Raw genomic sequence first — 288,358 nt, 5'->3', positions numbered from 1 at the left:
AAATCAACATATAACTTTTTGAATTAAATAACATAGACATATATTTTACTAGCGGACCCGGCAGACGTTGTACTGCCAGGAAAACAGCGCCACCTGCCGGGTTCAATTGAGATAAAAACTTCACTATCTCCCAAGTTGGACCAAATTACAGATGCTTACAAAATTTTATAAAAATTGGTTCAGTAGTTTCGGAGTTTATCTGGAACATATATTGTGACAAGAAATTTATAATTATATATATACAGGGTGGGGATGACAATACGACAATAACTTTGACATCGTATATGTAATGATATTCCAAGCCCACATACAAAAAATCAATAAAATACATCCAGTAGTTTAGTCAAAATATGATTTTTCATTTTTTAAAATTACTACGTGTTGTATAACATTAATAAACGGTCACCCGCAGGTTAACGACCCTTTGAGCGCGATCGGTACAAACATAATATAACGCGTACGCGTAATTTAAAAACGTGCAAAATTGTTATCTATTTTGGTAGGTCAGTGTTGTGTTAAGACATATTAAAAACATTTGTTAAATAGTTTTAATATTCAGTATGATTCTAATAATTATCTTTTTATAATTGTTTGTTTTTTAAAAATTTATTGTTTCTTTTAATGCTTAAATTTTAAATTCTGAAAATCTAAATTCTGAATCTAGCATAGTTTTTGCAAGTAGGTAATATCACGGGGAGCACACATGGCATATCAACAATATTTAATAAATTTAAGTATTTCATTGACTATATTTATTTCAAGATCAAAATATTCGCGAAACTTTTGCTCGAGCAGTTCAACAAATGCGATAAAGACAACAAATAACAATAACAACAATTATTAATAATAAAATACCACGTTATTACATTAAAATATTAAATCTTGCAACAGCTGAAAAAAACAATCAACGTGGCACGTGTGTTGCAATGACCCTGAGAACGTCTAACGGTGTGACAACTGGCTGTGCCAGGGCTGCTAGAAAAATTTGTCACACTCATACAAAATTTTCTGTGGTCATATTTTTTAACAAAAGAATTTGTTGGCTTAAAATTCGTATCATTTTCGTTTCTTCTTATTAATTGCTAGGCTAATAATGTGCCCTTAAGGGTATCATTGGATAAACTGTTTCTAAGTTTTGTTCTGATTAAATTAACTTCGCTGAATTCTCGTTCACATTACAGATTGCACTGTAATGGGGAAAACATAACAAATTTAAAGCAAATTGAGCCAGTGTCTTATAATTTTCAAATTGTTTTTTATTTCAAAATGTATTTTTTTTTTCAAGTCGCAATTATTACCACAAGATAAATTATAAGTTTCATTAGAAAGCAAACAAATACAGCCTTTATATGATTTTTCAAAGAGTCCTCGTTCATATAAAAGTGGTACGTTCATTCAAGTAAGGGAAATTAACGAAATTCAAGCTTGCCGGTGAATGATGTTTCTTTAATTATGAAATGCTTCCAGGTAATAGGAATATAAAAATCGTACATTTTGCGTATGATTTTAGTCTAGCGATCGTACATGAGTAAAAATTAAAAAAAAAAAATCGTATCGATTAAAATCGTACATCTGTCAGCCCTGGTGCGTAGGCTAGCGTAAACAAAACATGTTATAACCTGTTTTTAGTTTTTCCCTGAGTTGCCGCGTACGCGACAAGCGGCCAGTGGTCTCTGTGCCGTTTATTTAGGTACTCATGTTTCTTGATGTCATACGCGTTGATTTGTCAATTTTCTACATATGCGCACGAGTTTTGTTCGTTTTAATTAATTATTGGATTATCTCGAAAGACTTGGAGTGATTGTGCGATATGTTAACGCTTTATTTTTATAGTGACAAGAACATTAACGTAGAATAAATGCCTAGTTTAATAGTCATTAAGTGAATTGTGCGAAATTAGGCGCTAGTGTTAATAGTAAGAATAGTTTTTATTTTATTTACAATGCCACGTTATAATTACACAGCTTCGGAGTACATGATTTTTGTTTACGGAGAATGCCACGGCAAGGCTAATTTAGCAATACAGAAGTACCGGGAGAGATATGGGAACACCCGTATTTGTCCAACCGATGGCCGCACTATTTCAAATGCTTTTCAGAGGATAAGGGAAGATCAATGCTTAATCCCGCAATTTCTGTGAAGTTTTGTAACAAACGACTTGTACTCAACAGACGTAAATACAGTTGATGAGTTAAAAAATAGAATTATTAGACCTTTAATAAATTAAAAAATATGGCCACTAATGGCGACATCATGTCAAAATTAATGAATTAAATTATAAGAAGATAATTATTTTAGATAGAATTTAAAAATTTAGTAACCTACAATGACCGACCAAACAAACCAACGTACCTAGTTCGTAGTAGTTCGTTGTGTCACCGCGCGTCATAACAGGTCAGTGAACCTATAGTCACACATGTTGTAGTATAATTTTATTATATTTTTCTTATTTAGTTTGTTTGAAAAAATCATTTTTTTGATTTTGACGTTAGAACTTTTTTGATGGTTTTGAAATACTCCTATAAACTAGTATTACCTGTGTTATCAATTTTTGTCGTATTGTCATCCCCACTCTGTATATATATATATATATATATATATATATATGTATATGATATATATGTGACAGAAAGTTATAATATTCAAAAAGGTATTACGGAAATCGCGTCAGAAATAATTAAATTAAATTGTATGCTCATACGTTCAAAGTGAACATTTTAAAAGCACCCACAGTGATAATCATATTAAATACCGCTCGGAAAATTATTAAATCGGGAACTACATTTCAAACTTAATAAAGTAACAGTGAAACGCAAAATCGTGAAGCGTGCCACATTTTTATGCTGTGGTTACGGCATTAAGAATATAGCCACCCCCTCTCTTCCCGTGGGTGTCGTAAGAGGCGACTAAGAGATAGCACAGTTCCACTACCACCTTGTAACTGGAAAAGCCGACTGATGGCAGAATAACCATCCAACTGCTGGCTTTGAAATACACAGGCCGAAGTAGGGCAGCAGCGTCAATGGTGCAACAAAGCTAGCCCTGCGGTCACCAATCTGCCTGCCCAGCATGGTGACTATGGGCAAAACACATGACTCCACTCCTTTGTTTTGCGAACTTGTGGAGGCCTATGTCCAGCAGTGGACTGTATTAGGCTGAACTGATGACTGATGAAAGTAACGAAAATATTCACTTACGTTACTTGATATTACGTTAAGTGCCACCATCTCTTTTCTACTCAGTAAGAATGTTGCACAGTTTTAAACTTTATGAAAGTTTTTTCTTTTTTTCAACCCTTGTATTATTTTTCAATATGATCGTTTTGGACAGAAAGTATGCATATTTTTACTCTGTAAACATAAATCTGTGCTATTTTCTTTAATTACGTAAGTAAAGCAGTATTCACTACATAGTCAATGAATTTCAATAACATGTACATTACTGCCAGTATCAAACTCTATAATTATCAAAAAACGCAAAAGAAAAAAACGAGTGTGCTTTAGACCACACGACTAAAGTAAAACTTAAGAAACGTTGCTCTTTCTTTCTATCTTTAATAACTTATATCTCTCTCAATTTCCGTTTACCTCGCCTGATCACACTTTTCGTAACGCTCTCGTCATACATTTACCTGCTTACTCCCCAAGCCAAGCAGGCGTAAAGACGAGTTTTACTTTAAAAAAAAAACGAGTAAATTTAAAAAACATACAATATCGATGTCATTGCTCTTATTTTAATAATTTTGATGTAATAAATTATTTTTTATTTCATTTATAGAAACGAGACGAAAACTCCGAAACCTTTATGAGCTCATGCACAGCACTTTGCTGAAGATCATGACATGATCAAATTCATAATTTACGATTCTATAAAAGACATACAGACAAACATTTATTTTTCTATATATAGATAACTGTCTTTTCATTAAGCCTAATTTTAATTGTTTGAAAACAATTCATAATAATAATATGTACGATGTTGTATAAAACTTCGAAGAACTACCGAATTGGTATTTTTAAGTGTACAATAGTACATAATGTTTGATATTGTTTTAATTTATTTCGCTGGTTTTGTGTAATTATTGACTTTTCATCTTGTTCCAGCTTTTTTAGTTGATTTTCTATTAGTTGTTCTTCACGCAGGCGGGTTAAAAGAGTTTATATCATGTGTTTGATTCAGTAATTTTTTACCGACGAGAACAGAAGAGGTTCTTAAGTCACCACATACCTATATATTTTTTTTTAGCTTTGATCATGCATAACTTTTTACACAGTAGTCCGAATTTGATAATTCTTTTTGTTATTGGAAAGGGAATAAAAAAAAATATATCGTCGAAAATAGATCGTCGTCTAAGCGCGGCTCGCAGCTTGCTCGCAGGCATGGGAAAGAGCAAAGTCCACATTTTTAAACTTTCTTATTGTATTTTTTTATTAGTATTACGGTAATAATAATCATGATATACCTTTTTGAAATCCTTGAATTAAATCCTTTAGTTTTATACCCATATTGTTGTATACGAAGAAAAAAAAATTTTTTTCATTAACTACAATGACTTCGCACAGCCGCCATGTTTGATTTTTTTTACGTCACCTATCTAAGAACACTTGGGCTACTAAAATTTAACGATACCAAAAGTATGTAAATTCGTTCAGCGGTTCTGGTAATAAAGAATATTACATACATACAAGATACGCGCGAAAAACATAACCCTTCCTTGGCAGACGGGTAAAAAGTGAATATTAGTCACAATTTCTGAGTGGTACGATTAGCACTTGGACAAAATTTGAATATTCGCCTAAAATGAAATGAATGAAATAATAAATGAAAAACTACAGATTCATGCTTAGAGAGTAAAACAGGTAAGTTTGAAAAAAAGTCATACTTCAATAAACTAAAAAAAAAAAACTTTAAATCGTTTACATTTACTATAAAAAAGAAAAAATCTTACAGACAACTAACTTAATTTTAGTTACTAATATATTAAAAATAATAAACGGAAAATAACTATTATGTTGTTAGGTTAATTGTTATCTATATCACTCAAAATAATTGCAGATTACGGAGTCAAGCGAAGTTTATTTCAAGTACATCGTAGTATCAAAATGGGTGTCGCAGAAAACATTAGTATATTCAACTGTCTGACAGGATTATTGATAACTTCTTTTATTTTAATATGTTTATACTTACGCAAAATATACAGCTATTGGAAAGATCGAGGAATTCCATACGAAAAGCCGATACCCATCATAGGTAATCTGGGATTCATCATGAGAAGAAGTGTATGGGATTTTTGTTATGAAATAAGAAACAGACATCCCAGAGATTATTTCGGAATATTCCTTGCTTGGACTCCAGTGTTAATGGTGCAATCGCCGGAGCTCGCTAAGAGGATACTCTCTAAGGATTTCGAATATTTCCCTGACAGATATTTATACAGTGGATTTGCCGATCCACTTGGATCTCTAAATTTATTTACAGTGAAAGTAAGTGAAACAGTTCATACAATCCACTCAATCATATTTAATTTTAGTTATTAATGCATATTTGTAATAAATAATAATAATAAATATCTACACAAAATTTAGTATTAGTTGTTATCTCTGACGGCACATATTATCAAGTAATTAATTGTTGCATACTACGTGTAAATATAATATTTTATCTCTATTCCACGTTCGTGATTTTTTATTATTTTTATCTTTAAATTAAAACAAATATGATATTTATGTTGTTTTTTACATATTCTTACTTTACGGTGCCATTATGTTATTAAGTGAGTGAATCTCTGTACCCAGATTAACCCGCGAGGTTTTCGTGGTACTTAAATTGCAAATTATAATGTATTTGTTATGTATTGGCCGATAAATTGAAAGAAAAAAATCTAAGTCTAATGTGTTTCTAAGATATCCGGTCCTTTTCCGTTGTTATGAAGAAGAAATGAGTACATCTAATCAACACGGTCCATATATAGTATTGTTGATTATGTACCTATTCGTAATATAATTTTAGATAATATCTTCACATACTATAGTAAAATTAATTATTAAATTTTCAAACATAGAATATAAGTAACTACTATTTTAATTTAATTATAGAATCCGTTATGGAAGAAATTAAGATATGAACTCTCTCCAATGTTTACGTCTTTAAAATTAAAGTCTGTGACTGAGCTTATGAATGAAAATGCAACTGAACTAGTGAAGAAAATAAAACGGGACTATATTGATGACAACAAAGTCGTTAATTTAAAGGTATATCAATTTTAATTTTCTATTTATTTTTTTGCATTTTCTCGTACTTGCATTTTTTACAATTCTCAAGAAGGTCGAAGAAGGTTATTTGAATAAAAATAAAACTATTTCCTTATATATTCTATAATTGCACATTTTCTTATTGCTATGAATTTATGAAATAAATTTAATCTTGTTGTAGGAATTATTTTCAATGTACACATCAGACACAGTGGCTTACAGTGTATTTGGTATTCGTGTTAGTATTCTAAATGACAAACCATCACCATTATGGAACATCACCAGTCATATGGTTAAATGGACGTTCTGGCGAGGATTCGAGTTTTCTCTGATATTTTTGGTCCCTTTTATGGCAACACTTTTACGGTAAATTAATAATATGTTTTGACAAACTTTCTCTGAAATTTTTCCGAAATTTTGCTTTAATACGGTTTGAGTAACTACATATTTTTATTTTATATTTAATTTTCTAGGCTACAATTTTTCTCAGCAGCAGCCACTGAGTATATAAAAAACTTATTTTGGAATGTCGTAAAGGAACGCAACATAACAAAATCGTCGAAAGAAAAAGACCTTCTCAATCTTCTAATCAAATTAAAGGAAAAGTTAAAAGACTCCGTCGAACCAGGCTCACGTAAATTCTACACATACTTAATTATTTCAATAAAACTTTTGCAATGCAATAAACATTCATTTGCTGTATTCGATTCAATATACATTTATGTGATTCAATTCGCATATTATTTTGCCAAATAGAATTGAGAATTAGTTAATTCCCGGTATTATTTTACTGGACACATTGACATTTAGGTATGGTTAGAGGTTCACAACTTTGAGAAGTAGGTGGATGTATTATAGCCTAAGTTACTTCTAGATAATTATTCAATGAAAGTTTTCGATTACAAACAAACATTTATTTCTTTTAAGGTATAATATTAACACAATAAAAACTATTTTTTTTTGTGTGTAAGAAGTCTTTAAGAGCCATTTCACAAAAATCGGTAACAATCCGCGAAATTGTAATATTTTGACGTCGTTAATCTCAGTGTTGGATGCAATAATGTAATTTATATTCTTGAAATATAATAGAGCAACCTTTGTTGTAGTCCATAGTCAGATCAGAATTTTGATTTATATTATGTGTATAAAATTATTAACCTTTTCATCAGCCTCCTCCCTGGGTAAACGGTCGCAATGTATACTTTGAATTCCTACTTTTCAATAACCTCTACGTTGAAACCATTTTTAAAAAATACGTAATATGTGGAATATAATTTTGTTGCGCACTATCGCAGATTTTTATTCAATTTGTATCTCTATTAAACGATAAAAAAAAATTAAAGTTACGAATATTTTCAAAATAAGCACAATTTTAAAAGCGATATTTTTCTTAGAAAACAAAGAAATTTTAACGAACTATCTTCATCAAAGTAAACTTACATCATTAAGGAATACAAAAAAAAAAAATTAAAAGATGTAATCATTTTTAATACATTTTATATTAAATAATAAAAAGATAGTATATTACCACGCATCAAGCCCAGTAAATCAGTCGAGCGCTAGCGCTCTTAGAGGTAAGGCCCACGCCAAATTCTGCGGAGCCGTCTCTTTCGCTAAACCGCATTTGATACTTTTATAATAAAATATAAATAAAATAAACATATTACGACAATGACTGTAAAATAATATAATGATAATTTCTGTAAACAAATGTATAATTTAATTTTCTTTTCTCACATTATCAATACAAATAGGCATTTCAATCTGTTTGTCTTGTTATTTGTTAATTAATATGTTTGTCGGTGTCGATGTCATAAAATGCTATTTTATTCATATCGTAAATATTAGATTCATTTGTAAACTGAAAAAACTAAATCAATTTAAAAAAAATTGTTTCATAAAATTGATTTTTTATTTTTATTTTAAATTTATTGACTGTTGTTATATAACATACTTGAAATTTCTAACAAATTAATTATGTAAAAAACATTTTATACCATAGTTATAATTTTTATTATACATCAGAAAATGATCAAGATAGTCTTTTGGTTGTCACACTATACTTACTAGCACAAAGATCGCGCGGCTCGTACGACTCGCGCGATGCGACCAAATTTAGCTAAACTTGCAGAGCGTAAAATTGTGAAATGGCTCTTAAACGTAATTAATAATTATATTTTTTCCATGATAAGACATATTTATTACTGGATAAAAAAAAAATACACAATACAAGACGTACTTTACATCCATAGCATTGGTTGATGACATCATACTGGCTCAAGCAGCGGTGTTCATTTTGGGATCCGTCGAAACGTCATCCACGACACTCTCATATATCTTACACGAGTTATCTTACCATCCTGAAGTTCAGGTATCCTGATTATTTTTAAACTCCTTTTGTCTCTAACTCTTTTTTTTTTTCTTTTTTCTTTCGCTCTCTAAGAACTCGTAAATATAACATTACAAAATATTTTCTTAAGAAAATTTTCAATGAAAGCACTGATAAAGCAAGTATCTCTACTCACATAACAATACTACTAGGAATTCTAACAGAATTTATATATATCTCATATTAGTAATTAATATTATTAATTAATATATATAACTAATAATTGTAACCGAATTTCTATCGTACATTCTTTCACTACATAAATTTTTATATAGTCACCTTAAGATAGCATATATACATTAGTGTTTTGGTACAAAAATTACCGTAATAATATCCATAAAATGAAAAGCTTCTACAGTGACAGATTATTCTTACGGCTTTCAGCAAAAACTTTATAATGAAATCAGCGAGGCAGTAAAGCTTAAGGAAAAGGACGTTTTGGAGTACGATGATTTATTAGAATTGAAATATCTGACAGCCTGTATTTATGGTATAGTATATTATGTTACGGTAGTACTTAAAAATTTCGTACTCATCTAGGATGTAGGTACACACATACGTATACTCATTAGTGTATTATTACTCATTAGTGTAGTATTATGTATCTGAACATAAAACAAATACAAGTAGAAATGGTAAGCTTCTATATAATGCAATGTTTTTGACATATGTGGTGATAGAAACCGCAATTCTGTTCTAGGGCCAATTACTATGACCACAACGCCATTCAGGATTCTTTTTGCAAGATTACATTTATAGTAGTAGATGTTACTTACTTTTTACACATAAATAAAACTAAAATATTTAAAAAATCTTCGTGACTATCAATAAAAAAATTATTTAAATTTTAAATTTTAAAAATATTTAAATACGTAATAAAACTTTTACGATTTTCAGAGACTCTAAGAAAATATGCTTCAGTGGCGTACTTGGACCGATTATGTTTAAACGATTACAAACTAGATGACAATTTTACTATTAAAAAAGGGACACCTGTATTTATAAATGTGCTGGCTATTCACTATAACGAAAAACACTATCCGGAACCTGAGAAGTGGCTCCCGGAACGGTTCCTTAATAAATCCGATAGCATCAATACTGACTTCACTTTCCTCCCATTCGGAGAAGGACCACGATTTTGTATCGGTAACTTGATCGAATAGCTTTTGATTTTATCCCAATATCCTAATCTAATCTTTAAATATGAACCTTATCAACATTTTTTTTAAACGAAAGTGTGTAAAAAGAACTTCGTTCCAATTATAGATAAAACATAAGTAAATGGTTGCTCTGATTGAAATTTAAAATTTTTGGATAATCATTATAATAAAGTAAAAAAATAAAAAACCTCCTTATCGATACCAATTTTCTTTAAAATAAATTCAACAAATTATACAAATTTCAGGTAAAAGATATGGGATGATGCAAATAAGAGCTTCTCTGGCGCAGCTGCTGCTCAAGTATAAAGTTGAGCCTGCTGTACCATATAATGTTAAAACCGATCCTCACGCAGTGATAATGTCACCCAAAGATGGATTAAGTGTAAAATTCGTACCAAGATAACAACATAAAATACCAAACAATTTATTATAATAATATGTAACAATAAAGTTACTAAAATTATTTAAAAACCGGATATTTACCATGTTTTGATTTCCATTTTGCGGAGCTCGATATTTGAGTCTCGTGAACAAGACATTCGTAGATAATCTCGAGTATGTTTTTAAATAATTTTAGTAAGAAAAATAACCATGTTTTGAAATCTTATAAACAATAAAGTTATCATATAAAAGGTATATTAATATTTTACAAAAGGGTCAAATTTGTTGGTCTGAATAGCCCGGGGCAACGAAGGAGTAGATGGCCCTAATTATTTTCCGAACTATATAGTCAAAAGAACAATATTTTTAGTGAAAGATTTTAACAGAATCAGAATGTTTAAGGAACCAAACAGATATGAATCGCTATATTAAAGTCCCACGGTAGGACAAATACTTTACATATAGAGAAGGGTTAGATCACGCCACATGAACCACAAGGATATACACCCAGACTAGAAACATATGTACAAGTCCCATTACCCACCATGTGTATGAATCGTACATGCGAATTATAGCTTTATAAGACGATTACTCGTACCAGCAAGAAAAACATGTTAATATATTCAATGTAATCATCACCAATGATTACGTATGCGTACTATGTCTCGTCGTTAAAAAAAGAAAAAACAAAAATGTTTGAAAAAAAAACAGAAGACTAATTATTAGCCCTGTGAAATATGCTTTTTACTAAATTCATATGTATGTATACACGGTACATATATCAAAATAATATTTTTTATAGTTTTTGTTTGTCTGTCTGTCTATTTGTTCCGGCTAATGTCTGAAACGGCGGGACCGATTTTGACAGATCTTTCACTGGCAGATAGCTGATGTAATAAGGAGTAACTTAGGCTACTTTTATTTCAGTTTTTTTTTTTTTGTTTTTTAACTGCGAACTGAACAATACTTTTTTTGTTAAATTCCACACTAAACATAATATACTCGTATAACATTAGTAAAATATAATTATGTAAAACATAATTATTTCTGCTTTCCTATTCCTAATAACGTTTAAACTCAAAAATAAGAATAACTTAATGAAATAATCGTTTAATTAAAGTAATAAAAGAGTAACGTAAACACTTACATCCTCAATCCTTTCACATTCATTAAGTTTTTGCGAATTCGCAAATAAAAAGTAAAGGAAATACAGGTCTGAATAATTTATAACATCAATGGGATTAGAATAATCCGACTAATTGCCCGTAAGCCCAGAATTAAATTAACATAAATCTCTATAATGTGATTGAAATTTGATCAGGGGGATCAATGCAGTCTTGTTACGATGGTTAACAGTTTACACGGCATAAGGACATAGTACTCAGTATAGTATACTGCACTGAGTACAGAAGCCTGTAACTACGAGACAAAGACATTTTCTTAGTAAAAGAAGTTTTTACTAGAAAACAATAATGTTCAAATCTCTAATAATAAATAATTTATACACTTACTTAAGTAAATTCCTTAAAATATCCTTTAATATGTGTTCCTTAAAATATAATTAATAAAATCCTTTTGAATTACGAAGCCAAAAAATATTCACTTAATTATTTTATAGCAATAAAATTGACGGATCATTTTTATAGCGGATTACTTACATAATTCTTATTTTCGACAGTCTTCCATCTTATCTTCTTCTTCTGTTCTTCTGCTTATCGCATCAAAAGTATTATTATTCATCAAATATGGACAAATATTTATTTCAACTGATTTATTGCGTAAAAAAAATTTCTCAGTCTGGAAACAGCTTTAATATATATTTAAGTACTGCTTAGAAAATAAACCATCCCATAGAAATAAAAACTCCATCTCAAACAGTTCAGTGACTTTTTACTAAATCGCGGACATACATATATACTTACGTATCCATAACCGTCTCTATTGGACCCACCTGATGTAAATAATAATTAAAGCGTAATTTTAAACAAATTTTAAAGAATCGAGAAACAAAACACAATTAATATTCAAAGCAGGTGCAATGCCGCTTAAATTGCAATCTGAAATTTAATTTAAGCAGACAGGCTCTGAAAGGCTTGAGATAGCGGATCCATTATCAAAACTGTAGCAGCTTCACATCACGTTTTGTCTTTTCAGCCGATGCTTTGTTGAGAGTTAAGTTACTCAGATGTATTTTGCATTGTTCTATTTTTTATTAAATAAAACTCGAAAAGCTAAGTGCACTCTTTGACATTGTAGTTTCAGAACTAGTAATGTATTTCTTTACCTTTATCAATACATATGCTTTTCATAGTAAATATGTTGTATAAGTTGGCTTTGTAAATTCCTTGATCAGTTCGTTTAAATAAACATATATATGAACATGGCATAACGAGGGCATATCAAAAATAATTTTTACTAAAAGCTGGCTGAAAACTCTACAGAGTTAAGACTAAGAAATTATATAAAAAAGTTATTATATATTGTATACGTTTATTGAAATAAAACTTCTTTACACACGCTTTACTTGGGGAGCTGGTGAATGCGTAATGATAGCATTACGAAAACTGTGATCAGGCAAGGCAAACGGAGCTCTAATATAAAATATATAGTGAATAAATAAAAATATAATTTGTGGCAAAAAGTTAATATCTCAAATAAACAGATTTTCGCGACGTTTGACACTGAATGGCTCAGTATGATCGCATGTGACCTTAGGAGACTTTCTAGACAATTTTTACAGCACCAATTTAAAAAATTACATAAACTGTCAACTAAATTGACATTTTTTTAAGCTTAAAAGACTAGATTTCAATAAATTGATTTAAAGACCTTTAAATAGCATTTATGAATGAAAATGTAATAATAACTACTGGCCAGTTCCTTTACAGATTAGTTTATTAGTTTGACAAAAAAATCCCATTATTATTCACATTATTAATTATCTATATTTTTTATTTTACTCGGTGTTTAAACAATATAAAAATGTTTTAAAAACTTGTGAATTTATCATTGGAAAATTTCTAGACCTAATCTATACGATATAATAGCACATATGCTTTAACAACAGAAAACTAGATAACAAAGCGCCCTAATGACAATATTTTTAAGAAACCGAATATGTTGACTCAAAGGCAGCATTGGTTCTAATTTAAAAAAAAAAAAACAATCAATGTTGAGATAAATCCGTGCCAAACTGCTAATTATGTCAAAAAAGAGTCAGATTACTGGTTATACAACAGGGGTTTTAAAAAAATGTTGGAACGCTTTGAATTAATGAAAAAAAATATATCACTAGATAAATGGGTATCTTACTAGAAACACAGCTTTGCTTCAAAAATGCAGATGTTCATTTAGCAAACCATAGACGTCGAAATCTTTTCGAGCCCACTGGAATTAGTCATGATAATTTCGAGAGATCTAATGGATTGATGCAAGTTCCTTAGGGAGCATTTGTGGGCAATTGACATGCTATAGCTCATGTCCGAAGGATAGTCTCAAGGACTACAGCAGAAACACAATAATACATTACACACGTAAGATAAAATACGTAATATTTATTCTTAAAAGTAAATTTTATACAAATGTTTATAACATTTTTATTCATTCAATACTCTATTACACACATTGTAGAAATGCACTATTTTACAAAATTACAATAAATGGTCATCACTAAAAGTAATTTATAAGGCATATCAAAGAAATTTGATAACTGAAAATTATACTTTCACAGAGTCATTATCAGTTAATACTAGGTGTGATTTCATGCGTGAAATTGACAAAAAATTGTCGGTACCTACTTTACACTTACCGTTTAGGCTAAATCAAAAGTAATGTATGAATATCTAATATCTAATATATCAGTATAAACGGTGTAAGAAACCCTTAATATTACAAATTATATTACATAGCATTACCTTCTTTAATTAATGAGGTGAATCCTGATAGCGAATAATTAATTACACTCATGTTTTCTCGTACGCTAGACTTTCATCTTCCAATTTATACGAGTACGAGTATGTATAATCTAATAAATAATAAAAGAATTATCTCAATCCAAAAAACATTAAATTTATGTTAATTCAGTAAAAAAAGGTTTAAATACGCCCTTATTCTCTTAAAAAGAATGCAGATTTTTTTAAGAAGTTGGGAAAGCGTTGATGACTAAACTGAACTTAACCAGTCTATAAATATTCAACTGCTGAGCAAAGGCCAGGAGTCGACATAGGAGTTTCGATCCGCCACGCAGCTTATTGTAGTATGTTGACGTACGATTTCCTTTACAAAATGGAAATTTTTTAAGCCTTCACGTTCACTCTCATATTTCAACGCTTTTACTTATAAGGGACTTACTGCCATTGTCGTGTTTAAACCTCCGATATTTCAGCAATGTTTCAGGTACTATAGTCACAAGTGATACTCCATGGCCTATTTTAAGTCCTATATAAGTAAAAGCAAAAATAGAGATCAATGTTTATTGCTTTTGAAAAATAACGGAATCGACGGCTAAACGTGTCCTTTGGGGCATTATGGGAAACCCCACAAAAGGGAAAACCCAGCGAAATGAGCATTTGAGTCGAAATCGTGTGTAATGCGTTACTGGAGCTTTTGTCCTCAACACACTAAATCAGTCGTCCAATTTAGTGAAATTGATATGATGTTGAAACCACATATGAGATACTCTTCTACTGCTTCAGCCTGTAATATTCCACTACTACATAGGCCTCTTTCCTCATGTAGGAGAAGGATCAGAGCTTAATCCACAACGCTGCTCCAGTGCAGATTGGCGGATGAGATACTCCTTTTTCTCCAATTATGTCTTTTTAAAATACATCGAATTTATATTCACCATATCTTCAATACTTATATATATACTGATATAACGACAATAAGTAAGTGCTGTTTTGGACTTAATATTCAAAAATCTATAAATACCGACAGTAAAGATACCTGGAAACAGTTATTCACCATAACGAAAAATCTTTATTAGTAGCATACAATACAATACAATACAATACAAATACTCTTTATTGTACACTATCAGAGAAAAATTTTACACCGTAAAAGAAAATATAGACATGTACAAAAGGCGGTCTTATCGCTAAAAGAGCGATCTCTTCCAGACAACCTCTAGCATGAAAAGGACATGACTAAAGAATTAGACGCATAGCATAATGAGCTCTTTAATCGACTTACAAAGGGTATCGCCTAGATGCCGATAGAATTTCTAGCAAAGGAAATACAAAAGATTATTTATTATTGACAAGCTATGCCTCGCTATTTTATTTACGTATATCCCGACACTGTGAAAATTTTGGGATAAAAGTGGGTAGCTTATATTTTAATCCTGGTTTTCAACTACCTGCATTGGAAGTATTATTTTTATTATAAGTAATTTAATAATTGTAGCAGAAAAGAGTAACGGCCATTAATCTCTTCTCCCAGATTTTCACATTTATAGTTTATTTATTAAATATTTTAATATACTGTCACAAATATTTATTACATTTATTACAAAGATTCTTTACACGTTAACTCAAAAGCCGCTTTACCTCACACAACCCTGGTTGAGTCACATAATAATAAATTCTAATTGTAACTAAGTATTTCAGTTTAACCAAGAAACAATATGTAATAGTAAGAATGTGTTCAATCTGAAAACGAGTTTTGATGGAAGCATACCTTCTAAATTAAAATATAAAATAAAATGAAGCCCATAATTAAGCCGACTGCATTAGATTATATTAAAAAGAGATGGTAATAATGTCGATATTCTCTCAAAATATAACATTACCGGCCTATTACCCTGCATGAAATGTATATGTTGCAGTCACAACTCTTAACCAGTCAAAAGTACTGTTAACTAGCGAAATTAGTCAAAAGTACTTTTGACTGGACAAGTTGGTCAAAAGAGGTTTTGACTGAAAATCATTGGTTATTAGTACTTTTGACTGCAAATTTGCAGTTAAAAATACTTTTGACTGACGCTCTCCGTCAAAAGTAGTTTTAACTGCAAAAAAGCGTCAATCAAAAGCACTATTAACTCGTTAGATGTGAAAAAAAAAAGATATTTATTAAATGTGAAATCAATCAACCCAATTAAATTACGAAGGTCGGCCTTTCCTTTGTCTACATCTGGGATTGGTATGGTCACATTGTCTCCAACTTTCAGTGGTGGATGAGATTGATCGCTTGCTAGTTTCGTTCTCTTTGCTTGTTTTACTAAATTCAAATTAGCTTTTTCTCTTGCGTCCAATATCATTGATTCGTTTCTGTTGTGTTCAAATATTTCTTCTTGTTCTTTGTTTTATCCTTTTTCTTTGATTTCTCCTTGTTCTTTACCTGTTTTTTTTTTTTGTTTCAATTTTATCTTGTTTGTCTTGGTTCTCTTCATTATCATCAAAGTTTTGATTCATTTCTGGGATTGCAACTTTCAAGTCTTCTTCATTATGTAATCCGCTTATAATTTCCAAAGGTAGATTAGATGTTGTTAGCCCCACTTTAGGTTCCGTTCCAAACATTGCTTGATACGGAGACTGCTATATTAATAATCTTGAATTGCATAATTTTCATTGTTCTTTAAAAGAAACGTTTAATTTAATATTTTTTTTTTATTTGTTCAAAATACAAAAAACATATAGTTAAAACTTATACATAAGCCTGCCACGAAAACTCACAAGAGCTTATCCGGACAAGCCGCCGCGTCGCATATCATATTATCATATGATATCTTTATCGTACCGTACCATGTTATAGCCATTAAATTTAAACTAAGGTAATTACCAAAATTTTGTAACTATTAAACGCTTAAAGATTTTAGTAAATGTTCTTTTAGTGATCTTCTATATTTTCGTTTGTCCAGGTATAACTGTTGTAGGTCTTCGGGAAGTTCATTAGCAAATGCAGGTATAATAGTGTTTAACATTCTAGCTCCGTAAAAATTCCTAGCATTCGGCACAACAAATTTTTTTGAAAATCACCTTCCAGAAGGAAAAATGAAAATGTCCAATGACAAAAAATGGGTCTATTTTATTACTATGTAAGAAATTTAAAAAAAATTGTGTCTAGGGCTGTCTATTCCAGTTAGCAATGCTTATTGTGAAAGAGTGTTTAGTCTACTGAACAATCTATGGATTTAACAAAAGCAGAGGTTATAATTTCATCAACTTAAAGGTAAATGATTTGAATTATACATTAAATAGTGAAAAAGCACAGAAAATGGTAAAATCTGTGAAAAGCAAAAAAAAATACATGTGGCAAGCTGAAAAATAAATTACTTTGTTAAATTTTATTTATATGATAATATAAGTAATAAGAGAATTCATAGACATTTGTATTGGCAGCGGATGATGTAACAATTCGTTAAATGTTATTCATGTCAACTATCGTTTCAAGTTCACGCACCAACACCGATTGAGTCAGTAAATAAAGATCCGTATCCGGTGGATATAAATTTTTGACGATCCGGCATATCACTAGTTACAATATTTTTTTATGAAATTTTGTGTGCATATCGGGTAGGTCTGGGAATCAGCCAAAATTTATTTTTCATACCCTAAGTTATAAGGGCGATTAAGAGGGTTAATAACATATATGACAAAACAGGGTCAGCTAGTATTTTTATAAATTTACATTTAACAGTTTTTTTCAAAAAGTTTTAAGCAAGAATCTATAATTAATAATAATAAAGACCATTTTTAAAACAACCAAACCTTAAGCTACCCACGATACACACCAAGATAATTGTTTAGGTTGCCGGTCTAAACTTGATAAAGCTTTCAACTAACAGACGCTTTTAAGATCAAGTAAACGCCACTTCTTTGACCACTTCAAAATCGAACACTTAAGGAACTCCTGCATTAGACATAATTTCGAGGGAGTTTTGTCTTTATTCTTAAGTCTCGAGTCCTCGTCTCGATCGGTTTTAAACATAACTTTGGTTGTATTTCTAGAATAGTCCACATTTGAGCAACGTTGTGCCACAAATTAACGATGCTCCGCTATGCACATGCAACTCACGCAATCTAAAGTACAGGGATGGTATTCATGTATAGTATGTCCGCCAATGGTTGTAGATTACGGCTAATATATTCTAACTCAAAGCGAACGCCACTATAAGTACATGTGTTATAGTAAAACAAATGTTTAGTCAGTCCTAACTTATTCTTTGTTCAAAACTGCATGTGGTACACGTGTAAGCTCGTGCAAATGTAAACCTTACATAGACTCAAAATAATTAATGTCATAAAAATATTACGCCTTTATAGAAGGTTACTCAATTCAACCGTATACATATTTTTTTATGTATGTTCGGGGATAACTTCGTCATTTACACACAACACAATTATAATGCCTCTTTTTCATAACTTTGATCGGAAGCATGGAAGAAATAAATTTTCGGTCTTCTAACTTGAACAATGAGGAAAAAATCAAATTTTAGTTGTCAAAGTTCATTCTCCTAATTAAATTGTTTTCTTTCTTCTCCTCTATAGTTCTTATTAATAGAGTCGTCTGAAAAAATTATTTATCTCTTCTCATACTTCTAGCTTAAAAAATACGGAAGTTTCGTTCAAATTTTTAACACTCACTTAACTCCCGAAGAGGTGAAATTTCGGCAAAGGGCACTAGTTTATTTCTTATTATAACTATAGATAACCTAAGACAATCTTATAATATAAAGATAACAAAAATAAAATCCGATACAACATAAGATTCATTCAAGTAACATATTTGTACACAAAGTAAAAATAAAAACACTCAGAATAATATATACCTAAACTTATTACCAAAAGAATCTAAAAATCTTCGATACGAATCACACAAAACAAACAAATACGCTGATTGAATTCCAAACATGAACTCCTTTGAATATTCGCTCATAACAAGCCCAAAGTAATAAACTACGGCATCCCTTTACAGCCTTTATCCTTACATAAGATGCAAATAAGTTTTTGTAACATTTGTAAGAAGTAGAATGAGCGCAAATGGGGTTTAAACTTCAACATTTATAATTAGTTAACTACGTAACACGAACCTTTATTAAAGTATTCGATACCACCCGATTGCGTGTTAATTGATCAACGAGAAACAATTTAAATTAGTATTATCGCTACCCTTAATGGAAACAAAAGACAAACATTTTCACGCCTTCCGTCCCAAATGGCCAGATTTGTTAGAAGGAATTTCAGAACCCAAAAATTCGAATTTGTATTAATAAAGGGGCGAGAATTCGGGTCGCCGAACGAAATGCATCTATACTGTCAGTTCTGGCGCTATTTCATTCCTGCCTAGCTCCAGTTTACCGGAGGCCGAACGTCGGAACGCTCGCTTATCGTTTGAACCCTCCGACGGATACGCGGAAAACAGTCATTTACGAATAACATAGATTTTTAATTTACAAACTTAATAAAAATAAATACTTAGTTTACAGAAATGACTTTTAAATCTTCATAAGCTTTAATTAATAAAAATTAATAGTGTAAATCGTTCAAGATCGGTGAGTATTAAAACGTCACATATAGCTGGCTAGTTTAATTCAAAAAATGTACATTGAGTTGAACGTATGTATGTAATTATTTGTCGCAGCATCATCCGCTTTCAAAAAGGTAACTTTTAAGTAAAGTGATATTTAAAGCCTAGCTCATGTTTCAAAGGAAATTTCGAGCAAACTTTTTACATTTGAAACTCTCTTTTGGTATTTAAAATCTTTAACCTCTATAAGGAGCTTCTATTACGAATCGAATGTAAGTTCGATATTCATATATATATGTACATCATAGGAAAAACGCAAATGATTTGACATCATATCCCTCACATCCCATGATGATGATGATGATGATAGTGTGCTCCATGTTTTGTTTTGAAATTTGTGTTATTAAATTTATTGTATTATTAGTGTACATAAAGTAAAAATGTGTATATATAGTCGTTGGGGCAATTGCTTTTTTACGCTCATAGAAGTCTATAAATATCTGGTAAAGTTGTCACTAAGCACAAACGCGCGCGTTAGGTACCTATAACGATTTTCATTCTGACTTATTCAAAAAAAGAATCTTTCAAAGTAGTGATAATGAGTATGATGAGTATAAAATTCATTAATACACTAGAAAATGCACAACAAATAATTGTTTAAAAATCATTTTAGACCTATTAGAGTAATTTAAGCAATTATAAAGACATAAACTACTCCCATCGTCTACCCTTAAAATGAAATACTGATGAGACAATTTCATTTCATTTCATGTTCATTTGATATATAAATTGTGTTCTGGTATAAATTATCTATTTATTTTGCACATTTTCAATTAAATAGCATTTCTGTTGAAAATGTTGGATAAATCCAACGTGTATATTTTAACGAAAAACAATTTACAATAAAACTTTGTATAGATAGCATTCGGTTTTGTAGTGTTGATAGTCTGCGGTTTGGTCTGTACCTTGATAGATCTGTCAATCAATCAGAATTAGTTTAAAATGTAGTTTTATTTTTGTTTATTTCAAAATAATATAACAGTAACTATAATATATCCATTAAGTGAAAACATCTCCTTTCCGGTTATGGTATGCGCATGTACTTATAATAAAATCCCATAACTTTAAAATGTTTATTAATAATAAGAAATTAATCGATAAAGCGTATTATTCGGTGCAGGAATACATCGTTGATAAAGATTGTGTGGACTTACCAACGCTGTATGCACGATATTACTAATTTTGTACTAAAACACAGTTTATATATTATTTTCGAAAGAGTAACTGCTTAGTTTCTTGCCTATTCTTCTCTGTAGAATTTACATTCCGAATCGGTGGTAGCTTCACTTTTAAAAATAATAATCACTTTACAATTTTAAGCCTAATTGAATAAAGCTATTTTTAATTTTGATTGATTTAAATTTTGACTTTCTAATGATAATTGGTAACAGTAGTAATTTTCTTTTAGAAAATCACACAGGTATTACAACCCACTCTTTCGCGCTTCCTTACTTTTAGTAGACATTTATTTCAAAATTGCTCCTGGGATAACAACAACTTTCCTCCTAATATTCTCGATCACTGCTGACACTCTTAACATTTTTTGAAATTGAACCCGTGACATAGTCGGTCCAGATTCACGTGTTATAACCAACTTACCCTTTTCGGCTAACAGTGTAATTTAGGCTACGCTAAATTTAAAAAGATAACCATTTTCATTTTATACGCTGGGATAATTATTAAAGCCACGAACAAAGCTTGAAGCACGTACATTTGATTTCAATTTTCAACCCCTAGAAGCATGAAAAGAGGTGTTAAGGCCTGTTAGAGAAGCTATAAAAATTCCTGCCAAGCACGAGTCAGTTGTACAGAAATGATTCTTTCTATATCATTGAAATTAAATTAAAAAAAAAAATACCAAAAACTACACCTTTCTTTTACAGGTCTCTTTGTAATAAAAACTTGTCTCTTGTTATTAAAAACCTAATAACAGTCATTTGACAGTGGTCTATTTTTAATAACAAACTGGTCACTTTTTACTAAAAACCCCATAACAGTCGTTTGAAAATCAGACAAGTGAACGAAGTAATAACGATATACGACCCAAAAACAAGCATAAAACCCAAAATAGGATTCGGACGACCTTTAACTTATAAAAGTCTTTATTTAATATTTTTTTTAATGCTACTATTTAAAAAAAGAAAAATAATTTTAAAAAAATAAAATTTCCTTAAAAATGTAAGTACTATCGAACTTTTCTTAATGAAAGATCGTGTTAATAACCTGTAACATTATTCCCACATTACGAACTCAATGAATAGTAATTATTTCAGTTTGCCTAACTACAACAATAATAAATTTTAAAGTAATGTGATAACTAATTAATAACATTTAACAGTATACAAATTTAATTTTAATAGTATTGGAAACTAACTGCCATTGGCAGAATGGTGTTGGAACATTACAGCGGAATAATTTTAGTAGGGCTAAAGTATAATTAAATATTAATTAAAATAATAATCTCCAATATTTTAGCGTTAAAAAAGTTATACTATTTAAATTCATAATTTAATTGCTTGTTTTAGAATAAATTTTAATACGTAAATTTAAATTAATTGGTAAAGATTTATATTAATATTTCTTACTAAACTAAGTTAATGCTAAATTCGAAACAACAAAACAAAATCTTGCAACGTTACAGAGGCTGTAATTATCTTAAAATCTACTAAGTACTTATTACAAGCAAGACGGTAAAGGCGCACTAACTCTTCACCATATCGTTCTTAGCACCGATGAATTTAATTATGCATTCTCTTTACACGAATACTTTGTTCCCTTTAATAAAAGAATTTTATAGTTTGGCATTGTTCAGTGTACGTTGAGTCGTAAGAATGGACAATTGTAGTATAATAATTAATCAATTTATAATACGTTTATAACAACAATTTTTACTTTTCTTTAAATTATTGTAATACTGACAATTACAAATTGTATGTTAAATGTGTTATTGTAATTCCTCGCTCATACACCGTTTGTACGAGTGTGTCGTAATATCTTCGCCTTTTGTAAACGAATTTTAATATGTAATCATGTAACAGTTAAGGAGTCTTAGTAAATATCTTAAGCTATGGTATTTATTCTTACGGTTTATAATTTTATCCGCAACTCGTAAAATTTTATTTATACAAAATTAAAAAAAAAAAATAACGTTATAATAATTAGAATGTTTATAATTATTTATTAATTATAATTATTTTTTTTTTGTTTTAACAATATTACTTGACAAATATAGTACCTAAAAATGGAATACTCTTAAAAGAGATATCACTAAACTAAAATAACATAGTTAAATACTTTTGTGTTTAACTATCGGATTTTCTACTAAATCATAATTGGATTTATAGCCCAGTATTACGGATATCACGGCAAACATAGTATCATTCAATATTGGATTTTGGGAACGCATATTTTGTATTGACATAGAAGCAATCACTCAACCCTTTTTCAAGATAAGATAGTAAATGAAAATCGAATCTTCAAATGAGACAAGTACATGTTTTTTTTATTAATAGATACCTATTGAATAAAACATAAAACTATTACTTAACTGTTATGCGTTGCATAGCAAGGATTAAATAAAACACCTCATAACAAACGAGGTCGTATCACAATGGTGATCAATTTCAATCGCTATCAGTCATTAAAAACAATCTCCTGATAATCATCGTTCCATTTATCATCTATGCTAGTACATCAAATGGTAAAAGACTAACATACTGTCATTGCCTAGCAGCTAATACGATTCTGAATTTAGAGAGATCTCAACATTTACATGTAATGCCTAGTGGACTACTAATTCGTGTATTCATCTTCTTCATCGACAAACCTACAAAATTGTTACTATTAAGAAATATGTTATACCATACCCTATGTGCTGTATCAGAATAGAATAATATGTGTATAAACAAATGATCGGATCCGGATCGTCAAAAATGTATATCCGCGGATACGGATTGGGATACGGATATTTAGTGTCAAGATGCGCAGATACGGATACGGATACGGATCTTTATTACTCACTCAATCGGTCTCGGTGCGTGACCTTGAAACGATAGTTGACGTCACGGTCACGCCCACCGCAACGACGGGCTGGACAAGTTTATAAAAAAGTTATTTGTTTTTCATTTTATTATATTTATAAAAGTAATGACTGTCATAACTTTCTATGTGTAATAGTGATCTCGTAAGATAGTTGATTTAGTATCTTTGAATTCATACACCGTTATCTTTACTATTATTAGGGTAGCTTACTAGAATATATGTTTGCAATTAAAGGTTCCAAATATTTGATTTTAAGAAATAAAAAATAATCTGAATGGTTTTTTTTAATTATATTACTTTATCAGATAATCTGTTATTATGCAGCATTTTATTCCGTCAATTGAATTTGAAAACTAATTCATTGGTCCGTCTATTGCAGACGATTTAGATAATGTCAACAGACACTGTGTCGCCTAAGTCACTCTTCAGGAAAACACAGCGTTGCCTAAGCTCTGCGCCACCCTCTCGACCTCTCTGGCTAGGCCTACAGAAACGACGAGTCGATACGTCTGGAGCCAGTTCGGCTGCAGGAGTCTTTCGCATTTTAGAGCTATACTACGAATGCTTGACGGAGATTCCATTCCAGCAAATAAAGTTTTCCTTTTCCAGGACTCTGATGATTTTTGGGCCAGGTTTATCCTTCGGTCGCCTTTTACGACCCCCACGGGAAGAAAGGGGGTGGTGCTATTCTACTCGGCCAACACCACACGGCACTGAAAAAACTAATAAAAGATCCGTAAAAGATCCGCGAGAAAAGTGACAGATACAGATACGAATACGGACCTCATTTGTCCCGCGGATATGGATACGAATACGGATATCCGGAACATCACGTGTATAAACACCTATTGCTTAATTTAGTACATCTTGTTATTAATTATTATCAATAAGTACTTTTATCTTATTTTATGAAAAGTAAGCTATCAACAAAACCGCTGTTTAGCAAATCAAATCGAAGAAAAATGTGATTTTTGAACGCTTCGTAGCTCACGTAAGCAACCATAGGAAATATAAAATAATATACTAAAGAATTGTAGATTTTGAAAACGCATGGTGGAAAGCTCGAAATAGCGTTCGTCTATCTTCCAACGCTATAACGTTGGAAGATAGACGAACGCTATTTCGTAAAAATAACTTGTATTTTGTAATACACGAGTATAAAATTCAAGAAACTGTTCGCTCTTCTCAGAAGCCGTTAAATTTTGAACGTGCATTGATACAAAAATATACTTATAAAAACTTAAAAAACGCTACGAGTATATCGACACTTTGTACTTACGTACGGAATGGCTGCGTAACAAATTGTGTATATAAAATAGTTAAATGGCAAACGGCTGTCAGGAAACGACCAGTACGTAAATTTTTACCACCTGAATTTTCCAATAAATCAATATTTCAAAAGACATAATAGTTTCAAATTTATATCCAATCAAAAATTAATTTATAGCGAAACGGTTGGATGGTCGACCGCGACACTGCGGTGTCGGCGTCGGCAGTTTGTCAGGGTACAATACACTAGCTAATTCATTCTAAAAACATCAATGTATCCAAAGGAAAAAATCTTGTTAATCGCTTTAAATAAATATCAAATAGCAGTAAAATGTGTGTAGTTTTTTTTTTTTTGAGTTTCATAAGCTTGTTTAAACGATTCTAAAACTCTTGAATAGAAACCTACATTTTCCTTAGGTATAAAATATATTAATTTGTGAATAGTATCAAAGTGTCAACTCAAAAATAGTTTTAACAAACCAAAAACGATAACGTTAATATACTTTTAAGTAAATAAAGTATTAAAATAAATTAAAAATGTATTAAGGTTACGAAATTAAACTCTGAAACTTAAATATTTAACTTTGCATTAAAAATTTCATCATTTAGAACGTTTTTCCAATTAACCAAACGACAACGGTATCTTGACCCTGATTTGCTGAAGCGACGCCAATAACCTTATGTGCTTTTTCATTTTAACAACACATTTCGGATTCCGGAGTCAAGAGAACTGAAACTGACACGTTAATACATACATGAATCATAAATCTACATACAAAATACCTGAATTGCTAAGCCTAAAGTGTATTATTAAACTTTGCTTTTTAACAGCCTTTAAAAAGAAAGTTTTTTTATTTACTGGCTTTTTGTAATACCCTGAGTAGACACTAGCAATTAATAAATAATTATTTGCTCGCAAACGAAAAAAACCGACTTTAATTACATCAACAAGTAATACAACGTAGGTCGACGAAAAAATAGTCAAGTAAATACGCATTATCAAAGACTACTCACAAATTAGTTATCAGATCTCGATGAAATTTAAATGTGACCACATGATAAACATCAGATTTCGATTAAATTAAAAATCATCAAAATCGGTACATCCAGTAAAAAGTTATGCGGTATAATACAACGTAGGTCAACGAAAAAATAGTCAAGTAAAAACGCATTATTAGATATAACTCGAAAAGTAGTTGTTAGATCTCAAATAAATTTAAATAGAACCAAATGACATACACCACCTTTCCATTAAATTTTTTTTTGTCGAAATCGATCCACCGAGTCAAAAGTTCTGAAGTAACATACATAAAAAAAATACAGTCGAATTGAGAACCGCCTCCGTTATTGGAAGTCGATTAAAAAATTAACGGGCTACTAATCTGAAATAATATGATTAAAAACTCTTACGTTTAAGTAAAAAATTATAAATATTTTAGTATTCTATTAGAGTGATTCTATAACATAATAATAATACGTATAACTTAAATATATATTATTATTCAACAAACTATCGAGTTTTATTAACTTTTATCGTACATCTGCAATTGGTTTATTATTGATAAAAATAGAAACATACAAAAAACAATAAAGGACATATTAACCTCCATTGTTGGAAGTCTGAAAGCTCTAAGAGTTTAAAAAGAAGGTTACATAATAGGATCCTTATACTCTAATAGCCGGTTAAGCAATGGCAAGATACAATCACGAAAAACCCTAATAGACATTGTGTCTAAACAATTCTCACAATATAAAAGTCTTTGATAATTCCAGTACGGGTTTAGGAACCCGTTAGAGGTTATAAGATTATCAACTAATTTAAAAGGCATCTAGATTTCATAATATAATAATTAGCTTGATTCTATACTTTTTGAATTCTTGTAACAGCAATTGATCGATCAAAAATATTGAACACCCTCATTATTTTTACCTTTAGAAGTATTACAGTCGCTCACAATAAGCGTTAATTCAAAAAGCTAAATGAGGCTTTTGTTTAATTAAAAAAATTAAATACTCATTAGTTAAGAAAACAGCCTACCAGAGATATTAAGTAAATAGCAAAATCATGTGCTGTCATGGGTTACCAGGTAGGAACGAAGGTCCTTCGGATAGTATAGAAGCAACACAATTTGAAAAAAAAAATGTTGAAATTTATATATATTTTCTAGTTCTTGATTTTTTTTTTTAAATTACTAGTAATATTTTAGTTTTACAAACGTCATATTATACAGTCGTGTGATTGATATTACGTCACTTCCGTTATATATTTTTCTTACGGTTTTAGTATCACATTTTTTTCAGTTCGGTCGCCCAGCCAAATGTCAAGCCTGCAGTAAGGAACTTCGTTCCAGTTAAGCGAAAAAAAGTAGGGGGAAGATAAATAAGAGATATTTAGACAAATTAATTAACTATTATATAATATCCTCATATATCCATAATTACTACTTTAATAGATGAAAATAATTGCATAGCATAACAGACAAAACATTAAAAATTCATGACAAAAATAATCAAATATACTGGACAATATAAGCAATCTATACATAGCTAAATATATCGACTATTATTATTATATACTGTAAGGGCGCTTAAAACATACATAATCTTACAAACATTACTGACTATTGCTTTAGGGTAGAAATGTGTCAATGAATGCATTTTTCATGCAAACGTTTTAATGTTTTATATAAACTATCAAACTCCTTTCTACTCTATGAAATTGCTCCCCCGTTCCACATAATTTCACTTTATTAAACTTTGAACCCATGAATGTATAAACAGCAAAGTAATTTGCAGGGATCATAACCTGTTGGCTTAAGTTCTACAGAAAGCCTTAAATTAGCTTCTTAACTTAATATTTTCGCTTAAATATTTCTTAATTTTTTTTCCCCCGTTTAACTAAAGAATATTTATTATTTCTTAAATAGTTAAATTATTTAAAATTCATATAAATGATTGTTTCATTGAAACCACGAATGAAATATCGGAAAAGATAATTGCGACTAAATTCGTAATTTTCGATGTCGAAAGAAAAATTTCTATTGAAAACAAAGTAATTAGTTAATAGCTAGGATAACTATAACACTTTTTAATATTTTTACAGAACGAATCAGTGACCAGAACAACGACGAATAACTCTTCAAATATTTTAGAAAGATTCAGCGACAGCACCACAACATCGATGATGACCACCGCCACCACCAATGTCATTGTCGCGAAACCAAACAACGGCAACAAACGACCAACCATCATAGTTTATCCCACTGGTAATTTATTTTTAATTCTTTATATAAGCATTTCAATTTTCATAAACATAACTTGGCGTTGACGATAATTTATGGAGCGTTATTAAAGAATCTATTTATTCTTATAAATAAGAAGAATTTTTTATCGAAACATAAAAATTATATTTAATATTTTAGTAAATTTATTTAGAAGTGTTATTTCAAATAAATCAAGTATATCCGAAAGTACGAGTATATCCTTGTTATAAGCATAAGCGTATGTAATGCCCAAAATGAGTTTTACAGCAACAACAACAACTTGTTAGAATTTATAGAAGAAACACTCTTCTCCATTCAAAATCTAAAGAGTTTATTTGTTGGTTTGTTTGAATGCGCTAAGTAATCGGTTCTAATTTAAAAAATATTATTTGTGTTGGATAGTCCATTTCCCGAGTAAAGCTATAACAGTTTATAATATTAAAATAACGCGGATAAAACCGATAGGCACCGCTATTAATTAATATAAGAAAAAAATTGGGACAATCTCTAGTAAGTATAAAATGTAATAGAAAATTAATTTTTGGTTTCATATCGCTTAGAGCGCACAACCGTAAGACGGCCAAATGTCACCAAGCGCTTTACTAATAAACCCTACTCAATATTGTATGGTAATATTGCGATGAACCCTTGTTCTCATTATAATCGCTACTGAGATGGGCGGGAATTTGCGATTAACACGAGCTAATATTAATAAATGTATTTTATAATATAGGTGTTGTCCGTACGTACGTCCGTTACGGTTTTATCAATATTGTAGACGTATTCATTCTTCATTCTAATCGTATTATACAGTTGTTTTTGTCGTCTATTCTTATAATTATATAATAATAATTTGTATTCTAACGTAAATATCCTATTTTATATATTTAAAACACCGCTTTATTTTATAATTTTATATTTCGTTTATACCTTAACGGTTACTTATCCCAGGATTACACCATTGGTTAATTTCCAAAGCAATAATAAAACAACTGCCACTGTCTAATGCAAGTTGATGCTTGACACAATGATAACTATTTAGTAATCTGGGACAGTGACACATAACTAGCGCCCTAAGCTCAGGCATGCTACACTGTCATCGGGTGGATCCCTAATTTAACCTAAGGAAGCATTCTTATTAAGTCCTTTGTAACATGCGTACTTTACAAGTAACGGTCCATGCTCAAATATTATGGAAGAATCTACAATGAGGGTTCCGCACTGCTGTAGCATATCACTGTGACCATCGTAATGTTCTTCGCAACACTCAGTAATATTCAGTCGTGGTTCCAATATTGTTAATAAACATCAAAGACATTATTAAAGACATCGTAACATAAATAAAAATAGCATAAGTGTACCACATAGCGCGTATACTTTTCTAGGCCAAACTGATCGTGAACTACAAAGACACACGAATACACGAAGTTTTATACAATAACCTCGATATAACTCTACGAGACACTATGATTCACGATCGAAATCGCAATGCAGAACATCGCGTCTCGCATAAATTGAGTCACCTATACGAACTCAAGGTAACATCGACGTAGGGTACAATAATCTGCAGTGACCGGAATAAGCCGCAACGTATTTATATCCCAATACCGAATTATCAAGAAAACAGATTACGACTAGAGTAGGTAAACCGCTAGAGTACATTGATCAGTGTCCGCAATATTCAATGAAATTTCACTCACTAACTTTATGGGTGTACATACTCTATATTAGAATACTGCAAAACGTTTAATAGAATATTTCGGAAACATATTAATGTATTCAGAATTTAAAATAAATAAAATCTATTTCGTGTCGTTCTAGTGGTGTGTGTTTCTTTTTCTTTTCTTTTCTTCTACGCCATCGTTTCGGATTCTAAAGCGTCTTTTTCATTTATTTTTTTTTCTACAAGAAAATGGCGGTCGCACAATAAAATGTTTTGTTCAGCCTAAAATTTGATAATATCGTAATAAAAATGTAAAATTATTTATTTTAATACGATAACGCTGTAATTATTTTTTTATTGTTAATTAATTTAACCTAATATAAACATATTAAGTATACTATATATTTTTTTTTAAATAGTGTAGGTATATATATTGTGCCCTATAAGAAACTGTATATTTATAGTCAGAATAGAATTACTCTTTGTCAATGGCTAAAAAAATCGTTCATCAAATATTTAAATATTAAAATGTAACGTAATTTTAATTCATTCAAACATAATTGAGAATCTCCCGCTTGGGAACAATGTAGACGATACGTTGAACATCCATACAATAAGTTTCCAATTGGATTTAATATGAATATCTCCTTGCATTCATTAAAAATACACTTGTTCTTTTCATTCTATGCTTCATGGCTATTTATTCGTAGACTATTGGATTACGAAAGCAGATTTGCAAACCAATTATAGCATTTTTATATGGCCGAGTTTTGGAACTTTTTAGAATATTCACCGCTCCTACAAATAATATTAAAATATTTTTTTCTCCTGGATAAAACTCAATTAATAAATTTGAGTACATAATAGGCGAAGTAAAACTCAAACAGTTATTCTTTACTATTGTTTGTTTTGTTCTTTCATCCCCAATTCCTTTCTTATGATAGCTGTAAATATGCCTATATGTATTTATAATTATCTTAACATGGTGCTATTGTTTCAGTGACGCCCGAGTCGATAGTTGTGCCGATAGTTTCGTGTATATTCGGCTTTCCAATATTGGCGCTAACAATAATATGCTGTTTGCGACGGAGAGCAAAATTGGCCAGGTAATTATTACTCCTACGTCGCGTCGTAGTAAAAAGGGGAGGAAAATATTTGAAGTAATCGAGTAAAAATACAGATAAAAATAATTTATAATGTATTACTAAATATAGAAATAATATATTTTGTAAAGATAGTTGAATATACTAAAATAATATATTATTTATTTAAAGATTAGTTACTTTAGTTACCTATTGTAATCTAATAAAAATGAAGCATTAAATAATTTTAAAATATACATAATCCCTCTTATTAGCTTGAAATACTACAGACATTAAATTTTGTCGTCTTGAAATTAACGTGAATGTGATGATAAATCACACTAGAATTTATTTAATATTTTAATATTTATGTATCCTTCTCGTGCAGTTGAATAAAAGATAAACTACATATATATTTCTGCTATAAAAATATATATTATAATATTTTAATAGCAGAATGAATATACATATAGATTAGGTGTTCTTTAACTATAACAAAATTACAGCCAGCCAAAGTCTGTACGGGAAATATATTGATAATAAACATGTAGTATTCGGCCTTCAGAAGAGCCAGAATAATTGTTTTTAGAATTTTTGTCTGTCTGTTTGTATGTTATGCCGATCAAGCAAAATCAACACGACGAAGCTGGATATGATTTTCACAGTTGTGATCCTGGAGATCTAATTCAAAATCTGATGTAGGTTCATCATACATAATGTACTCAATTTTAACAATGTACTTACTATGTATATATATATATATATATGGAGTTATGTACATAATGTACCTGTATGCGTATAGTATAATAATAATAATATTAATACTCTTTATTATACACATCAACAATCAACACAATAATATATTACAAATAAAAAACAGTGTACAAAGGCGGTCTTATCGCTAGACGAGCGATCTCTTCCAGACAACCTTTGGGCATATAGGACATATATTATGTGGAGGGTATATATGTATATGTATATGTATTTGTTTTATTTATTTTATTTATTTAATAATAATAATAATCTTTATTGCACACCATTAAAAGATACACACAAAAGTAGTACAATTAGAGTAAGATGTACAAAGGCGGTCTTATCGCTAAAAGAGCGATTTCTTCCAGACAACCTTTGGGTTTTATTTATTTATGTATATTTCTGTTACATGAAATTTTTGCGACCTTTCCCACACTTTGAATTTTCCTAATGTCATGTTATTATTATAAATTATAAAGTTTGCTTTAGACCACATGACAGAAGTAAAACTTCTTTAGCTCTATCTAACTTATCTCTCTTTCAACTTCCGTTCGCCTCGCCCGATCATACTTTTCGTAATTCGTCACGCATTCACCAACTTACAACCCAAGTTAAATGTATGTACCTATATCATTTTAATCATTTCGTTGTCCGTAAAAGAATATAATACCTTTTCAATAGAGACCTACAAATATTAATAAAAGTCTTATTCGTGGCCGTTTCATGCCCAATAGTCATGAAAATCTATTCCTACGTTTTATGTTTTAAGACCCGGTGAAACGTTCATTCTAGGTATTCGGAACTAAGTAATTAACAGAAAAAAATCATCGTAAAATCTCTTACATATTTCTTACATATTGTAACCATTTTCCCCGCGGTTTCGCCCTCGTTAATTTGAGGAAAAAAACACCTACTATTTTTTTTCAAACTGTTTAGGTTTCATTTGGTTTAACATTACCTCATAAATTATAGGTCCAAATTAAAGACCATAAAAGACAAAGTTTATCTTCATAAAATTGCACTGTTGATTAAGTATTTTTCATTCGTAAGGATTCATATTGCTAATACTAATGCTATAAAATCACCTTTTCATTGTTGTAATCATAAAATCGTTGTAGCTATCTTAAATCAAATTGGTCTGGAAAAAATTATTTACATATTTTGAATAAAAAGTTGCAATAAAATCTTTTTAGTTGTATTGTTTGTAACTGGCTGGTTTTGATATCATGAAAAGGTAACATTTTAAAAATGAAATTGAAAAGTAAAACACAGTTTTTCGCCACTTTTCTTTTTTCTATCCGCCAAAATAGGTGACTCAAACAAAGAAATTCGGTACATATTAAAGTTTTACTATAAGGAAGGGAAAAATGCGACTCAAAGCGGATTTTTTTTTTTGTGGATTTAATGTAATGTCAGTAGCGTAGCACAAAATCGGTTTAAGCGTTTTCAGTTAGAAAATATTCATGTCAAATATATATTTCGCTCTAGTCACCCAGTTACGGATAAACTTAACGATATTTAATAATGAAGCTAGATCGACATTTGAGTAGTGAGAAAATAGCTGAAATGATGAGCCTAATGAACCATGTCCTCATTTATATATATATATATATATATATATATATATATATATATATATATATATATATATATATATATATATATATATATATATATATATATACTAGCTGTGCCCGCGGCTTCGCCCGCGTTTAAATCAGTGTGTCACAAAGTTTTCCCGGCAAACTTCCAGTAAAACTCTCATTAAAATCGGCTTAGCCATTCCGTAAACCTTCCTCTTGAACCGCATGCAAATCCGTTCAGTAGATTTTGAGGAAATCGATCACATACACTTTTGGGGACTTTGTTTTTTAATACACTAACTGTTGCCCGCGACTACATCCGCGTGGTTATGAAGATATGCATTACTATTAAGATGTTCAACGCATTTTTTTTATTTCAGTCACTTTAAATGCTTATTACTCTGAGTACCTTTTTAAAAGGCACAATTTAGTATAATTTAATACTTGTTTTTATAAAACCTCTCTATACACCACATTTTTAGTTTTATTTTCAGGCTGCAGTATAAATAACCTATCGATGAACTTATAACTGCTGTATATATTTCATACAAACAACTATCAAACCCAATTAAACCTTAGCGGTGGAATATCGCAAAATCTCTCTACTCTACTACTATTATCTACTAACTATAATCTACCTCCCTGCCAAATTTCATCTTTATCCATCCTAGATGGATGGACCCTACAGCTGTTTTTGGGTTCTCGTGATGAGTGAGACAGTGACCTTTCTCTTTTATATATATATAGATTACGATTCATTATTTGGACACCTCCTCACCATCTATAGAGCATATATTTTAAATTTCAAGTCTTTTACTTCAAAAACATAGGACTTTCATACAAATTTCAAACCCCCGTTTTATCCCCTTAGGGGTCAAGTTTCGTAAAATCCATTGTTAGCGAATGTCTATGCCCTATAAGAAACATACCTGCCAAATGTCAAATTTGTAGCTGTTATAGTTTTGGAGATTTCGTAATGAGTGAGTCAACCTACCATCCCCCGTTTTAACCCCAAAAAGGAGTGGATTTCTAAAGATACATTATTTGAACGCCTCCTCACCATCTATAGAGCATACATTTTAAATTTCAAGTCTCTTACTTCAAAAATATAGGACTTTCGTGTAAACTTCCAACCCCCCTTTTACCCCCTTAGGGGTCGAGTTTCGTAAATTCCGTTCTTAGCGAATGCTTACGTCTTATAAGGAGCCTACCTGCCAAATTTCAAGTTTGTAGGTCTTATAGTTTCGGAGATTTCGTGATGAGTGACCTTTCGCTTTTATATATGTATAGATAGATATATATATATATAGAGTAGACCTAGTGACATAAAAAAATATATATACATAACTAGACCGGCAAACAAGCGTATGACTCACCTGATGGTAAGCGAATACCGTAACCTTTAGACGTCTGCAATACTAGAAGCATCGCAAGCGCTTTGCCGACCCTAGCCCATATTCCCCCCAGGAGCTCTGGTCACGTTACTCACCAACAGGAACACTACTCTTGTTGAAAGCAGTATTATTTCGTTGTGATCTTATGTAAGGTTGAGGTAGCCCAGTCCCCCTGCTCCATATTTTAAACAGGAAATTACCTGCTGTGTCCCTACTACAGCTAAACAACAGTACAAAATTTCGTTCAAAGATCAGCTAATAAAATTAATATTTAAAATAGAAAATGTAAAAATAAAGAGATAGACAATAAGTATTTTAATAACGTAAAGGAATCAAAATCCTTGTCAAATTTGCACATCTGCAGCTACAGAACAATAATATGCACTTAAACGTAGGATAATATATATTACGTGATAAAATTTTCCTTTTTAAGAATAAAATTTTATGTTTGTAATAAAAATGTATCTCACAGAGAACGTGCTCGTCGCCGTAATTGTGAATTAGACCGGGGCGAGCTGTCTGTCGTGAGATTATCTCCAGTGAAGGCCAGGCCCCGCGCAGTCAGCCTCGTCAGATCGCCCAGGCCGCCACCCACCTTGGAGCTAGACACGGTGCTCGAGGAACGCTCTGATCCTGAACAAACTACGTTCTCACAGGTAATAAAAATAAGCTTATGTGTCAGGAGTACTCGTCTGATATATACCAAAGTTTAAAAAAAATTGTAAGCTTACGCTTCTCATGTGTAATATTCCGCATAAAAATTGCAGTGTACATTCACTAGTTTTTACCCGCGACTTCGCTCGCATAGATTTTTTTTAAATAAAAAGTATCCTACGTTATTTTTAATACTTCCAAGAATATGTGTACAAAGTTTCATGATGATCGGTTAAGTAGTTTTCGCGTGAAAGCGTAACAAACAAACTTATATTCACATTTATAATATTAGTAGGGATGCGTTACGTTTGTTACTTTTTCAATTAGTGAAGACAAACAAAAGCAATGAATTAATTTTGTTTCCTTGCTTGATTTCACATCAAGCTATTGTAACAAACTGAAAATGCAACATTTTAAGTGTAATACCTGTATAATATAATATACATAGGTATAGGCTAATTAAGACACTTTAGTGACTACAATGTAAGTCCTCGACCGAGGAAATATACTGAATGTATTAGACGGATAACAATGTATTATTGATAGGTCGAAATAACACCAGACCGCGAAGTTGGTTCAATTCTATTCAGCACAATGGGTGCCGTGGGAAGCGCGGCTCTGACGGCGGCGAGCTGTGCGCGGGACAGCTAGCGGCGGGGCTCGGCGCAGCTCGGAGCGCGATCACCGCTCTGGGCCGCGCTGACGAGCCAACCTATCGACGATGACGTAGAAGACGCCCCCGACACAGACAGCTAGCAGATGGCTGACGATCACTCCATCGCCGACATTGGTGAACGAATGAAACTCTTTCTGGACATTCCACTTAGATTTTAGTGCTAAAATACCTTAAATCGTGTTAATTGACTCATTTTACGTACATAGTGAAGTGAATTCGAAACTTTTTTATAAAAAAAAATGACAAGTGACAAAATGACAAAATGTTGAGAAAACATGTAATCGAGTCGAAGTCGAGGTTAAAATAATGTATTCAACGTATCTTTAAGCTTTTTTTAGTGAAGTATCATCGTCATTAAAACATTTTTTAGAGTTTCAACATCAACATTTAAAATCTTTAAATCATATCAAAATTAAATGGATTTATATAATAAATTATTAATAAGGTAAAAATACATAAGTATCGCCGCAGGGTACCTCTTATATTAAAGTATACTTACTGTTGGAAAAGTTTTATTCAATTCCAATAAAAGTGTAAGCTAAAAAGTATGACGAATTTCGTAATTCTAAAACAATGTTTTTACGAAACGTAAAATGTACTGAAATTTGTATTTTTAACTAATATAAAATTCTTTTAACGTTTATAAAAGATATGTTTCGTATTTCTATGTAAACTATCTAATACGAAACTTTGTTCTATCTTTCTTATTTCGATTGTACGTATTGATCGACATTATAAAAATATAATAATTTTGGTCTGGATTAACGAAAGAAACAGCAAATTGTTGTTAAATGAATAATTGTTTTCATATTTATTACAATTATATTCATACCATTCAATTGGTAGGTACCAAAGTTCAAATTACACTTTTTAGTATAGCTTAGCGTATAAAGAGTATATGTATAGGTATACAGTAATACCCCGACTTACGCTACCTCGACTTACGCGAATTCGGAGTTACGCGATTTAATTTTCTCGTCTAAATAGACGATATGACATATAGATATATAAATGATAGACTGATTTTTTGTTTGACTCCCCCCACCCGCATTATTATTCGTTCAGTTTACAACAGGCACAGACGTGTAGTGCGGAATCGGCGCGTAGGTACATAAGTTACGATTTTGTGTTTTTTTATATTTACTAAGTACAACTATGGCATTAAACGAAGTAGAACCGACTCTTTCGCTTTAAACAAGAAGAGAAAAACATTATCTTTGGAGTGAACATTATTAAAGACTACGATGCAAAAATAAAAATTTGTGATTTAGCGAAGACGTATGATCTACCGGAATCGACAGTCAGATCAATTACGAAAAGTACCCCGCAAAACTGTACCCCGACTTACGCGGATAGCGCTCAGTCCCACCCTATCGCGTAAGTCCGGGGTATTACTGTATATATATTTGTTAGAAAAGCTGTAATTTACATTGTTTCTACATTCGCTTTAAGGCTTTTAAAGTATTCCTTTTAAATAATCGTTAAGAAAATCTTACATTTCGTAATCGAATTTCTTCGTTTAGTCAAACATTCGTAGTTCCTTAAAATATGTCACCCATATATTGACATAAAATTATGTATGCACGAAATTGCTTTTAGAAATAAATGTATGCTGATAATAGACGAATTACTAAAATGTAAGATGAAAAATTATATCAAATCGTTTCGTTAGAAATAGAATTAGTTTTCTACGAAGAACTGATACGTTGATTAGTAGTCAATTGGAAGCGACAATCTTTCGCTGTTTAAGTATAAAACAAACACTTGACATATCTCTTGACCAATTAAATTTTCTTTTATTTTTAATAAACATAAGTTCTATTATTGCTATTTTTTTTTTTAATATTATCTTGATGTATTAAGACTTGTCTTTTTCAGATGTTTATTACAAATTCGTAATTCCATTTCATTATTTAGAGTTATGTTGATGCTTAATCAACGTAGCAATAATATAGCCTTTTCATAAATTTATAATATCGCACAAAAAATTATAAACATTTCAGAAAACGTATCTTTTACGCGTTTGATAGTTCGTAAGCCAAGGCGTCTGTCGAGTAAACTAGTTGTTAAATAAAAATGACAGAACACATATTTTTTAATATAGTTGCTCAAAAAGTGGCGTATTGCAGGGACGTATAGCGGTATGGGCTATTACATACTCGTGCTTTTTTTTACCTTTCCCGAACTCGTTCGTTCTCTTTCCCAACTGACAAAATAATGTCTATTAAAAAGAAAAATCAACCATGAAGTTTTTACTAAAAAAATTCATAGAAGTTTTTATGATTCATGCAAATACGTATATTTCTAAAAAGAAGCTACTTATTTGTTTCAATATCAGATTTAATGATTTGATTGAATGATAGGTTTCATTTCATTTCATCTCATTAAATTTAATTTTCATTTCATATCAATAAAAAACTTCTACTGAAGACTTGGCTGTATGGGCATAGTTCCCTTTGCCTACCAGAATGGGTGAAGAAAAAAAAACTCTGCTGATATTCTACGGTTGGCGCCATTTTTCAGTAATTTTCTTTTTATTATTTTATTAAATTGCTTCATTTTTTCGCAACTGTATTAAAAATAGTCGTTCAGTACACTTGCGGAACCGTCATTGCAACTTGTTCCGACTGTCAACCCTCGCCTTCGGCTGCGCCTCGGCTCGGGTAGACATTTGTCGGAACTCTTTGCAATGACAGCCTTTCCACACTTGTAATGAAATATACTATTTTTAATACAACTTAGTTCAGATGTAAACCATTTATCGTTATTATTACACACTAAATCGACAGAAAGTGACAGATCATTTCAATTAATTTATTTCTTTATAAGCACAACTTTTACTGGAATCCTTCTGTTAGCAATTGTTTTTATCTAAATTAAATTAAATCTAACTTAATATCTCTAGGTATAATGGATTTTTTTAACATGCCTAAAAACCTTTAAATTAAAAACCAGCTCTACTTTTTTCACTTAGACACCTACTAACCAAAATAACCAATAGTTTAAAAAAAATTATAAACATTAAATATTTTACAGAGTTTATAGACTTAAAAATAATTACAATTGAATAATTTATATTGCAAACAAAGTATTAGTACTTCTGTTACGGTAGAGATAAGTTTATAGCGCGGTTGATTTGAATTATTCATACATATATTATAATCCGACTATTAAACGTATCGTTGTAAACCGTTACATGGCCAAACACCAAAACTTAATAAAAAGGCCGCTTACCCATTGGCCCTGTCCCACAAACCTGTTATCATAAATGGAACTTTTTAAGTTTTTGTCATATCACCCACCGAAATATGATATTTTAATCATATTTAATTTTTTACTATTCCTTCTAAAATTTTTAGTTCCAATATGGCAGGAAAACGTTTGAGATATATTGAGGCGTAAATATTTCATTTGATTATATATTTATTTTTAAATAATAACCTAACTGGGTCTAAAAATAAAGGGCAACATAATATTTTTGCAAAAATAAGACGCACTTTTTGACCGACTTCAAAAAAAGGAGGTTCTTAATTCGATTGTATTCTTTTTTACGTACGTTACCTCAGAACTTTTTAACGGGTGAACCGATTTTGATATATTTTGAAACGTAATGCAAACACATCACAAGCATCGCTAATTAATAAAAAAAAAATTATCGAAATCGGTCCACCCAGTAAAAAGTTATGAGGTATATAGATCGATGAATAATATTCAAGTGAATACACATTATTAGCGATTACTCGAAAAAGTACTTATCAGATCTCAATTAACTTAAAATGGGACCACACAAAACCCACTATCTTTCGATTAAAAAAAAAATCATCGAAATCTATCAAAATTTCTGCGGTAACATACATAAATAATTGTGTTTGCTTGCAAATGAAAAATAAACCGACTTCAATTACATCGACAAGTAATACAACGTAGGTAGATGAAAAAACAATCAAGTAAATACGTATTATCAAAGAATACTCCAAAAGTTGTAATCAGATTTCGATGAAATTTATCATCATCAGATCCTGTATTTCTTATCACTGTACCATACTTAGGATATCTCCTTTCCAACAAAAAACGAATTATCAAAATCGGTTCATAAACGACGAAGATATCAAAAAATGTTAAAAATTCCTTAATGTGTGGGTAACACAAAAATAAAATCGTACAAATTAAAAATAATATGGTGTCGTCTCCTGTCAAAGATTTTCATTGTAATATGAAACTTTGAATAGTTACGGGTTTCTTGTATAGAACTCACTATAGACGGCGCCACGGTTGCTTAGAACCGAACATAAAATCATAATATCAAAAATTTCGATCTAGCGGATACATCGTTCCATAGCTTAATTGGCTAGAGCACCGACAGTCAGTCAGAGATGCAGGTTCGATCCCCGCTGGAACGGTCGATTTTTGATATGATATTAAAAAATGTTTAGAATTACCTAATGTGTGGTAACACAAAAATAAAATCGTACAAAATAAATATATATATATATATATATATATATATATATATATATACATATATATACAGTCAAATTGAGTAACCTCCTTCTTTTTTGAATTCAGTTAAAAAATTACGGACTTTCATACAAAGTTATGAAAGCCCTAAGACCACCTTAATCCGGTCCTGTCACAAAATCCGTTCAAAGGGGAACTCTATCTCTCTCTTCTAACTATAAAAGACTTCTGTATCCAATTTCAAGTTTGTAGCATAAAGAATAAAGGACTATCTACAAACTTGTAAGAACCCTCAGACCCCTTTAATCCAGCCGGCCGTGTCAATTGGTCCGTTTTACCAAATTTTATATTTATGTGTCCAGCGGTTTTTGAGATTACGCGATGAATTAATGGCCTAACGAGTTTATATGTATACACATACATACACATACATACGCCGCGTTGGCGCAACGGTTACAGCCATGGATTGTACCTGTTGCGCTGGCGGTTGCGGATGCAATCCCCGCACATGACAAACATTTGTGTCATACAGGTGTTTGCCGTGGTCTAGGTTCTGGCTGAAGCGCGTATATATATATATATATATATATATATATATATATATATATATATATATATATATATACTAGCTGATTCCACAAACGTTGTTTTGCCATATATGTTATTAACTCCCTTAATCCCTTCCCCTTTACAACTTAGGGTATGAAAAATAGATGTTGACCGATTCTCAGACCTACCCGATATGCACACAAAATTTCATAAAAATCGGTCCAGCCGTTTCGGACGAGTATGTTAACTAACATTGTGACAAGAATTTTATATGTAAGATTTCAGAGACAGACAGACAAAAATTATAATAAATGTTATTTTGGTACATGTACCGTGTATCCATACCTACATATGAATTTAGGAAAAAGCGGTTATTTGAATATTACAAACAGACACTCCAATTTTATTTATTTAACCGACTTCAAAAAGGAGGCGGTTACTTAATTCGACCATATATATATATATTCATTTATATTTATGTTATTATTACGGGATAGTTTCGGCAATTATAAGCCAATTTCGATGTAGTAACATGTACTTAAAGAATAACTAAAAACGGAGATATTTGAACCTTATTCGGTGTTGTATTGGTTGGTATACCAACATATTGGTTTTAACTTCCGATCGTACTTGAAAGTGCCGAATAAAATATCTTTGTCAAGAATCTCTTTTTACAATTTTCATTTAATGGTACTTAAATAACTTTAATAAATGACGTCTCATTAACATTAAGGATGTAATCCAACTTTATTAATGTACACGTTTTTATTACTTTGTAACATGATTTTGAAATAGTTTTCATTTTTTATTTACAACATATGATAATAATTTCCTAGACAAATTATATATATTATAACTACAATTCATTGTAAGTATCTAGGTATTAGTATATAATATAATATTTTTAAACGCATTATTTTAGATAATAGTAGTGTTTCTTTTCTTAATTGTAATATTTATGTGTATATTTTCCATACAATATCAAAGCAATACTTGAAAACAATTTTAGAACCATTAAAGAGATATGTGAAAACATTTGTTTGTCATTTTTCTACCAACATACGAGGAATGCGACGAATATTCTATATAACTTCGCTCGGCGTCGAGCTGTGAAAGTGCCAGTGAGACAGTCGCGCAATAAGTCACGTAGCCATTATAAAAACAAAAAAAAATCTACTTAAAGAAAACAAGTATGCGTGCGCATCAAAATAAATTTTTAGACTCTTACTCTCTGTATTCTCTCTCTCAAGGATCTGAAGAACCTACTGTTCTATAGAATGCCAACGATGCAATGAAGGTATCGCCTTTACGCTTTCTATACTAGTCGTATATTTCAATTCAGTTCATAAAGAGCCTGCTAGTTATATTAATCTAAATTCTTTATAGTGGTTCTGAAGAAAAGCATGATAATTTTCAATCCCTTTAAGACATTTGAACAGACTCCATTGATGACCTCTAGCAATGTTAGTCATAAAAGGCCCCCATTTTTTACCCAGAGGAAATCCCTAACGGATGCCTCCAGCCCGGGGGAGCGAGTTTGGATCTTGTTCTCGCTCCCGTTCTGCTGCTTCCTTCTGCAGCATTATGGAATTGCAGAAGAAGGAAACTGCAATCCATTTTTCCTCAATGTCGACCATAGCCCTAATTAAAGCCGACAGCGAGAGATCCAACAACTGCCGATAAGGCGGCGCGGTCTTCACTCCACGCTAGACAGTCCGCGCGCGTGTGCTCCGCCGTCTTTTCGATACCGACGTCGCAGTGATGACACTTCGACGTCAGCTCCCGCCCCAGCACTCGGCACAGGTAGCGGCCGCTCATTAAGGTTAAATAATATATATTTAACTTTAAAATATTTATGTGTTATTTGTATATTTATTTTTAATGCCTATATGTCGTCCAAGTAAGGTTAACGATGACAAATGTATCAACAATTATGATCAGTTTAAATATTATAGTATTTTTAATATGTCTTGTGAGAATATGGAGAACGATGACATTATAAATTTAAAATACTTAAAATGTCAATCTGAATATTGAAATTAAAAGATCAAGGTCAAGGACAACAAGTGGAGCGAAACGTAGTAGTAGTGAACTATACGACTTTACAAAACAGTACCAACTTTCCCATTGGTCAGAATAAAGATTAGCATGCAATAATGACTGTTAAAGTACCTACAATAACTGAATTGTATTTACTCGAAAACTGTAAACATCCTTGTAAGCAGCGTTAGTCGTACTTCGTGATCGTATTGTTAGAATATTCTAAAAGAATGACAATGAAATCGTTAAATTGTGTAAATTAAATGTTACAACATGTGAGAAATTTAGCTTAAAATATTGTGTTCACGATAAGACTTCATGGCGTTTGTCTTTTGACTAATTCGATAGCGCAGTTTGCAGAGTCTCTACTATTTTGCTCCGGGGTTGTTAGTTCGAATCCCATCCTAAGTCTGAGTGTAAATTGCATTTATTACGAACAAAATTATGTATCTACATCCGCCAACTGTTAGCTAAAACGCAATCATTAGGTCGCATATCTTAGGAATAGACAACTGTATTTTTTATACGACTGAGTCGGCAAATAAGCCTATAATGATGGTAAATGGTTACCGTAGCCCATAGACGTCTGCAACATCAGCAGCATCGCAAGCGCGTTTCTGACCCTGCCCCCGAACCTCCCCGGCAACTCAGGCTACCTTAATCGCTACTGGAACGCAACACTACTTGAGAGCAGGATTATTTATCTGTGATCTTCTGTGCGGTTGAGATAGTTCCGCAGACGGACTGCTCCAGATTTTGATCAGGATATATTCTGCTGTGTCCTACCTCAAAAAATATATAAAAAATACTTTTTATATGTTAAATATATTTATTTTTTATTTATTTATTATAGTATTAGCTGTGCCCCGCTGTTTCACACGCGTTAATTTGCGAAACGATGTTATAAGATTTGATTGAAAAATTTGAAGATTCAAACACCAGATTATAGTATATATTAGTATAGATAGATATATTCATATTGAATTACCAAAATACCTGATGAGGATTGCGGAAAACCGGGATGTCTGCCGCAAACTTGGGGAGGCCTATGTCCAGCAGTGGACTGTCATAGGCTGAAGTGATGAAACAAAATACCTATATACTATATGATGATAATTAATGTCATATTCTTATATATAAATTCTCGTATCACAATATTTGTTACAATACTCCTCCGAAACGGGTGGACCGATTTTTATGAAATTAAGTGTGCATATCGGGTAGGTCTTAGAATCGGAGAACATCTATTTTTCATACCCCTAAGCTATATGGGGCTTAATAACATATATGGCAAAACAACGTTTGCGGGGTCAGCTAGTCTTTATTATATATATTTTTTTATTATATACTAGCTGCTGCCCGCGACGTCGTCTACGTGAACTCTATACAGCACCAAAAATACCTAAGATTATACCTTTTAAAATAACATTCATTACCCGTTTCTTCTTTACATTTCATATCTAATAGATGGCGCTGCTCTAAAATTGTCTTGTCTACTTATATTCATTTAATTATGTTTATCGGCTTAGTTACTTATATTGCGTGATTTTTATAGTGTGAAGCTAGCTTATATTGGTTATTAACATAAAAACAACAACATTCAAATATGCGTCGTTAGATTACACGTTGTTACAGAATGCGTTGAGGAAATAAAAGCTCACTGCTCGTTCCCGGTAGGTGATAGCATGATAATATGTAGCCTATATGTTGACCCGACTTCTTAATAATATTCGTGCCAAATTTGAAGTAAATCCATGCGGTACTTTTTGAGTTTATCCCAGACATACATACAGACAAACGGACAAAAATTCTAAAAACTATATTTTTGGCTTCGGTATCGATTGTAGATCACACCCCAAGTATTTTAAAAAAATATTCAATGTATAGTTTTGACTTTCCTACCATTTTATTATATGAATAGATATTTTTCGCTATCAAAAATGGATCATTTGTATATTGAAGAAAGAAGAAGTTTACCCAAAATAAATTTCTGAGCGCACGCATAAATATTTGACAATCAATATATGTCAATCTTTTTCATTACTGACATTATTATATTAACATCATTATCAACCATGTTGACTCATGAACATTTTGTATTAGATTTTTTTTCTTTTATTTTAATTTTTAGTAAGTTTCCTAATGTTTTTAAAAGTTATTCTGCTATTCCGGACGGAGACAAATACAAGAAATCAAAAACCATGAAAATCGGTCCAGCAGTTATCGAGTTATAAGTATTCGAACAAACTAGACTTTGTTTTATATATTGAGATTGCTGTAGCCTAATTCATTTTCTTAAAATTAATTTCTATTTCTGTTTCGTCATGAAAATTCTTTAGCGATTACAAATTATAGAGTTGTCTCGTATAACTAAGCTAAAAATAAACTTCAAAATGCTTTTGATTACTTACTAAATTTTTCGTACAAAAGGAAATTTCTTGTGAAGGTATTTTGATTGATCTTATATCTTTTATAAAAATAAATATTAAGATATTTTTTAGTTGTATATAATATGTATAAATAATAACACACACATAAACACGCGCGCACGCAATCACGCACGCACGCACGCACGCACGCACGCACGCACGCACGCACGCACGCACGCACACACGCACGCACGCACGCACGCATTCGCGGACGCACGGATGCACGGATGCACGCACGCACGCACGCACGCACGCACACACACACACGCGCATTCACATCTGCTATTATCTACTTAATAAAATAATCTTATTATGTGACGGATGTCGCGGATGTATTATGAGTAACGTTCGCTATTTAGGTATTTATGATAAAAACCGGGACTGACAGCTTAACATGCTCTCCGAGGCACGAGACCACAAGACCCACAAGGACAGACAGGTATAGCTGGATGTTTAACTTAAAAACTAGTCTACGTTTCATCTTAACTCGCCGCTTAGAACCTGAGAACTTCAGGCGAAAACAGTTGCAAGTACGGCTAGAACCTAGGGGAGAGCGAGGGAAGTTGAAACAGGGAATTTAAAAAACGTGTTCGAAATCTAAATGCAAGCGAGCTAGTAATATGACTAAATTGTCACTTTTTTCACCCGCTATCTTCCCATAGTAGTCGTGTTTGCGCCAAAATTGACATTTTTAGTAATACCTAGCATTAGGTTAAGACAAGAATAGGGTTGATTATCGCACTATTAAAGCTACAGCTCGTTATAAGCTGTTTGAGCTCGTTATGATCCAACTTAAGATTCTCGACCTATAACTTGAATGTTTCTTCTGCTGCTACCAGTGTAGTTTATACTTCACTGTTTGCATTTTGTAGTTTGTACTATTAACATGTCAACTTAGGTTCATGCTAATGACTATTCTTCAGTTTTCAATTGATCATCTGTAACTTCTCCCACATCCGGTGTATTTTCAATAAAAGTAACTTCACATCTACTGAAAGCGGAGTCCAAAAAAGTTTACAAAATATTAGAAAAGTGCAAAACGAATTATCACCAATTTAAACAATTTAAACTTTTTTTTAGGATAATGTTAATTATGTTTTAATAGAACAGTTACTTTCAAATGTGTGTTCTTATAACAATTTTTTTTTCTAGATAATATATATTTAAAATTTTCTTAACTACTCACGTCACTAGGAGGAGCGATGAATTAAAGTGACCGTCTCCGTCTTTAAGTTTATTTTTATGGGTACAAAATAAATCGTGGATGTTATTGTCGTGACCATTTTTTAATTAGACAAGGTTTCATTTAGCATACACACTATAGTTTATTTTTAAAGTGATTCTTAACGTAAAAACTGTTTCAACTCTCCTCTGTTTCCCTTACTAAATTAATTAAAAACATTTTTAGTAGCAGCAAAATAGGATTATGTTCGGCTATCAATTACAGAAATGACTACCGTGCTCACAATAACATCCATATAGAAGCTATAGAAGTATAGAAGTAAACACTTATCGATAAAATAGGTCCGAGACAAGGCTAAACGGTAATCTTACGAGCGTTTATCGTACGCAATTTAAGATGATAGAGACGCAACCTAAAAAAAGAGGGTTATGTTCTTAGACCCTTATGTACTTATATTTCACAATTCTTATGTTCCGTCGTAACTATTTAACAACTATTTTACAAATTAATTTCAATTATTAAATTATTATTATTAAAAACAACACTATATTAACAAAACTAAACAAAAATTAAATAACTCAGCTTGAAGAATTGCTTTTCAAACACAAGTTTGTTATTATATTGATTGAGTTATATTAATTAAGAAAGCTCAATAGCGCGCTGTTTACTTTAAGCTCTTTAAAAAGGTTCTACTATATATTTTTCCACTTTAGCGAATGATTCACCCCACATTAATTTATAACAAGAGGTAAACTTTGTTCGTAAACAACTTTAGAGTTTCATCCTATTCTTAAACTACTGCTTTTACACCCTAATTACACTAGAATGAAGACCAAACACTTTTTTTATACAACTAAGTCGCCAAACAAGTGTACGGTTCACCTGATGGTAAGCGATTACCGTAGCTTATAGGCGCCTGCAGCACCAAAAGCATTGAAAACGCGTTGCCTACCCTACCCCCAATTCCCCCCAGGAGCTCTGGTCACCTTACTCACCAACAGGAACACAACACTGCTTGAAAACAGTATAATTAATCCTCAGTTACACTTTATTTTATAGTATAAAATGTAAGTACCTATTTCCTATATATAGGTACGTAGTATGAAAATCAAAGGAAAGATGATATGAAAAATATTGAGCAATTTAAAATATTAATTAGAGTCTAAAAATTATTCAAATAGTAATGACATTTATTTTCTAACATTAATTAACAAAAAAGATCTCCTCTAGAAACTAACATAATAAAATATTTTTACTAATTAACAATTTCAATAAAAAAATAATATCTTATTTTAATACTAGCTATGCCTGCGACTTCGTCCGCATGGAATTTAACAAAAAAGTTATTGTATGGGTCGCAGAGCTATAAAATAAAAATATTTCTTAAATAAAAGTAGCCTAAGTTATTTCTTATTACATCAGCTATCTGCCAGTGAAAGTACCACTAAAATTGGCCCAGCCGTTTCAGAGATTAACCGGAACAAACAGACAGACAGGCAGAAAGAAAGAGAGAGAGAGAGAGAAAAAATGTCATTTTGGTATATGTACCGTATATACATCAATATGCATTTAGTAAAATGCGGTTATTTTGATATTACAAACAGACCCTCCAATTTTATTTATATGTATAGATCGATATAAAACAATAAAATTGTTAATTGGAAGTATATATATATATAGAATCTGTACAAATACTATTTTGCAATTTACTTCGCTACTCTACCGTTCTTAAACTTTTTCTTCGAGTTCTGCTTATGGGTAGCAAAGCGACCCGATTACCTTTTTAGTGTTTCGTAAAACTGCATTGAATCAATTGTATAAGCCTTTATAAACATAAATTTTATTTATTTTCGTCAGTAATTTCGAATCTCAAGGTAAAATATGTTACAAAATACCTACGCACAATTTTTTTTAAACCGTAACGTTATCAAACTACTCAGTACAGATATAATGTTAATCAATCTAAAAAGTTCGTGTAATCATGCTTATTTATCCTCTCTTCGAAATAAGATTGTTTCGATAATTTTTTCCTGTTACTTTATCAATTACTGATAATAATATGATGAAAACATCTAAACTATTTTAAATTACTATATACATTTAACTTATAATAAAAAGAAATAATTGTATACATTTAATGCGATGAATAGAGCTATGTACAGATTTTAGCTACACGGACGTCGCTGCCTTAAACAAAAATTTCATTTAAACTAATTTATTTTCATCATAATTATTTGTTTAAAAAAACGATGTATCTCACGATAAAACGAGCCACAAACAATTTTATTATTTAAAAACAATTGTTTGAGCAAGTCTATTTTATGATAAATGCTATACTTAAATGAAAAATTAATATGTAATCTAAAGTGCCTAATAATTAAGTAAGCAATAAAGCTACATCCACTATTTAAAAATTAAAATTTAGTTAAAAAAATTAATTTAGATCTACTATAACAGAACACCTTAGTAATTTATCTTAAAATTATTAAATATATCGACAAACAATAATAACATGTTACCTTCTACATAATCTTGAATCTTAATTTTTAATAAGTTATTTTAATGAAACATCTGATGCTTAGAATTCCTAGTCCTGGTTTGTTACGAAATATTTTTAACATCAAATAACAACTATCTACAGCAGGAAAAAATGAAAACGGGTAAGCTTTGTACTAACAGTGCCTCGTTCGATGGATGAACAGACAAACTAACAGATAGACAACGATGTCTCAATATTATCATTTTGTACCAACAAAAAATATAACATAATGGGTACAATGGCAATAAAGACATACTTTTGTACAAACAAATAATATAATAAATTAAACTCTATTATTTATTAAAATACGCTCAACAGCTTCCAATTTGCTGCTTTTCACAGACTATATACTACTTTCATTATGGCATGGATTCAGGTGCGCAGGATGACTCTATATTCACTGATATAATGATATACAGTAAATGTTTTGATCGTATGAGTAAATGTTTTGATCATAAAATACTCCTGAAAAAGCTCTTTGATGCTCGAATTCAAATTAAAGCTGATATTGAAATGAGATCTCAAGCTGTTGTTCTCAATGGCTATATATCTTCTTGGAACTGAGTACCTTCTGGTGGCCCCACAAGGCTCAGTGCTAGACCCCTTGCTGTTTAATCTTTTCGAAGATTCTTCACCTCGAAGATTCTTTAATGCTTGAAGACAAAAGTCTTCGAGCAATGCGTCCTGCCTGTGTTAACATACGGAGCCGAGACGTGGACACTGACGATGGGACTGGTCCACAAGCTTAAAGTCACTCAACGTGCAATGGTTATGGCTATGTTTAGGGTTTCTCTCAAAGATAGAATTGAAAATGAGACTATCCGCGAGAGAACGAAAGTAACCGACATAACCCACAGCATTAGCAAGTTGAAGTGGCAGTGGGCTATTCATCTGTGTCGCGGGACCGATGGCCGTTGCAGCAGACGGGTCCTGAAGTGGAGACCGCGTCTTGACAAATGCAGTGTGATACGTCCTCCGGCCCGTTGGATCGATGATCTACCTACAATTGCCGTGAGCCGTGAGCTGGATGAGGATTGCGGAAAACCGGGATGTCTAGTGCGAAGTTGAGGAGGCCTATGTGTAGCAGTGGACTGCAATAGACTGAACTGACTGACTGACTGATAGCCTTTTGCTTCAAACAATCAAAATTCCTACTTTATGCTGATGACATGAAGATCTTTCAAAATGTACGTAGTGAAAAGGATTGTCACCTTCTACAGCAGGATCTCTTATGATTCGAAAATTATTGTTACATAAATAAATTAGATATTATCATTAGATCGCGAAATGCTTTTCGATCACATTCTCGCCCAAAATTAATAATATCAAATTTAAACATGTACTAAGACAGCAGGAGCTTAAATTAGTAGATGAAATACGAGACTAAGGCGTTACTCGTGACTCTAAGCTCACGTGTGATAAACATACAAACAATATTGTAAAAAAGCAAATAAGTCTATGTGGTTTATTCTACGCAAAAGTACTCAATTTAGTAGTAATAAACTTGTTAAGATCCTTTATTTCTCATATGTGCGTAGCATACTCTAATACGATTCGCAGATTTGAAACCCTCAATATGTTGTGTATATCAATAGGTTAAAAACAATCCAGCGTAAGTTTATGAGATATCTTCAGTTCAAGTCTAACAAGTTTGACGAATGTTACGAACATAGAACAACATCATATATTACCGTTGCATGAAAGCCGTAAAATAGCAGACATTACATGGTTGACCAGGACAACGCAAAATGAATTAGATTCTCCCGATCTTCTCAGTAAAGTTTACCTAGAGGTACCTAAAAGATCCTTAAGACGACCCTTCAACTATTTACATGTGCCTAGCTGCTCGGCAAACTGTAAGCAAAACTCCTTTCTTTTCAGGTCCGTAGATCAAATCAAAAGAATGATTTCCCCGACTTTGACCTATTTAATACTTCTGTCAAAACAATTAGAACAAAACTGGCAAGACACTGGTTTCAGTATGTCATCTTGATATCATAAACATCTTTACCTTATTTTAAGTTCGTAGGTCTATTACGTATATATAGCTAATTTATTTAACACAACTTAACTTTAATCAACAAACGTAAACGTTAACTTAAAAAGCAACTAAATGGTGCTTAGATATTTCCTTTTTAAAGCAATTGTTAAAATATATCACAGTATCCTTTCCTAATAAAATAAAATAAAATAAATTATTTTGTAACGATATAATAATATATATGTGTTAGGATTAAATTTTTTGCGTGTCTAACTTTTGTTTGTAACACATGCACACATCAGTACGTGGCATTAACCCTCATAATGGCTATTTGGAGACATCTTAATTTAATTACTATATCACCCTGTAAAAGTATTTTGATGTTATGATGAGGAAACGTTCATTTTAAATATGTTAAAAAAATTCAAATCTGTACATAAATATACACTAGACCGCAAGGAAAAATGGTCGCTTAGAAAATCTTCAATATCTTCAAAACCGCCTGATCTAGCTTTATGAAATAATGACTAAATTAAAGAATATATAATGCCACATAAAGTAATATATAAAATATTTTTATTTGTTTATTGTATAAAAAACTGAAAATGTGTCTTTTTAGGGTTCCGTAGCAAATGGCAAAAAACGGAACCGTTATGGATTCGTCATGTCTGTCTGTCTGTCCGTCCGTATGTCACAGTCACTTTTTTCCGAAACTATAAGAATTATACTATTGAAACTCGGTAAGTAGATGTATTCTGTAAACCACATTAAGATTATCACACAGAAATAGAAAAAATACTTAAAACTGAAACTCAAAAAAAAAATTTTTAGTCGTTGAAAAATTGTTTAAAAACTTTTTAAATGGCCAATGAAGAACTTTTTTTCTTTCTTTGTAAAAACGACTTGACAAAATTGACAGTTAATTTCCGAAGGTGCGGAAATCGAATAATAATTAATCTAGAAAATTAAAAGTCCTATTGCCTTGGGATATAAAAAATATACAAGAGAATAATTATATAAACTATTAATAGAATAAAAAACAAACGAGTTTACAATTAAATAAGTTATTGCTTATTTATTATTTATTACTTTCTAAATTACTATTTTTCATTATCAACTGTAATATAGTTCAGATGCCAAACTACCCTTTTGTATTTAAGAGAGCATTTACAAACGAAAAAGCCATAATCGACTTAGCCGACTAGTAGTTGTAGATGGCTTTTTGTAATAGACTAGTAGGCTAGTCGCCAAACTCACAGTCTGTCCAACTCGAATAAACACTTATCGAAAAACATAGTATATTTAAAATATTTCGTAAGTATTAAAACGTATGAATACGTGTTTTAAATAGCTTTTGCGATGACTTTTTCTAATAAATGAAAAATAATAAGAAAATCAATAATATTCTCAAAAAATTACAAACTTCTAATTTTTTAGATTTAAACGGCGAACGACAAGCGAAAAGCATCTTTGACATAAAAATTTCCTGACTGAAATACTTAAACTAATTTTGTTGTATTCACCCATTTTGGCGGACAGAGAAACAAATTAGGTGGCGGGAAACTGTTCTTTACTTTTTAATTTCATATTTGAAATGTCACTTGTTCTTGATATCAAAAAGCCAGTTACAAACAATACAGCCAAAAAGATTTTATTGCAACTTTTTACTAGTAAATACGAAAATACTTTTACTAGTAAATATGAAAATACTTTTTTCCCGACCTATTATGTAACACACAGCTGTTTAATTAAGTTTTGTAACATGTAAATGTCTTCTAATGTTTACGCGAATTTCATTCATTATAATGAAACCACTATTTAACCGACTTCCAAAAAAGGAGGAGGTTCTCAATCCAACTGTATTTTTTTAAGTATGTTACTTCAGAACTTTTGACTGGGTCGACCGATTTCGACAATTTTTTTTAATCGAAAGGTGATGTGTGTCATTTGGTCCCACTTAAATTTATTTGAGATCTAACAACAACTTTTCAGTTATATTACTCATTATTTCAGTTAGTTAGTTCATTGTTAGTTATTATTTCAGTTATTTACTTGACTATTTTTTCGCCGACCTACGTTGTATTATACCGCATAACTTTTTACTGGGTGTACCGATTTTGATGAATTTTTTATTTAATCGAAAGCTGATATTTATCACGTGGTCATATTTAAATTTCATTGAGATCTGATAACAACTTTTTGAGTAATCTTTGATAACACGTATTTACATCACTATATTTTCGTCTCCCTCCCGTCGATGTAATTGAAGTCGGTTTTTTTCGTTTGCAAGCAAATACAATTATTTGGATTTTATCGCGGTTTATTATGTTTTTTCCCGTGACCATGGTTGCTGTAAAGTATCCGAACGTCGGGTATCTAAAAAATTTAATAAACCGCGATAAATTCCAAAAAAGTTGTTTCATTATAACACGTGTAAATGTCCTTAATTTTATAGTAATGGGTGAAGGTTTTGTGCATTATGTCATCTAAAATAAAAATAATAATTGTTAAATCTTCAAAAATAATAACAACAAATACTCACGTTCAAAAAAAATAATAGATGCCTCAGTAAGTTTAACCATATTGAAAACATCTTATCAGATACTACATAATTACAGATGGACCTATCTCTGAGTCAACATGTAAAACTACCACGATTAATGTTCAATCAGCAAGGTCAGACTATGTATCAGGCGGCCTTAAATGTTAAATTATACTGCGAGCCACGAACCCACGCCCAATACAATATAAGCTTTACTCCGGGTATCATGCGTGTGAAATAAAAATAAATAAAATTATATCAAACGAAAAAAAACAGTTCATAAATAAGGTGCGATAAAGTCTAAGTGCATGATTTAGTGACAAAAATTATTTTATTTTTTAATGTTCTAAGACCGATACATTTTTGTTCTTATTTCGAACAAGGTAAGAAAAATAATTTTATTGCGTGTCTTTTTAAGTTAAAATATAAAGTAATGTACTGTGTAAAATTTAAATAAAATAAATTTGTATATATTATAAAAAAGTATATTTAAAAAAAATATATTTTTGATACTATAATATATCATAAATAGTCTACATGTATTTTAAGACAATCAAATTTCATTTTTATTTATAATTTTTTTTTAATATTATAATTAAAATATAGATACATATATTTTATAAATACAGTTTTGTTTATCTAACAATTATGCAAAACAAATAAAAGCATTACATAAACTGTACACGCATTATATATCACGCGGTCACAAAAACTGTATCATTACCGCTTCACAACATTCACGATCACTAGAGGAACTTGACCTAAAGAAAAATAACTGCTTTTATGTTAATTTGATTGTCTCGTCCTACGATAGTACCTATTATTGATTCGAAAATATTTCTGTGACACAAAATTGTCTACAGTTTAATGGGTTCTCTTCAAAAGTCATATTTAAAGATTTTTTTACATATTTACTGTAAGTCATTACCACTCAATACGCAAAACTAAATGGAATACTAATACTTAAAGGGTCGCATGCAAGGCAATACGTTAATTATTCACTTACTCATGAATGCCTGGCATGTTACCACTAAATGTACCTAAGGTATGAAAACAGTTCAAAGGATCTGTTGAAATAACAAGTATTTCTCAAGAGAGTACACACTAGCAAAATAGCTTTACTGACGTACATACGCATAGTGTCCAGCCACCTCAATTGATCCTTACATGCCATATATATTCATTCGACGGTGTTTAGATCGTGCGTGTAATGTGTATTACCATTTATCAAGCGATGAGCAAAGACAGCAATCCTTAACATACTATCAAGTACACTGTCCTCTTTACTTAAACGTGTTAAGATCCAATTTCGTAACTTGTATGTTTTTCTTGCAAAACCAGTGGACAACCGTGACTCATTTAATCCAGAATAAAAGTTAAACAACTTTTTAATAAATCGATGTACTTTGAATCAAGGTATAACAACAGTTACAAAGTTGTAACCAAATACCGCTTAAATTGTTTGTATATGTATGTCAATTTTTATTAAATATTAATTATATTTGCTAGCACAATATTCACAATATTCATACTTCTCAATTAAGTACCGCTGTTTTATATTGTTCTTACTATACATAACATGATACACAGTGAAATTAACATTAGCTTTAGACGCTTAATTAAAAATTTAATGATATTTTTAAATTGTGCAACATCATTTCAAATCTCTTGTATTTCCATATAATCTACATAAATTATCAAAATGTATGTTTAAATTCGGAACGATAGCATCAAACTGGATATTTTTTATTTGTATTCGTTTTTATCAGGACTTTAAATGAGTTATTTTCGCATAAAAGAAAATTTTTAAAATCCGCGTCACTCAGTACAATATATTTCTCTAATTAATTTGACAGTTTTATTGAAACAACTTAATGCTCACCACCCGGCTAGCACAGTGAAGTTTTTGAACACTTATATCTCAAGACTAGCTTATACTTGACTGGTTCATTAGCAGACTGGAAAAATAAAAATAGACTACAATATTCACATAGGTTTACATATTAGACTATAATTTGTTTGTTCAAATGATCATGCTAAGATGGCAAAAAATGTGTAAAATTAATACAAAATAAGTAAATCAAACATTACTCAGCATTAACGTTTTAGGATTCCGCACTTAAAGAGTAACAACGGAATGCCTACAAAGGCTCCACTAATCATTTATCCATCCATCTGTCATACAGTCGTTAAAAACAATTCGGCTTCTGCAAGGCAACCCTTTCGATTTGTTAATATACCTTTGGTGATTTGGATAGCATATGTGAAAACGATTTCTTTCCGGATTTTGATGATAATCTTCACAAAATAGTATTATATTTGCTCTTAGAATCTTAGAAGAGAACTAAGTAAAGAAAAACATACATGTAATATACATATAGACGAATTCATCAGGAAAATTTAAAAATCGCTGTGTACCGAAGTCGAAACCTCACTAACTCTTTAAGAAGTATTAATAGAATCCCAAAACGAGTACTTTCTCTACGTACCTACAATAATAATAATTGAAAATCGTCTTATTTAAAAGATAGGTTCGAATTTCTCGGGGACCCTTCTTCCCTAAGATCTTCGAGGAGACTAATGTTAAAAATGCCTGTTCATAAAACAACTCTTTCACCATTCGGGCAATTAAACTATGGAATGATTTACCATTATGTATCAAAGAAGCCAAATCACTCCCAACGTTCAAAAGATTAGTTAAAATACATTACCTTAATACTGAGGGCGATTCCAATTAAATTTATTTATTTATTGTATTTATTAATTTTAATTATTTTTATTTATTTATAGCGAAATTGATTGTAAGTGCTATGAGATACTGTTGTTATATTTATTAGTTTATTATATTATATTATTCAAATGTATATATATGTATTGCTTGTAAGTATTAATGTGTAGATATTTGTATGTAAGTTTATTACAATGTAACTGCACCACCTACCCGATCTTCAAATAAATAGTATTCAATCCTAGTTCGGGTTGTCTAGAAGAAATGGCTAACTAGCCATAAGACCGCCTCTAACTTGTACTACACATTTTTAAGTTGTCTGTATTATTATTATTTTATATTTGCATATTAAATAAAGAGAGTAAATAAATAAAATCATTAATATTTTGATCCTCCTTCCATAGGGCCATAATGACGTACATAAACTTGATAATACATTGAGTACAGGGCCGCATCCAGTTGTTCAATAACATAAATCACGCAATTTAAAATCAACGCAACACATCTTTTTTACAAATAAACACCAAATGATTGTCATTTGATTATAAACATAACAATACGCCTAAAGGTCGGCGGAGGTGTAGTAATTTTAATAAACGGTGGAGCGAACAAAAGACCTTACATTATTTCAGTTCAATTTGTATGAAACAAAAATAGAAAATCGTTCAAATGATGAATCGTTATTCCTGAAACGTTTACCAACGTAGTAAATATAATTCAAAATTCATTTGCAATAACTTTACTCTTAAGTGTTGTAGTTAGTAAAGTAGAGTTTCTTGTCGATTCTTCTCTGCAGAATCTACATTCCGAATCGGTGGTATCTTTACTTCTACAAATATGATAATTTATTTTTAAAGTTTTAGTTTGTAAAATAACGATTCGAAAGTGCTCTTGGAGCCTATTTGAATAAAGCTATTTTTGATTTTGAGTACCTGGGTGACCGAGCCGACTGGGTGATCAGTATTTTTAGTAAATCGTATTTTTTGGAAATCATATTTAAATACGAATTACATATTTATAAAATATGAATAATATTTTTTTACCGACAATGATAAAAATATATAAATAAATATAAAAAATCAAAAATAAAAAAATAATAAAAATAATAACTACTAGCGACTAAGGGATAACACAGTTCCGCTACCACCTTGGAACTTAAAAAGCCGACCGGTGGCGGGATAGCCATCCGACTGCTGGCTTTGAAATACACAGGCCGAAGACGGGCAGCAGCGTCTTCGGTGCGACAAAGCCAGTACTGCGGTCACCAACCCGCCTGCCCAGCGTGGTGACTATGGGCAACACACATGAGTTCACGTTATTTTTGGCGTAAACTTGTGGAGGCCTATGTCCAGCAGTGGACTGTATAGGCTGTAATGATGAAAAATAATAATGATAATATATAAATAATATTTTTCGATTTTACATACATTATTAAATAAAAAATAACGAGTGCAGTTAGAAAAAAAAAGAAAAATTAATAATCGAACGAGGATTTTGAACCATGGTCTTTTCGGTCGACCTAAGCTATGACAACTTTACTAAAATTTGCAAAATTTGCGAGTTGACCTTTATATTCTAACGATATTTTTTCATTGTCTAAAAACTGGGATAAAACGACATTTTCTAAAAATGAATCCTAGCTAGATTTATTTATCTCCCCCGAAATTCCCTGCATACTAAATTTCATGAAAATCGTTGGAGCCGTTTCCGAGATTCAGATTCTAAATATTATATATAAGTGTCAAGTGCTGTGCTTCGCCCGCGTTGAAATCAGTGTGTCACAAAGTTTTCCCGGCAAACTTCCCGTGAAACTCTCATCAAAATCGGCTTAGCCGTTCCGTAAACCTTCCTCTTGCCAATGGTGGAGCCCTCTCTCCAATGGTGAAACCGCATGAAAATCCGTTCAGTAGATTTTGAGCAAATCGATCACATACACTTTTGGTTACTTCATTTTATAATATACTAACTGTTGCCCGGGACAACGTCCGCGTGGTTATGAATATATGCATTACTATCAAGATGTTTAACGCAAATTATTTTTTTATTTCGGTCACTTGAAATGCTTATCACAGAGTAACTTTTTAAAAGGCACAATTTAGTATAATTTAATACCTATTTTTATAAAACCTCTCTATACACCACATTTTTAGTTTTATTTTCAGGCTGCAGTATAAATAACCTATCAGGCGAACTTATAGCTGCTGTATACATATGTTTCATACAAACTATTAACCCCAATAAAACCCCCTTATCGGTGGAATATCGCAAAATCCGTTCTTAGCGGACATCTACTAACTATAATCTACCTCCCTGCTAAAATTCATCTTTGTCCATCCTGGATGGATGGACCATCCAGCGATTTTTGAGTTCTCGTGATGAGTGAGTCAGTGACCTTTCTCTTTTATATATATAGATTACGATGCATTATTTGGACATTTTCTCACCATCGATAGAGCATACATTTTAAATTCTCTTTTCAAATTCTCTTCTCTTCTCTCTCTTTAAATTTCAAGTCTCTTACTTCAAAAACATAGGACTTTCATACCAACCCCCGTTTTACCCTCTTAGGGGTCGAGTATCATAAAATCCGTTCTTAGCGTATGTCTACGTCCTATAAAGAGCCTACCTGCCAAATTTCAAGTTTGTAGAGTGACCTTTGGCTTTTATATATATACAAAAATTGCTCGTTAAATAGTATAAGATAAATATAAAATAGAAGTTCTAAAAAATAAAACATGAAGGCTACAAGCCTATAAATATAGTATTACTGAAGTTCAAATCGAAGCAAGAGATCATTTAAATGATACATATACGAGATACATTAGACAGATAAAATAAAAAAAAGTGTTGACATATATATCTAAACTCGAAATCTGAACTCGCAATATGCGATATAGGAAAATAATTAATTGAAGAGCGGTACAACATTTGAGATGAATGCTAGCCCTAACGAGATTCTTGACCTAAATAATGCTGAGAAGCTCTCATTAGTGATACAGAGCAGGGCTCACAAGTTATGTGAGAGTAAACATTTGTCTAGTCTAACATAATTAGCACTGGTTGTATGAACACTACACAGAAAGATGACTTAAGCTTATCTAGCATGTTGTACCTTGTTTCAAAAACGATGCCTTTACTAGATTCTTACCGTAGCTTTGCTTGATTTTCTTTAATTTTAGTTTTTTGGAACTAAAAATGACAAGATGATTAATGTAATTAATAACATCAACATACTATACCATTTTTTATATCGTCTTACTGTTAGTATTATTTACAAGTTTAAGTAAATATGTCAAGGACTATTGAGTCCTGCAGAGTTTAACTTTTGATTTACGTTCCCGCTTTCGTCCATAGGGTCAAAATGTCATATTTTATTACCTACAACTATTCTTGATAAAACAGGTATATCAGAAAAAAAAACTTTTTAAAACGGTTTAGTGCACCCCGAGATTAATGCGTCCAGCCGCATAATTCAATTTCTACTATAAAATATTTAAAGTACCAACGTAATACCTTTCCTTATAACATAATTTTTATCATAAAAATATCAATCGTTCATGATGGTCCTGTAGATGATGTATCGACATTGGCGTTAACAAACGAACAATATATATTTTAATACTGCTATGCTGAAACAACGCTTTAGAGTAGACAAACATTAAAAAGGTAGAGTTTGGCCTTATATATTTACCGAGTTGTACGAGGATATAAGGTAGAGGCTCTAAAACAACGCACCTCAATTATACTTTCGTCTCTTGTAATAATAAAAAATAGCGCGTCTGCACGTGGATTCACTAGTCATTGGATACCCTAATGACGTCACATTTAAACCCTCAATACGGTACAATTAAAACAAAGATTTCTGAGTTGGTACAACTAAAAAAAAGAAAAAAAAGCGAAGCAACGAGCGCAGGGTACAGCTAGTGTAATATAAATATTTTATTAGTAAGACTATTCGATCTTATTTACTGAAATATAGAACGTTAACCAAAATATATATATTTATTTACGGTTCTCTTCTTTTTTTGTCCCATAAATGGGCGGATTTACATTTTATACCTTTGTCTCTAGGTCAACCCACGACCTTTTAGTTAAGACCCTTGTATTGTATATACTAACTCGTCTCGACTGTCTTTTATTTTTTATTCCTGATATTGAAAACAAATATCTATTTAAAAAATGACAAAAGCCTCCGTACTCAGTTTTACTAAAATTTATTCAATTGTTTTCGCGTGACAGGTACGTCAATTTAAATAAGAATTTTTCACTTTTACACCGATTTTATATAAAAAAAAGTTTTTCAATTTTACGTTAAAATTTTTTGGACGAAAATGTCGCGTTTTGATATATTGATGATACAATATGTACGTATATATATACATATCCTGAGAAAGTTCTAATAACTTTTATAACACATAAAGATACTTGTATATTATATACTTTATTGCACTCAAAAAAACATGTAGAAACATAAATTAGCAATAAGGTTTATAGCAAAGGTCTTCTAAAAGGGATCTGAAAGAAATATTTTCCAGTCAACCGATTGTTTGTTGAGTAAGTGCTTTATATAGCGAGGCAAACAATGCAAGAAGTATTAATTCATCAGTAGAAACATAACACCAACAAAATAAACGATGATAAATTTATATATTTAAAAATTTAACATACTATATACTAACAAATACAAACCAAAATACAAAAACACTTATACGTATACATAATCATGTAATACATATACATAAACCAATACATACTCACTAAAATACATAAGTAAATACTATTACTATTATCTTGTGTATTGTATCTTACTTTGCGTATCTGGGTTCGAAGTTTACAAGAGATGGAAAGTGTGAGAGTGATATTGAAAGAAGAGTGAATGCAGGAAACAGGGCGAATGGAGCTTTGCACTCCTTTATGAGCAGTCGGAAGGTGTCTAACAAGGCTCGTTTGGCTGTGCATGAGGGGGTGTTGATTCCGACACTCATGTACGGAAGTGAAAGTTGGGTATGGCAGAAGAAACATGAAAGCAGAATAAATGCAGTTGAGATGAGAGCGTTGAGAAGTATGATAGGAGTTAAACTGAGTGACAGGATAAGAAATAGTGAGTTAAGGAAACGTTGTGGTCTGAAAGAAGATCTAGTGACAAAAATTGAGAGAGGTATGCTCAGATGGTTTAGCCATTTCGAGAGAATGAATGAAGAACGATTGACGAAAAAAGTGTATAAGGCGAGTGTGAATGAAAAGGTTGGAAGGGGTAGACCTAGGCGGACGTTTAGAGACCAAATAAAGGACGTCTTGAAAAAAGGCCAGGTCAAAAGTACTCTAAACCGAAGAGCATGTATGAAGGAAATAATGAAAGTAGACGAAGCGAAACAAGTATGTAAGGATCGTAGCAAATGTAAAGAAGTGGTCTCTGCCTACCCCTACGGTAAAGAGACGTGATTATATGTATGTACGTATGTATTACTATTACTATACTTTACTATATTTGTCGAGTTTTTAGTCTTTCGTATCAAATATGATGGAAAGGTATGAACCATTGATGATAAAATGAAAAGTGAAATGCTGTTCAATTGCAATTTTCCATACATATAAATATATATATATATATATATCCATATGCATTTAGTAAAAAATGAGTAAAAAGCGGATATTTTAATATTACAAACAAACACTACAATTTTATTTATTGATAGATATACTTTTAAATATAAATATATCTGTTCTGTATCTGTAATAATTCTGTCAGAATTAAGGCACTTTTTCAAGATTCCTGATTGGCCACTTTTTTAATATACGTACAAAATTCTACAAATAGAATATAAATACATTACATACATTCTAGAATAAAAATTCTACAAAAGTGTAAATACACATACGTATATAATAAAATACTCTATATGTATATTAATACAAATAAAGAAAATTGATAATTTTATCTATTTATTAACATAATATAAATAAATAAAAAATCTAGCAAACAACCGAAGATCCCAAAACACTTTTTTATAATTTATTTCAAAAGGTTTTATGTAAAAAACATAAATATACACCGAAACGACCGTCTTCGGCATATATGTATATCCTTCCTATATAGTAACTCTATAAACTACATTAATAACCTAATAATGTTATAATAATATGCAAATACAGCAGTCAAAAATCCGGTATACGAGTATATAGGATAACCTCATAGCTTACTGAATAGCCGTTACGGCTGAACGAATTTGGTGATGATCGTTAGTCCTACCTAAATAGATATTTTGCTGAAAATGTATTAGTTTAATCAAAACAAATATCTAAACAACCTTTACATACACCAAAAGTTCTAAAAGTAGTGGTAGAGTCATTTCCGCGCATAATGTAGCAAGTACCTGGGTGACCGAGCTCAGCTCGGTATTTTTAGGAAATCGTAAAGGATTAGTAGTAGAAGAGTGAGTTAAAATGATTCGCTACCGGTTTGGATGAAGTCTTTTTTAACCGACTTCGAAAAAGGAGGAGGTTACTCAATTCGGCCGGAGGAAACTCAATATATATATATATTTTTTTTTTTAATGTATGTTCGGGGATAACTTCGTCGTTTATGAAAAGATTTTGATAATTAATTTTTTAGTGGAAAGGAGATATCCCTGGTGTGGTACCATGATAAGAAAACCAGGATCTGATGATGGGGTCCCAGAGAAATCGAGTGAAACTCTCGAAAATCCACATAAATTTTTACTGGGTGTACCGATTTTGATGATTTTTAACTTAATCGAAAGCTGATGTTTATCATGTAGTCACATTTAAATTTCATCGAGATCTGATAACAACTTTTGAAGTAATCTTTGATAATGCGTATTTACTTGACTATTTTTTCGTCGATCTACATTGTATTACTTATCGATATAATTGAAGTCGGTTTTTCTTCATTTGCCTGCAAACACAATTATTGAAAATCATATTTAAATACGAATTACATATTTATAAAATATGAATAGTATTTTTTTACCGACAATAATAATAAATATAAATCAATATAAAAAATCAAAAAATAATTAAAAAATAATAATGATAAAATATGAATAATATTTTTCGATTTTACCGACATAATAATAAAAAATAATAACTGGCTATTTAAATAAAAAATAACGAGTGCAATTAGAAAAAAAAAGAAAAAATAATTGATCAGGGACCATGGGGATTTGAATCATGATCTTCTCGGTTGATCCCGACCGGCCGATTTTCCACCGAGCTATTGCAACTAAATTGACAAATGCGAAATTTACCTTCGTATTCTAATGATATTTTTTCACTCCCAAAAAACAGGGATAAAACGACATTTTCTAAAAATGAATCCTAGCTAGATGGATTTATCTCAGCGGAAACCTCCTATATACAAAATTTTATGAAAATCGTTGATGCCGTTTCCGAGATTCAGATTATATATATACATATATACAAGAATTGCTCTTTTAATAGTATAAGATAAGATAACGCGTTACAGACTATGCTTCCATATGTAGGTATTATATTTGATCGACAATATTTTTTTATTTTCTATATAATATGCATAAAAAGTAATACAATCATAAAAAAATACTGCTGTATTTCTTTCCAACTAAACAACCCGCAGATTAAACGAAGTTTAATTTGTCATTATCATAATTTGTTTTTAATTTTCTGTTTTGCCTTTTTATAACCCTACTCTTTTTATTTTAAAATCTCCTCTACCCCAAGGTTGTCTGGAAGAAATCGCTTACCTAGCGATAAGACCGCCTTTGTTCATTATATTGTTTTGCAAATTTTTTTTTTAAAGATGTATGTTATGTTAGCTTGTAATATGCACAATAAAGTATATTTCTTCTTCTTCTTCTTCATTTCAGCCTATTGCAGTCCACTGCTAGGCCTCCACAAGTTCAAGTGTTTTCATGTGTTTGTGTTTTGGGCTTTGTCGCACCTAAGACGCTGCTGCCCGTCTTCGGCCTATGTATTTCAAAGCCAGCAGTTAGATGGTTATCCCGCCATCGGTCGGCTTTATAAATTCCAAGGTGGTAGTAGAACTATGCTATCCCTTAGTCGCCTCTTACGACACCCACGGGAAGAGAGGGAGTGGCTATATTCTTTGATGCCGTAGCTACACAGCAATTTGTAGGTTACCTTTATTATTATTATTATTTATTTATGTACAATATATTTATATATCAAAGCATATCCGCAGTATATACGTAGTATTCTACGAATTTAAAAAGAGAGACTGAATAGATGTAATTTGTGATACTAAAATTTTTATTAAAAATAGCTAAGTAATTATTAATTGACTTCCTTGTTGTACGAGTATATCTTTTCCTCTTGTAATTGTGTTTAATTTACACGCTTGTAAAATCAAAAAAGTTTTTCTTAAGCAACCAAATTTATTCTTATATTCTTTATTGTACATAAAAAAAAACACAAATAAGTAAAAATCATATTTAACAAACAAAGTTGGCAAGGGCGAATTTATCTCTATAAGAAATCTCTACCAGTCTACTTATGGTGGTGAGAATTGATGTTACTGCGGGGCAAAATAGTGCAAGAGTGATTAATAACAGTGATTATAAATCTATAAACTTATTCAAAATTAATAATATAAAATACATTTATACTTGGCTACAAACACACTTACATGAACATATATGCATACATAAAATACATACACACATAATAAATACATAAATTGCGTACATTTCTAAGTCTATTCAACAGAGTATTTTGGGACTAAGAACTTCTATCGAAAATTTAATTATTTGCTTTACTTTGTAGAAGGAAAGTTATTCATTTTTGTTTTGAAAATTAACTGTACCTTCCGGACAAAAAAAAAGTATGGAAAGAAAAGGTCGGAATGGAAAGGAAATCAGTTTGTTATCACCCTGGTCGGAGAACTATACACACATATACATACATATATGTATGGGCGATATATTTTTCAATCATTAATATAATAATTATTTTTATATGTAAAGGGGTTGTTTCATTTTGGGCCAGGTCTTTGTACAGTATTCGAAAAAATAGTATAAAATCATAGAAATTAAAATAAAATATGCATTTAAGTAGTTTTACAGTGATTTAGAGGTAGTTTATAAAATTGATAATTGGGTACATACGTAGAATGGTAACTCTCGAAGTGCATCCACGCCATCTACCTATTTATTTTTGTTATCTATGTTAGATGAAATGTCACTATTTAAATAAATAAGACATTGAAATATCCGTCTCAGCCCCTTTTCACAACCCATTACTAGACACAGGTCTCCTCAGAATCGACTTGTTGTTGGATGCGTAGGTACCAATTGTTTTAGTTATTTATAATTATGTAAAATGTCATCATGACATTTGTGTACATGTCATTGTCAAAAAGGATGCCAAGTGGTTGCGATTTTAATTCTTAAAATAAAAACTACCTCGTAAAAAAGGCCTTTTAATGAGAAATAATGAAGAAATAATTACTATTTCATGAACCTGAACATTTTAAAATACTGTACAAATACCTAGCCCAGGCTCCATATAAATTTGAAACAACCCCTTTGTATTATTTAAAAAATATTATCAAAATTTTAAAACTTTATTTATCCATGATGTTAAGATTAATTAACGAGTTCTGCTAATCAAATTAATCAAAAATTAATTAATTATAGAAGAAGTCATTTGGTAAATGACATGGAAAGACAGTCTTGAGAGAAAAACTTTAATTTCTCCTCAAATAGAGACTTGTATTACTTTATGCCTATATGTTTGTATTAATACAAATTTGGATACCTATTATACATTTATTATAATAAATAATAAATGTCATTTATTAGCCGCATTATTTTACTCACATTTGCATATTATGTTAAACGTGAACTAAAGCAAATTTTTCTGCGCAGAATTAAAAAAAAAAGGAAGGACGTTCAAATTTAAAAAAAAAAAAAAACTTAATAACAACACAATGTCAAATGACCTGTTAGATGTTACAACATATTTCGATAACATATTTCGCAACTTGACGACAACGACATTGATACTTAAGACGCTATAAGTTTTATTACATATAATAATATACCTGATGCTTTTATACATATAAAATTTTTAGTATTAAATCATACTTTACAGAATAAAGTAGAAAGTTTATTCTATATTTATTCGCTTTGCAACAAAAAAAAAATACAGTATGTAATAAAAATCTTATATTTAATTATTATTATTTTTTTATTGCTGTTACGAAACTGTTGATGAGTATTAAATTAAAATAATCTATTTAATAAAAGGTAATTACTTCATATGGGCGTTTGGAAACCGAAATATAAAAGCTGTACCGTGTCTCTCCGCCCGAGATCCATCTGTCTTCCATAGTCAGGTCTGATCTCCCATAGTCATCTAATAAACTATAAATTACTTGCACATTTAATATATACATGCATTACATATAAATTAATGAAAAGGTGTATGTATATATACATTCAAAAATATAAGAATCTAAATTGGTATTTTGTTCTATCTATTTTTCAATTATTTTTTTATTTTCAAATCGTAAAAATAATACAAAAACATTTTTGCCTTTTTTTTCAAATTAATCTGCCTTTGGAACTGATAATTGCATGAAATCCATGGATTTGTGTAGAGTGAAATAAGTAAGGTCCATTTGACGAAAATGTAATTTAATTTATTTATTTAACGTTTCTCACAAAGAATATATCCATTATTACTTATATAGTAAACTAATGGAATCAAGACTCTATTTTAGTATTATTTAATATTAACATATACACCTAAAAGTCGCAAAAGTTATTTTGTTGCAATTTTACTATTTTATAAAAGATAATCATTATTTTTAGATTATGTAAAATTAAACAGCTACCAAATTTGATTGCTTGCATACCAATAGCAGCGCCACCTAACGGATCCAATTCAGATAAAAACTCCCATATCTCCCAAGCTGGACCGAATTATAGATGCTTACATAATTTTATAAAAATTAGTTCAGTAGTTTCGGAGCTACATACCGATAGTAGCACCACTTGCTGGGTCCAATTGAGATTAAAACTAAGGGCCCGGCCCCATGTCCACGGCACCGCAACACGGCACGGCCGTAACATTTCACGGCGCCGTGCCGTAGAACGGTGCTGTGGACGGTGGGAAGAACTTACTTACTAAGATAGTACCTCGTTTACAAAAACAATAAGTGGCGTGGACATGGCGCCGGGCCCTAACGTAACTTCCAAGTTGGACCAAATTACAGATGCTTACAAAATTTAATAAAAATCGGTTCAGTAGTTTCGGAGTTTATCACCCACATACATCATGACACGAAATATATAAATAATACTAGGTGGGACGTTAACAGACTGATACAGTACAAAGCAGTATTATTTACTTTTATAAAATTTTTGCTACGTTATGTTAATGATAACCGATGTCTTTTACATTTAGCACTTATTATGTCATCAAATTTGTCACTTCGTTACAGGAATTTAAATACTTACGCCGAGTTGCACGAAAAGAAATTAAAATTTAAGTAGTGATTAAACTAATTTAATCGTAAGAATTGTATGATTTTCTTTTTCAAAATGTTTCGTGCAACTCGGCATTAGTGATGTAAAACAATAACACCGATTGTTCGGTTTAGTTTCCTTGGTTAAATGTTGTGCTGTATAAAATTTTTAGTTTAAATTACTATAAATATTCATACATTTGCATTTTGTTACTGAGATTTTTTAAGTAATTTAGTTGCGTATATATTATAATCAACTTATCTTTTCAAAACAATTATCCTCACTGAGAACCGTGTGGTTGTTATCTTTATTATTTTACGATGCATTCGAAACTCCAAGATTATGACATTAACCGAAGAGATAACAAATGATTATCTTTGTGTAATTGTTTTCTTTCAGAATCATGAGCATGACCTATTTCGTTCAACAATTGTTTCATAAATTGTTAAAATTAGTAAATACCTACGACAGCTTTTAATTTTAAAATTTACAACAAATGCTAAAAGCTTAGTTAAGTAAACGATGAAATAATCTCAACAAGGTATATTAATTAACAGAACCCTACAGAACCTGTCTGTATATTTGACTGAAACTAAAGATTGTTTTACTTCAACCAAAATTTAGTTATGTCTTGTTAATTAGTTAATTGTTGTTCCGAGTATGATTTTGACTATTAATAAATAAATATACATTCTAACCTTTTACCTGTTGGTTTTTAAATACCATTACAAAAATCCGGCGGGATACTAACGAGGTGCAGAACGAAGAAATTGAATGTCCTGTGGTAGCTTTGTTATAGCGGTGCCTTGAAATGTTTGACTATTTAGTACAATCTTTAACGGACTTCAAAAACAGGAGGAGGTTACTCAATTCAACCGTATATATATTTTTTTTATGTATGTTCGGGGATAACTCCGTAGTTTATGAACTGTTTTTCAAAATTCTTTTATAATCCCTAGTTTGGTACCATGATAAGGAAACCAGGATCTGATGATGGGATCGCAGAGAAATCTAGCGACACTCTCGAAAATCCGCATAACTTTTTACTGGGTGTACCGATTTTAATTATTTTTAATTCAATCGAAAGCCGATGGTTATCATGTGGTCACATTTAAATTTCATCGAGATCTGATTACAACTTTTGGAGTAATCTTTGATTATTTATTTATTTATTTATTTTATACTTTATTGTACACTACAAATATATTACAAACAAAGCATAAAGATAGTTACAGACAGTGAAGTACAATGGGCAGACTTATGGCTAATTAACCATTTCTTCCAGACAACCCATGATAATGCGTATTTATTAGACTATTTTTTCGTCTAGTTACGTTGTATTACTTGTCGATATAATTGAAGTCGGTTTTTCTTCGTTTGCCTGCAAACACAATTATAATTATCACATTCACGTCATTAATTTTTTCCGTATGACGTTTAATCATTTATTCATGCCATATGAGGGTGAAAGTCATTTACATGCTGATTTCAGTAGAGACCAATAAAATAAAATAAAATACTAATTATTCACCTATTAGCTTAAACTAAAGTCGACATTTAAAAAAGTTTAAAACAATTCAGAAACTATCAACAAACACTGGATATTTTTTCTGCTTTTATTTAATTAGAAGAACATTAGCCCGCATCTACCTGCCAAAGCCAACTTATCCAAATCTTCTGACTTTCAGTCAGGCGTTTTACGCAACGTATATACCTAATTTAACATCTCAAAACAATAAATAATATAATCAAACAGTTACGCTTTATTAGTTTATCTATACAAATAATTGTGTTTGGTCGCAAACGAAAAAAAATCGACTTCAATTACATAGACAAGTAATACAACGTAAGTTGACGAAAAAAATTAACAAACGCATTAGTCGTTACTAGGATTTTCGAGGGTTCCCCTCGATTTCTCTAGGATCCCATCATCAGGTCATAAACGACGAAGCTATCCCCGAACATACATAATACATATATATACGGTCGAATTGAGTAACCGCCTCCTTTTTTTGAAGTCGGTTAAATAAATAAAATCGGAGTGTCTGTTTGTAATATTCAAATAACCGCTTTTTACTCAATTCATATGTAGGTATGGATACAATAACATTTATTATATTTTTTGTCTGTCTGTCTCTGAAACGGCTGGACCGATTTTGACGGGACTTTCACTGGCTCATATAATAAAGAGTAACTTAGGCTACTTTTATTTTAGATTTTTGACGAGACAACATCAAATAAATCGATGAACGCCGGCTGCATGCGCGAAAAGGGATGACTCATTGTAGCATTACGCTCATTGTAGCGTTGCGCTCATTGTATGCTTGCTCTCTTCCACTCGATTGGCCTATGCGTCCAAGGAGATTTTTTGTTATGACGTTGTCACGTTAAACTATCGTCCGTAAACCAACTTTATAGACAACCAATTTCTTTTTTACTCTGTGAACTGAACAATTCTACTTTGTTAAATTCCACGCGGACGAAGTCGCGGGCACAGGTAGTTACAAAATAAATTTATAATATTTCAACTTATTATGGCTTGTCCTTCGGCTTTGATCTTCTATATATACTCGTAAAGATGTCCAATCCGTCTGTCATTTTTCGAACTTGCTGTGGACGAAGTTGGTACTTACTATTTCAATTTGAATATAGATATACAAATAATTATTTAGAATAATTTTCTAAATATGAAAGGATATAAAAAAATATATTATACTTATCTACCTCATTAGTACCTAATTAAAAGTAGTAAGGCTTATCTACACGAATAAATAAAATTGGAGTGTCTCTTTGTAATATGGAAATTTTTAAAAACACTTGGAGTCGGCAAAGTACACAATCAAAATGCATTTTCAAATAATATTGAGCTAAATTTACTAAACAATCACTTCTCCTCTTCAGGTGCTATTGATAATGCTATCAAGTCCAATACCATTTCTCTTCTTTCTGCCAATGTAAACTCGACATTTTCCCCATTTTCTTTTAGCCAATTAACCGATGGTGACGTTAAGAGGAATATTTTAGCCATAAAGTCTAATGCTGTTGGTTCTGATAGCATTAGCCGAAAAATGATTATCCCTGTTATTGATTATGTCACTCCTGTCTTAACATCCATTTTCAATAACTCAGTTGCGACTATGACTGTTCCTTCCCCATGGAAAGATGCCCAAATAATCCCACTTCCAAAAAAAAGAAATCCATCTTCATACAGTGATTACCGTCCTATTTCCATTGTCCCGTTCCTCTCTAAAGTTTTAGAACGAATTTTATACCATCAACTTGAGTGTTTCTTTTGTTCAAACAACCTTCTAAATCGTTTTCAATCCGGCTTCAGAGCGGGTCAGAGTACGACTACTGCTTTGGTCAAGATTACTGATGACATCAGACAGGCTATGGACGGCCAGAAACTCACGGTTTTGACGTTACTAGACTTTAGTAATGCCTTCATCACAGTAGACTTAGACATTCTGCTGGCGGTTCTTAATTCCCTTAACTTATCTTCATCGGTAATTGGCTGGTTTCATAGCTATTTAAACGGTCGCCGTCAGCGGGTTCGAGTTCAGGACTCATATTCTGATTGGCTGACCGTCAATGCCGGTGTACCTCAAGGAGGCGTTCTATCGCCTCTGCTATTTTCAGCTTTTATTAATTTTTGATATGATATTAAAAATTGTTTAGAATTCCTAATGTGAGGGTAACACAAAAATAAAATCGTACAGATCTATAGATTTATGCGCATTCTAGGTTAGATGATATTCACCATACAATTAACTCAATTAACTCCGGCTTAAGTGAAATTGTTAATTGGAGTAACTCATTTGGTCTAAAAGTAAATCCTGTGAAAAGTCAAGCTATTATTATTGGCAGCCACCATTTGATTCGTCGTTTGGATCACTCTCTTTTGCCATCAGTTATATTTAACAACAATGTTATTCCTTATAGTTCTGAAGTAAAAAATCTAGGTATTATTTTTGACCAAAATTTGACCTGGAATTCACAGATTATGGAAATTAGTCGTAAAATGTTTACTGCTATTAGTTCCATTCGTAGGTTACGAAATCTTTTGCCAATTCCCACCAAGATTGCGTTGGCACAATCCATCCTTCTTCCTATTCTCGACTATGCCGACACCTGTTGCCTCGACCTTAGGGAAGATCAATTAAATAAACTCGAGCGTATTCAAAACCTTTCTATTCGCTTCATATTTGGACTTAGGAAATATGACCACATTTCTGAGTTTCGCAAAAAGCTCGGGTGGCTCCCAATTCAACTTCGCCGGAATACTCACATTCTTTCACTTCTCTACTGCGTACTGTTTAATCCAAAGACGCCTTCCTATTTAAAAGAGCGCTTTGAGCTACTATCAAACTGTCACGATCGGTCTCTTCGATCGGATAATAATCTTATTCTTAAAATTCCTTCTCATACTTCTTCTTTTTATACTAACTCTTTTTCGGTACAAGCTGTTCGGTTGTGGAATGCTTTACCCGTAAATATAAGGCGGGCACAATCACTAGACACTTTTAAAAGTTACTTAAAGAAACACTATTTAAACTTATGAGTCACATAATAAGTTTATAAATTTAATTTACTACAAATATTACCGACAATGACTTTAGCCGGTCCTTCCTCTCTTCTGTCGTATGTATATTCGTATTTTCATATTCTTTATATATTATGTTAATATATATTTGATATATATATGTGTATATATGTGTATGTGTATATATGTATATATATATATATATATATATATGTATGTATATGTATATATATGTGTATGTGTATGTATGTATATATATATGTGTGTAATGTGTATATGTATGTATATTTACGTATTATATGTATATATTATGTATGTACACCTCCATGCCGTCTAATTCTTTAGTCATGTCCTTTTCATGCTAGAAGTTGTCTGGAAGATATAGCTCTTTTAGCGATAAGACCGCCTTTTGTACATGTCTATATTTTCTTTTACGGTGTAAAATTTTTCTCTGATAGTGTACAATAAAGAGTATTTGTATTGTATTGTATTGTAATATTCAAATAAGCGCTTTTTACTAAATGTATATGGATGTATACACGGTACGTTCTAGTCCTCTCCAGTCAGGTTTCCGCCCGGTCATAGTACGACTACCGCTCTCGTAAAAATTACCGATGACATTCGCTGTGCAATGGACAATAAGCGGCTTACCGTACTGGTCCTTCTTGACTTCAGCAACGCTTTTAGCAGTGTTGATTTTGACCTACTGGTAAGTGTGCTAAGTTCTCTTAACATATCTCCTTTGGCAGCGGACTGGTTTCGTAGTTACCTGCAAAGACGTCGGCAGCGCATACAATTTGACGAAAGTTTTTCTGACTGGTGTGACGTCAAAGCCGGCGTTCCGCAGGGTGGTGTGCTGTCTCCTCTCCTGTTTTCTATTTTCATAAACTCTATTACTTTCAATTTAAATTTTTTCCACCACTTATATTCAGACGACCTCCAACTTTACCTAACTTCGAATCTTGAGAATCTTCCTAATACTATAGCTGCGATTAATTCAGATTTGGCTACTGTCTCCGAATGGTGTAAGCAATGTGGTCTTACGGTTAACCCATCAAAAAGTCAAGTAATCCTGATCGGTAGTCAGAAAATTACTGCAAAAATTGACTATACAAATTTGCCTCTTATTTCTTTTGATGGTGTTAAACTGCCTTTTCTGGACAAAGTGAAGAACCTTGGTATCTACTTCGATCAAGCATTATCCTGGACTCACCAAATTAGTGAAGTGAGTAGGAAAATGTTTGCTGCCGCGGGGTCATTGAGACGTTTACGTAACTTTCTCCCTATTCCAACCAAAATTGCGCTTTCGAATTCACTTATACTTTCGATTTTGGACTACGCTGACGTATGCTATCTCAACCTCACTGAATATCAGTTAAATAAACTTGAGCGACTTCAAAATGTTGCGATTCGGTTCATATTTGGCTTGCGTAAATATGACCACATTTCGGAATTTCGTAAAAAACTGAACTGGTTAGGTTAGGTTATTCGTCATTCATTCGGCCATTCGTCTTCGCCGGAATTCTCATATATTGTCTCTTCTGTACTGTGTACTATTTCATCCGTCAACACCTGTTTACCTAAAGGATAAGTTCGAATTCCTTGGTTCACATAGTGAAATTTTAAGGTCATCAGAAAACCTTAAGCTGCGTGTACCCCTTCACAAAACAAACTTTTATAAAAACTCCTTTGCTGTGCAAACTGTTTTGCTATGGAACGACTTACCCGTGGCCATAAGGCGCGCTCAAAGTTTGTTTTTGTTTAAGAAGCATTTGAAAGCATATTACCTCAGTCTATAATTATTTTAAACTCACTACATTCAATTGATAAAAGATCATTAAATTTGCCATGAATCTATATATTAAACGATTACTGTATTTATATATTAGTGTGTATGTAAATGTTTTTATTTATTTATTTTTTATTGCGTACGTATGTGTATAATGTATATAATATATAATTGTTATATATTCTTTTTTTTTTTCTTTTACTTATTTAAATCTGTATACCACCTGCCCATCTGAAAAGCAATATCGCTTTCATTATCAGGTTGTCTGGAAGAGATTGCTCTTTAGCAATAAGATCGCCTGGTTGTAGAATTTTTACTATAATTGCTTGTAATTTTAATTTTGTTCTTTATTTAAATGTGCAATAAAGTATATTATTATTATTCTACTGAATGTCACTCAGCCCGCCCAATACATAATAGATACATATATTATAATAACTACTTATATAATTATATAGTAAATTTACTTATACTTACATATATAAATATAAGCGGGTGGAGGAATACGCCCCGGCAGGGAGATCAAACGGCCGGGGGTTAGGGCTGCAGGCTGAGAAACCGGCGGACAATCCTAGCCGAGTCAAGTAACACCGCCTTCTGCATCCTGGCTGCGAGCGAACCGTCCCGGATCCCCAGTTGCCTCAGATGGTGAGCGAGGCTAACCGGGATCAAACCATTGGCAGATATTACGATAGGGATTATTTCAGCAGAACCCACACCCCACATGTCGACAATCTCGTGCGCCAGATCCAGATATTTACGTTTTTTCTCAGTCTCGGCTTTCACGAGGTTCTCGTCATGCGGGACGGTGATGTCCACTAAAAATACCCACGACCGTGCCCTGTCCATCACCACGATATCAGGCTTGTTCGCCAGTATCGTCCTGTCTGTGGCGATAGGCAGGTCCCAGTAGAGCCGGACTCCGTCGCGTTCGAGTACTGGCACCGGTAAGTATTGGTAATACGGCATCCTCTGTTCCAGGAGACCGTACATAAGAGCAAGCTCTTGGTGGAGAATCTTGGCCACTTGGTTGTGTCTGTGCAAGTACTCAGTATTAGCAAGCGCGGAACAACCCGAAAGCACATGCCTGAGTGACTCACCGGGATGACGACAGGCTCGACAGAAGTCGGAAGTGCCATCCTTCAGGACGTGCTTTCGGTAGTTGTTCGTCTTGATCACCTGATCTTGTATTGCACAGACAAAACCTTTGGTTTCCCCAAAGAGGTCGCCGAATCGCAGCCACTGCACGGAGGCCTTACTGTCCACGTGAGGCGCGTGAAGCGCCTTGTAGAACCGTCCATGCAGTTCCTTCTCCATCCATACGGTCTCCCGGTCAGAGGTGCTCAGTACGACCGGTTTCTGCCAGTTCTCTTTGGCCAAGGTTAGGGGGGTTAGTCCTTTGTCACACATTGAAACGTCACCATGCAAAGCGCTGTCCCGTCTCGTTTCAAAGTAGGCCCTGAGGCTGCACACCTCGCGGTTATGCATGGTCTTAGCGCTTAACATGCCTCGACCACCACACTTCCGCGGGATGTACAGTCTCATGACCGACGACTTAGGGTGATGCACGCGATGGTACGTCATAGTTGTGCGGACTCTTCTGTCCAGGGCGTCAAGTTTGGTCTGAGTCCATCTGAGTATGCCAAAGGTGTACAAGAGAGTTGGCATGACCCAAGCGTTATAGGCTCGGACCTTGTTGGCTCCAGACAAGTAGCTCCGAAGAACTTTTGTCAGCCATCCAAAAAAAATTTCACAAACTGCCTGTTTCATGTCCACTTCCTTCACCCCTATGCATTGTGACATACCCAGATACCGGTAAGATTCAGCTTCGGAAAGGGTCTTGAATGATGTTAATTCGAGGCTAAGCTGCGACGATTGAGTCACCTGACCCCTGTCCACATGCACGACCGCACACTTATCCACTCCAAGCTGCATCCTGATGGAACTGCTGAACTCCGTAGTGATTTTCAGCAGTTCCTGCAGGCGTGCAGCGTTAGGTGCCAGCAATTTGAGGTCGTCCATGTAGAGAAGGTGGGAGACTTTAGTACCTCCTCTCCGAAACTGAAAGCCTGTCCCCGAGCGCTCCAGCAGGGGTACTTAGAGGGTTCAAGGACAAGCAGAACCATAGTGGACTCAGGCAATCACCCTGGAAAATACCCCTCCGTATCCTGATTGGGTCATCCGCGCCCGTCAGTTGCTCGCCCTGGAGACATAGGATCGTGCTCCATTGCCCCATACATACTCCGAGGAAGTCTCGAACTGCCTGGTCAATCTTGTACAGCTCGAGGACCCTCAGGAGCCATGAATGAGGTACCGAGTCGAAAGCCTTTTTGTAGTCGATCCAGGCGGCCGAAAAGTTCCGACGGTTGCGTCTGACAAGCTGGCCCGCCACAGAGTCAATGAGAAGGAGCTCCTTTGTACCGCGACCGCCTCCACGACATCCGTTCTGAGCTGCAGACAGGATATTAAACTCACTAATATGTCGTGAGATCTTACAGCTCAGAACGGACGTCAGTGTCTTGTAGATGGAGGTCAGATACGTTATGGGGCGGTAGTTGGTGGGATCTGCGGTGTTGGTGGACTTAGGAGCTAAGTGAGTGATCCCGGTAGTGAAAAGGTTCGGGAGTGTCTTCCGATCTATTGCCTCTTGGTATTGTCGAGCCAAGGTCGCATGGCAGACCGAGAGCCCTTTTAGCCAGTAGTGATGCAGACCGTCGGCCCCCGGACTTTTCCAGTTCAGAGCCCGCCGGACCGCACCACTGACGTCCTCCGTAGAGATGGCGATCGGGTTCATCGGTTCAATTTTAGCACATGCGTCCTGAACCGCCGCAATCCAAGTGCCCTCCTCATGCTCCACCTCCTCTGACCATATGTTGCGCCAGAAAGCGACGAGGTCAACCGTACTCGGTTTTAGGGAAGCAGAGCACGGTATCGGGTTCTCCAGCTTTCTATAGAACCTTTTCTGATCACTCACGAAGAGGTGATTTTGTCGGAAGCGCTCAACTCTCTCAGAGTACCTGCGTATGCCCTTTCCCCATGCCGCGATTCTCTGCTTCAGGCCGTCGATGCGCTCCGTTAGCTTATCGGCTATGTCTGGCTGATCGAGGCTAATGCCTAGCCCGTTGAAGGTCATTCTAACAGAGCGCACAATCCTTGGCCTTGTGTTGCCCGACCTGAAAGCTAGCAGCCTACCAATGAGGGTACCAGGCTGGTACGTCGCTACTCTTATAAGTAGCGCGTCCAGGCTCCTGGGCCTTGGCTCCGACAAGGCGGTGCACCGCTAGAGCAGCACCGAAGAGAATAGAACCCGTATCCTCCAAGCTGAAGCTGGTTTCCAAATAGGGAGGCAACAGCCTGTTAGCTGCCTCAATGGCATGCCGCGTCGTGGCATTGAGGGGGAGGCGAGAAAGTCGCGGTCTCATTTCCAGAGGAGCGCCTCGAGTCTCGGAAATCGCCTCTTGCAAGATCCCCCTCATCTGTTCTACTTTTTGGGCGACTGCTCCCTCAGTGATCGCCTCCACAGGCGCTTCGCTACGAACGCCTTCTTGTTGCATTGACACTTCGTTGCGCACCGTGGACACGGGTTCGACTTCAGGAGCAGCCTCACGTCGAAATCGTTCGAGCTCGGCGGCGTCAAATATGCCCTTTCGTTGGATGTACCGAGCTCGATCTGCCAGGTTCTGTTCCGTAACAGTTAGCGTAGGCTCAAGCAGTAGGAACTCGCGGTGCATTACTGACCGGTAGCCAGTCCGCCCGGTCTCCCGTCCTACAGCCCTATAGTACGCACGCATGACACTCTCATTCATTTTCGGTGTCCATCTCATGCGGCGTACTCCACCAGCGGTGGGCAACGAATGCTGAGTCCCTTGGGACTCTGTCGTCGCCAAGCCAACTGGTGGGGATGGTGGATAAACCGACCGGTCAGGTGGTGGTGCCGGTCGGCGGGGTTGGCTGGCGGCCCGTATGCTGCCACGTCCAGCGCCAGCTCCAGACGCGCCCTGGCGTCCCCCAGGCAGCGGCCCTATGCGCCTTTCCAAATCATCCTCCATCATTTTTGTTTTTTGAGTGCAAATACACTCACTTGGAGAGGCACTCACGCTCTCCGAGGAGGCTGCGTGGGTGTTAAGCAGCTTTTGTTGTTTATTATTATTATTATTATTATTACATATACCAAAATTACATTTTTGTTTTTCAATTTTTGTCTGTCTGTCTGTCTGTTTATTCCGGCTAATCACTGAAACGGTTGGACCGATTCTGACGAGACTTTCACTAACAGATACTAAGGAGTAACTTAGGATACTTTTATTTAAGAATTTTGTTTATCTTATAACTCTGCGAACTGAACAATAACTTTTATTTGATTCCACGCGGATGAAGTCGCGGGCACAGCTAGTATAATTAATATAATCGGCGCTCATACTACACTATACCAATACTAGATATGCTTTGATTTTCTGGCTAGATCCCTGTCTGTAGAAATTACTCAAACTACATTACTACATACTTTATGTGAAATTTATAATTTTGTAACCTAACACGATCATTAACAAATACAAATAAATACCACTTAAATTAGAATAAATCTCTAAAATATGTTTTTGAATTTATTAATTTGAAGCTGTCACACTGAAAATAAGTTTTTCACTTTTGAGACCTTAATAATTCTAAACACAATTTAAATAAGATACGAAAAAGGAAAAACTTGGGCAAAGGCAAAATATTAATTTATCGAAGCCGAACTTTTTTTCTGCCTGAAATATCAATTAAGGCCGGAGTGAACTGTAATCAATCACCTCCATAAAAGTCATTTCTGTTAGCGTGTATTTTATTTACATTTATTATATGATATGATACTAATTGATTAATAGCCTGATGGATAGATCACATGAATCCATAATAGTCTATCAACATACAGTCCACAAGTTTAAAGTCGTTCCATGTGCAATGAATCGGCCAAGCATAGCGCTTAGGTTAGAAATGAGACTCCGCGAGAGAACTAAAATAACCGACATAGCCCACAGAGTTAGTAAGTTGAAGTGGCAATAGGCTAGTCATCTGTATCGCAGGACCGATGGCTACTGGCAACACTTCAGCCTATCGCAATCCACTGCTGGACATAGGCCAGTCCAAGTTCACGCCTGACATTATGGAACGAAATCATATGTTTTGCTCATAGTCACCACGCTGGGCAGGCGGATTGGTGACCGCAGGGCTGACTTTGTCTCACCGAAAACGCTGCTGTCCGTCTTCAGCCTGTGTATTTCAAAGCCAGCGGTTGGATGGTTATCCCGCCATCGGTCGGCTTTATAGGTTCCAAGGTGGTAGTGGAACTTTCTTATCCCTTATTTGCCTCGTACGACACCCACAGAAAGAAAGGGAGTGGCTATATTCTTTACTGCCGTAATCACACAGCGAACTAAGAAACTAAAAACTATTTTTTTCTTTACCAAGAAGCAAAGAAAGTCAATTATAATATTTTCAAACTAATCACAATAATCTCATGAAATAATTACTTGATCCTCATTAAAATACACAGCTGGCGTATTAAATCATAACCATAGTTATATAACACAAACATATGGTCATTTGTTCTTAATATAACTAAATGCCAGTTTGGGTAGCAAGCGACTGATATACCTACCCACTTTTTAAATAAATGTATCTTTATACAGTAGAATAAAAATACCCAGACTCGAGGCGGATTGAAAACTCAAGCATATATGCCTTTAGAATAAAAATCTTCTAGCTCTCATAGCTCTTCATTACTCGATATTGAGAAATTGGATTTGTCCATGTTTTTATAACTTTTATGCGATTTTTTCCTATATCTGTTTTCATATTATTATCATTATTTATTATCATCTAGTAAATTCTTATCACAAGACATATATTTATCTATACTAATTATTAATTAACTATTATAAAGAGGTAAAGTTTCTAACTTTGTTTGTTTATAGGGGGTAATCTTCGCAAATACTGATCCGATCACGAAAATTCTTTCACTAACAGAAAGCTACACTATTCAGGAGTGACATAGGCTATATTTTATTGTGATTGAACAAAAAATTCTGTGAAAATGTTATATATAAAATTCTTGTGTCACAATGTTAGTTACAATACTCCTCCGAAACGGCTGGACTGATTTTTATAAAATTTTGTGTGCATATCGGGTGGGTCTGAGAATCGGCCAACATCTATTTTTCATATAGCTAAGTTATTTATAAGGGGGGGAGGAGTTAAAGGGGGTTAATAACATATATGGCAAAACAACGTTTGCAGGGTCAGTTAGTCTAATCTAATCTAAATAAGTACCCCAAAGAAAATTATTTTTACTTAAAGTTGTCTAAGGTAGTGCAAAAATATCTATCACTTAAGCGTAGTTCATATAAACGCAGACTCACTGTAGAAATACCGAGCATCATATTGAATCTGATGAGATTTAATAATTAGGTTCGCTAAAGTTTCATCTGTTATTCAAGCAATATAAATATCAGCTCTATGACAAAGAATGTCCTTCGAATATTTATTGCATAGTGAACCATTGCTTTAAATATTCTATTCTATTAAATTGCAAAAAACTATATTTTATTTATTAAAATATGGAAATATAATATAACGTTGAAACTAATTAAAATACAGAAATGAGATAATTAATTCGTGCCTCCGTAATACTATCGTTTCTTAAAGAGGTCGAAATTTTTAATACCTCGCTAAACGGCTATTTCACTTTTTTTCTTTAAAGTACATTGCTTTGTGTTTATAAATGTTTAAGGTTTGAAATTTTTTTTTTTTAATTATTGTCTCAGCGAACATATCGCTTTGCTAATGAATAATTTTCTAAATTTTAAGGATAACGTAATATAAGGTAACGTGCAAAAAAGAAATAATATGCGGTTATCAGTATACCTATTGATTGTTCTTAATATAACTGGAACTTTATTACAAAGATTTAATATCTTGGATTTCTGGACAAATTTATTTAGACCACTACCCCGCGTCGAAAAAGAAGGATTTGTACCTGATTACACACCTAAAGAAGGTCAAGAATATGACTTTATTGTAATAGGTGCTGGTTCAGCTGGATGCGTTGTAGCTAATCGCTTATCAGAAATACCACTTTGGAAAGTGTTACTCTTGGAAGCTGGCGGTAATGAGAACTTCTTTTCCGATATTCCAATATTTGCTCCTTTCTTATCAATCACACCTATGAATTGGGGATACACTTCTGATCCAGAAGAAAAGGCGTGTCGAGATCTCAGAGGAAAAGTCTGCTACATGCCCCGTGGTAAGGTTCTTGGTGGTAGCAGTGTTCTTAATTTCTTAATATATCAACGAGGTCATCCCGAAGATTACAACGATTGGGCCCGAATGGGTAATGAAGGTTGGAGCTACAAAGAAATATTACCATATTTCAAGAAGTCTGAAAACATGAAAATAAGTTATTTAAATAACTCAATATTTCATGGTGTGGGAGGTTATCTAGATATTGATTATGGAACTTATTCGACACCACTCAATGATGCATTTAAAAAGGCAGGTGAAGAACTTGGTTACGAATGGAATGACCCTAATGGAGAAAAAGTAATCGGTTTTTCTAAACCTCAGGCAACTATAAGGAATGGTAGACGATGTAGCACGTCAAAAGCCTTTTTGGAACCAGTCCGATTTAGAAGAAATCTCAGAGTATCGAAGTACACAACTGTAACAAAAATTTTAATTGATTCTATAACTAACGTAGCAAAAGGAGTGGAATTTATAAAAAATGGGAAAAGGTACAATTTTGAATTTATTATTTTTTTTTTTGTATTAAATAACGCAATAGAATATAATTGTGTTTGCAGGCAAACGAAGAAAAACCGACTTCAATTATACGAGTATCAAGAAGTAAGACAACGTAGGTAGACGAAAAAATAGTCAAGTAAATACGCATTATCAAAGATTACTCCAAAAGTTGTAATCAGACCTCGATGAAATTTAAATTTGACCTATATATATATATATATATATATATATGAGAGTATAATGAGAGTTTAACTACCTTACAATATATATATATATATATATATATATATATATATATATATATATATATATATATATATATATATATATTTCTGCAATGAAACATTAAGTTGCTAATAAATCACTGAAGTACAAGTAATTTGTGGATTTAAGGAGTTCTATTTCAACCTGTTGTTTAAATCAGAAAACACAAAAATATAATAAAATACAAAGTCTTAGTAATAAGTCTTAGAAATAAGCACTTTATGTGCCAATGATTGTAATAAGAAAACACATAAGCCAACGATCTTGACTGCAAATTGAACAAAATACCGCTTCAGCCTGTAATATCCCACTACTGGGCATAGGCGTCTTTCCCCGTGTAGGAGAAGAATCAGAGCTTAATCCACCACGCTGCTCCAATGCGGGTTTGCGGATATATATATATACTTTATTACACTAAAAATAATGTACAGAAAAATTATACATAAAGTTGATGTTGTATATTCACTACTATGAGTAACGATCGCTATCAGTACGTGATAACAACCGGGACCGACGGCTTGACGTGTTCTCCGAGGCACGGAGGCCCACTAGGACTGCACAAACACCCAGACCACGGCAAACACCTGTACGGCCAATAAAATGTTTGTCATGTGCGGGGATCGAACCCGCAACCGCCAGCGCAACAGGTACATGGCTGTGATCGCTGCGTCAACGTGGCATGAACAAAATATGATATAATCAAATAAATCATAGGTGGTACTCATTTATAACCTAACGTTATTTTCGTGTAATTTAGACTGCCTATTTTATTAAGTTTCTTCAAAGTTTGATACATAATTGAAATATGTAACTTTATGTAGTAAGTATGAAAAATAAGACATCTAATAAGTTGTAAGTTCCTAATTGATATTATTTTTCTTTCAGAAAAAGAATATTTGCTAGAAAAGAAGTTATTTTGTCGGCTGGTACTTTTGGTTCAGCACAATTGTTGATGTTATCTGGCGTAGGCCCTGAGGAACACTTAAAACAACTTGGAATTAACACCATAGTAAATTTACCTGTTGGCTACAACCTACAAGATCACGTAACATTTTCCGGAAACGCGTTCATTGTCAATACAACAAATTTATGTGTTAACGATGTAAGTATGTTATTTCGCACATTACTACAATGTAAAGAGAAGATCTCCATCTTAGTAATCGTTAAACTTTAATAATTGTATTTGCTCGCAAACGAAAAAAACCGACTTCAAGTACATCGACAAGTAATACAACGTAGATCAACGATAAAATAGTCAAGTAACTACGCGTTATCAAAGATAACTCAAAAAGTAGTTATCAGATCTCATGATAAACATCAGCTTTCGATTAAATCAAAAATTATCAACATCGGTACACCCAGTAAAAAGTTATGCGGATTTGCGAGAGTTTCTCTCGATTTCTCTGGGATCCCATCATCAAACCCTGGTTTCCTTATCATGGTACCAAACAAGGGATATCTTCTTTCCAACAAAAAAAGAATTATCAAAATCGGTACATCCAGTAAAAAGTTGTGTGGTATAATACAACGTAGGTCGACGAAAAAAGCGTCAAGTAAAAACGCATTATTAGATATAACTCGAAAAGTAGTTGTTAGATCTCAAATAAATTTAAATGGGACCAAATAACACACCACCTTTTGATTAAAAAAAAATTGTCGAAATCGGTCGACCCAGTCAAAGTTCTGAAGTCACATACATATAAAAAAATAGTCGAATTGAGAACCTCCTCCTTTTTTGGAAGTCGGTTAAAAATACACAACTATATACCTGTTTAACAAATTTAATTATGTTTTAACGAGGATTCATTACGCTATTTCAAATGCATTACTTTGCCCATACCTTAACGTAGGTATCTCTTAAATTTCATAATAAGATTGCTACATAGAACCAAAAAGCAGTGTTATGTTTTATTTAGTTCCTTGTGCAATAAACACAGCTTATGGCGGCATCGCCAACGTCTGCAGCGCTGTACATGATAGGTCAAGGGCCGCTGACTATCCCTGGGGGTGCAGCTGGGTTAGCGTTCACCCAAACAAAGTATGGAAAAGGCCTCGCAGAGGGCCGACCAGACATAGAGCTCGTAATGGGTGCTGGTTCACTAGCTGGCGATTTATTCGGAATAATACGATCTATGCTAGGTAAATTTTGTCTTCTAACACATTATTACCTTGACATCTATTCAAACTGGAGTACTTAATCTGTTTTAATATTATAAAAGGTTTGGTCGTTCATCTGATTGTCAGTTTATCTGGAATATTTTCTGAAACGTCCAGGCACACTTTGACCGGTTAACTAAGACTATAAGGTGTGACCAAGGCTAGATTTAAATATTAGGATTAATTAACATTGTTATTCTAAAAATTAAAAAAGTCCAATGAAACAAATATAATGTATGAAAAGTATTTAGATATTAAATAAATAAAAATATAATATAATGATAATAATAATAATTGTGTTTGCTGGCAAACGAAAAAAACCGACTTCAATTACATCGACAAGTAATACAACGTGAGTAGACGAAAAAATACTCTTATAAATACGCATTATCAAAGATTACTCCAAAAGTTGTAATCAGATCTCGATGAAATTTAAGTGTGACCACATGACAAACAACGGCTTTCGATTAAATTAAAAATCATCAAAATCAATACACCCAGTAAAAAGTTACGCGAATTTTCGAGGGTTTCCCTCGAGTTCTCTGGGATCCCATCATCAGATCCTGTATTCCTTATCATGGTACCAGACTTAGGATATCTCCTTTCCAACAAAAAAAGAATTATCAAAATCGGTTTATAAACGACGAAGTTATCCCCGAACATACATAAAAATATCTAATATATAAAATTCTCGTGTCGCGGTGTTTGTAATTAAACTCCTCCGAAACGGCTTGACCGATTCTCATTAAAATTTTGTGTGCATATCGGTAGGTCTGAGAATCGAACAACATCTATTTTTCATCCCCCTAAATGTTAAGGGTAGTTCACCGCTAATTTTTTTTTTAATTTTTAGATTAATTATTTATTTTTTATTTTATAATGACGGCGTAGAAAAATACATACTAATAATAATTGAGTAACCTCCTCCTTTTTTGAAGTCGGTTAAAAAAGCAATTGTTTTCAGGTGTAACGGATCAATGGTACAAAGAAGTTTATGGTTCACTATCACTTCGAGACCGTCAAAATTCCTTCGCATTAAATCCGATTCTCATTCGGCCTCGTAGCGTTGGACGTTTAACGCTACATTCCGCAAACTTCACAGATCAACCGAAAATAAATCCTAACTATTTCAACCATCCTGAAGATTTACAATCATTAAAGGAAGGAGTTCGGTTTGTAAGTATTTCAAACGTGAAGAAGAAAGTTAAGTGATATTGACGGGTTTTTGTAGCCAAAAATATATAGGTACCTAACATGAAACAAAATTTTACAAATAGTTAGCTACGTGCCCCGCGATTTCACACGTCTTAATTTGAGGGAAAACAGGCAATAGTCTTCTTCGGTAAATGGACTATCCAGCATAAAAAGAATTTTTAAATTCGAACCAGTAGTTGCTGAGATTAGCGTGTTTAAAAAAACAAACTTTTTAGCTTTATAATATTAGTATAAATAAAATAAGTGGCTCTAATAATAATATGGTTTTACCTCCTGCTATGTAACTAATAGAATATTAGAAGACTTGAATTCAAAAGAAAGTGTAAAAAATTTATTAAAATATAAAATACTCATACTAGGTACTCACGATTTGCATAGAGTATCGATCTATTACTTTTTTATGCAATAGAGCCATTGTTTTACTTCGATATTATGTCACTTAATTTAAAAATATTTATAAGTATATTTACCATTTAATCAAGCTCCACGAAGACTTTAAAATCTAGTCATTTTATAAAAAAAAGTGCGTGCGTGCAAAGTACACGTGTCAGAAGTGAAACTTCTTTGGCAAACTTATTTTTAACTCTCGTTTATATTTACCTATACAAATCTAAAGCTTTAGATTTCCGTTCAGCGCCATCTACAAAAACCGCAACCCGTTTCATCAAGACGTTGCCATTTCATCCATAAAAAATTTACGCTCATGCGCCTAAAGAAGTTTCACTTCAAAAAAATAACTTGAACAATGAACCTACTCATAATGTTATCCCTTTCGTTTTTCTTCTAACAGGCACAAAAAATAATTAACACCAAAGCATTTCAACGTTATGGCACAAGATTACATGATACGCCCTTCCCTAACTGTAAAGATTATCGCTTCGATTCCGAAGAATATTGGGAATGTGCTATAATGCAAACTTCGATTACGTTGGATCATCAGGTATTTCAGTAAAAATAAATTACATTTTTTTTTTTTTTTTTTTATTAAGCACCAAATAATGTTCAGTCGTATTTTATACCGTAATTAATAAACAAGATTCTTAACGCCAAACTAAAATCAGTTTGGTAGATACAATTACCGCGAACATGTTCCAAGGAACGGAACAAACACTTTATAATATAAATAAGTATAGATTTTCTTTTCCAAGTTACCTAGTGAATAGAACGCCTCGATTATGTTGCTATTCGCGTATTCAAATCTAGGTTAGATGTTTTAAAACCGTAAAAAACATATATCCGTCATAGTCCGCGTGGAATATTGACTTTGAACACCATTTTTTAACAGACTTCCAAAAAAGAAGGAGGTTCTCAATTCGACTGTATTTATTTTTTAACCGACTTCCAAAAAAGGAGGAGGTTCTCAATTCGACTGTATTTTTTTTTTTTTTTTTTTTTTTATGTATGTTACATCAGAACTTTTGACCGGGTAGACCGATTTCGACAAATTTTGTTTTAATCGAAAGGTGGTGTGTGCCAATTGGTCCCATTTAAATTTATTTGAGATCTAACAACTACTTTTCGAGTTATATCTAATAATGCGTTTTTACTTGACGCTTTTTTCGTCGACCTACGTTGTATTATACCGCATAACTTTCTACTGGATGTACTGATTTTGATAATTCTTTTTTTGTTGGAAAGAAGATATCTCTAGTTTAGTACCATGATAAGGAAACCAGGATCTGATGATGGGATCCCAGAGAAATCGAGGGAAACTCTTGAAAATCCGCAATAACTTTTTACTGGTTGTACCGATTTTGATAATTTTTAATTTAATCGAAAGCTGATGTTTGTCATGTGGTCACATATAAATTTTATTGAGATCTGATCACTACTTTTTAAGTAATCTTTGATAACGCGTAGTTACTTGACTATTTTTTCGTCGATCTACGTTGTATTACTCGTCGATGTAATTGAAGTCGGTTTTTTTTTTCGTTTGCGAGCAAACACAATTATTGGATATATCTTTCGATTTATTTTGGATAATTGGAGTTTCGATTTATTGGAGTGATGAGGAATTTATTTATTTTATTTATTTATTATGAATTGTGGTCAGCATTGTCCGTGAATGGCGTGAGCAGTGTCCTCATACGAGCGTTGCAATCTCTTTATAGGGATTCTAGTGCTTGTGTGAGGATAAATGGGGCATACACTGTATGGTTTAATATCGAAAAAGGTGTTAGACAGGGATGTGTAGCGTCACCGTGGCTGTTTAATCTATTCATGGACAATTGTTTGACAGATTTAAAAGAGAATGAAAATAAGTTGAGAATGAATGAGTTACTCGTCAAATGTCTTCTCTATGCTGATGATCAAGTACTACTTGCGTCTTCGCCTGAGGAGTTGCAGGAGATGGTAACTGATATGAGTGGAGCTTATGTAAGAAAGGGAATGAAGATGAATGTAAAGAAGACGAAAGTGATGGTGTTTGAAAGAGATGAGGCAGTGACAGCCTGCAATATCGTGATTGGAGATGAACAAATTGAACAAGTGAATGAGTTTGTGTATCTGGGTTCAAAATTTACAAGAGATGGAAAGTGTGAGAGTGATATTGAAAGAAGAGTGAATGCAGGAAACAGGGTGAATGGAGCTGTGCACTCCTTTATGAGCAGTTGGAAGGTGTCTAACAAGGCTTGTTTGGTTGTACATGAGGGGGTGTTGATTCCGACACTCATGTACGGAAGTAAAAGTTGGGTATGGCAGAAGAAACATGAAAGCAGAATAAATGCAGTTGAGATGAGAGCGTTGAGAAGTATGATAGGAGTTAAACTGAGTGACAGGATAAGAAATAGTGAGATAAGGAAACGTTGTGGTCTGAAAGAAGATGTAGTGACAAAAATTGAGAAAGGTATGCTCAGATGGTTTGGTCATGTCGAGAGAATGAGTGAAGAACGATTAACGGAAAAAGTGTATAAAGCGAGTGTGGATGGAAGGGTTGGAAGGGGTAGACCTCGGCGGACGTTCCGAGACCAAAATAAGGGACATCTTGAAAAAAGGCCAGGTCAAGAGTACCCTAAACCGAAGAGCATGTATGAAGGGAATAATGAAAGTGGACGAAGCGAAAGAAGTATGTAAGGATCGTAGCAAGTGGAAAGGAGTGATCTCTGCCTACCCCTACGGGAAAGAGGCGTGATATGTATGTATGTATGTATTATTTTGGATTTTGAACACCGACGCTACATTTACACGTTCACCGTGACACCTTTAAAATCGCATAGTTTTTTTTTTTAATTTATGAACCGATTGACATGAAACAAACACAATGTCAACTAAAGCTTACCACAATATATTAGTGAAAACCACATCTAAATCGGATAAGCCGTTTCTGAGATTAGCGTGCCCAAACGCACTGACAAATAGACAAACTGATAAAAATTCAAACATTGTTTTGAGTGCTATTTGCGTTGATAAAGGTCCTAATAATATTTTTTGTCATATATTTTGCATCTACAGACAGCGATCCTTTACATTTTTATTATATGTATTGATTGTGTGTAAAATCTGTAATACTGATTAGCCTAACTTAATTTCTTCTGAAAAGCAAAATAGACTTTAGCACTGTACAAATTATAGGCTAGACATAGTTTCTCTCAATTGTTTATTGCTACAATTATACTTCTTGATAGTAATTGCAAGTGACGAATGAAAATCTAAACTCCCTCTTAATATTCTCTTTATGATTTGTTTTCTCCCACAGGTGGGTACGTGCAAAATGGGACCTTCAACTGATCCAACATCAGTAGTTTCTGCTCGATTACTAGTACATGGTGTCAAGGGACTGCGAGTTGTGGATGCGTCAATTATACCACGCATACCAGCATCACACACCCACGCCCCTGTGGTCATGATAGCAGAAAAAGCTTCAGACCTTATTAAACAAGACTGGAACATGCCGATAGAATCTATACGCTGATTGGTGTCCTATATCAAATTAAAATCCAAAGAGTAAAACTTTAGTTGATTGAATAGGCTATGATTGTTAATTACATTATATATTATTTAAGTATGTTAAAAGTAATATTAATGTGTGGTGTATTACCAGTTTTTTTTATCCTTAACTAAAAATTAAAATAATTTATGGACGTCATTACATAACATTAGTTATTACAATAAGACAAGTGTAAAAGTAACAAGAGTAATTTCCATCGACAGCCTATTTTAATTTTTAGAAAAAGTTAATGAAGCATAGAACTAATAGGGCATCACTCTGGTGTAGTAGTAATATGTATCATGCGTGCCATATATGCGCTCAAAGACGGTTCGATTCCCTCTTGGTATGAATATTTGTATTTGTGCAAATTTTTCTTTTGGTTTTGATGTCTGTCCTTGTGGGTCTACCCCCCGTGCCTCAGAGACCACGTTAAGCTGTCGGTCACAGCATTGGTGAAATGTCCAACAGGCAGCAGCATGATGGATTAAGCTCCGACCCTTCTACACAGAGAGCCCTATGGCTAACAGTGCACTTTTTCAGGCTGTATCAATAATTAATCGCAGAAATTCACATAAGCTTTATTTAGAGCTCTGTGTTGCTTACGTTTTGCTTCAATTAAAAAAAAAAAGTCACAATCATGAGTTTCCTGGCTGACCAAGTAGGTAATACCATAAAAGTAAGAGTTTTTGGTCATGTGTAGATATGTATGCCTTTTAGACTTTCGTCACATAATAAAAAGGTTTACAATACTATGTTCAAGAAATATCAAGCATCATGCTAATTTTTGTTTAAAGTGGAGATTTTTAATCTGCTATAGTATAAAATAAATATAATATAATATTTTTCCCCGTGTAGGGACGGGCAGTAGAATACGATTTCCTACGGCCCGGCAAGAAGGCCTGTCGTAAGAGCCGACAAATTCTTGCGGTGGTAGGCTTCGGCCGTGGCTTGATTACCACCCTCTGGATAAAGTCGCGCCGCCAAACGGCAATCGTCGTGTTCCGGGGCGGGTCCCAGAGCAGCCATTTGGGGGATGTGTCTGGGTAGTTGTGGCACTCTATGTGACCGATTCTGTCTGCTCATCACTGCCGCATCGGGTGCCTGGCTTCGGAGGGTAGCGGGATCCGAGGCACGGTGCCGCCGCTGGCCGACCGTAGGAAGTTGGGGGCCCAAGTAGAAGGATAGCCACCTGTGAAAGGCTGCCCTGCCACCTGACGAAAAATCCCAGAATGTTCTACCTTGCCGGTTGGCGACCGGAAGGGAGGACCAGGTAGCCATTCTGAGGGGCTCGGGCGTCCCCGCGGTCTCCGCGTCAGGCCCCCTCCGTGCGGCGGTGTTGAGTCTGACACCTGGTAGGTAGGATGCCGCCTCGTCCAGTTCGCGTTCCCCAGAACCTATTCACTCCCCATGAAAGCACACAATAGTAAAAAAAGGTATACACAGCGGCTGGACGTCCTCCCATTGAAAGTGCACCTCTCTAACATCCGAGGTCTGCACTCCAATCTCGAATCTGTCCACCAGCACCTAGAAACAGAAAAACCGCAGCTGCTGTTCCTCACTGAGACGCAGATCAAATGTCCGGCTGACACGGCGTACCTCAGCTACCCCGGGTATTCTCTGGAGCACAGGTTCATCGTTCGTTCGTTCATCATTCCTCGTGCCGGAGTCTGTGTGTACGTCCGTGATGACATTTGCATCAAGCGTCTTAAGCACCTTGAGACATCCAGTTACTCCATCCTATGGGTTCTGGTGGACACAGGACAGGAGAAAATCCTATATGCCTGTGTCTACCGTTCGCACAGTGGAGACGTGGAAACAACTCAGTTATGTGACCATCTTACCCTAACGGCGGATAAGGCTCGAGAGCGTTACCCTTCGGCACAGTTAGTCATCCTGGGGGACTTCAACGCCCACCACCAGGAGTGGCTATACCCATACCAGGTGACCGACCATGCTGGGAGAGAAGTGCGTAAACTAGCCTTGACGTTAGACCTCACCCAGCTTGTAAATTGTGCTACCAGGGTACCAGACGTAGACTCTCATACCACTAACTGCTTAGACCTATTTTTAACAACTGATCCAGACAGTTACTCAATAACAGTTTCTGCACCACTGGGTACTTCTGACCACTGTCTGGTAAAATCTATATCCGTCTGTTCCCCACCCGAAGAAGCCCCATGTGGCCCAAGACGGGTCTGGCGCTACAAGGCAGCGGATTGGGATGAGATGCGTCACTTTTTCTCGTCCTATCCTTGGCGAGAGGTATGCTTTTCTTCTGATGATCCGTCGAGCTGCGCTGAAGCCATTACCGCGGTTATACGCCAGGGTATGGAATATTTTATACCATACTCTGACGTAGCGACGAATGGAAAAGCTTGCCCATGGTTTGATGCGGAATGCTATCGTGCAGAAGCCAAAAAGCGGTCGGCATACACTGCATGGGCTGAAGCTCGAGCGCGCAAGTCTCCGAATTCTCGGAATTTGAAGAAAGCTTTTAACCAAACCGCCAAGGCATGTAGGACGTTACGCAGGGCTAGATTCAACCATATCAGCCGCATTGGGGCCAAACTAGCTTCTTACCCTTCTGGGAGCAAAGCGTTTTGGTCCCTGGCAAAAGCCGTTGAATCTAACTTTTGTCGGCCGTCACTTCCACCATTGCTGAGGACTGATGGATCACTGGCCCATTCTGCAAAAGAGAAAGCGGATTTGTTTGCATCTCTTTTTGCTGAGAACTCGCGTCTGGATGTTGCAGGAAAAGCTCCACCAATCTCAACTCGTGCTGACTGCATTATGGCAGAAGTACGCATACGCCAAAAAGAGATCCTTAAAATCCTGCAAACTCTAGACGTGAACAAGGCCAGCGGACCGGACGGTATACCAGCGATAGTCCTGCGTACCTGTGCCCCTGAGTTGTCTTCACCTCTTACACGCCTGTACCACCTGTCACTTAAGACTGGCAAAGTGCCGAAGTCTTGGAAGCTTGCCAACGTGCAGCCTGTGCCCAAAAAAGGTAGTCGTGCAGACCCTGTCAATTACCGTCCCATCTCGGTCACGTCCATACTCTGTAAGACTATGGAACGCGCACTAAACAACAAACTCTTGGCCCACTTGGAAAGTAACGATCTTCTCAGCGACCGGCAGTACGGTTTCCGCCAGCACCGTTCGACTGGGGACCTTCTAGTGTATGCCACACATATATGGAGTGAGGCCATTGACAAACACGGCGAAGCACTTGCCGTGTCTCTCGATATCTCGAAGGCCTTTGACAGGGTTTGGCACGCGAGCCTTATAAGCAAGCTTCCTTCATATGGTATTCCACCTGGCCTTTGCACTTGGATTTCTGACTTCCTGAGCGAACGTTCAATACAAGTTGTCCTTGACGGGTACTCGTCGGACCAAAAGGCTATCGACGCCGGTGTTCCTCAGGGATCAGTCTTGCCCGCTACCCTCTTCCTGCTGCATATTAACGATCTGCTCGTCCCCGGTACCTTTGGATATGCTGACGACAGCACAGTGACGGACAGATACTTTTCGAGTGCAAGGGCTAGTAAGGATGTTATCCAGTCTTGTCGAGAGGATATGGTCAGCCGCTTGAACGTCGCCCTCCAGGCAGTCTCCGAATGGGGCGATGCCAATCTGGTCACGTTCAACGCTACAAAAACACAGGCGTGTGTGTTCTCCTCTAAACGGAGCCCTTTACACCTGGCTCCGACTTTCCGGGATGTTTCTGTAGAAATTACCGACTCCCTACAGCTCCTCGGTGTAGAGCTATCGTCCAATCTGAACTTTGGGCAACACATCGAGTCCAAAGCAAAAACTGCAGCAAAAAACTAGATATTCTCTCTAAGGTCAGGCGATACTTCACTCCAGAACCGCTGCTTCAACTATATCAAGCACAAGTTCGGTCTTGTATGGAGTATTGCTGCCATCTTTGGGATGGATCCACCAAATACCAACTGGCAACTTTGGACTCGGTGGAAAAACGAGCTAAGAGACTCATAGGTGACCCTACTCTGACAAACACCAAGTTGCAGAGTCTCTATCATCGGCGTAGGGTAGCTCGTCTGTCGGTGTTCTACAAAATATATTTCGGTGAGTGTGCGAAGGAATTGCACGATCTAATTCCCCCAACAACCTTCCGCTATCGGGACACTAGGCGCGGTCGATCGTTCCATCCTTATGTCATTGATATGCCACCTACGCGCACAAAACGCTTTGGCACTACTTTCCTGATGCGCACAGGTAAGGAATGGAACTCGTTACCCGCGTCTGTGTTTCCCGAACGATACAATCTGGGTGCCTTCAAGGCCAGAGTGAATAGGCTGTTATTAGGCAGGCATGCTCCACCTTCGACCGCATCGTCACTTAACATCAGGTGAGATTGTGGTCAAATGCCTGCCTATTTGACAAAAAAAAAAAAAAAAAACAATTAACTTGATTGTTAACGTTAGTTTATACTAATAAATATTGACAAAATTTGTTACCTATACCTTTATAATCTTTGTTTAAAATGATACTTAAGAGGAAAGGGTACCGAAGAGACTTTTTAAAAAAAGGTATTTGAATAAAATGTTTCTGTCGCGCTGCATGCCGCTACCGCGCCCCGCGCCATCTCCGCTCCGTTTTTTCTATGTGTGACTGTCGTGTTGTTAGTGTGCGTGCGCCGGCTATTCAGCTATTAATTGTTGACGATATTTTAGTAATCGCGTCTTTCGTTTGTGATTGACTACGAGTACATATAGCGCATAGTGCTATTTTTCTGAATTTGGCTTGTTTTATTGAATTTGTTCTGCATCGTATTGCTGTGACTCGGCTTACTATTATTGAATTTCATAAACTACTTATTATTATGTTTTATTATTTTGACTTTGATACTCTTTGTGACTTATACATGTCTATATTTTTGTAAGTAATTATCTAAATACTTAGGTACTTTATTTATGAATTAGGTATGTAATTACATGGTTGAGGTGTGTGTAAGAATGGGTAATGAAATATATACATAATTATAGTGTATACATGTAGTACATAGTGTAAGTATAGTATACATATGTAATGTAGTACATACATAGTATAAAATGTTTGTCTTAGTACCTATATAATTTGTAATGTCTCATGTTTGTCGCAGTTATTAATACATAGGTATAGGTTATATGTATTAATTAACATATAATTGCGGCGATATAACAATGGTTAAAAATAATATTATAATTAAAAAAAAAAAACAAGAAAAGCCGCCTGCGTGAAGAACAACTATTAGAAAGTCAATTGAAAAGGCTGGAACAAGATAAAAATTCAATAATTACACAAAGATAGCTAAATAAATCACACCAATTTCACACATTATTATTTTCAATTATTATTTTATTTATGTTTTTTTAGTTAGGCAAATTACGTAATCGATTGAATTTTTTTAAAGAGAGGTTGATTAACATGACATAACATAACAATACACTTTATTGTACACCAACAGAAAATAATAATACGTATCAGATTGGTTTTTAACCGACTTCCAAAAAAGGAGGAGGTTCTTAATTCGACTGTATTTTTCTTTTTTTTTTTGTATATATGTTACTTCAGAACTTTTGACTGGGTAGACCGAGTTCGACTTGTACGCAAAGGAAAAAAAGCCGACTTCAATTACATCGACATGTAATACAACAAAGGTAGAAGAAAATATAGTCAAGTAAATACGCGTTATTAAAAATTACTCAAAAAGTTGTTATCAGATCTCGATGAAATTTAAATATGACTACACGATAAACATCAGCTTTCGATTAAATTAAAAATCATCAAAATCGGTACACCCAGTAAAAAGTTATGCGGTATAATACAACGTAGGTCGACGAAAATAGTCAAGTAAAAACGTATTATTTATATAACTCGAAAAGTTGTTGTTAGATCTCAAATAAACTTAAGTGAGACCAAATGACACACACCACCTTTCGATTAGAAAAAAAAATTGTTGAAATCGGTCCACTCAGTCAAAAGTTCTGAAGTAACATACATAAAAAATACAGTTAAATTGAGAGCTTCCTCCTTTTTTGGAAGTCTGTTAAAAATAGAAACCGATTTTACACGTCTATAGAATTCCTAAGTCGACAAGCTTGAACAGTGAAAGATTTAGTATAAAAGAAAGAGGAGTGAGAGGGAAATTCAAGAAGTAAGCTTTCCTCAGAACGAAGACTGCGTTCATTGGAATCAGTAAGAAATTTAAATCGTCGTTTTAGATAAGCAGGTACAACAGGGTTAAAAAGAATAAAGTAAGTTGAGAATATACGTATTCCCGCAGTAGGGAATTGGATGCCACTCAGGGCGTAACTACTGCCGTATCAGCCGTATCAATGATACGGGGCCCCCTATTTACAGGGAGGAGAATTAGGGTATGATGGGGCTGGCATGTCTGTGTAGACAAAAGTCCCTAAACAAAATAAAGATTTAAAAAAAAAACAACAGGGCCCCTAAGGTGTGTAAGCAAAAATTAGTAAAATGTTATCCACAATGTCACTTAATCTTGTGCTTCCTGGAAAAAAGAATAAAAAAAACTGTCATACATACCTATAGAGTTTTCACATTTTTTATCCGAGTCAAGCGTGCGCCCAATTGTTGATAACATTCTGTATCGTTTATTTCGGGATTCAGTTAATCATTATGAACAATGAATTAATCTTTTTTTTATATAAGAATGGGGCACACAAGCAGACGAAGCCATCTGATTTATAACGGCTACCGTCGCCCATGGCCTTTAGAGAAAAGATGTAGACACTAGACGCTTGAAAACCCCCAAATTTTAGCAAGGTCATTCCACACTTTGAATGTACGCGGAAAGAATGCGCACGAAGCTCGCACATTGGTTGCAAACCACTGGTGGATACAATTAGCACCACTTGACTTCTTAACATCGAAATAATGCAGAACACGACAAACGACACTGCTCATAGTGCACATTACGCATCGCGTGCTCGCACCGTGGAATGCTCGATGGTGCTTTTCCCTCATCGTCAAGAGTTGAATTCGACGCAAAAAGAGTGCAAAGAATTTTCACTTACTTTTTCGCATAATGTGCCAGAGAGCCTTCAGGTTAGCGCAATGATGGAAGTGTAGACTAAAAAAAGTTACCTTCGACAGCTTTTGTAAGAAACAAAAGGCACGGGTTCTATTTGGAAAGCCCAATAGTCTCTCACCAATTCTGATGTGTTTGAACTTTGCCCTAGCGATTTACTACCTGTAAGACCTGGAGGCAGCGTTGAATCTCTTCTTCAGGTTATGCGCCTGTGAATCCCCCATATAAATGCGGAAGATTCATAGGAATTCACTAATAGTATTGGCCTCACAGGCTGAAGCGAACGATTCCCGGCATCTATTGCTGCAGGTCAAGGCTAATAACTCTCCAGCTTGGAACTGCAAGCTCTTTAAATTAGCTTAAAATCCGATATTCAAAACATTCATTCCATTATAGAACTCATGGAATTATTACTGATAAAATTCAATAGCCTTGCATCCAGTTTTCCGGAGGTATTAACTTGATGTTTTTCAAAACTAAAACTGATAAAAAATTACCTAAGGATTTCGATGGAACAGGAACAGCTACAGCAGACTACACTCACTATTGTCTATTCTAGGAGGAAGTAATAACTTATAATCAATAAATATTTATTTTAATTCAATGCAAGCATTTTTTTGTGAGAAATCTTTACCCATCATTTGCCTGCCCCCCCCACTAATTTTGATACAGGGCCCCAAGGTTCCCGGGGTCCCAAGGAATGCTACGCCAGTGGTGCCACTTGAGTTTTTTACGCAATTCAGAAATATGATTCTATTTGCGAAGTCCAAATACGAATCGCATAGGTACATAGATTCGACCAAATTTAATAATCTGCTCCTCAGTAATGTCAAGAAAACAACTAAGCAATTTTTTACCGATGAAAAAAAACAGAGGAGGTTCTAAAGTCGCCACGTACCGATATTTATTTATGTTTGACCATGCATAACTTTTTACAGAGTATTCCGAAATTGATAAAAAAATATATTGGAAAGAGTAAACCCCGAAGTTGTTTTTCGCCTAGGAGGCGAGGAAGAAGCGCTCGCAGCTTGCTTGGCATAGGCATGGGAAAGAGCAGAGTCCTAATTTTTTAAACTTTCTTATTGTATTTTTTATTAGTATTACGGTAATGAAAATCATAATATACTTTTTTGAAATCCTTGTATTGAGCCCTTTAATTTGATACCAAAAACAAACCACACAGTTATTTACCATAATTATCATTGTTATTTGTTAGCGAAACCCTTCGTTAGCCCAGGTTTGCACAGTGTAACAATAAAAACCGCATATACAAATACGGTTTTATTGTACTTATGAAAAGAGAAATTATTTAATTTTGTTAATACGAATTTTAGAAAATATCGACTAAAAATTACAACACTAGTGTATCGATATAATTATCGACTATGAGGCATCACTTCGCTGGCGTATATACGTATTGCTTTGACCCTTCTCTCCCCCAGACCTATCCCCCAAAAAGCAAGAAAGGGACAACTGCAGCTCAGACCGTTTTAGGTAGATAATTTTTGACCAAAACAGTATTTCGTAGTCAACTGTTTTCTCCTCAAAACATGGCAATTATTTTTAAAAAATTTTTTAGAAAATAAAAGAAGACTTCGGCTATGCCCCTATGTTCTCATTTTTTTGAAATTATGCATATATTTTTTTTAATGAGTGTCTGAAAATGTACAAAAAATTATGCAATATTTTGAGTTTTTGAAGTCTCCTAATTCCTATGATAATAAGAATATGAAAAAAATCAAAACATAGGGGCATGGTCATGGCAGCAAAGAGTTCTATGTCACAAAAATATTTGATCTAGTGTCATTATCCAGGGAGAAAACAGTCGACTACGTTTGTATGGAGAAAGAGCCGGTACCCTTTCCTCTTAACAGTTTTTCTTTCTTCCATGTAATGTTATTTTTAAAATGTACTAGTCAAGGCCATTAAGTTTCTTGTTTTAAGTGTTAATGTTAATATATAAAAATATATATTTAGTGAAGAAATTTTTTTAGTTTTTTTTCAAATTTGATATTTTAAGTTAATTATTGTAAATACAAAGAAGGCTGACAGAATAAATAACAAGATGTTGTCTAATAAAAAACATGCCATTTAACTATATTAACTTTAATAACTAACTACAAAAACACTGAATAAATATCTTTTTAAGTTGATGATGGGCCTGTTTTTGTTTTCCGATTAAGTTTTCTATATAAGAAAGACAAACGTTTTTCATATTCCTTCCATTTAGTTGGTCTCGTTACTGGTGTCCCAGTACGAGCAAACATTTTCTTCTTACGAAGAAGAATCTGAAATTTTAATAAGCATTTCCTTCAATTTTGTCGGGCTACAAAAATCAATAAATAATTTTAAAAATATTAACTTACATGATACTCATGGCCACTAACTCCTTTAATCCATGACGGCAATGTATACAAAGTCTTAACAGGATGTAAATCACCAGAACCTAGTATATCTATGTAGTCATTTTGACCAAATAATGCCCGGCGTTCTGTCCATGGGTTAAGAGGTCTATAATGAAAATGCCAGTTTCATCAACATTTCTAAAAAATACGGATTCGTACATATCGAACGCATCCTACCTGTACTCCGGCATTGGCAATCGTCTTCCCTCTGACCGTGGCATTAACCCTCCACTCCAAATTTTTTCTTCGTATCCATACCGTCTTACAAGTCTCGTTTTGTCCGCATGATACCTCGTTCTATAAAATACACACTACTTATTCGATTTTACAAAACATCATTATTAAATATATTATTATTACAATTAAAATTGTAAAAAATATCTAACCTAACAATATTTACAGTAGGTCGCCAAAGCGATTTAAGAATAGTCGAACTTAACCACTCCATTAAGAATATTAATGTGATTTATTTAACTACAGATATAATTCTTTTCCGTTAATATTATTGATAATAATCCATATTAACAATAACATCAATAGCACTTATCAAAAGAATTTCTATTTAAAGTTTAATTTGAATCTTATTACTTAATAATTATGCCTGTGACTCCTAAGAAACTCTTATGACTTATGACCACAGAGTATAGTAATACTTACAGAAACTTATGACTCATATGAGAACAGATACTTAATACTCTTATGTCAAATGTCAATAATTTAATATACCAAAGTACTTGCTTCTCTGGCACAACTGAAAGCCATTAAACCAATCAATCAATCAAAGTATTAACATAATAAGTAGGTAACATTAACAACACAAACACACAACAGCGAAGTGGAGAGAATGGAGATAAGCTTCTGTCGCTCCGAAGAACGCAATCGGCTGGCGATTTCGCCGGGGCTTGCCTTAGTGATAAACGGTAGCACCCAAAAGACAAGCATAAGGCGCACAAAAATCATAGCGCTAGCGCAAGGGCAGGTGAGTGACTCGACCTATCGTTTATTGCGGTTGAAAAACAAAGAGATCGCAGTTTTCGAATGGGGAGAGACGTCCGTCTACGCGCAGTACAGTTTGTGGCTACAGCGGCTGAGCGAGATCCCCGGGGGAATACCCGGAAGAATCAGTGTGGATTCGATGAGAGTCGACTATGATAGAGGCGACGTATCAGATAGGTACGGCTGCCTAATTGCCTCCAAGAACAGTGAGGTCATTGTCTACGATGACAGGAGGGAGGATCTTAATTACTTATGATATAAATCCAAAACACCTTCACTCCTGCATCGCCGACTCTCGAGGAAACCGCACAGAGCGACTCGCAGCGCCTACAACTAAAGGTCGAAGCCCAAAAGGTAGAACAACGTAGGGCAATGGCCGCACCCGAATCTTAGCCGAGCTCAATGTCATTGGCGACATTTATTGAGGCAACCATCTCCCCTATCCACTTAATAGTCTTATGACCTAAAAATTAAATTATAACTTTAGTTTGAAGAAATTGCACTATATTTGATAAAATAAAATAAATAAAGTAATAAGTATTATTTTTTTAAAAGCACCATGCATATAATAACCATTTCCATCAATAGTAGGTAAATAATATCTCTCTTAGTGTGTCTTCATCCGCATTTCATGTGGATTTCATCCTTTTTTTTATGTTATGTTGTTATATAAATTAAAATAATCATATTACAAAGAAATCCACTTCGTTATGATTTAAAATCTTAAAGGATAAGTAATAATGTAGTTTTACGTTTTTCTACTATTACTATCTTTGTAAATAAAACAGGTAATATACTATCTGTTATCTATATTTCAATTAAACAAAATGGCCGAAATGCTTTGAAATTATTCTATTTCGTAAGAAAAAGTTTGAAAAGTATGTATTAAATATGTCATTAAAAACTGAATGTTTTGATTAATCTCAATAAATTCTCACAAAAATAAATGTTTTTTATATTGTTGATTGCTTAAAAAACAGTCACTTCGCTCATTTGCGTTGTTTGTTTACTTGTTATGTTTTTGTTCTCAAGTTTACGTAAACAATATACAATTTGTAGATATTTAGTACTATTATTATTTTAAAAAAATAGTTTTATGCTAATTATGATTTTATTCCATTACAGAAACTTTAAATATGTCTAAAAAAGACCAAATTGATAGAAACGAACGTAAGTTGGAATCTAGCGATTATGAACACCTAATATCTCAACATAGTATATTCGAGTCTTCAAAACCTAAACACCAAGAACTACCAAGTTTTCCTGGTTTTTCTAATGCTGAAACTCAAACAAAACCAACTGATATAAAAGGGCAGGGATTAGGAACGTGGCACTATAATCCTTGGTGGATGTTAGCGAGTACTTCACGGAGTGTTCCATCGCAGGATGATTTTTCAGAAAACAGTGATCAAACAAAAGTAAAACAAGAACCCAGCGGTGCAGGAACACCAGATACAGATCCTTTACAAAATGACTTGGATCAGTTTCAAACGACGCCAACGCCTCCGCCACCTGCAGGGCTAGACTCCTTTTGTGATGATTGCTCGGACCCTTTCTGTGATTCCAGTGTGGCTATATGTCGAAAATTATTTCATTGTCCGCACTGCAGGAAAAGTTACCCTACAATTCTTGAATTTAACACTCACTTGACAGGAGTTCATCCTGCACAAAAGCCATTCAGATGCCAAATCTGCTTGGAACCTTTTTACAAAAAATCCCACTTACGACGGCATTTAGACGCAAGCCATACTCGAAAAGATGTGAACAAATGTTCAGTGTGCTCAAAATATATCAAAGATAAAAGTAACTTACGAAAACACATGCAAGTTCACACAGGACGTGTACCACAGAAGCAGTTCAAATGTGATTTGTGCAACAACAAACGTTACATGTCATTAGATAGACTCAACAATCATAAAGTGGTTTGTACAGGAGAGAAAGTACTGAAGTACTGCGATATGTGTACTAAAGTCTTTGACAATTCAAGATCATTAAACAGCCACAAAAAAGTCCATGCCCGAGAGTTAAAATGTGATAATTGTGGAGAGCAATTTCGATCCTTGGAACAGTTTAATAATCACAAAATGATCTGTTTAGGAAACACCCTTGATGCTGGTGGCAGCAGTTCAAACACTGCTGGAGCTCCATTGAGCCGCTGCTGTACACAGCCAGGCCTATGCGAGCATGACAAACCAGCATATCTGAATATACCGAGCTACGCTGCTAATAGAGTTCTAGATGCTACTCTATCATCTTTAAAATCAGAAATGAACTGATAACATAGAACCAATATTTTAAAAGTAGATTTAAACACAATTTTTTTCTGTTTTTATTTATATATACAGTTTACCAAATGGTTGAATCAATGACAGTAATAATTTACACAATTGAGAATTTCACAAGACTGATGCAAATATCCCGCCTCACAACTTGCTTTATTATTACCATTTAAATTTAGAATGTAGCTATTAAGTATAAAACAATATAAATAAGTATTACTATTTGAGCATATTTATAAAGATTAGCAAATATTGTCAATTAAATGGAAAAATGACATTTCTCAAAAATTTTAAAAGTAAGGTTATTACTGGAAAGTCTGTTATCAACATTATTTTTATATGGATAAAAGATCTTACATGTCAAGCTCACTAGATGACACCAGTATCATTTTGGTACGTGGTCATCGCCATATTGATTGAAGAAAAACGTTGCTCTACCATTTTATATAAACATATTTATTTTTTTAAATAACAACGATATCTTAATCTTTATATAAATACCTTTAAAATTATATATAACACTTACATGTAAATATAAAACTTATAAGGAGAAATTAATTTTAATAAAAGTAAAAACTTTAAATGTGTGTATTGCAAAATTTGCTATTTTTGAATAATGTCACTTTAATATTTAACCGATGATATATTTGCTTAACTTTTCAGCTGTTTATTTGGATTCCAAGAATATGCTCAAATGGTTACCCACCTTTTATTTTGTAATAATATTATAGTACACCTGTAAGTTTCCACGGAACAGCTTTACCAGACCAGACTTGTACTTTTAAAATGACAGATATTATTTATTGTTTGAATGAATGCATTGACTGATTTAGACTAATGACTAATTAGAGTGCAGTATTAATTATAATTTTTTATTTTTCTATTTTGGAAAATTGTAAAAGCTATATTTTTTTTTATAATTTTTAGAACATAATACCTTAGTTTTATGTGTAAAGGTTGATGGAGTCTGTGCATAAAGCATCTTTTATATTTCCAATGCTCCAATGTACATCTTGCTCCAAATATTTTTCATGTTGTATATTGATTATTATAGGTGTATAATCTTCATATTATTTAAGGACAACTATGTATGAGACTTACATTTATGACATAAGATCTAGGTCAACTGTAAAGTGCAATGACCTTTGGCTAAGCCATAAGCATGTTGTGGTTTTAAAAATTTTCTTGAGTGTGGTCACTCATAATATTTATTCTAGAAGTGTTATACACTGAAAACTATTGCTTATATCCATAGGATCCTATTTTAAGGACTTATTATAATGGATATATCTAAAAATGTTTAAAAATGAAACAGCAAGAAATATAAAGTTTTGACATTGAATCTTTAAAAGTGCTTGATTATATCTTATATAGTAGGTCCTTAATACTGTTTAGAGATTTACAGTTTTTTTTTTTTTTTTTTTTATAACAGGCTCTTTTTAAATTGAGCAAGCCTTATTAAAATTATTATTTAATTAATATTATATTTTCATGTTCTACCTTTAATCATTTTTTAAAATTATTTTATTTATATTTATTACAAGTTATAAAAAGACTTCATTTTCGAGGCTTTATTAATCATGTTTAGTTGTTGCTATTTACAATTGTTTTCACATACAATGTCTTTAATTTTTGATATAAGAATAATCTAGTTTTATACATAGGGTAAAAGCTAGATAAACACTTATTGTTTATATATATATATTTATCATAGATGATTTTTTATGTAAGATTATCGTCTTAAGCCCATAAATTACAAGTTTTAATTTAATGAGTACTGAAGCATAAATACATATTTGATATGCATAATGCGTCATAGGTACTGTATGAATTGCTATGTGTTCTGAACACTGCGATAATATGTGAGTCACCTGGCTACGCACACATTGTGTTATTGTTGTATTCAATATCAATCTAATATTTTAGCTCATACAATAACAGCAGTCGCACAGATAGTGGTTAAACTTACATAGATTGTCAAACCAAACTGCAATAATAAGAGGCTGGTGTATCAGTCAATTACAACTAAGACAATAAAGATCGCATATTTTATTACGATCAAAGATGCGGAGTCAGAGAATTATAAAATAATTATGTATATAATTATCAACATGTGTATTGTATAACGTCGAAAGTTTTAATTAAATAGTCATATATCATGTGAAGATATTTGACTCTTTGTCAGTTCACCTATCAGGAGATGTTAAAAACTGACCTAATGTAATATTTAAGTTTAGATACAGCTTTATTTTTAAGGGATCTTTATAAACGTAACGGCAATATTATTATTTATATCATTATAGTTAAATATTTTTGTATTTTAAAAGATTTAATAAGGCAATTAATCGTATTGTGTCCAAAGAAATTGTTTTTATGAGTTTATTTATTGAAAGCGTTTATGACTTTCGCGTAATGCAAATATTATAACTTCGTTTATAATTAATTTTGTATTTATTTTTGCTTTTTAGTCACTTAAAAATGATTATAAATTTAGTAATCTTTTTCAAAATTTTATTTCGGTGCAGAATTAAAAATTATTTTGATCTGTACCTGTATAAAAGGAGATAACTTTCAAAACTACCTATCTCAGTTTTTAATAATTCAAGTGGTTTCAATATTCAGTAAAGATAATCTAATATATAAAATTCTCGTGTCGCGGTGTTTGTAGTTAAACTCCTCCGAAACGGCTTGACCGATTCTCATGAAATTTTGTGTGCATATTGGGTAGGTCTGGGAATCGAACAACATATATTTTTCATCCCCCTAAATGTTAAGGGTGGTCCACCCCTATTTTTTTTTAATTTTTAGATAAATTATTTATTCTTTATTTTATTATGATGTGGCGTTGAAAAATACATACAACCCTAAATTTTCACCCTTCTACCACTAACTCCTATTTTTAATATAGCGTTCAGCAGCAAGACAACGTTTGCCGAGTCAGCTAGTAAATATCTAAAAATCATTGCTTTAAAATTTTTAATTTGGAGATGACTACTTTTGATAAATTGCCTTTATGTGCTGATATAAATTTTTAGAAATTAAGATTCTGAAATAAATTTTCATGTAACATCAAAATATTAAGAATGATTTCTAATGGAGAACCACTTATTGAACCGGAATAGGAAACACTAACACAGGTTAAAATATTCGCATTACGCCTAAAAAAGTTACAGTACGTAATTTCAATGCCTATACAATGCTAAAATCAAAAGTAATATTCATTTTATGTTAAGATTTTAGTATAGCATATTTAGTGCTATAGTACAAATAATGCTTAGAACTTAACGTTACGAATTTCTTTATTTTTTCAATCAATTTATATTAAACGGTATATTTTCTTTATAGAGTTTAGTATGGTGTTATATAATTTATGCACCTAGCATAAGAAAACATGTGTTCATATGAATTTAGTTATTATAGTAAATATAGTTCGCGTCATGTAAAAAGAACGCTGGCCTTGAAGCTGCGCAGAAGCGATTTATCGGTCTATTTGGTGGTACGGGGTAGGGGGACGGGAGTGTTTATCACTTGTCGCATGCTTGCCGGTGTGCTATTGGTTGACTGCGGTTGACAGTTCGACGTCGACTCAAACTATTATCGCGCACAAAAGTTTTTAATTACAAAATTCTCCATTTACTATTTATTTCACTAAAAAACAATTATCAATTTATCATTTTAAACACATAAAAACTATTAAGATACGAATATCGAGAGTACAGATAATAATTATTTTTGAATACGACATTTCAATAACTAAAAAATTTGTTATTGCTTTTGTTTAAAAAAAAATTGTGATTTTGTAAAGTGATAATTATTATACTTATTTAGTCCGAATTATTCGCACTTGTATTTCTAGTATTTTTTAATGTACCTACCAATAACCATTATACGAAGCCGCGAGTGAAAGCCTAATTAAAAAATAAAACAGTAGTACTTGTGCGCGAGTATACCCATGCGCAAACGCACCCCCTCCAGTTTCTTTCAGCGTTCTTTTTACATGACGCGAACTATACCTACCTAGTTTTATCTCTATTACAGTGTAGCAATCCTGTAAACTTGCAATTATTCATAGAGAATCTTATTATTCCACCGAAATCAAACCGCTACTTATTAATCATTGCAGAATGAACATAGTAAAATATTTACTAAAGATTGTAACTTTAAAAATTCAAGCAAAAAAAATTGAAGCAATTGTAAAGCAGTTGCTGAAGTAGCTGACGACATAAAATAATGTAATGATGAAACCACAATTAAACGAAACTACTTTCCGTTACTCTACGTTTTTACTTGTTAATTTATAATGAATGATTTTCATGCAGGTTTTTTTTTTTTACCCTTGACAATAATTATGTGGTGTAAAGGAAAACTATTAATATATTTAAATAATAATAATATTTCTACTTTTCACAATGGTCAATTAATAAAGAAACAGTTCATTTGATTGGTTAGAAAATTGTAATTTAGTTAATTTTTTTTTCTTTATTTTTTCATTATTAAATAATACATTCACATTAAATCTTTTACACTCCTAAAAACTTAAACAAGTTATTTTTAAGAGTGCCGCACTCGCCAGACACAAAACGGCTCTGTATGTAGGTAGGTAAGTACAGACTGCTCTGAATTAAATAATATTTTTATTTTTCTTTAATTTTTCAAAAAACAGTTCCTAATTATTTATTAACGCAATTAATATTTTAAACCAATAAGTGCAAATAATCTCATTTTTAAAATTTTGACTTATCTCCCTTTTCCTTAACACCACAATACATTATTTACCCTACCAAGTAACGATAATTACCAGAGGACTATAATTTATTATAAAAATCACTATAAATGTTTTCTCCAAGAGAAAATCGAACCTGCAAGTAATTCCGATAAAAAAACTTTCGCCACACACACTTAGGAACTCAAGTAGGTTGAAAAGTTATAAACTATGAAATTAACAACTAGGTACTGCTCTAGTGTAGCGGTGCGTATGCCATTGTACGCGCTTATACACCGGTGGTTAGCGGCTTCAAGTCCCGCACGGGATGGATATTTAGCTTCTTAGCTTCAGCCTGTAATATCCCACTGCTGTGCAATAGGCCTCTTTCCCCATGTAGGAGAAAGATCAAAGATTATCCACCACGCTGCTCCAATGCGGGCTGGCGGATATACTTCCTACTATGAGTAATGATCGCTATCAGCCTATCAGGTGTACATGATAACAACCGGGACCGACAGCTTAACGTATGAGATCCACAAGCACTAACAACTAGACCGGAAATAAATGTTTAAAAACACATATCCACACCGAAAGGGTATCGAATCCGCGACCGCCGGATCAGAATAGAAACATTTTTGCTAGGAAAGATTCTTGGTCTAGAAAAAGATTTAAGGTCATGTAGAAGATTCTAGGCTCAGCAAAACAATTTCAAATAGTGTTGATGATTTTAGATGGGAATGAACTGTATTTCTTATAACTCCTCTCATCATCATCATCAGTTCAGCCTATTGCAGTCCACTGCTGGACATAAGCCTACCCAAGTTCGCACCAGATATCTTGGTTTTCCGCAATCCTCATCGAGCTTACACCGGCGATCTTACGTAGATCGTCGGTCCAACGGGCCGGAGGACGTCCCACACTGGGTTTGCCATCGGTCCTGCGACACAGATGACCAGCCCACTGCCACTTCAACTTACTAATTCTGTGGGCTATGTCGGTTACTTTTGTTCTCTCGCGGATAGTCTAATTTCTAATCCTATCTTTGAGAGATACCCTAAGCGTAGCCCGTTCCATTGCACGTTGAGTGACTTTAAACTTGTGGACCAGTCCCTTCGTCAGTGTCCACGTCTTGACTCCTTATGTTAACACAGGCAGGACGCATTGCTTGACGACTTTTGTCTTCAAGCAAAACTCCTTTAATTCATTAAAATTAGGAGGCATCCATTAATTACGTGAGCTATTATTCGATCATTTTAGACTCCTCCCATATCTTAAGTGAGATTTAGTGAGTTTTGCCTGAACCCCCCCGCCCACCATTTACGTAAGATGGAGGTTAAAAATATTTAACTTAATTTATAAATTATAACTTAATTTATTTTCATTATTCGGGAAAATAATATCTCTTCCCGTGGGTGTCGTAAGAGGTGACTAAGGGATAACACAGTTCCACTACCACATTGGAACTTAAAAAGCCGACCGATGGCGGGATAACCATCCAACTGCTGGCTTTGAAATACACAGGCTGAAGACAGGCAGCAGCGTCTTCGGTGCGACAAATCCAGCCCTGCGGTCACCAAACCGCCTGCCCAGCGTAGTGACTATGGGCAACATACATGATATCACGCCATTTTTGGCGCGAATTCGTGGAGGTCTATATTCAGCAGTGAACTGCGATAGGCTGAAGTAATGATGCTGAAGAAAAAAAAATGTTGAATTTTATAATATAATATTCTATACTTATATATTTTCTCTCTTGATTTTTTTTTTTAATTTTGTTGGTTAGTTTTTAATTAAGTACATAAAAGTATTTAGGAAATTTAGTATTTTAGAAAATAACAAATACCGTAAAATAAAATAAATCAAACAAAATAATAATAATAATTCTTATTTTTTTTTTGTCGACAGTATAAAATTACATAAATAATTTAAAAAAAAGTTTACTAGTAATATTTTAGTTTTACAAACGTCATATACAGTTGTGTGACTGATATTACGTCACTTCCGTTATATATTTTTCTTACGGTTTTAGTATCACATTTTTTTCAGTTCGCTCGCCCACGCCCAGCCAAATGTCAAGCCTGCCGTAATCACACCTGTACATTTGGCCAGGTTTAATATAATTGATTCAGATTTGTGTGCTTGTGGGGATGTGGGTGATCTTAATCATATTTTTTTTACCTGCCCTTTGAATGACGTTTTTTCCTTTTATAATCATCTGATCTCCATCCGTGTACCATTTCCTACTTCTATCAAATCTCTTCTTTCATGTTCTAATCCTGATATATATACAGCTTTATCTATTTTCCTGTTAGATAATAATTTGAAATTATAAATCCGTATACTTATCCTATCATAGTAATCCTATCTGATCCTTTTCCAATTCCGTGAGTAATATCCTTTCAAATCTTGATAAACGTTTCCCTGCTTTTGTTAGTGGCATATGCGCAAACCGTGCGATGCCAAAATTAAAAAAAAAAAAAAAAAAAAAAAAAAAAAAAAGCCTGCCGTAAGGAACTTCGTTCCAACAAGCAAAAACTAAATGACTATAATATGCCATGAGATTATTTTAGCGCCCAAATCTGTAATATTTTTTTAATTTTTGAAGTTGACGTGAGATTTTCGATTATCCCCCCTCGGTTTAAATGAGATTTGGTGATATTTCATTGGACGCCTCCCCCCCATTCTGAGCTCTGAAATACGATTAATGGATGTCACCATATATAAAAATTCACGATGTCACGATTCAGCGACTACACGCACCAATACAGCAGAGCGGTTGTTATAAAAATTATTATAAAAATGCAAAATACTAGGTATGTCGTGATTTAAAAAATTGTTTCGTAGCTGAAAAAACTTCAAAGCGCCATCTGCTATTCGAGTCAACAATTTTTTACCGCCATCTCTATAAACTTCTCAAATTATAAAGGAACCGTTTTTTTTTAGTATTTTCAAGTAGGTATCTTCCTTAGTTTACATCAAAGAGTAAAATAACTAGCTTAAACAGTGATTGTATGGTTTTCTTTCGTTTAATTCAATATCGGGAAATCCCAAATATGGGTGACATCAATTCGAGGAAATAATTTTTTTAATTAAACTGACTTCAGGTATGACGAATGTTTTTATTTAAGTATGTATAAATTTTTTGAATTTTTTCTTTTTTTTAAATTTTTAACTTAAGGTGAAATAGAAAGTAATGCTTATGGAAAACAGTATATTAAAAGATTTGTTTTAGATCTTCTTAATTTATGGGGTAAAAAGTAAAAAAAAAATTAAATCAAATGTTAAATTTATTGAAAGAATAATTAAATTACAACTCGACCTCTCTTGACCGCAGCTTTCACTATTTTCGATTTCTTTTCTTTTTTCTTCTTACTAATGTTTTCTTTCCGCTTCTGTTGTCGATCCTGTTTCTTCTTCTCTACACTTTGAATTCGACCTTCCCACTTCTTTTTACTAATCTTCTTTTTTTTTTCCTGTAAAAATTAAATCTTATATTGTGTACTTTCACCACTACACCAGAGTGGTTGTCTTGGTAAAGTAACCTATTATAATATAAACTTTCATTAATAATGTACTTTTAACCATAATAATTTGGTAATGGAAGGCCTACTATACCCACTATATGAACAAGGGTATATAAAGAACCTTATGTCATATATATTATGTCTTGTATACATAGACTCACCATTTTCTTTATAGACTTTTTTAATAGAGTTGGATCATCTTTTACTTTTTCACCCTCCGCCTTTTGAAGGATATTTTTCCATGCCACTTTCTCTTTTAACTCTTTAGCCTTGCTGCTGTCTATTTCTGCTATTTTTTGAAACTTTTCCTCCTGTTGCTGCAATTCATTTAAGATTTTCTTTGGATCCTTTTTTGATTTCATACCTCTATCTAAATGATACAAAAAAAATTATTTTTAATTTTATTTCTCTCACATTATGATTTAATTAAAACCAATATAATATAAATTGCATAGTAGTGATTCAACTACGCTTTACACAAATTTTCAGTTTATGCAGTATGCAGATTGTAAATACAACAGGAAAATTTAAATAAATCAGTAATTACTGAAATTTTTGAAGCGAAACTTCATTAGGCGCATGAGGGTAAATTTTTTTCCGATGAAACGGCAACGTTTTTGTCAAAGCGCTGGAACGGAAATCTAAAGCAAGCAAGCTTAGATAAATATAAACGAGAAGAACTTGCCAAAGAAGTTTCGCTTCTGACATGTGTACTTTGTACACACGCACTTTTTTATAAAAGAAGTGGTGGCCAGTGTTTACGCAGCAAACATTTGAGAAAGGAAGTAGTCCGATATGGACACTTCTAATGCTGTCAAAACCTACCGGCATACTCAGTCTTGTGAACCAGACATTGGTAGATAATGTCGAAATATCTCCACAAAATGAAAATAAAAAACATGGTAAATATCCTGCTTTTAAATAATTATAGTAATAAAAATAACCATGCTAACTTAAAATCTTATAAAAATCAGTAATTCGGCTACTTACCCTTCTCCCCTAGCTTAGCAAAGTCAAACTTAGAAAATACCAACTTCCCTTCATTGTTAAAAATAGGTTTTGCAATATTGGCATTAGGTTTTACTTTTACTTCTTTATTTTCCATATTTGCTGCCATATTTTTTATTTTATTTGGATTTAATTTCACTCGTTCCCTTTTTTTGATTTTCTTATTCAATTTACTGTTGAGACTCTTTTTTGCTAATTTACTTTTGAGGTTATAATTGTTTTGTGATTTTATTTTATCTAGTTTTTCTTCTAGCTCTATAATACTTCGAGCTCTATGTGGTAGCTTCTTTTCATCATAATTGTTTGTTTCATTTGTTATTTCTATATCCATTTGGCTTTCATCTTCATCTGAAAAATAACAATTGTGCTTGTTCTCAAACAAAAAAAAAAAGAAACAAGTTACAATGACGAGTATAATACAATACACATTATTAGGGATAACTCAAAAAGTAATTGTCAAAACTCACATAAATTTAAATGGGACCACCAGCACTAGCTTTCGAATATATAAATAAATATCAAATTTGTCCCCCTAGTAAGAAGCCAGAACACATAGAAAAAAAATTATAATTGAATTGAGAACCTCATCCTTTCTTTAAGTCGGCTAAAATGTGTTTGCGTGTCAACATCAACACGTGTATGGAGTTTATTCTTTAACAGTTAGCACCGTGATGTTTAAAAATATATCTCTTTCTCACAAGGAACATTGTACAGTAAAAATTTAACTCTTGGGGCAGGTCAGCGTTAATGTTTTACGCAACCCTATATTATTGGACCTTATATTGTTTGTTAATGAGTAAACTCAAATATAATTAGAATATAAATCACACAAATACCACATAACTTTATACATTTAATATATGTATGATTAGTTATAATATTCATTCATTTTTATGAGAGACTTCGAAAACTTGATATTTTTACTCCTTACAATAAACGTACTTACATAATAAACGTAATTACTTACCTTTTCTAGGCAATGGAATGGACAATACAGAAAATATGTTTTTTAAGGAATTTAACTCTGTAGTTAGTTCTTTTCTTAATTGATGAACTTTTACTGACTTCTTTTGAACAGCCATTCTACTAACAATAATTTTAATTTACTTATTTGTCTTATTAAAACTGATAATAATTAATTAATTAAAAAAGGAATGTGCTTTAGACCACACGACTAAAGTAAAACTTCTTTAGCTCCAACTTATATCTCTCTCAACTTCCGTTCGTATCACCCGATCACATTTTCGTAACGCTCTCGTCACGCATTCACCAGCTTACTCTCCAAGTCAGGCGTACGTAAAGAAGTTTTACTTCAAAATATTTACTTTTTAATAACCTCGTTTTTACATAGAAAATAACCAATGTCAAAGGATACAGCACATGACAGATCCAAATGTAAGCCGAAAAGGCGAAAAGTAATAACTAATAAAGTATACAACCAGGGCTGCCATCACAAAATTTTAAATTGCCGGGTTTTGGGTATTATGATTGCCGTGTTTGGGAATAAAAACTACAAAATGCCGTGTATATTTACATTATTTATATTAACATGTAAGATTAAATATTACATTAAAACATTATTCTTCACAATCTTCATACAAATTTCTTATCGTAACCAACATTTCTTCTTCGGCTTTGTTCAATTTATATTTATTTTTAACCGACTTCCAAAAAAGGAGGAGGTTCTCAATTCGACTGTATTTTTTTATCTATGTTACATTAGAACTTTTGACCGTGTTGACCGATTTCGACAATTTTTTTTTAATCGAAAGGTGGTGTGTGTCAATTGGTCCCATTGAAATTTATTTGAGATCTAACAACTACTTTTCGAGCTATATCTAATAATGCGTTTTTACTTGACGCTTTTTTCGTTGACCAACGTTGTATTTTACCGCATAACTTTCTACTGGATGTACCGATTTTGATAATTCTTTTCTACCATGATAAGGAAACCAGGATCTGATGATGGGATCCCAGAGAAATCGAGGAAAACTATTGAAAATTCGCAATAACTTTTTACTGGGTGTACCGATTTTAATAATTTTTAATTTAATCGAAAGCTGGTCTGTGTCATGTGGTCAAATATAAATTTTATTGAGATCTGATAACTACTTTTTGAGTAATCCTTGATAACGCGTAGTTACTTGACTATTTTTTCGTCGATCTACGTTGTAATACTCGTCGATATAATTGAAGTCGGTTTTTTTTCGTTTGCGAGCAAACACAATTATTTCCTTCATATTGCTTACCATTTCTTTCGTTGGTTTGAAATTTACATAATTTCCTTGGGATCGGATAAAGTGCTTAGCCAATAAAGTTACATTTATTGTGGAAGTAATAACTTTATTTCTTGTTTTTGTTTTTATTAGATTCACTTCACTGAAAATTCTTTCACAGTCTGCATTAGCGTGTGGAAGGGATAATACGCTAAGCACAAAACCGGCTAGATGTTCGCAACCGAGTACAGGATGTGTAGCAATTTTTGACCAAAAGTTGTCATTTGCAATACTTCTAATTTGGAATACTTATTTACCATTACCATTCGCCATTCGTCATCGGTTTTCTGATGAAGATCTTCATCTCTTGTAATTATAAGCAGATTTTCAACTATAGGCATTAATGTGGGAAATGTTTATTTTCTCACTGATTGCTTCTTCTGGCATAAGATGCTTTAATAAACGTAATAAGGGATCAGAAAAATCATATTTTTTTTTGGATCTCCTTACAACTGCAATTATAAATTTCTTTACTCTGGTTTGGAATTCTTTCAATTTTTTTTTTAAATATATATCACTAGGTCGACACAAGCGTACGGCTCACCAGATGGTAAGAGATTACCGTATTTTATAGACGCCTGCAACACCAGAAGCATCACAAGCGCGTTGCCGACCCAATCCCCAATCCCCCCCAGGAGCTCTGGTCACCTTACTCGCCAACAGGAACACAATACTGCTTGAAAACAGTATTATTTAGCTGTGATCTTCTGTAAGGTCGAGTTACTACCCCAGTCGGGCTGCTCCATATTTTGAGCAGGAAAATGATCTGGTTTATTTATCCGGTTTTTTAAGATCATTTAAAACTTTCACACCTAGATATAACATAGAGATATGATTATCGCCATTATCCGGATTGATTACTGCCAAATCTGTTTGATTTACATAGTCTCGTGAAAGAAAACAATATAACAATTTTTGAATGTCATTCTCATTTATCATTTATCATCATTCTCATTTATTATTTATTTATTATTATTATTTATCATTTATCGTCATAATAATAAATATATTAACCAACCAAATTAAGTGGTAAGGTTAATTTATCCTCGATGTAATGTCAAGCTAGTCCGCCATTTTTAACTACTTTATAATTTGATCAGGTTATAGATTATTTAGGGATTCTAGCTATGTTACTGATAAATTACCCTAAAATTGGGGTATTTTTGTATTCAATTTTAAATTTCATATACTAATGAAACTGTTGTTACAGCTTTCCAAAGGTCTCTGCAATTCGCCAATTATGAATTCGTGCCACTGGGTGACAAAACTGGCAACCTACCAAACATACTCGGATATGCTGTAGGCATTTTAAACAAAGTTGTTAAATCAATAAGTTAAAAATAATTTAATGTTCGTATTCATTATGCAACAAAATCTTTTACAAACAAAATTGACATCATAAGAAATATGTACTCATTTTAATTATATTCAAAGGACAATAAAAACTTAAATTTGGAGTTACTTGTTTCATTTTTTTTTCATGAAATCATACTAAAGAGGTTCCGTTCAACTCCCAAGTTCGACTTTTTTTTCGAGTTTGAAGAAGACGAGAGAGTTGAACAGAACAGTTTTTAGGCCACATCGTACAAAATATTACTGTCGTATTTCATGCGAACATCAAAACTCAAAAGCAGAATAAAATAAAATAATTAAAAAATTTAAAAACCCACCTGCGTTAAAACTGAAGAGAAAAACAAGGGTGATTTTAGACCGATTATTACTATTAGAAAAAATGTAGATTGATTTTAAATATGGGTCCTGACCTGTCCGGAGTGTTAAAATCAAACTTTTTTTTCTGTTTTTACGCAAGCGCGTTTTTATATTTTTTCAATCAATTTATTTTATTTAAAACTTGAGGGCGCGCTAAGAGCGTTTGCACAATGTAAGTGAATAATCGCATTGTCGTGGCAGTTATTATTACTTATTATAATATTATTATTATTATTATTACTGCCTCATCGAAAATTAATGAAAAATGCAGGGTAATTTTGGTAAATGCTGGTAACTCTTCTATCTTATGTACTTTATGTCTGTCCCTTTCGGGTGTACGCGCATAGCAAATCCAGAGTATACTTGATCCATGGCCCAAGACTATTCTCTATGCTCCATGGTTCGAATGCACCTAAAGGGGCCTACTCAAAGCACTGCCTGCAGGGCCTGCTTGCAGTTACTGCCGCAGAGGATGTTGCTCCACAAAGCACTGCAAATCATTTACGCGGCATACGTTGTCGTGTTCACTTGTGTTCTCTTTGTCCTTGCCTAAATTCGTCAGTTTTTATAAATGGCTCCTACATTATTCAAACACCAAAAAATAGCATTGGGTTTGACTGTATTGAGTAGTTGTAGCGTTCAAAAGAAAAAAAGGAAGCACTGGTGTAAAAAAGTTTTATATTTTTCATGTAAAAGCCACATAGCCTGCGACCGCATATCTTTGTTATGATAATGATCGTGGTTAGTTTTCCAAAGACATGGCAAATCCCTATACAATTAGATTACGTCCCTCCACACGTCTTTTTCTCGCTGGCTCATTTTTCTTGAAGAAAACAGAGCCAAACAAATAATATAATAAAACCAAACCAACTAACTGATTAATTGCTAAATGACAACCACTGACAAGACAAACCCCAGGTCAAATAGAGTAGACAAACGTCGCAATGTACCGACGTAAACAAAATGGTGGTCTAAATCGGCCCGACCTAGCTACACATGTCCCCGATTGCAGTTTACGGAGTGGGGAGATCGTGTGTCGGGCTGGCAGAACGACACTGCGGCCCTGCGACAGGGTGAACAATTAAAATATCGGCCCTGCATGCATACATACAATACGATCGGCAGTGGCACTGCCTGCAGGGCCTGCTTGCAGTTACTGCCGCAGAGGATGTTGCTCCACAAAGCCCTGCAAATCATTTACGCGGCATACGTTGTCGTGTTCAGTTGTGTTCTCTTTGTCCTTGCCTAAATTCGTCAGTTTTTATAAATGGCTCCTACATTATTCAAACACCAAAAAATAGCATTGGGTTTGACTGTATTGAGTACTTGTAGCGTTCAAAAAAAAAAAAGGAAGCACTGGTGTAAAAAAGTTTAATATTTTTCATGTAAAAGCGACATAGCCTGCGACCGCATATCTTTGTTATGATAATGATCGTGGTTAGTTTTCCAAAGACATGGCAAATCCCTATACAATTAGATTACGTCCCTCCACACCTCTTTTTCTCGCTGGCTCATTTTTCTTGAAGAAAACAGAGCCAAACAAATATTTAATATAAAAATGAGTCGCTGAATGTGTTGCTAAGCGCAAAACTCGAGAACGGTTGGACCGATTTCGCTAATTCTTTTTTTTTTAAATATTCCTTGAAGTACGAGGATGGTTCTTACGGAGAGAAAAATTCAAAAAAAAAATTTAAATTTCCTGAAAAAGTCTAAAAACAACACTTTTCTATACTCCCATACAAAAGATTTGTGATAATACTTAAAAGTCAATTTGAACTTTAATACCATACGATAAAGTTTGTGTTAGGCGATACGAAGTTCGCCGGGTCAGCTAGTAATATAATAAAACCAAACCAACTAACCACCAACTAACTGATTAATTGCTAAATGACAACCACTGACAAGACAAACCCCAGGTCAAATAGAGTAGACAAACGTCGCAATGTACCGACGTAAACAAAATGGTGGTCTAAATCGGCCCGACCGAGCTACACATGTCCCTGATTGCAGTTTACGGAGTGGGGAGATCGTGTGTCGGGCTGGCAGAACGACACTGCGGCCCTGCGACAGGGTGAACAATTAAAATATCGGCCCTGCATGCATACATACAATACGATCGGCAGTGGCACTGCAAGCAGGGCCCTGCAGGCAGTGCTTTGAGTAGGCCCCTTAAAGGGGGCCGATTTAGACCACCATTTTGTTTACGTCGGTACATTGCGACGTTTGTCTACTCTATTTGACCTGGGGTTTGTCTTGTCAGTGGTTGTCATTTAGCAATTAATCAGTTAGTTGGTGGTTAGTTGGTTTAGTTTTATTATATTATTTGTTTGGCTCTGTTTTCTTCAAAAAAAATGAGCCAGCGAGAAAAAGACGTGTGGAAGGACGTAATCTAATTGTATAGGGATTTGCCATGTCTTTGGAAAACCAACCACGATCATTATCATAACAAAGATATGCGGTCGCAGGCTATGTCGCTTTTACATGAAAAATATAAAACTTTTTTACACCAGTGCTTCCTTTTTTTCTTTTGAACGCTACAAGTACTCAATACAGTCAAACCCAATGCTATTTTTTGGTGTTTGAATAATGTAGGAGCCATTTATAAAAACTGACGAATTTAGGCAAGGACAAAGAGAACACAAGTGAACACGACAACATATGCCGCGTAAATGATTTGCAGTGCTTTGTGGAGCAACATCCTCTGCGGCAGTAACTGCAAGCAGGCCCTGCAGGCAGTGCTTTGAGTAGGCCCTTTTAATATCAAACAGTCAAGCTCGAGCAGTCAAGCATTTATGTAGAGTTGCTATATAAAATATATAATTACGATATTTTTACAATAATTATATTGTAGACTTCTAATAAGAAATTTAAACAATTTAAAATAAATTAATCATTTAAGCCATTAAATACCACACGAGTAAATATTTAAAGTATAAATTTAGACGGCGCCACGGTTCGCTTAAACCGTAATTTAAAATTATCATATCGAAAATTTCGCTCGAGCGGGTGTATCGTTCCATAGCTTAATTGGCTAGAGCGCCGACACGGTACGTCGGAGACGCGGGTTCGAACCCCGCTGGAGCGGTCAATTTTTGATATGATATTCAAAAATGTTAAGTATAAATTTTCTCAATACCGCTATTAATAGTCTACTATGTGCGTACTTTGGATTTATAATTTTACGCATTGATAATTTTAGCACTTAAAAGACTTGAAGCTGTGGCCATCAAAACCACAAAAAAAAAAATACAATTTGACAGTTACAAAAACTGAAAAGCGTGTATTGTGCACGGTCTTAAATACCCGTCGTTTTCTGATATTAAATTAAAACTACTTATAATTTTAACATATGAACCAAAATTACATAAAACGCAATGGCTCAACAAGAAATATCGTGTGGTTTAGATTTTATGACAGCTCCTGATCTACAAGAATGTCTCACTGAAGCGTTGCATGCCAATTTTGCTTTTATTGTTTCACCAATTGTACATCCACGTTTTCGCCGGCCAATATTTCCGTCCGGTGGTACAGTCGGAGGGTTTACACGGTCGGATATGATTTTATCTCCTCAAGACTGGAATAGCAGAATAGTTGGTAAAATATCGGAATACTTAGATCCCGATTCCCCCTCGCCAGTTGTTCGTCAAAGACATGAAGATTGTTTAAATGAAGAACTTACGTACTGTCGAGGCCTAGGACTTCCAGCCATAATGTTATCGTTACATTCTAAAAATAGTAATAACTTAGCTAGAACTTTACACACGTATTTTGAAACGAGGTTAATAACGTCTTCTCTTTAAAATTTTCTTTTCAGTTGCAATTATATAAAATTACTTAAATATATATAATATTTTAGCCATCATCTAACAATTATTTGGGTTAGTGTACCAATGGTTTGCCCTCAAACTTTAAAAACAAACAGTAATGCTGAAAATGAAACCGAAGCTTGGAATGAGCCATGGCTTTGGTGGACCAAATTTCATGAACGCATGGGCTGGGACAAGAGAATTGGTGTTGTAATAGAGTTGTCAGCAGACCTGCCTTCACAGGAGGTACTGAAAAGATGGCTTGGTGAGCCCATTAAAGCTGTAATTGTTCCTACATCACTTTTCATAAGTAATAAAAAAGGGTTAGTATAAATTTATAATTATCAGTTTAAACAATTAGTTGCAAATAAAATATTTAACTAATTAACTAAAATTGAATATCAAATAGTTGACTAATAATCAATTCTTTTTTTAACTATATCAATTCAATTGAATTTTCAACATGTATCAACACAAATTACAATCTTCACAAAATTTAGACCTAGAAGTTATTAATCTGTTTATTTCTTGCATTTATTGGAAATTCGTTCATTTATAAAAATCCTTAGATGTGGGTACAGATTATGGTAAAGCTTTAGATTAGGTAAAACCGAATTTCGGGACCGTGGGGGGATGGGGGGGGAGAGGGTGGGGAACGCTACCCCTGGTACCACTGTCACACCTCGGAACCCCATGGTTATGGAGATATCCATGGTTAAAGGATCCCTCCCTCCGCGCCTCCGCGGCACAAAAAAAAACACTCTAGTGGTAGGTCAGACTCAAAACTTTAACCATGGATATCTCCATAACCATGGGGTTTTGAGGTGTGACAGTGTTACCTTGTATAGATTCCCCTACACCCTCCACCCTCCACACCCAAAAACCCCATAATTCGGTTTTTCTAATTCGGTTTTACCTAATCTAGATCTTAGCCCAGATTATTAATTAGTAAAAGTGATATGCCACAGAAATTTAAAGAGTATTATTAACACTAGTACTTGAGTAATTTTTTTATATAGGTAAATTTATTTAATGTGTGTATATAATGTAAAGTTACGATTTAGTCTCTAATATCTGACTACTGTATATATAAACATAGATAATAATAATAATAATAATGACAACAATAATTAAAGTAAGGCGCAATATAATTCTATGTCTTTTTGCATGTAAGATATCAATTAAGTATAGCATAATTTTGGTCGGTGGACTCATGTCTGCATTAGGGATACTAAGATAGAATAATTAGTTCTCTTAATGTAAGCTGCAGTAGTGTAACAAGTAAACGATCAGTAATAAAACTAAAAATCGGAATAACAAAAGCACGGGCACTATAAGCCTGTGGACATTACTTTATATATTAAAAAAAAAAATCTGACTACTAGGCATAGGCCTCCTTCTTCATTGAGAAAAAAGATTGGAGCTTAATCCAATGTATAGTTAGAAATTTGGTTTTGTATGAGTTACAAAGAAGTAAAAAAAAAGTTAACAAAAAGGAAACTTGAAATAAATTAATAATTTAATTATAGATGCAATTTATTAATTTGTGGTAAGCAGTCCTTGACATCAATACATAAAAGGAGTCTCAGCTTAGGCTATTACATTATAAAATAAAAAATGGTTAATCTGTAAATTTTCTGCATATGGGAATTCTCAATTATTTATTTTTATTTATTTATTTATTTTTTGTTTTAGATATCCAATTTTATCTCGAGCACACCAGAATGTTATAATCAATATGGTAGAACAAGATGCCCAGGTTATTGTCAAAGGAGCAAGGAGATCTAAAATTCAATATTATTTACAATATCTATTTAGATTATGGAAAAGGAGGTCATATGTGGGAGATGATCCTATGCTCAGTTATGCAAGAGGGTAAGTCTTCATTAATAATCATTTGTTTATTTTTATATATCAGCTAGCAGATCTGGCAAACTGTACCTACCTAGTTTCTTTTTTTTAACTAAATGGAATTTTCGTTTTTTTTTTTTAATTCTCTTTTTATCAAACTCCAATAACTATAGTGAACAAAAGTGAACACAAAAAAAATTCCAATTTGGTGCAATTGTTCAAAAATTATGCACATGCATATATTCAGTTCGGTAATTATATAATTTTTGCAGATGGGAGGACTATCTTCAGACACCATTGCAGCCCTTAGCTGATAATTTGGACACTCATACATACAATGTTTTTGAGAAAGACCCTGTCAAATATGATCAATATCAAAAGGCAATTTCTCAAGCACTAAGTGATATAAAAACAAAGAGAAAAAACAAGGCTGTTGATGTTAGTTCCATATGTAAACTAAATATTAGACAAATAATTAGGCCTTTTTTTATAACACTCAGTCAGTTTTGCTTATCACAGTCCACTGATGGACATAGGCCTCCCCAAGTATGTCCCAGTTTTCCGTAATCCAGCCTCTACCGGCAATCTTACATAGATTGTTGTTCCTGCAACATTGCCTAGTTTATGCAGTTTGAAACAAAGATTAAATCATATTGTTTTTCACAAGAATAACTTTTTAACAATCAACTTGCATTGTAAACAAAAAGTTATATTACATATTTAATTGGATTTAATTTCTGGTTGTGTAAAAATTGTTGCATATCCATAACAAAGCTCTCAATTTTGTTCAATTTTGATTATGTATGTGTCATACCCAGTAGAGATAGAATATCTATAGACATAGGATATATATCAAACTACAGTAGAGTAGTGGCTCCCAGCTCTATTTGAAGTGAAACTTCTACAGTTTTTTTCACTTTCTTTCTTCACAATCTTTGTGATTTGAAACTCGATAAAACGAAAAATGCGTCACGAAAAAAGGAATCACTGCTCACTGCAACATGACTGCTCAAAACGCGTAAGTGACTCATTTTGCATGGTGCAACACATTACTGCTCAAAACGCGTAAGCGACTCATTTTGCATGGCGCTTACGACCTTTTTCACAAGACTAATCATCGTCGTTAGAAAAAATCGCATCCGCAACCTTTCTACGGTTTTTCAGAAGTTTCACTTCTGCGATGTGTTATTCGCGCACAGTTATTTTCGAAGTAAAACTTCTTTACGCATACTCGACTTGGGGAGTAAGGTGTTGAATGCGTGACGAGAGGGTTACGAAAAGTGTGATCGGTCGAAGCGGACGTAAGTTGAGAGAGATATATGTTAGTGAAGACAGAAAGAGAGAGCGAGAGTTACGTTTCGTAAGTTTTAATTCCGTCGTGTGGTTAAAGCACACTCGTTTTTATTGTAGAAGAATAAGATATGATCAACTAAGACTTGTACTAACTATTACAATATCAAAGAATTATTTAACAATATTAATTATGACTAATACCACCTTACAATAGTTATGATTAATTTATATTTAGCTTCAAATATTCAGGATAACGAGTGTCACTCAAATTTTGTTGACACAAAAGAGGACTCAGAAATTGATCAAAGTGATGATGTAGACAACGAAAATGATAAGCCCATTACGGTCATGGTGTTGGGTGCTGGAAGAGGCCCTCTTGTCAGAGCAACTTTAAATGCAGCAGACATTACAAACAGTAAAGTAAAAGTAAGTTAATTATATAAAATCAATATTGTTGATATTCTAATTACAGAAGTTGTAAGGAATATTGTGTTTCCTATTCTTCTTCTGTGTAGTTTCCTATTTTGTATTTTTTTCAAGGTTATTGCAGTTGAAAAGAATCCGTGTGCAGTGGTAGTGCTTGCTGCTCAAGTTCGGGAAGTGTGGCGTGATCGTGACGTAACTGTGATACCTGGTGATATGAGACAAGTAAATTTGTCACCCAAAGCAGATATAATAGTTTCAGAACTGTTAGGTAAAAATCAATTAAAGTAGTATGTAATTATTTTATTTATTACAAAACTATATACCTATGTTATAGTAAAATATGATATTTTCATGTCTATCTCACATTGAAATGTTGCAATTTCAAATGTAATCATAGTAAAAAGCCTTTCCCATATAATATAATGATATAAACTTTAGAAAACTTTTAAAGAAAAATTTACTAATTGATATAAAAGTATCGTTTTATTCAATTTCTTACTATAAGAAGGACCAGTCATATGAATTTGATAATATTATGTATGTGTATTATTTGTGATATTTTCTATAGCAAATACTCAAGATTTTTTTCAAACCTTTAATCATTAATGTTTTGTTTTGATTTAGGTTCATGGGGAGATAATGAACTTTCACCAGAGTGCTTAGATGGAGCAGCAGGTTTGCTAAAGAGTTGTGGTATATCTATACCCAGAGAATACAATTCATACGTTGCACCAATTTCTTCACCAAGATTATGGGCAGCAGCACGGTCAGCATCCCCAGGCAACTATGCTCAAATTGAAAAAAACCTAGAAACACTTTGGGTAGTGTACATGCAAAACAAACATGATATTGGAGAAGCTAAAGTAAGACTTATGAATTTATTTATACTATATACTATATATAATAAGTCACTTGAAAAAGAAAGCTATACAACAATAGAAATACTAAAATTTTATAGTAATAACATTGTTTGATTTTAGTGTGTGTTTACTTTTAATCATCCTGCTAAGGCTAACAAAAATTATGAAGGACAAGATTTAACTGATTTTAGAGGGTTACCATTGACTGATAACAGAAGGTCCACTACTCTTACATGGGATGTTGAACAAGACAATGTGATGCACGGCTTTGGTGGATATTTTGATTGTTCATTATATGGAAAGGAAATGATTAGTATAGTCCCTTCAACTCACAGTCCAGGAATGATATCTTGGTTCCCTATATTTATACCCATTAAGGTAAGAATAAAAAAGTACTATAACCCAAAAACATAAATCAAAATAATATAGTATAAAACCAAAACGATAGTTTTTGATGTGACAATGTCTAATAAATCGATTAACACTGGCGGCACGCACGACAGGATGACTCATTGTAGCGTTACGCTCAGTATCTCGTTATGCTCATTGTAGGCTCACGCCGCATCTATCTCTCTTCCACTCGATTGGCCTATGCGTCCGAGGAGATGTTTTGTTATGACGTTGTCACATTAAACTTTCGTCCGTAAACCAACTTTACAGACAACCAATTTTTTTTTTACTCAACTCAATTTAATTACAAATAATAAAGAAAGTAACAAACATCAGTACTACTTCTATATAATGACTCACAATTTCTTTAATAATAATATGAAGCTTTCTTCTTATCCTTTTGATGGTAATGAAAAAGTTTAACACAGAATATTTCCTGTATCAAGTTAATATTTTTATTACTACTAAAAAAATTAATTAATTTACAGACTCCATTAAGAGTGCAGAAAGGTGATAAAATAAAAGCCACTTTTTGGAGATGTGTGAGTCCTCGCAGAGTATGGTATGAATGGATTGTTGAAGTTGGAGAACACACTACACCCCTACATAATCCAAATGGACGCAGTTCAGAGATGTTGTTATGAAAATAAATGTTTTTTTTTACTTAAGTATAAATAAAATTAGTATTAAATATTACTTTTTAAATTTTATTTTCTTTACTCTCTACTACTCTTTCAATAATACATTTTTACTGTATGGCAACAATATACCCTATATGCATATTTCATTGTGTCACTAATCCTCTTACTTACTAAGAATGTGGTCAGTAAGTTTGACAATGTTCATCTCTTTATAAAAATCATCAATATTTTGTTCCCATCGCTTCTCATAGTAAATACCTGAAAATAAAAATAATCTCATAACTTCATTCCTGTACAAACCTATTACTAACATTAATATCACTCATAATAGTAATAAAGTAACATTAATAGAGAAGTGAACCCAACAGCATACCTTGCATAAACTTAGCATTATTTCCTGTTTGGATAGCCCATGGTAAATATTTTTTAAGGTAAAGTTGCCTATGTTTAGGTTTTAAACGTGCAGCTCCCCAAATACCTCCACCGATGCACATTGGTAGCCTTGTTTGAATACCTTCTACCCATTTAACTGTAACCTTAAAAATAAATCTCAGATTAATAGTAGGCTGTAAACATCATTACACTTTCTACAAATTACATATTTTTATTTACTTCACCAAGCATTGTAGTCTTCATAAACAATGAAGCATGAACTAAATCATGTACTTCTCTATATCTTTGCATAACATAAGCCAAATCTTTATCTTTAATGAATTGCACAGGTAACCTTGAATCAGGGGTTATTTTGTTAGCATTCATAAAATCAGCATAAAGACGACCAAGTGAACCTTCAGGCATTTTAGAGAGTGTTTTAAAGCAAACAGTTTGAGAATTTATACGAGGCATATCTCGTAAGATTTCAGCACCTTCGTTGCTTTCAAGCATTTTCTCTCGCATATACTTGAGAGATAGCTCACCAGTTACTTCGCCTAAGCATGCAATCATATCTCCCCTATATGGATCAAGAAGAGCGACTGCAGCTGACCCGATAGTCAGCAAACTCTTTTGAAATAAATTTGTTGGAATATAATTTATTTCAAGTTCTTCTTTGAAAGTTTTACGATAAGTACTTAGCCATCTCATATTCACAAATTTCCGAATTTTTAAAAACACTGCAAAAAATATCATAACTTAATAAAAAATTTAAGTTCACAGCTTGATAGAAATCAAAACAATCTAAGTATAACAAATAATACCCATTTTTTTAGACTAATTAGCACACACATCAGCTTAAATAGATTATGACATATAACATATAATTCTTTTGATTGTAAAATTTCAGTTACAGTATAGAAGCACAATTACATTCATACATTGTATCTATAAGTTAATATGTAATTGCACAGATTAGTTTACTTATAGCTAATTAGTGGTGATTAGTGGTTCTAAAGTTCTTGTCATCTGATAGTCATCTGTCATCACAATTCGTTACTCTGTCTATTGTCCGTTCATCGTAACTTGACGCGTGACTAATTGGTAGCACTGTTTCCTCAGTCGCCATCTTACTTTCAGTTTGATAGCTTGCTGTTTGTGTGCTCTTTTGGTTTATAATAAGTTAATCTGAGTGTTAAAAATGCCGAAGGTGGTAAAAAGTGTTAAAAGACAAACTATTCTTCAAGTTTACGCATTTTGTGAGAAAGAAAAGACTGAGAACAAGCTGATTATTCCATTGCAACAAGTTCGTGCCCGAGTTGCCGCCATGACCGGTATGTTTTATAGGGTTACCAGTTAAAAAGATAATTAGCCCATAGTGGCGAGACATTTTTTTTATTAATTTCTTTAATCTCATTTCATAGATGATACTAAAATTAACAATAATATAATAACCTAACCTATTTGTACCTATTTAAGGAAGTAATTTACCAACTTGAATCGAGGCTCATTTAAGTTTGTCGTGATCTGCATTTTAAGCATATTTGATTACTCGTAAGTAATCAAATATGCTTAAAACGTCGCTTTACTAAAATATTCTAATTTTATAAACTAAGTATCTAGTAAAATAAAATTGCATTATTATTTATTTTTTTTGATGATTACAGATGTATCCGAATCTACTGTGACCAGGATTTTGAGACAAGAAAGAGAGTCCAGTTCTGTTTCGGGTGTGCCTGGTCCGTCAAAAGTAACGACACCAGGAAAGACGCGACCAAATCGCGATAAGAAGATCAAGATTGATGACTTCGATGCTAGTGCAATTCGACAAAAAATTATGTCATTTTACGCTGTAAGAAAAGAAATCCCTACATTAAACAAATTACTTGTCGAATTACGAGAGGAAATAAATTTTGAAGGTGGGCGTACTACACTATGGAAAATATTAAAACAACTTGGATATAAATATAAAAAGTGTCAATCAAAACGAAAAATGTTAGTGGAGCGAACAGATATAGCTACCTGGCGATTTAATTATTTAAGTGAAATTAAAAAATACCGAGAAGAGGGGCGGACTATAGTTTATTTAGACGAAACTTTTATACATTCGTCATATAGTGTGCAAAAATGTTGGCAGTCAGAGTCTGAAGAAGGTGCATTGGTCAGAGATTATGGTATGGGTAGGCGATGGATAATTGCACACGCAGGAACTACAGATGGCTTCATTAATAAAGCATTACTGCTATTCAAATCGCAAACAAAATCATCCGACTACCATGACGACATGAATAGCGATAACTTTATAAAATGGCTGGAAAAACAAGTTTTACCAAACCTGCCACCTAAATGTGTGATTGTGATGGACAATGCCCCATATCATACTGTGCAAACAAATAAAAGCCCTAATATGACAAGCCTCAAAGCAGATATGGTAGAGTGGCTTCAAAACAAGGGGCTGTTGTTTTCACCAAATTTGACAAAAAATGTTTTGTATGAATTAATTAAAAAAAATAAACCAGAGCCTATATATAAAGCCGACGAATTAATAAAATTACATGGTCATGATGTTTTACGACTGCCCCCATATCATGCAGATTTAAATCCGATCGAATTAGTATGGAGTGTAATGAAGAGACGGTTTGCAGAAAAAAATGTGGGCCAGAGGGATGATCAAGTGGAATCACTTATACGAGAATCATTTGGCTCAATAAGCAATGATATTTGGAAAAAAGAGTGCTCTCATGTAATAAAAATTGAAGATGATTACATACTTAAAGATAAAATAATAGACGAAGGAAGCGATCGCTTTTTATTGTGGGTTGGTAGTGAAGAAAGTGATAGTGACAGTGAGCATTCAAGCAACATTGAAGAAGATATGATTCCTTTACACCTTATTGATCATAATTATTATTAAAGTGGTTATTTTTTACCCTGTTTTGTTTAATTTATCCTGAATGCTCCTAGTGATGTATGAATAATTTTAAAGAGTACACTATCACCGAGTTGTGGGAAAAATCCAAAAATTTAAGTAGAGGTTAAACTAATAAAATAGCAAGAATTGTAAATAAGAAATGAAATCTTGTGAATAAATTAGTTTAATCACTACTTAAATTTTTAATTATGTTTCACACACTTAATAAGTCTTGTGTATACTTAAAAGTACGTCAGTAGTAATCGTAGTAACAGTGAATTACGAAATTAATGCCCTTACTTGTAGATATATGTACATGCTATTCCGGTTCTTTAGACTTGTCCCTACATTTCGGGATCGCTTTTCGTATAAACACATGCAACACTGCAAATTTCAGTGCTACCAATCAGATTACGCGTCAAGTTACGATGAACGGATAATACGTCACAATTTAATCATAGATAAAGTAAAAAAAAAATAGATAACGCACCTAGAATAGAAAAGTGAAGCCACTTTTTTAAAGATGTGTGCATGGAGCATAGAGAAGAGGAGAACGATCGCTATAGAATAGCCATGCGAAGTTTATATCACTGAAAAGAAAAGAGAGATATATATCATTTTGATCTTATGATATATATCACTCATTTAGCTCTTCAGCTCATTTAGCTCAGTGAAATAATTTTATAATACAACCAAAATACAACCTAATGTTGTCGTCAAAAAATACTTTTTCGCTTGTTCAGAGCAGGCCGATTATGTGAAATAGGAATCGAAAAGATACAAAGCCATAGCTAACTGTCTCTCTCTTTCGCATGATAAACGCCATCGTCCGATCGAGTGGCTCACTAGCTCAGTCTCGTTTACTCCCGCTCAGTACGTCAGTATCTCGAAAATGAATCATAAGTCTAGTGAGCTGGAGATATATTTGAAACGCAAGTGAGCTGATGAGAGACTAGCTCACTTGAAAAGATATGTTTCATTTGTATCACTCACTCATGAGTTACCCAAGTCTACTATAGAAAATATTGTCCCGAAAATATCGACGAAATAGCGTAGCGCTGCGATCGCTAAGTTGCCTCAATAAAAGCGCGGGCTGTAGTGCGCTAATTTGAACTGATCTATCAAGTCTATCAACGTTTAGTTCGATCATTTTATTAGACATTTGAAGGTGCATAAATTCCTAACAAGCTGAAAAACTGTTTCTGAGCTACAACAATTCAAAAAGTTGTAAAAGTTGTTATCGTAATAATATACACACGTTTCTACGCTTTTACAGATGTTGTTTCGAATTTACACTAGTGTATAAATTAAGAGACTGGGTTTCATTTTACCTGATATTCTTTTAGTTTTAACTTATGTATATTTTAAGTATAAGTTACAATGACCGATAGGAAAAAATTCAACGTATATAACAACTCCAGAGATGTGTATATAAGTGGCGAACTCGTGCGAAAATTTCGCATACATTGAAAAGAAAAATCAGAATACAGTGATTAAACTTCGATAATTCGCAAAAAAAGGACGTGCCTTTCGGATCAGATACTAAATAATAATTATAGAGAAGACTGTCTTATTTATAAGTCTGTGAGGTGTTTGCATATTTTTAACCATGGGCATTAATTTAATTCACAATAAAGATTCATTCAGAAGTAGACGATATTGGATTAAGTTACGTAATAATAATCTATTTCAATGCAATAAAGCTGCGATAGGAAGCTTACTTCACAGTTAATATAACATTTATACATTTTTATAACCTTTATTTTTTGTTCACATTTATTGTACATGTACTTAAACTAAAATATTTACGATGTGTACCTATTAATAAGATTCGAATATGAAATTACCTAATAATATAATTAAAAAAGGTTCTGAATAGAAAAATATTTGCCAGATAGTGAAGTGTGAAGCGGAATGAAAACATATCAGAAACTTATCTGTTTCATATAGTTATAGATTCAATAAGTTACAGATACTGAGACTTTATCAGTAAGATGTGAAATTGTTTTTATAAGATCAATATTTTAACATCCTACGGCTGGGATTAGGTCTATATTTTGTTTTTCTTTTTTGTTCTGTGATACTAAATAAGTTAAAACTATAGCATTTGTTAGTGGTATTCTTCCTGTATGCTTCAGCCTGTAATGCTCTAATATCCCACTGCTGGGCATAGGCCTCTTTCCCCCGTGTAGAAGTCAGAGCTTAATCCACCACGCTGCTCCAATGTGGGTTGGCAGATTTATTCCCTATCAATCGCTATCAGATGTACATGATAACAACAGGAACCGACGGCATAACGTTCTCTTCGATGCACGATGGGGAGACTCAAAAGGACTGCACAAACAGACCACAGCAAACATCTGTATGGCCAATACAAATGTTTGTTATGTGCGGGGATCGAACCCGCAACCACCGCAAACCAGTGCTATAACCGTTGCGCCAATGCCTTGTCCTGTATAGTATTCTATAGCTTTTTTTGTATAAAAAGTACATTATTGTCTCTCATTAATTATGAACAATATTATGCATATTTTGATATGGTTTTATTAATTTTTTTTTTCAATAAAAATCATAAAAACACCACAATTACTGTTTTTAATGATGCTTACAATATGTTTCTTCACATAATTTATAATTATAAATACAACTTTTCTCAAAGTAAATTAAGAGTCAATAAATAATACTAAAATTATCGGAAATATATTATCCATATTATTAGACTATCTGTTAATTATTTAATTAACAAGGAGACAATATAAACGTGGCCTTTGCATTGTGACTACTATACAGGTTTACTGGCGAAGTGGTGAATTAGTATCAATATTGAGTGATAGTTAGTAGAAATGAAAGATCAAAATTTGGTATATTTAACGATATAGTAGTAAAATAAATAAAAAACAATTAAAATATCATATTTTTTTATTTCATAAAATTGCTTTATAAATGTTTTTACATTATTTACAAGTTCATTTGCAGTAAAAGTTCATTTACAGTTAGATAATTACAAAAAAAATCTGCTACTTAAAAAACATATCTAATGTAGATACTCTCTTTCTTTTCACACTACTACTAAAAGATGTACTTGATGCTTGTTTTTACTTCAGGTGTCACAGTTCTAGATGGAGCCTCGTTTTAGGTGAATCTTTAAGTTTATTTTCAATTTTCACCAAATGTGTAATAGTATGAGATTTTTATTTATATTAAAAGAAATAAAAGAAAATATATCGTACCTATAGTGTATGTCAGTTCCTTTACATAAAATAGTGGCTTGCAGAGTTTCCATATACATTTTTATATCTTCTATAGATGATGTAGTATCATCAATAACAATTTCTGGTTGTTGAGAGAAAGAAACCTGTTGTATCAGAAATGATTATGTGAGCTAAACTTAATAAATTTTATAAAATGCTCTGTATGCATTATGAATAGATAAAATTATTTAAAAAAGCATGAGATAATTATTTACCTTCACTGAAAGATTATTGGAAATAGTAAAATTCATATCTTCTTTTCGGGTGCGAATATTGATATGACTAAATATCAACTCTTCGTCACAAGCAAAATAACACCATCCTTGGATCAGTATTGAGTGAAAATGAGCATGGATCTCTTCTAGTGTAACACATGATGGTGGAGACATGTTCGAGATAATGACCTAATGTTGAAATTTATGTACAAAAAAATATTAAAATCTCGCAAATCTATGACAATATGATAAACATAATAATATCTAATTCTTTTACATTATTAGCTGTTACAATCTCTGGTGATTCCATATGATGGGGTCCTGCTGGTTGAGAATCTTTTTTTAATTTGTTACCTTGAATGATTTTTAACGAGGGTTGTGTATAATCCAGGTTTTCAATTGGTCAGTTATTAATGTCATTTTGCACTATTGGAACTTGCTGTAACAAAATAGCAACTTTAAAGTAAAGAAAGCAGATTTGATATTTCTTATATTTCAATATCATCTAAAAATAGTAAATTTTGGCATTCAAACCTCTTCAGAAATGTCCTTTTCCAAATCCTGAGGGTTTATTGGAATGACATTGTCGTTCAAAAGAGTCCACCTTTCGCGAGGGATGATAATTTCAGCTCCATTAATAATCAATCGATCTTTCTTAATATCTTATAATCAATCGAGCTTTCTTAATATCTTTTTCGCGAAAGTGCTTCTCACACACAAACTGATTTGGAGTCAATTGTTGTGATAAAGCTTTTACTCATTTTACCTCAATACGTTATTCTGAAAGTGAATGAATAAATTTTGAGAATGTAATTACTTGCAAATCTTGTAATTAACTTTAATTTCAACAATTTCTTAAAAGTTCAATAAAGATTAATTTATTTAAAAAAACCATGATTAACTAAGCAAATAATAATTTTACATATTCAGTATTCCAATGTACAGCTATGAATCAATAACGTATGAAGATATTATTACCTTTGGTAGTTTGGTACTTTGAATAAAGATGATTGACGCAAATTGTTTTTCAGTTATTCATTCTATTTTAGCAATCAGATGCTAAATCTCTTTTACATCCACGCACAATACAATGTTTCAGCATTTTTTAATATTTCTTTTGGTCAAAAATTAAAAAATTACGGAGCACGATTATTTTCTCACAAATGCCGCGAAGAAAATTTGTTAACATTGTTTACGAAATACATTATTCAACTAACTTCATTGACTTGTACTCATAAGCACATGACATAAACAGCTAACTTCACAGAGGCAACTTACCGTCGGCAGCGCAGACTGGTGGCTGAAAATGAACTACAATTATGTACAAGTTTTTAGGGACAGGCGGGCTATGCTTTAGTACGTAGCGATCGTTCTCCTGTTCTCTATGCTCCATGGATGTGTGAGTGAAGTGTTGACACTTTTTAAAAAAAGTCCCTAAAATTTTTATTAAACAATTTAATATAGGTAAAATGGGTATGTGAAAATAAAAACCTGTTTATAGTTTTAAATATATTTACTCCTTTTTTCGATTCAAATTGTTACATAAAGCTATTGTAGCCGTGTTTTGATTTATTTAATTATATAAATCTGTGTCAATGAAAACTTGCGTTTTTAAGTAATTGATGATTTCTCTGAGGGGCAAGTTCCTGCTTTAAAGACGTCTAACTCTTTGCTGTAATAAATTGATTTTATTTTTACATTTTTTTTTTAAATTAAGTTCCTGTTTTTTTAACTTTTCTCTTAGTTTATGTTTTCTAGGTGTATCAAAGATTGAATCTTGGTTAACGACTGATTTAGACTCATCCGGTAGGTCCTAGAACAAAAAATATAACATTAAAATACGTAGTAGTAAGTAGCAGTATGTACTTGATGGTACTCTGCGAATTCCACGTTTTGTACCGTACATGTCAGCTTTATCAAAATGGTTTGAACAAACAAACTAGATGAGGATGGCTGTCGTTGTAGTTCATTTCGGCTCAGTCGTAAAGCAGCTACCCATTGATCTCCTATTAAAATATTCGTTGGAAACCTAAAACCATGATATTTAGTAGTAAAATATGAGTAATTAATTCACAAATTTAAACAGAAACAAACGAGTTATAAATTCATATTTAACGTGACTTCAATTTAGGAAAAACATATAAATCACACGATAAAAAAAAACAATAATGTTGTCCACTTTCTACTTAATTATTTTTCTATGATTGCCTACAATTTACTTACCCGCATTTTGGGCTAATGGAAATAAAAATTACTGGTAACACTCCCTCGGTACGTCATTTCGGGACATCGAAATGATAAGTTTCGAATAACCTTCGGGGGTGGTTGGGGTCTACCTCCTAGTGGTCCACCCCGGGCAACGGCACCACTAATTTACTTTTGGTGACGGCTGAACGACCCCCACACAACGCGGTGGTAGGTCCCACTTAGGGGCCGCCTGGCAGCGACCACCCTCCCGTCGGAACCAGACGCCAAGCAGCTTGCTGCGTTCCGTCTGTGAGCGGGAGTACCAGTGCCTTTGGGGGATTAGAAGAGTGTCAGTTGCGCAGCTTGCGCAATTTTTTTTTCGGAATCTTGGACTGCACTGTACCGGGTAGCTCATACTGGAGGGTAGCGGGATCCGAGGCACGGTCTTGCCGTTGACCGACCGCAGGCAGTTGGGGGCCCTAGCGCGCCAGCCACGTGGCAAAGGCTGCCCCGCCACCTCGCGAAAAATCCTGGGATGGCTCCACCGTGCCAGTTGGCGACTGGGTGGGAGGACCCGGTGGCGATTTCCAGGGGGGCTCGGGCGTCCCCGCAGCCTCCAGATGAGCTCCTCTAATGGTCGGCTTAGCCTAGGGAATCCGCATGGTAAAAGCTGCGCCTCGACATCCAACTGCTTCCCCATCATCACTCCTCAATATGAAAAAAGCACAAAGAAGGAAAAAAGTTAAAAAACGGCTGCACTTCCTCCCACTGAAGGTGCACCTCATTAACATCCGAGGTTTGCATTCCAATATTGACCCGGTCTACCACCACCTCGAGACCGTGAAGCCGCATCTGTTTTTCTTAACGGAGACGCAAATCAAATGTCCAGCCGATGCGACGTACCTCAACTACCCATGCTACTCATTAGAACATAAGTTCAAGGAACACGCTGGGGTCTGTGTGTACGTCCGCAATGACATTTGCTATAAGCGACTCCGGTGCTTTGAAGCGACCGGGTTCTCTACATTGTGGGTTTTAGTGGACACCGGCGTGGACAAGACTGTCTACGCCTGTGTTTATCGGTCGCACAGTGGAGATCAGGAGACAACCAGGCTCTTCGACCACCTTACAGAGATGGCAGACAAAGCGCAGCAACGGTATCCGACGGCGGAACTTGTTTTTCTCGGGGACTTTAACGCCCACCACGAGCAGTGGTTGTTCCCGTACGAGAAAACATGCCACGCTGGGAGGGAGGCGCGCAAATTCGCGTTAGCACTCGATCTTACCCAGATGGTACAGGTTGCAACACGGGTACCAGATATTGCTAGCCATACAGCCAATTGCCTGGACCTTCTGCTGACTACAGATCCAGACAGACACTCGGTCTCAGTATCTGCCCCTCTAGGATCATCCGACCATTGTCTGGTGAAATCCATATCGACCGCCTCTCCTCCGGACAACTGTCCAAGGGGCACAAGAAGAGTGTGGCGATATGAGTTAGCGGACTGGGAAGAGATGCGGCATTTCTATGCATCTTTCCCTTGGTGGCAAGTCTGTTTTTCCTCGGGTGACCCCTCGTGTTCGGCTGAGGCAGTTGCAGGCGTGATTCGACAGGGAATGGAATACTTTATACCATTCTCCGACATATCGCTCGACCACAAATCCCGACCTTGGTACAATGCTGAGTGCGCCCATGCTGAAGCCCTTAAAGAGTCTGCTTATAAAGCTTGGGTACAAGTCCGCGATACCAAAGCTGGAGCGCGGAGGGTTCGCACGAGGAAGAAAGCTTTTAATTCAGCCGCCAAGTCCTGCAAACGGATATTACAAAAGGCCCGATTCGACCATATCCGTCGTATAGGCGCTAAGCTTGCCTCCTACCCCCCTGGTAGCAAACAATTCTGGTCTCTGTCGAAGGCAGTAGAGTCCAATTTCTGCCGCCCTACGTTGCCTCCTCTGCAGAAGCCTGATGGTTCGCTAGCTCACTCGGCAGTGGAAAAGGCAAACTTGTTTGCATCTCTCTTTGCGAGCAATTCGCGTCTTGACGCTAGCTCTACACAACCACCATCCTTGCCTCGATGTGACTCTTCTATGCAAGAGATCACGATCCACAATAAAGAGGTCCGTAGAGTTTTGCTGAACCTTGACGTGAATAAGACTAGTGGACCTGACGGTATACCTGCGCGCGTCCTAAAGGCCTGTGCACCTGAGCTGTCTCCTGTTCTCACACGCCTGTACCGCCTCTCTCTTCAAACTAGAACGGTGCCAAAATCTTGGAAGCTGGCTAATGTGCAGCCAGTGCCTAAAAAGGGTAGCCGAGTGAATCCCTGCAACTACCGACCAATCGCCATCACCTCCATGCTCTGCAAAGTCATGGAAAAGGTACTTAACAGCAAGTTGCTGAACTACCTAGAGGTCAATGAACTCCTCAGTGACCACCAATACGGTTTTCGTCAGGGGCGGTCTACTGGAGATCTTCTGGTGTATGTCACACACTGCTGGGGCGAAGCCATAGAGAAACATGGTGAGGCGCTCGCTGTATCACTAGATATCTCGAAGGCCTTCGACAGGGTTTGGCACGCAAGTCTCCTTAGCAAACTTCCTGCTTACGGCATCCCTGTTGACTTTTGTAGCTGGATTTCAGACTTTTTGAGTGAACGGTCGATCAGAGTGGTCGTGGACGGCTGCTCCTCTGACCTGATGGATATAAACGCCGGCGTCCCTCAAGGTTCTGTTCTCTCTGCAACTCTTTTCCTGCTCCATATTAACGACATGCTACGACCAGGCATTGTTGGATACGCAGATGACAGTACGATTGTTGAGAGATATTTGTCCAGCGCAAAAGACAGCAGGGACGTAGTACGTTCTCAGAGAGAGGCCATGGTGGAACGAACAAATTCAATACTGGAGCAAGTATCCCAATGGGGTGATTGCAACCTGGTCACGTTCAACGCCGCCAAAACGCAGGCCTGTTTATTCTCCACCAAACGGAGTCCTTTCAACTTGACTCCTACTTTCCGTGGTACACCTGTCCCTGTGTCCGATACCCTCGACCTCCTTGGCATAGAGTTGAATTCTAACCTCAACTTTGGCAATTACATTGAGTCCAAAGCGCAAACTGCGGCCAGAAAGCTTGGCATCTTAAATAAGGTTAAGCGATATTTCACGCCTAAACAGCTTCTTACGCTATACAAAGCTCAAATCCGATCGTGCATGGAATATTGTAGTCACTTGTGGGATGGCTCAGCTAAATATCAACTCGCCACACTGGACTCAGTGGAACGCAGAGCCAAGCGGCTTATCGGTAATGCCAGTTTGGTGAAATCTCTTCACACTCTGGCTCACCGAAGAAAGGTTGCCAGTCTAACGGTCTTTTACAGGTTGTACTTTGGAGAGTGTGCCCTGGAGCTGCACGAGCTCATACCCCCATCTCCTTTCTTCCATCGGACTTTCAGACGTACCGCAGGCTTTCATTCCTACCTGATTGATATACCTTTCATACGTACAAAGCGCTTCGAATCATCTTTTTTAATGCGCACAGCCAAGGAATGGAATTCCCTGCCGGCGTCTGTATTTCCGAGTTCATATAACCCGAACATATTTAAAGCGCGAGTGAACAGGCTTCTTCTGGGCGAACTCGCTCCATCTTCGACCTCGTCTGTGCTCTAGGGCTAGACTGAGGTCAAGAGTAAGCCCATATCGTAATAAAAAAAAAAAAAAAAAAAAAAAACCTCAATATTATTTTGGAATAACAAGAAATATAAAGTTTTGTATGTACTTACGTGTGAAACGATATTTCTTCTGACTTTTTATTCACTTTGGTATTGTTTTTGCACCATTTAATTACTTATGAACGGCATTTTGAAGGCAAAGTTACTCTACGAGGGCCCGTGAGATACTAACCATAAATAATACACTAATATATGGGATACTAACGAAAATGAGCGTAGTTTGATGCATATGTGTGCGTGAGCGCGTGTGTTTACTTGAAGGAGCCGAGTTTTGTGGCTTCAGTAACAACAAAGGCCGCGCATTATCTACCTTTTTTTACTTGATCTATGAATTTAATAGGCTCATTTTGACATTTGTCATCGTCATGTAGATCCATGTCCATGATGTAGACATAGATATAGTAAAAAAAAGTAGATAATGCGCGGCCTTTGTTGTTAGTGAAGCCACAAAACTCGGCTCCTTCAAGTAAATACACGCGCTCACGCACACATATGCATCAAACTACGCTCATTTTCGTTAATATGTCACGAGGCTTCATACAGTAACTTTGCTTATAAAATGCCGTCTTGTGTGATTAAATGGTGCAAAAACAATACCAAAGTAAACAAAAAATCTGAAGGAATATCGTTTCACACGTAAGTACATATAAAACTTTAAATTTATTGTTATTCCAAAATAATATTGAGGTTATTCGGAACTTATAATTTCAATGTTACGAAATGACGTACCACGGGATTGTTGCCAGTAGTTCTTTTTTTCAATACCCCAAAATGTGGGTAAGTAAATTGTACGCAATCAGAAAAATAATTAAGTAAAAAGTAGACATAGTTATTGTTTTTTTTCTCGTGTTATTTTATGTTACATAAATTGAAAATAAAAAATCAAAATATATTTATGAATTATTAACTCGTTTGTTTTATGTTTTAACTTTTTACAATTTTTGAGTAAACTAGGTACCCATATTTTACTATCAAATTTCATGGTTTTAGGTTTCCAACGAATATTTTAATAAGAGGTGAATGAGTAGCGGCTGTAAGACTGAGAAAATGACCACGATTATGCTGGCCATGCGCATAAAGTCAATTTAATACGATTAGTGATTGAAAAATATTTGAACATACACTACATCATATTAGTAAAATGCAAACAATGACGATGACTCTGAGTTCTAAGCGACAAAAATTTAAAAAACTTATACAACATAAAGGATTCTAGGTTTAAGAAAAATAGTTAAAAAAAACCGACTGCAAACTGAAAAGAGATAAACAGAGGGGATAGGAAGTGTCCATTCATACGATTATCTTACGAATATATTTTTTTATTATTCTACCGATTTTTTGTTTTATTTTTAGCAAATTTATTTAAAATTATAAACAGGTTTTTATTTTCACATACCCATTTTACCTATATTAAATTAATTGTTTGATAAAAATTTTAGGGACTTTTTAAAAGGTGTCAACACTTCACTCACTCACACATCTTTAAAAAAGTGGCTTCAGTTTTCTGTTCTAGGTGCGTTATCTACCTTTTTTTACTTGATCTATGGATGTAGATAGTCAAGTCCATGTCAAGTCAGTGCCCTACGACTCTGTACTCGACACTCACGATAAATCGATTCAAGTTTGTATATGATCGATTTGATTATTAAGTATAGTAAAGTGCATTGGATTAAAATTTAACTTTAATATTGTGGGTAGTTTGAAATTATACAATGGTACAAAATAATGGTCAATTTGTCTTTATTTTATTTTTTTATATTGTTTTCGAATTTTAGTCATTATAATGAAACCACTTTTTCGAATTTTATTGCGGTTTATTAGTCAATTCAAAAGTTCCAATGTGGTAGTGAAACTGTGTTATCCCTTAGTCACCTCTTACGACACCTACGGGAAGAGGGGGTGGCTATATACATTACTGCCGTAACCACATCTTTGTAAATATTTTAAGTAATGTGTTTCATTGATATCAGTGCTTAACCTACAACAATATGACCATGAAATAATATTAATAAATTCAATCAGGAGTCAAGATGGGAGCATTATTAAAGGAGAAGAATGTGTGTTAAGAGATGGAAAGAGTATTTTGAAAGTTTGTTCGAAAGAGAGAAAGTGCAGGTACAACATACGGCACCTTCCATGGAAGCGAGTATAAATGTTGAAGAAAGTGAGACAAGCATGGATGAAATAGTGAAAGCGTTAAAAGTATGAAATTAGGTAAGGCAGTAGGCAGGTAGGCAGGATATGACAGGATTACCGTCGAAATGCTAAAGGTTGGACATGGCATAGTGGCTAGCCAGCTGTACCGCCTTTTCAATTTGTACTGGCGAAACGGACAAGTACCGGGAGATTGGTGCAAAGCCGTAATCGTCCCACTGTACAAGGGAAAAGGGTCACGGCAGGACTGCAGGAATTACCGCGGTATAAGCCTCCTCAGCGTCGTCGGTAAATTGTAAGCAAAAGTGTTGAATGAGAGGGTTGTGAATGAAACAGACGATAAAGTATGGGATGCACAAGCGGGATTTAGAAAGGGAATGGGATCTACGGATCAGGTCTTTTCTTTGCGGTGCATAGCCGAAAAGTGTTTGGCAAAAAACAAAAAAGTCTATTGCGTGTTCGTGGATTTAGAAAAGGCCTATTATAGAGTGATGAGGAATGAATTGTGGTAGGCATTGTCTGTGAATGGTGTGAGCAGTGTCCTCATACGATCATTGCAATCTCTTTATAGGGATTCTAGTGCTTGTGTGAGGATAAATGGAGCATACACTGAATGGTTTAATATCGAAAAAGGTGTTAGACAGGGATGTGTAGCGTCACCGTGGCTGACAAGCACTTGGGACAACGACATCTATAGGCGACAAAAAATCCTGAGCACAAAATATTAAATATAATTTATTAATAAAAATAGTTCTACATTTCTCAAAATAGAATATCTCAGCAACATTCGAGTACAAAAAACAAGTCTTTTGGAGCTACACGTACTGAGAAACATTGAAATAAAAGCACGCATTCTTATTCCACGTAAATGATATGTCCAGAACGCCGAAGTCGTCTATTTTTTTTTTTGTATTACTAGATTGGCAAACAAGCGTACGGCTCACCCGAAGGTAAGAGATTACCGTAGCTTATAGACGCCTACAATACCAGAAGCATCGCAAGCACGTTGCCGACCCAATCCTCAATCCACCCCCAGGAGCTCTGGTCACCTTACTCACCAACAGGAACACAATACTGCTTGAAAACAGTATTATTAATCTGTGATCTTCTGTAAGGTCGAAGTTCTACCCCAGTAGGGCTGCTCCTTTTTTTTTGAGCTAGGAATGTGACGAGGCATAAATGTTTTTAAGCTATTCAAAAATAAACCCAAACATGTTATATTTTCTATGAATAATTTGATATTTGAATAAAACAAAGGGTAAAAAGCATCAAACTATCATCAGCTAACACATAAATAAAAATGAATAAAAAATTCAAATAAAATAAAATCAATCAAATCGCCATAATAAATCTGATATATTAAATCTGGCGAATCTCTAGCGCATCGATATTAATCCGTTCACTACCGGTATGTTCCAATATGCACTGCGAGTACTGCACATTGCTATCACTGTAGAAAAATTCGTTCCGTTATGGACTGTCAGTATACTGTCGCAGTACCCTAGGGAAATATTTTATGACGTCATAAATCGGCGCCATATTCTACTGTGAGTACTGGCGTTTTCGAGGTAAGGTACTCGCATTACTTTGATCACGTGATCAGTCAAAACCACTCGAGTGCCAACTGCCAATCGTTTAATCACCCAATTATAAAGTTCTGTAATTAGTTTAGGTTCACAAATAAAACATCGGAAGTTGCATTGCAAAATGGAATTGCAAAAATTAACCATATTAGACTGTGTTAACAATGTTTTCAATACAAGCTTTAAAAGAAAAAATTATTTATTTAGAAAAAACGTTTACATACATACCGTTGTTGGGACATCCTTTTAAGTGTTTTACCTGTGTCAGGATGTCCCGCTCGTCCATATTCATACTTATAAAATAAAAACTTACAAAACACAAAATACAAAAAAAAAGAGTTTTTATGCATGTTTCTGTGTGTGTATGTGTGTGTGTGTGTGCGTGTGTTGTATTTAGTATATTTCTAGGTAATTACTTCAAGTAAAGCCTCAGTTTCTTCATAATTTTGTTTTGTAAGCCATTCAGTTAGTGATTTTTTAAGTTTGTAAGAATTTAAAGAATATATTTTTAACACATTGTTTATCTTCTTGTATACGTGAGCCGATTTTTTAGCATATTGTTGACAAGCAAATTTAGTCTTAGCAATATATGTTTCATTTACAAAGTTTAATCTTCTTTTTGTTTTAGTACTAACATCTATACTCGCTGTTTTATGCACATTTAGTATCAGCTGTAATATGTATATCCTCCTCACACTCTGTATCTTGCTTATAGAGTATAGCTCTTTTGTGGGGAATCGGTAAGATTTACCATAAATAACTTTTAACAACGCCCTTTGACTACGTTCTAGTTCAAGGAATTTAATTTTTGACGCTCCTCCCCATACTTGGTATGCAATAGGAAAGTAATGATTGAACAAGGGCTGTATAAACTTGGTTTCGAACGTTTTTCGTTTCTACATGTCTTAGAGTTTTAAAGATATAAATAAATTTTCTAATTCTTCCAGATAATAGTTCTAAATGAGAATGCAAAGATAATCTTTGGTCAATGACTATACCTAAATATTTGGTCGAAGCTATTTTATCAATGGTACGATACTTACATGTTAAGCTATGTACGGGACACTCATGTATTTGTAGTTTTGATGTTATAGGTTGAGTTTTTTTTATTCATTGAGAAACACATATATGTCTTATCCGTGTTAAGTGTCAGAAAGTTAGACCTAAGCCAACTTGATATAATTCCTAAGCCAGTTTCAGCAGTACAGTGGTACATGGAGGTTTCCTTCCAAGTTTTGCCATGAAAGACTATTGCTGTGTCATCTGCATAGGAATAGATCTGTCCTTTATCTATTTTAAAGTTACATAGGTCGTTTATGTATATTAAAAACAATGTAGGTTTAAGACACTACCTTGTGGTACTCCGTAGGTTATTTCAAGTTCTTTACTGGTGTGTTCCCGTATTCTTACACGCTGGGTCGGACCACTTAAATAGTCCCTCATCAAATCAAGCCGATTTCCTTTAATACCAACACGCTCTAACTTTTTTTAAAGGATGGAGATCAATACTGTATCAAACGCCTTTTTTAAATCAAGAAAGACAGTTAAACACTTATTTCTACGATCGAGTTGTTTGACAATGTGTGAAGTTAAGTCTAGAATGGCATCCTGCGTAAATTTACCTCATATTGCGAAGTCGATAAAATGTTAAATTTATTGAGGTATTGAATTAGTCTATTATTAATTAATTTTTCCATTACTTTAGAGATACCTGTTAAGATTGAAATTGGTCTATAGTTATTTATTTGAGCTTTATTGCCATTTTTATATACAGGGATAATTATAGATTGTTTCATTCAATATTATCATGACCAGGGGCACTATCTGTCTTTAAATTCATAGTGATTGAACTAACTTCTTCTTGATCTGTATGAAAAATAACAAAAGATGACGATGATTTTTATCGTTAAGTATCTGTGTTTGTTTGTTATGATGTAAAATTTTATTTTTAGTTATTTCTTTAACAAGGCTAGGTCCAATATTAGCGAAGAAATTATTTATAGCACTAACTGCCTTTATAGGACATGGATCTATATCCAGTAATCGTGAGTTCGTTGTTTTAGATTTTTTTAAAATTAGTTATAAGTTTTATATTATTCCACAGAACTTTTGGATTTCTATTTAATAATAATGACCTGTCATATTTACATTTTAGTTTTTTAATATCTTTTATATGTTATTTTAAGTATTTCGTTGTCAGGATTAAAATTTACTTGTTTTTGCATTTTATTCCTGTTACGTATGCAGCGTAAGATACCCTGAGTTATCCATGGTTGTATAGTTCTTTCTGTCTTAGGTAATTTTTGTATATGTGTGTTTTCTTGTAAAGATTCAGTGATTTCAGTAGTAAGAATTTCAAGTAAGCTTTTTGGGCTTTCACAATCTAGTAGGGAGGGTAAGTTTTTATTTGCGAGCGATATAAGCGCCTTGTCTAAATCAATGTATGTTTTGTGTTATGTGAAATAACAAACCTCATTATACACGTTATTTGATTTCCATAAATATAACGTAAACAAATTCCTTTTACGTAAAAGTGTATTTAAAAGGTTTTTAAAATCACTAAAATTCTCAATTATTACTTACCCACGCTAAACAAAAACTATAAAAAAAAAATACTTTTACGTAAAAGGAATTACTTTATGTATGTTCATAAAACTTTGTTTAAAAAGGGACATTAAAACGCGAAGTGAATAGAATGCGCTACGCGATGTAACTCGTGCGGTCTTAACAAATTCAACATTAATCGTTCGTTCGTACCGTTCTGCTGTATATATACTAGATCTTTCAATAAGTCTCGAGACTAACCTGGAAATGGCGCATATATTAAAAACTCTTTTGATTTTTAAAAAGTACTGGCTATCAATACAAGAATATGTGTCAAATTTTTAAAAATGGAACAATAAAATTATTGATTTTGAAACATTTAAGTGACGCTACGGTTGTAATTTCGATACAATGAAAAAAAAACGAGTTTCGCGTGTTGATAAAACATTGTTTTTTAATGGGAAAAAATACGGTTGAAGCACAGCAATGGCTTATAAAATGTTATGCAGGATCAGCTCCCTCTAAAGCAACCATTTGTCGGTGGTATGCCGACTTCAAACGCGGTCGCATGGACACCAATGATGGGGAACGCTCAGGTCGTCCAAATGAAGCAGTGACTCAACAAAATATTAACCAAGTCCTCAAAATCGTATTGGAAAATCGGAAGGTAAAAGTGCGAGAGATAGCCGAGATAGTGAAGAATTCAGCTGGTAGTGTTTCCACTATTTTACATAAAAATTTGGCCATGAAAAAGCTTTTTTCTAAGTGGGTGCCGCCTTTACTTACAACTAATCAAAAGGAACAACGTATCAATGATTCAGAGTGATGTTTATAATAATAATAAATAAATATCTATACAATACACACACGGTCGTCTGTTCCTAAAGTAAGCAACTTAATGCTTGTGTTATAGGTAACAGCCTGGACTGGTATATAGCTACATATATTTTTTTTTCGATAAACATACTTATAAATAATACATATATAAATATATAAATAAATATTTATATTACACCCAGACTCGGAGTGGGAATCGAACCCACAACTCTCGGAGCAGAAAGCAGGGTCACTACAATCTGCGCCAACGGGCTAGTCAAAAGTAGAAGTTTGGCGCTGATGAATCATAATAAAAAGGATTTTTTACGTCGGTATGTAACAATGGATGAAACCTGGATATACCATTTCACTCCGGAATCCAATCGGCAGGCAGCGGAGTGGAGGGCGGCTGGTGAAAGCCGCCCGAAGCGTCCAAAGACTCAGAAATCGGCCGGTAAGGTTATGGCGTCTATATTTTGGGATGCGCATGGAATACTTTTCATCGACTACCTTGAAAAGGGGCAAAATATAAATAGTGACTATTACATGTGCTTATTAGAGCGATTGAAGTACGAAATTGCGGATAAACGGCCTCACATGAACAAAAAGAAAGTGGTGTTTCACCAGGACAACGCGCCTTGTCACAAGTCCGTGAGAACGATGGCCAAAATTAACGAATTGGGCTTCGAATTGCTTCCTCATCCCCCTTATTCGCCAGACTTGGCCCCCAGCGATTACTGGCTGTTTGCAGACCTCAAAAAAATGCTTCAGGGTAAGAAATTTGACTCAAATAGTGAAGTTATCGCAGCAACGGAGGCTTATTTTGAAGCCAAAGACAAATCGTTCTAAAGGGGCAAAATATAAATAGTGACTATTACATGTGCTTATTGGAGCGATTGAAGTACGAAATTGCGGATAAACGGCCTCACATGAACAAAAAGAAAGTGGTGTTTCACCAGGACAACGCGCCTTGTCACAAGTCCGTGAGAACGATGGCCAAAATTAACGAATTGGGCTTCGAATTGCTTCCTCATCCCCCTTATTCGCCAGACTTGGCCCCCAGCGATTACTGGCTGTTTGCAGACCTCAAAAAAATGCTTCAGGGTAAGAAATTTGACTCAAATAGTGAAGTTATCGCAGCAACGGAGGCTTATTTTGAAGCCAAAGACAAATCGTTCTACACACATGGGATAGAAAAGTTAGAAAAGCGTTGGAGGGACTGTATCGCTCTTGGAGGAGACTATGTTGATGAATAAAAATTAATTTTATAAAAAAGACCTTTTTTTAGTACTTAGTCTCGGGGACTTATTGAACCACGTGTTAGCTCTGTTTCATTTCAGAGCTAACGAACGCCGTACAATAACATTATCTCGGACAGTCGGACAATCGGACAGTGTGATACTCGGACCCATAGACGTACAATACAAACTCGTCGGACCGCAGTGAACTGTGATAGTTGATAGTACTGTTACAGTGTACTATTAGTCCGATTAGGTCCGAATAGCGATTGACGTTTGGTACTATTATCTTTCGTACCTTACTAAGTAACAACCTTCTAGTACATCGTACATGTGCTACCCAAGACTACTTCTTGGTTCAGCCCATAGCTACTATTTAGTGATAAGTAACTCGTCATTTTAATTTGAGAATGAGGAAGCCCCTCATTTTAGCTAGCTTTTGAGGCCTCACGAGGTACCGCTCATTCGAGGCGAGGTATCGTACGGGGACAGCCAAACTCATCCGATTGTCCGAGGAAGCGGCAAGCGTGAGTTACGCATGCCTCACAAGCAGCTAACTTATAAACGATACACTACTTTTATTTTTTATAATTATCACTTTGCTTCTTAGAACGACGCGTTTTGATGCGCGCTGTTAAATGTTACATATTATTTAACACTAAACCAAATATTTATTCATAAATAACGTTTTGTGTTAAATGATTTTTTAAATTGGAGTACCTGGGTTACCGAGCTTAGCTCAGTATTATTAGTAAATCGTGTTTTTGAAAATCATATTTAAATACGAATTACATAAAAATGAATAATATTTTATTATGATATTATCTGAATAATATCCTACCAAACATCAGTATCATAAACATCATTATTTCATTAGGTACATAATATCAAAATCATGTGTGTAACTGTGTTTTCAAAATTTCGACTCCCTCACCTTACTCATTCTCTAACTCGCTGTTCAATTATGAAATAAGTACTTCCGCCTCATACTCAAAGAATCGTCCTCATAGAGGTGAGAATTAATCGTCCTCGTAGTCTTCGTGAGTCACGTCAGTCAATGTCAATGTGAGGACGAGTAAACGAGTGAGGTGGTTCAATATCGAAATTCGAGTAACTCTTTCAATTTGCGATCACGAGTACCTCAAATGAGGCACCAGCAGGAACCCATCTCTACTACTATTACAATGTACCTATACTCTGTGGCTCATAGATCAAGTAATGTAATACCCATGGAGCAATGGTAATACCTATGTTCAGTTCAGCCCGTCAGCTTTTATAAATTTAAATATACACTTATTATAGATTTGTCCAACTGAAACGATGTTTTTGTTGTCGTATACGATAACATAGTAAACCAATATTGAATAATAACAACCATTGTAACGTTATATGATATCGATAATTATGGAAATAGAAAAGTTAGAAGAAAACCCATTACAAAATTATATTGAAGAAGCGAAAGTTAATAGAGCGCCTATTAATTTTAAAAATAATGTTGGACGGCCAAGGAAAAATAATGAGATTAAATTTAGTGCGCAACCAAAGTCTATAGTATCATTATTTTTAAGTAAGGATAAAACTAAAGAAGATTGTAATTTATTATTAAACAAAGAATTAGAAAAACCCACAAATAATAAGGCGTCGACTCGTGAAGAATTTTCAGAAGGGTACCTGATATATTGTATTTTATATAAATATTATTTTGATTTTTTTTTTTTTTAATAAATATTTTCTTATTTTCAGAGTGTTGTACAATAATATTGACAATAATGTATTTTTAAGTAACAAATTTTATGCGTGTGATCACCTTAATTGTAAATACTCTACGAAATTTCCATCAAATCTGAAAACGCATAAACTAATACATACTTCTGAACAACTATACATATGTGACGAGTGTACCTTCAGATCGAAATTTATCAGTTCGTTAAAAACCCATAAACGTCTTCATAGAGAAGAGAGACCTTATGCTTGTCATTCCTGTAAATACAAATGTAACAGTCGTTCCAATTTAAAGAAACATATTAGTCGTCGGCACACATATGATAATACAGATAAATAAAATTATTTCAAAAATACATTGTTTTTTTTTAAAGGATAATAAAATAAAATAGAGCTTTCATAATTTTTAATAACCTAAATAAAACCTTATAAATTACATAATAAACAGATATAAATATTCAACTACCCAGTGTTGTCTTAATATAACACGATAATTACTTTCAACACCATGATATATGTAAATATATATATTTTTTTTAATTTTAATAAAGAGGATACAAGAGAAGCTATGTTAATACTATGCTTTTATCTGATTCTTAAGCTTATGTCAGTGGCAATGTTCAGTAAAGTCTACTACCACTGATTCCCGCCATCCGAAGAGGAAGTAACCTGTTGCAGATCCGAGAACAACAGCAGCACACAGCCATGTGTTGTATGTCATAAATACTAACATTAACATGTAGCTCACTAAAACTTGTATGCCATGAAGTATAGTCTGCCATGCATGTTCCACGCTTAACATTGTTGGACTAAAACAATAGCTACAATAAAGACAATGCTTTTTGAATATTGAAAAAGACAAACAAAAGAAAAATAACTTACACATTTCTATCAAGGGCATGAGGCATAGGTCTGTAAAAAAATTATAAGATTTCAGCACAAAATGTTATGGGAACCAAAACAACAGATACTTTGTAAGTATGTAGAGGTGTAGGTGGGAACAAGATTATCTTGATAACAAGGCTAAGTTTGCTTTAAAATATTTTTCTTATTCTCCACTAGGCTCGCCCCAACTCGCGCACCCGCACGCAACCCGCACGGGGTGACAAGTATTTAAAAAAAAAAAAAATTAAAATTTATATTATAGCCTATATGGTATTAGGGATAAGGCCGCCTGTTGCAACTGATGCAAATTCTATTTGTATATATCATTTGTTATGCTGTTAAAACCTTGTATTAGTGTGCGAAAGTGTAAATAAATAAATAAATATGGGGATAGTGTAGCTTCCCAACAGTGCAAAATTTTCAAATCAGTTCAATAGTTTCGGAGCCTGTTCAATGCAAGCAAACAATCAAATCTTTCCTCTTTATAATATTAGTATAGATAAGAAAATTTTTAATTAAATTAGAATTTGACAGAATTATAATTTAACACTATTTTTTTTTTGGTTGCGCAGGGGAACCCTTTTATGGGTGATTTCCAGGACGCCTGGGTAGGCAGTCCTAGACCGTATGTCGGCTTCAGCACTTGGGGGTGCAATACCGACCAAACCCCTGCGGGAGCCTTCAGCCGCTTTAATTGGAGGGTTGGTCCCGGATCTGCAGGCCACAGGATCCCTCCAGCGACAGGCTGGCCTCGGCGAAAAGGCCAGACTTCTCCTCCATGGGGACTGTCCAGCTCACCTCTGAACAATCCCGACGACACCGTGTCTAGTAGGGCAGGTTCCTATCCCGGCCCGACACGGGCACAGAGGCGTTACTGGAGGCGCATAAAGTAGCGCCTCTTACGCACCCCTCCTCCTTCATACATTCGGTACATTACTGTCTCGCAGAAGGAGACCATCGCCTTCCAGGACTCGTCGTCGCCGAGCATCGCAGTGATGACGTTCGGGAGTGACAAGTCCCCTCCGAGGGCTGTCGTCAGATCGCGACGCAGCGCCGCCCGTCTCGGGCACACCTCGAGGGTGTGCTGGGCCGAGTTCACCACTGCGCCATAATCGTGACATCCAGTCGTCGGCTCCCTGTGGGTCGTCCGACACAAGTAGTCACCAAAGCAGCCATGCCCGGTGAGAACCTGCGTCAGACGGAGGGGCTTGCGCTTACTGCGCATAATTTAACACTACATATAATCAAATAAGTACAGTTAATTATATAGATTTTTTTTTAATATTCTTTGGCCAATATTTGGAATTCATTCTTGATTCTTAGTGTGAAAATGTTTATTCAATATCATAATTACAATAATATTCATGTCATAAGATATAATATGAAAGTGAATTCCATTGTCATTTTAATTTAAAAAATTAGTCATGAAATTCTTACTTACTGTATTACTTGAGGCTCATCTGCACAAATATTGGCCACTCCCTTGTCTGGTGGGGAGACTGCGCAGTATTGAAGTCCTGTATAGGTTTTCCAAAGCAAATGTTTTCTATAGTATTTTAATCTGAAAACATCAGTGTTTTTGAAAATGATAATAATCTTTTAAAAATTTTACACTTAATATTTATTTGTTAAAAAAAGCAATATTATTAATTATTAAGCTGCTTAGACTTTTTTAGATAGTTTATTTGTGAATTTATAAGTCATACCCCTCATAAAGAAGTGCTAAAATAAATATTGCTAAAAATGATCCAATGAACTCCCCAACATCTGTTACTTTCCACCATGAAAAAAGTATTGTCTCCATAAAACCTCCATGAAACTAAAAAAAGTAAGGTAAAAATAACAAACAATTTAAGAGATAAATTTATTATATTTTTTAAAATAGAAATATAAAAACCCAAAAATATTAAATGTGTTGCAAAATACATTTTTTTGTTTTACTACTAAATTATTTTCAAAAATATTTCTTCAACACATATTGGCCTTGAGAAAGATGTGAATCTTGTAGCAGCAGTTCAGACACAAACTTTAATAAGCATTTGCATTGCCTAAACAAAAATTAATAGTGTGTGGAATTAGAACTTGTGAACGCTAGCACATTAACCAGCTTCTGCTACAAATATATTGTCCAAAATAACATACAAACAATTATTAATTATTATTAAATCTACTTACAGTCATGGACATCATACTATGGTGCATATCATGTTTTGGTGTTGCATGGTGATCATGGAGGTTTACATTTTCTGCTTGATGATGTAGATCTTTGCTTGAATTAAACATTTCCTTAAACATAAAACTCAAAAGTCAATAATTATTTAAGTCAAAATAGATGTTACTACTTTTAACTTGAAAAAGAGAGTTAACTCACATTCATTTTGTCCATAAAACTACTACCATTCAAACTCATTTGATGGTCCACATGCATCACACTATGATCCATATTTTGAGACATGTGTCCTGTCTCATGATGTGCATGATTCATATGACTATGGTCCTCCATAATAAATTTATAAACTGAAAAATTAACAAATTGCAATTTTCATGGCTCCAACCCTTACTGTTCTACAGAGTATCGAATTCACTCAGGTCACGTACTTTCAATTCAAAACTGAAGAGTCGAAACAAGTGTTAGTTTACTAAACATTATGTGTTAAAGAATAACAAATCGCGAAATTATACTACGCAATTTATAGGCTTTGAATATAAATAACCCATTATGACAATTCAAACCAAATGAAATCTCAGTTAAGTGAAATTACATATAATTTAAATAAAATCGTATGATAATTAATAATACCTTTAAAAAATTTATACTATCACTAAGAAATAAGATTCAAGTTGAATGTTTTAATTGATCCTGAACGTGCTTTTGTTAAAAACTACACGTGAGCACTTTCACTTTCATTGGAGGTCTTATAATGTTCTTTAATCATGTAACTGTAACATTTTGTTGTTATTGCATTCGGTTCAGTTTACATAATATCTTTGCGATCTTGAGAACACAAGTATGCTTATGATTTCGTCGATGTTCATAAATGGAAAAAAAAATTGTTAATATGTCTCAAACTATGTAAAATGCGATTAAATATTGTAAGGAAATAAATTTTTTGTTACTTTAAAAGCGCTCGTTTTTTAATAAAGCTTGTGAATTGTATGTGAAAGTAAACTCTTTTATTTTTGACATTTGTCATTTAATAACTTTGTTACCCTTTTGTAATTTGTGACCGAATTGCCATATAAAATTTCGAAATTATAACAACTAGCCTGATGAATGATGGTGAAGTTTGTACTTTGTAGTGGTACAGTCTGACTAACGAAAGTAGATACGTACTCGATTTTTTTGCATACTTTTTAAATGACAGCACTGTAGGGTCTGTAGAGTTTCCACCATCCAATATACTACCTCTTTAATTGGGGAAATCTAGTGGAAAACTACTAAGATTTAAATATAAATAATATTAAAACCATTAGAAAACCTTTAATTAATCCAATTACTACGTCTAATAATTAAAAAAAAAACCAAAAACCCGCCTGCGTGAAGAACAACGTCCGAGCAAAGTCCACATTTTTTAAACTTTAATATTGTATTTCTTTATTAGCATTACGGTAATAATAATCATGATATACCTTTTTAAAATCCTTGTATTGTGCCCTTCAATTTGATACCCACATTGTAGTATTCGAGAAAAAAAATTTTTTTTTATTAACTACAATGGCTTCGCGGAGCCGCCATGTTTCATTTTTTTTAATGTCACCTATTTAAGAACACTTGGGCAGCTAAGACGAACCTAACGATACCTCAATTATGTAAATCCGTTCAGTAGTTCTGGAAATATGAGGTAGTAAAGAATATTACATACAAATATACATACATACAAGATACGCGCGAAAAACATAACCCTTCCTTGGCAGTCGGGTAAAAACACAATTAGAATTTAGAACACTATAAATACTCGGCAGCATAAATTTTCTTAACATTGACGTTTGGTGAAGTTGCCAGGCTGTGGTTTTTTAAATATGCCGCGTTTTTCCAGTATCTACTTTTATTAACCAGACTATAGTGCTCCATGATAGTGACCCTGCTAACTGCTTTCTGCTCCAGACATAGAGCAAAACGGAGGGGAGTAGCCATACACAGGCATTCCAAGGTATAAGTCCAAATGGTCCTACGTGTACAATAAAACATGTTGCAGTCGCACTGCTATGTAGACTAAATCTGGTTACGCTATTGAATCAACGTCCATCAAAAAATGCCGAATTGTTCTGATTTTTGCTGCACAAAGAGATCTGCCACGTCAAATTTACTAAAAGATTGCGTTACCTTTCATATGTAAGTATTTTTAATCACATTATTACCGTATACTTCTTCTAAACCTTTGTTAAACTTAAAAATTACAAATGTTATCAGTCGTGTTGTTTCGGATTCGTTTACTAACACAGACCGCTTACCCTCATACAATATGCGGATCGGTCGAGCGACTGATCCGAGTCTATTTCCGAGAAGTTGCTGTCGCCGAGCAATAGCGTTTTTACCGGTTTGTTTGTAGATGTTATCGATCAAAACGGCAAAGGCAAAGGAGGAGAGAGATATATTTGAGATTCTGATTTATTTATAATATAATATTGCGAGCTTAATTTCAATATACTTAGTTTTATAATATAATTGCATTAAATTGAACATAATACAATACTTACGAGTATTAACACATTTTACTTGAATTACTTAGTATAAACTTCGACCATAATGTTTTATATTAATTTTTTGCAGGTTTCCTAAAGATTCAAATTTAAGGCATAATGAATTTTTTTTTAAAACAAATCAACCTGGACGCCCACAAGAAATATGTTCATTATTATGTCATTTGCTCAAATCATTTCAATACCTATGACTTTCAAGTATGGAACTGGCAAGATTAATAATGGAAAAATATACCGGTACAAGCATTTTTTTCTTAATGAAAAAAGAAAACCAACAAAAATGTGTTCATCATATTTATAGAAAACTAATTCATTTTAAAAACCAGTAATAGATACAACTGTCACTGGTTTTTAAAATGATATAAACATTTAGTTTATTTTTGACATGATAATTATTGTAGTACATAATAAATAAAGCCCATCTTTATAATAACACCTTATCTTTGTATCACTTTAAAAACCTAATTTCCCTGACCGAGTACTTGAATTTATCGATAACGCGTATCGACAGTTGTCACAACCATGGTCGTAAACTCGGTTGTAAACAACTTGTTAGTGTAGTTGCGGCATGTCATTATACTGCACGTAATGTATCTATGTGTGTATGAAAAATATAAGTGTGTTTTTAATTTAGTATGTTGAGTTTCGTAGTGACAGACGATTATTTTTGTACAGGTATTAGATTAAGTGTGTCATACGCATGTGTCATTTCCCCCGCAAAAAATGACAGCCAGTTTTGTATCAGAAATTCAGGGAAAGAAAAGGGTGCGTGCATATACCATCAGATACAGATGGTGTTGTGGGAGTTGGAAAGCTGTCCTGGTAAGGAACATAAAGAGGGCCGAGTTTGTCTGTAAAATCGTTAAACCATGCCATTGGCTCATTGGATGTGGGATTATCGGAATCGATTATTAAATATATGTCGGAAGTAGGAGGAGGTCAGACTGGTTAATTTCAATATGAGGTAACAAAAGATAGTTATAAGTAAACAGCGAGGGAGCCGAACTTCTTAGCATTCGATAGATTCACCGTGCGGGTGCCGAATCCATCGTGTGGCAGAGGGGGTAACTCAGAGCAGTGCCTAGGACTTGCGACCTAGGTGTAGGTTTAAGGAGGCCCCCTTTGAGATGCGCATCAACGCTCACCTCCGCTGCTAGAGTTGTCCGCCCTAATATGTAACATTTAATTTGTTTGCACATATTAATTATTATGAGTCTAGGTTAAGTTACTAGCAGGATACAACAATTTTATCGTGCAAAGCCAGAGCCAAGCCTGCCGAAGCCGAGGCTGCACCGTTCGTTTTATACTCTTCATAATAACTCGAAAAATATAATGAATGAGGGTAGGTGACTATCGAACGATGTTCTAGGTGGCGCGATCGTGGTATCTATTGTTTATAAATTCCTTTCTAATCGCGTACGACAGCGCTAGTGCCGACATATTTAAACAATCGATAATATAATCGATTTAACCAAACTATTTGTGCGATGCTTGATCTGAAGTCAGTCAGTTCTAATTCTATCTTTGAGAGAAACCATTTATGATTTTTTTAAAATCATTCATACTTACTAAAAAAATAAATTTATCTTTTTTCTTAGATTTTTTCCCACAAGGAATTCGGACGGGTAATCAGCTACCAGACGTTTTTCTTCGAGAACTTTGAGGATCACCGGGGTCCGGCTGATCTATAGGTCTATCTAATAAAGGTCCATTATCATTTAAAGAAAAAAAAAGAAATAGCAAAAAAGGGAATTTGATTATTCTAGTGTAAATATAAAAATAGAGCACTTACAAATATTACTAAAAAGTAATACAGCTAATTACTCACTATTTTCATTAACAAAATTTTATTGATTGATTGGTTTAATGGCTATCAGTTGTGCCAAAGCAGAATGGTATTAATAAATTTTAAATAAATGCTAATAGACACAAATTCGCGCCTATGGGTCAAAAAATCAATCCTTCCGTGACCATGGTTGTTGTAAAGGTAAAGTATCCGAAAGGTTGGGCATCTAAAAAACTTAATTAACCTCGATGAAATCCCGAAAAAGTTGTTTCATGAAATTCGCGTAAACATTAGAAAACAATAAGTCAAAAAATTAAACGAATAAAAGCTTAATCTATTCATTTTTTTAAATACGTTCAAACGTTCAATCTTTAAAAATGTTTATCAAACTGCAATGTATACAATTTACATTTATAATCTGTATTAACTAACGACAAATAGCGGGATGGAAAGCGAGGCGCGGACGCGGGAGTGTTGATTGATCAAGATTCAAGACTTGAGGGCGCCACCGGGTGCCTCGAAATGGCTAATGCATACCGATTTAATTTTCGTAGTGCATTTTTTTGAATCCTACGATTACTATGAAATCTAATATCATCTTCCATCAAAATTTATAATATCAATGTTTTACACGTTTTTCTATAATTCTTTTATATTATTTTAATTTTCAGAATGATATAGTGCAAAATAAATTTTAGATATGAGTAAAGACGCTAGTCACTCGCTTCATGCTTGGCGGCCATGTCTGAAGCCTGCTTGGACCTTTGAAAGTTCGTGTTGTGCTATTCTTTGTTGTATAAAAAAGACAGTGGTTTTAGTTCCGTAAAAGACAATGAATTTGTGACTATATAAATTGACTATGAACTGTGTTAAATGTGGAGTGTTTTATATTTTCAAGCAAATCGATAAAATTTGCTTCTGCAGAAGTAACTCCAACATCGTATTTTTAGTTCATCCGCCATATTGGCGTTAATATATCTTCGTAAGTCTTTTTTAATAGTTTCTTAGCTTGTTTCGCAATTGTTACCTTATTATTTTGTTATTTTGCTAGTGTTTTAAATGACCAATGTCATATATAATAGTAAACTTTGCATGATTTGGTTGTTAAGAAATATTTGTACATTTTTGATTTGGCCTCTAGGCGAGTGGTTTTCACCTATTTCTTTTCACAAGCTTACGATTTCTTATATAAGTAGAATTAGAAGCAAAAATGTACAGAATGTAACTTATAAGTTTTATTAACATTTGCCTACATATATGACATATCTGCAAACAATAATCTTTATGAAAAAAAAAAACGTATTATGTACTAAATTAATAAATTGTTATAGAATTCATTGTTTTTTTTAGCCCGTTTTTACTTTAAATATACGTTTATTTATCACAAACAAATAACTTTCATTATAATGTCAACCCCTATAACCTTTCTTGAAGTTCATTAATATGTTCAGCCAAAGAACATTCTAGACCTTTAAAATTCACTTTCCGTTCTCCATTTAGCTTGTCAGAAACGTCGGGTTTTACGTGTTTTACCTTTTGTTATTAAAAGCATCAGTTTGTTGTGACAGTTAATACATATCACACAAGAGAGGTAGATTTTATTTTAAGGTAAAAACTTTTTGTAAAGACTGCATTGCATGATATGGTGCAGGGTGTCAAGTATGGTATCAAAAAAAACTCCAAGTAGTGAGTGTGAGTGAGTGCATGGTTTTTTATAAATATCAATAATAACTAGCCTTTTATTGAGTCGCATAATTTTTTACTTATATATAAAAATCATTGCTATATTAAACTAAATAATGTATAACCTATTGCAAATTATAGAGATCTAACAATCTAAACATGAACTTAACCATTTGATTAATAGATTAAGATTATTGGCTGAAAAATTCCTGACCACCAATCTATATTTAATTTAAAATTGCGAAATTATTGTTTATCTAAAATTACATTGATATGTTTAATACCTACCAACAGTAAATGGCTGTTGAAAGGCTGAGGGGTGTAGAAATTGCAATACTTGGGTTCCTTTTTTTTCTGGCATAACTACCTGGTTTGTAGATATAAACAGGTATATTGATTATATGATTATTTACTTACACCTACATATTTAATAATACAGCTTACATCAAAATGAGTGCTGTTTAATTGTAAATAAGGTGGTATAGTTGTCTGCTAAAAATCTAGTTTGAATAGCGTTTAGCAAATATAATATAGCTGGGCCAAGATATTTTCAGCCAACCCTTTCGCAATTTAATTTGAAATATACTAAGGTACATAAAAAATCTTTCCATAAATAGATGTTTGAAGATTGTGTCTAGTTCAGATTTTAGACTATAAAATATCTTGTAACACATGGTTGTTATAAATAATATCCAACTGTACTAGTTTTGTTATAAGTAATATCCAACTGATGTTGCTACATTTTATTTCCAATAAATATAATATAAATAATACATATCTTAATAAATATACATACTCTAACTACTCCAATGAGCTAGTTAATATTAAATTATCTTAATATATATGTTTTGCGTCACATTGTCCGTGATGGACTCCTAAACTACTTAACTGATTTTAATCAAATTTGTCCACGTGTGCAGTTTGATCCAAGTTGAAAGATAGGCTATATTTTATTTCGATATCAACAATTATTATATTCAGAAAAATAAAATAAAAAAAGTTATTTGGTACGAAGTTTGCCAGGCCAACCAGTATGTTCCTAAATTTTAGAGCACAGTTAATAAAGCCTAAGTTTCAGGATTAATAAAATCACAAATTTCTTTTCTAAAACAAATGCATTTATTTGAAATTTAATTCTATGATATATAATTGTGTTTGCTGGCAAACGAAATAAAAAAAAAACTGACTTCAATTACATCTACAAGTAATACAATGTAGGTAGATGAAAAAATAGTCAAGTAAATTATTTATTATTATTATTAAACCTTTATTGCGGATATAGTTAACAATGTTTCTTGCAATTTATGTTGATCGACAATATTACAAAAAGAGTACATGCTAACGTAATCTGCGTGTCTTTGGGACACAAAGGCCTCCTCCAACTCCTTCCACTTCTCTCGGGACAATGCAGCCCTCTGCCATAATGGGCCTGCAACCCTTCTGATCTCGTCTGACCATCGCTTCCTCTGTCTTCCTCTCTTTCTTCTGGTGTGAAATCGAGGAGTCCACAGGGACACATCCCTCGTCCATTTATCTCCAGTGTCTCTGAGCATGTGGCCTACCCACCTCCATTTCAGGGTTTTTGTTTTTAATATGACATCTTCCACCTTTGTCGTTTGTCTTATATCCTCCGCCCTTTTGCGATCTCGTTTAGTGTAACCCATTATGCTTCGTTCCATAGCCCTCTGACAAGTAATGAGTTTTTGGCCTTGTTTTTGTGTTGTTGCCCATGTTTGGCACCCGTAAGTGAGTATTGGTAGTATACAGATGTTTTATATTTTTCTTTTTATGGCCATGTTATACTGTTTGCAGTCAAGTAAATACCCATTATCAAAGATCCAAAAGTTGAAATCAGATCTCGATGAAATTTAAATGTGGCCACATGGTAAACACTGGCTTTCGATTAAATTAAAAATCATCAAAATTGGTACACCCAGTAAAGAGTTATTGCGGATTTTCGAGAGTTTCCCTCAATTTCTCTGGGATTCCATCATCAGATCCTGGTTTCCTTATCATGGTACCACACCAGGGATATCTCCTTTCCAACAAAAAAAGAATTATCAAAAACAACGAAGTTATCCCCGATAATACATAATATATATGTCTATATATATATATATATGTCTATATATATATGTCTATATATATATGTCTATATATATATATATATATATATATATATATATATATATACATATATATATATATATATATATAGACACATACGGTTGAATTGAGTACCTTCTTTTTTGAAGTTTGTTAAAAATAAAGTAGTGGTTTCAGTCTCATTATTATAGACTTTATAAATATTATCAATACAATAACAAAAAGTTATTGTATTATAAGTTTAATATTGATAAAAATCAATAGTAATTGATGTTTGGGAATGTTTTTGTTGATAAATATAATTATATTGGTATTTAAGTCTAATGGCTGACATTACTTACAAGTAAACGTTTTAAACTGGTCATGTTGAATCATCTTAAATCAACATTGTATATGTTTATATGTATGATATGACAACCTAAAATTCGCTGTAATATAGACACTGGATTTAGGTTATGCTCTTACTGATAATTTAATATTGTTTTTAATAAATATATCAGTTATAAAATAAGATTTTTTCTCTGAAACTTCCATGGTCACTAATATTATGATTTATATAGATATGTTATGGCCCTTATTTAGTGTATGCCATACTGCCAATATATTAGGAACTCAAAATGACCAATGATAAAAATGATAAGTATCCTGTTTCACATATAAATCAATACAAATAAATAATTATTTGTTTGTAATGATTGTTTTTGAAACTACCTTACAAATTTTATTTAACTAGCTGACCTAAAGTATGTTCTGTTTTATCACTGTCAAACATGTGAATTTGAAATAACTATGTTCTCTGATATTTTCCAATTTACTACAATTTGCTTAAATTTTCATTTCATTCAACTTGCAGAAAACTAAAAAAAATTGTTGGAGTTTTGCTCAGTAGGTAACTACACATTAAAAATATTTTATTTAATCAACAGTATTTTTTATCTATTTTATTGGCTTATTATCTAAATACATATTACATTATTTGTGTTTTTTTTTAAATATAGATTAGGAATTAAATTATAAAATATACTACAATTCACAGTAGCCAATTGTATAAAACAAGAGAAATCTGATAGCTATACACATACTTAAATTATTATCAAAGTCTACATGAGACACATTTAAGAAAAACAAGTTATACACATCTTTTTCAACTTAGAGAGCGAAAGAGCTATAGAAGCTACAACAATTATTTTTAGAATTTTTGTCTAATTGTTTGTTCTAGTATCACACAGAATTCTAATATTACTACATTATTGTAATGAGGTTATTTTGTTCACAAATACATATTATAATTATGTGAATCTGGGGCCTAGGTGGGAAGTAGAAAATAAATGCATTGTAAACATATTATTCCTGAAAACCTTTGCAGTTAGTTGCTCCAACATTTATACAGCCAGTGTGCTGTTATTTTGTGTGGCTAAACCTACCTCAGTAAATAAGACTTCCTTATAGAAAAAGGATATTTAGTATCACCAATAGAATTCAATTTTGTATGCTCTCATACAGTCTTCACACTTACAGCTCAGAAACATTTTATAATAAAAAAATTTTATCATTACATTTTAGGTTGTGTTAAGAATGTGATTAATTTTTTGTTATTATGGAACTATTTTTTTGTGGAAATGATTATCTTAACATAAGAATACGATGAACTTATGTTTTTTCATACACTATATTCAAGTAAAATACATTGTTCTGAACTAAATCAAATAAAGTTATTTATTCTGAGAAAAAATGCATTGTTTGTAAATATAAGGATTTAGTTTAATGTTTATAAAGAGGCAGATATAAATTTATTTAGTGACAATATAAAAAATAAAAAAAATATATATATTATGATAGTTTAAAAGTTTAAATAAATACATAATCCTCTTTTAGTTAATTTTTGTTTAATCCAAATTTAAATTTTATTTTCTTTCGTAATTTTATTTTTATATAATGTAGGATAATTAGAATACTTCATTTTTTATTTTCTTGTCTAAGATGTAGTATTTTATTCTTTCTCTTTATAATACATATTTCCAAAAATGTATTGACTTAGCCTATAGTTGCAATGTATGATAAAAAAAATATTATATTGTTAATTTTACATAAAAAATTGTAGTTTTAAATAAGTACATTTAAAATAACAAACAAAAATCAAATAATATCCCACATAAATTATAAGTTTTACTTTTTTTTGTTTAATTTATATATATATATATATATATATATATATTTTTTTTTTTTTTTTCTTTTGTTGTTGTTTACTTCTTATATTACCATTTAATCTTTTAATGGTACTGAACAGTTTGCACACAGTGAACTTAGCCCCTTTTTTCCTGTGGCCATTCATATTTTACACACAAAATTAGCATTAACTTTGTATCTGTTGTTCTCTATTGTAAAAAAAAATGTCATTAAATGAAACATTTATTTTTGTCTAGGTTTATAGACTAAAATTATGGTAGACAAAAGCCTAGGTTATTTTAAAATGTAACTACATAACCCTTTCATAACAGGAACAGGGTAATAGTATTCTTGTAATTGTACAAGAATGTTTATAAAGGATTTAATTTCTGAGATCTTTAAAACTTGTTTTTAAACATATGTGCAATAAATTTAGTTAAAATGTAATGTATGTAAGTTTTACATAAGTTTAAGTTTTTGGTGATCTTGCAATAACTAACCTAACAAATAGACATGTTCTCTTTACTTGCTTTATGTTAAACTTAGGAATTAGTTTATATCAAACTAGCAGTTGCGCGCACCTTCGCTCGCGTAGTAGTTGATAATATTTACAAAGAAGCTAAAGTAGTGTAAAATCATTATATCACAACAATTTAGGACCTCTTTGTATACCACATTTATCGTTCACCTTTAGTGCGCTAGAACTACCAGACTGCTCGCAGAGCTTGCTCTCGAGTCATGGAACAGTCGCGCGAAGAATTTTCTTCCATTAGGTCTACTCACGCCAATTTTAGATACTTTCAATAACATGAACTAATCTCCTATAGAATTTCCGCAAACGATGAATTACTTATTTTTGTTACATGGAATCAAAATTCTAGAAATACAATTTCATCCTTTTGATATCTACTACCGTTATAACAGGAAAATATTTAAGATATATTAAGGTGTAAAAATTAATCAAAGAGTAGACTATTTTTTTTAATCAATATCTACCCAAGTATATGATTAAAGATTCAAATAATATATATAATTTAAAAAGCAGTTTAGAAATATAGCATTTGTGTAAAAATAAGATGCACTTTCATACAAAATGTTGATTACTTTGATGCAAGTGATTTTTCCTCAATTTCAAAATGAAAGGTATGGCTGAAATAGGTATTTGTGTATTTGTGATCCTAAAACTATGTAAAAAGTGTTTCAAGCTTCTAACTCCAGAAATGATGGACTTCTATTCCCTATTTTATTTTATTTTATTTTTATTTGGGAAACATGCAATTTTATATTATAAAATTGTTATACGCTTCAGCCTGTAATATCCCACTCTTGGGCATAGGCCTCTTTCCCCATGTAGGAGAAGGATTAGAGCTTAATCCACCACGCTGCTCCAATGCGTGTTGGCAGATATATATATTATAACTAATTACAATCGTAATCAGTAAAGTTTTTACTATTAGCTCCATGGGTCAATCAACAATTCTTTGTAAAAACATTATCCCTACGCTTAATATATATGTATAACTTACAAAACTAATAATTTACCAAATTTCATATCATAAACAGTTTTTAGAATACACAGCATGATATTAAACGGCATTTCATTATCATGATTCCATTATTTTTAATTATTTTAACAGTAACTTAGTTGACAAGTTCTCGTTCCCATACAAATAATTGCTGTCCTCACTCTAGTTCAGTTATTCATAGATGCATTAATTTAAAAATATTGTATGAAAGTGGATTAATTTCCATTTTTTTATTACAATCTATTATAGTTTCCAAACCCATTTACATGTTTTCCAAATTGTTTTCAAAACTTCTGTCCATTAAGTTACGGCCTTTGAAAGTTCTAAAATAAAAACAAAGATGGCCATAGAATAAAACATATCAATGAACATCAGAAGATGATTAGTAAATATTCTAAAAAAGTTGAAAGAAAATTTATAAGAAATTCGTCTTGTTTTTTACTTACTGTTTTTTAAAAAAGAATAGTTGATTGACCCTAATACATACTACAGCAATATACCACTATAAAATTGTTTGAAAAGTATTGTTTATAAAAAAAATAAACAAGAATAGTTGAAGAAAAAAGATATATGATGTAAAAAGAGAAGAAATTTTACCCATTTAAGTTTAGAATTGTCACATAAACAAACAAATTAATGTTCAGTAGTTTAGTATTAACACTTTCCAACTTTAAACTGATTTCCAGCTTCAAAAATTACGAAATTTACACTTAAACTTTCAACCACTATCCTACCCTTTTACTTTTATATTAACCACAAATGCTGAAATACGTATTTATCCATTATTAATAAGTAGTCCAAAAAATTAATTTAACGCTTCTAATTAAAAAAATATCAGATTTGTGTTTCGACCTGGACTTTTACTAACCATAAACTACCTCTGATCTCTCTCTCTCTCTCTCTCTCTCTCTCTCTCTGATCTCTCTCTCTCTCTCTGATCTCTCTCTCTCTCTGATCTCTCTCTCTCTCTGATGTCTCTCTCTCTCTGATGTCTCTCTCTCTCTGATCTCTCTCTCTCTCTCTGATCTCTCTCTCTCTCTGATCTCTCTCTCTCTCTGATCTCTCTCTCTCTCTGATCTCTCTCTCTCTCTCTGATCTCTCTCTCTCTCTGATCTCTCTCTCTCTCTGATCTCTCTCATCTCTCTCTCTCTCCGATCTCTCTCTCTCTCTTTCTCTCTCTGATCTCTACCTCTATCCAATTTCAAGCTAAGCATAAAAAAATAAGGACTAATAAAATCTTTCGAGAGACCTTAGCCGTTCTTAATATGGCCCTGTCGCAAAATTATTTCGATAGACGTTTATTAACAATTGAATATCTTCCTGACAAATTTTAAGCTTGTAGCATTAAAAATTACGGGCTCATACAAACTTTCATTATTATGGGTCCAGTTAATGAGATCTCGTCATGAGTGAATGACTCAATGATTTTATGTATGAATCTATAGTATGTTTGTAGTGAAATGAACCAAGAATAATATGAAATGAAGAACTGAAAAAAATGAGTACATCTTTTGCTATAAATACAAAATATAATATTTTATACTACATTTGGTATGTTCAAAGGCAATAATACAAATACAACAAAATTACAGACACATTTAGAGGCTTTAAAATGTTATATAGAATCAATGTGTGTTTTACAAATATATATGTACTTTAAAATGCTTTGCTTTATATCGACAATTTATGTTTTATTTTGTACTACCTGTGCTCCGCAGCCTATATTAATTTGAGGATAAAACATACTAAAATATCATATAAGCCTTCCTCGGTTAATAGACTATCCAAGACAAAAAAAAATCAAACCAGTACTTCCTGAGATTAGTGCGTTCAAACAAACAAACTTCTAAGCTATATAATTCTAGAAGGTAGTATTGTTTATGCTGTATGTATATATCTTCTTAATCTTAATATATATAAATTACGCGTTACGTTGTTTGTCCTAGATGTAATCAAATTTGCACACCATGTGCAGTTTTATCCAACTTAAAAGATAGGCTATATTTAATTTCGATATATATAACTATTATATTCAAATATAGGCAGTGTGAAGTTCGCCAGGTAATCTAGTATATATATATATATATATTGGCTTTAACTGTATCATTCATTTATTTCTCACATGTATGAAGTATGTGACAAGCTAGCTTAAGGCATGTTGCAAATTTAATGCACAATTTTAACTGATTGGGTTAAAGAAACAATGCATACTATATTAATTTTTATCAATAAACTACCGGACCCGGCAGACGTTGTCCTGCCCGGAAAACAGCTACCAAATTTGATGCTTACATACCGATAGCAGCGCCACCTACCGGGTCCAATTTAGATAAAAACTACCATATCTTCCAAGTTAGACAAAATTACAGATGCTTACAAAATTTGATAAAAATTGATTCAGTAGTTTCAGAACTACATACAGATAGCAGCGCCACCTACCGAGTCCAATTGAGATAAAAACTACTATATCTTCCAAGTCAGACAAAATTACAGATGCGTACAAAATTTGATAAAAATTGGTTCAGTAGTTTCGGAGTTATATACTGATAGCAGCGCCACCTACCAGGTCCGATTGGGATAAAAACTACTCTATCACCCAAATTTATATAACAATTTATATTTTATTTTTAATTATATTTTTAGTTAGAAAACGTTTGTATGGGAAAAAGAAAAGGGCTGTTTTTAGGGTTTTCACGGGAATTATTCGAACTTTTCTCGCCGTAAAAACCATCCTTGGACGTCAACGAACATTTAAAAAAAAGAATTGGTAAAATTGGTCCAGGCGTTGTTGAGTTATACGCTTACGAACACATTTTACGATTCATTTTTATATATAAGACTAGCTGACCTAGCGAACTTCGTATCAACTTGAAATGACTTATATATAATATGTAAACTAATCATTCAATTTCTCGAGAATTCTCGAGTAGAAACCATATAATTAGTATAAAGTTTATTTAGGAACCTTGATATTGATAAAACAGTGCAGAATATAAGATATTAAAAAAATCATTATCATTTTTTTTTCAGGTTCCGAAAACGAAATAGTTAAAAATTGTCGCCTAAGTAATTTAACACTGCATATGTATATAGAAGGTAATATTTATTATTAATTTACATTTTTATTACAAGCATTTTTTACCTAACATTAAATATAAACATTTTCTTCAGGTCTAGAAATAATTTAAATGAACAAAATGAGGTATACCTAGGTGCATTTGCACCACATTATATTATGATAGAATGGTTTTATGTTATAAGAGGATATAGCTGATGCCTCTTAGCCAGAGATTGGATGAACCTCTCGTTACTATTGAGGTGAGTATTATTTGGTTCAACAATTGCAGGGAAAAAATTATGTTTCTCAGGTTACTATAGTATTTGCATGGTTTTGGCAGGTAGATTGCAGACTCCAGCACAATGCAACAGGCAGTCGATCCCCTTGCTACAACTAGCACTGTAAGCTACAAAATTTTATATTTTAATAACAAATTTCAGATAATTTGATAATTTTACTTGCTATTTATTCCATAGTTAATGAACTAGTTTTAGTTTTAATTTAAAATTTAATAGTTTCTAAAAGTAGTAGTGCAGAGTAATAGTAAAGTTTATTACTATTGTAGCCGTCGGCGGAGCCTGTCAATGGCGCGTCCTCGGAGGATACACCACGCCGTCAAGGTCGGATGACTAATCAACTACAGTTCCTTCAAAAGAATGTTATAAAAGCAGTCTGGAAACATAAATTTGCATGGCCATTTCACCAACCGGTCGATGCCAAAAAATTGAACCTACCTGTGAGTAAATTTTTCTCATTGGTTAAAAATAAAGTTATATAAAATACTAAACTCTAATTACGTGTATGTGCTTGATTTAATATTTTCAGGATTACCACAAAATCATAAAAAAACCTATGGATTTAGGTACAATCAAAAAACGTCTTGAGTCAAACTACTACTATTCAGCTCAAGAATGTATTCAAGATTTCAATACTATGTTCACTAATTGCTATGTTTATAACAAACCGGGTGAAGATGTGGTTGTGATGGCTCAAACATTAGAAAAATTATTTCTTAATCGGGTAAGATATTTTGTATTTATATTTTCAAAATAGTGTTATAACTTTATCGAATAAGAACTAAGGGGACATATATCCTACAGATTGCGCAAATGGACAAGGAGGAGAAGGAGATAGAGATGCCATCAAACAGCGGGAAAGGAGGAGTGAAGAAGCGTACTGGAGGCTCGAGCGGGGGTGTGGTGGCGAGTGCGGCGGGAGCAGGTGCGGGTGCGGGGCCGGGCGCCGGGGCGCCAGCGGGCGCGGCGCTGGGCGCGCGCGCCTCCGTCAAGCCTGCCCCGCCCGCGCCGCACCCCCCCGCTTTTGTGGGCTCCACCAACACCACCACCACGCCCACGCTCACCGCGCCCGCCGTCACCCCGCCCGCCACGCACACCGGACTGCCGCAACAGGTATACTTCTAAGGGTCTCCAAAAATCTGAAGTATGGTTATGTTAAATTATATGGAAATAAATGTTTGTTATAAATTTATATGTTTAATTATATTTTTATTCAAAAGTCAATAAAATCAACAAAAAACTTTTAATGGTGGCTTAAGGCCAGAATTTTAGTTACATGCAAGTTTTGTTAAAATTGAGGAGCATACTATATACCTTTTAAACAAAAATAAATTAATATATTTTTACCTTACTGCATGCAGGTTGCAACTCAACCTTCAAATTTCCATGTATCACAAGCTGCTGCACAACCGGTATCTACAATACCAGCCGTTACATTATCACAAACCCAACCTGCCAAGGTAAATATAATTGTGAATATTGTTCAAAACATACTCAATATGACGACACCAAAGTAGTTTTATATTAATCAACTAGCTGACCCCTGCCCACTTCGTTGGGCGTTAATTATTATTATATTAACCAAATAACATACTTTAAAGAACAAATTTTATAGCACTTAAAGAAATAATATGTTGCTCCAACGCCATCTATCAAAAATCGAGAAAACGTCGTCGATAGACTAAAATAAGACTAAATTAATAACGTCGAAAGACTAATAAATTGTTTTCTAATAGCGATAGATGGCGCTAGTTTATTTACTATTTTGATATTATATTTTAATCTTTTGCTTATTTACTGAGTTTTTTGTTCAATTACAATAAAATATAGCCTATGTCAGTATGTGTAGCTTTCTGTTAGTGAAAGAATTTTCATGATCGGATCAGTATTTGCGAAAATTACCCCCCTACATACAAACAAAGTTATAAACTTTACCTCTTTATAATATTAGTATAGATAATTTTTTTTTATAGGTTAAAAAAGGAGTTAAAAGAAAAGCTGATACTACGACGCCTATGGGTAGTTCATTTGAAGGTGGCTATACGACTCCTACCATTGAGCAACAGAGTGGACCTAAACCTGCCAAAATTTCTACCAGAAGAGAAAGTGGAAGACAGAAAAAAGTAAGCTATTTGTATTAAAACACAAATAAAATATTTTATAAGAATAAGAACAACAATATATAAAAGTTCTTCCACATAGTTTGCCTAAACATTTAATTTAATCGTTATTTACGACTATTCCCGTTATTTCGGCGACGTTCCAGATGACACAATCACGGGACGTCTTGTGATAGGGATAGAAGCTTACTCACTTAGATATCCAATGTTTATTATTTGTCACAATCGACTAAGCAAGCTTAGCAAAAGCAGTAAAAGCATGACGGACAGACATAAAGAGTTACTTCCGGGCGTGTAATATCAAAACGAACGTCTAGTATCGATATTTGTTATGTGGTGTAAAAGTATCAACAAAGGCGTCTCGTCGACAGGCGGGCCGGGTGGGGGACGACGTGTTCAAGATGGGCGGGCTGTCGCCCGGCGTAGGCGCGGCGGGCGCGTCGCACCACGCCGCGCTCACGCCGCAGATGGCGAAGAGCAAGGAGAAGCTCTCCGACGCGCTCAAGAGCTGCAACGAGATCTTGAAGGAGCTCTTTTCCAAGAAACACTCGGTGAGTTTTACTGCTAATATATGACATTCGGCTCACTAAGTGAGAATAGGCAATTGTTTAACAAATATAATGAGTGTGCTTAAAAAGTAAGTAATATTAAATTTATTTACATTTTAGTACAAAATGCATCAACAGTCCGTAATGGGCACGATGATATTATGATAATAATAATAATAATAATAATAATAAAAATGTTTATTTCGGAATAAGTCTTACAAGTTGCTTTTATACAATACTTCTGCCAAACTGTAAAACAGTTTGTTGGCAAATGTAGCTCCTAATTTACATTGTAGGTAATACTTATTCTTACTGACTATTGTTAGTTTATTTTACACTAATTAAAATTATTTACAAGAAAATACATACTTAAGTTAGATGTTATATAATTCGATAATTCTTTCCTTGAGAACACTTAAAAGCCTCTTTTGTAGTTGATTTTTAAAAGATCGTTTTGTTAAATTATTGTTTTTTAATGTTAGTGGTAAATTATTAAAAATTATAGGCACCATATATTTTCTTTTACGTTGACCGAAATAATTACTATATGTAGGTACTTCATATACTTTTTTGCTGACTGTTTTACGCCCTATAGGTTTATTAATACAAATTTTAAATTCATCGCTACAGAATTGCTGAACAGCTATCAACAAAGTTACCTTGTCATGGACTGGCAGCATATTACACTCGATGAATAATTCCTCGTAATCACTGGATTTACATTTCTTTTTGACTTTATTGTTAACTAGCTGTTTTAAAAACCTAGTCTGTATTAATTTTAATTTGTCTAAATATGTCTTAAACGTGCGTCCGTAACTAGTCAGTCCATAACAAAGCAACGAATCTACTAGCGCATAATAAACAGTGTACATAGTTGACCTATCTAATATAAAACTTAAATGATGGAATTTAGTAAGCACGATCCTTAGTTTTTCACATAAGTTGTTAATGTGCGTTCGCCACGAGAAATTCCGGTCTATGGTTAAGCCCAAGTATTTGTATTCATGCACTACCTCAATAGGTAAACAATTGCAGTATGAATGTGCTTGATGCAGACACTCATAGCTATGCCCCACTATTTTTGGCGCGGTATCTACAATCCTGGAATAAGGCGATCGTATGTACATACATTTTGTTTTTTCCATATTGATTAATATTCCGTTGTCATGCGCCCACCGTACAATATTGGTGAAATCCTGCTGGATTTTATTTTCTATGACACTGAATTCCTTATCTGAGTATAATAGACAGGTATCATCCGCATACATATATATACTACAGTTGCTGACAACATTGCACATATTGTTCACATGCATAATATAGCCAACGGGGCCGAACACGGAACCGGTTGGTACGCCACAGCTGATTTGCGCCGGGTCGCCGGTAGCCCTGCTCACTGCCGTTATCAATGTTCTCTCGCTCAGATACGCTCGGAGCCAATTATTTAAGGGTCCTGCAACACCACACTCCCGCATAGCTTGCAACAGCTGGTGGTGTTCCAGGGTATCGAAGGCTTTTTTGAAATCGATATAGACCACCCCCACCTGCTTCCTTTGATCTAGTGCTTCATTTATTTCATCTGTGAAGCGGGCTAACACCGTCTCCGTGCTACGACCACGCCGGAAACCATGCTGTGCGCTTGTTAATATGTTATATTTTTCTAGGAAGTTACTTATTTGGTTGACTATGTACTTTTCTACTATTTTATTAATAACTGATAATATGGCTATAGGTCTATAGTTAGTATAATCTGTGTGCGAGCCTTGCTTGTAAATTGGTCGAATTAATTTTCAAACACTTCATTGAAAGTCATAAGATCATCAATCAATGAATAAAGATGCATGCAAGAGTGACTCACTTGGGAGATTTTTCAAAGATTTTCCTATAAAAAGATACTAAAAATACTAAAAGATTACAATTTATATTTATACCTCACCACTTTAATTCTCAAGTATGTATTAACTCATACAGTAACTCAGTTTAGTTATGTAGATAACGTAGGTCAATTTATACACTAAATTTTGAGCATTTTATTATATTGATATTAGAAATTGAAATTGTACAATATTTTACAGGGTTATGCGTGGCCGTTTTATAAACCGGTCGATGCCGAGTTACTCGGTTTGCATGACTATTTTGATATTATTAAAAAACCTATGGACCTCGGGACCGTAAAACAGAAAATGGACAATAGAGCTTATAAGACGGCAGCCGAGTTCGCAGCGGATGTACGACTAATATTCACAAATTGCTACAAATATAATCCTCCTGATCACGACGTTGTTGCAATGGCCCGAAAATTGCAAGACGTCTTCGAAATGAGGTAGGTGATCAAGTTTATAACTAATTAACATACACAAAAAATTAAGTGCTAAAATATTTTACATAACAGATGTTCGAGTTTATTATCTTATTAGAGAATAATTATGTTTCAAAGGTATGCCAAGATTCCTGATGAACCAAGTCATGTTGGAGTACCTCACATGGATAAAGGTAGTTCAGCTTCTAGTTCAGAATCAGGGTCCGAATCAGACTCAGAATCAGACGATTCAGAGGAAGAACGAAACAATAAAGTAAAATTATTAGAAAAAGAACTTCTTGCACTTCAGGAGAAAATGCGAAAGCTTGTCGAAGAGTCTAATAATAAGAAGAAAGCCAAAAAGAAAATGAAAGATAAACAGAAAAAGACGGTAGCAAATAGTGCCATCCCTAAAGCCAATGCTGTTGCAGGATATAGTGCAAAAGCAAACAATATAGGTGACAATTTGGGTGAGTTCTTGTTATTTGTATTTTTTTTTTAATCTGTAAAATATCCATTACTAGAGTTATGGTACGTTTAGACTACGACACTATTCACGGTACACTTAGTGTATACATAGAGTGTCTCTGTATGAACCCGAGTGTCTTTAATTGCAAAATTTATTGTGACACGATAATTAGTGTCGCATCAGCTTCTGTCTGAACACGTTGTGTCCAAGTGTCTAGTGTAGTTAAAAAGTTTTCGAGCAGGGTTGATATTTCCAATACACCGCACCGCGTTTGAGTGCGCAAAATGAATTTTACGTGGAGCAAGGAGACCACAAAGAGCCTTATCATTTTTGTAGAAGAGCTACCATATCATAACCTTCAATATTATAAATATTCCTTCATAACATTCCGGAATTATTAATGAATTTGTTGACACTGGTATACAAAATAAATTACTAAGTGAATGATAACTGTGTCCTAAAAAAATTACAAAATAAATCATTTATCATTATCATAATCAATAAATTAAAACTAAAACAAGCTTTTATTTGAATGCGCTAAAACGAAAAAAAAAAAAAAATTACTTTAAAACTTTTACTATCTACTTATAAAGTATTCTCCTTAAGAGGCTCCCCCTTCTCAATGACCTTGAGCATTTAGACTTTGCCACACCCCAGCCACCCGCACTTCACCTGATCAGTATTACGTAAAGGTTATTAAACTCGGCCATCTACCGGCTCTAGCTTGTACTACTTAGGACATGCGATTGATCCGTTTCCTAGACCAAGAGCTTGCGTACAAGTTGTGATCATCCATAATTATTATTTAATTTTCTTCTTGTCGTGTCGATCATTTAGGCTATAAAATTATATTAATTACTAGTTGTTACTTGTTGTTCAGTTCGCAGTTATAAAATAAATAAATTTCTAAAATAAAAGTAGCCTAACTATATCAGCTATCTGCCAGTGAAAGTTCTGTCAGAATCGGTCTAGCCATTTCAGAGATTAGGCGGAACAAACAGACATACAGACAGACAAAAATTGTCAAAATGCTATTTTTGTGTATGTATCCATATGAATTTAGTAAAAAGCGGTTATTTTAATATTAAAAGCAGCCGCTCCAATTTTATTTGTATAGATATACTAAATTTATATTTTATTCTATTATCGGCACGGTGAAGATCGACTTTAGGTTCGGATCTTAGACCACAAGCTAAGCAGCTTTACATTTACACAGCTCAAAATTAATAATTAAATTATTTTTTTTATTTGAAGTAAATACAATTGCAAAATTCAACAGTAAGTCTGTCTACCTGTTACATTTTGATGCCTATCTTGGATTAAAAAAAGTAAATAGATTTGCGCGTAAGCAAGAGCATCGTGCGATGACGAGCGACACAAGTTCCCCGTACAAAGGCCTCTGGCCGTCTGCCGCGGGCCGCCTGTCGCCCGGCAAATAACCAAAAATTATATTTTTACGATTTTCTAATAAAATACTGCACTTAATAAAAAACCCTTCTGTAGAAATATTAAGTACAGGATTCTTAATTAATAAAAAAAAAAATATTCACTATTGTAAGTAGTAAAATTAGAAAGCCTATACGATTTTTGTACGCGAAAGGAGGTCCAGGTAAACAATTATTTCTCTTTATTTAGAGAATTTTATACAATTATCTTACAGTCACATTAATAAACTGAATCCGAGTTACAACATATATTTATTTGATATTTTTAACGTAACTTTAACGTATACTTTATAGAACATGAAAACGGCCGAATTTGTCTGGGATCCCCTTAAGTATTTTTTAGTTTGAAAATTTTAATAGTTAAATAGACGATTATTCATGCTGACCGAGCATCATTTACTAGTTAGCGTGTGAACAGCTCGGACATAATTTCCGTACACTTACAAATAGACACTACTCAGACAAAAAAAAAATCCGTACAAGTGTAACAGTACAGACATTAAGAGCCATTTCACAAAAATCGGTAACAATCCGCGAAATTGTAATATTTTGACGTCGTTAATCTCAGTGTTGGATGCAATAATGTAATTTATATTCTTGAAATATAATAGAGCAACCTTTGTTGTAGTCTATAGTCAGATCAGAATTTTGATTTATATTATGTGTATAAAATTATTAACCTTTTCATCAGCCTCCTCCCTGGGTAAACGGTAGCAATGTATACTTTGAAGTCCTACTTTTCAATAACCTCTACGTTGAAACCATTTTAAAAAAATATCATAATATGTGGAATATAATTTTGTTGTCCACTATAATAGATTTTTATTCCATTTGTATCTCTATTAAACGATAAAAAAAATTTAAAGTTACGAATATTTTCCAAATAAGTACAATTTTAAAAGCGATATTTCTCTTAGAAAACTAAGAAATTTTAACGAACTATCTTCATCAAAGTAAACTTACATCATTAAGGAATACAAAAAAAAATAATTAAAAGATGTAATTATTTTTAATACATTTTATATTAAATAATAAAAAGATAGTATATATTGCCACGCATCAAGCCCGGTAAATCAGTCGAGCGCTAGCGCTCTTAGAGGTAAGGTCCACGCCAAATTCTGCGCAGCCGTCTCTTTCGCTCACACGCGCCAAGCGCCTGTTGTTATAGCGGATAAAACGCATTTGATACTTTCATAATAAAATATAAATAAAATAAACATATTACGAAAATGACTGTAAAATAATATAATGATAACTTCTGTAAACAAATGTATAATTTAATTTTCTTTTCTCACATTATCAATACAAATAGGCATTTCAATCTGTTTGTCTTGTTATTTGTTAATTAATATGTTTGTCGGTGTCGATGTCATAAAATGCTATTTTATTCATATCGTAAATATTAGATTCATTCGTAAACTGAAAAAACTAAATCAATTTAAAAAATAATTGTTTCATAAAATTGATTTTTTATTTTTATTTTAAATTTATTGACTGTTGTTATATAACATACTTGAAACTTTTAACAAATTAATTATGTAAAAAACATTTTATACCATAGTTATAATTTTTATTATACATCAGAAAATGATCAAGATGGTCTTTTGGTTGTCACACTATATTTACTAGCACAAAGATCGCGCGGCTCGTACGACTCGCGCGATGCGACCAAATTTACCTAAACTTGCAGAGCGTAAAATTGTGAAATGGCTCTTAATGTCTGACATTTATGTCGGAATTTCTGTCGTAGTCTAAACGTACCATTAAAGTTCATTTTTTTAGTAAGTCAGACAATTGTGCTATAAATAGTATTTTGAAATATTTTCATTTCTAGAAAATAGTTTTTAAAATATTATAATTGGTAACGATCGAAAGAGAAAATAAGGTAGGTTATGGATAATGAATAAAGTTGCGCAAGGACAATAAGATAAATCATTATAGAAGTGTACACTATGCTACTTGCTAATTTTTATATGTTAGCTACGTTTTTACATACAAAACTACATATAACTCATTATTATATACAAGACTACATACAAATCATTTACAATAGTTAATATACTTCGAATTTCCCAACCGTAAGGCATATTTTGAATTTCTTTCATCCTCTACTATTGAGCATCTCATGCTCAATGAAAAACTGACATATGAAAAATGAGAGTAACGGTCAGTATTAGTTGTGAACGTATCGTACGTTTTCGCAGCGGTGGGCGGCGTCCGCGGCAAGACCGGCAGCAAGCGCGGCGCCGGCGCGGCAGGCGGCGGGCCGGCGGGCGGCGCGGGCAAGGCGGCGGCGCGCGCGCCCGCCAAGAAGAAGAGCTCCACGCCCACCGCCGCGCCGCCGCACCACGCGCCCGCGCACCACGCGCACCACGCGCACCACGCGCACCACGCGCACGCTGACACCGACGACGAGGACCTCGCCAAGCCCATGTCCTACGACGAGAAGCGCCAGCTCTCGCTCGACATCAACAAGCTGCCCGGTCAGTGCACCTTTATCGTAACCGATTACTTCGCCGTTGCGATTCTAGTGCTCCTGTAATCGTTTTGTAATTGTTCCTTTGAGATTTGCTTACACTACTTTTGATTTTTGACTCCAGAATACCTGGATTACTTAAAACTGTTTCTTTGGTGTGGGTAACGACGACGGTACGAGACTATCATTTCTTTGTACGTCTTGCATGAATATATTCTTACGAGGACAAGTATATAAGTCGTTTTGTTATCGCTATTGACGTTTTTATTTGTTTTTATTTAGGCGATAAGCTTGGCAAAGTAGTACACATTATTCAAAGCAGAGAGCCTTCGCTGCGAGATTCAAATCCGGATGAAATCGAAATCGATTTCGAAACGTTAAAACCATCTACGCTTAGAGAGTTAGAAAACTATGTGGCATCATGTCTTCGAAAGAAAACACGTACGTATTTCAATCATAATAAATACTTACTGGTAAAATGAATTTATTAAAAAAATTTTAAGCAAGGGAATGGAAATACAAATTATGAATGATTTCAGATCGAAAAGTATCTGGTAAATCTAAAGACGAGCAGATGGCTGAAAAGAAGCAGGAATTAGAAAAAAGATTACAGGATGTATCAGGCCAATTAGGAAGTAATAAAAAGCAACAACCTAAAAAAGGTAATTTAAAAAAAGTAATATTTTGTATTGTAAAAAAGTAATATTAATACTGGTCTCTAGTAGTGTTGTGTTTCTGTGGTGAGTAAGGTAGCATAAGCTCTTGTGGAGGCTATTTCTTGTTTAATAATAGGTCTTTCTTTACCTATGAAATTGCCATTTTTGATGAAATAAGTTAACACACATTTTTTTTCTATATTTTTTATTTTTATTACCCGACTGCCAAGGAAGGGTTATGTTTTTCGCGCGTATCTTGTATGTATGTATATTTGTATGTAATATTCTTTACTACCTCATATTTCCAGAACCACTGAACGGATTTACATAATTGAGGTATCGTTAGGTTCGTCTTAGCTGTCCAAGTGTTCTTAGATAGGTGACATTAAAAAAAAATCAAACATGGCGGCTGCGCGAAGCCATTGTAGTTAATAAAAAAAAAATTTATCTCGAATACTACAATATGGGTATCAAATTGAAGGGCATAATACAAGGATTTTAAAAAGGTATATCAAGATTATTATTACCGTAATATTAATAAAGAAATACAATATTAAAGTTTAAAAAATGTCTCTTTCCCACGCCTATACCATGCATAACTCGCCTCTTAGGCGATGATCAACTTCGGGGTGTAGCCTTTCTAATAAAACACAATGGTTAAAAAAAAAACATACAATTAAAATTACAAATATAAATTAATAAATATCACACCAATTTACAATTACATTAATAAAATCAATAACAAATACATGATACCAAATACAAACAAATAATTTTAATAATAATTTCATTATATTAAAACTAATAGTTGTTGACTTAAGGAGTCACCTATTTGCTAAAGGTCAGGCTTACGTTGCTTTGAGCAGAGTGAGATCTTTCTCCGGGCTTGCTATCAGTTCTCTTGACCCTAAAATCTTTCTCCGGGCTTGCTATCAGTTCTCTTGACCCTAAAAATTATTTAATCAACCACATGATGTAAACTGTTTTATTGAATTGAACCGATTACGTAATTTGTCTGACTAAAAAGACATAAATAAAATAATAATTAAAAAAAAAAAAACCCGCCTGCGTGAAGAACAACTAATAGAAAATCAACTGAAAAAGCTGGAACAAGATAAAAATTTAATATGCACACAAAGTCATGCACAAAGAGAGAATGATTTGACTTATCCTTCAATGTCATGCCTCCGGCTGCATATTATCTACGACGTTGCATAAAGATTCGAAGGACTACCGTATTAATATATTTTAAATGTACAGCACAAAATGTTTGATATTGTTTCTATTTATTTCGCTGACTTTGTGTGCATATTAAATTTTTATCTTGTTCCAGCTTTTTCAGTTGATTTTCTATTAGTTGTTCTTCACGCAGGCGGGTTTTTTGTTTTTTTTTTTTAATTATTATTTTATTATTCAAAGTAATTAATTACCCATGGAATCAATGCATTTTTGTCAACGTAGTGATTGGTAACTTATTGATGCCTTTCTTGAAAAAAAACTCTTCAAAGGCATTTTGTACTGCCTCTCGGGGTATTGAATTTTTTTCCCGGCCAAAAAGTTACCCAAATTCTGGAAAAAGTGGAAGTCTGTAGGGCAAGATCTAGTGAGTACGGTGGATGACAGAGAACTTCCAACTTCAGCTCTTGTAACTTGGCAACCGTCTGCTGTGCATTATGAGGTCGCGCGTTGTCGTGCAGGAGTAGCGGAGCCGAGCGATTGACCAAAGCTGGTTGGAGACGTGCGAGCTTCCTCATTGTGTTTAGTTCTTCACAGTACACATCTGCAGTAATGCTCATGTCGTTTGGTAAGAAGCTGTGATGAATTACACCGGCGCTAGACCACCATACAGTTACCATCACTTTCCAGGATCTCACCAGGATCTAACCAACTAGCTGAGCGCTTACGATTGTCGGATAGAATCAATTTTTGCGATTTAATATGCCTTCGTTTGTGTGTCTGTTGAGCAATACAAGGTACGTCTCGACGCGTATTTCGCGCTGGCGTTTATTCAATTCGTGAGGCACCCATTTGTCGAGATTCTTTACTTTGCCAATTTGACGCAAACGGACCAAATATTGTTGTAGTGCTAACTTCCAAAGCTTCTGCTAATTCAGCTGTAGTTTGAGAATCATCAGCCTCCGCAATCGTCTTTAATTCGTCATTGTCGACCAACATTTTCGGCCTACCACGTGGTTCATTTCTTAGGTCAAAATTTCCGGAACGAAAGCGGGCAAAGCAATAACGGGTTGTACGATCGTTAGTAGTGCTCGCACCGTAAACGCCGTTGATGTTGCGTGCCGCTTCTGCTGCTTTGCTACCACGACGGAACTCATACTCCATAAACACACGAATTTTTAACGTATCCATGATGACGTACAAATGCGACGTAAACAGAACGCTAACCATTAAACAAATGACTAATTATAAAAAAAGAATTCTATATTTTTAAAATAAAAATAATTTGAAATTCGAGTTCTTAGCGATTTTTTTTTAGTTTTGAAATAGCCAGTACGACGAAACGGCAATTCCATAGGTAAACCTAAGACCTAATATTTTGTTGTAACAGGGATGGCAAATCTTTATTGCATAGAATTCTTATACTTAGTAATAATGTGAATTTTATTTGAAACTAGCTGACCCCGCAAGCATTGTTTTGCCGTACATATTATTAACCTCCTTAACTCCTCCCCCCCTTATAACTTAGGGGTATGAGAAACAGATGTTGGCCAATTCTCAGACCTACCCAATATGCACACAAAATTTCATAAAAATCATTCCAGCCGTTTCGGAGGAGTATGTTAACTAACATTCTGACACGAGAATTTTATATATTCATATGAAATTTTCGGGAATCTTAAAAGGTATCATCGAGGCAATGTCCTGATCTTTAAACTATGTGATGAATATTATACCCATATTAATGAATTTTGCTCTCACCAACTCTACACCTAATAACGATAGAAATCTTTTTTGATAAAATAATCGTTCAAACCTTGGTATTTGAAGTTCTCTTGGTGCAATACACTATATCATTGACTACTCTCAATATTTCAGAGGGCTGCAAGGAGGGGCTCGGCGGTGGTATGTCCTCGTCGTCTAGCTCGTCCGACTCGTCCAACTCGTCGTCCAGCACCGACACCAGCTCGTCGGACAGCAGCGACAGCGAAGCAGGTTAGACCTCGGCGCCTTATTAACTTGCAGCTAACGACTTAGACTTACGTTTTAATGTTACGTGCATTTAATTAAGATATATCACGTTGCGATCGACGTTTACGAAATGCTTGAGATCTATGATTAGTTTTAGGTAAGATCCGATTGTTCATGTTTTATAATTGAATCTGAGAGGTTTTCACCTTTGCCAGTATTTTTTTAATGTGACTTATTGCCTTACTACGTGTATGTGAAACGAGTCAATACCGTTTTTTTTTTTAATATTCTAGTCTGAAAATGTCAGTGATAGAATGAATGGGAGTTTCTACGGTGCCCGCAGCGCCGACCAGATAGTGAACATTTTAAAGACAAATTAGTTTTTAATGAGATCTACTTGTGTGTCAAGTCCTTTTGTATGATGGATAATACTTTTTATTTATTGACATTTCATCTTTAAGGCCGGGTTACTTGTACTATTCGGTTAAAGTTGTAACCAACGTCAATTTTAACCTAAATATAAAAGCAACTAAGATTTGACCAAAGCTAAAGTGAACTATAACGTTGTAAAAAACATTTTTAATACATTATTTACCGCCATACCCGTCAAAACGTTTTTCCCCTTCCCGTTCTCATGATATTATTTATCGCTTTTTTTTTTCGTTCTATCCATCCATTTTTATATTTATAAATCTGAAATTATTCATGGATTGATATAACATTAGAAATATACTTGGATAAACAATTACGTCGTTACTAATCAACAATATTGTTAATGTGAAAAAAACAATTTTAGAAAATAGGGATTATTTTTTAAAGTAAAATGGCCTAATTTTACTCTCGTATACATCTTATTATTAAAAAGAAATCGTAACTACTCTCAGAACTCGCAAGCGACTATTTAAACAGTTTTAATTATATGGGTATTATTATACCACCTATACCATTATAATAAAATCTCATTCATCATTTCGAAATTAAACTTTAAACTTAACTTGAACTGACCATATTCTGTCAGTTAAGGTTAAAACTATAGTTAAAAATTTACTTGCCAACGGATCAGCGTCACATTCAGTATTATTTATTATCAAATTCAAGTACAACCCACATTTATCCCATCTTTAACTATAACCGCAAGTCGAGCAACCCTCAAGCGATAATCTCTGTCGCCAAGATTGATATTTAGTGATTGCTTTTGTACAGTACCTTTGGAGTGGTATATTGTTTGGGCAATAAAAGAATGCTTACCAAAGTGAACGAGTAGAATGATTGCTGAATGCTGTTTTGTGTCAGATAATGAAATAAAGGATCCAATAATTTTATCACTATAAACGATCATTATTATATGTTCTGACCACTTATATTGTTATGGACAATCTAGGCGAAATCGCCTCGCAATATTTTTTAAATTCAAATGCAAGTACTTATTGCTTTGAAAGTGTAGCGATCTAGATGTGTGCATGAGATTGCGTGCGTGCGTGGCAGACCTTGTTCTGTATGATGTTTTTTATTACTGTGATATTGGACAGAGGGAATTATTACTCTTTATTATTGATCATATAGTTGTTGAGATCCAAAATTGTAAAACATATTAAGAAATGTTGGTAAAGGCACAAAACAGTTAGTCATTGGTAAGGTGGAGGAGCCAGCTTTGGTGTTTGCTGACACTTGTAACTGGTGCCGGTAAGAGATATTTTTATTTGGTTTGCTTTCATAAACCAATAGGAAATACCTTTTCACAATAATATTTTTAACTATATCATGTCCTCAAGTGCGAAGCTATTTCATTTGCATTTTTATAAATTTCAATATCTCAAAATAAATATTTATTGGAAACTTCAGATCTCACGGTTACTAATCGCTTTAGTGTGTAACTGATAAGAATAAAACTTACGTTGCGGAGGCGAACGACGCCGGAGGACCAGCCTGCCACGGTATGCAAACAATTGTGTAAGGACGGACACACTTAGCAAGCAAATTTTTATCTTAAACCCCTCTCTAGTACCGCGAGGATATATGGTAGAGACATGTTGTAGTTAAAAAAATTAAGTTCTTGAAAAGGTATGGTTTATTGGTTGAACGCTTGATACTCAATGCTTGCTCCCAAATCTACCGTGATGTGTAGTATAAAAGTAATCTCAAAAAAACTACCCAAAGCTGGCCTCCTTCCTTCCACAAATTGTTTGCAAACTTGTATACTACTATATAAATATGTGTTGACTATAACTATAAACGATAAACAAAATTAGGCCCGACAGCTGTAGATTCTTTCAGTAATTTGTTTATTTTATATGGCTATATATTAAAATGTTTTGTATGAAGTTAGCTTTCCTGGCCACAAAATTGTAATTTGTGCTATGTTGAAGGAGGGAGGAAAATGGTGCAATAATTGGCATGTGTCACCACTGTTGCCAGAAAGAAAGCAATTAGCAGAAAATCCTCTGGAGATTGAGTTCAATTTTTAAGTAGTCCAGTCAAAAGGTTAAACTTACTTTCATGGACACATTAAGAATATTGCATCTAAACATCAAACTAAGGGCTTCTTAGTTATTACTTTGTTGATTTAAATTGTGTAGACTTTCTACTATGTCTAAAATTGCAAAAATTTATGACTGTGACTGGAACTTTGTATAATATATATTACTAGTATGTATGTTAAATTTTACTTTTAATTAGCTTAATTGATAAATATAATTTTAGGAGAATAGGTCTTATAAAAAATAAATATATATAAATAGCATTTTATTGAGTACTGTAATATTTCAATTTAGTTTTATTTATTTTTTATACTCAAGATGAACTTGCTTCACCAAACTTACTACGTGAATTTGATTGTTATTAATGGAACATTATAAGTAACATCATATTTGTGACCTCACAAATTGTGATTTTGAGTTGGTCTTGATAATTTTAGCTAAATATCTTTTATTGTTTAAAAACAGTTTTAGAAGATTTTATAATATTTATTTTATATGATATTATTTAAAATACCTGCTTCATTGTAAGACTAATAAAATTTCGGCTAACAGTATTTTAATGTAAGTTATTTAAAAATAAAAGAAAATCGACAATTGTACATTCCTAACGATTTTTAAAAAAATAGGAAAAGTGTGTGGAAATAAAGCAATAGGATTTCACACAAGTACAATTTTTTATATTGTTTAGAATTAATATTAATGTCACTGGAAATTTACGAAGCCAAATAATAGTATTTATTTCTGGTTCCTACTTGTTTGAAATCACTTTTCTTTATCCTTGTATTTATTATAATACATGATTGATATATCAAAAACATTTTTGCTTCTATTTTTTTATTTAAATCATAAAATTATGTATTGTTTGGAATCTTCGCTTCTAGGGCCAAGGTAATAGAACAAAATAGTCCATTAAGTACTCTTGTTAGTATTTTGCAAATAAGTTGGAGATTATAAATATCAAATGTTAAACGTCTGAACTTTGATATTAATTTGCAAAAAAAATAGATGTTTTTCATTACTTAAAATCAATGGTACAATTGAATAGTACTGCGCGTTGATTAATTTTGATGTAGATTTTTGATGTGTGTAAGCAAACACCATGTGTAAATTTTATGTAAGTTTTATTTAATCAACCCTCATGTCTCTACATTGATTAGGTTATAAGAATGAGCGGTAAAGAAGAAACTTTGTATATATTTCAATAAATACAAAAATTTAAGTAAAACTTTTAAGTAACATATTTTGAATTTTATTTTCTTCCCTGAGATCTGAAGTTTCATTATTTGTGTGCGTGTTAACGTATTTCCTTCTGGATAATGTGTTTTAAATAGAACCTTCTTTTTGATATCTATAGGCACTACTTATATGTCAACAATCACTAAAAAACTTATCAAGAATATCTTATAGGTTACTTTAAATGCGGAAAATTGGTGGGTCATTAGCCCCCCCCCCCCCCCCTTATAACTTAGGGGTATAAAAAATAGATGTTGTTCGATTCTCTGACCTACCGAATGTGCACACAAAATTTGATGAGAATCGGTCAAGCCGTTTCGGAGGAGTTTAACTACAAACACCGCGACACGAGAATTTTATATATTAGATTACAACTAAATTGTACAGTGTGATATATTTTGTTGAAAGGGTCAATATTTATCTTTTTTTTTGGTATAATTTAGTATCGTTATATTTGCAAATAATTAAAATCAATGAAAAACACATTAATAATGTTTTTGTTTTTAAAGGTGGTTGAAATACGTTTCTCTTATTATTTTTTTAAATATAACATAAACATATTTTAGGACAACAATATTATACGAGTATTCATACATATATGAAAAATTGAACAGAAGTAATTAATGATAGAAACTTTAAGACTAAATTCAATATACACCATCAAAGATAGATTTCAAAAGTTAAATGTAAAGGAATTGGAAGCTTAGGTTTACAATATGAGTGTAGTATATACACTGGAAGCTAAAAGATAACGTAAGTAGGTGATACGTGTATTATATACTATAATTTTTTTATATATGACAACTAAACCGTTTTGCGTCAAATAATTTTCGATCATTGCAGGTACGAGTGCCGGAAAACCTTCCAAGAAGAAAGTCAAGAAGCAGGCTCAACACGTTCCTTCGCAAAGCGTAAATATCACTAGCACATATAAAGTTAACTAATAGGAAACGACCGAGACTCACGCGAGCGTCACGAATCTAATTTCAGAAGCAGGCCCCGCCCGTGGTGGCGCCAGTGGTCGCGCCGGCCGCGGCCGCCGAGCCGCCGCGCGCCGAGCCCGCGGCCCCGGCGCCCGCGCCGCCGCCCGCGCCCGAGCTGAAGCTGCCGCCCGCGCCCGCGCCCGCCGCGCCGCCCGCGCCCGCCGCGCCCGCGCCCGCGCCCGCGCCCGACGCCGGCGCCCCGCAGCCGAGGGACGCGGACGCTCTCAAGCCGTCGGTGAAGACTGAGCCGCGGAACGGTCTCGACAAGGTGGACGCTTCTCAGTACATCGATCCCCTCGAGCGCTCGCTGGCCAGTCTGGAGCGAAGCCTGCAGGCGGACGTGCCGATGGACGTTAGCGTCGGCGCGTCCGAGTCGTCGATGCGACTCGAAGAGTTTGCTCTGCCGAAGCCGTCGATCGTCCCGGATGCGGTGCATCACAATTTGATGGCTCAACTCGGAGGTCTGACCGGGGGCGACGTGACGCACGTCTCCGAGCAGATCAAGAATGAGCTGTACCCTTCGCCCCATAACGGATTCGTAGAAAAGAGTACGCCGCTGGAGCGCGAGATGCTTAGGCCCGATATGAATCCTAACATACCTTGTTTAACGACGGCACCTCCGGTTTCTTCAATATTCGACCCCGTGTACTCTGCGCCTCATACGCACCCTGTTTCGGCACAGTCGCATCTCAACATCCCGAATGCTCAAAATTTGATACCACCTGTGGTCAAAAAAGAGGAAGTAAAACCACTGTTAACCCCGAAACCCATCGAAGATTTAATGGGAGTACCGAACATAGTTAGCAACAGTATGACGGATAGAGTCAAGTACGAGCTGGATAAAAAAGTAGAAGATAATAAAAATTCTAATTTTGCTCAAGCTTTTAAACTTAAACAAGAGCAGAATTTGAAGAATGCTAGTTCTTGGTCGTCTTTGGCTCAAGCAGGAAGTCCACAAAATGTACCAAATATAGGTATCAATAATCAAATAAAACAAAAACCGGTCATGGATAGTTTTCAAGTATGTTATCCATTTTATTGCTTTGTATTAAATTTTAGCAAAATATACGCTTTATTTTAACACATGTTTTTGTCATGACAGGCTTTTAAAAAACAAGCTCGCGAAAAGATTGATCGACAAAGAGCTTTGATAGAACAACAAGAATTAAGGAGGAAGGAACAAGCTGAAAGAGAAAGACAGCGTCAGGAAACAGAGAGGCGGCATCCCGAAGATGATAAAATGAGGTAATTATTATTATTAGAAACTTCACTGAAGACTTGGTTAAATTTGAATATATTATTAATTGAAGACTTTATGTACATTCTCTACCAATACTGTATGTTCTGAAATTTTATTAAATTGAATTAAGATGAATTTTTATTAAGTTGAATTTTAATTTAGCTCAATTAGCTAAAAATTTAAATAGTGTGTGGATTAGACATATTATATGTTACTGGACGAAAAAGCAAACTGTTAATTTTACCTAAACAATTTCGCACCCGCATGGCGTCGAGCTTAATAAATAAGGCCACCGCTGTGCATTTTAATTCAGTTAATGTTTTACCGTTCTTATAATCGGATGCGCTCATCAACATTCTTAACATTAACATAATATTTAAGAAGTTTAATTTAACGCTTTGAAGCCATATAGCTGTATAATTTATCACTAAAACATATTTCAAAAAAGAGCCAGTTTCACCGGTTATGGATGAAGTTTATCGTGCATTAGGACCCGTATATTGTTAATTAATGAACTCCAACTTTTATTTCATCAATATAGTGGAATTCATGATGAAAAAGAATAATCTTTAAAAACTTTTACCTATCGTATGCCGTCATCCGTCAAATAACGTAATCCAAGACCGGTGAAACGGGTCATAGGCATCCAACGCGGCCGATACGATCGGAGCGTAATGGGTCGCTAACACTCGTCAGGGTGGGGGTGAGCGCGCGCAAGGCGGAGAGCGCCGAGGTGTCGTCGCCGGCCGTGTCGCCCGTGGCGCGCGGCTCGCCGCCCGCCGCGCCCGCCGCGCCGCCCGCGCCCGCCGCGCCCGACAAGCCGCCCGCCTCCGAGCGCGACCGCCTGCGCCAGCGCGAGCAGGAGCGCCGCCGCCGGGAAGCGGTAACTCTCTTCTCAATATGAGTCCGCAGACAGTTTGCAGTGGTGTGGGTTCGATTCCCACCCCGAGTCTGGCTGTAATATATATACACCAGCATCCTTGCAGGACAAGATAGCTAACATCATAAGTAACAATATTTGTTCTACGACTTTTGATAATTTGTTAGATTTTACTTTCATACAAAAAAATATATTAATTTAATTTTCCGTTTGAATGTTATAAACTCTACGCGCATCCCAAAGATTAGGTAAACAGTTACGGTTACAGCCGGAGCGGCGCTAGCGCCCTTGAACTTGAACTATTTCGCTAGCCGAATAGTGACGAGTAACTCGTCATTTTAATTTGAGGATGAGGAAGCCCCTCATTTTAGCTTTTGAGGCCTCACGAGGTACCCCTCATTTGAGGCGACTTGAGGCAAGGTATCGTACGAGGACAGCCGAACTCATCAGATTGTCCGAGGAAGCGTGCGTCACGCATGCCTCACGAGTAGCTAACTTATAAACGATACACTACTTTTATTTTTTACTAGCGACCCGCCCCGGCTTCGCACGGGTGCAATGCTGATACTAAATATACTACAGAATGTCTTTATTTATAGTATGAAGCTAGCTTATAGCATGGTTATTATTAACATAATAACAACATTCAAATATGCGTCGTTAGATTACACATTGCTACAGAATGCGTTGAAGAAATAAAGATTCACTGCTCGTTCCCCGTAGTTGATAGCGTGATAATTTGTAGCCTATATCGTCAGTTAAATAGAAAAGTGACGTTATTCAAAAATAGTAAATTTTACAGTAGAGGCATTTAAAGTTTTTCATTTTATTAAATTAAATTTTTCTCACGAATTTTTATACTTACATATAAGTGTTATATATCATTTTAAAGGTATTTACATAAAGATTAAGACATTATTGTTATTTCTTGATTTCATTATAAATAGGGAGCATTTCTAGCAAGAAAGGTCATTTTTCTGTATAATTTAAAACAACTCGCGGCACGGATTTTTTAAAAAAAATGTAACACAATAATAGAAAAAAAGAGTTTTATTACGAATAAAAGGTTTTTTTTTTATAAATTACGATATTTAAAGAATGGCACATAACATAAAAAAATAATATAAGAAATAACAATCATAAATCTTAAAATGAACCCCCACTTATTAAACAAATCAATGGCAATAATTTTGAGATCAAGGAGCTTAAACATAAATATACGTATAATTTTTGGTTTTTAATAAGAATATAAAACTAAATGTTTCATAAGAGTATAAATTATGTTTTTCTTATCTAATTTTTTAATTACGAATTAGTTATCAATCAATTATAAAGCAAAAATATCAGTATCTTCTTAATTAATTTTTTTTCTAGAAATCTCTAATCTCTATCTTCTATTAAAATGGCAAAAAAATATAAAGATGTAAACTACGTCTACTCATTTTTAAATTATTTTCAGATACTATTTAGGTATAATAAAAATGATTTTGAAAATCCTGCATAGGTAACGTTCTAAACAAAAAATAAATAAATAAATAAATAACAATAAGAAAACAATGAGATCTTATTTGGTTACAGATTTTCATAAAAGTTCTTATAAAATCTGGAGATTATATTTTTATCTATAAGTGTAAGTATACCGGCTTTTTTATTGTCAGACACAGCCAATTTTGTTGAGTACAGCGGTTGTAATTTAGAACTCAAGTTTGTTTTTTCTTGCTAGCTTTAGTTTTGACCATGACAGTTTTAAAACTATCTTTATAGGAACATTTATAATAAAAGTCTGTCATTAAATTTTTTGTTCACTCTGACAGCTTTAATATCTGCCATCTTTATCTTTTCTCTGTCTTCATTGTTTGAGAAATTTGATCCAACATCGTTTTTTTTAATGTCAAAGAAGCTCTCATGATTTTAGTTCATGGACTCTGTATGGATTTCCTTTTTTTTTGGCGGTTCTAATTAATGTAATGTATTATTCCGGGACACAAATAAGCGCAGATTTCAGAGACTTTGAAATATTACGCTCAATCATGGAATGCGCAAAATCTCCCTCATTTTGTGAGTGGCCTTTTATCATAAATTTGTGGATAGGGAATAGACTTCAAATTTTCTAAACATTTATGGCGTAGATATACATTGCAATCATATATTTATTCTTTTGCTGACCACAACAGCTGCCACTGTAAAATATAACTTCAAAATCATTTTCGATGTTATCTTGTAAGCTTCTTAAATAAGTTGAAACACAGGATAATATTTCGTTGACTCCTCTTGCTCCTTCACCTTCGTGCCAAACGTAGCAACTTACGTCTTTAGATTTTAGTTTGTAAATAGTAAAGTTGAGAACATTAATTTTTGGAATATAATAAAAGTTGGAAACATCAACTCTTGGGCATGGCATTACGGCTTACAAATCATATACGGCAGTTATACATTTTTCAGTGCCGTTTACTTTATCTAACTTTTTTTTTCTCACTAAATATTTTTCTTCTAAATGCGAGTAATGGTTTTTACTGGTTCTTTATCTTCTGCAATTTTATAAGCTGCGCAATCTTCACATTGGCCCTTCTTTGGGCCTTCTTCTTGATATTTGATAACCTGCGTAAGGAACATTGTCCGATTGACATTTTCTAACATAGTCCCTTGCAATCAGAGACCTTAACCTCACTATTTTTAAATTTCCAGAATTTCTTAATAATTTAGCTTTATTTTTTTTTCCATTCTTCCGGCACAGCTTTTCTCTTTCCGCCTATCTTTGATTTCTTTTTTTATCTTTAACTGTATTTTCTTGGCTTTCATTCATTGTAACTATTTCATCTTTCGAAGATGTTGATGATATTACAAGATCTATCTACAATCTATCTTTTAATTAGTTTTGTACTTTTAACATTAAAATTTATGTATTTTAGTAGATAAACGTCATTTAAAAAAAAAAGCATATACACTAAATATTTATTTTAAACATTTGCAGTCATATTTAAAATTGTTACATTTTTCTGATAAGCCTCATACTACTAAATGTACATAAACTATAGAGAAAAATGTCATTTTTACAAAAAAGTCAAGTATCAATTATATAATTTCACAACAAGTAGTCACATATCTAAAAATGTCATTTCTCTATATAAAATTCCAACTCAATTATAGTTAAATTTTAATGAATAGATGTCACATATAGTAAAAATACATTGTTCTATAAAATTATTCTTACCTTTTACAATCGTATCTTAACACTATTTTGAGATATGTCACTTCGGTATAAAAATGGACATGTGCTCAGTTTCGCGGCTGTGTTACAAATCGAAAAACGACTATTTTCTACAAACAATATGGTGATGACCACAGAGTACCGAAACGACACTCGTGTCATCTAGTGAGCTTGGCGTGTAATTTTATAAAGGGTCTTTTATCCATATAAAAATAGTGTTGTTAATAGACTCTTTCCAGTAATAACCTTACTTTTAGAAAATTTTGAGAAATGTCATTTTTCCATTTAACCGACGATATGTTGACCCGACTTCTTAATAATATTCGTGCCAAATTTGAAGTAAATCCATGCAGTACTTTTTGAGTTTATCCCGGACATACATACAGACAAACAGACAAAAATTCTAAAAACTGTATTTTTGGCTTCAGTATCGATGGTAGATCACACACCAAGTATTCTTTTAAAAAAATATTCAATGTACAGTTTTGAATTTCCTACCATTTTATTATATGTATAGTAGTGGATTTTTCACCCCTCCCCCCGGACAACTATTTTCGTGTAAACCCCGTTGTTACAGAGATAATATCATGGTTGAAGTTTCAGGTTCAATTTTTAAATCGGAAAAAATTAACCTACCACCTTTAAGGTTAGAGTAACGCTTGGCTCCGGCGCTGCGGGAAGTGCAGCCCTCCCTCCGCGCCTCTGGCTTAAAAAAAACACTCTAGGGGTAGGGCAGACCAAGACCACGTGGACAGTGGGGTGCTTCGATTCGGTTTTGGGTATTTTTCGAATTTCTATACCTATATTCTAGCACGCAATGTTACTAATTTTATTAGAATATTATGTCTGACGCGTTATTTTGTTTAAAAGTGTCTATTTGTCAGTCGTTAAAGGTCAGTTCGTATCGTATTTTGATCTTGCAGTAAAGATCGTTTTTACGTAAATGTAGAGGTAATAGGAATTTAGTTTGTAAATATTATTTTATTGTCAATTATTTTTTATTTTTCAATTATTGTAAGTACGCTGATTCCACTTTTTTAATTCGCCTGCATTAAACAATGAAAAGTGAACAATACCCAGCTATAGTTCGCATCATGTAAAAAGAACGCTGAAAGAAACTGGAGGGGGTGCGTTTGCTCATGGGTATACTCGCGCACAAAAGTACTACCGTTTTATTTTTTAAGTAGGCTTTCACTCGCGGCTTAGTATAATGGTTATTGGTAGGTACATTAAAAAATACTAGAAATACAAGTGTGAATAATTCGGACTAAATAAGTATAATAATTATCACTTTACAAAATCACATTTTTTTTTTAAACAAAAGCAATAACAATTTTTTTAGTTATTGAAATGTCGTATTCAAAAATATTAATTATCTGTACTCTCGATATTCGTATCTTAATAGTTTTTATGTGTTTAAAATGATAAATTGATATTTGTTTTTTAGTGAAATAAATAGTAAATGAAGAATTTTGTAATTTAAAACTTTTGTACGCGATAATATTTTGAGTCGACGTCGTACTGTCCAACCAATAGCACACCGGCAAGCATGCGACACGTGATAAACACTCCCATCCCCTACCCCATACCACCAAATAGACCGATAAATCGCTTCTGCGCAGCTTCAAGGCCAGCGTTCTTTTTACATGACGCGAACTATACCAATATTTAATATTAATTTGGTTTAATTAAACTTTAGTAAACGTTAAAGAATAATAATTAGCTACGTTAATAATTTTCACATATTTTGGATCTTCAGAATTCAGATAGAGCTAATCTACATACACATTTACCTAAGTCACTGCGACATACATACTGTGATACTGCCTACAAACCCACCAAGCAATTTATATTATTAACTTGAATTATTTTATTAACTAGAATTATCGGGTAGAGAAAGTGTTATTTATTATTGTTATTATTATTATTAGCAGTGCAAACGCGCGCGAGCGTCGCGTCGTCCGTTCGATCATGAATGAATCAATGAAACATACACTTGCAAATGTTAGGACAGTACAATAAAAGCTTAAAAAATCATTTTTAATTAATGTATTGAGTTATGTCAAAAGTCGTAGAACAAATGTTGTTGTACATAATGTTAGCTATCTTGTCCTGCGAGGATGTTGGTGTTTTACAAGTAACTCTGTATAAGAGCGATTTTTTTAAAATATTTATTATACTCTGGGACAGAAGACTAAAATTTGAGCACTTATCTTTTACAAACTCCCTTAATTGTAGCAATGAATGTCTTGAACACCTCCCTGAATATTAAGATTCTAGACGCTTAAATTACGAATGAGGCCCAATTCCCAGGTCATTTGAAAAGGTATACCATGCTGGCTGCTAAAACGTTTAAGGTAAAATTAATAATAAGGCCACACGATTTTTCGTATTGGGACATTGTCTTCTTCTTCGCAGTTTCGTCCCTATATGGATTTTTTTTTAGTGAAATTGTTAATTGGAGTAACTCATTTGGTCTAAAATTAAGTCCTGTGAAAAGTCAGGCTATTATTATTATTTGATGCATCGTTTGGATCACTCTTTTGCCGTCAGTTATATTTAACAACAATTTTATTCCTTATAGTTCAGAAGTAACAAAAATTAGGTATTATTTTTGACCAAAATGTGACCTGGAATTCACAGATTATGGAATCTTTGTATCACTTTTTTTGTTATGTTACCCGGCTTCGCTCGGGAGTTGATATGAGATTACGTGGTAGTTGAAATAAAAAAATAAACTATGACGTAAAAAGTAAGAAAAAAAAATATTGAAAACATTTTCTCATTATTTACAATTAGTTGATTATATTTGTGTAAGATCCTCTGTACATCTAGGATTATTTCGCGTCTAAATCCATTAAATTTTTTGCATCGTTGATTAATTTCTTGTTCTTCATTTCCGATGAAATATACTTGCAGAAATTTATAGTCTTCGTTAGGCATTGGTAGTAACGATCCTATTTTGTGATAAATTTGCCCTTGAATTGAAAATACATATTCAAATTCATTTCTATTAGTGTTAGTCGAAGTAACACCGAAAGAAGTCATTTGAAAGCAGGAAAAGCAGTATAAACTCCAACTTCTAGACTCCACCAACGACGAGCAGTTCGTAATGTCATTTATGACTTTTAGGTATCCTTTCATCTCTTCATCGAGATGTTGATTCAACAGGAGATTTACAATTTATGCAATGGAGAGTTTGCTGATCGGCCACCGTCATGTTGTTACATTTGCAGCGTTCTGTCTCTTCAGGACCCATTATTAATCTCATCACGTGGATACCTTGTTTTCATCTCTTGTTCGCTTTAGTATGAATTGCGTAATTAAAACAAAATTCCCGAAAGAACCGGAGCTGAAACTTGATTTCTCGGTTCGTCTTGACTGACCAAAGAACCGGTAAATCCAGATATTTCTATGTATAATGTAAAAACATGCTGGAAATCTTTTACTCCTAAATCCAAATACACTATTTAAATCTGTAAAATATTGCCAACAAATTACTTGATAATAATTATTTATTTGTTGGTGCTAATGAAAAAAGTGTGCTGACGATAACCAACTAATAACACTATGACTACTGATTCATAATTAAATTTAAATATTTGTGTTTTAGATGGCTGGCCAGATAGATATGAATATGCAGAGTGACTTGATGGCAGCGTTCGAAGAATCGTTGTAATTCATTACGCAGACGTTACTTTAGTTGTACATATGAGTATATAAAATTAATATTAATGTCAATGCAATCTAAGTGGTGATAATCTGACGCCGGAGTGACTTTGTGATTGTTTTGTGTGTGAAATCGTTGACTAACATGTGGTTAAGTGCTGTGAATAGATATACATATTATAAATTAAACTGTTATATCATTGACTCGATTTGGTTGCTTACTATAGGCCTTTACGAGAGGGTTGCATTTTAAAATAAATTGTATTATAATAAGTTTGTATGCAAGTTCTTGATGTAAACTCTCTTTACATTCGTAAGCCTATGATATATTTATATTTTGTTCTAGAAGCGTCTTCTACCTTTCTGAACTTGTTTTATAGTATGTACTAATAAAGAGCATGGTAGTAATCGAAATTTGGAAAAAATCAAAAATGTTTTATTTTATGTATTTGATAAATAGACAATCAACTTTTAACCATTAAATCTGTTATTCTTAATGTTCTCACATTGCATAATGGCATCGTAAAACGTTGCGCGGAAATGTTTTATTCGGATTTATAATTGTAGTAGAATAATTCTAAAATTGTCCACAGTAAGCCACGATGCAATGAGAAAACAGTGTACGTTATGTATTTAATAGTGAATGGAATTTCTGTTACGTGTTCGATTTTCGATAAATATTGCTTAATGTTAGTAGGTTTTTTATCTTTCTGTCAACAGTAAACAGATCAAATGTCATACATTTGATTTGAAAATATATTTATTTTACATTGAAAATTGTCTTTTATGTTTTGTAGTTAGTTAACTCCAGTGGGAAATTTGTAAAAAAAGTATTATCGAAATTCAACATACTCATAAGTTTGTGGTATGAATGAGTAAGTCATACGATACAGACCGATAAAGAAGAATTGTATATTATTAAGCAAATTTTAATTTCAGCCATCTTACCAGATTTACGTCAAAATGTAGATATAAAATAAAATATATTGACATTCCATATTGTACTTTGTTGTTTAAATTAGTGTATAATTTTTAACACGACATGTATTTATAAATTATCTGAAACCACACATTCTAAATCGTACAGCCGCTAAATAAATCTTATATCTACGTTTAAAATGAAAAATCATTTATTAATTTCTTGGATACCATTTATCTTTTATTTATAATAGGTAATAAAATTTATTTATAAAAACGTAAAATTAAAAAAAAAATCTTATTTAGCAAAATTACTAATTTAAATGCTATATTTTATTTTACTAGTGAGTGGCGGGAAGTAGGCTATTCAATTAGTATTCATTAAATCTTTGCTCTAGCTTTAGTTGATGTCAGAATAAATAAATGAAGTAGTACTGATGTTTTTCCATATTATTTTAAAATAAATTGATTTGAGAGATCAGATTTCTTTATGATTGGCATTAAAAATAAATTTATAATTATAAATAAGAAAGGGCGGTAAACTAAAAATAAAGTAAATAAGGAGTGAACAAAAGAGTATAACAGTAACTACGTAAGAGCGTGGGAATTAAAAATTTAAAAAAAAAAAATAGGCGAAGGCACAATTGCTCTTAATATTTGAAAGTTGAAGTTTTAAGTAACGTAACAATACGTTAGCAAAATTAAGAATGTACTTTACTAATAAGTATTTGAATAAATTGTTACAATTATGCAAATTTTAATTTCCGACAAAACAAGCACATTACTGCTAATGATTTACTTTTTACTCTGATTAATTATTTCTACATTTTTTAAGAATTGCAATATAGATTATTTTTAATCCGATTTTTACCTATAAGTCCAAATTTACAACTGATAGATCCTGGCATAAAGTTTGCACCACATGTAATATTTTGTATATTTTTATGTAGAAGGAGAAGTCCTGATTCCTCAAATAAACATAAACATCACATATTATTGTGTACTTTTAAAATATTATTATTTAAAATTATAAGATTTTTTAAATGTATGTGCCAGAATGGTACTAAAAATATACACAAAGAAGTTGAAATTGCATACTTTCAAGGGAATAAGACGATACAAGAATTAAAAAGTAAAACATGTAAAATCGACTAATTATAAAACTTTTTACGATAAAAATGCTTTATATTTTTTATTTTAACTTTTTATCTCTACCCTCTTCAAAGTTGAAACGACCTGAACCCGAATTACTAGATTATTTCGTACGCAACGGCTTATAAGTAGACTTAAATAACGCAGCCCTAAACATTTTTAGAAATGCTAAAAACCTGGCATGTACTTTTGTAAAAGTTCTTAAATTAAATATAAACTAAAAAAGAAAAAAAAATTAAAAAAAATTATTCAAGAAATAATGTATGAAAAAAATTTATGAAATGAAACAAAGTAATGCGAAAGTTAGTTTTCCTAAAGTCGTCTATTATTTTTGATATTAAGCCCAGTATGGTATGTTCGGCTAAGATTTGGACTAATTTTCGATGAGTTACAAGGTATTAGATTTTTGGAACGAAGGAAGGAATTTAAGGAACCTTACGGCAGGCTTGACATTTAGCTGGGCGAGCGAACTGAAAAAAATGTGATACTAAAACCGTAAGAAAAATATATAACGGAAGTAACGTATATCGGTCACACGAATTTATATGACGGTAATAAAACTAAAATATTACTAGTATACTTTTTTTTTAATTTTTTTTTATGTAATTTTATACTGTCGACAAAAATAAATAAAGCCATATGATTTTTTATTTCACTTAATAGTTGGAATTATTATTATTATTATTTCTATTTTGCTTGATTTATTTTATTTTACGGTATTCGTTATTTTCTAAAATACTAAATTTCCTAAATACTCTAATCCTACCTAATTGAAAAAAAAATCAAGAACTAGAAAATATATATAAAATTCAACATTTTTTTTCAAATTGTGTTGCTTCTATACTATCCGAAGGAATATATCCGAAGGAATCAACATTAAAAATTCATTCAGGATCATTCATTATTACTTCAAGCAAGTCTTTATTTTGAAGATAACCTTTAAGAGGAAAGGGTACCGAAGAGACTTCAAAAATAGGTATTTGAATATAATTGTGTTTGCTTGCAAACGAATAAAAAACCGACTTCAATTACATCGACGAGTGGTACAACGTAGATCGACGAAAAAATAGTCAAGTAACCACATGACAAACATCAGCTTTCGATTAAATTAACAATTATTAAAATCGGTACACCCAGTAAAAAGTTATTGCGGATTTTCAAGAAGTTTTCTCGATTTCTCTGGGATTCCATCATCAGATTTTGGTTTCCTTATCATGGTACTAAACTAGGGATATCCCCTTTCCAACAAAAAAAGAATTATCAAAATCGGTACACCCAGTAAAAAGTTATTGCGGATTGTCAAGAGTTTCCCTCGATTTCTCTGGGATCCCATCATCAGATCCCGGTTTCCTTATCATGATACTAAACTTGGGATATCTCCTTTCTAACAAAAAAAGAATTATCAAAATCGGTACATCCAGTAGAAAGTTATGTGGTATAATACAACGTAGGTCGACGAAAAAAGCGTCAAGTAAAAACGCATTATTAGGTATAAGCTCGAAAAGTAGTTGTTAGATCTCAAATAAATTTAAATGGGACCAATTGGCACACACCACCTTTCGATTAAAAGAAAATTTGTCGAAATCACTCCACCCAGTCAAAAGTTCTGATGTAACATACATAAAAAAAAATACAGTCGAATTGAGAACCCCCTCCTTTTTTCGAAGTCGGTTAAAAATGTTTCTGTCGCGCTGCATGCCGCTACCGCGCCCCGCGCCATCTCCGCTCCGTTTTTTCTATGTGTGACTGTAGTGTTGTTAGTGTGCCTGCGCCGGCTATTCAGCTATTAATTGTTGACGATATTTTAGTATTCGCATCTTTCGTTTGCGATTGACTACGAGTACATATTATAGCGCATAGTGCTATTTTTCTGAATTTGGCTTGTTTTATTGAATTTGTTCTGCATCATATTGCTGTGACTCGGCTTACTATTATTGAATTTCGTAAACTACTTATTATTATGTTTTATTATTTTGACTTGGATACTCTTTGTGACTTGATACATGTCTATATTTTTGTGGGTAATTATCGAAATACTTAGGTACTTTATTTATGAATTAGGTATGTAATTACATGGTTGAGGTGTGTGTAAGAATGGGTAATGAAATACATACATAATTATAGTGTATACATGTAGTACATAGTATAAGTGTAAGTATAGTATACATATGTAATGTAGTACATACATAGTATAAAATGTTTGTCTTAGTACCTATATAATTTGTAATGTCTCATGTTTGTCGCAGTTATTAATACATAGGTATAAGTTATATGTATTAATTAACATATAATTGCGGCGATATAACAATGGTTAAAAATAATATTATAATAAAAAAAAAAAACAAGAAAAGCCGCCTGCGTGAAGAACAACTATTAGAAAGTCAATTGAAAAGGCTGGAACAAGATAAAAATTCAATAATAACACAAAGATAGCAGTAAATAAATCACACCAATTTCACACATTATGTACACAGTATGTACACTTACAAAAATCATGCAGGCGACTTTTTCAATTATTATTTTATTTGTGTTTTTTTAGTTAGGCAAATTACGTAATCGATTGATTTTTTCTAAAGAGTGGTTGATTAACATGACATAACATAACAATACACTTTATTGTACACCAACAGAAAATAGTAATACGTATCAGATTGATTTTTAACCGACTTCCAAAAAAGGAGGAGGTTCTTAATTCGACTGTATTTTTCTTTTCTTTTTTTTGTACATATGTTACTTCAGAACTATTGACTGGGTGGACCGAGTTCGACTTGCACGCAAAGGAAAAAAAGCCGACTTCAATTACATCGACTTGTAATACAACAAAGGTAGACGAAAATATAGTCAAGCAAATACGCGTTATTAAAGATTACTCAAAAATTTGTTATCAGATCTCGATGAAATTTAAATATGACTACACGATAAACATCAGCTTTCGATTAAATTAAAAATCATCAAAATCGGTACACCCAGTAAAAAGTTATGCGGTATAATACAACGTAGGTCGACGAAAATAGTCAAGTAAAAACGTATTATTTATATAACTCGAAAAGTTGTTGTTAGATCTCAAATAAACTTAAGTGAGACCAAATGACACACACCACCTTTCGATTAGAAAAAAAAATTGTTGAAATCGGTCCACTCAGTCAAAAGTTCTGAAGTAACATACATAAAAAATACAGTTAAATTGAGAGCTTCCTCCTTTTTTGGAAGTCTGTTAAAAATAGAAACCGATTTTACACGTCTATAGAATTCCTAAGTCGACGAGCTTGAACAGTGAAAGATTTAGTATAAAAGAAAGAGGAGTGAGAGGGAAATTCAAGAAGTAAGCTTTCCTCAGAACGAAGACTGCGTTCATTGGAATCAGTAAGAAATTTAAATCGTCGTTTTAGATACGCAGGTACAACAGGGTTAAAAAGAATAGAGTAAAGTAAGTTGAGAATATACGTATTCCCGCAGTAGGGAATTGGGTGCCACTCAGGGCGTAACTACTGCCATATCAGCCGTATCAATGATACGGGGCCCCCTCTTTACAGGGCCCCTAAGGTGTGTAAGCAAAAATTAGTAAAATGTTATCCACAATGTCACTTAATCTTGTGCTTCCTGGAAAAAAGAATAAAAAAACTGTCATACATACCTATAGAGTTTTCACTTCAGAAATGACTGAAGTCTGAAAAGCAATCCCCTTTTATCCGAGTCAAGCGTGCGCCCAATTGTTGATAACATTCTGTATCGTTTATTTCGGGATTCAGTTAATCATTATGAACAATGAATTAATCTTTTTTTTATATAAGAATGGGGCACACAAGCAGACGAAGCCATCTGATTTATAACGGCTACCATCGCCCATGGCCTTTAGAGAAAAGATGTAGACACTAGACGCTTGAAAACCCCCAAATTTTAGCAAGGTCATTCCACACTTTGAATGTACGCGGAAAGAATGCGCACGAAGCTCGCACATTGGTTGCAAACCACTGGTGGATACAATTAGCACCACTAGACTTCTTGACATCGAAAGAATGCAGAACACAACAAACGACACTGCTCATAGTGCACATTACGCATCGCGTGCTCGCACCGTGGAATGCTCGATGGTGCTTTTCCCTCATCGTCAAGAGTTGAATTCGACGCAAAAAGAGTGCAAAGAATTTTCGCTTACTTTTTCGCATAATGTGCCAGAGAGCCTTCATGTTCGCGCAATGATAGAAGTGTAGACTAAAAAAAGTTACCTTCGACAGATTTTGTAAGAAACAAAAGGCACGGGTTCCATTTAGAAAGCCCAATAGTCTCTCGCCAATTCTGCTGTGTTTGAACTTTGCCCTAGCGATTTACTACCTGTAAGACCTGGAGGCAGCGTTGAATCTCTTCTTCAGGTTATGCGCCTGTGAATCCCCCATATAGATGCGGAAGATTCATAGGAATTCACTAATAGTATTGGCCTCACAGGCTGAAGCGAACGATCCCCCGCATCTATTGCTGCAGGTCAAGGCTAATAACTCTCCAGCTTGGAATTACAAGCTCTTTAAATTAGCTTAAAATCCGAAATTCAAAACATTCATTCCATTATAGAACTCATGAAATTATTACTGATAAAATTCAATAGCCTTGCATCCAGTTTTCCGGAGGTATTAACTTGATGTTTTTTAAAACTAAAACTGATAAAAAATTACCTAAAGATTTCAATGGAACAGGAACATCTACAGCAGACTACACCCACTATTGTCTATTCTAGGAGGAAGTAATAACTTATAATCAATAAATATTTATTTTAATTCAATGCAAGCATTTTTTTGTGAGAAATCTTTACCCATCATTTGCCTGCCCCCCCACTAATTTTGATACAGGGCCCCAAGGTTCCCGGGGTTCCAAGGAATGCTACGCCAGTGATGCCACTTGAGTTCTTTACGCAATTCAGAAATATGATTCTATTTGCGAAGTCCAAATACGAATCGCATAGGTACATAGATTCGACCAAATTTAATAATCTGCTCCTCATTAATGTCAAGAAAACAACTAAGCAATTTTTTACCGATGAAAAAAAACAGAGGAGGTTCTAAAGTCGCCACGTACCTATATTTATTTATGTTTGACCATGCATAACTTTTTACAGAGTATTCCGAAATTGATAAAAAAAATATATTGGAAAGAGTAAACCCCGAAGTTGTTTTTCGCCTAGGAGGCGAGGAAGAAGCGCGGCTCGCAGCTTGCTTGGCATAGGCATGGGAAAGAGCAGAATCCTAATTTTTTAAACTTTCTTATTGTATTTTTTATTAGTATTACGGTAATAATAATCATAATATACTTTTTTGAAATCCTTGTATTGAGCCCTTTAATTTGATACCAAAAACAAACAACACAGTTATTTACCATAATTATCATTGTTATTTGTTAGCGAAACCCTTCGTTAGCCCAGGTTTGCACAGTGTTACAATAAAAAACGCATATACAAATACGGTTTTATTGTAGTTATGAAAAGAGAAATTATTTAATTTTCTTAATACGAATTTTAGAAAATATCGACTAAAAATTACATCACTAGTGTATCGATATAATTATCGACTATGAGGCATCACTTCGCTGGCGTATATACGTATTGCTTTGAGTTTTGACCCTTCCCTCCCCTAGACCTATCCCCCAAAAAGCAAGAAAGGGACAACTGCAGCTCAGACCGTTTTAGGTAGATAATTTTTGACCAAAACAGTGTTTCGTAGTCGACTGTTTTCTCCTCAAAGCATGGCAATTTTTAAAAATTTTTTTTTAGAAAATAAAAGAAGACTGGCTATGCCCCTATGTTCTCATTTTTTTGAAAATATGCACATATTTTTTTTAATGAGTGTCTGAAAATGTACAAAAAATTATGCAATATTTCGAGTTTTTGTAGTCTCCTAATTCCTATGATAATAAGAATATGAAAAAAATTAAAACATAAGGGCATGGTCATAGCAGCAAAGAGTTTTATGTCACAAAAATATTCGATCTAGTGTCATTATCCAGGGAGAAAACAGTCGACTACGTTTGTATGGAGAAAGAGCCGGTACCCTTTCCTCTTAATTTCTACAAACCAACGGAGTATGTCATCTTCTGTGACTTTATCTCTTGCTTTACTTAAATTTTGTGCGGTACGTTCTGAAATATCTGGATGCCTTTTTAAAAACGAAGAGTACCACTTTTTTCCTGGCCGATTATTTGTGAATGGACAGGAATCTAATTTTTTATCAGATATTATTTTTTGGACACTATCAAGCAATTGTTCTTTGGTTACAGGGAAGTGTTTTTCAGTCATAAATTCCATCCATCTCACGATTATCCTTTCTTCCTCATATGAAATTACAGTAGCTGGACCTAGATTACACAATAGGACTTTTCCCGGTGATTTTATTGTGCAAAGTTATCCTTGGGATATCCGTATCTTTTAGCAGCAACAGATATTTTTTCGGTAAAGCTTTAGATTAGATAAAACCGAATTTCGGGACCGTGGGGGGAAGGGGGGGGAGAGGGTGGGGAACGCTACCCCTGGTACCACTGTCACACCTCAGAACCCCATGATTATGGAGATATCCATGGTTAAAGTTTTGAGGTTAGAAGAAGAATTTCGAAAGTTAGAGGAACGCTTGGCTCCGGCGCTGCGGGAAGTGCAGCCCTTCCGCCCTTGCGTGCGAAAGCACGCTCACTCATGCTCCGTTCCGCAGCGGAGGCTGGTCGCTCCATAACCATGGGGTTCTGAGGTGTGACAGTGTTACCTTGTATAGATTTCCCTACACCCTCCGCCCTCCACACCCAAAAACCCCATAATTCGGTTTTTCTAATTCGGTTTTACCTAGTCTAGATCTTAGCCATTTTTTCTCCTTTTCTTACTTCTTCGATAGCCCTGGCCAGTTGTTCTTTGATATAATCTTTTCTTGGTGCCATTTCTAGGATGAAAATAAATTTGTATCTATTAGAAATACGTTGAACCCATTATGGACACCTAGTCATGGACAAAATGTCCATAATTGGATAGAGTTATTATTTATTGCAAATTTCTAGAGAAACATGAAGATATACTAGAACAGACGAATGATATATGAAAAAAAAAATAAGCAAGTTCACTTTATGGGCACTATGTCCACGACTGGGTTTACGTGCTTGAAATGCTTGAATAATATCCAATTATGGACATGGTAAATTTTAGGATTAGAAAGCCAATGACATTTTGGGTTATAATATTAAAGTAATGTATTCTTATTAGTAAATTATTGAATACTATGACTTTCGACGACGACGATACACCTGACACAAAATAATATGTTAAGTGTACTTACTTGCATCGCGATTCTTATAACAAATTATGATTCTCGACACTAAATGACACCGCGTAACTAACAACCGCTGTGGCCGCAATCAAAATGTCCGTTGGCTGTCAAAAACAGTTGGTATGGCAGCTAAAATATTAGTACAACTGATCGGTTTTGATATTTGAAAAAAAAATTCGCGTTTGCTTAATTTTGGAGATCAATTCAAAAAATGTCCATGACTGGTCCGCGTCCAACATAGGTGCCATTACCTTATGATTTAAATGGATATTTTCGAAGATACCTATTACAGATTTAAAAATTGCGGGACGTAGCATTTGCGGCGGTTTCGCCCGACCGGGGCGGTGGGAGTGTGCCTATAAATAGCGCGTCGGAGGCCGCGGTTCTCCCTTTAGCACTTTGAATTCAGCAGCGATCGGAAGCGTTTATATTATGCGCGGGCAGTAATGATTAAATCAAAACTACTGGATCGATTTTAATCATTTCTAACCGACTTCCAAAAAAGGAGGAGGTTCTCAATTCGACAGTATTTTTTTTTTATGTATGTTACTTCAACTTTAGACCGGGTGAACTGATTTCGACATTTTTTTTTAATCGAAAGGTGGTGTGTGTCAATTGGTCCCATTTAAATTTATTTGAGATCTAACAACTACTTTTCGAGTTATATCTAATAATGCGTTTTTACTTGACGCTTTTTTCGTCGACCTACGTTGTATTATACCACATAACTTTCTACTGGATGTACCGATTTTGATAATTCTTTTTTTGTTAGAAAGGAGATATCCCAAGTTTAGTATCATGATAAGGAAACCGGGATCTGATGATGGGATCCCAGAGAAATCGAGGAAAACTCTTGAAAATCCGCAATAACTTTTTACTAGGTGTACCGATTTTGACTATTTTTTCGTCGATCTACGTTGTATTACTCGTCGATGAAATTGAAGTCGGTTTTTTTTTCGTTTGTGAGCAAACACAATTATTTCAGTGAATGACATAGGATATATTTTATACCCGTGCGAAGCCGGAGCGGGCCGCTAGTACATATATATATATTTTAATGTATGTTCGGGGATAACTTTGTCGTTTATGAACTGATTTTGATAAGTCTTTGTTGGAAAGGAGATATCCTAAGTGTGGTACCATGATAAAGAAACCAGGGTCTGATGATAGGATCCCAGAGAAAGCGAGGGAAACTCGAAAAACCGCATAATTTTTTACTGGGTGTACCGATTTTGATAATTTTTAATTTAATCGAAAGTCGATGTTTATCATGTGGTCACATTTTAACTTCATCGAGATCTGATTACAACTTTTGGAGTAACCTTGATAATGCGTATTTACTTGACTATTTTTACGTCTACCGTTGTATTACTTGTCGATATAATTGAAGTCGTTTTGTTTTCGTTTGCCTGCAAACACAATTATATAGTATCTGTTCTAATTATTGCGACTAGGGATACCTAATTCAGAAGTTGTGAATGTTTACCAATACTATTCAATCGTGACCCCCCCCCCTCCCGTGGTGTCGTAAGAGGCGACTAAGGGATAAAACAGTTCCACTACCACCATGGAACCTATAAAGCCGACCGATGGCGGGATAACCATCCAACTGTTGGCTTTGAAATAGACAGGCCAAAGACGGGCAGCAGCGTCTTTGGTGCGACAAAGCCAGTACTGCGGTCACCAACCTGCCTGCCCAGCGTGGTGATTATGGGCAAAACTTTTGAACTTTTGGAGGCCTTTGTCCAGCAGTGAAATGTGATAGGCTGAAATGATGACATTTTGTGTCGTGCGCCATCTTGTGGCATGCTACAAATTGCGGCAATGCGGCAGCTTATTTTACGCCAAGGCAACAGTTTTTAAGCGTCGTGCTGTAAAATTTTAGTCTGCCTACTTGATTGATCGAGATAGGCTAGAATCTCTACAGACACCGCAGAATATGGCTGACCTAGTAAAAAAATAATTTAATAAAAATAATAAAATATGATAAAAAATAAATAAAACATTAAAAATAATAATATGAATTACTTATAAATCTCTGACTCCATTTACTATTTATTTCACTAAAAACAAATATCAATTTATCATTTTAAACACATAAAAATTATTAAAATACGGATTTTGAGCGTACAGATAATTAATATTTTCGAAAATGACATTTTAATATCTTTTTTTGTGACGCAAATAGGGATGTGGTCATAATATTTTTAGAGGTGAATGAGTATAAGAGAATGAACGGCATGAGCGATAAAATGGGCCGTGTTTTTTACTTATATTTTAAATTGTCACGAATCATAATTTGATAGTAAGTTATAAAACAATGTTACCGTAAAGCGATTTGTTATTATGTTTTAGATATTTTTTTTTTTAATTTTTGTTGAGCGTAAAAAATGCTGACAAAATATTATAAATGTCAATCTTTTATAGGAAAGTGTTTATTGTAAGGGTTTTATTTTATATTATGAATGTTTCTGAATATCAATTTAACTCTGAAAATTTTTGACGCTATCCCATTTAATATAAAAGCACATAGCATTGGCATAAAAGTTTATTGTAGTTCACAGGAAAATTTTGTGGGACTTTAGTATGAGACTTAGGATTACCCAATGAGAGCTACGTGAGCAACAGTGCTATCAATCCTTTTGTTTACATGTTATAGAGTGTGCCTCCGGCGCAAGGCTTTATATTTATAGTGAATACAAATAATGTGACAATAACACTAATAGGGTCGACTTTTTTTTCCAGACACAGGCGGCTCTATTTTGTTGTAAATTTTATTTTTGACGTCTTTTTTACCGACCATTTTACATAAACGAAATATAAATTTGTTGCCTTTTATGCTCGATGATGATGATACGATCGATCGATTAATATATTTTTTTTTTTTTCGTAATTCTGTACCTCTACTAATTCTTTGAAAAAATATTCAACATATTATTAGGTTTTCAAACAATTTTAGCAGTATGTTAGCGTGAAATATTTGAACACAAAATGAATTTTACTTTCGTCTATGGCTTATTAATATTGTTCATTCATTTGCTCTTTATGTCACTTTACTATACTTACAATATTACTCTATTGTCTGTGGTCGGAAGTACGCCATATTTGTTTACTATTTAGGACTCTTCCAAAAAAATAGAATATATAATGTCGGTGATAGATTGACATCAATTAGGTATATCAGCTCAATTTGAGATGAACTCCCTAAACTATCCATTGACATCCTACGATTTTAAACAAAACAGTAGATTTCTGCGACCCTAAAGATCAAAAAGTTTATCATATCAGTTTAAACGTTACATCACATCTAGACAGTTTTTTTTTTTATAGTTAAAAGTAAAAAATAAAAATAAAACAAATAACGTAGGTTGGAATAATAATATATCACATTCCTTGATCTTACTGTACAACTAAATTAGGCTACAGACAAGCACTTATATATTAAAATTACAATAGTATTTATATTTAAATAAATTCATGTACGCCTCGGTCTACGAGGAGGAGTCCCACTCGATGAGGTAGGCAGGCGGGTGGCCCGGCACGAGGCGGCGCGCCAGCACGCGGTAGGTCTGGCCGGCGCGGAAGTACGACTGCACGCTGGACTTGAGCGCCGACAACTGCCGAGCGTCCACTTCGGGCGCGCCGCTGCTCGCCTTGTGTGGACTCAGCTGCAAGCTCTTCACACTGTTATTGCTGGTTGCGTTGTTGTTTGTATTGCGACGTGCGTTCTCGTAATAGTTTTTCTCTTGTCTCTGTCTCAGTCTTCTGCCGTGGAATTTTACATTACTCATGCTATGGGGGGCGGGTGGAGTGACGTCGCCGTTCTCGGTCGGCGTCTGAGCAGTCTTTGAACCCTCGTCTGGCAGTGGGCATGATTTGTTGAGCTGGAATTTAACGTATTTATAGAACATAAAATAACCCTTTTTATGGCAAATTAAACATATTCGTTAAAACCAGGTAAAGTATGATAACAAAAGAATATTGTGTTAAAACAGGATTTCATCAAGTTCTTTGTGTCGACCCTCAGATGATTTTAAACAAATATCGACAGAACCTATAGCCTGTTTTTTTTCGCTACGGACTAAATTGACATAAGCTGTGTTGCTAGTTTTTTGCGAATCATTAATAGTGATATGCCACTACCGGAAATTTACGTAATTTACAATTTAGTATCGTTTTTCACCAATAATTACAAAAATGTGTCTTAAAAACTTTAGAATGTGGCGACAACCGTAATGTACCTATAGGCATACCTATATATGTACCTGTATGGCTAATGTATAGATATGATAAATGAAACACTTATTTTTTAAGTATTTATTTAGCTTAGTAATCACATGCAAATTAAGGCTATCTTTTGGATTAAGAATTATCGAATTATGGGGTTTTGGGGAATGGAGAGTGGAGGGTGGATGGGGAGCTATACTAGGTAACATTGCTATCGTTCGGAAACCAATGGTTATGGAGATCTATCTATCTCAGTCTATGTTGTCTATACGGCTGTTTCAATAGTCAATCTATCTCTGGTTTTGCCTCTTAGCGATAGATTTTTGACGCAATTTCTATGGAGCTCACGTCAAAATTATATCTCTAGTAAGCAAATTCAGAGATAGATAGAATATTGAAAGTGATCGTATGTCGTTTATGTCAGTTCGTATCGTTTATTGATTTTGGAGTCGCTATCAGGTTTACGTACTCCTGTTCGAAAATAACAAGTGAAATTTGAAATAAACGCGTGAAAGCTGCGGAATTCTTCTTCTAATCTCAAAACTTTAACCATGGATATCTGCATAACCATGGGGTTCCGAAGGGTGGCAGTGGTAGCGGAGGTACCAGTTTCTCTTTATAATTTGCCTTATGTGCAACTTTTGGAACGCTCAAATTCTCATTCTCCTTGAGCACTTTGAATACCGAACTCCTGGCTATGTTTAAAATTTTAGCAGTTTTTAAAACAAATTAGTTTTTCTTCAGCGTTTAGGTTGGAGATTCTGTTCTCTTTTCGGTGTATTTGTACGCGTTTATTATCATGTTTTTTTCACTTTCGGCGAAAGAAATATGCTTTTGTCTTTTTCTTGACGAAAAGTTTTCTTTATCGCGTTTACACGACAAAGTTGAAGGTTGAGCGTCCATTATATATGGCTCAAACAAAATAACAAAACTTAAGACTAAAAAAAAAACAACGTAACAAAAAACAAAAACAAACTCAACAAAAAGGAATAACACGTGAAATCGCATACGACAACGGGCGCATTCGAACACTTCAGAGATTGAAGGACGAATGCCGTGTATTCAAAATAGCAACGTGTTTTCGTTTTTTATGGCATTAGCTACAGTCTATCGACCAATTTCTAACTTGTTATTGCGTATTCTTCAACAACAAATAAATAATTGTTGTATTTACTCCTAAAAATCTATGCCTAAATTATCCTAAATTATCTGATGCTCCATAGTTACCATGATTTTTAAAAGATTCGTCAAATAATAATAATAAAATTATGTGGGCAAAATAAAAAATTACGATTCATAAAACGGCTAAGATCTAGATTAGGTAAAACCGAATTTCGGGACCGTGGGGGGATGGGGGAGGGGAGGGTGGGGAACACTACCCCTGGTACCACTATCACACCTCGGAACCCCATGGTTATGGAGATATTGATGGTTAAAGTTTTGAGGTTAGAAGAAGAATTGGTCATGCGTTAGTTAAGTAGCCTCCAATTTATGGGGTGAAATGGGGGTGGGAGGGTAAAGGGTGGTGGGGAGGGTGGGTTTTTTAGCCCCCCGTAGTGTGCGTTTCGCGTAAACCCCGTGGTTTCGAAGATATCGTGTTTGAAGTTTTGGGGTTAACTTTACGTGATTCAGAGATATTACAATACCTTAGAGCTCCGTGTCTGACTCCACCTTAACTCCGGTGCAGCGGGAAGTGCACTCATATGCTCCATTCACCAACTTTCACATTTTATTTTCGAACAAATTTACGTAAAAACGATCTCGATTGCAAGATCAACAAACGATACGAACTGACGCTTAACGACTGACAAATCGACATTTTTAAACAAAATAACGCGTCAGACATAATATTCTAATAAAATTAGTAACATTGCGTGCTAGAATATGGGTTTAGAAATTCGAAAAATACCCAAAACCGAATCGGAGCACCCCACTGTCCACGTGGTCTTGGTCTGTCCTACCCCTAGAGTGTTTTTTTTGTGCCGCGGAGGCGCGGAGGAAGGGCAGCCCTCGCCCGCCGTGCGAAAGCGCGCGAACGAATGCGTAGAGGAGCGGCTGAGGCTGGTCGCCGAAGGCGACCAGCCTCCGCTGCGGAACGGAGCATGAGTGAGCGTGCTTTCGCACGCAAGGGCGGAAGGGCTGCACTTCCCGCAGCGCCGGAGCCAAGCGTTCCTCTAACTTTCGAAATTCTTCTTCTAACCTCAAAACTTTAACCATGGATATCTCCATAACCATGGGGTTCCGAGGTGTGACAGTGGTACCAGGGGTAGCGTTCCCCACCCTCTCCCCCCCCATCCCCCCACGGTCCCGAAATTCGGTTTTACCTAATCTAAAGCTTTACCCATAAAACCGTCAATTTAGTCCGTAGCGAAAAAAAACAGAGTATAAATAAAACATAAATATGACATTTAAAACTAACCTGCAATTGCAAATGCTTTCGAGGCCGTCTATACTTTCTTCGCTTAACTTCGCCATTAGGACCTATAACAATATCCTTTTCACTTAGTTTTCTTTTCAAAGGCCTCACCATTGGGCCCATAAATGGATTCAGTTGACTTGGTAATGAAAATCTCGAGTGATAGTGATTTCTACCATTTTGTTTACTATACAAATTCATGTTTGAAGAAAAAGGTGCCTTTGATGGGTATGTATTTTGCATTAGAAATGGATTATTTTTCCCTTGAAAATCTTTTAGCGGTGGTATAATAACATCTAGCGTGCCTCTGCTTGAAGTTTCGTCACCAGAGGACTCCATGTCATGAGTGAAACTACTGCTATATGGAGGTAAACTGTCCATATGCTGGAGTGACATTATTTTGGAATGTTCAATAATGTTCTTAGTGGATAATTTAGAGACTTCTAGGTTCATAGTGGCTATTCGCGAGGTATGTTTGTTAATATTAATATTACAAGAGTCGTTATTGCTTGAGTTTATATCATCAGTATTATCTTTGGGTGTATTGTTTAACTTAACAGAGCATGGTAAAAGAGAGTTGTCAAGAGATGGCACAGGAGAGTTTTCACAAGTAGATTTCGCTTCATTAGATTCTGATTCATTAATTTCTGATATTTTTTCTAAAGCATCTTCTTTGGCATCGGATTTCCTAGCAGTGGACGTACATACGGAGGGAGAAGGTTGATCATCGCGTTCCGTTGTTTTTACTGATTCATATGAACTCGCGGAGTCATTTTCTGAATTGGAATTTGAATTAAGATTTTCGTGAAACCGCTTCCCCATCATAAGGTTCAACCAGTGACTATCAACTGGCACTATCATTTGTTGATTATGACTTTTATAGGAACTTTTTTCGTTGTTACTACTGGAAGGTTGTGAACTGAAATAAAAACAAATGATTCTAAATAACAAACAAACATCTGAGTAAATGAATATTAAAACATTAGTCTTTTAGTTACCTATCATCAATAGATAGCACCGTGTGTGGTGAAGGTGCTCTAGATAGAAACCTTAACCGAGGAGCATATTCACGTACAAGTTCATCAGTCAATGGCACTCCTTTTTTAATCTGTTAAAAATAGAAATAATAATTTTTTTCAGTGACGGTATGATAACTTTAAGGAGTAATAAATGATGCTGAGTCTTTAGAGGTCCTTTAATATGGAGCAGTCGAAAAGGTTAATCTCTACTACAAAATACATAAAATATCGACAATTATTTTCGAGGCATTACAAAACAAACAATGATGTATTTTCTTGGTGGATACAGAATCAATGTGTAATGTGTTAGGGTTGTCAGTAAAAATCTCCATTCTAGTACACAGCTAACAGCCATCAAGGAGGATATCGAGGCAATGGGGAATCAAGTGGCAAGAGAAATCATAAATACAAAATTTGGCCCTGTAAAGATACCAACATCGACATTATACTATATATTATCAATCTATAGTTACTGAAGACCCAAAAAAGAAGAAAACTATAGTACAGTGCCAAAGATGTCAACAGTATGGACACTCAAAAAAATTACTGTATGCGATCTTAGATGCGTAAAATGTGGACAATCACACAAAACATCGGACTGCCATAAAACCGATCGAAGTATACCAGCGCAGTGTACCATGTGCGGAGGTGTACATCCCGCCAATTATAAAGGTTGCGAAGTCTACCTAGGAATTCTGGGGCGCGTAAGAAAGTGCACTTGGTTAAAAAGAATGCCACAACTCCGACACTAGATGATGACCCTCAACTGACTATATCGTCTGATGGAACTTATCAACCAAAGCAATCAAAATCTTATGCTGATGCATCCAAGGAAAACGAAAAACAGCACAACGACCCATACAATAGAAACTGCTCTCAACCAGTTTTACCAGGTACTCTCGAACAACTGTTCTTAAAGCAAATTAAAAAGATGGACATGATCATTCAAAAAATGAGCACCCTGTTGTGCGTAATAACAAAGCTCATAGATAAGAAACGAACACTGCGTATTGCAGCGTGGGATATAAACGGACTTTCTCCTAACAAACACAAAGCCGAAATGTTAATGGTGGAACAGAGGCTGGATGTTCTGATATCGGAGGCATATTGCAAAGAATACAGCAATATCAAATTTAAAGATATCGGTGCTATATAACGAGTTATCCCGATGAAAGAGCGCATGCCGGGACTGTAATCTAATAATTGTGTTTGCAGGCAAACGAAGAAAATCCAACTTTAATTATATCGACAAGTAATACAATGTAGGTAGACGAAAAAATAATCAAGTATATACGCATTATCAAAGATTACTCCAAAAACTGTAATCAGATCTCGATGAAATTTAAATGTGACCACATGATAAACATCGGCTTTCGATTAAATTAAAAATCATCAAAATCGGTACACCCAGTAAAAAGTTATGCGGATTTTCGAGAGTTTCCCTCGATTTCTCTGGGATTCCATCATTAGATCCTGGTTTCCTTATCATGGTACTAAACTAGGGATATCTCCTTTCCAACAAAAAAAGAATTATCAAAATCGGTTCATAAACGACGGAGTTATCCCAGAACATACATAAAAAATATATATATATACACGGTCGAATAGAATAACCTCCTCCTTTTTTTGAAGTCGGTTAAAAAAGAGCAATAAACATCATCTTATGCCGGAATCCAGAATAATGATTACATTCAGGTCACGACTGTCGTAATACAAGAAATACAGGGTTTTTGAACATATCAGCAGTTTATTCCCTTCCCCAAAACATAAAATTAATCATGAGATGTTCAACTATTATTTTGAATCTCTGGGTGAACGCTTTGTGGCTGGCGGGGATTGGAACGTCAAAAATATCAATTGGGGTTCTCGCCTCACAACGGCCCGAGGTAGATAGCTAAAGATGATCATCAACAAAAATCAGTTAGTGACAGCTTCGACTGGTGAACCAACTCATTTTTCCGGTGATAAAAATAAAATTCCGGATCTGGTCCACCAGATCACCACTTCTTCATCATCAAAGGACTATCCAAGTTCTACCTGAAGCCGGAACTTTGCTATGACGCGGACGGTTCATCTGATCACACACCTGTGTTGCTAACTGTAAGTTCCAGAATAATAGAAAAGAGTGATGTGGAATGTCTTTGTGACAAATCCACGAAATGGGCACTTTTATGACAGCTGGTCGAGGACAAAATTGAGCTGAAGATAGCACTGAAAACGCCTGAAGACATAGACAAAGCAGCGATATTGTTGACTCAAACCATTCAAGAGGCTTGCTGGGCTAGCACTTCTGAAAATAACTTTAGTCACAGGCAGATTAACTATCCACTTGAAATAAAATTAGCACTTCTCGAGAAGCGACGGCTGAGACGAATCTGGCATCAAACTGGTAATGACGAAGATAAGACGAATTTCAGCAACGCTTCGTTGAAACTGAAATAGCCCTACAACAGTGGACTGACGACACTTTTGAGTCTCAACTGGAAACCCTAACAGCGGATGCTTCAAGTAATTATTCCTTATGGAAGATTGCAAAAAATTATGGCAACTCTCATGTAGCAAAGCCTCCACTTAAACAATTATTGGCTGGCTAAAAGACTCCACAAGAAAAAGCTAATACCTTTGCCGAGCACCTAGAAAAAACCTTCACACCCACTGAACTGAACGCAGAAGACACTGAAGAACAAATTTATACAATTCTTTGTCAAGATTATCAAATGTCACCACCACCAACTCCAGTAACATTTCGAAAAGTGTGTAGAACTATCAAAAACCTGCAAGAAAAAAAGGCACCTGGATTTGACTTAATTACCAAAAAAATCCTTAAATAACTCCCTAACAAGGCTATCGTATTCATAACAACCCTCTATAATGGAGTCCTTAGTGTACAACATTTTCATAAATATGGAAGGTGTCAAAGATTTTCATGCTACACAAACTGGGAAAGCCTCCAAGTGATGTCTTTTTCTATAGACTGATTAGTCTGCTGCCAATCCTATCTAAAATCTTCGAAAAAATACTGCTTAGGAGAATTCCACCAATCCTTGAGCAAAATAAGTCTATGCCTAACCACCAGTTTGGCTTCAGGCAGAAACACTCAAGAGTAGAACACGTTCATCGGGTATGTGACAAAATAAGGAATGCCTTAGAGGAAAAAGAGGATTGCTCATCAGTGTTCTTGGATATACAGCAAACCTTCGAGAGTCTGTCATAAAGGCCTGCTATGCAAACTTAAGTCATGCTTGTCACACTCGTATCATCTGCTCTTCACTTCGTATCTGACACACAGGTTATTCCGAGTTAGAGAAACAGATAAGAACTAGTAGTTCTGTGAAGCCAGGGCTGGTGTACCTCAAGGCTCTGCACTGGGTACTAACGAGTAACACAGATCCGGTAGTTGCCCCACTTATGCTGCAGAGTGGATTGTATTCTGTCACCAGCTGGCTAGATAAATGGAGAATAAAAGCTAGCCAACCCAAATCTGAACAGGTAATTTTTACACTGAGGAGAGAGAACCGCCCTCCAGTTCAACTAGAAAATACTGTGCTTCCTTATCAGGATCATGTAAAGTACTTAGGCATACATCTGGACCGACGTCTGACCTGGAACCAACATATAAAAAAGAAGAGAGATAAGCTCAACATTCGGTACAAAAATCTTCACTAGATTCTAGGCCGCAACAGCAAACTCAGCTTGGACAATAAACTACTCATTTCTCTACTCATAACTTTGTATAGTTATCTTAAAGCTGGTGGGGTTGTACGGAATCCCGTTATGGGGCAGTGCTGCTAAATCTAACATTAATCTTAAAGCTGGTGTGGTTGTACGGAATCTAGTTATGGGGCAGTGCTGCTAAATCTAACATTAACTTCATAAAAAGAGCCCAAAGTGGTTTTCTATGCTCAATAAGTGATGTGGCATGGTTTGTCACAAACGATGAAATACACAAAAACCTTAAAATTGAAATAGTCACAGAAGAGATTCAAAGGCATACCTCCAAGTATCGGGAAAGAATGGAGAGACACTCTAATGATCTAGCTGTTGCATTGACAACTAGTCAACACAAAAAAGATTGAAAAGAAAAACTATCCTACAATAGTAAAAATAATAATAATAAGCAGTAGATGGCTCACTGGACCCACACTGTACATGCCCTACATTCACACAATAGATCTGCTAAAAGTAAAAAGTACTGATTGCAGATAATTCCATTAAAATAAATTAAAAAAAAAAAAAAAAAAAAGGTAAATTGCTATGGTTGACAAGGAGATATCTTCGTGTTTGACTTAGTCAATTAGTTTGTATTGACCTGTTCCAGCGCAGACAGCTGAAGTGGCGGTGGGGGCGGACGTCGCAAACGTAAGCCCCAAATTGTTGCACGTTTTTTCATCTCACGACCGCATTTGAATCTCTTTCGCGATGACGTTAAGGCAGTTAATATTTTCTCCCGACGCTCGTTCACTGGAGTACGCCACATCTATTTCAAACAAATTGATCTGTCTAAACATTTTTTGAATATCATATCAAAAATTGACCGCTCCAGCGGGATTCGAACCCGCGTCTCCGACTGACCGTGTCGGCGCTCTAGCCAATTAAGCTATGGAACGATGTACCCGCCACAGCGAAATTTTTGATATGATGATTTTTATTTACGGTTTAAGCGAACCGTGGCGCCGTCTATAGTGAGTTCTTTTACAGAGACCCGTAACTATTCAAAGTTTCATATTACAATGAAAATCTTTTGACAGGAGACGACACCATGCTATTCTTAATATGTACGATTTTATTTTTGTGTTTACCCACACATTAGGGATTCTAAACATTTTTTGAATATCATATCAAAAATTGACCGCTCCAGCGGGATTCGAACCCGCGTCTCCGACTGACCGTGTCGGCGCTCTAGCCAATTAAGCTATGGAACGATGTATGATCTGTCTAAGTAGAAACCATCTATACTAATATTATAAAGAGGTAAAGTTTATAACTTTGTTTGTATGTAGAGGGTAATCTTCGCAACTACTGATCCGATCATGAAAATTCTTTCACTAACAGAAAGCTACATTATTCAGGAGTGACATAGGCTATATTTTATTGTAATTGAACAATAAATTCAGTAAATAAGAAAAAGATTAAAATATAATATCAAAATGGTAAATAAACTAGCGCCATCTATTGCTATTAGAAAACAATTTATTAGTCTTTCGACGTTATTAATTTAGTCTTTTTTTAGTCTATCGACGACGTTTTCTCGATTTTTGAGAGATGGCGTTGGAGCAACATATTATTTATTTAAGTGCTATAATATTTGTTCTTTAAAGTATGTTATTTGGTTTTGTAATTTAAAATAATAAATACACGGGAGCAACATATTATTTATTTAAGTGCTGTAAAATTTGTTCTATAAAGTATGTTATTTGGTTAATATAACAATAATTAACGCCCAACGAAGTGGGCACGGGTCGGCTAGTTAATGATATAATAGATGGATACCTAACAAAGCATTACATGAAAACTGTTACGCCAGATAAAACTGTGATATTCATTTTGCTTCTGTTACGCTAATTCTAAATTTATTACACTATTTATGTACGATTTTCGACTCTTAACTGCTTTCCGTGAAATGGGGGATTCTGAAGATATTATAGACCACGTTCTTCGTGAAAATCTAATATATATAAAATAATTTTTAACAAAAAAAAAAAACCGACTTCAAAAAGGAAACTAAAAAGTGAAAAATAAATTTACTTAGTACAAAGTAATTCGTATTTTGATTTAGTTAATCAGAAATGATTAAATAAATATTTTATAATTTTGAAGTCGGTGCCAAATAAAACAATAACTACTCTAGTATCCACTCATAAGTTGTATTCAGTTTTCTTTCATAATTTGTTTCATTGACTATTAGGTTGAATACTGTTATTATTCGGTTATTGTTTTGACATATCTAATAATATTTTTTGTACTTGTTTGTTGTGTGTGTGTTGTTTGTATTTGTTATTGTAGCCAGGTTGTTGTAGTATTTACTTGGCACCAACTTCAAATATTATAAGTTTCCTTTTTTAAGTCGGTTTTTTTTGTTAAAAAATATTTTATTTTACAATTTTTAGTGATGGGTAGTCCTAACAAGGATGCTTTTTCTCTTATGTCGGGGGTTCGGAAACATACACAATACACAAGCACAAACACCCAGATCATGACAAACATCTATATGGCCAATACAAATGTCTGTCGTGCGCGGGGATTGAACCCACTAACGCCAGCGCGACAGCCGGTGCTGTGACCGCTGCGCTGACGCGTCGACATACTATGAGTAAAGTTCGCTATCAGGCGTACGTAATAACAACCGGGACTGACAGCCTAGAGTGTTCTCCGAGGCTATGTTGGGAGAACCACAAGGATTAACCTTTTGACCGCCGTAGTCACCTATACTTGACAAGGGCTCGCGAGTCCTGTGCGCCAGCGACGTCTATAGGTGACAAAAAACCCGGACCACAAAAATATTAAATAAAATTATTAAAAAAATATTTCTAGTATTTTAATTCAACATTTATGAAAATAGAATATCCCCGCAACATTTGAGTATAAAAAACAAGTCTTTTAGAGCTACACGTACTGAGAAACATTGAGATAAAAACATGCATTTTTATTCCACGTAAATGATATGTCGAGAACGCCGAAGTCGTCTATAGTTGACCGCTAGGGATGTGACGCAAGAGGTATAAATAAATAATAAATAAATAAATATTTGCAACATACACACCCGGTCATCTGTTCCTAAAGTAAGCAACTTAATGCTTGTGTTATAACTTGGTAACAGCTGACTGGTATAGCTATTTTTTTTTTTTTTTTTCGATAAGCATACATATAAATATAAATAAATATATATTATACCCAGACTCGGGGTGGGAATCAAACCCATAACCTCCGGAGCAGAAAGCACCGCTGACCTGTAGTCACTACAAACTGCGCCAACGGGCTAGTCAAAATGGTATAGATGATTTATATATTCTTTATTGCACTTTAAAAAAATCATAATTACAAGTCATTTTTGCAATTAGCTATTCAAAATTCAACTCAAACGTGTTATATTTTCTATAAATAATTTAATATTTGAATAAAACAAAAGGTAAAAAACATAAAACTATCATCAGCTAACACATAAATAGCAAATGAATAAAAAATCAAATCAACTAAAATCAATCAAATCGCCATAATAAATCTGATATCTCAAATCTGGCGCATCTCTAGCGCGTAGTCATTAATCCGTTCTCTACACGCCGTTGTCAAGTATAGACGACACGCTGATGACGTCATAAGCGAATAGCGAGAAAACTAGTGAAGTGCAAGACGAGCGATACCTTAGAACATCGTCGTATTTTGGAAGGCGTCGATGATTTTAATAATATACAATAAAAAATATATTTTTTTTTCATTTTTTTTTATCTAGGGTAAGAGCGAAATTACGATTTTCTTTCTCATTCTCAAAATCATCTGGCAGCATCAATATCATCTCTAACCCCCACTCTCATAAAAGCTTTTTTTCTAAGACCCATGTCGTGTCGTGTGTCGTGAAATATTTGATTTGAAATATTGCTACTTACTCAGTACTGTTTTAGTACTATTTGCTACCTAAGCAAAAAAATATTTAACGCATGTAAATATTTCTTTTAAACTAAGGCTGGCATCGACCGCACCGATTATATTAATTTTTTTTTTTAGCCGGAACGTGATCTATTACACCTACAGAACTCATTTGAACACAGACAGGAGTCGAAAACCTTATATTACACAAGTGCAAAAGTAGATTGTTAGTTTATGAAATATATACTAAGAGTTTAAATTAAATGTAAGTTGTTTTACCACAATACCTTTTCGGGCAGTTGCAAAGCGTGCCAGTTGTCCATGATGTAGGGCATGATGACGGTGTCGAGGTCAAAGTAGTTGGGCGCGTTGTATGCCGTCAGGTTGTAGAGCGCGAGATGTGCTAACTCTAACCAACACAATTCCAACCGCCGAAGGTACTCTTCGCCGCCGTTGCATTTCGCACAAGCAAATATGTATAACCTGGATTGCAACAAATGTTAATATGTTTTGGGTTATCATCATATCATATATGCACAAAGTGATTTAGTATATGAAAACGATAGTTAGAAAAAAAATCGACTTTAAATTATACACAACAAATCTGATTCGTTATAGCAATTTCATATCCAATTGTTGTCGTCATTGAAAAAACAACATTGATAGTCCACTGCTGAACCTAGGCCTCTTGTGTGGATCTCTTACACTTCAAGGTCTGTTCAACCTTATTGTAGGTCCTTGCGCATCTAGGTGCAAAGCAGGCAGGAGCAGGTGTAGACTGAATGGCAACGTTCAGTTTTTCTGTTTATGTGTATATTATATTTTTTTGGAACAGTCTTATTTAGTAAACAAATAGGGCGTACTTCCGACCACAGACAATAGAGTACTATTGTAAGTTTAGTAAAGTGACACAAAGAGCAAATAAATGAAAAATATTAATAAACCATAGACGAAAGTAAAATTCATTTTATGTTCAAATGCTTAACGATACTTTATTGCTAAAATTATTGAAACCTGATAATATACTAAATATTTTTGCTAATAATTAGTAGAGGTACAGAATTAGGAAAAAAAATAATAAATATTAATCGAACATCTGTATAAAAGACAACAAATTTATATTTCGTTTATGTATACGGTTCAGCCTGTAATATCCCACTACTGGGCATAGGCCTCTTTCCCCATGTAGGAGAAGGATCAGAGCTTAACCCACCACGCTGCTCCAATGCGCTCAAACAATCGCTATCAGGTGTACATGATAACAACCTATATGTATAATGATCGGTAAAAAAGACGTCACAAATAAAATTTATAACACGATATATACGGCCTGTGTCTAGAAAAAAAAAAGTCTACCCTATTAGTATTGTTGTCACATTATTTGTATTTACTATGAATAAAAAACCTTGCGCCGGCCATACAACCTCCCTAACATCTAAACAAAAGGACTAATAACATCGTCACATCCGAAAGTCCCACAAAATGTTCCTGTGAACTACAGTAAACTTTTATGCCAGTGCTATGTGCTATACTTTTATATTATACTAGCTGCTGCCCGCGACGTCGTCTGCGTGAACGTTATACAGCACCAAAAATACCTACGATTATACCTTTTAAAATAACATTCATTTACCCGTTCTTCTTTACATTTCATATCTACAGAAAGTCAGTAAGAGGGAGACTGTCTTTTGTAAAATTGACCTTCAAAAATTACTATTTATTCTGTACTGTAAAAAAATATAAGCATGTCTTTTTTACCGATCATTATACATATATTCCGTTTTTTTGGAAGAGTCTTATTTGGTAAACAAACCGCTGTCAATCGTAATTCACGTTTTTTACGCATTTATCACTCACTTTTACAACACATTCGCTTAAGGACATTTGTAAAACTCCATTTATTTCACTAAAAACAAATATCAATTTATCATTTTAAGCCCATAAAAACTACTAAAATACGAATTCCGAGAGTACAGATGAATAATATTTTCCAATATGACATTTCAATATCTTTTTTTAATAGGCAAATAGGGATGTGGTCAGAATATTTTTTGAGATATAAAATAGGCCATGTTCTTTAACTATATTTTAAATTTTCACGAATTATAACTAGTTAAATAATATTACCGTAAAGCGATTTGTCATTGTTTTTTTTTTATTTTTTTTTTATGTTGAGCGCAAAAAATGCTTACAAAATATTGCTAATGTCAATCTTTATGGTAAAGTGTTCATTGTAAAGGTTTTATTTTATATTATGAATATTTCTGAATATCAATTTCATCCTAAACATTTTTAACGCTATCCCATATAATATATATATATATATATATATATATATATATATATATATATATATATTTTATGTATAAAGTTATGCCCACAGGCTTAAAGTGCCCATGCTTTTGTTATTCCGATTTTTAGTTTTATTACTGATCGTTTACTTGTTACACTACTGCAGCTTCCATTAAGAGAACTAATTATTCTGTCTTAGTATCCCTAATGCAGACGTGAGTCCACCGACCAAAATTATGCTAAACTTAATTGATATCTTACATGCAAAAAGACATAGAATTATATTGCCCCTTGCTTTAATTATTGTTGCCACTATTATAATAAATATTATTATTATCTATGTTTATATACACACTTTTTCCCACATAATATTAAAGTATACCACATAGAAACGGCATAAACGTTTACTGTAGTTCCCAGGAAAAAATTTTGAGACTTTAGGATGACACTTAGGATTACCCAATGAGAGCTTCATGGAGTACAATGTTATTAGTCCTTTTTTGTAGATGTTAGAGAGAGTGTGCCGCCGGCGCCAGGTTTTTTATTCATAGTAAATACAAATAATGTGACAATAATATTAATAGGGTCGACTTTTTTTTAGACACAGGCGGACCTATTTTGTTGTAAATTTTATTTTTGGCGTCTTTTTTACCGACCATTTCACATAAACGAAATATAAATTTGTTGCCTTTTATGCTCGATGCTCGATTAATATATATATATATATATATATATATATATATATATACATCCTGCTAATAATTAGGCGTCCCACATGGGCCGAAATGCATCTAAACTGGCGTCCACCTCCTTTAGACGTCCGCATATCGGACGCCACTTTTTTAATCGATGTCCCATTAGTCCTCTTGGCTCTAGCTACCTGTACAACAAAAATCGCCGGAAGCCAAAAAATCGTTGAGACATTTGCATTTGTATAACTAAAACTTCCGCGAAATTCCGCACCAACGGTGCAGCGCTAGTCTAGCGCGTATATCGACAGAGCGTATACTGTGCTAAAACTCTTCCGATACAACCGATTATTTGACGTCCTATTGCGACGTTGCCAAACTGACTGTATTTGAAGGTTTTGAAATATTCAATTAAGTCAAAACAAATCATTTAAAAACAGTTGCTACGCACGTGTCGCTGCTTATTTGACGCTCGGTTGCAAAATACTGCTTAAGTAGTAAAATAAAATAAAAGTACACTTAAAAGGAAAAAGTGAGGCTTTAACGAATTTACGAATTGAATTTACATATTAAACGGAAAAGTGACACTATTTTGTCATAAAAATAAAAATATTTCTATAAGTTAACTAGCTGACCCGGCAAACGTTGTCTTGCCGCTAAACGCTATTTTAAAATAGGGGTTGGTGGTAGAAGGGTGAAAACATAGGGTTGTATGTATTTTTCAACGCCAAATCATAATAAAATAAAAAATAAAATAATTTATCTAAAAATTAAAAATTAAATTTAGGGGTGGACTACCCTTAATATTTAGGGGGATGAAAAATAGATGTTGTTCGATTCTCATACCTACCCAACATGCACAAAAAATTTCATGAGAATCGGTCAAGCCGTTTCGGAGGAGTTTAACTACAAACACCGCGACACGAGAATTTTATATATTAGATAAACGTTATCTATACTTTTTTGCATGAATATGGAAGCCAGGCTGGGTAGCAGTATTTGAATCTAAAAAAACAAAGGTTCTGTTACATTTAATACATTTTTGCAATGATTTTTTATTTGGTTACTGAGCGCCCCTACTGAAAATTTGTGTTTTTTGTTTAGTGACGGTTTGGTCATGGACGTCGAATATGTAGTGGTTCGAATAGTAGGTATACAGATTTACGACGTCCGTATATAAGGTAAGGGCTACGCAATACGTAACACATATACGGACGTTAGTTTGACGCATACTGTTATTAAGGATACGAAGTTTTTTTGCAGCTGTTCTGGCTTTTGACCCAATCCAGGCTACACGCAATGCCGTCAAAAAACTTTGGGACACTTTTAGTTTAAAAAAATTAATGAAAGTTTTAGAATTGCTCTCGGTCTCCGGTTGGGAGCTCCACTGTGCTTTGAACACAGATCTCCGTGCGGAAAAGAGGTCGATTCTTTCGGACTACACGGCCTTTCCTGTAACAAGAGTTCAGGTAGGTTTTCCCGCCACGGTTCCCTAAACGATACCATAAAAAAGCTCTTGCCACCATCGACGTTCCTGCTCTTATCGAGCCTACTGGAATTAGTCGCAATGATGGCAAGAGACCTGATGGATTGACGTTGGTTCCCTGGGAAAGGGGACGGGCGCTTTTGTGGGACGCAACCTGCGTTGACACACTTGCTCCTTCTCATGTCAGGGAAACAGCCTTAAAAGCGGGAGCCACAGCGGAAAAAGCTGAAACGACTAAACGGCACAAGTATTCGTCATTAATTTCAAATTACATCTTTGTGCCATTTGCAGTCGAAACACTTGGACCTTGGAGTAGCAGTGCTAAATTTTTTTTAAATGAGATAACTCTTCGCCTTATTGCCTCCACTGGTGACAAGAGGGCTGGTGCATTTTTTTGCCCAGAGAATCGGCATAGCGAATCAACGAGAAAATGCTGTCAGCATTCTTGACACGATTCCACGCGGACATGATTTATACCAAAACTATCTGTAAATATTTAGTTCTTAAGTTGTGAATTGTAAATATGTATAATGTTTAATAAACTATTGTTATCCACTTAAAAAAAATTAGAAACCTACTTAAAAGATATACTTTATATTTTATAAGTAAATATTGTTTGACGACATTTAAATTTGCCAGACGACGACTTAGGTAAATCATTCTAGTGAAATAGAGTTAAGTAGTTAGACTATTTAGTCTGTATAAAAATATTTTAGCCGTGCCATTTTAGACATTTTTATATTGAAAATGATAATAATATGTTGTTTGTAAAAGCAGGCAGCACAACTATTTGTGGCTATAAAACTTAATTAACCTATAAGATTCGTCAGCGAAGAAGAAAAAATAATATCCTCGTATTCTTGGATGCCCAGTTACCCATGTTCTAAAATTACTTGAAATCCGTTTAGCTGTTTTGGCGTGATGAAGACACAACGACACATACAAACATATAAAAAAAATGTTCGATTCAGTAACCTGTATTCATAGACCGTATCACTTTTTTTAAATATCTTCAATGTACAGAAAGAATCCATGGCAGGATAAGGGAACATTATTTATTATTATTCTTTGACGGTTCGCAGGAAAGTGGACATAACCTGCGAACTGTCAAAGAATACTTATAACAAATGGACATAACGATAAATAATTATTTATTATATTATTATTCTGATGATGTGCTACGTCGTCAATAATTAAAATGTTAAAAGCCTAAATAAAATATATGTTGCAACTCAGAGAGCTATTATAAGATGAAAAATTGGAGGTGTTCCTATGACCGTTACATGTTAAAATTTCAACGAGCGTAATAGAATTATTTCTTAAGTTAACGATAGATGATCACACCTACTAGAAAACTGGCAACGTCGCATTTCAGCTTACTTCTCACTCATTTCATCATTACTTATATAGGACGCTAAATAATCGGTGCATTAAGTGAGGCTATATGGATATATGGAGGAAGCAATAACATAAGTATCATGAAAGGGGTTCATAAATGGTTGGGCACAACTGTAAGCAGAATATTTTCAAAAAAGAAATTTAAAGAAATTGATATAACCCACGGAATTTAAAATGAAAAAAATAAGCAACATTCGCAGAAAAAACATATTAAATGTAAGCATAACTGAGGGACGTCGTAATAACGCAGTTTGTGCTTGACGCCAAAAATGTATCTGGATGTATATATATATATATATATATATATATATATATATATATTTTTTTTTTTTTTTTTTTTTTTCGTAATTCTGTAACCTCTACTAATTCTTAGCACAAAAATTCAATATATTATTAGGTTTTGAAATCATTTTAGCGATATGTTAGCGTTAATATTTGGACATAAAATGAATTTTATATTCGTCTATGGCTTATTCATATTGTTCATTCATTTGCTCTTTGTGTCACTTTACTATACTTACAATATTACTCTATTGTCTGTGGTCGGAAGTACGCCATATTTGTTTACTATTTAGGACTATTCCAAAAAAATAGAATATATAGGCTGTTATCATGTACACCTGATAGCGATTGTTACTCAATAGTAGGGAATATAGCCGCCAACCCGTATTGGAGCAGCGTGGTGGGTTAAGCTCTGTAGGCTTAATCTTGACTTCAATCCCAATCTCACAAAAACACGAATTCAATACAGTTCCAGTTCCAATCTGTAATATTTTGGTACTCTTGACCAAATCGAGCTTTCAATAGAATTGAAATCGAATTTACGATCGGTTTCCGGTGTAGCCATTATAATTAAAAAAATAAGTAAATAAAGTTTTTTAAATTAAAATGTGTCTCCAATAATTAATTATTATCTATTATATTGTAATTCCTTAAATTCAACCTAAAACTGATTTTTTTAAGCATAAAAACGCAAGATATATTATACATTCTGGGATAATGTGTGTTGTTGTTAAAAAAAAGTTCACGACTGGTGCAATTTTGAGACTTCTAAATTTCAAATTATCTCAATTACGTATTTTCTTAATTTATATTTATAATTAACTTATCTTCTTTCTTTATTTACTTCTGTAATAATTTCTGCAATTTTACCAGTGTTAAGCTTAAATTAAAACAAAAGATATTAGAGACTTAAATACTGTGATTTTTATTTAAATATTAGAAACATAAATACCGTGATTTATATTTCAAAATTGCTACCTTAGGTTAAAAGAGGATAAAAGGCTAATTGTTAAGTATTTAATTCTATTTTAATAAATACTGTGAGTGTATTGTTGATAATATAAAAATATACATAGTTAATATAATAAAAATAAGCGCCAGTCGCGCCATTATCTTAATAAAAAAACACTTTGAGATACACACTCGAACACTAAAAAGTTAACTTTATTGAAATGAGTAAATTCGATCCCAAACACGATTTCCAAGTCGATAGGTCAACGTCAAAATATTGTCAAAAGTGCAAAAAGTGTATAAGATCGAGAAATCCCAATTTATATTAGTTACATAAAATTCCACTGTAGTTGAGTCAAATCGTGCGCTAGTGCAGTGTTCAAGAGTACCGATTGACAAGTTCTCGATCCCAATCCCAATCCCAAATTTCAAATAGGATTGAGTTTCAAGAGTAAGCCTGCTGATCTTCCTCCTACATGTTACCCCGGTTAATGAATTCAATATTTTTTATTTTAAATATCATATCAAAAATCGACCATTCCAGTGGGGATCGAAACAACATCTCTGACTCACCATATCCATGCTCTAGAAAATTAAGCTATGCAACGATTTACACGTTAGATCGAACTTTTTTGATTTGATAATTTTATATTTGGTTCTAAGTGAGCTAACGCGATCACTTTCCATATTTAAATTTATATTTTTTCAGTTAGTAAAAAGATAAATACAAGAAATAGATAAAAATTTTCATATTTTAATAAGTGTTACAGTACCTACTTGTACTAGTTGTCTTACACATTCAGGACCGAGACCTCTACTAGACGCTGAGTAAAAGATTCTCTTCAGAATAAATTAAAAATTAGCACTCCACTTTTTTTCGTTCATTAGTTTGAGGACTATTTTGCATTTTTAGAGAGACTTAAGTTCTTCAATTACATATATTGAACACACATTATTGACACAACTTTGAAAGCATAGTTTCACATAAGAATTGAAATACCTCCATAATTTACTTACTTATCACCAGCATAGAGTGGATACTGTAAACTCGAAACACATCTTTGGTGAAACCAGCGGGAACATCGACAACATAATAACATCTGGAACAAAACACATTACTTTATTAGTATTTTAAAATAGTCTAGATACAGAGACACAAAATAAATTGACATACTTGCGCAAGCCAATCACTTTTTTCACCACAATAACAGTGTACCTCATTCTGATCTTTCCCAGCATCCGATGCTGTTGACGACGTAGTAGATGCAGTCTGAAAATAAAAATACTTTTTAGTTGGAAATATTTTATGCTTTTAATCTTGTATAAGAAAATATTACAAATATTTTATTGAAACCCACATCACAGGGTGGTGTCAGTTCTTGTTGTTGCCGTCTCTGCTGACCTCCCTTGAACCTTAACAGATCGGACCGTTTTAATGCTCGATTTTCTGCTGCTGCCACTCTGTAGCGTTGATCCACACATCGCTTGCAATGCCATGATGCACCTAAAAAAAGTGATTTTTTATTTTTTAGTGGCTCACTTTACACACAGAAGAGTACTTTTCTTCTAGTAAGTAGAAGTGTGAAAAGATTTAACTGGCTTCAAAAAATGGAGACGATTCACAATTAGACTTGTCTCATAACATTTTATTGGGTAACACAATTTAATAATTTTTGTTTTTATTCAAAAGCTGGTGTTTGTCATGTGGTGGTGGTGTAGTTTATGAATTTTTTCAAATAATACGTATTTATTTGACTATTTTTTCAACTATTTACTTTCATGGTATTTATCGTCAATGTAAATTGTTGTTTTTTCTTTGTTTTATAATGAATACAATCACTCACATATGTAAATATAATATACTTTATTGCATATTAAAACAAAAACAAAATTAACAATACAAGTAATTATAGTCACAAATCGTACAACCAGACGATCTTATTGCTAAAAAGTAATCTTTTCCAGACAACCTGATAATGAAAGGTTATTAAAAATTAAAGGTAAATTAGTTCAAAAATATAACAATTTTATATACATACACACAAATATATATATACATACATATACATATGTAAACCTTGACATACACATAAACACATAAACACAATAATTAAACACGAGCCCAGCGTACCGTTGATCCAGGCGTCGACGGGCGGCGAGTGGCACTTGGCGTGGTAGCCGCGGCCGCACAGGTCGCAGGCCACGACGGCGTTGGGCGCGGGCGCGGCGGCGGGCCCCTCGCGCCGCTTGCACACCACGCACATGATGCGGCCGTCGTCCGCCGGCGGCGCGCTCAGCAGCTTCAGCGAGCACACGGGCGCCCACGCGTGCGTGCCGTCGCCGAACTTGACCAGGCAGCGCGCCACTCCCGTGCCCACTTCGCACGAATCGTTGTCATTGCTCGTGCTCAGCTCTACTATTGTACCTGTACAAATTGTGGCGCGTTGATTAGATTGGATTATGACTAACCCGTTGCCGCAGTTTGTAGTGATCCAGCCTTCTGCTATATAAATATCAGTTGGCTGTTATACGAGCTATAACACAAGCATTAAGTTGTTTACTTTAGGTACAGACATGCTTTTTGCTGTTCATTGTTTTTTTTGCAGTTTAGTGTTTTATTAATCTAAAGGATTTCAAACAATACAATTTTCTATAACAGAACATTAAGTGTTACAGATATTTATACAATTATAGACTAAAGTTGGGGTGATATTAATAGTTACTAAGTATGTAAACAATAAAATCTATAAATGTAAAGGTAAAAATTATGAGTATGTAAAAGTAACTGATAACAATCTAGACATATAATATATGAACTTTGCCTATCATTCTAGGATTATCATATGCTATGACAGGAGTCTATTTCATTTCATTCATTCATTCAGCTTAATGGCTTCCAACAGTGCCAAACTAGCACATAGCATAGAGTCTATTTAAACATTAATATGAGATGCTCAAACCTAAATAATATCTTCCATCTTTGTTGGGTACGAGGACATCGTCACCACAGTGGAATGGGTTTGTGGTAGTTTTTTCCGTGTTGGTAGTAGAGTCTGGCATGGCATCCTGTGTTTCTTCTTCTTTTTTCTCATTCTTTTTGCTAGCACATGGTGTAATTGTCTTGTCAAAGTCGCTTAGCAGTGCATCGATCAGGGACAACTGTGTTGAGACCTCTAAGAAAGAAAAAAGAAATCTATTACAAAATTCAATTTTTTTTAGATTGTAGCCATGCATAAGTAATTATATAAATGTGATAATAGTAACTCAAAGGTTTGTAACTGAGTTATTAACACTACTAAAAAAACCAACATGATCGTTAAATTAAAAAAGTCAGAAAGCTTTTTTTGCATTGTTTTTCTTTCTTTGCAAGCTATTGATTTTGTTTTTTTGCCCTACTAATGATCAATATAACTCATCAGGCGTAATGTTTATTTTAAATTCCCAATTAGCCAGTTAACTGATTTGGATAAAAATTAGGAAATAATTATTGTAAACTATAATATAATATCTACATTAAACTATTCAATATAAGATAATATATGTGCAAGTTTAGTAAACATAGTAAAATTTTCATTTCCCATTGTACTTTTAAATCATAAAACATATACTTCTCAAAGTTATCAACTTCATTAAAAAAAATCTTATAAAGGATTTATTAAATTGTAAAAAATAATATTTTACACTGCCTAAGTATATAGAGGAACAAAGATGTTTATGACATATCAATGCAAAGTTAAATACTACACTAAAAACTTAAATTAACTTGTTTGTAATCTGAAAACTGAATCTAAGTTACTGCTCAATTACTTTAAATGAAAGTTTTTTTTTTTTTTTTTATAAAAAGTTTAAATACAAAACATAGAGGTATATATGGTTATAAATTTACTATAAAAAGTTAGTAATTTTATACTCACTTGAATTAACACATTTCCAATATTAAGTCAGCAAAAATAGAAGAAAATTTTATATACTTATTGACATTTTACTTATATAAAACTAAGGTAAAAAAACACTAACTTAATGTTAGTTAACTATAGCATCCTAACCACACAAATATATGTAATGGATACTTGGACTCATTTATATATTGTCATTAAACCAAAAGAAATTGATGTATGTAGTTGTTATACATAACTTTTTCATTAATTTATGATAAATAGTTACGGTCGTTACAACTTTCATTGTTTAACATTGATTTAATATCGATGACAGTAATTCCTTTTTTATTTACTGCATAATTTTGTTTTGTAGAAGAGTTTTGCCTGACAAATTGTTGAAAAACAAATGTAATTAAGTACATGACAAGTTAACAATGACTGCAGCTTATTATTTTGAAGAATGTTTATTGTGAGTTATAAATGTATTCTTAAAAAGAAGAAAGAACATAAAATCTCAACATTCGTTACAAATATCAGTCGACGTGTTATATAGGTTTTAGTTAGGGGAACTTCGATGTCATTTTGTCTTGTACTTTTGATTAAAAGCACGTTAGTCACTTACAAGTATTATTGGTAAAATTACAAATTAATTTTATATCATGAATGATATAATTTGCTTAAGTCTTTTGAATATTATCCAGCGAGACCCTAAATATGGTACATTTTAAAATTAAGCGTGACAATAAACCGGCACTTACCAGCGTTAATGTCCATTTTATATTTGCTCTATGTCAAAGAAGAGAAATATGAAAAGTTAACTTAAAAATCGTAATTCATACTAAAAGAACAAACACTCTAAGCATTGGCGCTATTGCGGCCATTATAGTAGTCAAACCTATTGCTGTTTTCCCGCGGTAACAAAATTGAAACTGATAAATATATAACGACCATAAGAGTAAATTATTTATTTATGATTTTATTTGTCCATTTCATTGATTAAACAATACTAAAACCCGTAAATTTAATTTATTAACATAAAAGCCTGTACAAAATAGCTCTGGATATCCTAAACTCGAATATGAATATTTTACAGATTAACAATTTAACAGATACATTCAAACCACAGACTATAAACCTTCAATGAACTTGATTTATTGATTAGTCGATTCGAATTATCATTATTTGAATATTTTAGTTAAAAAACACATAATATTTTATATTACAGGTATAGTCTATATTAGTTGCTAGGTCGAATGTAGGTTTAAAATTATTGTGTATTAATGTGTCTAACGACCGCTCTGGTGTAGTGGTGTACGTAAGCCTTAAAACTCACCTGTAACATTCAACTGCATGAGCCCTTTTCTTTATTTAGGAGTAGGGTCGAAACTTAATTCATAATCATCATAGGTTGTCGAATATATTCACGCTATCATGTGTCTCTGTCAATTGTCTTTAAGCTGATAAAACGGTGTAGTACCGCTTATATTTTTAATTGACTTGTATTACAAATGTAAAGTTACGGACTCTAAGTTTATTATTACAGAAATAAAATAACTCCTTTCGGTAGTTTCAGTACTTCGGTAGTTTCAGAAGTTCAGTAGTTTCAAAAATTAGCCACTAGATCACACAAAATCAGTTCGCCCTAAAAATCTTGTAAAATAAATAAAAATTATTAAGTCCTTTCAATTATAATAATAAAAGGCGTTATTCTTTATGAAAGCATTATATAAATGATTTTTAATGTCATATCAAAAATTGACTGTTCAAGCGGGGATCGAATCTGCATCTCCAACTGATCTTAGCCAATTAAGCTAAGGAGCGATGTACTAATGTAGTATGTATGTGTAGCTAGATCGAAATTTTTCATGGAGAATGGAGAATACACGCTTTAAACCATCAAACCGGCGTACCCCCACCACTGCAGTTGACCGACCTGTTTATAAGACCGTGGTTTATCCATTTTATTAATAGCTTTTTGAAAGTTCACACCCATGAAGTTTTGTGTGAAGTTCATATTTCATACTATAATTTTTTTAAACATTTTTGAATATCATATCAAAAATTGACCGCTCCAGCGGGATTCGAACCCGCGTCTTCGACATACCGTGTCGACGCTCTAGCCAATTAAGCTATGGAACGATATACTCGCCAGAGCGAAACTTTTGATATGATGATTTTTACTTTCGGTTTAAGCGAACCGTGGCGCCGTCTATAGTGAGTTCTTTACAGAGACTCGTAACTATTCAAAGTTTCATATTACAATGAAAATCTTTGACAGGAGACGACACCATGCTATTTTTAATATGTACGATTTTTATTTTTGTGTTACCCACAATTAGGAATTCTAAACATTTTTGAATATCATATCAAAAATTGACCGCTCCAGCGGGATTCGAACCCGCGTCTTCGACATACCGTGTCGACGCTCTAGCCAATTAAGCTATGGAACGATATACTCGCCAGAGCGAAACTTTTGATATGATGATTTTTACTTTCGGTTTAAGCGAACCGTGGCGCCGTCTATAGTGAGTTCTTTACAGAGACTCGTAACTATTCAAAGTTTCATATTACAATGAAAATCTTTGACAGGAGACGACACCATGCTATTTTTAATATGTACGATTTTTATTTTTGTGTTACCCACAATTAGGAATTCTAAACATTTTTGAATATCATATCAAAAATTGACCGCTCCAGCGGGATTCGAACCCGCGTCTTCGACATACCGTGTCGACGCTCTAGCCAATTAAGCTATGGAACGATATACTCGCCAGAGCGAAACTTTTGATATGATGATTTTTACTTTCGGTTTAAGCGAACCGTGGCGCCGTCTATAGTGAGTTCTTTACAGAGACTCGTAACTATTCAAAGTTTCATATTACAATGAAAATCTTTGACAGGAGACGACACCATGCTATTTTTAATATGTACGATTTTTATTTTTGTGTTACCCACAATTAGGAATTCTAAACATTTTTGAATATCATATCAAAAATTGACCGCTCCAGCGGGATTCGAACCCGCGTCTTCGACATACCGTGTCGACGCTCTAGCCAATTAAGCTATTTTTGATATGATATTCAAAAATGTTTAGAATTCCTAATTGTGGGTAACACAAAAATAAAAATCGTACATATTAAAAATAGCATGGTGTCGTCTCCTGTCAAAGATTTTCATTGTAATATGAAACTTTGAATAGTTACGAGTCTCTGTAAAGAACTCACTATAGACGGCGCCACGGTTCGCTTAAACCGAAAGTAAAAATCATCATATCAAAAGTTTCGCTCTGGCGAGTATATCGTTCCATAGCTTAATTGGCTAGAGCGTCGACACGGTATGTCGAAGACGCGGGTTCGAATCCCGCTGGAGCGGTCAATTTTTGATATGATATTCAAAAATGTTTAGAATTCCTAATTGTGGGTAACACAAAAATAAAAATCGTACATATTAAAAATAGCATGGTGTCGTCTCCTGTCAAAGATTTTCATTGTAATATGAAACTTTGAATAGTTACGAGTCTCTGTAAAGAACTCACTATAGACGGCGCCACGGTTCGCTTAAACCGAAAGTAAAAATCATCATATCAAAAGTTTCGCTCTGGCGAGTATATCGTTCCATAGCTTAATTGGCTAGAGCGTCGACACGGTATGTCGAAGACGCGGGTTCGAATCCCGCAGGAGCGGTCAATTTTTGATATGATATTCAAAAATGTTTAGAATTCCTAATTGTGGGTAACACAAAAATAAAAATCGTACATATTAAAAATAGCATGGTGTCGTCTCCTGTCAAAGATTTTCATTGTAATATGAAACTTTGAATAGTTACGAGTCTCTGTAAAGAACTCACTATAGACGGCGCCACGGTTCGCTTAAACCGAAAGTAAAAATCATCATATCAAAAGTTTCGCTCTGGCGAGTATATCGTTCCATAGCTTAATTGGCTAGAGCGTCGACACGGTATGTCGAAGACGCGGGTTCGAATCCCGCTGGAGCGGTCAATTTTTGATATGATATTCAAAAATGTTTAGAATTCCTAATTGTGGGTAACACAAAAATAAAAATCGTACATATAATTTTTTTTGCTTATACCTCACTTTGTTGTTTGTTAATCAGTTGGAGATGCAGATTGGAACATATCAAATGTCACCGTACCTATCCTATGTGAAATGGATTATGGATAACCTATTATTTATTTTACCTAGCAAGCGTTATTTATGTTGAAAGAATATTTTTATTACTTACTTTGGAACTCAAATGTAAACAAAGCTGAATTGTACTATAATGTATAGGAATAATAACGAAATTCCTTTCAATGTCCAGAGCATTTCACTTTGCCGTATAATATATTAGTCCCATGTATACTTCACTATATCCATTTAATCTTCATGCTTCTTTTTCTGTATTCCGATTCTGTATGGTATGTGGTGTTGGTGCGACCGTGTTGTCACCCGACGGCTCAAGCGGAAGATCGGCGCTGACAGCTCTGCCAGCATATGCCGAGCTTGAGACCGGGTTTGCGATATCCTTATTGTATAATTTAATTTTTTAGCTTAATGGATATGTAATATTGATTTGTGTGGATGTTGCAAATAAAAAAGTATTATTATTATTATTATTATTATTACTTTAGTCTATCGCAGTCCACTGCTGGACATAGGCCGCCACAAGCCAAAAATTGTTGTGAACTTATGTGTTTTGCTCATAGTCACCACGCTGGGCAGGCGGGTTGGAGACCTCAGGGCTGGCTTTATCGAACTGAAGACGCTGCTGCACGTCTTCGGCCTGTGTATTTGGAAGTCAGCAGTTCGATGGTTATCCCGGCATCGGTCGGCTTTAACAGTTCTAAGGTGGTACTGTGTTATCCCTTAGTCGCCTCTTACGATACTCACGGGAAGAGAGGAGGGTGGCTATATTCTTTACTGCCGTAATCATACAGCATTGCTTGCACCTACCATACATCTATACTGATATAATAAAGCTGAAGACTTTGTTTGTTTGTTTGTTTGAACGCGCTAATCTCAGGAACTACTGGTCCGATTTGAAAAATTCTTTCATTGTTAGATAGCCCATTTATCGAGGAAGGGTATATAGGTATATATCATCACGCGAAGACCAATAGGAGCGGAGCACTAATGAAAAATGTTTTAAAATCGGGGTTTTTTTCTTTTTGAAAATTCCCCAGTTAGCCCAAAGTAACTATTCCACGTGGATGAAGTTGCGGGCAGAAGTCAGTTAATTTTATATATTTTTTGTAACTTAAAAAAATATTTTTTTTTGTACTGGGCGTTGGGAGCCCCTTGTATCCGCGGGGCCCTGGACTTAAGCCCTTGATTTGAGAATTTATTGACAACGAGGAATAAATTTAAATGATAAAAAGTAAAAATAAAACAAAGCGCTTGGCCGTTGTGTTTTTGGCATTAATATTAGTTCATACATAACGAGTAATTTAAAAAAAATATTCGATAATCAATCGATAATCGTTATTCTAAGTTGACACTTATCACTTTCTTGTGAATTTGACATTGACAATTGACATGAATTTGGTTACTGTTTGTATTTTGTACACTTCTTCTAAATAGTGATGAGTGAGCAAAAATTGTATTAAAAATTAATATTATTACCTTATTTAATTAGTGAAGTAAAACAGACAAATAATTTTAGTAAATAGAAACATTATTCAATGAAATGGGAAATTCAGGATTAAAACAACATTATGAAACGGCTTCTAAAACAGGCGTTTTACAGATATCAAACCATAAATTAAAAGAAATCCCTGAAGAAGTTTTTACTTTAGCGGAAAATCTCCGAAATTTGGATTTATCGAAGAATAAAATAACTCATGTACCTGAAGATTTGAGTATGTTTAAGTTTTTAAAACAACTGAATTTAAGCACAAATATGATTCAGGTTTTGCCCGAATCATTAGCAAATCTCAAAAAGTTAGAATTACTCAATGTTTCCTTTAATTCACTTGCGTCGCTACCCAAGTCTATAACTACTTTAAGTAATTTGAAGCAGGTGTATTTAAATGATAACAAATTCAAAGTTTTTCCAAAGGAACTGATTGGGCTTAATAATATAGAGGTTGTAAATCTTTCGAACAATAAGATAACAGAAATTCCAAAAGGTATGTCAAAATTCTATGCCATGGAATTAAATGTGAGTCAGAATGAGATTTCTGTGTTAAGTGATGATTTACATGAGGCACCTCGCTTGAAAATATTGAGATTAGAAGAAAACTGTTTAAGTCTAGATGTGATTACACCGAGCTTGCTTAGAGATTCAAAAATACACACGATTAATGTAGATGGAAATCTTTTTGAACCAAAGCAGTTAGCATCTCTAGAAGGCTACAATGAATACACAGAAAGATATACAGCTATGAAAAAGAAAATGTTTTGATAGTACTTTTAAATAAAAAGCAATAATAAATTTTAAAATGTATACAATTTATTTGTATTTTATCTGTTATGTTAGTATAAAGTAATAACATTGCTACTGGCTTTAAGAATACACTGCAGTTGCACCATTTATTTATTACATTTATCATATTTAAGGAATAGTTGCAGTTAAGTTTATATAACAATTATTAAATTGACTAAACTTGGATTAGAAAGTACCCTTTTAGACTTATACTTTTTGTATGTGTTATGAAATTTTTATAACAAGGGTATCATGTATTTTAATTTTACAGTAATATAGATATAAAAAATTATTTGTTTAATCTATTCCTAGTTCACTATGCAAAATTAGGTATTGTTTTTTCAATATTTAATATGTTCCAATTTATTAAATTTAAAAAAGTTAATGTATAAATAAAAATTTTCAATAAATAATATTTTACAATTACAATCTTTTACTAGTCACTAATCTCTATTTAACATTATTTATATCATTATCATCATCATTACAGCCTATACAGTCCACTGCTGGACATGGCCTCCGAAAGTTTACGCCAAAAATAATGTGAACTCATGTGTTTTGCCCATAGTCACCACGCTGGGCAGGCGGGTTGGTGACCGCAGGGCTGGCTTTGTCGCACCGAAGAAGCTGCTGCCCGTCTTCGGCCTGTGTATTTCAAAGCCAGCAATTGGATGGTTATCCCGCCACCGGTCGGCTTTTTAAGTTCCAAGGTGGTAGCGGAACTGTGCTATCTCTCAGTCGCCTCTTACGACACCCACGGGAAGAGAGGGGGTGGCCATATTCTTTAGTACTGTAGCCACACAGTACAACATTATTTATAGTACATAGTAAATTATTTTGATGCCAATAAGGCAATAGTTTACTGCTTCTCCATTTGGTATTAATTATTATTTGCTAAGCCTTGTCAAATCATTGTCATATGCTTCAAATTTACAGTTTTGATATTTTTATTTCGTTTATTTTTATAACCAAAGATAAATAATGTATGTACTTATGTACTTTTTATAACTGCATGGACTAAGGATGTTGTGTCATGTGTATTGAATTGTGGTAGATGGTCAATAATCAATATGTTGCAAGCTTGGTATTCAAGCTCTTTTAATTGTCCTCAAAACTACAATTAAATATTTTTAAAAATTCAAAAACAATTCTGTACTTTCATGTCCCCATAGTAACCTATTCAGCCTGACTGTTACTGACTGTATCTAGCCTGAACTAATATATATATTTATTTATATATGTATTATTTATAAGTATGTTTATCGAAAAAACAAATATGTAGCTATACCAGTCGGCTGTTACCTTTAACAAAGGCATTAAGTTGCTTGCTTTAGGAACAGACGACCGTGTGTGTATTGTGTAGATATTTATTTATTTATTTATTTATCTGGTATGGAGACATCTAAAAACAGAACTCTGAGTCTATTACACCTAAGCTGAACTTTTCTACGCAACGAAATATGAACATTAATATGGGTTATACCTCGACCTTACAGAAGATCACAGCTAAATAACACTGTTTTCAATCAGTGTCGTGTTTCTGTTGGTGTGTAAGATGACCAGAGCTCCTGGGGGGAACTGGGGATGGGGTCGCCAACGCGCTAACGATGCTTCTGATGTTGCCGACGTCTATAATCTACGGTAATCGCTTACCATCAGAAGAGCGGTACGTTTATTTGTCGATCTAGTTACATTAATAATTATTAATAGTATTTGCTTGCAAACGAAAAAAACCGACTTTAATTACATCGACAAGTAATACAACGTAGGAAGACGAAAATATAGTCAAGTAAATACGCGTTATCAAAGATTACTCTAAAAGTTGTTATCAGATCTCGATAAAATGTATATGTGACCACATGATAAACATCAGCTTTCGATTAAATTAAAAATTATCAAAATCGGTACACCCAGTAAAAAGTTATTGCGGATTTTCGAGAGTTTCCCTCGTTTTCTGGGATTCCATCATCAGATCCTGGTTTCCTTATCATGGTATCAAACTAGGGATATCTTCTTTCCAACAAAAAAAGTTTTATCAAAATCGGTACATTCAGTAGACAGTTATGCGGTATAATACATCGTAGGTCGACGAAAAAAGCGTCAAGTAAAGACGCATTATTATTAGATATAACTTGACAAGTAGTTGTTAGATCTCAAATAAATTTAAATGGCACCAAAATGACACACACTACCTTTCGATTAAAAAAAAATTTCGAAATCGGTCCACCCAGTCAAAGGTTCTGAAGTAACTTAAATAAAAAAATACAGTCGAATTGAGAACCTCCTTTTCTGGAAGTCGGTTAAAAAAGCAGCACTATTTAACGCTCCAACATATATATAATATAAACTTTTATATTAGCGAATACAATATCCTTATTGTAAAATAGCTCAGTAGTAAATTATAAACACAGTTTTTAGCGGAGATACAATTCTTTATTTATTTTTTATGCCTTATTGCTATGCAAATTTTATGTATATTTATTATTTCTGGCTGTAAACAAATACATTTTTATTTTGTCATATAAACTGAGTTTCTTAATTCGCTCATAAACTATAGATATACTTATCGTATCACGAGTCACGACTTCGTATATTGTGTTATCGCGTCCTTAAAATGACGTCACCTTAACTACGCTGTCGGTGCAAGCGTAGTTTAGTTGTTGTGGCACTCTAGTGTGCGTTGGGTGGAATTTTGTTAAGTTAATGTATTGTGAGAAAGCATAGGACGCACGCTTCTTTGACCTACATATGTCATAAAGTTTTTGTTTGACAACGAATCGATTAATTCCTTCAATAAAAATGTAAGTTATTTAAATTTTTTTTTATTAATATTTATTAGGAACTAAAAGCTTTTACTTATAATTTTTTCATTAGTCGTACTGTTTCTTTAATTTTTTCTCCCTAATAAAAATGTTTTTAACTGTAATTTTTAAATTTAACTGTAATGTTAATAATAATTTCAATTCAATGTCTTAAAGCTAAATCTTTTAGGTTTATATATCTACTAGCTGACTCGGCAAACGTTGTTTTGCCGCTAAACGCTATTTAAAAATAGGGGTTGGTGGTAGAAGGGTGAAAATTTAGGGTTACATGTATTTTTCAACACCAAATCATAATCAAATCAAAAATTAATAATTTATGTAAAAAAAATAAAATAGGGTGGACTACCCTTAACATTTAGGGGGATGAAAAATATATGTTGTTCGATTGTCAGACCTACCCAATATGCGCACAAAATTTCATGAGAACCGGTCAAGCCGTTTCGGAGGAGTTTAACTACAAACACCCCGACACGAGAATTTTATATATTAGATTTCATATGATTTACGAGTAAAAGTGCAATCAGTTAAAAAACTATGAAAGCGTTTCTTTTGACTACGAGCCGTAAAATCAGGGTTCATTCAAACCAATAAAAATGTTCACATACCTGTTTTAAAATTTTAGTTTGTAACACATGTACCTGTGTAGGTACGCACATAGGCATATCTTTGATTAACAAATATTTCTTATAATTGGATTGGACAAAAACTTAAATATGAACTTATTTTTATTAGTGACGCAATATAAAATCGTAACTGTATCCGATTTGATCATTAGTCATTACATAGGGGGCGTTCATAAAATACGTGAGATGTTTAAGGGGGGGAGGGGGTCGAGTCAAATCTCATCTAATCTTACGTTGGAGAGAGGGGGCCTCGGCAAATATCACGCAATTTTTCTGATTGATACAAAAAAATATATACTATTTTGGTCCATTTAATCCTGATTGTACAAGCTTAAGATTAAGGTAATCTTAAGCGTAGGTAATCGTAATACGATTAAGATCATTCACTAATTCGTTCGAAAGAAAATAATTTCATTCATACTTCGACGTTATACATCTACTGACTGTCTGAGTTGTTGATTGTGTCTGAGTACTAGTCTTAACTAGTCATAAATAAAAGCACGTAGCAAATTTATTTTTTATTTTTACAATAACAATCCAACGCGTTTACGTAAAAAACCCACATTTTGAAAAATCTCACGTGAGATTGGGGGATGGGGGAGGGGGTTGAATAAAATCTCACCAGGGGGGGGAGGGAGGGACAGAAAATTTGAAAATCCACCTCACGTAATTTATGGACGCTCCCATAAACCTTTTGAGAAAATAATGTGACGATAACACTGTGGCCAAAACAATACATTTTTTTTAAATTTGGTTCTTTTCTGTTTGTCTGTCTGTTTGTTACTAGTAATGAATCTTAGTATAGCTTAAGCCTAATAGCTTTAAGCCTACTTATAACATGTATTATTGTAAAATATAACGTTGTCTATTTTGTATGAGCAGCGTAGTGACCATAATGTCTGTATAAGCATAACCACAGAGTACTTTATTATATATAGGAAACATAACCGCGTTGATGTGCTAAATGCCAAAATTTTGTAAATTTTTTCTTAAAAGAAATTATTTTCAATCCTTTTTTGTAGTAGTGGTAATTAAATAGACATTCGCTTAAGCGACATTTTAAAAAGTTAGAACACTCATTCAATATATGATCATCTAATTGGTACCTATTAATGAAATAAATACATGATCATGATGAGATGACATCAGATTAGGTATGGACAATCAACTCGTCACAGTATTAATTTTACTTGATTTCAGTAATGCTTTTAATGCTATTGATTTTGATTTACTACTAGCCACACTTAGTTCTCTTAACATATCTCCTGAAGTGATTGACTGGTTTCATAATTACTTGCACAATCGTCGGCAGCGCATACACATTGATGGTCATTCTTCCAACTGGTGTATGAGTAAAGCTGGCGTGCCGCAAGGTGGCGTGTTGTCCCCTCTATTATTTTCGATTTTTATTTCATCTGTCACTAATCACATCTCTTCTCTCTGTCATTTGTACGCAGATGATCTTCAAATCTACTCACAATCTCATCTCAGTGAAATCTCGCAATGTATAAATTTGTTGAATAAAGATCTTACATCTATTCAACGATGGAGTAAGTCTTATGGTTTAAGGGTTAATCCTATAAAAACGCAGGTTATTGTCGTCGGCAGTCAGAAGTTGATTTCCCGTATCAACTGGACGCAATTACCGCCATTAATAATTGATGGGGTTTGTTTACCGATAAGTGATAAGGTTAAAAATTTGGGAGTTACTTTTGATAAATATCTTTCTTGGATTCCTCATGTTAATGAAGTAAGTAGGAAATTGTTTGCCTCGATGAAATTGCTAAAAAGGCTACGTAACTTTCTCCCTATTTCCACTAAAATAAAGATAGCGCAATCCCTTCTGCTTCCCATTCTTGATTACGCCGATACGTGCTTTATTAATATAAATGAGGAACAAGTAAATAAACTTGAGCGCCTACAAAACCTCTGTATTCGATTTATATTTGGACTTCGCAAATATGACCACGTTTCTGAATTTCGAAAAAAACTCAAGTGGCTTCCTATACGACTTCGCAGGAATACTCACATATTGACCCTTCTTTATACTATCCTCTTCAATCCTTCTGCTCCGCACTATTTAAAAAATCGATTTGAGTTTCTCAGTAATTCTCACGAACGGCCTCTCCGTTCGAAAGAAAGTCGGATATTGAAGATCCCTCCACATTCTACATCCTTTTATTCTAAATCTTTTACTGTGGAAGCTTGTCGTCTTTGGAACTCATTGCCACTGTCTATAAAGAATGCTCAAACATTAGCGACATTTAAAAAACTCACAAAAGAAATGTATTTATCGTCTTAATGTATGTCAAGCAATTTTATTTCAATGAGTACTTTATGCTATGATGTTTTGTCTGTCATTTAAAATTTATCAGGTTTTTTTTTTACTATTATTGATATATATGTATTTGTGTATGTGTATGTATATGTATGTGTATGTATATATGTATATGTATATATCTGAATGTATGTATATGTAAGTAAGTATTATGTATATGTAAGTAAATGTATTTGGTGTACATGTACGTTTGTGACTATGTTCATATGTATGTTACATAACATTTTTGCGCCCCATCCACACTTCTTATTTAGTCCTCTGCCCAAAGGTTGCCTGGAAGAGATCGCTGTATTAGCGATAAGGCCGCCTGTTGCAGCTGATGCAAATTTTATTTTTATATTTCATTTGTTATGCTGTTAAAACCTTGTATTAGTGTGCGAAAGTGTAAATAAATAAATAAATAAATAAATACCTATGTATAGAAAAAATATATTGTCAATTGAAGTTCCTACACAAATGTAAGATGTAAAATGTAATGTTATGTTGTAAAATAAATGTTACAATGTATAAAATACATTAAATAATAATAATAAATATTATATAATAATTATGTGATGTAATATACTAAGAATCATACGTAGGTAAGATTAGATTAAGTTTAATTCTGCGGATATACCTACGGGACTTCTCATTGATAGATAAACCGCAAACAATAGGTTTGACAGTCCTGCCCTGATATTAACTTTACACTACCTGAATAATTCTGAACAGATGGAAATCTGAGAGCGCTAGATTGGAATTTTATGGTGGATGAAATAAGATTTCGCATTCAAACTCTCAATTTTTCTTGAGTGGTTAAAAACGTATATGGTCAGGCGCTGTCGTGATGAAAGACCACACCTTTTCTGTTTATCAATTCTGGCCGCTTATTCTCAATTTCTTGCTTAAGTCTCACCAGCTGTTGACAGTAGGAATCCGAACTGATGGTTTTGCCTGGCGGTAAAAGCTCATAATGAATGATGGCCTTCCAATCTCACCATACACTCAACATCACCTTATTGCATGTCAACCCGGATTTTGCGAAGGTCTGTGCAGCTTGACCGACCTTTGACTACGATCTCTTTCGTACATTCTCATCGCAGGTGATCTACTTTTCGTCACCGGTAATTAATCAATTTCTTCAAAAATGGTTCGATATCATTATGTCTTAAGAGAGAATCGCAAAATAATGAGTACACGGTTCATTAGGTTTCATTCAGTGTGTTCATGTGGCACCCATATAGCTTTTTGAAGTGAAACTTCTTTAGGCCCATGAGGGGTAAAATTTTTACGGATCAAACGCGTCACGGCGTCACGAGTCACGAATTTTTAAACGTCCATACCACGTTGAATATACCGATTTTCGTCTGATCACCGAAGTTAAGCAACGTTACGCGCGGTCAGTACTTGGATGGGTGACCGCCAGGAACACCGCGTGACATTGGGTTTTTTTTTTCAATTAAGTTTCATTTTTATAATTGTGTTTGCTCACAAACGAAAAAAAACCGTCTTCAATTACATCGACGAGTAATACAACGTAGATCGACGAAAAAATAGTCAAGTAACTACGCGTTATCAAAGATTACTCAAAAAGTGGTTATCAAATCTCAATAAAATTTATATGTGACCACATGACAAACATCAGCTTTCGATTAAATTAAAAATTATTAAAATCGGTACACCCAGTAAAAAGTTATTGCGGATTTTCAAGAGTTTCCCTCGATTTCTTTGGGATCCCATCATCAGATCCTGGTTTCCTTATCATGGTACTAAACTAGGGATATCTTCTTTCCAAAAAAAAAAAAAGAATTATCAAAATCGGTATACCCAGTAAAAAGTTATTGCGGATTTTCAAGAGTTGCCCTCGATTTCTCTGGGATCCCATCATCAGATCCTGGTTTCTTTATCATGGTACTAAACTAGGGATATCTCCTTTCCAACAAAAAAAGAATTATCAAAATCAGTACATCCAGTAGAAAGTTATGCGGTATAATACAACGTAGGTCGACGAAAAAAGCGTCAAGTAAAAACGCATTATTAGATATAACTCGAAAAGTAGTTGTTAGATCTCAAATAAATTAAAATGGGACAAATTGACACACACCACCTTTCGATTAAAAAAAAATTGTCGAAATCGGTCCACACGGTCAAAAGTTCTGATGTAGATAACATACATTAAAAAGAAAAACTGTCGAATTGAGAACCTCCTCCTTTTTTGGAAGTCGGTTAAAAATGTTACATTTCGATGGTATCAAAACCAGCCAGTTATATTATACAACCAAAAACGTTTTATTACAATTTTTAATTCTAGAAAATGAGACATTTCCTTCGACCTATCATTATTGTATGTACGTTATATAAATGCAAATATGGAGCAGCCCGACTGGAGTAGTACCGCGAACTTACAGAAAATCACAGCTAAATAATAGTGCTTTCAAGCAATATTGTGTTCCTGTTGCTGAGTAAGGTGACGAGAGCGGTGAGCCAGAGCAGAGAGTGATGGGGATTGGGTCGGCAACGCGCTTGCGATGCTTCTGGTGTTGCAGACGTCTATAAGCTGCGGTAATCACTTAGCGTGAGCCGTGCGCTTGTTTGCTGCACTAGTGATATAAAAAAAATCGCTTCGTAAATAAGCCATTATTTCTCGTAAAAAGTAAAGGATAAAAATGATTATTGTTGGTTATCCTATTTTTTTACCCAGAGGAAATCCCTAACGGATGCCTCCAGCCCGGGGGAGCTGGAGGGTATGTCCGATTCGCAGGGACTAAAACCTCTGGGGTGTTCCTTCGAGACGCCCCTGGGCGGAATCACGGGGACGCGGTTGCACTTCCGCGATAATTGTGGGTTAGCCCTAAGAGATAGAATTACGAGTATATCATAGCAGACTTTTTTGTAGATCTTTTTAAGGTGTACAATACTGTAGTATATTATTTTGATCTATCTCGTGGGGTTCAGCCAGCGTTGCAACGTAAGCGCAAAAAAATGTATACAAAATAGAAAATAAAATAAAATGTATAAATGTAATTTACGATACCACTTTAAAAAACCTCTAAAATTATCAGTGTTTACTTACTTTATTATGCATACAAGTATTATACATATAAAATTTCCCCTTGAATCACTCTATCTATTAAAGATAATATTTGTATATCATCCTACAACACCTATTACCTTTACTAACTCTAGCAGTAACTATTTATCTAAAGTTAATGTTAACAAAGATAGTGTTTTAAATTTTTTACAAACTATAGACAAAAGTAAAGGTGCAGGATGTGACGGTATCCCGCCGTTGTTTTTCGTTTCTTGTGCTGAGAGCCTTTGCTATCCTATTACAATATTGTTTGACAGGTCACTACAAGAAGGAATTTTTCCTGATGCCTGGAAAAAAGCCCAAATTGTTCTCGTCCATAAAAAGGGTTCAAATTCCTTAATTTCTGACTATCGTCCAATATTCATCCTCTATACTATCGCTAAGTTGTTTGAAAAAGTAGTGTATGAAGATATCTACTATTATTGCTAAGGGCATCCCACATACACAACACGGATTCATACGCGGTAGGTCAACCTTATCCGATCTAGCTATATTTTCTGATTTTGTTTTAAAAGCAATGGAGAAGGGTAGACAGGTTGACGTGGTCAATACGGATTTAGAGAAAGCTTTCGACCGTGTAGACCATGACATCCTTCTTGAAAAGCTACACGGTCTCGGAATTTATGGTGATTTGTTACGTTGGTTGCGGTCTTATCTTACAAACCGTACGCAGACTGTTTTTCTTGGAGGTTATAGATCGGACTACATCCATGTACCCTTTGGGATAAACCAGGGATCTCATATCGACCCTCTTTTCTATAGCGCGTATATTTATGACATAAGTACGGTTCTTGTAAACTCAAAACACTTACTCTATGTTGACGACAAAAAAAAAAGTATACACGAGCGTACACACGGTTGATGATATAAGCGGTTACAACATGATCTTAACAACCTATTTGATTACTATACAAAGAACAATATAAATGTTAGTATTCAGAAATGTCAATGCATTAGTTTTACTCGTAAAAATAATCCTATTGTTTTTAAATATAATTTTAATGGCGTTGAAATTGGCAGAACAAAGATGGACCGCGATTTAGGTGTATATTTTGATTGCAAAATGTTAATGTCTTCTCATATTAATATAATTATATTCAAAGCACTAAGAAATCTTGGTTTTGTCATACGAACCTGTAGTCCTTTTAAAGATCCTCTTAGCTTCAAAATAGTTTATTACGCATACGTTAGAAGCATCTTACAATACTCTGCTCCTATATGGTCCCCACGGTATAATGTTTTTATAAAACGCATTGAAATTGTACAAAAGAAATTTGTTCATCACCTTAAATTTAAGTGTAGAAAAGCCGATATAAGTGGTGAATACGTAGAAATCTGCCGAGCTTATAACCTTCTGACGTTAACGGAACGCAGGGAGGTATTAGACATGGGGCTATTGTATGATATATTTCGTGGCCGCATCAACTGCCCGGAGCTTGCTGAACGCATTATACTAAACAACCCTTCACGACGCACAAGGCACACTGACTTATTTTATGTCCCGAACTGCTCCATCAACTATGTACAGAATTCTATACCTACAAGATTACCCATACAATTTGAAATTTCAAGACGTAGATATTTTCAAAGGTTCAAAAAATATTTTTCAAAATAAAATAAAACAACAGTTCTTTAAAAATAATAATCAAAACAACAACTAAAATATATATAATTTATAATTATTTCATTAATATTTATACAATCTTCACTATTATTATTATCATTAATATATATGTCATATTTCCTTCCATATAGATTAATTGTTTATAATTTATACTTTCCAAGGATACTTATAGGTTTAATATGAAAGTAAGATTGTTGACGCCGCGTTGGCGCAACGGTCACAGCCATGGATTGTACCTGTTGCGCTGGCGGTTGCGGGTTCGATCGCCACACATGACAAACATTTGTATTGGCCATACAGGTGTTTGCCGTGGTCTGGGCGTTTGTGCAGTCCTTCTGGGTCTCCCCACCGTGCCTCGGAGAGCACGTTAAGCCGTCGGTCCCGGTTGTTATCATATACACCTGATAGCGATCGTTACTCATAGTAGGGAATATATCCGCCAACCCGCATTGGAGCAGCGTGGTGGATTAAGCTCTGATCCTTCTCCTACATGGGGAAAGAGGCCTATGCCCAGTAGTGGGATATTAGAGGCTGAAGCGTAAGAATGATTTTTTTTCTTTTTTTTTCATCGTGTTAATGGTTTTGTGTTTCCTTTTATTTTATTTTATTTTTGTTTTTCACGTTTCGTTATTTAAATTTTAAACGGATGGATAGTCGTAATTGGCCTTTTTGATTATATTTCATTCTTGTTTGTTTTATATTTTTTTCTGTGCTGTGTACCATCTCTTATAAATAGATAAATAAATAAATAAATAAAAAATCGCATCATAATCCGTTGCGTAGTTTTAAAGATCTAAGCATACATAAGGACAGACAGACAGCGGGAAGCGACTTTGTTTCATATTATGTAGTGATAAGTGTGCGAAATTTCATACTCCTCCGTTTGCGCAATTTTCGTAAAAAGGGGTACAAAGTTTTTGCTTCACGTATTAATATATATATTTTAATATTAAATATATTTATTTACACAAGCATATCCGCACGATACCCGTAACGGCGGTTTTGACAAGAACTATCTAGAAAACATCTCACCGCGCATGATCGGGAAGTTGACTAGACATATTATATCGCCTAGACATATATCGCCTATCTACGTCTCACGAGAAGTCTCGCGTTAAATCAGTTATCAAATAATTTATTAAATAGCCTAATAGTTATAGTTCAAGAAATAAGATTATTGACTTAATTAGTATGTAAAAATTTACTTTAAAGAACTTTAAAAATATATATTATTAATGTCAACATAGGTAACGGGTTATGGTTATTTTTTAATTTAAATTAGGTACTAGTGATTTTAATTATTTATACATAATTATACATAATTTTAGGAGGAATAAAATATTATGTTTTAATACATATTTTATACCATGAGAGCGATTCTTTTCATATAGAACTCGAAGAAAAAAAATATATTAAGGTTCTTTCAAAAGACAGTTTTTAAATATTATAATAGTTTAATTTGATCATCAATATGTTTATTGTTGTTTTTTTTTTTTATTTCAGAAAAATGGCTGCATTTAACGTCGTCCTTGGCTGTGTTATGGCACTTTTATTGATACTATTTACTATCAGCTCCATCGCTAGATATTATATCAAGGTGCGGTATAGTGAATGAATAAATTAATGAACTTTGTTGTACACCACGAATTAAAACAAAGCAATAAAAAAGTTAAGAATTGGAAAAATACTTCGTTACTCAATCGGCTCTTTTTTCGCTAATAGAGCAACCACCTCCAGGCAATTGGTAGAATTACCCATAAGTCTGCTTGGAAAGTGTATACGTGTAATCTATAATCTATAATCTATCTATAATCTATAATATATATAAACGCGAAAGGTCACTCATCACGAAATCTCCAAAACTATAACACCTAAAAACTTGAAATTTGGCAGGTAGGCTCCTTATAAGACGTAGACATCCGCTAAGAACGGATTTTATAAAAAACGACCCCACGGGGGTTGGAAGTTTGTATGAAACTCCTATGTTTTTGAAGTAAGAGACTTGAAATTTCAAATGTAAGCTCTATATATGGTGAAAAGGTGTCCAAATAATGTATCTTTAGAAATAAACCCCTTTTTGGGGTTAAAACGGGGGATAGTAGGTTGGCTCACTGATCACGAAATCTCCGAAACTATAACAGTTACAAACTTGAAATTTGGCAGAAAGGCTCCTTATAGGGCGTAGACATCCGCTAAGAACGAATTTTACGAAATTCGACCCTTAAGGGGGTAAAACGGGGGTTGGAAGTTTGTATGAAAGTCCTATGTTTTTGAAGTAAGAGACGTAATTTAAAATGTATGCTCTATAGATAGTGAAAAGGTGTCCAAATAATGTATCTTTAGGAATCAACTCCCATTTGGGGCTAAAACGGGGTATGGTAGGTTGACTCACTCATCACAAAATCTCCGAAACTATAACAGTTACAAACTTGAAATTTGGCAGGTAGGTTCCTTATAGGGCGTAGACATCTGATAAGACCTGATTTTATGAAACTCGACTCCTAAGGGGATAAGACGGGGGTTGGAAGTTTGTATGAAAGTCCTATGTTTTTGAAGAAAGAGACTTGAAATTTAAAATTTAAGCTCTATAGATGGTGAAAAGGTGTCCAAATAATATATCTTTAGAAATCAACCCCTTTTTGGGGTTAAAACGGGGGATCGTAGGTTGACTCACTGTTCACGAAATCTCCGAAACTATAACACTTACAAACTTGAAATTTAGCAGGTAGGCTTTGTATAAGGCGTAAACTACCGCTAAGAATGGATTTTACGAAACTCGACCCCTAAGAGGGTAAAATGGGGGTTGAAAGTTTGTATGAAAGTCCTATGTTTTAGTAGTAAGAGACTTGAAATTTAAAATATATACTCTAGAGATGGTGAGAAGGTGTCCAAATAATGTATGTTTAGAAATCAACTCCCTTTTGGGGTTAAAATGGGGGATGGCAGGTTGACTCACTAATCACGAAATCTCTGCAAAATATAACAGTTACAAACTTGAAATTTTGCAGATAGGTTTCTTATAGGGCGTAAACATCCGCCATGAACGGATTTTACGAAACTCGACCCCTGAGGGGGTAAAACGGAGGTTGGAAGTTTGTATGAAAGTCCTATGTTTTAGAAGTAAGAGAGTTGAAATTTAAAATGTATGCTCTATAGATGGTGAGAAAGTATCTAAATAATACATCGTAATCTATATATATATAAAAGAAGAAGGTCACTGACTCACTCATCACGAGAACTCAAAAACCGCTAGTCCATCCGTTCAAGATGGACAAAGATGAAATTTGGTAGGGAGGTAGCTTATATTTACTAGACGTCCGCTAAGAACAGATATTGCGATATTCTACGGCTAAGCGGGTTTAATTGGGTTGATAGTTTGTATGAAACATATACAGCAGCTATAAGTTCGCCTGATAGGTTATTTATACTGCAGCCTGAAAATAAAACTAAAAATGTGGTGTATAGAGAGGTTTTATAAAAATAACTATTAAATTATACTAAATTGTGCCTTTGAAAAAGTTACTCATAGTGATAAGCATTTCAAGTTACTGAAATAAAAAAATAATTTGCGCTAAGCATCTTAATAGTAATGCATATCTTCATAACCACGCGGACGTAGTCGCGGGCAACAGTTAGTGTATTATAAAACAAAGTCCCCAAAAGCGTATGTGATCGATTCCCTCAAAATCTACTGAACGGATTTTCATGCGGTTTCACCAATGGAGAGAGGGCTTCAAGAGGAAGGCTTATGGAACGGCTAAGCCGATTATGATGAGAGTTTCACTGGAAGTTTGCCGGGAAAACTTTGTGACAAACTGATTTCAACTAGCTTCACAGCTAGTATTATGATAAAAGGAAAGTGTGATATTAAAAATTTAGAATATTTACTAATTACTAATGTCTTGTCATTGTTGTTTTACGATAATATTGCTTTCTGATGGTGATAAGGAATAATTAAAATTAGTTCCAAACTTTATCGACTACAAATAAATAAATAGTTTCTACTTAAAATAATATTTGAATAGACAACGCAATTAGAGTATCATCACACATTATAAGTATTCCCTTGTTGTTAAAAATGCTTCTTTTGTTTCGGAGAATTATTATCTACCACTTTACTATGTACCTACCATATTTTTCTTCAACTAGCATGGTACATATATTTATGTTATCCCGCCATAGGTCGGCTTTTTAAGTTCCAAGGTGGTAGTGGAACTGTGTTATTTCTTAGTCGCCTCTTACGACACCCACAGGAAGAGAGGGGGTCGCTATATTCTTTACTGCCGTTACCACACAGATATTTTTTTTGTCATATAAAGTAAAGGTATTAAATTAAATTATTATTGTACACAGTTCACATTGTTCATCGTGCTGTCACTAATCTTCGCGTCTGCGCCGCTACCGTTAATGTTTTTTAGACCGTTCAGTCCTAAAAATGCTCTGTAAGTATTATAGTTTTGGTCTATTTATTTATTTAAAGTTTATACATTTAACGATTGCCTGACTGATTGATGATTAATGGATATTACACCAATAAATCGTAGCAAAGCGATTTAGTCTAAATTTTCTTTCCAATGATAGAGAAATTTTTAAAACTATAATAAGTATATCTAAATATTGATTATTGATTCTATATAATGATCTTTGAAAAATGTGCTATATCTCTATAATATTTAGGTATGACTCGACAGTCGTCCTATCGTCCGACATGTGAAACGTGTGAAGTTGAAATGAGTTGAATGAAGTTTAACTGAAGTAGGGCACAGCAGGAATTTCCTGCTCAAAATATGGAGCAGCCCGACTGGGGTAGTACCTCGACCTTACAGAAGATCACAGCAAAATAATACTGTTTTCAAGCAGTATTGTGTTCCTGTTGGTGAGTAAGGTGACCAGAGCTCCTGGGGGGATTGGGGATTGGGTCGGCAACGCGCTTGCGATGCTTCTGGTGTTGCAGGCGTCTATAAGCTACGGTAATCGCTTACCATCAGGTGAGCCGTACGCTTGTTTGCCGACCTAGTGACATAAAAAAAAAGAGTAATCAAGTTTTTTGAAATATTTATTTTTCATTGTATTTTTCGTAATTTTTCGTATCGTTAGAACCATTGTACAAAGCATGAGTCAACTATAAAAACAAAAATTAGCCGTATAAGTTAACAATCGAGCACAACATTGAGCGATTTATTTTTAATTATATAGATATCTAATAGATATAACACATCGCTGACCGTCCGTCAGTTTTTCTGAGTCTGACTATCCGTATTTGAAACCGTGAAGAGTATACGCATTGTCCGCACATACATATTTCTCAATTGCCCTTTTTATACTCGTACATTTCTATTGAACCACTGTGTAAAAATAATATTTTATATCAGAGCCATTTTACATAAAGTAATATTTTTTTCTTTATATATAATCTTGTTAAACTTAATGCATAAATATACATATTTTATTAAATATAACGTTAATGTTCGAAGTTCACTCCTGTATAGATATAGTAAACTCTAATACAAATAAACAATAATGCTCACTCATACAAATATGGAAAATAGATTGTATATATAGATAATATATAAATACGATTAAGTGTTCTTATAAAATAGGACAATAATAATACCTACTTTGGGGATTTTTATCAAGTTACAAAGATTACGATAGTTTATTAGTTGTTTTTTTTTTAAAAATAATTGTATTTGCTCGCAAAAGAAAAAAACCGACTTCAATTACATCGACAAGTAATACAACGTAGGAAGACGAAAATATAGTCAAGTAAATACGCGTTATCAAAGATTACTCTAAAAGTTGTTATGAGAGCTCGATAAAATGTATGTGTGACCACATGATAAACATCAGCTTTCGATTAAATTAAAAATTATCAAAATCGCTATACCCAGTAAAAAGTTATTGCGGATTTTCGAGAGTTTCCCTCGATTTCTCTGGGATTTCATCATCAGATCCTGGTTTCCTTATCATGGTACCAAACTAGGGATATCTTCTTTCCAACAAAAAAAGAATTGTCAAAATCGGTATATTCAGTAGAAAGTTATGCGGTATAATACAACGTAGGTCGACGAAAAAAACGTCAAGTAAAGACGCATTATTAGGTATAACTCGACAAGTAGTTGTTAGATCTCAAATCAATTTAAATGGGACCAATTGACACACACCACCTTTCGATTAAAAAAAAATTGTCGAAATCGGTCTACCCGGTCAAAAGCTGTGATGTAACATACATAGATCTCAAATAAATTTAAATGGCACCAAAATGACACACACTACCTTTCGATTAAAAAAAAATTTCGAAATCGGTCTACCCAGTCAAAAGTTCTGAAGTAACATAGATAAAAAATACAGTCGAATTGAGAACCTCCTCCTTTTTTGGAAGTCGGTTAAAAAAAATGGATGGCCGCGATTTATAGTATCAGAATCTATTGACAACTCAAGACTGGAGGTAAATTTTTTGTAGAGAATTTGTTTTTATGTCGATTGATTGATTGGTTTAATGGCTTTCCGTTCAATTCCATTTCCGTTTAATCAACCGTGCTCTACTGGTACAACTGTACCATTGGAGCACGGTTGATTCCGCCAAGGTCGCGTAGTGTGTTTTTACGTCAACACACTTGTGTCACTTTAATCATTGTGAAATTTCTCTATAGTCAAATTAAAAAAAAGATATATGATTTCGCAATGGTCAATATCGACAATAGTGTGTTAAGGTTATACCTTATCAAATACCTAACAACTCGGCGAGGCATTAATCTCGTTCCGTGTTGAGCCAGACACACACACACACACACACACACACACAATGTAACAAGTAACAACAGCTCTCTGTCTCTATTTCGATCAACAGTATTAATATTCGAAATCCTCACAAAATTCAGTTTTACAGGTTTTTGATAAGTTTCGAGTAGTAATCTGACTTATAACGGTACGTACATACAATATTAAAATTTCATAATTAAATCTTACTTTTTTCGTCAAACATTTCCATTTGCAACCTGTAAAATTAAATGTTGTAGTTTATTAGTTGAAGTTTTGCTAAGTCTACTATAGCCTATCACTAACAGATGAAACAGGACCTCATATAGGCCTTATTCCGGTAAATTAATTTAAATAATTTGAACCAAGTAACTTCTGAATAAATTAAGTTGTACTCTTTAAACAGAATACCAGCTGCACTTCTGCGACTTTCTGCTCGTTTGCTAGGCATTAAATGGACGGTGCGTGGCCTTGAGAATGTGGACGACTCTCGAGGAGCAGTGGTACTTATCAACCATCAGAGCGCCCTCGACTTGTATGGTAAACGCTGTGTTTTTACAAATTAATATCTGACAGACTCAAAGTTTCTCCATCATTCAACTTGCGAAAAATAAAGGAAATTTAATGGATACAATTTTTTAAGCGTGTTTAGTCATTCATATTTCTTAATCATAATGTTTAATTCTTTGGCTTTTGGTAGAAATAACGTTTGAAACGTTTGAAAATCACACGTTTAAACTGTGAAATACGAAGTAAAAATTTCTACGCGAATGAAGGTGCTGACTGTGCTGACATCAGCTTATAATATAGAGCGTTTTGTCATATGTATACAGTGGCATACTATGTGTATACGGTATTTAAGATTCATACATTACTACTGTATTTTACATTAACCTAATAGTTTTGAAAAGGAAGAAGTCTCAATATCTAACTTTTATCTTTGTTAAGTTATAAGTGTGATAGATAACTTCTGATAACATATCTGATTTTAATTATTTTCATTAATTGTTTCACTAGATTGTTTTAGAAAGTAACTACTCAATTAACAGAGAAGTAAAACATATAGGTACAGTGGTAACATATAAGTGACTAAAGAAACGAAAAAAACCTGAATAAAGTATTTATTTTTTAATTTTAACATTATTTATTGAAATAGGGCACATCAGGATATATTCTGGTCAAAATTTGGGGCAGTCCGTCTGGGGAAGTACCTTACAGAAGACCACAGCTAAATAATATTGCTCTCGGATGACTTAGCCTATAACATCCCACTGCTGGGCACAGACCTCTTTCTCAATGTAGAAGGGGTCAAACCGAACTCAAGAGCAACATTGGCTTCTGTAAGGTGACCAAGATGTATTCTGATGTGCCTTACCTAAATGTTTTAAATTTATAGTTATAATCTTTGTTTTACATTTATATACAGTGCTGGCGGTGCTATGGCCGCTTATGGAAAGATGTACAGTGGTTTCGAAACGTTCGCTTCAGTACTTGGTTCCTTTTGGAACAGCGAGTTGGATGTGGGGGACTGTGTTCATAGATCGTGGTGCTAAGTCAGCAAAGTCCGTGCTCAATAAACAGACGGAGGCGGTGAAAAAGGAAAAGGTAAATAAAAATTAACCTTTTACGTATATTTCGGCTTTAGCTATATGAATATGTGTTAATAAACAGCATGTAAAGCTTTCATTATGTAAGGAAAAAGGTATCTTTTCTTAAATTTAATTTATCTTCTGCAAATCTTTATTATACGACCATGGCAGCTGTTTCATGTCATCATAAATCATTTGGTCAATCTCAATCATATTTCTAACAAAATAATCTGTTTGACATATCTATACTAACACGATATTTTTTGTGTAGTAAGTACCTTTATCCTACCTTTACCAATATAATCCAGAGTGATAAATTAAACATGTATCGAAAATACTTATGTCAGAGAACATTAAAACTGATAAGAGCTACGAATATGTTTTTTCTAAATATCTATCACAAGCACAGTACATACATGGTCATCTGTTCCTAAAGTATGCTTGTGTAATAGGTAACACTCGGCTGATATATCTAGACATTTTTCTGATAAATATGTATAAATAATAATCTAGACAAATAAATAAAATTGAACTGTCTTTTTGTAATATTAAAATAACCGCTTTTTACTAAATACATATGGATGTATGCACGGTACATATACCAAAATAACATTTTTTTACTATTTTTGTATGTCTGTCTGCCTGTTTGTTCCGGCTAATCTCTGAAACGGCTGGACCGATTTCAACGGGACTTTCACTGGTGGATAGCTGATATAATAAGGAGTAACATAGGCTACTTTTGTTTTAGAAACTTATTTATTTTATAACTTTGAGAACTGGACAAAAACTTTTTTGTTAAATTCCACGCGGACGAAATCGCGAGCACAGTTAGTTACATAATATATAAATTTGGTAAAAAACAGAAAAAAAAACAATTATTGTTTCTGATAAGTGAGATCACAACTTTGTTTCATTTTTAAATAATTATGTAAGCATTAATTAATTTAAGCTAAATTTTATGACATGGTTTTTAAAAATACTCATATATATATAAGTTTATATTTATCAATATTAAACTAATCTTTGTAAAATATTGCAATATAATAAATTCGATTAAAGTTGAATAGGTAATCAGTTATGCTAAAAATTGCGAAGAAACGTGATAAACGTGAATATTTTAGGTTGTTATTGTATTTCACATTTGTAACCTTTAGATATAAATTAATAGTAAAATTTAACACATCAAAAATTTTAAATATAAAATCAACTAATGTGACGAAACGCACGAAATAATGAACACTAGTGCTGATAGAAATTTGTAGCAATCTTGGTATAGGTACGTATTCAGGTAAACTAAGTGCCGGTTTATAGATTGTAGATTCATATTCGCGAATAGAAATATCTCATAAATATAGTTGAATTCGATGAAAAAATAAAACTAATCTGTTGGGTACCGTTACCTGTCAAATAGAATTATCCACAACGGATGAAACAGGCCCTAAAATTGTCAATCCACGTAATGGACAATTGCCATTGATCGCTTAACAACCACAGTTGAAGCAATTATCAATCAATTATTTTTAATGTGATTTTAAGACATGAATGATTAAATTCGTCTGAAGGAGAATTATATTATAATAATGATTTGATTATAGCTACAATACATAAATTAAACTTGAATTAGAATTGTCAAAAGAGAAATTAGAATTGGAGAAATAATATATTTTTTAAATATTGCATTTTTAATTTGTTTATCTATATGCTGTTAGCGCAACTTTTCAAGGACCGAGCTTAATGTGTTCTCCAAGGCACGGTGGGGAGACCTATTAGAACAGACATCTAAACCGGAAAGAAATATTTGTACAAATACAAATATCCATCCCGAGCGGGAATCGAACCCGCAAACCGTCGGTGTTGTAGGCGACTACTCGTACCACTGCACTAGAACGTTTGTTGGACTGAATGCATCGAGTAACATCACTTTATTTCTTGAGCTAGTCTCAGCAAGCCCTTTCATTTGATACCCATATTGTAGAAGTGCATTAAAAATAACTATTTCGCCATCTTAGGTGTTCTGCTATGTTGGATTTAGAATGACGTTACAGAGTCAGCCATGCATTTTCATCGAAACTAAACGTGTAGCCTGTAGGTATACAAAATTTCGGCTGCTCTGTTTAAGATAAATACTTCAAAATTGAGTTGCAAGATTCCACCCGAACATACATACATGCATAGGTATATTGTAAGTTAAATAAAAGCTTTTTAAATACGAACCAAAGTAAGAATCATTTCATGACGTGGTTTTTGGGTAATTGATAATTATCAATTGTGTTATGTTATTATAATAATATAGATCTCTTTAACACTTGTAAATTACAAGTTGTAATGTCTTAAAGAAAGCTTGTGACATGTGTTTGTATATAATTATCATCAGTGATGAAAGAACTTGTTTTAGAAAAAACCTTGACTATAGTCCGCAATCAATAGTGTCAATGTCGATTTTTTAAACACAAAATATTTTAAACGTGTTTTCCTGTAGATGTCTTGGCACTCATTTATCCTTTAACCTCGCAGATGACGCATGTCAACCCATAATAGTTACCTATTTATCTTAACATGAGTAAAAATACTGAACAATGAAATTGTACGTAATTTAATAATTTAAATAGTTTATCCGTCTGTTCATGATGAATAATACTTATTTACTTGTGTTTATTGAGGTAAGAACTTTGGACTTGGACTTCGAATTACTTCATATTAGGATCGCTGCGAATATTCGCATTCATATCCGCAATAATATATATTTATTTATAGCGAATAATGTATTTTTGCGGATGGGACGTCATCGCTAATGCGGGATCGTAGGAAACTACAAATTAAAAAAATAAAAATTATATGGTGTCATGGGACACAAGGTAGGAACGAAGTTAGGAGCAACACAATTTGAAAAAAAAAAATGTTAAATTTTATATATATTTTCTAGTTCTTGATTTTTGTTTAATTTTGTTGATTGGTTTCTAATTAAGTACATAAAAGTATATAAGAAATTTAGTGTTTTAGAAAATAACAAATACCGTAAAATAAAATAGATCAAACAAAATAATAATAATAATAATAATTCAAACTATTAAGTGAAAAAAATATGCCTATTTATTTCTGTCGACGATTTAAACGACGACGAGACGATTTTTTACAGTTTCTAATATAGCAAAAAATCTAAAAAAATATATAATTAGTATATAGTTTTAATTTCATGAAGATATCTTAAATAGATACTGAGAAAAAAATTACGTGCATGGTTGTTACCCCTATTATTTCCTTACTATAGGGGTTAGAGGTGTGAGATTAAGTTTATGGCTATTTTAGAGGAAAAAAAAAGGTAAGAACCCTTCATCAGACGCGAGTGCAGTTTTCGTATGCTTAACAGTAAAGTGGAACATTTTATGTTTGAGATAATTAGATACAAATTATTCATGTACTAATTGATAGTTTACACTTGTAATAGACAAACGTGCTAAAAATTGTTTTGTAATGATTATTATGTAAGTTGGTCATGTTTAACGACATTAGGACAAGTAAATATTTTCTAGTTTACATAGCACGTTAAAGTGACGACACCGTAACCTTCCGGGATGCGATTATACAGATAGATATGGATTTAATGACTACGCAAATAGAAGAATAGGTATATTCACCAGAAACAGCTCTGTTTAGTGTTTGCTATAAACAGTGTAAATGTAGTTTTAGGCGTTTTAAATCGTACCTTTATGGATATAATAATTTCGTAAAACGGATAGGCGACGTTTGCTTGTTACTGATTCCTGTTTTCATTATGATACGGTCTATTTTGAAATTATGATTTTGAAATTCTTTATCGTTGAAACAATGTTTTGGTGAATCCAAACTGTTTTAGTTACTAAAACATTTGAATAAATAATATATATATATATATATATATATATATATATATATATATATATAAAAACAATTGATTTTTGATTTAAAAAAAAAGTTATCGATATTACATATATTATCTATTTATATCTCTAGGTTTTTATTATTTTTATCTCTTTACCCACTTTATGGTAATTTAAGCCATCTTATAAAAATATTATCTTGTCTTATTTTTATTTAAAAAAATAACGGATTAATCAAAACATTTACGTAATTGTACAAAAACATACTGACTGTGTGTAAACTCTGCGCAAAATAAATATATCTAAATTTAATAGGAAATGTTATTGCTGATATGCAATTTATGTATAATAGACATCATCTGTTTAAAGTTTTGTCCTACTTTCAAGTGTGCTCCAAAATAAGTTCGTCGATCCTTATTTAATTACTCAATCCGATTGAATATCGTCAGCAGTAGAATCATCACTGTCCGCATATAATTTTTGGTGTCAGCAACTTTGTCACTTTATTGTATGTAAATAATTTTGTATTTTATACAAGTATGTTACTAGTTCTTGGATACGATACTAAATACGAAGCAAGCCGGAGCCATCTAGTCCTAATAGTACGGCTTGACTTATGCATTTTTAAAAATAATTTTGACGAATTTACATACTTAGCTTTGCCGCAGTCTGGTGAAATTAAGCACAATAGTTCATTACTTTTATTAGATGTAAGTCAAGTTTTTGCGTAGACTCAGTTTGCAGTCTTTTTTCATACAATATTAAGTTGATTCTAGTTTTATTTCAAAAAATATGGACAAAACCCTATGCATATTACAGAACCTCTTTCCCTGACGTTACCCCCACTAGTTACCCAGTTTTTTTTATTTGCGTTTTTTACACAGTGAACAAATCATATTATTGACATAATTATATCAAAACATATAATGAATATCGTGATGGTTGTTAATCAAAATTTCGTATAAACATGTTAAATGAACCTGACCATTTGTTTATGAAATATTTTATCGTAAGATAATACACGTTAAGTGATGATTTCATGTAACGTTGCATATGGAATTATACAAATAGAGTGGCCTATACTTAGATTCATTGCCATTTTATTTGTTGAATAAATAAAATACATCATTTTAATGACACCGTTTCTGGATGTGGTCCTTGAACTATTTATACTATACTATATAACTATACCTTTATTTGGTTGGCAGGGTTTGCTGGAACTGTTAAAATTGCATTCGGTCTATACTTTAAGTATTATAGCCGATCCAGTTGGTTCTTACACTTTTTGCATATTGAGGGGGTTCAATTTATGTAGATCCAATAAGAAATTGCTATAACTTTTAGCATCTTCCGAAAATAAATTTGTCTGAAAGAAAATTTTCAGCAAAATGCGGTCTAGGCCTAGTTTTTTGGGATATTTCGTAATAAAGTGTTGATATCGTTCTCATAATCTCTAGATTACAATAGTGATATCATCTTAACCTTGTTTGACTGTAATTTCAATAAAACAACGGATGAAACATTTTTGGGTAAAAATAAATCCTCTTTAATTTTTGAGTACAATAGAAATGTATATAGACGATCGCACTTAGGTACTTAATTCTAGTAAATTTAGCTTTTTGTGACGATGACAACCGCTCTGGTGAAGTGGTGCGTGTATTCGCCTAAAATACCGACCTTGAATTTTTACAAATATTTCTTTCCGGTTGTAACGTCTATCCTTGTGTAACTCCCCGTGCATCGGATAGCACTTTGAGCCATCGATCATAAATATCTGATAGCGATTGTCACTCATAGTAGGGAACATATCTGCTAACTGAGATTGGAGCTGCGTGGTTAAGTTATATATTGTTCCACTTTATAATAGACTAGTACTTATTGTTCATTAAACCATTATCATTACCGTTACAGCGCAAGTTATTACTGTTTCCTGAAGGCACGCGTCATTCGGGAGAAAAATTGCTGCCATTCAGGAAAGGTGCATTCCACGTAGCGTTGGATGCGGGGGCGCCAATACTGCCGGTCGTGGTGTCGAAATATCATTTCTTGGATTCTAAGCGGCACAGATTTGGATCAGGTTTGTTTCCAACTAAGAAAAAAACCATCATAGAATTTTTAAACCGATTAAATCCAGGTTCATATATTCAAAAAAAGATTCATTCATTTCCAGTTATTCATTCACAGGGGATGAAATACAGAGATCCTAAAATACTAATGATTTTATGACTATTTTAAAATTAATTAATCACTGAAAATTAATAATATAATACTAGCAGTTTCCCGCGGCTTCGTTAGCGTATAAATTGATAATATTTATATAAAGGGGCTAAAGTAGTTGATAATCATTGTATTACCCTAATTTTATTCATTACATGTACGACATTTATGGTTGACCTTTCGCGCGTTAAAATTACCAAAATTGCTTGCAAAACTAGCTCTCAATCACATCGTGTAATTTAGTGAATAGTCTTAATTTGTCATTTTAGGTACTTTCAATAATACGAAACAATATCCTATTTTACCATACAGAATTTCCGTAAGCGCTGGGATACTTTTTTATGTTATATAATTATAATCAAAACCCGAAAAACAAATTTTGTGCTTGTAAAATTTTTGCCATCAAATTGACAGGAACACGTTTAAGATATTTTGAGGCATAAAAATTACATCAAGAATAAAGAAATTACATTTCATTATTTATTTATTACCACGCTTTTATTAGCTTGGGTTGTATGTATGTAGGTATCAGTGGGGTGCATAAAGTTTTTAGACAGGGTAGGCAGTCAAAAAAATATGAATAGCCACACTGCACTTACTTTCTCGAAATTGTTTCTTAATTAATTTCAATTTTGTTGGGAATAGGGGCTTTTAGATAATTTCAAGGACAGACAAGTAAATTATTGGACACGTAAAGTGAATTTATACTAATAATGTAGGCATACAAATACATGTAACATACACGCAACCAACTGATACTTATTAAACAAATCCCGATTTGAAATCAGTTACTGGATAGACATAGTGACCTCATAAGGCCGGCATTCTGATAATTTCGTTTGTGTCAAACGTAGGAAATCATTGATAACACTAATAAATAGTTACGAAGTTGTATGCTGAAAATGCGAAATTGAATGAAAGTACTTGTTTTTTTATTAATAAATGAAAGATTTTAACGTCATTGTTTTTTATATCTTAAATCGATACGCCTGAACAATTTTTAATTTATCCGTAGTCGAGCGAAAGTGTTGAATTTGGATGCACTACTAACTACTAACTTTCATCAAACACACATCTCAACTTGCATGCTGTGTTCACTGTAATTAGAGTGAACATTGTACACCTTTCAAATTGTTACATACATAAATTTTTTTTATATTGTATCATTCAATTTGTGAACCGAATAAAAAAAAAATCTCCGTTACCTATTTCACAAGTAAACCTATTCATCACTAATATATTCATATTTTCACTAATAACAAGAACGCACAAACGAAAAATTCAAAGTGAATTGTTAAAATATTACTCTGTGGAATGATTCGGACGGCGGATGCGATTATGCGACCGTGTCAAAAATCTTAATTATTGGTAAAAACCAAGAAGCTTATACAAAACACAAAACGGTATCAGGTATCGGTATCACAAAACTTCTTATCTTAGATAAGAAGTTTGATAAGTCAAAAAATGTATATGTATGTAGTAAATATACATGTGTGTGTGTGGGGGATCGAGTCCAGAATCCCTGGTGTATCATGTCTCTAACATTACAAATTGTGGCAACAAGCAACTCAAAACCTATTCAGAACACAAAAGTTATCTCATTAACTCAATATAAGCATAATGATTTAAATTAAAAGTAAAAAGAGACGATAATTATCAACAAAATAATATAAATTTAGGTAAAAATAAGGTTGAACAGATCAGAACGCTTATCATGTTTAAGAGTAGGTGTATACGATTCTAATTAAAAAAATGATACAAGCAAATATTTTATCTGGTCATTTTCCATGTGAAACGGAGAAATAAGAATGTTGATTTTAAATGATTTAAAGATAATTAAATATTTCTTTTTAAAATAAAAGTAGCCGAAGTTAGGTACTTCTGACTATATTAGTTATCTGCCAGTGAAATCGGTCCAGCCGTTTCAGAGAATAGCCGGAACAAACATTGACAAAAATTGTAAAAAATGTTATTTTGGTATATGTACCGTGTATCACATCCATATGAATTTACTAAAAAGCGGTATTTCAATAATACAAAGAGACACTAAAATTTTATTTATTGGTATAGATAATCGATTCGTCACTTATATCTTAATAAGAGATCCTGTTCTTACTATCATAATCGATCATTGTAGTACCTGATTATAAGTTTGTTTTTTTACCTAAGTATGAAAAACTGTTACAATTATATTAGAGACTAGCCGACCTATGAGGTTTTACCACGCTGCTCCACTGCGAGTTGGCGGATGTGTTCCCTACTATGAGTAACGATTGCTATCAGGTATTTACGATAACAACAACAACAACAGGGACCGACAGTACTCACATGGACTAGCAACCAGACTGGAAATAAATATTTGTATAAACTCAAATATCCACTTCGAGCAGGAATTGAACCCGGAAAACCTCGGTGTTTTAGGCGACTATTCGTACTACAACACCAGAGCGGTTGTTTACTTCCTAGATGTTCCACATTTTAATCATGTTTATTATTATAAGCAGTAATATTTAAAATAAGCTTTTAATGAGTTATTTAAGCAATCAACTTTAAATAAAGCGTCTAAAAATTCTCTCTTTCTACTTTTATGTAAATTTAAATTTAAAAAAAAAATTGGCGAATTCACTCATGCTACTTTGAAATTTTTGTAATATACTAAATGAATAATTTAATTTCTATTTTAGGTGAACTAATCATAACGATAATGCCGTTGATCGAGACGGAAGGTTTGAAAAAAGAAGACATAGACACGCTGGTCGAGGCAGCACAAAATAAAATGCAAGAGGAATTCATTAGAACCTCCGCAGAAACGAAGAAAAGGCTCTCTGTCTACGAAAAAAACTAAATGGTACGTTATTTTTAAGTTACTAACGAAAATGAAGACTATAATTAACGTGCGATTTTACTTATCTTTTAACAATGAACGATGTGTCAAAAATTGACTGTTGGCTGAAACAAAAAAAACAAAAAAAAAATATATATATATATAACTGAAATATTTCATAATAAATAAACAGATGTATTTATAAAAATAATTTTTAAAAATCGCTTAGGGCCTGTTACATCGGCTGCTGATAAAGCTATCTGATATAACCAATCCTGGATTAGTCTATAAGCTATTTAATCAATTGCTTAGGGCATCAAGTTACCTTAATCCGGAACTGGATATAACGGTATTCAATAATGGTAACAGCTGGATATGACATTTTTAGTTTCATCATTACACTCGACTTTATCTATCAGATCTCTCTCTTTTATTGTACCTGCGAGGCCATAAATTATTTTTGTACTTTATTATGTTATACTTTGCGATGCTTTATTTTTGTGATGTATTATTTTGGTGTGCCCTCAAACTTCTGCTAGTGTACCTACTTGGTAAATAAGAGTATCAGCAGCGCTTTTTTGCGTTTTTAAATTCGAGTAAACAAAGTATTGTTACATTCAATCCGTTACATACATATAATTGTACTCTTAAATATTAATTTAATATTATAGGAATATTAAATTATAAATAAATTTAACACTTGAATTTGTCGAATTATACGTTAGAATATTAACTTTTTAAATAAAGTGCGCTTAAGGAGGGGTAATTTTAATTCAGCCAAAAACGATACGATTTTGTTACAATTTTGACGATATAGTTAAAATCTATTTGTTAAAACGAATGTCACATTAAACTAAAATTTTGAAAACTATTGAGTGAAATTCTTACGCAGAAATATTACAAAATAACAGCAATTGGTAATCAATTTTTAAGATGAAAAACGTGGTATTGGCGAAAAATAATAGCTTATTTATCATTTAATATTGAATAACAAAAAACAATAACAGATCTGATAAAAACTCTCTTGCGTTACGTTGTAAATTATGTAGAGAAATCCTGTTAAATTTTTTCGAGAGATCAAGATTCAAGAAAAGATCGATTGAGTAGTGAAGTTTTTCGATTTAGTTTGAAGTTGTGATGAGCACTATCGATTGACGCCGCGTTGGTGCAAAGGTCACAGCACTGGTTTGTGGCTGTTGCGGTTGCGGGTTCGCTCCCCGCACATGACAAACATTTGTATTGGCCATATACAGATGTTTGCCATGGTCTGGGTGTTTGTGCAGTCCTTGTGGATTTCACCACCGTGCCTCGGAGAGCACGTTAAGCCGTCGTCCCGGTTGTTCATGTACACCTGATAGTGATCATATTAGGGTATATATCCGCCAACCCGCATAGGAGCAGCGTGGTGGATTGAGCTCTTATCCTTCTCCTACATGGGGAAAGAGGCCTATGCTCATCAGTGGGATATAACAGGCTGAAGCGATGGACAAAACGCTTCAGTTTTTTTTATATCACTAGGTCGGCAAACAAGCGTACGGCTCACCTGAAGGTAAGAGATTACCGTAGCTTATAGACGCCTACAGTACCAGAAGCATCGAAAGCGCGTTGCCGACTCAATCCCCAATCCCCCCCAGGAGCTCTGGTCACCTTACTCACCAACAGGAACACAATACTGCTTGAAAACAGTATTTTTAGCTGTGGTCTTCTGTAAGGTCGAGGTACTACCCCAGTCGGGCTGCTCCATATTTTGAGAAGAAAATTCCTGCTGTGCCCTACCTCAGTTTTGAAGACTAAAAAATTTTGAATAAAAATTGTATGACGCGCGGTTGACTAAGCCGCTGTATTTTCTTTAGTTTTGTTTCGATTCTTATTTCGAGAGTATTTAAAAAAAAAATGCTAAAAGGAATGTTAAAAACGTTACCCCTTGAAGGTATGAAAGAATGAATCTTTGAGACAAGTCAGGTTAAATTACCTGTTTTTTTATAATTTGGCATGGATATTTTTAATGTTAAAGGAGGTGCGAGTGAGTCGCGGGGCTTTAGGGAAAATATGTCTCACGGAAAGCCTCAGAAGAAAGTAATTCGACAGTTTGTACGTATGCAGAAAAATGAGCGAGAAGTCCACCCCATTAGATCAGGTCATCAGACATCCGATTGGTGTGGATGACATCTAGTTCTGTGATTCTCCACACGCTGCCACGTCACGGGTGCGATGGTAGAAACATGAGGTAGTTCCATACTGACCTGAGCTTTGTAAAGGAGAAACTGATATTCTGATACGAAGGACTGTCCCGCCCTAATCAGAATCTCTAGATTTTTGCAGCCACTTTGGCTTTGCTCTCCATGGGACCCCGGAATTGTACTTCGTTCATTATTTACCCCAAGGAGGTCTCAGTTTCAGACATAAATTGTAATATGTTCCCGACTTCCCTCAGAGGTGTATTAAGCAAGGCTCTCACTGTCATTAGCATAGATAATAGATATGCAGAAAAAACAGTGTAGGTGAGAGCACTATCTTGAGGGATTCCAGTGTTAAGGGACATGGTTTCTGATCACATTCTGTCAAAAGTGACGTTGATACTACGTTCGTGAAATAAACTTGTTACCCAAGTGCATTATTCCTCGAGGAGATCGTAAGATCTGACTACGCCGACGAGGCTTCAGTCCGCAGGCGACGAACGGGGATGCGTAGGAGGCGCTACTTAATGCGCCCCCAGTAACGCCCCTGTGCCCGTGTCGGGCCGGGATGGGAACCCGGTCCTGCTAGACACGGCGTCGTCGGGATTGTTCAGAGGTGAGCCGGACAGTCCCCATGGAGGATCCTGTTGCCTGCAGATCCGGGACTCTCCAATTAAACCGGCTGAAGGCTCCCGCAGGGTTTTGGTCGGTATTGCACCCCCAAGTGCTGAAGCCGACATACGGTCTAGGAATGCCTACCCGGGAATCCTGGATATCACTCGTAAATAAGTTCTCCTGCGATGCCAAAAAAAGATGCTTATATTGATAACTTTGTGCCAGACCCGATGAAAAGGTCTTCCATATCTATAGTTTCTGCCATAGCTTATCCCTTACATTCAATGGCGGTCGAGCTTTAACAGTAAAGTATGTGCTAGAGTTTGTACCCTCCCACTGCTGAGCAACCTATACTTTTTTTAACCGACTTCAAAGGAGGAGGTTTCTAAATTCGATCGTATATATATTTTTTATGTATGTTCGCGGATAACTTCGTCGTTATAACGCTCAAGTACCACCGTACTATGATAAGAAAACCAGGATCTGATGATGGCATCCCAGAGGAATCGAGGTGAACCTTCAAAAATAGTAGTGACGACTAGTGTCTTTGTATATTTTTTTTCGTCTACTTACGTTGTATTTATTTTTTTAAGCTAACTTCAAACTTAAGGTTTGAATGACAAAATATAAAAGTTTTACAAGTATTCATTGTCAATTTTAATATGGGCGACAAAAGATAGTTACCTCAAAATCTTATCATGGAGATTGGAATTCATTTTTTGATCTAAATTGATGAACGCACACCAAGTAATAATGATTCTGTTTTATATCTAAAATGTGTAGAATTTAGATTTATTAAGTTTTTCTATGAAAAGACTGTCTTTTACTTTTAAGTTGCATGCTACGCAGATTTTTTGCTTTGTTGTAGAAAAAATATGAGTATAATATAATAAGAACAATATGTTTTTTCAATTGTTTAAATGAATAATTAGAAGTTGTTTTTTGTGCCTATACAAATGTCAATGAATATAAATATTTTATTCTATTACAGGTAGTCGAGATAGTAGCTAAGTAACAATAAAGGGGCTGTGATAATTCGAAGTTTGTGGTACAAAAATATAAATATTTGTTAAATATATTTAAAATACAATAAATTTATTACTAGAATTAATTTTGTTTTAATAAAAAAAAAAAAAAAAAAATGTGTATATACTTTTAATTATCATTTCATATATAGTTCGCGTCATGTAAAAAGAACGCTGAAAGAAACTGGAGGGGGTGCGTTTGCGCATGGTTATACTCGCGCACAAAAGTACTACTGTTTTATTTTTTAATTAGGCTTTCACTCGCTGCTTCGTATAATAGTTATTGGTAGGTACATTAAAAAATACTAGAAATGCCAGTGTGAATAATTCGGACTAAATAAGTATAATAATTATCACTTTACAAAATTACAATTTTTTTTCAAACAAAAGCAATAACAAATTTTTTAGTTATTGAAATATCGTATTCAAAAATATTAATTATCTGAACTCTCGATATTAGTATCTTAATAGTTTTTATGTGTTTAAAATGATAAATTGATATTTGCTTTTCAGTGAAATAAATAGTAAATGGAGTTTTACAAGTGTCCGTATGCTAATGTGTTGTGAAAGTGAGTGATAAATGCGGAAAAAAACGTGAATTACGATTGACAGTGGTTTGTTTACCAAATAAGACTGTTCCAAAAAATGGACAGTACGAAAAAGTTTTTTCAAGAGTTGGCAACACTGTAAATCGCCTTTGCGCATTTTGACAATCAGCGTTCTTTTTACATGACGCGAATTATATGTCATAAATTATTTTTCTCACTTTTCTATGTAAAACTATTTCGTAATTTAAAACTTGTACGCGATAGTATTTTGTGTCGACATTTATCACGTGTCGCATGCTTTCCGGTGTGCTATTGGTTGGACACAACTGTCCAACCAATAGCACACCGGCAAGCATGCGACACGTGATAAACACTCCCGTCCCGCTACCCCATACCACCAAATAGACCGATAAATCGCTTCTGCGCAGCTTCAAGGCCAGCGTTCTTTTTACATGACGCGAACTATACCCACAGTTCAAATATATGAAAAAATAGATGACATTTTATGAAGTACGTAATATACAAGTGTAGATTTATTAAAACATCACATTAATTAAAGTATAAGCATTTCTATAAAATGTTTAATTAACCTAGAGATCACATATAATACGTTATAAGCGATTCTTTTGATACATAAACAAGGCCATAACCCCAAAGATATATTCCAAATGAGGAGATTTATACAGAATTGTATATCTATGATTCTGTCTATAACTCTTTATTATAAAATGACCTGATTTAAAGTGTTGTACAGATAAGGAAAATACATATTTATTTAAATATAAACATTTTCAACAATTTTCGTCACTAGATTTCATATAGCAAACGGTTTATATTAAATATTATAATTTATTCACAATGTTCTAGAAGTACCTGGCTTGGCCTTGTTAAAAAACGTCATATCGTCAAGGTATATTAATTTAAAAATGTTTATTATAATGATTAACATAGTAATAATAATACTAAATCTAAATGGCAATATTTAAAAGCGTATATAGCAATTACCAAACAAAGTAATGCTAAAGACAATTCAATATATACTTTAGCACTGCATTTTGAGATACGCATTAGTTGAATATAAGAATACTTGTACAAGTTACAAAGGTAAACAAAATGTTTTGTTTGTGTGAAACTTGTAGAGGAGAGAATAATTTTTTTAATTCACTTCACTATTCTAATAAATATATCGAATTAAAACTTTCTTACGACTAGACAAAATACATGACTGCCATAAAATAAGTCTATTTAATATATGTTTTAAAAGATGCCAATAGTTCTAAAAAAGGAACTCTTATTAAAGCACTAAGGGGAAGAGCGGCCCAAACTATACATATATTTACATGTTTCTTTAAATACCTTTGAGATTCAGAGGCTTATTTATATCTTTGTTCAATGAAAAATATTTGAAAAAAAAAAATATTTTTTGTGATTCTGTGTTAAACCAATCTTCCCCTATTTGCACCATTTAACTTAAGTTATTAATATCTTAAAGATGATTTGAAACAATATAATCGTGACCAACTATTTTAAGAAATTTACTATATTTCTACTACAAAACGTGAAAAATCTTAAAAGTAGTATAGAATCATCTAAAAATATTTTTTCTTGTGTATTTAATAAACTTGTTACAAATGTTAAATTTGTATAAGGTAAGAATAAGGAGTATACTATTACAGTTATAAGAAAGTGATTTTAATAAGTAATGAGATATACATATACATTGATATTATTACTCTTTATTTTTACTCATGTAATATTCTAGATGAAAACCAATCAACTTTATTAAATCCTTATACTAATTTGTATAAAAATATACAAATTAACGACTTGTTTTAAGAGCCATTTCACAATTTTTCGCTCTGCAAGTTTAGGTAAATTTGATCGCATCGCGCGAGTCGTACGAGCGGCGCGATCTTTGTGCTACTTGGTATAGTGTGACAACCAAAAAACCATCTTAATCTTTTTGTAATGTATAATAAAATTAATAACTATGGTATAAAATGTTTTTTACATAGTTAATTTGTTAAACATTTCAAATATGTTATATTACAACAGTCAATAAATTTAAAATAAGAATAAAATATCAATTTTATGAAACCATTTTTTTTAAATTATTTTAGTTTTTTGAGTTTACGAATGAATCTAATATTTACGATATTAATAAAATTGCATTTTATTATACCCCAGAAAATCTGTGTGTGAATGTGAGTTGCATAGTTTTGGATGAAAGCAGACCATCAAATTTTGCCGGTCTTAATTTTTTTATATACTCAATGACACCGACAAACATATTCATTAACAAATACCAAGACAAACAGATTGAAATGCCTGTTTGTATTGATAATGTGAGAAAAAAAAATTAAATACATTTGTTTACAGAAATTATCATTATATTATTTTACAGTTATATTCGTAATAATTATGTTTTTAGTTTTATGAAAGTATCAAATGCGGTTTATCACACTATAACAACAGGCGCTTGGCGCGTGTGAGCGAAAGAGACGGCTGCGCAGAATTTGGCGTGGACCTTACTTCTAAGAGCGCTGGCCGCTGGCGCTCGACTGATTTATTGCGCTTGATGCGTGGTAATATAAACTATATTTTTATTATTTAATACAAAATGTATTAAAAATAATTAAACATTTTAATTATTTTTTTATGTATTTCTTAATGATGTTAGTTTACTTTGATGAAGATAGTTCGTTAAAATTTCTTAGTTTCTAAGAAAAATATCGCTTTTAAAATTGTACTTATTTGGAAAATATTCGATATCGAAATATTAACTTTAATTTTTTTTTTATCGATTAATAGAGATATAAATGGAATAAAAATCTGTCCTATTATTCAACAAAATTATATTCCAGATATTACGATATTTTTTTAAACGGTTTCAACGTAGAGTTTAGTCAAGCACAGTTTAGCGGGTAGGTGTGAAGTGATAACAACGTTTGAAAATCTCTGCTAAAACTTTTAGTGTTATAATTTGGTTATAATAGTAATTTGAACTTTTTTCATGAATTTTTATCGCGTTTAAATAATACCACTCACCTGCGAGCAATCTCCTTTAAATTCTACTATATTCCTATTTAAGATATATCGCTATGGATTCAGTGACCACTAAGTTATCAGCGATGACGAAAATGTTCCATGAACGGATGAAGGAGTTTCAACAGGAATTGGAAAGAAATTCACCACGGTTAACTTCCTCTTCATTGGCATCTGATTTTAATGCTTTCAAGACATTCATCCTGACTGCTCTCTCTGAGCTTCAGTGCCAAGTTGAGCTCCTGAGTAGAATCATGGATCGTCAGGAAATGAAAACACGGCGCAAGATGTTACTTTTTCATGGAGTACCCGAAGACAAATCTGAGAACGTTTCAGCTCGCATCACCAGTCTCGTCGCTGAAAATCTCAACCTACCGAACTTCTCTAGTACTAGTATTAAGTCATCATACCGGCTTGGTCGATCCACAGGCAAGAAACCTAGGCCTATAGTCGTAAAATTTAGTGAGGTGGCTATTCGAGATAAGGTATGGTTTGCAAAAACAAGGTTGAAGGGAACTGGAATTACGGAGTCTGAATTTTTAACCAAACAGCGGCATGACGCTTTCCTGGCGGCTCGAGAGCGTTTTGGAGTCAGTAAGTGCTGGACACGCGATGGCTGCATTTTTATTCTCGCTCCGGACGGATCGCGCAACAGAGCTGAATGTTTATCTGATCTGGATGATATTCCTGATTTTACACCTACAACACTGGCCACGTCATCACCTCAAACCATCGCTACTACATCAAAAACCACGGAATGCAGAGGAGTTGCGTCTCGTTCGAAGAGGCCAGTTAGAAATAAATAAGTTACCTGTGAATGTTGTCAGCTCGTTTGCGGCTACTCTGTCTCGGGGCCCAGGGTCCCCGCTGTTGTGCACTATTTATTTAACAAATTTCTGTTTTCACGTTACATGTTTTTTACTTTTTTTTATAACATACTTTTTCATATTTATATAACTATACTTTGTTTTGGTTTTGTTTTCATTTATTGTTTTGTGACATTTTGGTGGGTATATATTTATAAAGTTTTTGTGTATCTACCCACGTGTAAGTTAGTTGATACAATTTATTGTAAGGTAGGATAATGATTAAAGTTGCTCAGCGATAGTGTCATGTTTTTTTTGTTATTATATTATCTGTAGCACAGGACTGTTTTTTTTTTTTTAGATTAAGTTACTAAACATTTTTTTTTCTTTACTACAAATATTTTTTAGTATTTCATTTTGTGATTTCGATTTGTTGTTTTTTTTTTTTTTTTAATCACTTTCATCGTTAGTGTTTTTTTTGTTATATAGATAAGATCTGTAGCATAGTACTGTGTATTTTATTTAGATTAAACAAACAATTTTTTTTACTATAAATATTTTTTTTTCTGTTTCTTTTTGTGATTTGGATTTGTTGTTTTTTATCACTCGTCTATTATAATGGTTATTGTATCTTTTTTATGAAAGTACTATTTTCATATTCTTGCGGCTGGCGGGTGAAGTTGTATGGTATATTGTAACAACACTTATTATTATATTATTGTCATTATTATTACATTATACATATATTTTACGTTTACTGTTTCTGCTTTAATAAATTTTGATCTTTATTTAGTTAATATTTATATTAATTACGACTTTATATTGTTCATTCACAAGTATTATAACTGCACATCACATTTATATAAAGTATGTCTTTTATAAACAATATCGATGATTTTGTATCATTATCATCGAATTCAGAAGATAGTAGTGAAGATAGTTACTATAGTATTCCTAGCCTAAGTGACAATCTAAATTCTATTTTTTCAGATTGCCAAAAAAATTTTAATGTAGTACATATCAACGCACAGAGTATTCCTGCTCACTTTCCAGATTTCTTGTCTACCTTTAGCAACAATAGTAATATTCAGGCTATTCTAATTTCTGAATCTTGGCTTAGGCCTTGTCTGTCTTCTATTTCTTTTTCTCTAACGGGTTTTCACCTAATCCGCAATGACCGCGTTGGTCGGTCAGGCGGAGGCGTTGCGATCTACCTTCGGTCACACATTCCTTACAATATTATTGACTTTTCGCAACCTCAGACTGGTGGTGGAGCTGAACATCTTTTTATTGAGGTAGGTTTTTCACATACCAAACTGCTTCTCGGTGTTTTTTATAGTCCATGTGTTTCTGTTGACTATTTCACGTCCTTTGAAATATTGTTACAAAACATTACTCCTTCATACAGCCACACAGTGATCATGGGCGATTTTAACACCTGCTTGTTAAAAAATGACCACCGGTCCTCCCGTCTTAATTCTGTTGTCAAAGCAGTGGATCTGCATATTTTACCTTTGTCTGCTACTCATATTTTTCCTAACTGTTCTCCTTCACTGTTAGACTTAATTATTGTCTCTTCAACTGACCTTGTTACTAAACACGGTCAAATGTCATCTGAGGCATTTTCCTATCACGACCTACTATATCTATCCTATAAACTTAGGCCTCCTAAAACAAAAACAAAAATTCTTTTGCAGCGAAATTTTGGTGGGATAAATTTTGAACGTCTGCAAGAGGATGCATTAAAAATTGATTGGTCTCCGGTGTATTGTGCGAGCACAATTGACAATCAAGTAGCTATTTTTGTTTCACTACTGACCCAGCTATATGATGTCCATGCACGATGATGTTCGGCCCGTAAAAATAAAGCATCTCCCTGCACCGTGGATTTCACCTGAAATTAAGAAATTGCAGGAGAAAAAGAACCGAGCTAAGGCAAAATATAGAAAAGATCCTAGTGAAGCCAACAGAGTAAATTATGTGAAGGTTCGCAACCGATGCAATAAATCTTGTAGAGATGCAAAACGAAGATTTATCTATAAATCTGTCTCACAGAAAGATTCTAGTAAAGTCTGGAATTTTCTCAAATCGCTAGGAGTTGGTAAAACTCGTCGGATTGATTCCCAAAACTTTGATCTTAATGCACTAAATCACCATTTTTCCTCTTCGACTGCAATTGATAGTACAACCAAACTAAATACAAAAAACCAGCTTTCTTTTTTGCCAATCCCTGATACTCCTGCTTTCTTCTTTGGTCGGTTTAGTGAAAGTGAAGTTAAGAGAAACATTCTCGCGATTAAGTCCAATTCGATTGGATCGGATAGCATTAGTCGTGCTATGATTATCCCTCTTATTGATATCCTATGTCCCATTATAACATTTATTTTTAATTTCTCCATCTCCACTAGTTCTTTCCCGTCAGCATGGAAAGATGCCGATGTAATTCCACTTCCTAAAAAAAGTAATCCCTGTTCTATATCCGAGTTCCGTCCTATTTCCATTCTCCCATTTCTCTCTAAAGGTCTTGAGCGTCTCATACATCAGCAACTTAGCCGTTATCTTTTTAGATATAATCTCGTCAATCCTTTTCAATCCGGTTTTCGTCCAGGTCATAGTACGACTACTGCACTAATCAAAATCACTGATGACATCCGATCTAATATGGACAATCAGAAGGTTACGGTGTTGACACTGCTAGATTTTAGTAATGCATTCAATACCGTGGACTTTGACTTGTTAATCGATACACTGCGTACCTTTAACATATCTCCTAAAGCTATTGACTGGTTTACTGACTATTTGCAGGGTCGTCGGCAGCGAGTTAGAGCTAATGACTCCTTTTCCAATTGGGTCGAGATCAGTGCTGGTGTACCTCAAGGTGGCATACTGTCTCCTCTTTTATTCTCTATCTTTATTAACTCGGTCACTAACGTTATATCTTCAAATTATCATCTCTACGCTGACGATCTGCAAATTTACACCCACTGTACCATTACAGAATTACCAGAGGCTGTTTCTCGTATTAACGAAGACCTACTAGCCATTTCTAAATGGAGTCAATCTTTTGGCTTAACAATGAATCCAAGAAAAACACAAGCTATCATTATTGGAAGCTCTAAACTTATTCCTCGCTTAAATAAGACACAATTATCCCCTGTAATTTTTAACGGTGTTGAAATTCCATATAGCGAAAAAGTGACAAATTTGGGAATCATATTTGATCAAAACCTCTCGTGGTGTCCACAGATTTGTGAGATAAGTCGAAAAGTTTTTTCTGCTGTGGGATCCCTTCGCATGCTACAAAATTTCCTTCCTACGTCCACCAAAATTGCGCTCGTACATAGTCTTCTCTTACCTATCTATGACTATGCTGACACTTGCTACCTTGACATAACCGAGGAGCAATTGAATAAGCTTGAGCGCATTCAAAATTTATGTATCCGATTCATATTTGGTCTCCGCAAATATGATCACATTTCCAATTTTCGCAAAAAACTCAAGTGGCTCCCAATTCGCCTTCGCAGGAATACTCACATTCTCAGGCTACTATACTGCATTATGTTTAATCCGGCAACTCCATCTTACCTAAAAGAGCGGTTTAAATATCTAACTGATTTACATGAACGTAGTTTACGGTCGAACAACAATCTACTTCTTGAAATTCCTTCTCATTCCTCTACTTTCTACACCAAATCCTTCACCGTACAAGCTGCTCGACTTTGGAATTCTTTGCCCTTGTGGATTAGACGTTCTCAATCCCTTCCTATTTTTAAGAAATCCGTTAAACTACACTTTCTTAAAATGGGTGGGAATTAATCCTTTGCTTTAGGTTTCCAGTCTTATGATTGTCTTCTTCTGTCACTATTAACTTTCTTTAAAAACTTCTTAGTTATCTAGTATGAACTTTGTGTGTATGTGTGTGTATGAATGTGTGTGTATGGGTGTGTGTCTGCGTGTATGTGTGTGTTCGTATGTATGTAAACAAACTATCTGTGTTAGTATGTATGTTTATTTATTGAGTTGCTTTCTATTATTTTTTATAAAATTATACTCTACACCTACACCGTCAATATATCATCTCCTTTGCCCTAAGGTTGCCTGGAAGAGATTGCTCTTAAGCAATAAGGCCGCCTTTTGTACATTTTTTTTCTACAAATTATTGCTAATGTTGCTTGCTTATTTTATTTGTATGGTGTACAATAAAGTGTTAAATAAATAAATAGAGGTTATTGAAAAGTAGGACTTTAAAGTATACATTGCGACCGTTTAGACAGGAAGGAGGCTGATGAAAAGGTTAATAATTCTATACACATAATATAAATCAAAATTCTGATCTATCTTACTACAACAAATGTTGCTCTATTATATTTCTAGAATATAAATTACGTTATGGCATCCAATACTGAGATTAACGATGTCAAAATATTACAATTTCGCGGATTGTTACCGATTTTTGTGAAATGACTCTTAAGAAGAGAGTATGAAAGAATAATTAGCATATTATAAATATTTTTTTAAAATAAAGACATTCGTATCTCATGAAAGAACAGAAACATTTGCTACAGACAAGTTTTATCATAGTTTTTTTTTTCTTTTCAGTAAAAGCTAATTATTATCTACTGCATTTTACTCCAAATAATAGATTTACAAAAATCAATTACTCGTAAATCATCCGCTCTCCATATAACTACACAGCCTCAAATCAATTTCAATATAACACACTAAAGATTCTATAGATGACACAAAAATTATTTGTATTCAACGGTCGAATATTTTAAATTCAACTTGCGATCTGAAGCGTATATATTGTGAAATGTTTTCTTTACGACTTTCTATATTGAAATTGTATGCTAAGATTCCATACAAAGTTTTCCTTTCTGACTCAAATACAATGTCACAGTCACACAGTCAGTGGTATTTCTTTGGTCAATTAAAATATGCAATTTATTTTGAGTCGTCATTTTTTTGTATTTAACATATTTTATATTTTAATACGGTTAACATATTAATATAGCCAAGACCTCGACTAGTACAATTTATTTTGTTAAAAAAAAAAACAAAGAACTTTTCTGTGTTACTTAATTCTAAAAATAATGCTTAAATTACAATATAGTAGTTTATAGTTGGGTTTACATTTCGATTGTAGGCTAATTAAAAAAAAAAAATTACAGATTTTTTTACAAGTAAACTACGTACCTACCCTACAGAACAATTATTTACGTAAACATTGTAATTACGATTTCTGTGTGGTTTTTGAGAAAAATTTTAAATATACAGAAACCTTATATATAAAGACAAATACAAAGTAAACATGTTTAATGCATCCATTATCTAATACTTGATGCGGTAGCATTAGTTCTCTAAAAATTTAAATGGCTTTTAATTAAAAATATCAGTTTCATTGTAGAAGCTAATTTTATAGAAATTTTTTTTATTATAAGAGACGATTTTAATACTTCAATGACTAAAAATAAACGCAATTAATTTAAAATAATAATAATACTTCACTGATTTTTCGAAGAGATATAGGAATGATATGAACTATAAAATATAGTAATATTTGGCTTATTCAAATACTGCTTTCAGTATTTTAATATGATTAAAACATTGCTTAGTAAAGAAGTAAGAAAACAATAACAAAATGTCTTCAATCAAATGTAAAATTGAATGTTCACCTTTAAAAATTAAACCATTATTGTGAAAAAATTTACAAAACGAGCTTTACATTTTCTTTACAATATATTAAAAAACTAAATCACATGCTGTGTTTGAAATTACCTTTTTGTATGATATTTAAATAACTAAAAAAAAAGGTATAAAATTATTTCATCTATGTCTAACACATGTATGTATTATTAACGACTACAGTAGTATAATCACTATAAAACTAGAAAAAAAAATTAAAGTATTAGTTTCATTCCAAGTACAAAATACATTATTACTGTGCTTGAAATTAAGTGTATTAACTAATTTACTAGTCTCTAGTAGATTAAAGTAAGTCAAACAAGTTGAAACTAGTGATTACCAGTTTTAACTTTATAGTTCTTAGTTTGGTAATGTAATGTAAATTAGAGTTTTGACAAATTTTTACCAATTTTCCTTAGTCCTGTGTAGCAAGGGGGTAGTTTGGTGGTAGACCACTTAGGACTTCCTTCGATAGTTCTTTGTACGCACTTTCCATAATGTTCTGGATTTCATCCTTGAGTTTCGGTACATCATCTATTGTAAGACCCACAGTTGGCACTGGTTCCAGACATTGAATTATTGCGTGACCTGTAATTTAAAGATGTTTAGTAAGGGGGTATCCATTAATTACGGTATGCTAATTACTTCGCTATTTTTCGATCAGTTTAGACCCCTTCCCCCCTTAGGTGAGATTTGCCTCGACCCCTCCTCCCCTTACGTGAGATTGACGCTAAATATAATAGAGATTGACGGGAAACAATAAACCGTTCAATTATACTATAGTTAATTAATTTAAATTAAATAAAATTCAAAGCAAAAACTCAATTATTTTAATATCCATGAGATTTATTTAACGGGCAAAATGAACACTCAAAATATTTTTTTAATATCTGTAATATTTTATATTTTTTGAAGTTGAGGTGAGATTTTCGATTATCCCCCCTCGGTTTAAATGATTTTGGTGAGATTTCATTGGACCCCTTCCCCCGTCATTCTGAGCTTCGTAATTAATGGATGTCCCCTAAACAGATTAATGTCAAACAAAACAAAAAAAACCTTTACTAATACTACACTACCTTTTCTAATATTACTACTTTAATTATTAAAATTGCTTTTTTTTTAATGTTTTCGTAATGTAGAAACTAATGATAATTTAAAATAGTAAAGTAACAACAACAACATACCTTTTATTTTAGAATACCTAACAGTTTTAACTACCTTGTTGGGTAATCAGGTAAATTAGCATCTTGTTTTTTCTAATATTTTTTTTTATATAATTAAAAATTAAAACTCCCACAATATTTCAAGCCCTATTTCACCTCTGTAAGAATTAAATTTCTAAACCCATTATTTATTTGTTTTAATCAGGATACTAAAATGAACATACTTAAAACTAGTAACTTTCATCCTCTATTTCACCCCTCTGAAAGTAGGACTGCCAAAACAATTTAATTACCAACTATGTATAAATGTGACTAGTAAGTACATACATAATATCTATCATATACTTTGTAAGAAACATTTTAAGCATTGTGTTTGTATTTAGATATTAAAAGAATTCCACAAAACTAATGTCTTTCAAGATGAGGTTTGTTGTTGTTTAATTTGCTGAACAGGAGTTTTACAATAACATATATAAGTTTCTTCAGCTTGATATAAACGGAGCACATAATCAGCTAGCATACAGGAACTCCATATAAAATGTAGCATTCCAATGAGTACCAAATCACTAATCATATTAAAATAGTTATATTATTTAAAATAAATAAATTAAACTTCTCTTTTGAATCAGTAGTGACACCTAAATATTTCCCTACATATGTAGTAAATTAAATAAATAATTTAGTAATAGTGGTTTTATGTATTACTTGACATAAAAATAACAGTAAAAAAGTTTTAAGTTAACATTTTTATATATTTATTAGTGTAAAATGTAATTTTTTGAAAATGTCTAGTAGAAAAAAAAATCATAACTAAACAAAGTCTGCACTGATATTAAACCACACATAAATTACAGAGTCAATTATGTATATTATAATTTTGGCACAGAAAGAATACAATTTACCTTTGTTAAATATATATTTTTTACTATTTATAAAATAGTATGGTGAGATTACAACTGGAATGATGGGAACTTGAGCGGCGACAGCTATGTTGAAGGCTCCTTTTTTGAATGGTAACAACTTTGTGAAGTCTTTATTCCTTGTACCTTCAGGAAATAGCCAAAGCTTTGTCTGTGAAAAACAAACATGTTTTTTTTAAGTGTAATTTAGACAAAGACAATAACAACAAAGTCTTTACTTTTTCTATTTCTTTAAATATACTAAATACATTTATAGTGTGAATAAGTTAATGAATAAATTCTTGATTAATATGATTCTTTATATATTTCTGAAAAGTAAGTTAGATAAAAATATCTTATCTTGTTCTTTAGTGCAGTCACAATTTATTTATTTGTCTCATACCTTATTTTTAATCATGATGTCAGTTGTGGCTTTGAGAGTTTTGTAAGCATCCTTTGAGTTATTTCTGTCAATGAATATAACTCCTGCAAGATATGCCGATAAACCAAATGGCCAAATATAAAATAACTCCTTTCTGGCGACTGCAGCTATTTTCACTGCTACATGCCATATGTTAAACATACCTGAAAAAAAAACATTGTTTCTTTTAGTCTTACTACCAATATCAAATTAAAATATATCTTATTAATGTGTATAAGATTTATATAAATGTTTTGATTGGTTCTAATGTTCAGTTGGTAATGATACTTGCTTTTCTTCTTCTTCTTTTATTTTTGGCATACAATCGCCATTAGCGACATTCTGACATTGTCAAGTAAAAATTAATATAAAAATAAAAAGCGCACTTCAAATTTTAATTTTGAATTATTTTGTTATCCGGAAAATACTTAAATAAGGTAGAATAATATATAAAAAATGCACATATTTGTGGTGTTAGAACAACTAAGGAGTATAATAATATACATAAACTTCTAATTCACGAAGACATTATATAGTTACTAGCTGACCCGGCAATCGTTGTCTTGCCGCTAAACGCTATTAAAAATAGGGGTTGATGGTAGAGGGTTGAAAATTTAGGGTTGTATGTATTTTTTAATGTTGTATCACAAAAAAATAGAAATTAAAAATTTTGTCTAAAAAATAAAAATTTAGGGGTGGACTACCCCTAACATTTAGGGGGATGAAAAATAGATGTTGGCCGATTCTCATAGATACCGGATAAGCACAAAAAATTTCATCAAAATCGGTCAAGCCGTTTCGGAGGAGTATGGCAACGAAAACTGTGACACAAGAATTTTATATATTAGATAGATAAATTAAATTTTAATGTTGTTAGCGTTAATATATTTTGTAAGGGTAAAGACAACCTTTGGGTCTTTAAAGAAGTGTAAAAGCAAAGTGAAATTAACAGGAAGTGGGATTTTAAGTTGGGATAAATTATCAAGGGGCACTTGCTTATCATTCTAGGTGTTCAAGTTTTGCCTCAAGTCAAGTGTAATATTTATTAATATCTATGTCTATTGTCATTTTCATCAAACACCACATATCAGTCCACTAGTTATCCACTATTTTTGTATATTAAATAAATAATTGCTTGTATGTATAATAGTTTTTTTTATGAATAAATTATTTAGTATCTCAGTCCAAATTTTTATTTTTAGCCAACATCAAAAAAGGTGAATGTTCTCAATTTCACTGTATTTTTTATAAGTGTTATTACTGGGTGCAAAGGTTGTGATGATTCTCATTTTATTAGAAAGCTAGTGTTCGTCTTGTGGTCCCATAAAAGAGATATTGTACCTTATTTTTCGATTTAAATTGAAATTGGGGCTAAGATCTAGATTAGGTAAAACCGAATTAGAAAAACCGAATTATGGGGTTTTTGGATGTGGAGGGTGGAGGGTGTATAGGAATCTATACAAGGTAACACTGTCACACCTCAAAACCCCATGGTTATGGAGATATCCATGGTTAAAGTTTTGAGGTTAGAAGAAGAATTTAAAGCTATTATAATACCTTTGAGCTCGTACTGTTTGCATTGTGTGTCAAATCGACACTTTTAAACAAAATAACGCGTCAGACATAATATAAAATTAGTAATATTGTGTGCTAGAATATAGGTTTAGAAATTCGAAAAATACCCAAAACCGAATCGGAGCACCCCACTGTCCACGTGGTCTTGGTCTGTCCTACCCTTAGAGTGTTTTTTTTTGTGCCGCGGAGGCGTGGAGGGAGGGCTGCACTTCCCGCAGCGCCGGAGCCAAGCGTTCCTCTAACTTTCGAAATTCTTCTTCTAACCTCAAAACTTTAACCATGGATATCTCCATAACCATGGGATTCTGAGGTGTGACAGTGGTACCAGGGGTAGCGATCCCCACCCTCTCCCCCCCCCCTTCCCCCCACGGTCCCAAAATTCGGTTTTACCTAATCTAAAGCTTTACCGTAATTGGTTTTCTTTTGTTAGAGAATAAATACAATTAATATCTTAAATTAAAAATTGTTACTATTTTAGTAAATCATATTTCTATGAATTAAATAAAACAAATTAAGAACAATAATAGAGATCTGGATATTTTGTTTCTGTAAAAATACTTCATAAAGATTAATTTAAATAATGAAAAAATATTACAAACTTCGTTAAAATCAAACAAATATCATACCCAATATATCAATAGAAGACTGATGGTTCGATACAATGACAGCTCCTCTATCCTCAATAAGAACTTTACCATTTCTCAACACCCATTTTATTTCCATAAGTTTGGTTATATGTTTAATTAATTGAACACCATATCTGAGGAATTGAAATTTATAATATTCTTGTTATTTAAATAAAATTGCTATGAATAAATTAATAGTTTTTTTTTGAATTAACATCAAAATTAAGTAACAGTTTTCGAATCGAAATTAAAAATACTAACAAAATTACGATGGACTTACAAAGAATTCAAAACATTTCTTGGGTTGAATACGAAAAACGGCAGCATAAACAAACTTATCACAGACGCCCAAATGTAAAAAACAAGGAATTTTGACTGAAATTTTACATAATTGGGCGTTTCGGAAAACAGTTGTTTCAATATATACGTCGCTATTGTTATTATAAAAATGTAAACAACTTTGTCCCACATATTTATTTAGTTGATGTTGGATGCGGCGCTTGCTCCTAAACTTCTTTCTTCAAATAAAGATGGTTTCTAATTATTTGAGCGTTACTTTTCTTGAATCATCGAATAAACAATAATATAAGTAAGAATGTTGTATTCTATTGTTCAAATATTTCACTGTAGACGGTTCTATTTTATTACACGAGTTTTACTAAAGTAACTACTTTAAAAAGTAGGATTTATTTTAATGACAAGAGTTTAAAGATTATAAAATTACATAAATATATAATTTAAAATGGTTTGCTTAAACATATTATGGATGTACCATTTACATTTTACATAATATTACACAAAACAAAACCAAACCGCGTTCATTCCTAACGATTGGAGCACGATTGGAGTTTATGTGTTTATTATAATGATATAATCCATAGATTATATATACGGTATAATCTATGACGATTGGTTTTGGTTTATTCAGATTCAGTCAGTGTCAGTGCTCCCAACTCTTGGATAAACTTTTCCCTAAATCTTTTAACAAAAGTCCCTAAATTAAAAACAAACCCCCTAAACCTAAAATTGAAATTATTTAAACATAATTCAGTCAGATTTTTTTTTATAAGTTTTTATTTTTAAAAGGGGCAGAAAATAGAAAATAAATTATTTTGTAAACTTTGCTTTAGTATATTCATTGAACATGTTTTTTTTTAAATAATAGTTAGTTGAGGAATTGTAATTTTTTAATGGTTTTTTTATATTAAAATATAATTAAAATTTTAAACATTATACATATTTATCATTCACAACTAAGAACTAAATGTTTACAGATAGTTTTGATACAAATCATGTCCGCGTGGAATTGTGCTAAGAACGCTGGCAGCTTTTCCCCGTTGAATTGCTATTAAAAATTCACAAAAAAATACCCTACAAAAAATTTATCCCCTAAAAGTTTTACGCTATTTGCAAATTATCCCAAAATTTAGGGGAAAATCCGCTAAGATGGCAACACTGTGCTCAGTGTTTCAAAACCGACATTTAAGAAATCGGTGTTTCTACTAACTAAAAATCAGGTTCATGAAGTTGGCACCCAGAATTATGAATTTATAATGCTTGATAATTTAGTTTTACTTAATCGTTTGCGCGTTAAAATTTATGAAAAAAAAGGATTAATAACATTTGTTTGCGCGTGTCCTCGTTTTTGGGAAAAATCAAAATCAAAATTGGGTGTTACAACGCCAGCACCCAAAAATGAAATCCACTTTTGGCTTAAAAATGGCAGTATTGAATATTTTTATTTATACATATCGACTGCGCATGACACACGCAGATGGCACCCGAAAGAATGAATGAGCTATAATAACTCAATAATAAATTATTAATATTTCAATATTTTTTATCGAAAAATAATCAGTGCGTTCCACTACGCGAATCCATATTGAATTAATGTTTTACTCCAATCCATGCGCAGCATTTAGTGGAACACGCCCAATAAGTTTTTTTTTTGGAGTTTATGGCCTGGTACCTAGACTTTTAGGCCAAGTTTTGAGTATTTTTATTCGATAAATTACACGCCCAATAACTCAAGCCACACTGCCACAGATTTTCTTTATTTTACGTACACTGTGATACACAAAGTTCCTGATGGTACTAATTAGTCTAGGTCATAGAAATAATATCTAGAATGCTAATAAAAATCTAAAAAAAACTATATGTGTTTCCTTTCGTACATATTTTAAATAATTTAATAAAAAATCATTAATTTATTTTTTTTTTCATACCCGTTAGGAAAGAGTTATGTACAGTTAAATTTAGGTACATACAATGTTATAGTTCGCGTCATGTAAAAAGAATGCTGAAAGAAACTGGAGGGGGTACGTTTGCGCGTGGGTATATTCGCGCACAAAAGTACTATTGTTTTATTTTTTAATTAGGCTTTCACTTGCGGCTTCTTATAATGGTTATTGGTAGGTACATAAAAAAATACTAGAAATACCAGTGCGAATAATTCGGATTAAATAAGTATAGTAATATATATATATATATATATATATATATATATATATATATATATATACATACATATATATACGAAGATACGATATATATATATATATATATATATATATATATATATATATATATATATATATGAAGATTATACTCGAAAATAGTTTTATCGGTATTTAGATACCAAAATCGGGAGTTCTACCGATAAGTCGGTAACTTTTACATCACCGATTTTACTATACAGTATACTTAAGTCCAGATTGTGCACTGTAGAAGATATGTGGATGTGCTATAATGACTATCTATTATCATGCCTAGCATAACACAGATACCATAGATTACACACACACACGCACACACACAATATATATATATATATATATTATTATTATTATTGGACTACGCAAATATGACCATATTTCGGAATTTCGCAAAAAACTCAAGTGGCTCCCAATTCGCCTTCGCAGGAATACTCATATCCTTACCCTACTTTACTCCATTTTATTTAATCCCTTTACCCCTTCCTATCTGAAAGAACGTTTCAAATTCCTTGGTGATTCTCACGAACGCTGTCTTCGTTCTGACAGCAATTTTCTTCTTGAAATTCCTTCTCACTCCTCTTCCTTTTATGACAAATCTTTTACAGTTCAAGCCTCTCACTTATGGAATACCTTGCCCTTGAATATCAGACGTGTACAAACACCTGCACTTTTTAAAAAGACTGTTTGGAAGCATTTTCTTCAAACTCAACAATAAACAAGAAATTCATAATTATAATGTATACATATATGTATTTATATGTATGTATGCATGTACGTGGGTATATATGTATATATGTATGTATGTATGTATGTATCTATTATAGTATGTAGTATGTATGTATGTATGTATATGTTTAATTATTTGAATATTTACAATAAATTTGTTGTAACTTGTACACCTATGCTGACGCTAGACCATTTCCTTTGCCCTAAGGTTGCCTGGAAGAGATCGCTTTTTAGCGATAAGGCCGCCCTTTGTACCTAATGAATATATTGTCAATATTTTCTTTCTTTCTTTGATATGTATTATTTCTGTTTTTGGTGTACAATAAAGTGTATTATTATATATATATATATTCTATTATCTAGGAACAAACAGTTCTATACAATGTAAAAAAAACATAATATATGATAATAATTTTAAACCTACATTTCCCTGAATTACCATACAAAATAAAAAAATATATATATATGAAACTTGTACAGCTAGATTGTTACATTTTTAACCCTTTTACCGCCTGAGTAAAAAATTTCGGGCTTATTCCGCCTGCGTCGGATTTATCCGACACAAAATCCTATGTATTATATATTCAATTTCTAAACGTATTATGATGTTTTAGCCTAAAATACATTTTTTTTCGAAAGTTTATCTATTCAACCTTTTAATTAGTGTTACAATTCAGCTTTACTATATCAAGAAACAAAATAAAATACTATTTCAATTAAGGTAAATTTACTAATATTATCTCGGAGAAAGTGTATTGACTTCCAACGCCTATGTCGTAATTATCCGACAGTAGTGATGAGACATAATGTTTGTTAGAATTTATAAGATATGGAATATTCATAAACAAAAATATTATATTAAATACCAAGTTATTGAATAAAAAAAAGTACATTAAGTATGTAATTGTTATTTAATAACGTGTTGTTTTTGCTCTGTGTAAATGAATATTTTGTAAGAAATTAGCAATTTAGTTATTTTTGTAAGGACAACTATAAATGCTAATTCCCATCCCTAGACTGAGTCCTTGTCTCCCGTATAGCCAGTACATAGGCAGCGCCTGTGTCGGATAAACACGACCGTTCATGACGTCACAACCGTATGGAATTTCCTATTAGTGTCGCGCGTGTTTTTGTGATATAGTAGTGAGTTAGTAAGTTTTACGTTCGTCTTTTTAAAATTGAAATTTACCATGACGACTGCTGAATAATTAATACGAAGGTGATGACGATGACGAATTTGTGTCAGATGAAGAATTTGATATTGATGAAGAGGTAATTATATATTTTATTAAATTGTTTTATTTAAATTTACTGTGCAGTGAGAAACGAACATCATTTTAATACGTAATGCTCGTGCAAAAGACTTAACACAAATTAACACAAAATCAGATTTTCAGCCCGTGTCCATCTCCAGAGTATTAATTTTTTTATAAAGAAATAACAATCAAGACTGATTAAGTATGTTTAAATACTGATTAACGTATGTTTGAAGATTAATTTATGTGCGGTACTATACTTAATAAAGAAATTAAACCTTTGATTAAAATTTGGGTGATTTTTATTTATTTCATTACTTTGTTCATCGATAACTATACTTTACAACACTATACAAAATTGCACCTAAAGGTTGCTAGGCGCTACAGGCACTTCACGCGAATTATGACATGGCGGTTAAAGGGTTAAAAGAAGAAAATATTTAATTCATTCAATGCTCTAATTATATCTCTTTTAAACATTTTTCTACGCATACCAAATATATCTATATCACTTAATCTATCATTATACAATTTACATGTACGTCGTATGAAACTATTGGCGGTGTACCGTGCCCTACTTTTAGGTATTGTAAACAAATCCTTTTTCGGACCCTTCTTTCTTGCCTGCAAGGAATGCGGAAGTGGATATTAGAAAGCGGGAAAGGGGCATCAACCATATTATTCAGAATCATAAATAGATAAATTGCATCGTTATAGTCTCGCCTTTCAGCAAGGCCTGACAGCTTGAGTACTTTTAATGAATTGCTATAATCTATATAACTATTGCCAACTCTATACTCTAACGACTTAAGATCTTTCTATTTTCTCTACATGTACATTTTGATAAGGATTCGAGACGCAGCTGGCAAATTCTAAACGACTACGGACATAGCTATTATATAGAATCTTATAGGTGAAAGCACTTTTAAATGGTTTACCTACACGTAAAATAAAACCCAAAAATTTATATGCCTTATTTAAAATATTTTTAATATGAGATCTGTAACTTAATTTAGAATCTAAAATAACGCCAAGATCCCAGATTTCATTAACTTTTTCACATAAACAAAACATTTTCACATAACTTATAATTTTTATGGACGGGATTTTTTTACGATTGTATGTTATTGCAAAGCACTTGTTTATGTTAAGGAAGAGATTATTATTATGGTAATAATCAACGAAACTATTGAGATCTTCCTGTAAAAGATCCGAATCATTGGTATCTTGAATGATCCTAAATATTTTAGTGTCATCGGCATACATTAATACCCTAGAGTTACTGATTGAGTCAGTAAGATCATTAATATATAAGGTAAATAACAGTGGACCTAAATGCGAACCCTGTGGAACTCCAGAGAACTCGGTAATACCGAGAACAATGACCCGATATTACAACAGCCTGACTACGATTTCTTATATAAGAAGGTATTCAACGGAACAAATCTCCGTGGATTCCGAGATAGAAAAGCTTTGAAATCAAAGTATTGTGACAGATTTTATCAAACGCTTTAGCAAAATCAGTGTAAATGACATCGACCTGAAGATTTTGATCCATGGCTTCAGTTACCATTTCAGTAAATGATAATAAATTACTTTCAACGCCACGAACCCTGCATAAACCATGCTGATTTATTGAAAGCACTCATCGTACTGCATTGAACATCTTGGCAGCTATGATCTTTTCAAGTATTTTACCAGATTGACACAACTTAGATATAGGACGGTAATTGACAATATCTTGTGTTATACTGCCTTTTGGTATTGGTGTTATCCAAGCATTTTTCCATAAAGATGGAAAGCAACCCTCGCTCAAAGATCTCTTAAAAATAAGAGTAATTGGGAGAGTTAATACGCTGGAGTATTTACTAATAAGTAAAGGATGCACACGGTCAGGACCAGCACCTTTATTAACATCCACATTTTTCAACTCTTTATATACTAGATCTTGGGTAATATCAAGTGAGCTTATTTCAATGTCTGTGTTTTTAGTTGTGTCTAAGCATACAATCGAATTACTCAATCGTTTCTCAAAAACGGAATAGAAATGTTAATTGAAAAAATCGCATATCCACTGTTCATCTGATGTCGTTACACCCTTGTAAGTCATAGTCCGTGGCAGACCCTTAGAGGCTTTTATTGTTTTTATATATGACCAAAAGAAGTTAGGATGTGATTTTGTTTTATTTTCTGCATAACTAACATAATCTGTAAAACATTTAATTTGCATAGATTTGGCACGTTTCCTTAAAATTTTAAAACTTTCATAATCACTTGATTATTAACTTTTTATAAATTTTTATAAATTTTCCATTTTTTGTGATATTTATTTTTTCGTTTAAAAGTTTTCTAAGAGGTTTGTTGTGCCACATTGGAGAGGAACACGATTTGTTTATTAATTTACGAGGAACAAATTTAGTAATTAAATCATCTAAAATGTCATAAAAAAATTTACACAAGTTTCTACGTCAGACGAATCGAACAGTGTATGCCAATCAATATTTTTTAGTTGTGTATTAATAGAGTCAAAATCACCAGCAGAAAAATTAAAACTGTAAGAAGGTATTGATTTCAAAGGGGATGTTAAATAATCGCGAAATCTATTTCTATAGCTTTATGGTGTGCATCTTCAGGTAGTAAATATTCGATGGCGGCTGAAGTTTTACAATTAAAATTACTCATGACTAAATCTAAAATACGTTTTTTTCCATTAAGTACACCATTCGATTGACTGAGCCCAGTAAAATTTAAGAAGTCATCAATAATTCAACTGCGTAATTATTATTTTTATTTAGCAGTTTTCATCACAATTAATCCAAATGGCATCAGAAATATTAAAGTCACTTGTTATCAAGAATA

At 33.5% G+C, this 288,358-nt stretch overlaps 17 protein-coding genes across 26 annotated transcripts; 10 read left to right on the top strand and 7 right to left on the bottom strand.

The window, feature by feature from the left end:
• The first annotated feature begins 5,102 nt into the window (after positions 1 to 5,102).
• LOC123660783 (cytochrome P450 6k1-like) lies at positions 5,103 to 10,294 on the top strand. Its single transcript, XM_045595822.1, has 8 exons — positions 5,103 to 5,483; positions 6,096 to 6,251; positions 6,433 to 6,617; positions 6,725 to 6,885; positions 8,504 to 8,622; positions 9,025 to 9,130; positions 9,538 to 9,786; positions 10,046 to 10,294. The coding sequence occupies exons 1-8, from the start codon at positions 5,103 to 5,105 to the stop codon at positions 10,201 to 10,203; spliced, it is 1,515 nt and encodes a 504-aa protein (XP_045451778.1). The 3' UTR covers positions 10,204 to 10,294.
• Positions 10,295 to 27,094: 16,800 nt separating this feature from the next.
• On the top strand, positions 27,095 to 36,062 carry LOC123661786. The gene is made up of 5 exons (XM_045596728.1): positions 27,095 to 27,106; positions 28,123 to 28,285; positions 30,946 to 31,051; positions 35,230 to 35,413; positions 35,958 to 36,062. Exons 1-5 carry the CDS (start codon positions 27,095 to 27,097, stop codon positions 36,060 to 36,062), a joined length of 570 nt encoding a protein of 189 aa, XP_045452684.1.
• A 45,183-nt stretch (positions 36,063 to 81,245) lies between these two features.
• On the top strand, positions 81,246 to 89,775 carry LOC123661777 (glucose dehydrogenase [FAD, quinone]-like). The gene is made up of 6 exons (XM_045596718.1): positions 81,246 to 82,129; positions 83,289 to 83,505; positions 84,341 to 84,542; positions 85,525 to 85,736; positions 86,566 to 86,715; positions 89,470 to 89,775. Exons 1-6 carry the CDS (start codon positions 81,246 to 81,248, stop codon positions 89,683 to 89,685), a joined length of 1,881 nt encoding a protein of 626 aa, XP_045452674.1. The 3' UTR covers positions 89,686 to 89,775.
• Positions 89,776 to 91,110: 1,335 nt separating this feature from the next.
• LOC123661766 lies at positions 91,111 to 93,251 on the top strand. Its single transcript, XM_045596708.1, has 2 exons — positions 91,111 to 92,700; positions 93,213 to 93,251. The coding sequence occupies exons 1-2, from the start codon at positions 91,111 to 91,113 to the stop codon at positions 93,249 to 93,251; spliced, it is 1,629 nt and encodes a 542-aa protein (XP_045452664.1).
• A 5,583-nt stretch (positions 93,252 to 98,834) lies between these two features.
• On the bottom strand, positions 98,835 to 99,816 carry LOC123665360 (39S ribosomal protein L51, mitochondrial). Its single transcript, XM_045599676.1, has 4 exons — positions 99,558 to 99,816; positions 99,349 to 99,468; positions 99,133 to 99,277; positions 98,835 to 99,054 (listed from the first exon to the last, which is right to left on the bottom strand). Exons 1-4 carry the CDS (start codon positions 99,617 to 99,619, stop codon positions 98,911 to 98,913), a joined length of 471 nt encoding a protein of 156 aa, XP_045455632.1. The 5' UTR covers positions 99,620 to 99,816; the 3' UTR covers positions 98,835 to 98,910.
• A 971-nt stretch (positions 99,817 to 100,787) lies between these two features.
• Positions 100,788 to 102,485, top strand: LOC123665350 (zinc finger protein 492-like). The gene is made up of 2 exons (XM_045599666.1): positions 100,788 to 101,045; positions 101,293 to 102,485. Exon 2 carries the CDS (start codon positions 101,304 to 101,306, stop codon positions 102,441 to 102,443), a length of 1,140 nt encoding a protein of 379 aa, XP_045455622.1. The 5' UTR covers positions 100,788 to 101,045; positions 101,293 to 101,303; the 3' UTR covers positions 102,444 to 102,485.
• A 7,935-nt stretch (positions 102,486 to 110,420) lies between these two features.
• On the bottom strand, positions 110,421 to 113,142 carry LOC123660714 (surfeit locus protein 6 homolog). 9 transcript variants are annotated; one of them, XM_045595771.1, is made up of 5 exons: positions 113,020 to 113,142; positions 112,651 to 112,766; positions 111,666 to 112,031; positions 110,837 to 111,045; positions 110,421 to 110,624 (listed from the first exon to the last, which is right to left on the bottom strand). In XM_045595771.1, exons 2-5 carry the CDS (start codon positions 112,763 to 112,765, stop codon positions 110,454 to 110,456), a joined length of 861 nt encoding a protein of 286 aa, XP_045451727.1. In that variant the 5' UTR covers position 112,766; positions 113,020 to 113,142; the 3' UTR covers positions 110,421 to 110,453. The 9 variants fall into 9 exon arrangements, with proteins under 9 accessions (XP_045451727.1, XP_045451742.1, XP_045451752.1 ...); XM_045595786.1 differs by having other exon boundaries at positions 112,651 to 112,769; positions 113,020 to 113,140; XM_045595796.1 differs by having other exon boundaries at positions 113,059 to 113,137.
• Positions 113,143 to 119,043: 5,901 nt separating this feature from the next.
• Positions 119,044 to 124,991, top strand: LOC123665332 (protein arginine N-methyltransferase 5). The gene is made up of 9 exons (XM_045599646.1): positions 119,044 to 119,447; positions 119,526 to 119,798; positions 121,171 to 121,350; positions 121,599 to 121,758; positions 122,869 to 123,045; positions 123,160 to 123,313; positions 123,670 to 123,908; positions 124,026 to 124,283; positions 124,784 to 124,991. The coding sequence occupies exons 1-9, from the start codon at positions 119,044 to 119,046 to the stop codon at positions 124,937 to 124,939; spliced, it is 2,001 nt and encodes a 666-aa protein (XP_045455602.1). The 3' UTR covers positions 124,940 to 124,991.
• Positions 124,982 to 126,256, bottom strand: LOC123665341 (ubiquinone biosynthesis protein COQ4 homolog, mitochondrial). Its single transcript, XM_045599656.1, has 4 exons — positions 126,133 to 126,256; positions 125,549 to 126,048; positions 125,310 to 125,472; positions 124,982 to 125,194 (listed from the first exon to the last, which is right to left on the bottom strand). The coding sequence occupies exons 1-4, from the start codon at positions 126,134 to 126,136 to the stop codon at positions 125,100 to 125,102; spliced, it is 762 nt and encodes a 253-aa protein (XP_045455612.1). The 5' UTR covers positions 126,137 to 126,256; the 3' UTR covers positions 124,982 to 125,099.
• A 146-nt stretch (positions 126,257 to 126,402) lies between these two features.
• Positions 126,403 to 128,237, top strand: LOC123665326. Its single transcript, XM_045599639.1, has 2 exons — positions 126,403 to 126,642; positions 126,976 to 128,237. The coding sequence occupies exons 1-2, from the start codon at positions 126,510 to 126,512 to the stop codon at positions 128,220 to 128,222; spliced, it is 1,380 nt and encodes a 459-aa protein (XP_045455595.1). The 5' UTR covers positions 126,403 to 126,509; the 3' UTR covers positions 128,223 to 128,237.
• A 19,811-nt stretch (positions 128,238 to 148,048) lies between these two features.
• Positions 148,049 to 151,753, bottom strand: LOC123665306 (high affinity copper uptake protein 1-like). Of its 2 annotated transcripts, XM_045599633.1 has the most exons (7): positions 151,343 to 151,442; positions 150,914 to 151,059; positions 150,718 to 150,828; positions 150,249 to 150,361; positions 149,984 to 150,103; positions 148,540 to 148,569; positions 148,049 to 148,466 (listed from the first exon to the last, which is right to left on the bottom strand). In XM_045599633.1, exons 2-7 carry the CDS (start codon positions 151,043 to 151,045, stop codon positions 148,265 to 148,267), a joined length of 708 nt encoding a protein of 235 aa, XP_045455589.1. In that variant the 5' UTR covers positions 151,046 to 151,059; positions 151,343 to 151,442; the 3' UTR covers positions 148,049 to 148,264. The 2 variants fall into 2 exon arrangements, with proteins under 2 accessions (XP_045455589.1, XP_045455592.1); XM_045599636.1 differs by lacking the exons at positions 150,914 to 151,059; positions 151,343 to 151,442 and adding an exon at positions 151,660 to 151,753.
• Positions 151,754 to 155,732: 3,979 nt separating this feature from the next.
• LOC123661749 (bromodomain-containing protein 3-like) lies at positions 155,733 to 193,840 on the top strand. Its single transcript, XM_045596694.1, has 22 exons — positions 155,733 to 156,011; positions 165,541 to 165,606; positions 165,682 to 165,828; positions 165,913 to 165,969; positions 166,134 to 166,304; positions 166,394 to 166,588; positions 166,669 to 166,977; positions 167,226 to 167,324; positions 167,838 to 167,987; positions 168,356 to 168,535; positions 170,608 to 170,855; positions 170,970 to 171,301; positions 174,923 to 175,228; positions 175,504 to 175,662; positions 175,761 to 175,883; positions 178,932 to 179,048; positions 183,578 to 183,645; positions 183,725 to 183,853; positions 183,884 to 184,738; positions 184,820 to 184,962; positions 185,654 to 185,840; positions 192,659 to 193,840. Exons 3-22 carry the CDS (start codon positions 165,784 to 165,786, stop codon positions 192,722 to 192,724), a joined length of 3,939 nt encoding a protein of 1,312 aa, XP_045452650.1. The 5' UTR covers positions 155,733 to 156,011; positions 165,541 to 165,606; positions 165,682 to 165,783; the 3' UTR covers positions 192,725 to 193,840.
• Positions 157,972 to 158,376, bottom strand: LOC123661761. The gene has a single exon (XM_045596703.1). The coding sequence runs from the start codon at positions 158,374 to 158,376 to the stop codon at positions 157,972 to 157,974; it is 405 nt and encodes a 134-aa protein (XP_045452659.1).
• Positions 193,841 to 205,437: 11,597 nt separating the features above from the next.
• On the bottom strand, positions 205,438 to 229,415 carry LOC123665297. Its single transcript, XM_045599621.1, has 11 exons — positions 229,051 to 229,415; positions 227,375 to 227,587; positions 226,546 to 226,839; positions 225,773 to 225,918; positions 225,589 to 225,684; positions 225,432 to 225,514; positions 217,604 to 217,799; positions 214,045 to 214,212; positions 209,715 to 209,824; positions 208,720 to 209,635; positions 205,438 to 205,957 (listed from the first exon to the last, which is right to left on the bottom strand). The coding sequence occupies exons 1-11, from the start codon at positions 229,064 to 229,066 to the stop codon at positions 205,565 to 205,567; spliced, it is 2,631 nt and encodes an 876-aa protein (XP_045455577.1). The 5' UTR covers positions 229,067 to 229,415; the 3' UTR covers positions 205,438 to 205,564.
• A 4,403-nt stretch (positions 229,416 to 233,818) lies between these two features.
• LOC123660702 (leucine-rich repeat-containing protein 57) lies at positions 233,819 to 234,740 on the top strand. The gene has a single exon (XM_045595755.1). It carries the CDS (start codon positions 233,977 to 233,979, stop codon positions 234,691 to 234,693), a length of 717 nt encoding a protein of 238 aa, XP_045451711.1. The 5' UTR covers positions 233,819 to 233,976; the 3' UTR covers positions 234,694 to 234,740.
• Positions 234,741 to 237,353: 2,613 nt separating this feature from the next.
• LOC123665285 (1-acyl-sn-glycerol-3-phosphate acyltransferase alpha) lies at positions 237,354 to 266,340 on the top strand. The gene is made up of 8 exons (XM_045599611.1): positions 237,354 to 237,515; positions 246,695 to 246,788; positions 249,545 to 249,633; positions 252,357 to 252,490; positions 253,377 to 253,555; positions 259,308 to 259,473; positions 262,298 to 262,461; positions 266,221 to 266,340. The coding sequence occupies exons 2-7, from the start codon at positions 246,699 to 246,701 to the stop codon at positions 262,456 to 262,458; spliced, it is 819 nt and encodes a 272-aa protein (XP_045455567.1). The 5' UTR covers positions 237,354 to 237,515; positions 246,695 to 246,698; the 3' UTR covers positions 262,459 to 262,461; positions 266,221 to 266,340.
• Positions 266,341 to 276,753: 10,413 nt separating this feature from the next.
• On the bottom strand, positions 276,754 to 281,493 carry LOC123665268 (1-acyl-sn-glycerol-3-phosphate acyltransferase alpha-like). Its single transcript, XM_045599598.1, has 5 exons — positions 281,303 to 281,493; positions 281,023 to 281,156; positions 278,804 to 278,985; positions 278,404 to 278,572; positions 276,754 to 276,926 (listed from the first exon to the last, which is right to left on the bottom strand). The coding sequence occupies exons 1-5, from the start codon at positions 281,491 to 281,493 to the stop codon at positions 276,754 to 276,756; spliced, it is 849 nt and encodes a 282-aa protein (XP_045455554.1).
• Positions 281,494 to 288,358: the final 6,865 nt, after the last annotated feature.

The sequence above is a fragment of the Melitaea cinxia genome, chromosome 2, assembly GCF_905220565.1.
Source record: "Melitaea cinxia chromosome 2, ilMelCinx1.1, whole genome shotgun sequence".
NCBI lineage: Eukaryota > Metazoa > Arthropoda > Insecta > Lepidoptera > Nymphalidae > Melitaea > Melitaea cinxia.
The sequence above is the reverse complement of the archived record's forward strand: the minus strand, read 5'-3'. Positions and strand labels throughout refer to the sequence as shown.

Coding starts and splice junctions, on each gene's coding strand:
- LOC123661777 (XM_045596718.1), top strand. CDS start 81,246: ATGCGGTTATCAGTATACCTATTGATTGTTCTTAATATAACTGGAACT. Junction 82,130..83,288: donor TTTATAAAAAATGGGAAAAG/GTACAATTTTGA, acceptor TTTTTCTTTCAG/AAAAAGAATATTTGCTAGAA. Junction 83,506..84,340: donor CAAATTTATGTGTTAACGAT/GTAAGTATGTTA, acceptor CAATAAACACAG/CTTATGGCGGCATCGCCAAC.
- LOC123665360 (XM_045599676.1), bottom strand. CDS start 99,619: ATGGAGTGGTTAAGTTCGACTATTCTTAAATCGCTTTGGCGACCTACT. Junction 99,278..99,348: donor TTGCCAATGCCGGAGTACAG/GTAGGATGCGTT, acceptor TTTTCATTATAG/ACCTCTTAACCCATGGACAG. Junction 99,055..99,132: donor TTAGTGGCCATGAGTATCAT/GTAAGTTAATAT, acceptor TTAAAATTTCAG/ATTCTTCTTCGTAAGAAGAA.
- LOC123665285 (XM_045599611.1), top strand. CDS start 246,699: ATGGCTGCATTTAACGTCGTCCTTGGCTGTGTTATGGCACTTTTATTG. Junction 253,556..259,307: donor AGGCGGTGAAAAAGGAAAAG/GTAAATAAAAAT, acceptor TTACCGTTACAG/CGCAAGTTATTACTGTTTCC. Junction 259,474..262,297: donor GCGGCACAGATTTGGATCAG/GTTTGTTTCCAA, acceptor TTTCTATTTTAG/GTGAACTAATCATAACGATA.
- LOC123665297 (XM_045599621.1), bottom strand. Junction 225,919..226,545: donor CGTCGACGCCTGGATCAACG/GTACGCTGGGCT, acceptor CACTTTTTTTAG/GTGCATCATGGCATTGCAAG. Junction 225,685..225,772: donor AACTGACACCACCCTGTGAT/GTGGGTTTCAAT, acceptor TTTTATTTTCAG/ACTGCATCTACTACGTCGTC.
- LOC123665350 (XM_045599666.1), top strand. CDS start 101,304: ATGTCTAAAAAAGACCAAATTGATAGAAACGAACGTAAGTTGGAATCT.
- LOC123661749 (XM_045596694.1), top strand. CDS start 165,784: ATGCCTCTTAGCCAGAGATTGGATGAACCTCTCGTTACTATTGAG. Junction 165,829..165,912: donor AACCTCTCGTTACTATTGAG/GTGAGTATTATT, acceptor TTTGGCAGGTAG/ATTGCAGACTCCAGCACAAT. Junction 183,646..183,724: donor AACACGTTCCTTCGCAAAGC/GTAAATATCACT, acceptor ATCTAATTTCAG/AAGCAGGCCCCGCCCGTGGT.
- LOC123665341 (XM_045599656.1), bottom strand. Junction 125,473..125,548: donor AGACTACAATGCTTGGTGAA/GTAAATAAAAAT, acceptor TTTATTTTTAAG/GTTACAGTTAAATGGGTAGA. Junction 125,195..125,309: donor TAATGCTAAGTTTATGCAAG/GTATGCTGTTGG, acceptor TTTTATTTTCAG/GTATTTACTATGAGAAGCGA.
- LOC123660783 (XM_045595822.1), top strand. CDS start 5,103: ATGGGTGTCGCAGAAAACATTAGTATATTCAACTGTCTGACAGGATTA. Junction 6,252..6,432: donor ACAAAGTCGTTAATTTAAAG/GTATATCAATTT, acceptor ATCTTGTTGTAG/GAATTATTTTCAATGTACAC. Junction 9,787..10,045: donor AGGACCACGATTTTGTATCG/GTAACTTGATCG, acceptor TACAAATTTCAG/GTAAAAGATATGGGATGATG.
- LOC123661786 (XM_045596728.1), top strand. Junction 28,286..30,945: donor CATCATAGTTTATCCCACTG/GTAATTTATTTT, acceptor CTATTGTTTCAG/TGACGCCCGAGTCGATAGTT. Junction 31,052..35,229: donor CGGAGAGCAAAATTGGCCAG/GTAATTATTACT, acceptor TGTATCTCACAG/AGAACGTGCTCGTCGCCGTA.
- LOC123665332 (XM_045599646.1), top strand. CDS start 119,044: ATGGCTCAACAAGAAATATCGTGTGGTTTAGATTTTATGACAGCTCCT. Junction 119,799..121,170: donor TTCATAAGTAATAAAAAAGG/GTTAGTATAAAT, acceptor TTTTTGTTTTAG/ATATCCAATTTTATCTCGAG. Junction 123,314..123,669: donor AATAGTTTCAGAACTGTTAG/GTAAAAATCAAT, acceptor GTTTTGATTTAG/GTTCATGGGGAGATAATGAA.
- LOC123660714 (XM_045595771.1), bottom strand. CDS start 112,765: ATGGCTGTTCAAAAGAAGTCAGTAAAAGTTCATCAATTAAGAAAAGAA. Junction 111,046..111,665: donor TGCTAAGCTAGGGGAGAAGG/GTAAGTAGCCGA, acceptor TGTATCATTTAG/ATAGAGGTATGAAATCAAAA. Junction 110,625..110,836: donor AAAAGTCTATAAAGAAAATG/GTGAGTCTATGT, acceptor TAATTTTTACAG/GAAAAAAAAAAGAAGATTAG.
- LOC123665306 (XM_045599633.1), bottom strand. CDS start 151,045: ATGGAGGACCATAGTCATATGAATCATGCACATCATGAGACAGGACAC. Junction 150,104..150,248: donor TTAGCACTTCTTTATGAGGG/GTATGACTTATA, acceptor TGATGTTTTCAG/ATTAAAATACTATAGAAAAC. Junction 148,570..149,983: donor GATGAGCCTCAAGTAATACA/GTAAGTAAGAAT, acceptor ATTTTTTTACAG/ACCTATGCCTCATGCCCTTG.
- LOC123660702 (XM_045595755.1), top strand. CDS start 233,977: ATGGGAAATTCAGGATTAAAACAACATTATGAAACGGCTTCTAAAACA.
- LOC123665268 (XM_045599598.1), bottom strand. CDS start 281,493: ATGTGGGACAAAGTTGTTTACATTTTTATAATAACAATAGCGACGTAT. Junction 278,986..281,022: donor GTCTTCTATTGATATATTGG/GTATGATATTTG, acceptor TTTTTTTTTCAG/GTATGTTTAACATATGGCAT. Junction 278,573..278,803: donor ACATCATGATTAAAAATAAG/GTATGAGACAAA, acceptor TGTTTTTCACAG/ACAAAGCTTTGGCTATTTCC.
- LOC123665326 (XM_045599639.1), top strand. CDS start 126,510: ATGCCGAAGGTGGTAAAAAGTGTTAAAAGACAAACTATTCTTCAAGTT. Junction 126,643..126,975: donor CCGAGTTGCCGCCATGACCG/GTATGTTTTATA, acceptor TGATGATTACAG/ATGTATCCGAATCTACTGTG.
- LOC123661766 (XM_045596708.1), top strand. CDS start 91,111: ATGAAAGCACACAATAGTAAAAAAAGGTATACACAGCGGCTGGACGTC. Junction 92,701..93,212: donor AGCTTGCCAACGTGCAGCCT/GTGCCCAAAAAA, acceptor TGCTGACGACAG/CACAGTGACGGACAGATACT.
- LOC123661761 (XM_045596703.1), bottom strand. CDS start 158,376: ATGGGTTACACTAAACGAGATCGCAAAAGGGCGGAGGATATAAGACAA.